The sequence below is a fragment of the Notamacropus eugenii genome, chromosome 7, assembly GCF_028372415.1.
Source record: "Notamacropus eugenii isolate mMacEug1 chromosome 7, mMacEug1.pri_v2, whole genome shotgun sequence".
Classification (NCBI taxonomy): Eukaryota; Metazoa; Chordata; class Mammalia; order Diprotodontia; family Macropodidae; genus Notamacropus; species Notamacropus eugenii.
In genome coordinates, this window is record NC_092878.1 from 17,158,246 (window position 1) to 17,446,603 (window position 288,358).

Sequence of the window (288,358 nt, forward strand, 5' to 3'; positions counted from 1 at the left end):
AGAAGCTATAGCACATATTTGCATCCCTTTGCATATATCTGGTCATGATACTCCTCTATTCAGCTTCCTACAATGACTACCTATTGCCTCCCAAAGAAAAGTTTGAAGATCTTTAATTTGGCATTCAAAGGTCCCCCACAGTCTGATCTAACCCTACCTCTACAGTATTATCTCTTGATCTTTCTTTTCACATTTTTCTATGCTCTAACTAAACCGGATTATTTGCCAACCCCTATTAATAATATGATTGTCCACCTCTAAGCATTTACTCACACTATGCCTTATGCCAGAGTAACAGTGGTCACCCCACAGAGAATGGGAATTATCACATGGAGCATGTACAGCGCTGAATATGCAACTTGGCCACTTCCTATGAGAAATTTGTTTGGCCCCTTGACTTGGCATGTATAACTAAATACTTCATTTTGTTCTCCGTATGCCCCACTGTTGTAATGGGAACATAGATGGGGGCTGCATCAGGGAGATTGGCTAGTGATCAACAAACTCACTTAGTAGACCTTAAAGAGGAAGACAACTTCTAGTACTGCTCTCTTTTTCATCTCTTCTATGGCTTGGGACTCCAGTAGATCTCCTTTGGACTCACTGGAAGAAGAAATTCAATTCACCTCTCCTCCCTCCTTCTCAAGGCAAAATTGCTCATACATGACCATTAATATATGTACTGTCTAAAGGATTCTGAAGTTTTCTGGGAGAGTCTCAGGTCTCTGGCTGCCTCTTCTATTTTGTCTTTCTTTCTCTAAGCACAGGAAACCAAACATTGAACTAGATGTTTCAACTTGGTGACTACCTTAGAGACTCAAGAGATTTAGAGTCTTGAGAGGTTCAGGTGGCTTACAGTGATATGCAATTCCTGATATGTAATGATATGTAATTCACACTTTTCAGATGATAATATGACTAACAAGATAATGAGCCATTTCCCCTGTGGTAGGAGGGGATACTTGTTTTATAGAAGCTAGGATGATTTCCTTTTAAGAGGGCAAGAAGGAGATTCTTGGACTCATCATTGGTTTAACTTCCTTGGGACTAGAGGCCTAAAAGGCTCAGCCTATGAAGGGCTAACATCAGAGGCTTTAGAAAGATCCCCATTGCCTTATGGGAATAACTTTCTACCCTGAGATGGCCAAATGCCACACTGAATGCAGAAATGAAGGGAAGTAGCTATTGTATCTGAATCACTATCTTTCTTTACCTTAGGTATTTTATCATTTGTTATAAGCAATATAATTTTTATTGCATTTTATGGCCCATGAGAAGAAAAGTAACACAATGGTTAGAGTACTGAGTCTGACATCAGGAAGACTTGAGTTCAAATTGAGAAAAATGACTATTTTCTTATTATATTAATAACCAATTTTATATGCAGGACCTACTTCCTCAAAACCCAGTCTCTCAAGGATATTTCTGACCTTGCCCTAAGAATTCCCTCCACCTAGACCACCTAATCTAGGTGAATTCTGGCCCATTGTGTTCTACTCAGGGGTGGAAAATAAATATTTTTATAGCTGTTAGAACCAAAACAAGTCACTTAACTTCTATTTATCTGTTTCCTCATTTGTATAATAGAACCTGCCTCCCACAGTTGTGAGACTCAAACGAGATTACTGTAAAGTGCTTAGCCCAGTGACTGGTATATAGTAAGCACTAAAGTATTTGTTTATTCAACCATTCATTGATGTCTAACTCTTTGTGAATCCATGGACCGCATGGTCCATGGGGTTTTCTTGGCAGAGATACTAGAATGGTTAGTCATTTCCTTCTCTAGTGGATTGAAGTCGCACCATTAGTAAGAGCCTGAGGCTGGAATTGAACTCAGGTATTGAACTAAGTCCAGGCCCAACTAGAACTCCTATCCACTGAGCCATTTAGCTGCCCAGTATAAATGTTAGTTCATACTATTAGCTATTATTTATCTGTTAGAGAGTCAGAGTATGAGAAGGCTTTTTTACCACCAAATAACTGAAGGTTACAGAGAAGTTAAAGAGTAAACTAATGAATCATTAAGAAAAATTGTTAATGAGGTTGCTCTAATCAGCACAGCTGGGCTTTTGTCAGTTTCAGAGTTCCATTAACTTAGAGAGATAACAAATTGCCCTTGAAAAGTCAGCTAAACCAATTGCTTGTAAGAGATACAGAACTGGAGATCAAGCATTGTGGAAGACATTGCAAAAGTGAAAGTTTTATTGGCTGTGCAACAATCAATTGTTTTATTAATTAATCAATTAATAAGTCAAGAAAGCCCCTTCCTACAAACCTAAAGTCCATCGACATCTCAGAAAAAGCTTTCAAAGATATATCCCACAATCCATTTCCTCATTTTGGAGCAAGGAGGCTTCCTGGGAAGGGCAATTTGACTAAACAAAATTCCCCTCCACAGAGGCTCAAGTTCCTTCTCTGTGCCTCACACCTTTTTCATCTAGTCTTTGCATGCTCAGCTCTCTCAGCTCCCATTACCGAATCCTCCCTTTCCCCACCTCCAGCTTTGTTTGTTTAGTTGGTTAGCTATTTTTTTTCCATCTCATTTAATATTTGTTTAAACCTTTCCTCTCTTCCCGGTTGAACCGCCCCTTCTTACAAAGAAAACCATTAAGCAAAAAAATCCAACTTTGTAACAGCAACTACCCTAGTATTCAAAATTCTAAGTAATCCCTCTCTTTTCTATTGTTAAAGGAGAAGTAAGTTTAATTACCTGTTCTTTGGATTTTTCATTGGTTTTCAGTTATTCAGAGTCAATTTCTGTTACATGATCTTTTAATTTATATTGTCATAATTGTCACATATGATCTTTGGATTCTTATTTCACTCTGCATCACTTCATGCATTCTTTATGTCATTTCTTATGGCTTAGTAATATTCCCTTACATTCATACACCATAGTTTTTTCAGTCATTCTCCAATCAGTGGGCTTTGTTTCTATTTCTTTGCTACCACAAAGAGTGCTATTGTGAATATTTTGCTGTGTAAGAACGTTTGTTTCTTTGTTTTCTTTGGGATATGTGTCCTGTAATGTGATCAGCGGATCAAAGAATATTGTAATCATTCTATTTGAATACTTCCAAATTAATATCCAGAAGCTGGACTAATTCACAGCTCCACAAAGTGCATTAGTGTGCATGTGCCTATCTTCCTACCGTCCTTCAGATATTGACTATTCCTCTTTTTTTGTCATCTTTTTACAGTTGCGTGATATGAGATGAAATCTCAGAATTGCTTTAATTTGCAGTTCTCTTAAAATTTTCCATTTAGATGCTCCCTTTTGAAGGCCAAATTCAGGACTTCTTTTCAGATCTATAATAGTCATAGGCAGCTACGTGGTACAGTGGATAGAGCACCTGTGCAGAAGTCAGGAGGACCTGAGTTCAAATCTCACCTCAGACACTTGACACTTACTAGTTGTGTGACCTTGGGCAAGTCACTTAACCCCAATTGCCTCATCCTGGGTCATCTCCAGTCACCCTCGTGAATATCTGGTCACTGGATTCAGATGGCTCTGGAGGAGAAGTGAGGCTAGTGACCTGCACAGCCCTCCCTCACTCTTAACAAAGTCAAGTGAGAGTCATGTCATCATGTCTCTGATGGCATGGTCTTCTTCAACAATGAAGGATGAACACACCCATAATAGTCATAGCTCAGGTAGTAGGTGTATCAACACCCGGGCAAAAGGTACTTTATCAATTATCAAGAAGAAATCAAAAATCAAAATCGATGTCAATGGGCACGATCAGACCTTGTATAGGAAAATATCTTCAAAGCTAGAACAAAGGCCCCCTTCTTTTTATTATTAAGGCTGTTGTCCTATATTTTCCAGACTAGCTCAGTTCCTGGCAAATAAAGATAAGGCGTAATAAATGCTTACTGGATTAACTAAATCAGCCTCAATCCTTTAGTCTTATTAAATTGAATTGATTACTTTTTGTCACACTCCCTCCATGGGTTACTTTTGATAACAACTTTGCAAGATGACACAAAAATTGGAGGAATTTGTTGGCTGATAGAATCAGCACCCAAAGGGATCTCCCCAGATTAAAATCGAATAATACTTGTTTTAATTTACTAAGATGAAATTTAACAAGGCCAAATGTATTCTTATATTTGGGTTCAACAAAATACCTTCACAAATACAAGATAGAAGAGGCATTGTTAGGCCACCGTTCATCTAGGGGAAAAAATCCAAGGGTTGTAATAAACTATAAATTTAATATGGGTCCATAGTGTGATATAGCAGCCAAAAAAGTTGATGCCATAATAAAATAATAATTAAAATAAATGAACTACTCCTCTCCCTTTCTCACAGAGTCCTCTCCTCTATAAATATTAATTAAACAGCAATAGTTAGCATTCATATAGAGCTTTAAGGTTTACAAAGCACTTTACAAGTACTATTAGCATTTTATCTTCACAACAACCCTGACAGATAGGTGACATTATTATCATCACCATTTTACAGATGAGGGAAACTGAGGCAGGCAAAGGTTAAGTGACTTGTCCAAGGCCACACACCTGGCTTCATTTGAACTCAGGTCTTCCTGACTCAGGTCCAATGATCTATCCACTGCATTAACTACCTGCCTGTAAGAGATAGAGCATGGACACTGGAATCAGGAGGATTTGAGTTCAAATGAAGCCTCAGACACTTATTAGCTGTGTGACCCTGAGCAAGTCACTTAATGCTGATATCCTCCAAAAAAAAGAGAGAGAAACATCACTTCCAGAATGAGGAAAGTTATAATCCTACTCTACTCTGACCTGATTAAATCACATTTGTTCTAAGTACCATATTTTAATAAGGAAATTGATCATCTGAAGAGCAACCAGAGGAGGGTGATCAGGATAGTGAAGAACCTCAAGACTATGCTATATGAGGATATACTGAAAGAACTTGGGACGCTTTAACCTGGAAAAAAATAATAACACCAGTCTTTAGTTATTTAAAGGTTTTGTCATATAGAAAAGGATTTATTCTGCTTATTACCAAAGTACAGAATAAGAGTTGGAAGTAATAAGGGTGGGAGTTACACAGAGGCAGAATTAGACTTGCTATGAGGAAGAACTTCTTAACAATCAAACAGCTATCCAAAATTTGAATGGACTGCCTCAGGTGGCAATCTCCTGTGCCACCTCAGTCACTGTGGAGGGGAAGAGAATTAGATTCATATCTTAGATCAGTTTCCATCGTTCCAAATCCAAAACCCACCTTGCACTCAAATCCAAGGCACTCTGGCTTCTCAGGACTTCTATGCTGTTGGCTGGCTGGGCCATGTCCCCTGCAATTCTGGCTCCATGTCTGAAACTTATGGGCTGGTGGAGATCTCCCTGGGTATCTGAAACTGAGAAGGACAGATAGCACACAAGAGAAACAAACACCTGCCACACCCATTTCTCAGAGTTGAGGTAAAAGAAGGAGAGCAGGGAAAGGAAATGACCTTCCCCTTTCACCAGTTCAGTTCATAATATCCTTACTCTGGGTGAACTATAATCTCCATCCTCCAGATACAGCAGAGTACAGCAGAAACAAGTAAAACAGGCAGCTGAAGCCTCAATGGTAAGCAGTCTGGACATGCTCCAAAGACCCCTCAAAGGTGACTCCATGTTAAGGGATTTGGACATGCCTAGACCAACCAGAGTTAAATTTTCCATCCCCAGCAAGTAGTCAGGGTACTTTTTTTAACACAGTCCTCATCCCAAATTGACACACACAATCACTGAGACTGAACTACTCCTCTCCCTTTCTCACAAAGAGCCCTCTCCCCTGGACCCACAATGCACTTAATACAGTGCCTGGCACATAGTAAGCACTTAATAAATAATTCTTAAATGACTATAAACTGACAGAAGACTGATTTCAAGGCTGGGGGAGTCTAACCCCTGAATCAGAAAAGTCAGATATTTTTTGGTAAGGCATTTCTCTGGCCTTTTTACACTCCAGAGCACCAGGAAAAACTACTTAAAATTTAGATTTGGCTAACTGGCTAATTTAGATTTAGAAAGGTACTAAATGAACAATGTAAATTAGACAGAGGACAGCTATTTATTTTCTCTACATAAAAGAAATGCTTAACACAAGTGACTCGTAAGAATCCATTAACAAAGATTTTGACATAGCAACACATTATAACTGCTATTGTGCTCTAATAGGAGATTGATACTTAAAATCCCATAACACACAGTTTTCAAAAACTAGTAAATGCGTATTTCATCTTTAATTAACCTTGACTCTGCATATACCCCTTCTAGGCAAGCCAAGCCAGAGATTAGGCTCATCCTTTGGTTGGTAGTCATCTCCTCCACAAAGTACTGTCATGAATGCAAGGTACATCTCCTAGGGTATATCTGGGAGCAAGGGAGGGATCTAGCAGTTCTCAACTTTTCAAACTCACAAAGTCATCTTTCATCATCTTTCACAAAGTTGAAAATGTCCATCTCCAGATCACTGGTCACCTATGCTTCAGGGAAAGAAACAGAAAAAAGAAAAGGCTGTCAGGACATAAAATCTAGAATCAAGCTCACCTAAGAACACATGGGCCTGAGTTCTATGTATAAATAGTTCACAGTTTTGGTGAAGGTCAGAAAGAATACTTACCATTCTTCTTAGGAAATTCTAGACAGGGAGTCATACATACTATTTTGCTCCAGAGAGAGCAAAGAAAATAGGATTCCAGAGAGCAGTTACTCCTTTTAGGGTCTTCTGAATAGTTATTTTTATTTCAGGTGACAGTCCTCTCTGCAGCCTCCCTATGATCTACAGGCAGAGGATAGGAAAGAATAAGGACTCCAGGGTTTTCCATAATATCCCAAAATGCCAAGCCCTTCAGTGCTGTGGGAAACAAGGAAGTTCTGTTCCCACGGAGTTGTGACCTCACACATTCAGGTAGAGGTCAGAAACTTGTGCACAGGCTTGATGAGCTGTTTGAGGGAAAGCCTATCAGAGAGACCATGAAGTCATGTGGCAATGAACAGTGTCATGAGAGGTTTAAAATTCAGAACAGAATAAGAAGCTTCCTTTGATCTGAACAAGTTGTAGTCTTCCCGTATCGTTACTGGGAAGCTACCCACTCATAAGGAACATAGAAAGCACTCCCTCCTCTGAACTCTATTTTAATCATTTTCCTTGATATCCTTTTGTCAAGAGTGTCTCTAACAATTTGGTGCCCAATGTGGGGCCTGACTCACTGACTTGGGAAAGTGAGAGAAAACACAGGGAGAGTGATCCTGTAAAAAAAAAAAATTACATTTTTTAATTAATTATAAGTTAAATCTATTCCCAAGCACGTAACTCTGAACCACAAGCAGGGAGTTTAGAGGAATTGGGGAGGAAACATGTTGACGACCAGGTAACTTGGAATACCTTGCAAAGATCAGACCACCTGGGGAACTTGCACTCCGGGTCGGTCTTTTACTGATGGAGTGAAGGTCGGCATGGCAAACCCTTTGTTGGTCATATCCCTGTCTAGGAGTTTCCTGGTTGGCCCTAAGCTAGCAAGTGAACTTGGACAAAGTCCCAGGAATTCAAGCAATGGCAGGGAATTCAAATTCAAAATTGATGTGCGATCTAAATGTCTTGTCTGTGTGTGTGTTTGTGAAGTGTTTCATAATGGTGTTAATAGAGAGTTGAAAAGCTTTTTAAAAAGATCTTTCTGCACTCTAAACTCTGGTCAAGTTTTTGAATGTGAAAAGAAAGAGAAAGGAAGTGAAAATCTCTTTCCCTCAGATCGCTCTTTGCAGAGTATTAATCTTTAAAAATGTGGCTCTCTTGATATGTAAATTGTTAAGCCCTTAACTTCTAAGGTTTTGTTTTAAGGAACAGGAAAGCTGGAAGAGATTGCCTTAAATAAGCATTTCTCTCCAAATTCTGAAAGATGAATACAAGGAGGGTGAGTACTTGGGGAGTCAATTATTTCTTTTGGTATTTTTTTTGTTCTTGTTGGTGTTTGTTTGCTTTTTTAATGTCTTATAAAAGAAGTAATCTGCAACACAGTTTTATTGAAAACACTTGAGTACAATATTAGAGGAAATAACAGGAAATTCATTTTGTAACAGTGACCCGATCAACACAAGCACCACAAACAATACAATTCTTGAACATTAACAATAGTTAATAAAGGGAAAATATGGTATAAATACTTACTGATTGATATGACAAAGTTTTGGGGTGAGCAACTTTGGTATGATCATGGTTCCCTAGTCATATTATTTGGAAAATGACACACACTGGTTCTACGTGCACGTAGCAGAATTGGATGTAAATGAAAGACGTGGCTAGTTTCATTTACTATAGACCAATCTAGATAGACCACAGGAAACAGAAAACCTAAAAACACCAGCATCTTTTCCTGAAGCAAACTTTACAGACTATTTGATCTTCATATGTATTTGTATATATGTAAATACAGCCATATTTAACATATTTATTTTAAAAACAGCACAAAGAAAAATAATGTTAAATAAATGATAAAACAATGACTTCTCATCAGAGCAGGCTGGCTATCAGATTTCATCCTGTTTTGTATTAGAGGATAAAATCAGTTCTGGACATTGTCATTTCAATGGGTTTCAAGTATGCAGTCAATTATTTAATCTTTTGAAACTATGGAAGCTTCTGCCTGAGGAGACTGGCAATGTCCTGCCACTGTTAAATTAAGGTCCTTAGGGCTCTGCCTCGATCCAAAGCCTAGTTTTAGAATATTGGCATATTTTAAGCTGGGGGCAGCTAGGTGATGCAGTGGATAGAGCACCTGTGCAGGAGTCTGGAGGACCTGAGTTCAAATCTCACCTCAGACACTTGACACTCACTAGCTGTGTGACCTTGGGCAAGTCACTTAACCCCAATTGCCTCTTTCTGGGTCATCTCCAGTCATCCTGATGAATATCGTGTCTCTGGATTCAGATGTCTCTGGAGGAGAAGTGAGGCTGGTGACCTGCACAGCCCTCCTTCACTCAAAACAAAGTCAAGTGAGAGTCATGTCATCATGTCTCTGATGGCATGGTCATCTTTGGCAAAATGAAGGATGATCACATTTTAAGCTTACCTGAGGAGAACAGGTATGATTTCAAACTCTTGTAGAAATATATATGCTTTTCCTAGTATATAGTTTGAAATTTCCAAGGGAGAAAGACATGGCTGGAACAGCAGAGTATCCATGTGCTCTTTACTTTGTGTACCAGGGGAAGTTACCCCCTTCTCCCCTTCCAATCTGATTCAAAAGCGGGAATGGGACTGAAAGAGCTCCTTGTCTGGTGAGCCTTGGAGGAGGGAGGTGAGACAGAAGATGCAGTTTCATCTCTTTAAGGAAGTAGAGTGAAAAGGGATTATGTGAAGTTATGAATAAAGTTTTCTTTTCAGTAGCAATAGTATTTAACCTAAGAAAAAAAGGGGGTTAAAACGTTTATCATTAGTGATTATAAATCCAGATTTGATAACATTCAAGTCAAAATCTGTCCTGAAGGAATAAAGAGCGGCATCTGAGAGTGCTCTTCCTAAATGGATTAAGCAGGAAAAGAATTGTTATTTGGCCTTTATGATGGGCATATGTTAGACGCAACATTAATCTAATGTCTATGTGCAGGGCTGTGACTACAGCTCCCAGTGTATCCACACTGCTGCTTCATAACTTGCCTGTCACCATAGGACTTTGAGGTATAATAGTAAAATGGTATGGGTGATATCTTTTGATTCATGTGTAAATTGGATTTAAGTGAGGCAGAGTGGCACAAAGTAGTCAGCTTCACTCTCCCCTCCAGGGTCATCATAGTTGAGCGGCAGGACAGAGTCAATATGGCTGGCGATTGTTCAGGATTCAGTGGATGACCTTGTTGTCTTTGGTATCTAACCAAGCTCTAAGTGCTCCACATCACCTGCTTCAGATGCCTTTATGGCCATTGGAACAAATTGTTCTCATCTGCCCATTCCACCAGGGGAAGTCTCCACATGCTTGGAGTGGACACCTCCTTAATTCACTAATGAGTTTGAGACCCCTTGGTTACCCTCCACCTTGTTTGGCCCATCTGCCCAAAGGGTTTACCAGGGTGTGGCTGCTAAGCACGCTGCAGCTTCTTGGAACCACAGGTGAGAGTTGGGTGGAACAGGTGGACACCAAAGGTGGAAAGAGCCACGAAAAGGGCTCATCAGCCATCACACAAAAGGTACTAGTCCTCCCTGAACACACCCTACACCCCATTTCTGAGGCCATTGAATGTTTACCTCAGGTTGAAGTCAAGCCCTCCTTAGCTGAACTTCCAACTAAAGAAGACGTTTTGAGGGCCATTAGGCTCATTTCATGCGGCAAAGCACCTGGTGCTGATTCTATTCCAGCTGAGATTTACAAGGTAGGGGGACATTGCTCATACAAAAGTTGAATGAAATTTTTCCAAGTTATGTGGCAAGAGGAGGTTATTCTCCAGAAGTTCAAGGATGCCTCCACAGTCCATCTCTATAGAGGTAAAGGAAATAGATTGCCCTGTGACAATCACAAGGGGTACTCTTTCTTCATAATTACTTGAAAAATTCTTGCTAGAATCCTCCTTAATAGGCTGAGGCTTCACCTGGAAGATGGTTATATACCTGAGAGCCAGTATGGCTTCAGAAATGACTGAGGAACAGTCAATATGGTGTTTGCTGCCCAACAACTCCAGGGGAAATGCCAGGAGCAGAGCAGAGGTCTGTGCACAATGTTTGTAGATCTGACCAAGGCCTTTGACACTGTTAGTCATGAGGGCTTATGGAAAATTATGTCAAAATTTTGTTGCCCAGAGAAGTTCATCAGTGTTGTACATCAGTTTCATGATGGCATGTTTGCCCAGGTTCTGGATAGTGGACAATGCTCTTATGCCTTCCCAGTCACCAGTGGAGTGAAACAGGGGTATGGGCTTATTCCCATGCTTTTCAGCATGATGTTTTCAGCCATATTGTCAAATGTTTTCAATGAGGATGAACAAGGAATCAAGGTTAACTACCATACTGATGGTATGCTCTTCAATTTGAAAAGGCTATAAGCCAAGACCAAAGTGGAGGGAGTGTTGGTGCATGACTGTTTGCAGATGGTTGTACACTCAATGCAGCCTCTGAAGCTAAGATGCAATAAAGTATGGATCAATTCTCTGCTGCCTGTGCTAATTTTGGCCTAATAATTAACACCAAAAAGCACAGGTGCTCCATCAGCCACCACCACACCATCCATATATGGAACCATTGGTTACAACAAATGGAGAAATTTTGAATGCTGTGGATAAGTTCACTTACCTTGGTAGTATTCTTTCCAGGGAAGTACACATTGACAATGAGGTTGACACACTCATTGCCAGAGCTAACTCAGTGCTTGGGAGGCTCTGAAGAAAAGTTTGGGAGAGAAGAAGTGTAAGATTGACTACCAAACTGAAGGTCTACAGAACCATTGTGCTGACCTCATTGTTGTATGCCTGTGAAACATGAACAGTCTGCCAGTGCTATGCCAGGAAACTGAATTGCTTCCATTTTAACCGTCTTAGAATCTTCCATGATTCTGAGGATCACCTGGCATGATAAGGTACCAGGCGCTGAAGTCCTTGCTCAAGCTGAACTGCCAAGCAATCAAGCTATGATTCAGAGAGCACAACTCCAATGGACTGGCCATGTTATCTGAATGCAAAATGTATGTTTGCCAAAAAGATTATTTTATGGAGAACTCACATGGGGCAGGCAATCACATGATAGTCAGAAGAAGCGATACAAGGAGACTCTCAAGGTCTCTCTCAAGAACTTTGGATTTGACTGTGCAACATGGGAGACACTGACACAAGACTACTCAGTATGGCGTGCCCACATCAAAAAAAGTGCTGTGCTTTATGAGTAAAGCAGAATTGAGACAGCACAAAGGAAACGTAGGATGTGCAGATTTGGAGTAACCACCTCAAATATTCACAAGGACTATCTTTGCCCAATCTGTGGCAGAGCATTCCAAGCTCCTGTTGGTCTGATCAGCCACAGTTGAACACACTGAAACTTCACTGTATCATGTCACTTTGGTCCTCTTCGAGAACAAAGGACAACAAGCAACAGCAGCAGCAACAAATCTAATATAGTTGTTACAATTCTAAATTTGGATTTGTTATATATGGATTGAGGTTTTAAAAGAATGTGATAGAAATTTGATAATTTGAAACATATTTGGTTATAAATAAGCAGTAAAAATGCTGACGTTTGCTATATAATGGTAGATTTTTTTCCATCTGAAATCTTAGCTAAAATGATGTAATTTCTGAAGTAACTCATTTTTCCAGAGTGATTATAATTAGGGAAGAATGAACAAGCTTGTGAAAAGGTTAGCCACTATATTAAATGATTATCGAGTGATAACGTGCCCCACGTGGTAGCAAGGAGATGAATTTCTGTGCAAGGTGATGTGGAAATGCATTCACCTGAATGGATAATGGGTTGCTCCAAGTTTTAAATATATATGGTATACTGTCGAAGAAATTATTTATCTAAATGTTGTTATACTAGGAATCACATTTTTAAATTAATGATGAATTGTTTAAGAAGCTGTTATGGATTGGGTATAAGAGTTTCTGTGTTGTAGAATTCCTACTGAGAAAACGAGAATCCTTGAAAGTATATGTGTGTGTGTGTGTGTGTGTGTGTGTGTGTGCATGTGTGTGATTTTCAAACCTGTTCCATCTAAGGATGTATTAGATATGTTTTTAAAAATTCATTTCTGCTATTAAGAAGGAAGTTCCAACTAAAATTGTTTTTGCTATAAATCAAGCATTTACAAAAGTATATTTGTGAAAGAAAACTTGGTAATTATGCAAAGGCCTTGGTTTTAGATATTTTCTTGTAATTTTTGTCAGGTTTTTTGTGATAAATTGTAAACTGTTTTTAAGAGAAAAATATTTGTTATATGAAGAAAGGTTTTGTAAAATCTTTTGTATGATTTTTGGAAGGCCTACCAAATTTATATTTGTAAGTTAACTTTTTATATAAAGGTTTTATGGGGGTTGAAAGATAAGGGATGAGATAAAGTAGACCAGGAGTTTTATGACTCCAGAAAGCTCTGTGATAAAAATTTAAGACAGCCTTATGGTGGTCTCCTCGTTCATCTTCAAAATCCAATCATTATTACAGAAGGACTTCTTAAGATCTAATCTGAATTCAAAGTTGCTCAGGGAAAAGATGTTAACTCTTTCCTATGGTTGAAGGAAAGGAGGGGCACCAGCCCCACCCTGGGCTCCTAAGGGTGGGAAAGCCTGAAAACATCACCCAAGTGGCTATAGCATCTGAGGCTAGCAAGCAATGACACCTCAGACTCAGGTAAACTCACCTTGCTAAAGTTGAAGTCTACATATGGAGTTCCTAAATAAGGAACTCGTTTTGGTGATAAATAATCTCTAATGACTGGTTTTTAGGACAAATTTAAGATTTAAGTCATGGTAAAATTTTTGATTAGTGAAACCTGCCATCTGGTACAAAGCCTCTGGGACTATTATTAATTATGTTCTGCTACTCAAAGAGGAATGTGACTGTTACAGATAGAAGTTTACCTTGGGGGACAATCCTGTCCTCAGCCTGGGATGAGATCCTTCTGGCTCAGTTTCCCCATTGTGTTCCTCTGAAAAGGAATGTTTTCCCACTTGGCTATTTCTGAATCTGGCTATAAAGTGGAGGTGATCTAATTAGGTCCTTGCTTTTCATCTTCATGGCATGTTCCTATAATCAAAGCAGATAGTGTAAGATGTAAGCCCAATGCAAGTAGTGAAATCTTGCTATTTTCAATTAATTGGGTAAATGGGTACTCTAGTATAGTTTCGTGAAAGATAAAATCCGTGAAACAGGACATTCTTTCTGAATGTTATGGGAATAATTAGATAAAGGAATGGAAACCAAAGTATAAATGTGATGTTGAAACATTGTTCCTTAGAAAAAGACTGGAATTTAAAGTTAACTGTAATGGTATGAAATTGTTGAGTTTAGGGGTCCTTGGGATCCAAAAATAGTAACACGCTGGGTCCTGTTCAAAGGAATTTAACCAAAGCCTTCTTTCAGCTAAAGAAGGTCAAAATTTGTTAATGTTTCTTAATATTGGGTAGACTTTTAGGGAATCTGAGTATTTATATTGTTAATGTAAGCAGATTAGATGGAGTCTGAGCACTTTCATGGATCTGATTTACAAGAGGACTGGGGAAGGAGTTCAGGGGTGACCCCAGATGGTCTGGGAGTTCCAGGAATGGTCTTGATGGGAATGGCCAGTAGCCTGGAAAATTGCATTGATAGGGCATAGTGACAGGGAAAAGCTTATGGACCTCAAGAGAGCCAGTTCAAGTGGGGAAATCCAAGGGGCTTTCAAGGTGAGGTTTTCTAGGGCCCTGTTAAATAAATGGGACTAAAACTCTTTTGGGGAAAGGGACAAAGGTCCCCAACTGGAATGAGGTTCATACATGTTACAAAGACCAATTGGGTAAATACAATTGACTGAATTAAATTACTGAGACTAAATCAGAGACATCTTCCGTTTGGGGGAAAAAAGAATTTCAGAGTAGTTTTTTAGAGGCAGATAACCTATGGTAATATTTTGCATTGATGGAAAAGTTAAATGTTTCTGTTTTGATCTGAATTCATTTCATGAACATAAGTTGAAGTTAGTGTTTGAATTTATATGTATAATTCTTTCTTTTAGACTAAGCATGGTTAGAAAGGGATAGAGAAGCTTGGGAAGCAGATGTGAATCTATTAGAGCAAAAACTTATGGTTTGAATGGTAAATTTGATTTTTTTATTGTTATTTAATTAGGAACTAGAACAAGTGTAGAAAGGTATACAAGTTACTTAAGACTTGCCTGTTCCTTAGCCAATGTGAAATTATAGTCATATCTGAAACTGATTATTAGAGCTTTCTATTTTAAGATTTTTATGGGTCTATTAACTAACTGTTCTTCTGAGTCTAATTCCAGGTATAGATTGTAAGAAAGGCTGTCTGAGCCACTGATCTATGATGCCAGCAAGCCTGTGAGATGCTGGCATGAACTGCAAAAAGATGATCTCATGGGAAAGTTGGGAGAACGCATGTTCAGCCTGAGCTGAGGTAGGATTCTCCTGACTCAACTTCCCCACTGACACCTGGCAGACTTTTTAAGCCTAGTTAAATGCCAGTTGACAATCTACCCCTGCCTGGAATTGACATGAAATTAGGTAGATATTGTTTCTCTTAAATGTCCCTACTCTTAGTGGCCATTTCTTACAATCAAAAGTTTTGTAAGCATAATACCAGATCTATTAAATAATAGATTGTTGGTAGGGGAACATCTGAGGTTAAATAAAAAAATTAAGCTATTAGATTTAGGATTTTAGACCAACAACAATAAGTTAGGGCCTTTTAATTCTTAGTAATAGTATGGAGACAATCAGGTCAAGGGCTTGTGAAGTTAGTATACATACTTAATATAATTTTTGTCTCAGTTGAATAATGTTAAAAGAAGAATGGTTTGTGATTTATCCTGCAAATGCTTTAAAAGAAGCATCACATGACCACAAACTGGAATTGTTTTATGACATGATATGTACTGTGTTAAAAATTACTACTTATTGTATTTATGCATGTACTGGAGCCTGTTGTTAATTTCCTTAGTGAAATCTCATCCTCCTGATGGGAAAAATGAATAGCGAATTTATGTAAAATGTAAAAACTGGGTTCCAATGTGAATTTCTTAAACATGACAATCAGCCAAAGTTCCCATTTTTGTTTTGTAAGAGTGATAAGAATATAAAGCTTAGGAATGGTAATCTAAAATTATAATAAGGTCAGTTTTGTAGGAGAGTAGACATCTGGATTTCTACAAGAAGATAAAGGGAAGAAGATGCTGAGATGCTGGGCTGAAGACAGCTTGAATGAGCATCCAACTTAAATGTCACTTCCTACATGAAGCTTTCCCTGATTTTCCCAGCAGAAATTACCATATTCTTTAGACCTTATATAGCACCAGATTTAGCCTATCTTTAATATGCTTATGTAATATTGTGTATTATATCTATCTCTGTGCCTTATCTCCCTACTTATGCAAACCACTAGAAATATACTCCAGATTACAAATTTTTATCTCCCTCAACTGGAGGGCACTCCCAGAAAATTCACTTTTACTCTCTTAGAGATAATAAACAGTTCCAGGTAGTTTTAAAAAGTTGGCCCAGCTGTTAAGAGGGAAGCATGGAGACTGAAAGACAACTTTGGAAAGAATGAGTGGAGTCCTCCTTTCTAGCATCAAAATATGATGCAAAGAGCTAACCAAAGAGTTAACCATGAGTTAACATGAAATTAGGTAGACAGGTGTTGTTTTATTCCCATATTACAGTTGAGAAAAATGAAGCAAACAGGTTCAGTGAATTGTCCAGGGTCACACAGCTAACAAGTGTCTGAGGCTGGATTTGAACTCAGGTCTTCCTGACTCCAGATCCAGTACTCTACCTACTATATCACTTAATTGCCTAAGGAGATATTTATCTGGTCCTGACCAAATCCTTGAAAGGCCTGGGGCCAGAAGAAATGTTATGGAGGTACATTAGAATTAGAAACATAATGCACTTGCAAATTAAAATAATTCTGAGATACCATCTCAAACCTATCAGATTGGCTAACATGACAGAAAAGGAAAATGACAAATGTTGGGGAGGATGTGGAAAAAACTGGGACACTAACGCAGTACTGATGGAATTGTAAGTTAGTCCAACCATTCTAGAGAACAATTTGTAACTATACCCAAAGCGCTATAAAACTATGCATATCATTTGACTCAGCAATACCACTACTAGGTCTGTATCTTAAAGAGTTCCAAGAAAAGGGAAAAGGAACTATTTGTACAAAAATACTTATAACAGCTCTTCTTGTAGTGACAAGGAATTGGAAATTGAAGGGATATCCATCAATTGAGAAATGGCTGAATAAGTTTTGCTATATGATTGTGATGGAATACTATTATTGTGTACTTAAGAAATGACAAAGAGGATAATTTCAGAGAAACCTAGGAAGACTTATAAGAATTGATGCAAAGTAAAGTGAGCAGAGCCAGGAGAACATTGTACACAGTAACAGCAGTATTTTAAGGCTGATCAACTGTGAAAGACAACTACTCTGATCAAGATAATGATCCAAGACAGTTCCAAAGGACCCATAAGAAAAATTCCTATCCACCTCCAGAGAAAAAACTGATGACCTCTGAGTGCAAATTGAAGCATACTTTTTTATTTTATTTTTCTTGAGTTTTTGTCTCTTTTCTTTTGCAACATGGCTAATGTGGAAATAAATTTTGCATGACTTTCCATGTATAATCCACATCATATTGTTTGCTTCCTCAAGAGGTGGGAGAAGGGCTGGGGGAAAAGGCTTGATTGAGGAAGGGAGAGAATTTGGAATTCAAATTTTTGTAAATGAATGCTAAAAAAAATTACACGTATTTGGGAAATAGTTAATGAGATAAAAAATGTTTCAAAAAAAAGAAATGTATTGTACTCAGAAAAAATACACTTTGCAATATTCTTCCCCTGTAGGTCTTGTCAGAAAGCTCATTCTCTGAGGTAGTGATGAGCTCCAACTGCTGAGAATTAGTGACAGCTTTGAAACAATGAAGAACTACTTCCTGAGAAAGCAATATGGTTAGTATCTACAGGTTCTGACAAGACGCTTACTGATTTCATATACAGAATTACACCAGGTCTCAAGGTTGGAAGGGACTTGAGAGGCTCAGGAGATGGGCTGGGCCTGGGGTCAGGAAGATCAGAGTTCCAATCTAGATTCAGACATTTCCTAGCTGTGTGACCCTGAGCAAGTCACCTAACCTGTTTGTCTCAGTTTCCTCATCTGTAAAATAAGGATAATAATAGCATCCCAGGGTTATTTTGATGATCAAATGATCAATGGAGATCAAATTGCGGAGTGCTTTCCTCAGTGTCTGGCACATAATATTCACTCTACAAATGTTAGCTATTTTTTTAAGCTATTTAGTCTAATCAATACTTGTACAAGAATCTCTACGACTTGCCCAATCATTAACCTCCACGTATTTTAAATAAGTTGAATTTTTAGTTCATTTAAACAAACATTTATTAAGCACCCATTGTATCCGAGATATGGTGCTAGCTAGGCACTATTGATCAATATCAAAACACAAAAATCAAAATAGTCCCTGTTCTCAAGAGTTCGCATTCTCCTAGGGAATGAATCAACTGTGTGCACAAAGTCTGAGAAGGCAGAGGATAATTAACATGTGGCTGCTCCTAAAATGATTTGGTGACTAATCCTGGGCTCTCCAACCATAGGAATAAGAGACAGAAGTTCTCAGATCATCTGGCTATGGGAAATGATCCCTGGAGAATTTGTTGTTGTTCAGTTGTGTCAAATTCATTCAGGATTTTGTTGGCAAAAATGCTGGATTGGTTTGCCATTTCCTTCTCCAACTCATTTTACAGATTAGGAAACTGAGGCCAACAGGGTTAAATGACTTACCGAGGGTTACACAGCTAATAAGTGTCTGAGGCCAGATCTGAACTCAGGAGGATAAGGCTTTCTGACTCCAGGTCGGGCACTCTATCCACTGCAATACCTAGCTACCCCTAGAGAAGTAAGATGTGATATACTCCATGTTGAGGGATTTTCCACTAAAGGAAACTTCTGGCACAGGGATTACACTATTACATGGATGTGCTGGTAAATGTTTAAACCAACTCCCCCAAAACACACAACACACTTTTAAATTTAATTCCCAATATAAAATTGTAACCATCACTTTCTTAAGTCCAGACAGTCAACCACAAAACAATAAATCAAGCCCTGATTTTTTTTTTACCTAAATTCTGTATCTTCCCCAACTCCCAACAGCTACGAGTAGAGGCACATGGCAAGATTTGTTGAGTTGAATTGAACATAAATATGTGTGTGTGTGCATATAATTGAACATAACTGAAATATAGATATTTGAAATACATCTACTGGCCTCTAAGTTAGGATGATGGGTTCAAGACTCATCTCTGACCCCTACAGTTATGGGACCCTGGGCAAGTCATATAACTAACTGCTCACCAGCCCAGGCTAAGACTAAACAAGTTACTAATCTACATTACCAGCAGGGGGTTCCTCATTCCATGCATCTGGACCGCACCCCTATCCATGCCAATTTGACAAAAAAAATTTATTTAATAAAAAGATCATTCAATTTTTTTCCTTCCACTTTATCACCAAGCTGTACTTATATACCAACTTGGATAGGAAAGGTAAACATATAACAAAGTCAAGGGTTGCAGGGTTTAGGGCTAAGAAATAAAATAAAGAGTACTGGGCCTGATTTAAAGATGCTTCACACCCTGCCCACCTACCCTCCAAAAGAGTCTTTTTTAAAAGACTGTAATTATATCCTGGAGAAAGCTCCCAAGCAAGTGTTAATGGCTTTGATGCTCCAATTAAACACCTGTCAATCTCCCTTTTAATTAACAGGGAGTGCCAGAATGGTTTGTTCTGGGGGCAGAGAGAAAGAAGAGGGAGGAAGATAGCAAGGAGGGCACTGAGAGGAGAGGGACAACGGAAGAGATTGGAAAAAAATTGGATCGGTTAGGTATCAAATATTCAAATCTACATAACCTATTAGACTCTAAACATGTAGGGATTCTGGTATTGTTGTAAACACAGAGAAACCTATCCAGGGTCCAGACTTGTAGTGATATGTTTGGAGTGGCTCCAGCTGGTTCCACTTAAAGAAAGGGTGGAGCAGGGAGAAACCAGGCTGGCTCCAGACAAAATTGTGTATTAGATGATGTCTGCTTCATTGTTTCCCCATCTCCCCTTTCATCTTTCTCCTCCACAACCCTACCTCTTTCCTGCTGGGTGCTAACCCAGTGCTCTTTTGCTTACCACATCCCAATACATCCCTAAGGTCTGCCCTCTTCAGGAGTTGATTAAGAATTGCCAGGGCTGGTGACTGATCTACCCACTATTAAACTTTCCTCTTTTGCATTTAAAAAGCTGTTATGACTCTCTCCCTCCTCAAAATATTTTCTTTTTATTTATCCTTCATCTTACATGTTTACCCAGTAGAATATAAGCACAGATTGTATTTCCTTCTTGCCTTGTATGCTCCAGACCTAGCACTGCACCTTACCTGTAGAGGCGTGAAGGATCTGGACCTCTGATTTCCATAGTGTAAAAAACTGTTGGTATAGAAACTCCCTCTACAAATTCAGATTACCATTCATCTGCAATTCAGTCTTAGAAAGATATGTAAGACACTGAGAGCTTAAGTGACATTCCCAGGCAAGGCAAGCCTGAACCCAGTTCCTCCTGCTTCCAAGGTCAGCCCTCTATCCACTGTCAGATGTGTCTTACCTTTAGCTAGTCGGCACTTAGTAAGTGCTTATGGAATGGAACTGAACAATGACTTAACACAAAAGAATGACACTAATGGAGCGATTTCACACATACCCTACAGGATGGAAAGAGGCCACTACTGGGACCTCCAAGATCAAACCTCAGAGGTGTGAAAGCACCTCTCTCCAGGCAGTCATGGAAACAGTTATGTGCCTGATGCCAAGCTGTGGGATACAATGAACTCAACTGTGAGATCCAGTTGCAGACCTGAAGAGATATGTAGACAATGTATTCAGCACACAAATGCCTTGGCTACAATGAATACCTGCAACCTAGAGATAATGTGGAATGGGTCACAGTGTAGCAAATAGCCTGGAATGGGGTTCTCTGTCAGGAGAAGGTAGGAAGACTTAATGTGTCTGTTAAAAATGCTCCCTCTCCTGCCTACCCAGCCACCCCTTTCTAAGGGCCTCATTCAGTTATGCCCCTTTCTTGTACTATAACCTATTCTAGACTTGCCCTTTAGCAATGTATTTAATTTGCAATGACTAGACTTGGAGAAAAGCTAAAATAGGACACGGAATGAAAAAGGACAAGAAAAAAATTAAGGTTAGAAATTAATCATTGCATTGGCCTCCTTGGGCCATCTGAAGTCAGGAAGAAAAAGAAAGACTTACAGTAACATTTAAACATGAAGTACAGGAAGTCAAAGATGTATTTAAACTAGAAATCAAGGGACATGGATTCTAATCTTGGCATCACTAATATCTGATGATAGCTGCGTGCAACATATATTTAAAAGAGTGAAGACCTTAAGCAGCTAAGATATTTTTAGTCTGAGTCATTTGAGGCAAAAAGGAGAAAATGATGAAGTCAAAGGATTTAGAGCTGGAAGGAGTCTTACAGATCATCTAATGCCTTCATTTTACAGTTGAGGAAACAGAGAAATGAATTGTCTAAGGCCATAAAGGGCATATGTGGCATGGCCTTGGATCACACCTAGGTCCTTCAGTCTTAACTCCAAAATCTGGCACTGATAAATAGAACTTGGTAAAAAGTACTCAGGATTGTTTGTTGGGGGTGGGGAGGGAGGGCAGGATATAGAGGGAAACAGGGGAAAGAAATGATAAGTTTGGTTTTAGATATGTTAACATATCTAAACATATCCATTTGATGTATTTGACAGGATTAGAAATATGGCCTAGAGGTGAAAGGTCTGAGCCAGAGATATAGGGTAGGAAGGATGCTGAAAAAGGAAGTCAGGAGAAGGAAGAAAAAGAAAATTGTTCAGAAGAACAATTTTAGTAGCTATGAAGGGAGGTGGGTAAGATTTAGGAGGTTAATAAACAATTTAGAGGAGAGGAAGTAATCGAGTGAATATAGGCTACACATTTCAGGAATTTAACTGCACAAGGTGGGTGGGGATATGGCACCTAGCTCACAGGTGCTAAAGAACAAAGCAGTGCTTTAGGTTTTGTTTTCTTTTGGTTTTCTGGATGGTTGGTTGGTTGCTGGCTAGTTTTCAGGCTAGGGAAGTTCAGGTTTGCCAAAGAAAGGAAGGGGCCTATAGAAAGGGAGAGGATAGTTCTTTAAGTGAGTTTCCAGAGAGGACAAGAAGGCTATAGAGTAAAAGTGAAAAGAGAAGAGATAGGTCTGTTCTGGGAAGTCAAAACAACTTTGTGGGACTGCTGGACAGATATTTCCTATTCTCCTAGAATCTGTACTGTCTATGTAATTCATAAAGTTCAGATCTTCTGGACAGCCAAACATGGTTCTTTAATCGTTCCAGGCTCAAAATGATTCAACTGATGAGAAGTAGTATAGTTTTGAGGAGCACCTCCTACTGGGAAACCAGCACTGACTCTGGAACCCAAGCTTCCTTGAACTCAGGATAGTCATTGAAACTGGAAATCAATCTCTAAGATCATTATTTCAGTCACCTGTGATCATGCAAAGACACACAAAACAGAAGAAGTAACCAGCTACTTGAGGTCTAGGCTCAGGCTTGCCAAGGGTAAAACATGTTCTTACTACCATGTATGGGTAGCTTCTACGGATGCCAAAAGGGGAGGGGAGGGGAAAGAAATTCTTTCCCCCTTCTGCACAGACGTCCAGAGAGTTGGAAGAGTTCTGAGTGATAGGATTAAAAGTGAGAGGGTTGAGCCTTTCTACAGTTCATACAAGAATATTGAATTCCTCCTGACTCCATAGCCAATAACCTTTTATGTACCCCAGTCCCAGGGACCAAAGAATCAATCAGGAAGTTGCTGCCAAGGTAAATGTCCCTCAGAATTGAGCTCCGTAGGAAATGCTCTAGTCTAGCAAACCAGGTGTGCCCCTCTGAACAATCCTAATCCACAAGAATTAGGAAATTTGGAGATATGTTGAGGAGTGATGTTTCACAGAAGATAAGCTGAGAGATTAAGAACTGGAAGAGTCTAAAACAACTTCTGTGGGTAGTGCCTAAGTAACTAATCAGATGGATTAACAAGGAGAACTGAACATGGAGCATGAATTCATTAACTTAATTCATTAACAAGGAGCATGAATTCATAATAGACCAGGTTAGCCTTGTTCCCAAAAAGAAACCAGCATCCTAAAAAGATAAGAGTAAAAAAAAAACAGAAGTAAAGGTGATCAAGGGCAGGGGTTGGCATAGTGGAGTTTAAAAAAAAATCAGGTGACTGAGAGATCTAATGATGGTGAGGACAGCATTGAAGCTAAACATGGAGTTCAGGGTTGGGTATGAAATTTAATGTAGTCAAGAAGGGAGTGATGATTTAAGACAAGTGGGAAGGGTTGAGTGATTAAAATTTAGATAATGATGGAAGGAAGACAGGTTTAGTAGGAGTTGGGAAGTGGGAGGGATGAATTACAAGGAGATGGAATTTTGAGTAGTAATGGAAGTCCACGGTACTGGTGAGTGGGTTCCTAGCTGAAAGACAATAGAGATGAAGGGTGAGGAGTCAATTGCTAAAGTCCCTAATGGTAACTCACCATAGTGAATTAACAAATGGAAAGAAATAATTTGATGCACGCAAAGGACAAAGGTATTGAACTCTCATTACCTCACTCTTCATCCTAGTTCCTGGGTCTTTGTGGATTTTTTTGTGTGACTTTGCTATGTGAGTTTTCCTACCATGATTTGGATGACGTAGAAAGGATAGAGAATAATTGTTATTTGATGACAGTCAAAAATTGTAAATAATTTGGCTACTCAACTTATCTCTCCCCCTTCTCAATACAGTAACAAACCTCTATCAATTTTTAAATAAAAAAATTATTGTTACATTACACAGTCTAAGGATCATTTTTTGTATATATTTAATTGTAAAGAATGTATTGAGATGCAAGTAACCTCAGTATATAGAAGCTTTCCAATGGGGTTTTATAGATATGAGGGGGAGGAATATTAGCTAAGCAAATTAATATTGTAAACAGGAAATGTTCGAGCCTTTAAAAGTAACATTCAGATTCTAACAGTGAATTTTTAGCTACAAATTATTGTTTGTTTTAGCAATCTCCAACCTTTCCATGAATAGCTACTTTTCATTTTTCTAAAACTCTGAGATGAGAAGGAGAAAGATGTTCAGCCACTGTTGTCTCATAGACAGTACTAAGATGCCAGTGAAAAAATCTAAAATCTCTCACAAAATCCTTCTTCAGTCAATTCAATAAACATTTGTTAAGTGCCTACTACATGCCAGGTACTGTGCTAAGCACTGGGGATACAAAAAAGGGGGAGCACAAAAAACAGTTCCTACCCTCAAGGGGCTTACAATCTAAAGAAGGAAACAATATGCAAACAGACAAAGGGGTAGGAGAGAAGACCTAAACTGGAGTCAAGTTGGTCTCCTCCCTCCCCCAAGGAATTACTTTTCCGAGGCTTTCCTCAGGCCTTCTACCGCTAAGCTTCAAAAAACTCTAATTTCCACTTCTAAAATAGCTTGCCTTTAAATCCAACAGGGAATGACCAAATCCCTGAACCAATCCAAATATGTTGTTTTTGTTCAGTTGTGTTCAACTCTTTGTGATACTATTTGGGTTTTTCTTGGCAAAGATACTGGAGTGGTTTGCCATTTCTTTCTCCAGCTCATATTACAGATGAGTAAACTGAGGCAAAAGGGTTAAGTGACTTGCCCAGGGGTACACAGCTAGTAAGTGTCTGAGGCTAGATTTGAATTCAGGAAGATGTCTTCTTGACTTCAGGTCCAGACTTCTATCCACTACTCCACTTAGCCTAATGGCAGTATACTTCCTGTGTCTCTGAATTCCAATTCATCCAATGATTCACTGACTTCTAATTTAATCAAGGACTATTTGCACCTAATAAATCCTTTGAGTGATTAACTTATTAGAGATGGTCCCACCTGGTTCGGGGAACAGCTCTTTTTTTTTCTCTGTTAGTAATATTTTATTTTTTTCCAATTACATGTAAAGATAGTTTTCAACATTCATTTTTGTAAGATTTTGAGTTCCCCCAAAAACCCCAGCTTCTGGGATAAAAACTCACTGTTTGACAAAAATTGCTGGGAAAACTGGATAAGAGTGTGGTGGAAACTGGGCATAAACCAATGCCTGACACCATACACAAGAATAAAGTTCAAATGGATATATGATGTAGGTATAAAGACTGATACTATAAATAAATTAGGGGAGCAAGGAATAGTCAGATTTATGGAGAATGGAGAAATTTTTGACCAAATAAGAGATAGAGAACATTATGATAATTTTGATTATCAAATTTTTTGATTTTTTGATTTTTGATTTTGATTTTTTGATATTAGGATAATAATTAGGATAATTTTGATTATATTAAATTGAAAAGGTTTTGCACAAACCCAATGCATCCAAGATTAGGAGGGAAGCAGAAAACTAGGAAAGAATTTTTGCAACTAGTTTCTGTGATAAAGGGCTCATTTTTAAAATATATAGAGAACTGAGTCAAATGCACAAGAATATAAGTCATTCCCCAATTGACAAATGGTCAAAGGATATGAACAGGCAGTTTTCAGAGGAAGAAATTAAAGCTATCTACAGTCATATGAAAAAATGCTCTAAATCACTATTGATTAAAGAGAAGCAAATCAAAACAACTCTGAATTGCCACATCACACCTATCAGATTGGCTAATGTGACAAAACAGGAAGATGATAAATGCTGGAGAAGATGTGGGAGAGCTGGAACACTAATTCACTGTTGGTGGAATTGTGAGCTGATCCAACCATTCTGGAGAGCAATTTGGAACTATGCCCAAAGGGCTACAAAAATGTGCATACCTTTTGACCCAGAATTATCAATTCTAGGACTGTATCCCAAAAAGATCATAAAAATGGGAAAGATCCCACATGTACAAAAATGTTTATAGCAGCTCTCTTTATGGTGGCCAAGAACTGGGAATTCAGGGGATGCCCATCAATTGGGGAATGGCTGAACAAGTTGTGATATATGAATGTAATGGAATACTATTATGCTATAAGAAATGATGAACAGGAAGACTTCAGAGGGGCCTGGAAGGACTTACATGAACTGATGCTGAGTGAAAGGACCAGGAGAACACCGTACACAGCAACAACCACAGTGTGCAAGGCATTTTTCTGGTAGACTTAACCCTTCACAGCAATGCAAGGCCCTAAAAAATTCCCAATAGACTCGAGGCAAAATGCCTTCCACATCCAGAGAAAGAACAATGGAACTGGATCACAAAATGAAGCAGAATATTTTCTTTTATGTTATATTTTGTTTTGTTTTGCTCTTTGGTTTCTCCCATTCATTTTCATTCTTCTATGCAACATGACTAAGGAGAAAATATATTTAATAAGAACACATGTGTAGAAACTATATAAGATTGCATGCCAACTCAGGGAGGGAGGGAGGGAGGGAGGAGAGGAATTGGGGGGGGGGGGGAATCTAAGATATATGGAAGTGATTGTAGAAAACTAAAAACAAATTAATTAATTTTTAAAAAAAGATTTTGAGTTCCAGTTTTTTCTCCCTCTCTTCTCCACCCCCCAACACAGCAAGCAATCTGACATAGGTTATACATCTACAATCATGTTAAACATTTCCACATTCGTTATGTTGTGAAAGAAGAATCTGAACAAAAGGGGAAAAAACCATGAGAAGGAAAAAAAAAGAAAATAATATGCTTCAATCTGTATCCAGACTCCATCATGCCTTGTCTGGAAGAGGATAGTATTTTCATCAAGAATCTTTTGAAATTGTCTTGGATCACTGTATTGCTGAGAAGAGCTAGGTCTGATTGTTGATCTCCCCACATTGCTGTTATCACTATGTACAATGTTCTCCTAGTTCTGCTCACTTCACTCAGCATCCATTCATGTAAATCCAGGAAATAGCTCTTAAGTAGGGTGTGACCTCCGACCCTTATAACATTAATACTAAGAAAAATATGGACCACGAGTTTCTCCTGTAGCTAACCCTGCCCCATCCAACCATTCTCCATCTCTAGGAGACAAGAACTGAAGAAAATGGACTTCTACAATAAAAAGGATGGAGTTTAAATCCTACAATGGACTTCCTAACAGGAAAAGAGTGCTGTATAGTTATGTAACATAGTTGAGATAGGCTACAGGAATCCTCTTCTCTAAAAAAAAAAAGTTTAAGAAAATGTATAAACAATATCTAGTTTAAAACGATATACTCCTTTAAGTCACTGTGTTGATTGATAATAGTAAGAACAAAGTGCTTTACATGTTATCTCATTTTATTCTCATAACAATCTTGTGAGGTAAGTGTTATTCTTATCCCCATTTTAAAGATTTTGAAACAGATATAGAAGGGTTGTGACTTGCCCAGGGTCACACAGCTAGTAAGTGTCTGAGGCAGCATTTGAACACAGGTGTACCTAACTCCAAGTCCAGCACTGCTCCACCTAGCTGCCAGTCAAGTCTTCTTTCTAGAGAAAGAAGTCTAAGTGACAGCAATAGGAGGAATAAGTTCATCAGTGAAGCACCTACTAAGTGAAGGGCATTGTGCAAGTTAATGAACATGCAAACACAGACTCTGCCCTAAAAGGGAGTACATATTACCTAGCAGGAAAGAAGAGGTATGTAGCAGCGTTTCCTGAAGTGTAAAGGAGGGACCTGACCGCAGGAGGTACTAAAGCCAGCATGGAGCAGCACTGGCTCAAGAAGTTGACAGATCGTGCAAAGTAAGTAGACCTGTAGATTCATACAAAAATGTACCTCTACCTCTTCTGCGTAATGGGGGAGAAAGGACGGAGAGCGGGGTAGAAGAAGGAGGGTTAGCCAGGAAGAAAGACGTTGGTCCCTCCTGGCCTGGGTAAATGTGAGTACCTGATTGCTAGGGTGAAACAGTTTCTTAAAATAGGTAAACTTTGAACTTGATTTTAAGGAGGGGCTGACTTCTCTCAGAAATGTTGGACCCTATCAGCCCCTCCTTAAAAATCAAGTTCAAAGTTTCTTTATTCAACCAGCTAAGAGCAAATGCATCACAGGCCTTCTGGGAATCTGGGGCATTTCAGGAATACGGAGATTTCCCAAATCAGAGTGGGGGCGGGGGACAGAGGAGGGTTGGAGGAGTTCGAGACCACCAGAGGGAGGCAGACCCTCCTCATGTGATTAAAGTGGGGACAGGCAGGGGACAAGCTGTCCTCCGGATCCAGGAGAGGATGGGCGGGGGTGGTCTCTACCCTTCGCTTTGGAATCTCTGACTCCTTGTCCTAGGCTTCTCCTAGTTTGTCCCCATTTCTTGCCATTTCCAAGGGTCCCCAACTTAAATCTTCTCCAAACCTCTTAGCTCTAGAGGGAGAGGATGGGACCTTCCAGCCTCTCCATCCACAGGACGCTCCCCACCCACCATCCCCTATCCCCACCCACTCACCATGAAGCTTGCCACCCCCATGCACCCACACCTTCCTCCACACGAAGGCCAGGCGCCAGAATAGTGGAGCCCTAGAAGGAAAGGACCCAGGTTGGGGGCGGATGAAAGGGAGGGGAGGTGGGGAAGAAGCAGTGGGAGGGGGAGAAAGCTGCAGGGGAAGGGAGAAAAGGGAGAGCCAAAGGCCGGGAAGGGTAGGAGAAGTGGAGGACCAGGAGGGGGCTGAGCATTCCGAAGAGCATCCGGCTTCTGCGGAACAATGGCCCCGGCCCTCGGGGCGGGAGATGGGCTAGGGTGGGGGGGTGGCCGGGGAGGATGCAGGAGGGGGCGGGGGAGCGCCGACTCCCCAAAGCGGGAGGCTCCGCCCCTTCCCTGAGCCTTGACAACGCCGGCTCGGTCCGCTCTCCGGCTCCCCCTCCCTTCTTCTCTCCACCCCGCATCAGGCTGGGCCCGGGGCCAGAGGCGCCGCCGCCGCCGCCACCACCGCCACCACCGCAGCAGCAGCAGCCCCAGGCAGACGCTCTGCAGAGCTGGGGCCCGCGCCGAGCCTCCCGAAAACATGAGCCAGGGCAGCCCGGGGGACTGGGTTCCCCTTGACCCTGCCCCCGGGCCCCCCCCACCACCCAATCCCTTCGTGCACGAGCTGCACCTCTCCCGCCTTCAGAGGGTCAAGGTGAGATGTGAGTGGGGGAGCCTAGGGGAGAGTGGATGAGGAATGCAGGAAGCACTAATGGGGATGGGGCCATGTGGGACGTTTGGGCCCTGGGGGGGGGGGGGGGGAGGATGGCAGTGGGGAACTGGGAAGACATGAGCCTTGGCAGAAGGGAATATAGGAGAATGGTTGGGGGGATGGTACCATGGGGATAAAGACAGATAGAATAAATGGAGGACTGGGAGGGTTGGGAGGGTGATGGTGAGGAACCAGAAAGAGACAGAACCAGAAAGAGATGGAGGACACTGAACGAGATGAAGATGGCATTCTAAAGCGACTGAGGACTCTGAGGATGGACTTAGGAGGTTAAAAGGAACTTGGGTGGGGATGATGAATGTTCCACCTGGGAAATTGGCTTAGAAGAGAAGACCATCGGATTACCCCTGCCTGTGTCCCTATGCCCTTCCCACCTCCCCCCAACCCCCTGCACTGCAGCACCTTGGGGTGGGGGGAGGGAAAGTTGGCTGCAGGAAAAGGAGGGCAACCTCAGACCGGTCAGAAGGTTGAGAACTAGGAAAGGAGCAAATAGGCTTGACTGGTTTCTACTCCCAGGGCTAGGCTCTAGAGGCAGGGATTTGTTTACCTACTACCTCCCCAGGGTTACTGCCAGGCTCCTGGCAACTCTAACACTACCTCCCTAATCTGGGCCTCAGTCCTCTCCCCTCCCCCATGCCAGGGTATTACTGTTAAACAACTTGGGAGGTAGGAAAGAGGTGAATACTGTGCCAATATAGCTCCCAAATTCATCCTCCATCCCAGAGAGGAGAGAAGAGGGTGTTCATGTTGCTCTGTTGAGCTACATAAGGGTTGGGGGGGGAGGCTAAAAGGCAGGAAAGATAGGGCTCTGATCCTTCTTAATCTTCGATGTGCCTGTTCTCATCAGGGTCTTCACTGCCCTTATTCTGCACAGATACTCTCTCCCCCTTCCATCCCTCTCTCAACCCACTCTCTTCCCCAGTTTGTTTCACTAATCCAGATTATAATCTTATGTTTGCATAGCACTTTAAATGTGTGTTTTTACATCCATTATCTTTTTTGGCCACAGAACTATAGTCTTAAATAGAATTGGAATTTTCTCTCCCTTCTAGTTTGACCTGTCTCCTTAACTTTCCCAGATTCCCCCTCCTTCCCAGTATACCCTATCTCTAACCATATCACCTGTGCCATCCTTTGCTCTATCAGGAGAAAGGGGGAAGCTCTCTGGGCCTGCTTCCCATCCCTAAGAAAATGAGTAGGCTGTATAAGAAGGTCTTCCAAGTTCTGACAGCCCTACCCGCCTCTCCCTGTCCCTAGTTCTGCCTGCTGGGGGCACTGCTGGCCCCCATCCGAGTGCTCCTGGCCTTCCTTGTCCTCTTTCTCCTTTGGCCCTTTGCCTGGCTCCAAGTGGCCGGTCTCTCCGAGGAGCAGCTGCAGGAGCCAATCACAGGATGGAGGAAGTAAGTGAGAAACCAGGAGACAAACAGCAATGGCTATTTCATTGCACAGTCCTTTCTTGCTACCCACCCCTTTCCTCTTTTTGAGGAAGAAAACAGAGTGGGTAGAGAATGTGGGGAGAGCATGAATCCACTGGTGGGTTTAACACCCCGTGGGTGGGATGTTTCTTCTGATCTACCCCTGCTACCTGGGACACCATCTCTAAAATGGGATGCTGTAAGTAGATTGGGTCACATGACAAGATTGTCAGACTCAGTTCTTTTCCCAGAAGTTTTAACATCAGGGTAAGATCCCCTAGCCTAGAATCTTGACTGTTTTTAGCCATCCTGGGGGGGAGGAGGAAGAAAGGGAGGGAGAGAAGAGTCTTGTAGGAATAATACAGTGATACTTCCCAAGTGTCAGGGACCCAGGGGTGGATGAAGGGGAGTGGATTTGCCCTCCTGATACCCAGGCTTACTTTCTACAGGACAGTCTGTCACAGTGGGGTACTAGGCCTGAGTCGGCTACTCTTTTTCCTCCTGGGCTTCCTCCGCATCCGGGTTCGAGGTCATCGGGCCTCATGCCTAGAGGCCCCGGTCCTGGTTGCTGCTCCCCATTCGACCTTCTTTGACCCCATTGTCCTGTTGCCCTGTGACCTCCCTAAGGTTGTATCCCGAGCTGAGAACCTCTCTGTACCAGTCATTGGAGGTAAGAGAGCACTCAAGGGTTGAAGGAGAACAGTTGGGGGGGGGAGGAGATGACAGTTGAATGGAAACCACCAGGGATTAGGGACACTTGAAGGAGAGCTGGCCTGGACTCCCAAGGGGGAAAGGACCACTTGGGTCTGTGTTGACAGTGACATGCAAATTAGCAACTTTTGTAAATTACTGCTTGGCCTCTCTATCAGAATAACAGGAGTTAGAATTTTCTTAAAAATACCTAATCTAACCCTATTTTACACCTAAGGAAACAGGCCCATGGAAGAAAAGTGACTTGCCTCAAGTAACATTGATAGTAAGTAGAAGTGAGGATTCAGAATTACAGGGGAAAATCCTCAACCCAAGATAATAATAAAGACAGTATGGTATAATGGGCAGAGCACTGGAATTGAAGTCAGGAAGAAAGAGGGTGAATATTTAGGCCAGTTACCTAAAAAGAGAGAATTAGAGAGAAACGGTGTGGCATAATGGATAGGATGCTGGACTTGGAGCCAGCAAGACCTGTATTCAAATCTCACCTCAGATACTAATTAGCTGTGTGACCCTAGGCAAGTCATTTAACTTCTGCCTTCCTCAGTTTCCTCATCTGTAAAATGAGGGTGTTGGACACAATCCTAAAATAGGTCATTTGGTTGCCATCAAAGCACAGATTACAAGACACTTTAGGTATGGAGAACAGTGGATAACAGCATCTCCAAGCTTGGGCCTGGAGCTAGAAAATTGAGTGCTACTTCTGGTTCTGCTTCGTTTACTAGTCTCCTACCCACTGGGCATGTTACTTAATGTCCTTTCCTCTGTTTCATTTTCTCTATCCAAATAAGGGGGTAGAACTAGATGGTCTCTTAAATGTTTTCCATCCCTAAAATTCTATAACATAACCAATCCTACTGATTTTACTTCTGCATCTGCCTTCCTCCCACGAAGCACTTCTCCGTTTCAACCAAGCCATCCTAGTGTCCCGGCATGACCCTGCTTCTCGAAGAAAGGTAGTGGAAGAGGTTCGAAGGCGGGCAACCTCAAAAGGCAAGTGGCCTCAGGTAGGTCCAGGTTCTATGACCCCTTCTGAGCCTCTCTCTTTTTATAGGACCCACTTCCCAGTATACCACTTGCCAGTTTCTCCACTCCAACATTAGCAGCTAGAGTATCACCAATACTCAGTGCTGTTCTGCCCTCTCTCCACCCCCTCTTCCAGGAAAAAAGGCATAAGATGGTTATACGTGGACCTTAGGGCATAGGAGTAGTGGGCCTCTACATGGAACGAGTAGGGGGCCACTTCTAATAAAGTCTCTTGAATGTTGGGGGGGTAACCCCAAGAAGTGGAGGGGAAAAAATTCTCCAAAGGGGTCACAGGAAGCTACCTAGCCATCTCTTGTGCCCCTGTGGGATGCCTTGAAAAGGCACACAGCCATCTCTTCCCTCCTTCCCACCTCCCTTCCCATCCTGTTTCCTTATTGTACTCCTTAGGTGCTGTTTTTTCCTGAGGGCACCTGTTCCAACAAGAAAGCCTTGCTCAAATTCAAACCAGGTGAACAGGGAGTGGAGATGGGGTGGAGGTAGAAGTAGAACTAGAAAAAAAATAAGCATCAGAGTTGAGGAACAGTTTGGGATGGGGGAGACTCAGAATTCTGGGGGAGGGAGTCAAGTGGTTCAGAGAATTCATAATGACCTTTAGATAATACTAAAAAACAGTCAAGATCTCAGGTTGTTAGAAGTGACCTAGAGCAGAAGACTGTTGGGGGTTGCCCTGACCCTTCATCCCTTCTTCCCCCCCCCCCACTAACCTTTATTTTGGGTGTTGGGCATGGGGTTTAGGAGCTTTCATCGCAGGGGTGCCTGTGCAGCCTGTCCTCATCCGATACCCCAACAGCCTGGTGAGTCTGAATCCAAGAAGGCGTGAAGATGAAAAGGGTTTGAATCTGCCCTCATATGGGATAGGGGCCAATTATCACCCACATCATGGCAGAAATTGTGCATAAGCTGGGTAGAAGGGGCAGAGCTGGCAGAATCTGGAGGAGGGGCAGTTTCTGGAAAGAATGAGCAAGGCTTTCCCCTCATTCCTAATCTCTGCTTCTCCCTTAGGATACTACAAGCTGGGCATGGAGAGGCCCTGGAGTGTGAGTCCTGGTGGTGCCCCTGGGCATGTGGTGGGGGAGAGGAGGTGGGAGTTGAGGGTGGGGTGTGAAAAAGGGAAGGGCTGAGGATTCATCACAGGATTCTCAGCCTACCTACCACCAGGCTGGCCAAGCCCTCCAGAGGTCATCCAGTCCAATTCATCCTGCTAACCTTAAGACAAAATAACACCTCTCCAGTGTCTTTCTCCAAGTCTGGAGAGAACTCCAAGAAAGGCACTACCTTAATTTTAATTGCCTTACCACCTTTTCCAGAGTCTTACTGACTAGCATAGTCTAAAAGTGCTTCCTGCTTTCCTATTCTAGTTGGAACTTATTTACGCGTATTCTGTTAGTAACCTCATCTTAACAATGAAACCCTCAGGGCCTCCTCCATATCTAACCTTCTTACTCCTGGGGCTCTTTTCCTCTGACACAACTCGCTAGGGCTCACCATTTCTTTAACCCTTATGTGGTGATTAGTCCCAACTAATATTAAGTATAGCAGGATAAGATGGCTGTGCATTTCCTCTCCACTCCTCTTACCTACCCCTCCAGTGCTTCCCAAATAAATGCCTCTCCACACAGCTGTGTTAGCTAAAAGTCTACTTTGAGGACTCATTTAAAGGGCATGCTCCCTTCTTGAACAGAGCCAAATGGCCTGCCACTTCCCCCATGATTGTTGAGGTCCCTTCCGGAAGAGTTGAGATAAGATCCCTACCCTGCTAGGCATTAAAACTCTCTTCTCTCCCAGGCTCAAAGTTCTCTGGCTTACAGCCTCCCAGCCTTGTAGCATTGTGGATGTGGAGGTAAGAAATAAAAGGCCCTGGGGAAACAGAGTAGGGGATGAGTAGGTGCCCCCAGGAAGATATTCTTTACTGGGGCATATGTTTGCATTTCAGTTCCTCCCAGTATATCAGCCAAGTCCCGAAGAGAGCAGCAACCCCACTCTCTATGCCAACAATGTCCAGAGGGTCATGGCACAGTGAGTATCCTTTTTGCATACACCCAACTTCTGTTCTGGTTCCTAAGGCCAATGGCGTAGAGCCCCTGTGGAGAAGCAACAGGTAAGAACTAGCAGAGTGGAAGCAGGGTAGTGGAGTGGGAAGCCAAAGTTCTAGAGCAGGGAGGAGAACCAGTCAACAGACTCTTGGAAAACAGGCATGTGAGTTCTTAGGTAATGAAAATTCAGAGATTATGGTCTGCCTTCTCCAGCAGGTAGACATGGTGCTGTCCCAGGTGTTAGATCTCTGCACAGCTTTTTTCCATATTCCTCTTCACCTTACAGGGCCTTGGGAATTCCTGCCACAGAGTGTGAATTTGTGGGGAACCTGCCCGTGACTGTGGTTGGTCAGCTAAAGGTGGCATTGGAACCCCAGCTGTGGGAGCTGGGAAAAGTGCTTCGAAAGGCTGGGTGAGTGACTTGGAATGCAGGGCAGAAATTTGGAAGAAGAGGGCAGATGGGGGCCTAAGAAAAGAGACGATCAGAGGGAAATAGTGAAAGAACAAGAAACACACAGAATAGGGATTGAATGAAGGCTGGAATCCCAAGGAAAGGGGGAAAAAGGAGAAAAAACAAGGAAACCAAAGGCAAAAAGGAGAGAGAAAGTAAACCGCCAAAGTACGAAAGGTGGGAGACCTCGAGGGACTATTAGTTAAGAGTAGTCTGGGAACACACCCAGGCAATCCCACACTGGGAAGACTCTAGGGACAGACACAAGGTCAGAGAAGCATGGTAAGAAGGGAACTGGTCCAATTTCCCAGCCTGAAGCACTTCCATTCTAGTTTGTCCCCTGGTTGTATGGATGCCGGAGCAGAGCCAGGCCGGAGTCGCATGGTCAGCAAAGAAGAGTTTGCCAAACAACTGCAGCTCTCTGATTCTCACACGGTGGCCGGCGCCTTCGACTACTTCCAACAGGTGAGGAGGGAGGTGGGATGGAGAGTCTTGTCACCAGGGGTCCTATTCTCTGAGCCCTAAAGTGAGTAGTTTTAAGATTTAGGGAACGCCTTTCAGTGGATACATTAGAAACTATCTCTGGAAAACAATGAAAGCCATATTGAAAAACTTCCCAGAGACCTCATCAATCATTTTGTTTGCATCTGTCTTATGCATTCATCAGGCATTATTTTGCATTATAATGATTTGTGCAATGTGCCATATCCCCCATTAGACTATAAGCTCTGTGTTGGCAGTGACTCTAAACTTGGTATCTCCCCTAGTGTCTAGCACAATGCTTTGCACAAAGTAGGTGCTTATTAAGTGTTTGTTGAACATTAGATAGCCAGCTTGGGGGGACTATGGTAGGTCCTCTAGCTTCTGTATTTACTGTCCCTCATAGTTCTGTCCAGCCATGGTAGACAGCCAATATTTGTTGAACTAAACAAGATAAGGAAATACAGGGAGAAAATAACAAGGACAGTGTCATAGATTAGTTGACAGCAGTATCTGGATACTGTTAAAGTGAGGGAAGCATCTGGTCTCATATGGAGCCAAGTTCCTCTCTGTATGAAGAAGATGAGATGGAGTAATTAAGCAGAGTAGAAGACTGAGTGCTTGTGGCTTGGCAGTTCTGGTACCATAACTTACTTTCATCCCATGAATCTTAAATATACATGTTTTGCCTTCTTTCCTTGTCTGTGGGTGGCCCCCTCCTCAGATAAATCCCATAGAGCTCAGAGGAGAGGGTGGAGGTGGTAGCCCAGACACACATTCTTCCAGTAATCTCCAGTTCCACTCATAAACTCCTGGTTTATGTCATTCAGGAGCATCCAGCAGCAACACTGTTAATGGCAGGTTACAGTGCTGTTCCTCAGGGAAGCCAAAGCTTCAGCACATCCCCAAGGAATTTTCAATAGTCTTGACAGATTTTTTTTAAAGAACCTGGGAGTTGCCTGTATTTCCTAAAAATTCCCAGGCTTTTTCAGGGAATTCCTGGTATTTCAAAAATGTCTAGTGGCTTTGCCCACTGGAAGAATTATGGTGTTCCTGGAAGATGCCTGGTGTTTATTGAATGCCAGAGTTCTTCCTTATCCAAAACAGATAACATGGCTCCCACAAGTTCCCCAGAGCAACAGAGACAAACCAGATCTAATGGTTCTCAAAGTCAGGGGACCAAAGTTTCCAACAATCCCCCAGAGGACCAGGAATGAAGTAGATGTTCTGATCCCTCCCCCTCCCTTCTCTCTCTCTTTGTCTCTTTCCCTCTTCCTCTTTCTCCCTCTCTCTCACTCTCGCACGCACACGCACACACATGTATATGTACACAGCAAGCATACTCCCTTTTTAATACGTGATGCCAGTGGCCATCTTTCTGTGTGTCTGACCAGTTTTCCCACACCAGTCAAGACCAGGAGAGTGTAAAACCAGTTCATCCAGCTTGAGGGCAGTGAATAAAGGGTGTTGACATGTGTGTTAAGAATGTCAATAACCTGGAGTTTTCCTGCATTCCTTAGGAATTCCTCAGGAGATTCCCTATAGGAGAGTCTTGGGCACTTCCTCCAGGAATAAGAAATCACTTTATCAGGTGACTCAGGAGTCCACTTGAAGATGCCCATGGTATTTTAGGGAAGTTCACCCTTCAGCACCCCAAAGGGAAGTAATTCTGCCAGGAAATGTCATTTTTAGGCAGCTGATGTAGAACTGGGAGATGACATATGGTGAGAGGAAAGGATAAATGAAGACCCTTATGCTTGCATTATTGACCCCAATGCCATGATAAATCCCATTTTCCCACAGGATTCCAGTGGTTCAGTGGATTTCCGAGATGTGGCTCTTGCCCTGGCAGCCCTAGATGGGGGCAGGAGCCTTGAAGAACTGACTCGTCTAGCCTTTGAGGTACTAGAAGGGGTGAGGGGACATTGCTGGATATGCAGAACATGATCTCCCACCAAAATACCTCAATAGTTTATCCTAATGTTTTGGAGAGTTTCTAGAATCTGAGGTTCCTGAGCCACTGCCACTTCAGTTAGATCACAGCAAACCTTACTATGGGGAGACCTAGAAAAAAATCGGGATAGGCTAGCGCCTGGAGTGATGGCTATGAAGTACTGAGTTTCTACTGTGATCGGCCTGGAATAGTCTTGGGGAAAGGCCGTGTAGGGAGGGAAGAATGTGTTGGGGACAGGTCATCTGCTTGGTGACTTGGGAGGATCAAGGAAAGATATAATCCCAAGCTAAATGTTCTCCATCTTTTCTTGTTCTGGGGGTTTTTCCCCTCTGAAAAGCTCTTTGCTGAAGAGGAACCAGAAGGATCAGGCCGTTTGTTGTACAAAGATGGCTTTGGCACCATCCTGCACCTGCTGCTGGGCTCACCCCGAGCTTCGACTGCCACTCTGCATGCTGAGCTGTGCCAGTCCACACCTACCCAAGGCCTCTCCCTCTGTGAGTCACCTCCTTCAAAGCCTATCCTCAAGGCACTGTGGGAAGGAGTGAGGAGGGATTGGAGAAAAGAAATACAGATAAACACTAGGGTTGTGGGGAAGAAAGGATGCTGAGAATCAGAACATGTGAGTTTTAGAAAGAGAGCTGGGGTTGGGGCAAGAAAGTCAAGGAAAGTAGTAAGGCCTGAGGAGAGCAGAAATCTGTTTCAGGAGAGCTGGAACTATAGAAAGCTGGGACTGAGGATACATGAATTCTGGAAAGAGGTCAGGCTGGGCAACAACTTTGTGGAAAGCCTGGAATCTGCTCCTCCTGGTGCTATGAAAGTCCTCTTTTTCATCACCTCTTCTGTCTTTTCCTTACCCTATCTCCTTTCCTTCCTACCTACCTTATTTCACTAGGCCAGTTCCAGAACTTTTCCCTGCACGACCCACTCTATGGAAGACTCTTCAGCACCTACCTACGTCCCCCATATACCCTTCGGGCCAACCCCCAAGCTCCACAGGCCATATCTCACAGCATCCCTACCCCAACGTCCAATGGGACTGTGAACACCTCCAAGCCGAAAAACGAGTGAGAATCCTGGCCCCACCTCACCCCTTTATTCCTAGCTCGATCCCAGCCCCTCAGACTCAGGGCAGCACCGGGGGACTAGCCCATGCCTCCATCTCTGTTCATGTGACTCCTGGTTTGACTTTGTTTCGTTTTTTTTTTTTTAAGTTGATTTTGGTTTTTTTGTAAGAAACTATTTTATATATAAATATAAATCTATATCTATATCTATTAAAAAAAAAACATAAGCTTAGCCCTATCAATGGCACAATTGTTTGGAGGCTTGGCAGTTGGTTTGCTCATCTGAGTATTCCAAATGTCTGGGCACGACTGGACCCCCCTAAGGTCATCCAAGATACAACCAGAATGGTTCATTCTTAATTCCAGATGGACAAGACACTCTAAGACACATACCCTAGCCTCCTCTCCCTGCCACTGTTATATATACATCATCACTGATGTCTCTCACACACACGCACACGCACACGCATGTGCACACACACACACATGCACACACACGCACACACACACATACTATCCTTTCTGCCCAACACCTGTTGACTGCTCATCCCAGCACAGCTAACAACAGCTAACAACCTTTCCTTTGGAGAAGGAAAGGAGGGAAGAGTATGAGAGACAGAAGACATGGAACAGTACTGTCAGCTCTAATATATCAGCTTGCCATGGAACCAAGAGTTGGTCCTAACCCCAGCGAGGTGCTGAATACCTATGGATATTAATAGTGGGCATTCCATAGGAACCCTCTGCCCAACTTTTTCTGGGATTAAGAGTGGGGGGGGAGGGACAAGAACACATTCCATTTGGGAAAGCCTAGAGGAAATCAGTTAAATGTCAACAGGGCAGACAGAGGTTAGATACCAAAAAGGACTTATCAATGATGAGGGTTGTGAGACATGGAAACATGCAGTGAGGGCAGGTGACTCCTCTTAAAGCTATCTCAGCACAGGGCTGTCATCTGTCAGGGGTTGGGAAAGGGGATGGATGAAATATCTGAAGAACCCTACTAAACCCAGGAGATGGACATGGAAGCTGAGGCTGCAGGGAGAGAGCATGAGACTGGAGGGCAGGATCCCACATCCTCTGGGACCCACCTATGATGTCTGCTCCCTTCCTCTTCTCTGCCTCAGTTCCCCTGACAGCAAAGACTCTAAGAACAAAGGGAAGACTCACTGCAGACCTTCTCCAACAGGGACGTCTTTAATTCACTTTCTCACAAAACTCCAAGGGTCCTCTCACATCTTACTTCTCACTGAGGTGGTCATCTCCATCCGGCTCAGTTGCTGATCTCCCCCAAACCACCATATTTATAGGGCAATCAGAAAGGAATGGCTGAGAGAAGATGAAAGAGCTCTGAGTGCCACAGGGCCCGGATCAACCCTGAGGATCCCACCCCGGGGAATTACTCATTTAGGGAAGGATGATTTGGCTGCCCCCTACAAGCTCCGCCTTCGCTTCTTTCTCCTCCCAGGGACTTTACCCTCACGGTGTCTCTTTCGGGACTGTGAAGCCTGTGCTTCCCCTGAATTCAAGGACAGTTCCCCAGAGACACCCACTTCACCCCCTGGGCGGGGCCTTTTGTCCACAGGAGACATTCCACCACCCTGAAAGAGTTTCCCAGACTTCAGTATGGGCGACGGAAGTTGACTGAGGCCTACAACCTCCTGAGACAGTGAGCACGATGCTAGACTAGGTCCCCTAATCACTGCAGAGGCTGGTAGAGGACTGAGGGGCAGCCCCCGTGAGGACAGTCTAAGTTTAGAGGCCAAGAGGAAAGCAAAGTTAGAAAGTTCCTCATCCTCATCTTCCCCTTGTTCTTTGCCAAGTCTATCTATGGGTCCAAGTTTTTCCTTTCCTGGAGAAGAGGGTTCTCCAAGAGCTAAAGGGTCACTAGTTTCCAGGGTTGGGGGTATGTCCCCAAGACACTGGTTAGAGGAGACTGGTTGTTGGGGCTCTTGTGTGTTCGCGTCATCCTTGGTTTCCGGTAAGGGACTTGTATCTTTGAACTTTGGGAGGCCAAAATCCTCTCTGCTCTGTCTTTGGCATTCACAACATTTACCTTTTGGTAAACTAGAGTCAACTCCAATAGCAAAATGGAGGTTATGGTCATCTCTGACAGCCAGTAAATTGCCATTCTCAGTGGTTCCCAGCAGAGGGGAACCTGAATTTCTGTTACTTTCCATTATACTAATATTATGCCTCCTCCCTGGAAAGGAGGAACATTGCACAGACCCCAAGAGTAGGTCATGGTCTGGACATCTGGGAGAGAGAGTGTTTTTGGCAGACCCCAGATTGGAGGCACAATTTTTGCTCTCTATTATAGAGGAGTTACCTCCAGGACACAAATCACTAAGATCGCCTCCATTTCCAGGAATGTGTCCTCCAATCCCTAAGACAGGGTTGCTGGCACTCAGAGGCTCTGAAAAGCTACAGTCATTACCATTTTCTAGGGGACTTGTGTCATCCTTGTCCCCAGAAGAGGCCATACTTTTTTTTGTGTCCTCAAGTGGAATACTTCCTATATGTCCCAAGGAAGAAATGTGGCTTTGGGTTCCTGGGGCATAACAGCCTCCCTGAGACTCCACATACTGAGATATTTCTCTGATCCCCTCAGTCTGTCCTGGGGCCATTTCCAACTTTGTGGAGTCCCCCTTGCTACTCACCCAAGGGGCTGAGCTGAATGGGGTCCTCTCCCTCTCCCCAGCTGCTCTGGAGGAGAGGCTCTGGCCAAAGCCTTTGATCATGGGAGCTCCTCTATCATCTCTCCAAGAAGTCCCCACCACAGTCTCTTCCTGGGGAGCAGAAGATGGCTCCTTCCCTTGAGGAAGCATCCCAAGACCTGTCACCTGGCATCCCTTTCTGAGACCTGTGACCTGTTGTCCCATTCCCTGGCTTTGTGGAGAAGTAGTGAAGTCAACTGGTTCTGGAGGTCCAGCCTCCAAATGGGTAGCTCCCTCCAAATGAGGTCCTTTCTGCCAGCTGTGGGGACAGGATTCTAGGATCCCCTCAGTCACTAAATGGTCCCCTTGGTCTCCAGGCCCCCCTGAATGGCCTTCCTGATATAAAGACACCAGGGTAGTGCCCTTCCCAGACCCTCTGCCCTCCACCCCTAAAAGGCCCCTAGTCATCCGTGGAGCTGAGGTCTCTAGCCGCAGGTCCCAGCTACTGGGGGATGGCAAAGTATTACCATCCCTTCCTAGTCCCCTTGGGCCCTCTGCTGCCCTGTCCTGCCCACCATGCCCTTCTCCCCTTGCCCGTTTTCCTGGAGAAGCTATCTGCCCCAGGTGGACAATACCCCCAGCCATACGAGCCCCAGGTGAGGGTCGAAGCCGCCCACCCCCGTCTTCCTCCTCATCAGACAGGGAGGGACTCGAGTCTGATTGGGCTGCACTGCAGCTTGGGAGCTCCTCTTCATCCTCCTCTTCCAATGCCAACAGCCGCTTCTGCACCAGCTAAGACAAAAGAGAAGCGGAGAATATCAAACTCTGCCTTTGGTGATAAGGGGAGAGGGGTGGGAGAATGAAGGAAAGCTAGCTAGCAATTTGGGCAACAGCTTAAAAATGAGAAACTCTGAGCCCTCCTCATCTGCCCCTGCATCTCAGATCTGGAATCGCTCATCTCTAGATAACTGTATTCTAGGCAGAGCAGCGTTTGGACAAGTTCTTGGCTCTCTGTCCTGAGCCCTCCTTCCCACTCTCCATTTCCTCCCATCGTTTACCTGAGTGGGAGTGAGTCCTTCTTCCTGTTCCAGTTCCTCACTTAGGGCCAAGGGATCCCTCTGTTGCTCTGGAGACAACACCTCTGCCAAAAACCTAGGGTGAATCACAGCCTCCACCTGGGGGAAGAGGGAAAAAATAATTAGCATTTATGTAACACTTTCAGGTTTGCAAAGCATTGTACTCTGTTATCTTATGTGATCTTCACAACAACCCTGTGAAGTAAGTGCTATCCTGATTCCCATTTTACAGATGAGGAAACTGAGGTAGACAGAGCTTAAGTGATTTGCCCAGGGTCACCCAGCTAATAAGTGTCTAAAATAGAATTTGACTCAGGTCTTCCAGGCTCCAAGTCAAGATTTCTTTCCCATAGCACCAAGGTAGCCTGAAGAGAAGGAAGATGGGTTTGAGGCCCAGGTCAGGGAACAAGAGAATCCTGTGGCCTCAGCTCTTCCTGCCCACCCTCAAGTTCTTATCTGAAGCTCCTTGCTTTTACCTCCTCTTGGACAAGAAACAAAAAAAAAAAAATGAAGAAGAAAAAACCCCCAAATTTGGGGATTCCAAGGGCCTCCCCAGGGCAAGAGCCCTTCCTTGGAGGCATGTCCTCACCTTGGAGACAAAGACATCCTGAGCACACAGCTCCTCGATGTAACTCAGCAGACCTGGATCAGGATAGGTCTCTTCATCCTCGTCTTCCTCTTCTTCTTGTTTGCTCTCTGGTCCCCCAGTGGCAGCATGGGGGACTCCTACCAGCCCAGCCATGATGTCAGCATACTGCTTCACAGCTTCTGGCGGGATCTCCTTGGGCGCTTCAGGGGCTGAGGGGCGAGGAGGTCGGCGTTGGCGACGACGTGGGGGGCGGCTCTTAGAGGCAGCCTTCTTTGGGATGTAAACTGGGGGTGGGGGAAAAGAGAGGTAGAGACAGCACAAGCCCACATATAGAGTCATACTGTTATGGGATGCATAAAAATGTTACACGTCATAAGTAACTAGAAAAGGAATTTCTGGCTACGAGTCAAGCCTCTCAAAATGGGAAAATTGCCCACAGAGTCCTGTTATGGTTAGGATCCTAGAGAGGCGTCAATAAAAGAATAAAGACTGAAACTTTAGTCTGACCGAAATGCACGCACTCCTGACTCTTGTTCCCTCCTTTCAGTATTATTTCTTCTCCAGTCTCTATATCCATCAATGCTAGTGATTGGCTGTACTAAGGTATCAGTAAGCCTGACCTGATTTAGCAAAGGCTGGGGGACACTGGACATGAAAGCCCAAAGGAGAAAGAGTCAGGAGTAGGCAAAAACCCAGAATCAAGGGAACCTCAGAGCCACCTATAACTTAGAACTGAAAGAAATCAGAAAAGACCATTCAGTTCAAAACCTGAAATGAGTTCAATATAAACCTTGGCTCTAAATTTATATTCAAATACTAATCAAGTTCTTACTCATGTTGAAATAAACTGCTTTCAGTACCAAAGTGCTAAAATACCCCAAAATTTCACTTTTATAATCATTGTTCAGAAAATACCAGGAATGTTTGTGTTCTGGACATGGGAAGGCTGATAACAGCCTTATCCTGAAATGGCCAGAAATACTTTACAAGAGAAAAGTATGAAAAAACATAGTTAATTTAAAAGTTGACGTGATTTTATTTTGTACTAACCACTTAACGGAAACCGAGGAGCAATATATTTTTAAGCTCCAAACACTTTCCTTGTCTAAAAATTTTAAGATAGAATATACTCAATTCGCTTAACTTTTTGTGGATTTTCCTAAAATATTTTTAAAATATTTAGTTGTGGGTTTTTTGTTTGTTTTTGAAAATAGACGAAGATTAATAAAACAGAGGGAGAAAGTTATTTTAAATAATCTAACGCAAATCCCTTCCTCCAGGCAGATAAGGTATCTCTCTTTCACAGAGGAGGCAACTGATGTCCAAAGAGAATTAATCAAGTTGCTCAGGGTCATGGAGCTGGTTAACAGAAGAAGGGGACCAAAAACCCAGCTCTGCCTCTTCATGCAATGTTCATTCCACTACATCTTGTGAGGGAAAAGCTGCAGAGGCAAAGCAGAAGTCTTCATTTAGGGCTTTTGTTTTTTTTTAAGAGGAAGAGAAAAGCGTGTAAATAACGCAGGGTAACATACAAATGAGTGCTGTGTTCAGGCTAAGAACTCAAAAATTTCAGGTATCAGGATTGCAGTGATAACCTTGTAAATCCCAGCTGATCTGGGGTGGTTCATATTCTCTTCCCTTCTGGGGGAAGTCTGGCTCACCTTGCTGCTGACAAATCTCAGGGCCTGGGGGTCCTGGGGGATCAAGCTTAGGAGGGGCTGGAGGAGGCAAGCACTGAGACCCGCTCATCAGCTGCACTTTCTGAATCTGCATTTCCTCCTCAGCCTCAAACTCCATGAACCTGTAGAGGATAAGGAAGGCAAGGAGCTGATCACAAGACCCAGTGACTCACTTTCCAGCTCCCAGGCTACATCCATACTGAAACTGAAATGAAGCAACCTAAGCTTCGAGTTCAAGGTCCTGCATAAGTCACCTAGGAAGGTGATCACAGGCCTGAAGTGGGTCCTATAAGGTCATAGAACCATAGATTTAGAGCTGGAAAGAACCTTAGAGATCATCTAGCCCAATTCCCTAATTTTGCCCATGAGAAAACTGAAGCTCACATATGTTAAATGACTTGACCCAGGAAGCACAAAGAGTTAGCCACAGAGCCAAGATTTGTACCCAGGTGTGCTGACCAAATCTAGTGCTCCTTGTCATTACATGCATCCCCTTATCTGCATTCTGGACAGACCACTGACAAGAAGAAACAGAAGGTCTTTTCTGTGCTCAGATCACCCCCTTGGTCTTACTATATTTTCAGCCCCTTCTAACAGCTTACAGCTCCTTATGATCTCCATGTCCAACCTCTTTTGTATTTACCTTCTTACCCAGTGAGATGTAAAAGATGCACACTAATAACACATGTTACTTTTAATTATAATAATACCTACTACTTCTTGTTGGCAAAGCACTTTACATACAGTATCTCATTTAATCCTCACAACAACCTTGTGAGGTAGGTGCTACGATTATCACATCTGGTATGGCCATGGGTTGAGAAGTACACCCAAGAGTGCTGGATTCTCGACTGGCTAAGAGAACAGGGTAGACAGGAGGGCCTCACTTGGGTTGGTTTGTTTGTTTCTATACTCTGAAGGTAGTAGGTACAGAGATTCTCCAAAGGATGCCAGAGTTGTTCCAATTCATCAGTTCCAGTTACGAAGCAGGCACAAAGAAGGGGGGGGGGGGTGGAAATAGAATCTGGACCCAAGAATATTTCCTATAATGAATAAGAATGGTGATAATTGGGATAGAGTATTGCCAGGCAGGAGCCTAGGAATTCTTCATCGTCCGGATTACAGCCTTTTTTGTATATCCCAGCACTAAGCAGAGAAGGGAACTGAAATTTAATTCAAAGAACATTAATTCAATACCACCTGTGTGTATGGCACTGTACTAAGCCTTAGAAATATAAAAACCAAAAAGTAACAGGGTCTGACTTCAAGGAGCTTATATACCCTTGGCAAGGGAGGAGGGTTTGAGAAGAAGGGGGGGAAGAGGTGGAGTAGTTATATGACATGGACATAATCATAATAGAAATTAGAGTACGATGGGGACAAAGGAGAGGGCCAGACAAAACAGCACAGGAAACTTTGAGAAGGAAGAGATTACAGTGATTAAGAAAGGCTTCACAGTGAAGTCGGCACCAGGCCTGAGTCTTAAAGAAAGGATTCCAAACCACAGCGATGAAGGAGGGAGCACATTCTGTGAACAGAAGTCTACTTAGCAAATGCACAGAGGTCAGAGAGATAGCAAGTAGTCCAATCTGCCTCAAACTCAAAGTGAGTGAAAGAGTAAGTTTTAACAGGCAGGAAAGATATTAGAATTATGTTGTGGAAGGCATCAAAAGCAAGTTACTATACTTTGTCCTAACGTATCAAAAAGTTTCTGAAGGTTTTTGAGTAGGGAATGATATGGTCAGACCTGTGTGTTATGTCAGCAGTGATGTGAAGGAAGACCTGGAGAGAGAGGAGGTTTATTTAGAAGACTATCCTATAGCTGTCCAAGCAAAAAGTAATGAGGAAATACCCCAAGGAGATCAATGATAGATAGAAAAGGATTTGTGTGTGTGTGTGTGTGTGTGTGTGTGTGTGTGTATCACACCAAACACAAAATATTCATAGCAGTATTCTTTGCAGTAGCAAAAAACAAGAATAGAAATTCATAACCATGGATTGGGGACTGGCTAAACAAATTTTGATACGTGAATGCAATAGAATATTATTACACCATTAAGAAATGATGAATTTGAGGAATTCAGACACAAAACACAAAAGGCCTTTCAAACAAGGCCTTGAACAAAGTAACAACGATGAAAGGAAGCAGAAGGAAGAGAACGTGATGATTATAGTAATGTAAATGATGACACTAAAAATGGCCAATTCTAATGACAATCTCCGTCCTGGACGATCATCTCTTGGTGAAGGAGGAAATATAACTTTCTTCTCCAGGTAGAAAGTCAGGGACTGCAGAATGGAATATATTTACAATTTCAGGTGCAGTCTTTGTGTTGACTTTCTTGGCTTACGTTATCTTGTTCTAACAAAGAAGGGTTTGATTTCATGGAGGAAGAAGGGGAAATGATTGTTATAAAATGTAAGAGCCAACAATAAAATTTTCTCTTGAAGTAATGATACAACTGAACTAGGGTGAACCAGAATGGTACCAGCATGCGTTAAGAGCACAGATGCAAGAGGTGTCGTAGAAGCAAAACTGAGCAAACACTGTACCTGACTGGATGTAGGGAATGTGGGAAAGAAGGGAATCACAGATTCCCTTGAGATTTCACACCCCAGTGAGTGGGAGAACTGGAAAGAGGGATCTGGGAGGAAAGAGAGCCTAAGCTCTCCCAGCTGTGAGTTCAGTTGGAGATGACTGGGGGAATCTAGTTGGAGATACAGAGCAGGTAGGTGGGAAAGGGTTATAAATCAGCCTATCCTGAGAGAAGCTCATGATGGGTAAAATAATGGATACAACAGGAACATCTAACAAGAGAAGGCATTAGGCTGAGAACGTGCTGCAAGATAAGAGGGGTGGGACACCAAGCACCCATGAGACTTCCTGTCATTCCCACATCTGTTCTGCCCTATCACATACCCTGAGGATACCAATCTGCCATGAGATTCCCTGGACTCATGCCCACCCCACCCATAGTCATCCCATCAAATGATCCCTACCATAAATCCCTCCTCAGTCAAGAGAACAAAGGTCAAACTCACTTTTCTGCCATCTCGTAGAAGATCATTCGGTCAAAGTTGCTACTTCGCTCCCACTCCTGCACCGCCCGTGGCAGTCCATCCTCCAGGGTCATAGCTGGCTTTAGCCGGGCCAAGGAACGAAGCACTGGGCTAAAAACACCCCTATTCTTGTCACATCCTACTTAGGCTTCTCCCCATCATGACCCTTTTACACATACACCTATCCTGGCACCTACTCACTTCACACTCACTCCTTTCATCCACCGTCTACCTTCCCATCCCCATCAGATCTCACTCATCTCTCTGTCTCTATCACAGCCCACATCCAATCAGACATGGTAATTCCTTCCCCATCCATCCCTTGCTCTATCAGAAATTGGGCAAATCTTTCAGAATGTGTGTACATTCAGTACACAGTAAGAATTGTTTCATTCTCTGTGTTCGTATCCCCAACACACAGCAGGCATTAAAAGCTTTTTGATTAATTAATTTATCACACAGAACCTGTGATGGAACAGCTGCTAGATTTGAGGAGCTGTGGCATAAAAGACAGAGAGACGATGAGGCAAAGAGACAAAAAGAGACAGAGAGAGACCACTCAAATTCTACTCTAGTACTACATAGGTTCTCTAAAGCTGTCCCCAAACTCTCCAAGCTGGAAGAGCTTAAGTACAGATCCCGTTAACCGAGGGTTGGCCTAGCTAAATTTGGAGAGGCTCATTGCCAGACTTCCCACCAGATGATGATGTTTGGGGGACTCACAGGAACTCATAAAGCTGTCCACAGAGGTATAGTGGGTTTGCAGTCTGTTGGTGAAGGAAGCAACCACATGTTTGTGGCTGACATGCCTTCAGACCTAATTAACATCTTTGTATCGATCATTACAAAAGCTTTTCAGGAGTAGCTAAGCCCAGACGCCTGAAAGCTTGAACAGGCAACATACAGCACATGGGACACCTTTCACAGGTCAGGAATAGTGACTGCAGAGCTTATCAGTGTTGCTCTGCTTCCCTTTTTGTGCCTTCCTCCCAGTTTCCTGAACTTCCCTTTTTCTCACTGCACTCCCAACCTCAAGGACTTACTACCCTCATGCTGTTTTCTAGTGGCCCAAGGCACCCTAGTATAACACCCTACTTACTATAAGCCAGCCCGCCTCCTAAATAGCATCCTACACTCAAAAATGACCTCTCCCATCCCGACACCTTCCCCATTCAAAACTCCCATTTCCTTAATGTGATGATCTTAGGGATGTTGGGAGTGATGAGGATGAGGATGAGGATGATGACACTTTACAAATATTACTTCATTGACTTCACAATGTCTGGGAAATAGATGCTATTATTATCCCCATTTTACAGATGAGGAAACTGAGACAGGCAGAGGTTAAGTGACTTGACCAGGGTCACAGGGCTAGTAATTGCTCTGAGGAAGGAACTGAACTCAGGACTTCCTGATTCCAGGTCTAGCACACTATCCGTCGCTACGCTTGAATAACCTAATTATATAATTAAGATAACTCATAATAAGGCATGACTCACTGATAAGCCTAATTCTGACAAGAGCATTTGAATCTTAAGCAAAAGCTTGTTAACACAAATGAAGCATAAATTAAGGAATATGTATCAAGCACATTTTTTTGGAAGGGACAGGAACCTTCTAGATGCTTCTGGTCTGTTCAACCCACTTTTTTGTCAGCAAAATGAAGAAGACTCAGCAGCCCAAGTCTGTTGGTACTCCTACATCTATGCCTTTGCAGAGGGCATTTCTCATGCCTGGAACGCATACCCTCCTTAACTTTCTCTCTTAAAATCCTTAGCTCCCTTTCCAAATGAAGTCTTTCCTGATTTCTTCTAGCTGCTAGTACCCACCAACATTACTTTCGATAAATTTTGCAGCTGGATAGAGAAATAGTTATTGCTCTGGCCTGGAATCAGGAAGACCTGAATTCAAATCCTGCCTCAGATATGTGACCCTGGACAAGTCACTTAGCCTCTATTTGCCTCAGTTTTTTCAAGTGGGAAATAGGGATGATAACAGCACCTACCTCACAGGCTTGTTGTGAGGATAAAATATATATATAGATGTATATCTATATATCTCCTAGAATGTATGCCACCCTCTTGCGACCTTTTTTCCCTTTCAAGGCTGCCCTTGATGGTTATTTAAACTTGATCACACAGTATAAATAGAAGCTAAAGGCACAAAGTGTTTTTTGTTTACAGACCCTCATCCCCTTAGGAATATCCCTGTCCTGCTGACCCATTTTAACTGCTCTGCCTACAAATGAATGTGAAGGAACTATCTTTTTTCTGGGAAGTTGCACTGTGGCCCCTGACCTACCATCGGATATTTCCAAACAACTTTAGTCTATAATCCATCAGGCTTCTCCTGACTCTTCCTTCCAAGAATAAAAAGTCTGAAGGAGTCTACAAGCGTAACTCCAAAAGCAAGCACTCACATGAGGAAGCAGGAAAGCGCTTCTGCATCAGGGCTCCGGGGCAGGTGTCTCCGGGCCAGTGCCTTGTAGCGTTGCCAGCGACGAAAGTTCTCATAAACACCCTTGGAGGTGCAGGAAAGGTCACCCAGAGAGGGTTTGGGACAAGGTGGAGGTGGACCTCCCTCCCCAGGAGTCCCATCTGGCCCCCGCCAAGCCTTTTCTGGGGGTATAATTGGAGCTAGTTGGGCGGTGGGTGGTGGGGCCAGGGGAGGATGGGTAGGGGGTCCCTCTCCTTCACCAGCCTGGGCCACCCCAACAGCCTTAGCAAGAAGAATGGTCTTGACATTGGTGGCTGCCAGGAACCGGGGAGTGGGGCCTTCAGGGCCCCCACGGGGAGGACCTGGGGCAATCCAATTGAGGGCAGTCTGAGTGAGGATAAAGGTCTGAGTTCGGGGGGCTTCAGATGGGCCCCCCTCTGTCTTGACTTTGACGATGACCTTACCAGCCCCACCCCCGCTAGGGCCTGCTCCCCCATCCCCTGTCACCAGCAATGTACTAGGGAAAGCAGACAGAACCAGGGGGCTACCCGGTGGGAATGGTGAAGAAATGGGAGTTTGAGGTGGTGGCTCCCAGAGAGGCTTGTCTGATGGTCCTGGAGGGGGTGGGGGTAATGGAAGTGAAGTACAGGGTGGGACAGGGCCAGGCTTCGGGGTCATTTCAGGTCCAGACAATGAAGGAGCTGTTGAGAAAAAGGAGGGATTGGAGCAGGAAATGAGGCAGCTAGAGGCCTCAACATCTGGGGACCCTTTGGACCCTGATACATTGCAGAGCTGGTCCCCTAATTCATAGGGTAAACATCTTTACCAGTCCAATAAAAAAAAATGTCTACAATATCACTGACAACTTCTTTAAGGATATTCTTAGAAGTCTACCTCCACTGTGTGGTGTCCCAAGACATAGAACAGGGTTGACATGCAGGAGATAACAACTCAAAGTATGTCCCCAACTAGGAGGTTGAGCATCTGATGGGAGAATCTAGAATCTGGCCCTTCCCTAGGCTCCTTTGGTGTTCCTAAATTAGAGATCAATTGAGAGAGGTTCCTGGCCCTGTTTCTTCATTCCTCCCCTTTTTCATCTCCTTGCTCCTTTTTTTAAGTCCCCTATTCCTCTTCTCATCTAAAAGTACAATAAAAAAAGTTCTATAGCCATAACCAATTTATCCCTAAAACTCTCATTCCAATTAACAACTCATTCATTTCTGCTTATAGAAGTAAAATCAGAGACATTCCCCCTACTCCCAGCCATCTCTAGCCACTTAATAATCTTCCTTCTAGAATCTTCTTAAGGTAAGGAGGGGAAGCCCATACAGATTCCTAGAGATTCTCCACTCCAGAGGAGTAAAAACTAGTCAAAAGGAGGTAGTAGTAGACTAGGTGGATAAAAATGACAGGTTTTCTTACGCTTCAGAGAGCTAGCAGATAGACCCCGTGAAGTGTGGCAGTTGCTCCTAACACTGATTCTGATTCTCTCTATCGTTTACCTAGGTTATTCCTTCAGTAATGGAAAGGACAAGGGCTTTCAAATTAACAAGTAATTATTGAGCACTTCCGAGGCACAAGGCACTGGGAATACAAGAAAATATAACACCACATATAATACATAAGATGCCTTCTAAGGAGATGCCTCCATTTAATAATAACAAGAATTTAACAATCCACCTTATCCCACAAACGACGTGAAACTCACACACAGTTTACCTCCCTGACCATAAAATAAGATCATGGAGTCATGGATGATGGTAGACAAGCTCATCACTCTGATGACAAGCAGGGAAGGGTCAGGACATGCTAGCCATAACAGAAAGAGGGAGGGAACAAGATGAAATGGGTTAGAGGGCCTAGGATCCTAGGATAGATGAAACAACTCAGAGTAAATCAGTACTGCCTATGTTCCAGCTGTGGTTGAATAACTATGTATTAACCACCTCCCCAATACTCCCCAACCTTCAGCCCCTGATAAATGCAAGAAACAAGTTCCAGAAGTTCCCTGGGCAAACAAAAACAGAGGTTTCTAGGTGTCAAGGAAACTGAGGTATTCAACCCTAGGGCAGTTATTGTATTCTATATTAATCTATGGGGAAAGGGGGGAGGGGGTATTGTTTTGAGGTTCTCCCCAAGCCTCCTAGTCTCTTGGTAGGTTCAGGGCATGCCTCTGCAAAAGAGGACCACTCTGGCCAAATTTCTGTCAAAAGTCTTTTCCATCCAATTCCCTCTGTCCTCTCTGATTGAATATATCCCTGCTGAAATATCAATTTCTAAAGCAAAAACTTGGGAAAACAGGGTCTCTGCCAGAAAGAAGGACGTAAGTGTTAGACCTAATTCTACTAAGTCCTTTTGTCCTTCTTTAAGGTGGCTAATGCCTAGTGACTGGAGGCTTCTTGCCTATTTAAGTCAATCTGCTAGTGGGTCTTCTCTCTCAACTCAGAGCTCCCTGGCTCAGTTCCTCCAAGGCATCCCAAATCAGCTCTGAAGAGGCTGGCTCTGTGAACCCCAAGGCTCCAAACTGGTTCCCCAACCTCCCCGGGTCTGTTGCCTGAGCATGGGATGGATTCATTGGTCTGTCTTCCTCTTGGGTCCCACAGTGCAGGTCACAAAGGTGATCCCCAGGGCTACAGTCCCAAATTTCTTTCCCTGGGGCTCGAGGGGATAGGGGGCACGGATCTTTGTGAGAGGCCCCCAGCTCCGCTCACCTCCATCTGGGACTGGACCCTCTGGCTTGGGCACTAATCGGGGCTGCCTAGCAGCCTCCAGGATGGCACAAGGGTCAGGGCCAGGGCCCAGAAGGCCACCTGGTCACAGTAGCTGCCCAAGAATTGAGGGCAGCAGAAGGGAAAAGATTGAATCAAAACAGAACTGGAACCTGGAAACCCGTGCATTCTACGCAGTGGGGGAAGGGAGGGAAGAGTGAGGGCCAGGCCAGGGGGCCGAGGAATGTTCTAGGGAAGAGGGGGAGGAGAGCTCGGCGGGGAGGATCTGAATTCAGAACCCAACTCAGGCGACGACCCTGAATGGGCAAGCCACTCAACGTGGCCGGCCCCAGTTCCACGTCTGGGCCACGAGGCTGGGCGGGTCCTCGCCAGCTCTCCACGTGCGTGGTGGGGGCGGAGGGGCACCTTCCAGCCTCGTCCCCCCCGCGGCTCCCAGGTGAGTGGGCGGTGCAGGTCCCCATCTCCCACCTCCGAGCGCAGCGCCCCTCCCCGTGCACCTGGCCGGGCCGCCTCTGCACCCCCGGAGGGTGCGGCGCAGGCCTGGGCGCCCCGGCCCTCGTGCCTCTACTTACCCCCTGGGCGAAGGGGAGCCAGGGCCTGAGCTGGCCTGCGCCTCCATGTTCTCAGCCGCACAAGATGGAGGGCAGGGCCTGGCCGCGGCCTGGGCACCCTCGGCGCCTGGATTTCCTCGCCCCTCTAAGGCTCTGGGCGCTACTTTTCTTCCATGGGACTACTTATTGCAGTTTGCATGCAGGGGAGGGATATTCAAGTTCTGGGTTCAAAAACAGCGGCCTCTCCATCCCTGAATGGGCTGTGGCTAATGGCCTCCCCTGGCATTCGAAGCCCACTCCCTTCCCAACTTCCAGCATAGGGATGCGCTCCCTAGTGCAATCCCAGGGCGAGGACTCCCCCTTCAGGAGGGCAGGAGGAGAAGAGGAGGGGACTACACCTCCCAGCATGCCGCGGGGGCTCTACTTCCCGGAAGTGTCCCTGGAACAAACACGTGGTCGGGGGGTGGGTCCGCGCTCCCGGGCCAAGGCGGAGGTGGAAGCCTGCTTGTGGCCGAGTCTTCCCGTGGCCTGCCCGCCTCGCGAAGGGAATTGGCCGCCATGTTTCTGCAGTATTACCTCAACGAGCAAGGGGATCGGGTCTACACCCTAAAGGTACGGAGAGGAGGCGCACTTGGGGGGTGGAGACGCAGGAGGGAGCTCCGTTCCCGCCCTGCGCGGCCGAGCTGGGCAGCGGCCTGTGTAGACGCTCTTACCGGCGGCTCCGTCGGGCCTCGTTATTGTTTTAACGAAGAAGGAGCCGAGGCCGAGGGAGGGGAGCGGCCGGCCCGGGTCACTGCCTTGTACCGAGAGGGTCGTGTAGGGAGAAGAGGAGGAGGACGGAGGCCGAGGCGGGCAGCCTTCGTTGTGCCCGGACCCTGTGCTTGGCGCCGGCATAGAGTGTAAAAAGAAGAGCCCCCCCCCTCCAGCGGGGACCCCCCGTGGTGATTCCGGGGGGCGCTGCCGGGGGACTCGGGGCTGTTGGGTGGGGTTTGCGCTTGGAAGGAGCTCGCTCCCCACGCCCAGCCCTAAATCCCGCGGAATTCAGCGTGTATCCCAGACCTTGTCGTCTGAGTATCTCACCTCACAGTCAGCAGACTTCATGAAGACCTACTATGCACAAGGCTGTGGGAAACAGAAGGAAGGAAAAGGTTGTCCCTGCATACCCTCGGCACCCACAGCCTAGGGACCTAATCGTCCTTAGCCCAGGTCTGGTCTGTTGGTCAGGGTAATGCTGGGGCTGGGGCGAGGGGATGGATGAGGAGAAATAAACAGCTTCGTCCTCCCTGCCTGTCCGAGTCTTTTCGACCTTTTCTCTGGTTCTGCTCCAAAATAATCAGTAAACCTACTGTGCTAAACACTGGGGATAGAGTAAGCTGTACCCTCAAAGAGCTTACGATGTGGTGAGGGAGACAACGTAGACAAATATATGTGTGTGTGTGTATATTTATAATGTGTGTATATATATATATATGGCAAGCTATGTACAGGATAAATAGGAGATAACAAGGAGGAAGGCACTGCAAGTAAGAGGGGCTGAGGAAGATTTTCTGTAGAAAGTAGAATTTCAGTTGGGACTTCAGTAGGTAGTGTTCCACCCATGGGGCATACCAGAGAAAATTCCTGGAGCCAAGAGATAAGAGTGCCAAGTTTGTCAAATAGCCTGGAGGTCAGTATCACTGGATCAAAGAATATGTGGTGGGGGGAGTAAGGTATAAGAAGACTGGAATGATAGGTAGTGGCTAGGTTATAAAGAGTTTTGAATGCCAAAAATGCGTTTTGTATTTGATACTGGAGGCAATAGGGCTACACTGAAGTTTGAGTAGGTGGGTGATGTGATCAAACCTGTACTTTAGGAAAATCACTTCATAGCTGTAATAGGGGCCTGTACTAGACTGGTGGCAGTGTTGGATGTGAGAATTCACATTCGGTTCTCTTTGTTCTCCTAACAGAAAACAGACCCTGCAGGACAACAGACCTGTTCAGCGCACCCAGCCAGATTCTCCCCAGATGACAAGTACTCCAGACACCGTATCACCATCAAGAAGAGATTCAAGGTTCTCATGACCCAGCAAGCACGATTGGTCCTCTGAATTACCAAACCACCCAGGACTCTGGCACAAGAAGCTTGTCCTACATCTAGGAGACCTCATTCAGGAAGAGCTTACATCTTTGACTCTCTTAACCCATTGTCACAAGTTTAAAATGACGCCCTTTGTACACTTGCTTCTTAGAATCTAGCTGCAGTTTGCCTGTGTTCCTCTCTGTACTTGGTAGCAATCAAGCTAAAATGAAAGTCTAAAGTTGCCATATCTTTTTAATCAATGTTGTAGGCTATTAAAACTGAAATGGTTTAGAGATCTATTTTTCCTTTTTAATTGGGGGCAGAAAAGTCTTTGAATTGATCAGAGGAAGCCAGGTGGCTTAGTGGATAGAGTACTAGGTCTGGAGTCAGGATGATCTGAATATATTTGTAAAAAGGTATTTAACACAGCACCTGGCATGAAGTAGCTATAGAAATGCTTATTCCCTTTTCTGATCAAAAAATAATATCCATTTTTATTATTGTTTTAGAATACTAGCATGTTTGCATTGGAATTCAAAAGTCCTCATTTTCTTCAGTAAAAATTAATCAAATTGGACTAGATGGTCTAGTTTCTTTTATCTCTAAATTCTTAAGTCCTGTGGATAGTCTTGAATTCCTTCCCCTCTATAGTGACACTGATATTCAACATAGCACACACAGCAGTGCCCATGAGAGATGTCTTCTGAATGGACTGAGTGACCAAAGAGGTTATCTTTGTCCTAAGGAAAACCTTTTGTACACCTTAAGGCACCAGGCATGTGTGGGCTATTATTCTCTGGAGTCTCACAGTTTCTCCTAATTTCTGAACAGATTAATTTTAACCAAAGAATCCTCTGAAGCTCAGATCAATTTAAGAGAATAGCCACACATTGTGACAAATGTTTTCAGGTTGAGGGTTGAACAAGTAGAAAGATTAAAAAATTAAGTTTTAATATTCTGATCAATCCATGTCTGACGGTAAACAACAAAGATTTACCTTAGGGCTTTGTGGTAGAACCCCAAAATTCTTGACTTTATTTCCCTCTCTCCCTTTGCATGTAGGGAAACCCACAAGTGCAAATGTCTTTTGGGAGGTGTTAACCTAAAGAAAACTTAAGCACAGGGAGTACAAGGAAACCTCCAGGAGCAGTAGAGTCATACTTTGAAAAACCTAATTCTTTGTCTGTTTTTCTGATGGGGTATGGTCTAAAGTCTTTTTTATTAAACCAGGAGATCTTCCTCTCACTGTTTGTAGACCTCAAGACAACCCACTGTCACAGTCAAAGCATTAGATGGTTCTTTTGAGGAAGACGATGAGGTTAACAAGTTGACCTAGTCTTGCAGACTGTGTCTTCGCATTTACGTCTTATAGACAAAAGGATAACCTTGTTGCTTTTCTGCACTTAGTGAAGAATATTTGAGTCACTCCCCAACAGAAAATATGAAGACACAAGTTTTTTGACTATCCTTATTTATCCAAATTCTTGAATTGAATGGTTTTGCCTCCTGCCAACCCTTTGTTAATCTCCCAGTTCCTCAAAAAGTACCCAACCTTGAAAGTGTATGTAGGTGAGAGTGATGACTAATACTTACTGAACAATAGGAGGTTACTAGGTAGCTCAGTGGATAGAGTCCTGTGCCTAGAATCAGGAAGATTTGAATTCAAATACAGCTTCAGACACTTCCTAGCTGTGTAACCCCTGGGCAAGTCACTTAATCTGTCTTAATCCGCTAGATAAAGACATGTCAAACCACTCCAGTATCTTTGCCAAGAAAACTCCATGGGTAGTATAGGAATGCTATATGGGGTCACAAGGGGTTGAATGTGACTGAAACACTGAACAACAACTAAAACATGATTGATGTTTGAATTAGATCTCTGAAGTGAGAACTAGGAAGGGAAGAAATAATTCAGGTAAGAGTGCTGATGAGATAGATTCCTATAGGGAGCAATGGGCGGCTAATAAGTGAAGAAACAAGTGTTGATAGTACTAGTGGGCATGAGGGAGGAGGTACTTAGAACTCATTGGTAACCTTCAAATATTAAGATGATGGATATGCCAGCACAATAAAATTAGGCTGAATGTACTGAGGTGATGTTTATCAGGTCTCCAATGGTATCTGGTCACATACCATCTGAAAGACCCAAACTGCTCAGGAAATCAGTAAGCACATATTAGGCTCCTTGTATATGCTAGGCACTGTGCTAAGCATTAGGGATAAAAAGGAGGAGGGGGTAAAGGCAATATGATGGGAAGCATGCTCAAAAGCCAGTATAACCTGACTGACACTGGCTATGTGATCTGGAGCAAGTTACTTAATGTGTCTCAACCCTAGTTTACTCAATTGTAGGATGAAAAAGTTGGACTCCATGATCTCTAAAGTCCCTTCCAGCTCTTAAAAACCTACGTTATTAAGTCCTGAGGAATTAGGCTTTATCCTTTCTACCAAGTGGTAGAAGTAGTTCCTATCCTGGAGAACAACTTTTCCAAAAGAAGAAAACCCTAGACACTGGGCTGCAGAGACAAAAATGAGAAATATTTCGTACCCTTAAGGAGCTGGAATCCATGCATGTAGTTGCAGGTGTTAGAATAATCTTTCAGTTTCCTTTCAACTTTAAGTTAAAGAGATACAGCTTGCGTGTTTGTGTTGGTCCAAAATGAATCTGCCACTGATGAGAAAATTGCTTTGTGAAGAAAAAGTATAAGAGGATTGTTCCAATTTTATATAAATACATAATTTTATGTAGTTTTATAAATCATAATATTTTATATATTAATTAGTAAATTATATAAACATATATTTTTTTCCCTGAATCAAAAATTCAGACCTCAAACCTGTTTTAAACTGACTGTCTCATAAATTCTATTGCAAAAGGATAGAAAATCCCCTCTTGGATCTCACTTCCTGACCAGCTCTGCCAAGAAGCTTTAGGAACAGGCAAACTACCCTTCAGTCTTTGAAGATGAGAAGGCAAGTTGCTGAAGTGGATCAGAATAGGTAGTGACATTAGGGATGATGACTTGAGTTGGGGACTTTTATAATTTAACCTGCAAGCAGTGAGTTCTCAGTTTTCTAGTTGGAGACTTTGCTGTGATCAACATGCTTGACTTTATTTTCCTCATACAAAAAAAACCCAGGAATAATGCTATCCTATATTTTTTCGTGGGGACTTTTGTATAGATACTCAAGGCTTTTCCCCAAAGTATTCACTTATATAGAGTAGCAGTATACTTTTAGATTATGACATCTGCAGAGTTGGGAGGAGGCAACTACGTTCAGCTACGTTTTTTCAAAAAGGAAAAAAACCCTAATGGAAATGAATTTGTATATATGTGTACACATAAATATACACTATATGTATGGCTCTCTCCCTAGACTATCTCCCCAACTTGCAATCACAGTTTGGTTTCTCTGGAAATAACCACCTATTCAAAGTACTCCATGAGTCTGCTCCTTTTGAAACTACAACTCAAAACTCAAAAAAAAAAAAAAGTGTGCTTACTTGTAGTCAATCAGAGGAAATGAAATGACACAATAAGGACAGTAGCAATTTATCTCATAAACCTAGAGCATTCAATTTCATAAATCTTAAACAGGAAGAGTAGATGTCCATAGAGTTCTAAAATGGAGAGGCACATATATAAAGGAACACGTGGCATGTGCAAGGACAGGGAATTCATGACTAATTCTGCAGGTAACAAGTCTAATAGTATTCATCTACATTTGGATACCAATCAGTTTATAATCTATTGACACAGCCTTCAAGAACCCTATGTGCTACGTATACGTATACCCTATATACAGAGTAGATATGTACATATCTATTTGGTCTAGACCTGTGATTTCTTCTACTTAGGTAACTGCTGGTGTAAAAAGATGTCTCCACTGGTGCAGGATCAGCAACAGGCACATGGCATTGTTCAGTCTCACCTGATCCTCAGTGACCCCATTTGGGGTTTTCTTGCCAAAGATGCTGGAGTGGTTTGCCATTTCCTTCTCCAGTTCATTTTACAGGTGAAGAAACTGAGGCAAACAGGGTGAAGTGATTTACTATTTGAATTCACAAAGATGAGTTCTTGACTCTAGCATTCCATCCACTTCACCACGTAGCTACAATTAAATTGAATAGAGTATGAGATTTTGGGGAGCAGTATCATTTTCCATTTCCATAGTCCCACTGAGAGGCAGTATAGCATAACAAACTTATAGGTGTTATGGAGTCAGGAAGACTTCATGTACTGCCTGAAACACACTGACTTCACATCAAGTTACTTAACCTGACAATGTGTCCCAGTCAACTTTCTAAGCCTATTATCAGTTGCTAATGTTTTGGTACGGGGCATTTCCATTCTTCACACTGATGAAATCGGTTCAGAGTGCTTCCCATCCCCACCCCCTAAAAAAAATCCCTTAGTCAAACAAGGCCCTGTATGCCACAGGTCCTTAAAAATGTTTGTTGAATTGATCAAAGAATGAGAACTGGATAGCGTCAGCAACTTGCCTCTACCATTCACCAGCTGTATGACCTTGAGGTAACAATTTCTCCAAGTCTGTTCGTACTTTTGTAAAATGGGAATGATAAGGCTTGCCCTATTTATTGTGTAGCCTACTGAGCACATAATCATATGTGTGAAGGCACTTTGTACCCTGTCAAGTGCTATACAAATGTAAAGCACTATCAGAAATAAGTTAGTGATATATTCAAATAAAGCTCTTAATCAGGAAAAAGCAGTCTAGACACCTTATCTCTGGGAGCTGACTTCACAGCAACCCTAGCTGAAGGGACATGTTAACCTTTTGGGAAATCAAGGGCTTCCAAGTCCCTACAATTTTGTGATTGGAAGTCTAAAATGGGTCAGAGCTGTGTGCAGCTTGGAAGCAGGCCAGAAAATAGTGCTGTGGGACAGAATGGAGAATTGAAAGCTATATGAAAGATGATTAGCTTCAACATTAAATGGGAATTCCATTCTCTAAATTGCAATAATCTCTTTCTCTTTCCTACATGGCTGCTTAAGTATTAAAGAGCTGGACTCTGAGGTTTTGTGGGTCATTTGGAAATAAGAGTAGGGTTTCCCTGGCTTAAACTTTAATTGCAAAAGTATTACTAAATCTGGATGTATACATTAATTTATTCCCAGGGCTGTTTGCTTAATGCAATCCTGCCTAAACCAAATGTGAGGAGGAATGACTCAAAGCTGGCCTGAAAAGTGCAAAAGTAGTCATTCACTGGTATCTGAGAACATTTAACATTCTAATAAGCCAAATAACACCCAAATGAGTCTATTTATGTCAATCTACATTTATTGACCACCATGAAAAGTCACATACCTTAAGACAAGTATTTAGGTGGCATTATGGAAAAAGCCCAGAGCTAGGAGTTATCAGATCTAGTGTCCCTTCCAACTCTTAAAATTATTAATTCTGCTACTGAAAATATATTCCTCCAACAGTAAGCAAAGTAGGATCTTTTGCTGTTTGACTTTTGGACAATCAAATACCTTTGATTGAGTCTTGCCTTTGATTGAATCAATCAAGAGTCTTTGATTAGAAACTATATATATATTCTAGAGACAAAGCAGAGCTAAGACAAAAGGGACTGTGAGGGGGCTAGGGGAACTTGCTTATGGGGAGGCCTAACAGAAAGCATGTTTGTGATGTTGGAGCTCTGTTGGTCTGTGTTGATTTCTCTGACAGAAGTCCTGTCCGTTGGTCTGTGTTAATTCCTCTGAAAGAAGCCCTGTCTGTTGATCTGTGCTAATTTCTCAGACAGGAGCCCTGGCTGTTGGTCTTCATGAGTGAATTGAGATGATGGCACTAGTAATGTGTATAAATATGGTTATAGGCCTGTTAAGCCTTGCTTCCTAGAAACAAAAGCTGGGAGGCAGGAGCCCCTGGTGCCTATCAGGCAGAAACAGGAAAAGTTTGGAGTGGAACAGTTCCCATGAGCTGAAACAAGGAGCAGGCACAGAGAGCTGCCTGCATGTGAGCCCAGGCAAGAGCTGGGAGTGGTCAGCCCATAGAGAAGGAGGGTTTGGAAGTCAACCTCGAGTCAAGATAAGAAAGGACTTCACTTGGACACTTGGTATTAAGAAGATTGTTCTTACTGTGACCTAGGGGTGGCTAGTGTGGTATTTTGAAGAAAATACTGGAGCAGCTAGGTGGTACAGTGGACAGAGCACCAGTGCAGGAGTCAGGAGGACATGAGTTCAAATCTCACCTCAGACACTTGGCACTCACTAGCTGTGTGACCTTGGGCAAGTCACTTAATCCCAACTGCCTCATCCTGGGTCATCTCCAGTTATCCTGATGAATATCTGGTCACTGGATTCAGATGGCTCTAGGGGACAAGTAAGGCTGGTGACCTGCACAGCCCTCCCTCACTCAAAAAAAAAACCAGTCAAGTGCAAGTCTTGTCATTATTTCTCTGACGGTATGGCCTTCTTCAGCATCAAAGGACAAACACACACAATACTCAGACACTTGTTATTGATTAAGGATGTTGCTATTGTTACGATATGCGTATCAGATGATCTGTTTTGCTTAAGCATGTTTAGCTTATTGCTAAATAGAGTTCATTATACTATGTGATTAGACTGTTAAAATCATTCACAGCAGCAGTTCTCAAGTGCACGGAAGTGATTGGCTTTACAATCCTTACTCCCCACAGAATTTAAGATCTAATTTGGGCCGTCAGGTTATAATACTTACAAACAACAATAAAAGTTAACTGTGCAAACCATTATTTCCAATACTCATCTTGAGGGTCCTATGCTTTAGGATTAAGTCTCTAATAACATTTCCCCAGACAACACCAAACAGGCTAATGTTAAAAATTAGGAGCTTTCAACGGTGTGTCCTTCTCAGGCTATTTTCAAGGTACATTTTCCTTTTTTCACTTTACCTCCACACATGCTGCCAAACAAAGATCAAAAGTCATTATGAGGAAGGCACAGAAAATATTGCTTTCAGCGGTTCTTCAATAAGTATTGGAAGAAGTTCTGGCTTTGGCTGGGCAGCTGGAAGACTTCAGATTTCAATCAGTGCCCTCTGACCGTCAGTCTCCTCATCTGTAGGATGTCTTGAAGAGCCTTAGAAACCTCCTCCAGCACTTGTACCTCTGAGGACACTCTGGGTCACAGGGGGCAGAGCTAGGATGGAACCCCGGCGGACCTCCAAATCACCAGGCCTCCGAGATTAAATGAGATTAAATGAGATTCGCTCCAGCTCTCAGATCCTGCGAGGTCTTCATGTGGCTCTCCTGCACCAGCTGGGTGACCTTGGACACGTCACTTCCCGAACCTGCCGGACCGAACGACCTCCAAGGAGTCTGATAAAGCCCATGACCTGGCCCGGCAGAAAGCAGGAATCGCTATGGATCTTTCCAGAGCATGGCAGAAGCACGGATCGAGAGGGAAGGGGCCCTCAAATGCCATCTACTCCGGCTGCCTTGTTCTACAGTTCGGGAAACCGAGGCCCGGAGGGGCTCAGGGTTACAGGGGGTCACCCGCAGGGGGTCACCCGCAGGGTCTGAACCCGGATCCTTTGGCCCCACAATCCGGAAGGACCCTTAAAAGCCATCGGGTCCAACCGCTTCACTTCACAGGAAACCGAGGCCCAAAGGGGCTGACTGACTTGTGGAAGGTTCTCTTTCCGGTCTGATTTCCGCCGCCCCCCCCCCCCCATTTCCTCCGAGGTCCCCCTCCCTGCCCCCACACAAGTCAGCTCCGCCACCCTCGCTAGGCCCACGCCGAGGGCTGCGGGGCAGGGTCCAGCAGGACGCCCGCTAGGGGGCGCGCCGACCCCGGCCCGTGGTCCTGCAGCCTCCGAGAAGGGCAGCGGGGCGGAAGTGCACCGGGCGGGGCTCGGGGCGGGGCTCTTCCGCCCTTCGGAACGTTCCCCGCGGCTTCGCAGCACGCTCTGTCTCTGCCCGTTAGCCTCGATCTGAAGCCGCTCGAAGGGGGGGGGGGGGGGGGGGGGGAGGGGAAAGGCTGCGGCGGCTCGAGCCCACGCCCGGCGAGGGGGAGGGGGAGGGAGAGGTTGCGGGGGGGCGGGGCTCCGGCAGAAGGCTGCGCGCGCCCCTCTCCCCTCTTCGTTCCCCCCGCCTCCCCCGGCGCGTCAGCCGCGTCAAGCCCCGCCTCCTTAGCCCTAATTTGCCGCGGCTGAAACAGTTACCCGTCTAGTAAACAACCGCTGCGCGCGCATCCTACATCAGCTGGGCTCCTGTGATCTCAGCACCTGATAGAAAGATCCTCCTCTGGTTCCTCTTCCTCCTCCCCCTTCTCCTCCTCCTCCTCCTCCTCCTCCTCGCCCTTTCCTCCATCCTCTCCTCTCTCGGAAGCCGAGGACAACCTGCGTTGTCATCTCCTCCTCTGCCCGAGACCCGAGGGGACACGCGCGACCGTGTCTGGCGGAGGAAGGCCGGCGAGGGGCTGAGCTGTGCCAGAGCCTTGGTAGGGGGAGGAAGTCTCCTGGGAGAGGAAGGGGGCCCTGTCCTAGCACCGGCGGGAGCAGCCCAGTGAGTGACCGGTCGGCGGCTCGACCGATGACTGGGGACGATCTGCCTGCCACATCCTTGAGCCGCAGCCTGGGCTGGGTCTGCCCGCTCTCTCTTGTCTGCCAGACCCCGGTGTGACCGCGCTGCCTGGAGAACAACGGGCAGCTGCCCCCGCACGCCCCTCTGCAGCTGGGCACCTCTGGAATCCTCTCTGCTCCTTGGCCCCCTCTTCCTCATCCTTTCCTCCTCCTCCTCTGCCTCTCACATCCATCTCCTTCACCTCCTCCATCAAAGTGGTGTGGGATATTTCTCCCGTTATGCATGCGCACCTTTTTCACCAGACCCAAGTGGATTATCTGCCTCAAAAACGTCGGGTGTCGGTGCACACGCCTCCCCTCTGCCAGACCTGTGGGGTATTCACCTGATACACAACAGGTGGCTGGGTGCACACCTCTTGGTATCCAGATCCATGCTATGTTCACCTGATAACGGTGGTCCTGCACGTTTCCTCCGCAACTAGAACCCTGGGCTACTCACCTGATAAACGACTACCTCAGCCAGAACCTGGGGGAGAGTGAGGGGGCAGAAGGGTAGTGTCACTTCCCAAAACAGAGACTATGGCTGGGAGCCTTCAACGTAGGGCCAAGGGAGCTCTCTAGATATCTACTCATTCTGAAGGAACGAGGTCCCACACAATTGGCGTTATTTTCTTCCCCTAGTGATTTGTGTATTTGGCTAGTGCTCTGGGACAGTTTTCTGATTAGGAATATTCTTTATTTTGGTTGGTTTGTGATTGTTTCAAGAATTGAGTTTATTATTACTAACGTCAAGATTAAAAGTAATCTGCATAAGAGGAAGGATTTTTTTGTTTTGTTTTGCTATTTTCTTGTTCTTTAAAAAAAAAAAATGCATCCTCCAGAAACCACCACCAAGATGGCTTCAGTTCGGTTTATGGTGACACCAACAAAGATCGATGACATTCCAGGTTTGTCAGACACTAGCCCGGATCTCAGCTCTCGGTCCAGTTCCCGTGTTCGGTTTAGCTCCAGGGAAAGTGTGCCTGAAACCAGCCGTAGTGAGCCCATGAGTGAAATGTCAGGGGCAACCACCTCACTGGCAACCATAGCTGTGGATGCAGCCAGTGATCGGACCTCCAACCCCCGAGATGTTACTGAAGGTAAGTGAAAGAAGTGAGAAGGATACATTTGTAGCTATCACGTTCAACCAGGATGCTGACCAGTTGCGAAGGGATTTTCCACTAAGTAGTATTTAGGTGAGATTGATACTCATTTATTAACAGAACCATAGAAAGCCTTCATTGTGAAGGAAATGTGGAGCTTTGAGGCCATTGGCCTTGTGGACATAAGTATCCAGTTATATAAAATACTGTTGTTCATGTAGCAAACTGTTTGAGTTCTGTATTTTTCTCAAGAGTAATTGAAAAGATGTTTCTGTTTTCTGCTTAAGAGAAGATAGGTATTAGCTAATTTTTCTTTTTTTATCCTAAAGAATGCTTGGTTGTGAAATCCAGGAGGTTGTACTTGTCTTTAGGACTGGTTAAGTAATGATCGTATTTTGGATTTATAAGTTGCCTTTCCTCCAGAGGGTTCAGAATGCTATTATATAGTATAATATTATTTACCTTCCAGTATTTTCTAAGCAGTTCTTATTTTCCAGAAAGGCTGGCATGCCAAGTGCTTGCACAAGGTCATGTAGGGTTACAGATGATAGTCGTTACTGCTCAATTCTAGACCATCGTTTCTCAAAGCAGAGAGTTCTGAAGGAACTGTAGATTACCCTTTAAATAACAGATGAGCCTTATTGACTTTCCTCCCTCCTCATATTAGTGCACAGGTCATATATAGCTTGTACTTCATAGGTTTTCTTTTCTTCTTCCTAGTATTATGGGTTGTACTTCTTTGTGTTTTCTTATTTGTTATAGGGGAAAGGAGTGAAGAAGGAAGTGAAAATGACAAGAGGTTACAGTAGTGCTAAAAAAAAAAAAGTTATCAACTAGAAAAGTTTGAGAACCGCTGTACTGTGCTGCCCTGGGTCTCCATTGTTTGTTGTATATTAACTAGATCGGAGCTTTTCAATGAAGTTTCTTAAAGATAGCTGTTTTTTTGTTTTAAGATAGTTATTTTAAAATACTTTACTGTAATTTGAATCATAGGCACCAGCCTATGATTGAATTGTGTAAACTTCTGAAAGAGGGGCTGTTTTGTCATTTTTGTGTGTGTTCAGAAATGTTATTCTGAAGAAAAGATGGGGTAATGATTTTACTTGTTAATTCGGTTGTTTTTTTTTCTCTAAACAAGAGAAGATTGGTTTATTTCAATCACAGAATTTGTTTATCCTTGATTAACTCAACTTCTGTGGGGATGTTACAGTGAGGGGTTGATAATTTTGAACTATAAAATGTAAGATTTAGGCATTGTAATAAAGTTTTTGAAATCAGCTACCTAATGGAGTTCATATTATTAGCTTTTTAAAATGTATTTTCTATTGTTTTTTTGTCCTTTATCCATCATACTATATTCAGGTTTGTAAGTCTAAATAAGGGACCTTGTGGGCTTACAAATTAATGGTGCTCAATAAAGTTTGAATATATCTTGTGACTAAGTAAAATGCTTATTTACTGTGTAGCTCAGTGTTGAATTACATTCCATAAATTTTTATCAATTGCATTATAAAGTATAACTGTCACCTTAACCAGATTTTTTTTCAGTAGTTTGTCATGGTTGCAGAACTATATGTCTTTTTCAGGATGCTGTTATTAACATAGCTTTGAATGTTCTTTAACAAGCAATAGTACATGTCATTGGTTTTCATATTATGGATGCAGAATTAGAAAAATGAGTGACACCCAAATCACACTCGGTGTGAGTATGGAATTTATAGCATAACTCTCTGAGAGTATTTCACTGTAATTTCAGTCATCCTAATCTACTTCAATATATGAGGAATTACCCTGTTCTATGTCTTTAAAATGTTTGAAAAATCTAATGATTAGATTTTTATATTCTCCTTTTTCCTAAACACTAGCTTTCTATTTTATCCAACAATTTTTTTCTTTATTCATGGGGATCTTTATTGTGATAGTCACCCAGTACAAATTTTCCTACTTACTTGAATGTCCTGTGTGTATTCTTCGGGGTGGTAGTAGAGTAAAACAAAGCAAAAAAATCTAACATTGTCCTTGGTACAAACTTGGTATAAAAGTCACCAAACTTTTATTACTTGCCTGGTATATACAGAGCACTATGTTTGGTGCACAGGGGAAATACAAAATTTTCATAAACCATGTTGTCTTTCTGTTAGAACTTATAGTCTGGTAGGGAAATATGACATCTACAATGTCAGTAATACAAATTAATACATGATAAGACTACATGGTGTGGAGGAAAGAGCCATCTTTAGTCAGGAATAACTGTTCTCAAGTCCCAGTTCTGACATACGCTGACTTTGTGAACTGGATCAAGTCATTTAACCAATCATATCTCAAGCCACTCTAAAATTGTAAGTTGAATAACATCTGCAAGTTTGTATTAGTAAAGGGAATACTCCCTGTACCTATAAAATCACAGATTAGAACCAAAACTCCAATATATGATAAAGACATAAAAAAGAACTATTTGAGGTCCTTCAGGAAGGAAAGGTCATCAATAACTAGTGTTCAGTTGTAGTATTTGAGTTGGGCTTTAATCAAAGAGAGTAGAACACAAGATAATACCAGATTCCAGGAATGGTGAACAAAGTCAAGGAGACATAAAAACAAATGGGATGGCAAGTAGTCTACTTTGGCCAGAGCTTAGAATAGATGTGGGGAAGCAATATAAGAAAAGGCAAGGAAGGTAGGGATATGCCGTATTTGGAATGGCCTTAGGTGCCGGACCATTGAATCACAGCTACGTTTCTATCATATACCAGCTGCATGACCTCAATCAAGGCTCTTAGAATACCTAAATTTCACTTTCCTCAGCTATAAAATAGAGATAATTACACTTGTGTGAACTACCTTAGACATTAGTTTTGAGGTTCAAATGAGAGAATATACCTGATCTGCATAGTAAACTTTTTTTACTGTTTTTTTCAGTTAATAAAATTATATTTTTTCTCACTTAGATCTACCCCCCCCAACAACAACAACAAAAAAGGAAAATCTTTGTAATAGATATGAATAGACGAAAAAAACAAACTCCTCTATGGGCTATGTTCAAAAAAACTATCTCATTCTCCACCTGGAATCTCTCAGTTTCGTTGTCAGGAGATGGGTAGGAGATGGCATGCTTCATCAGTGTTGGTTACTACACTGATCAGAATTCTTAAGTCTTTCAAAGTTGTTTCTCTTTACCGTGTTCTTAGTAACCTTTACAGCACCATACAAACGTAAACTGCTGTTTTCATTATTAACCTCAGTAACCTCAACTCCCTTCAGATCAACTAAAATCTATTTAAAATTTAGACTTTTTTTAATTCTGTGAATTTTTTTTGCCCTTTTTATTTCCCTAATTTTTCCATTGCTCTGTCATTGTAGGATTCTACTCCTTTCTTATAAATTTCACAATTTACCAAAGAATTTCTCCTGTGATAGAACTTCCCTATCTACACTTCTAGTTGCTGGGAAGCTTATTCATATTTGCCTTATGTATTTATTTTTGAGTTACAGGTAAAAATTTTAATATTCATTCCTGTATCTTAATTTTTTATCTTGCTGTTATCCTTCTGAGTAGATATTTTAATATCTTTGTTTAAACTACAGGCGCCTGTATTCTATTATGTTCCTGTATTAATTCAGTTGAATGAACATTTACTAAGTGTATGTTATATGCAAGGCATGGAGAACCAAAAAGAAATAGACCCTGTCCTCAGGGAGCCTATATTTTGTTGGGCATGCATCCTATATGCAGATAGGAAAATACAAGGTCATTCTAGATTGCAGAGAATATTAAAAACTGGGGAGACCTGGGAAGATTTGGGGAGTTGAAACTTTGAAGCAGGACAAGTATTCTGAAAGGTAGGGATGAGTCCATTCTAGGCATTGGGATGATTGGTGAGTGTGTCTGAAAGCAGGAGATAAGAGTAACAGGGGTCAGGAATGGCTGTTAGTACAGTTTAGCCAAATATATCCTTTATGGAAGGGGCCTAGTGTGAAGTACAGCTAGTAAGACAGACTGAATGAAGTCAGATCTATGGAAGATTTTAAATGTCAGTCTAAGGAGTATGTATATTATCCCATAGACACTTGGCAACCCACTGAACTATTTTGAGCAGAAGAGTGATATGGTCAGAATTATACCTTAGAAAGATTTTGGGAGGAGTGGGAAGGGTCATGGTGCAGCCATATATGAATTGGAGAGGACACAAAATTAAAGCAGGGGAACCAATTAGAAGCATATTAAAGTAGTCCAGTCAAGAAATGACAAGAATCTAGATTATAACAGTGACTATGTGACAAAGGGAAGTGATGCAAGAGATGATGAGGAGGTAGAACTGACAAGACATATGTGGTTAGATATGAGGGAGAGGAAAAAATTGAGCTGATTCCAGAATTATGAACCTAGATGACTGGGAGGATGGTAGTGCTTCTAATAGAAATAGGAATATCTAGAGGAAAAGGCAGATTTAGGGGAGAATATAATTTTGTTTCACACATGCTAAGTTTAAGGTGCCCAAGGGATGACCAGGAGGAGATATCCAGCATTCAGTTGTTTATGCATGAGTGGAGTACAGTAAAAAGATAAGGACTGAATTTTAGAGATTTTTTTGAGTTATCTGTATAGAGATGATCTTTGAACCCATGGGAGCTAATGAGATCTCCAAGAAGGAGATAGTAAAAACAGAAGAAAAGATGGTAAAGACAAGAGGGTCGAGGACAAACCCTGGGAAACACTAAAGGGAGAAAAGGAGATGGATTATGAGCCACCAAAAAAAAAAAAAAAAACCACCTAAAAACCTAAGGAGGAGTAGCCAGATAGATAGAAGGATAGGGAGAGAGTTGTGTCAGAAACCAAGGGAGGAAACAGTGTCCAAAGTGGACAATTCTTTCTAGGAGTTTGGGAGTAAAAGGAAGGAGAGATATGGAGTGATAGCTTGAGGGGATGTCAGGATCAATAGAGGATTTTTTCACATTCATGTTAGTAGGGATAGAGACAGAACATGATCAAGATGGGGGATAATCAATGAGAGGCAAGTTCCTGGAGGAGATAGGAGGAGATTGGGATTCAGTACTCAGGACATATGCCCACCTCTTTTTCAGACAGGAGCAAAGGACAGGTGGAGATGTAAGGGGTTTTGAGGTATTGAGTGGGGAAGAAGAGAAAACTCAACTTGGATTTTTGCTGTTTTCTCAGTAAAGGAAGAAGAGATGACATCTTTCATTTATTTCTCAACCCCTTGCAATGTAGCTTCTGACTTCATCACTTAACTAAAACTACTCTCTCCAAAGTTAATAGTGATCTCTTAATCACCATATCTAATGTTTTATTTTCTGAGATTTCATCCTTCTTGACCTTTCTGGAGCATATGACCGTGTCCACTACTCTCTTCCTCTGGATACACTCTCCTCTCTGTGTTTTCATTACTTTGTTTTCTCTTTATTCTCCTCCATCTGTCTAAGTACTACTTCTCAATTTGCATTACTTGATTATCATTCATGTGCTATCCCCTAATTTTGGGAGTCCCCAGGGCTCTCTGCACTGGCCTATCTTCCCCTTTTGTTCATTCTCTCTCTCTCCTCCCCCCCTTGATCCCTGCTTTCCCTTTCTCTCTCTCCCACTTCTCCCCCCTCTCTCCTTATCAGCTCCCATGAATTAAATTATGATCATTTTATGGATCTATATATCCATTCCTGGTCTCTTATTTGAGCTCCAATCACACATTACCAGTTGCCTACTGGCAATTTTCAACTGGACCCATAAGGACCTCATACTTAACATGGCCAAAATAGATAAATAATAGAAATATAGGCATATATGTTTCTCAGAACCCTCCTGTCTTTCTAACTTTCCTGTTTCCATGGAAGCTAACACTATTCTTTTAGTCACAAGGACTCTCCCTTCTGTTTAACCAGAGCAAAATGTTATCATTTCTATCTCCTTAATATCGTTCATGTCTATTCTCTTCTCACTGTTCACATGCTAATCACCATAGTTCTGGTCTTTATTACCTTTTACTTGGAATATTTTGATGGCCTCCTAATTGGTCTTCCTGCTTTCAGCCTGTCCTCTCTCTAATCAATACTCTACACAGCTGCTAAAGTGAGGGCATTAAAGCGCGGGAAGCTCCAATTGTTTGTTGGATCAGTTTAATAATAATCTTAATGATTAACATCTGTATAGTGTTAACTGTGTGTAGGCACTGTGCTAAGAGCTTTTTATAAATATCCTCCTGGGAAATAGGTACTATTATTATCCCCATTATGCAGATAAGGAAACCGAGGCTAACAGGTTAAGTGATTTGCCCAGGATCACATAACTAGTAAGTATCTGAAGCCATATTTGAACTCAGGTCTTCCTGATTTCAGGCCTGATGCTCCAACCGCTGTACCACCAACCTGCCCAAACACAAAGTCCTCTCTTTAAATCTCTTCACCATCTGGTCCAACCTACCTTTCCAGACTTATTGCACCCTCCCCTCCAGATATTTTGCAAACCAGCCAAACTCTACTACTTGCCATTCCTTACGTATGACATTCCACCTCCTGTTTCTATGCCTTTCTTAAATTAGATTTTTTCCCCCCACTGATGATCTGCCTTCTCTCCCTTCCACCTCCTTCTTTACTCCACTGAGAAAGAAAGAAAAACAAAACCCCTATTCTAAACATCTGGAGTCAAACCAAAAAATTCCCCTACTGGTCAGGCCAAAAAACAAAACACACACAGAAAACAACCTCTCAATATCCATTCTGAGTGCATTACCTCTCTATCATAAGATGGGTAATGTGTTTCATCATGCATGCTCAGGAAATGTGGTTGGTTTTTGTATTGAATAGACTTCCTAAGGCTTTCAAAGCTGCTTGGCTTTTCAATGTTCTTATAGTCCAAATTGTTCCCTTGGTTCTGCTAATTTCACTTTGCATCAGTTTATACGTCTTCTCAAGTTTCTCTGAAACTTGTCTTCATCATTTTTTTCAGCACAGTAATATCCTAGCACACTCACAAACTATAACTTGTTCAAGCATCCCCCAGCTGATGGGTGACCTCTTAGTTTTCATTTCTTTGCTAGCACAGAAAAGAGTTGCTGGTAATATTTTTGTACATGATTAGTTTGTTTTGGTTAGTACTAACCTTTTCTTTACTCTGCCCTCTCTCTCATTCCAATCCCTCTCCCTCCCTTTTTGCTTTTTCTCTCCTGTTGCCTTTTTGAGCAAAATGTATTTCTGTACCCAATTGTGTGTGTATGCTTTCTTCCTTTGTCCACTTCATATTAGGGTATTACCTATTTCCCTCACTTTTCCCTCGTTGTATTGACTTTTATTTTTATACTCTGATTATGTGAGATAACTTTCCATAATCTTCTGCTTCCTTTCTCCTCCTGGCATATTCCTTTTCTTCTCCTTTTCCATTCTTCTTTTAAGAACATCAAAACATAAGTCACTCTTACAGTTAGACTCCTATGATGATACAGGGTGCTGAAGGGACACACATTCCCTTATAAGAGTATAGACAGTTTATCTTTGCTTCATCCCTTTTGATTTTTGCTCTTGATTACTTTTTTTATGTTTCTCTTGACTCTTGTGTTTGCCTTTCAAAGTTTTTATGCAGCTCTGCTCTTTACATCATGAATATGTAGTCTTCTGTTTCATTAAAGGTTCATTTTCCTGCCTATAGAATTATATTCAGTTTGTCTGGGTAAGTTATTCTTGGTTGTGAATCAATTCACTTGCCTTCCGAAATATGGTATTCCCAGCTCTTTACTCCTTTGTTGTGGTGACTGCTAAATTTTTTGTTATTCTGACTGTGGCTCCTTGGTACTTAAAAAGTTTTCATTTTAGGGTTTCCTTCCTGAGGTGACCGATTGATTCTATTTCTACTTTGCCCTCTGGTTCTAAAAGATCTGGGTAGTTTTCTTTTATGATTTCTTGAAATTTGATGTTTAGGTTCTTGGCAGGAGGGGGAGGGGAGGGGATGAGGGAAGTATGGCTTTCAGATAATCCACTGATTCTTAAATTATTTCTCCTCAATCTGTTTTCCAGGTCAGTTGTTTCTACTATGAATATCTTATATTTTCTTCTCTTTCAGTCTTTTGACTTTGTTTTAATATTTCCATATGGCATGTTCTGTGTGGTCCATTATAATTTTCAGGAAGTCTCTTGATTAAGGTTTTATATCATGACAAGCATTTAATTTCCTTTCCCATTCTTTCTTCCCTACCTCCCATTTCTTTCCATTTTTCTACCTCTATCATTCTCATTTATAAAAACATTTTAAACCCTTTTAAACTCTTCATTTCTTTTAGGAATTTCAATTTAACTTGTGCCCAAACTGTATTTTTCTTTGAGACTTTGCCTGTAGATGTTTTGGATTATTCTCTTTTTCTGGGTTTCTGTTTTTAGTGACTCTGTCATCATAATAGCTTTCTAGGGTGAAATTTTTTTATCTGTTTGCTTATTCTTTGCTTCTTACTCTGGAATGCTATCCACTATGCAGATTGCCCTCCTTTGTCCACTCTATCTAAGACCTGGAACTGTGTTTCTGTTTCCTTATCTGTTAAATGGAGATAATATCTCAGTTGTTGTGAGGATCAAATGAAAGAATTCATTAAAAAGGGTTTTAGAAACTCTTTTTGAAATGCTATGTAAATGTCAACTGTCATTCTTATTATAAGCTATCTCATCTTCTCCTCTTTTTTGTTCAAGGACAATTCACTATCCTAAAATTTTTCTCTTACATTTAATCTTCAGATTATTGTACTGGTGAATAGGAAAAAGACCCTGGGTTGGGGGGGGGGCGTGTTTAAGCAAATAACAGTATTAAGATCTAAGTTCATCATCTTTAGACTCACTGAAAGCATCTTCAGAACTGCAATAGTAGACAGAATGCCAAGGATGACATCTACCTCGTCCTGTTGCCATGTGGTTTTAATTTCTTCCACCAGGTCTCTGTATTTTCAAAGCTTTTTATCCCATCTAGTTTGCTGAATATTTTTACTCACTATGACATGCATTGAAAACATTGTTCTTAAATTTTTATGGACAAATGTTATGTCTTGGTGATTTGAGGGAAAAATTACGTCTTTATTAATGTTCCAGTTCCAATACAACTTATTTTCTTGAGTTCTCATGGATATTTTAGGATCTATATTTGTAGCAAAAGAATTTTTCTATTATTTTGTCATTATTTATTAATTAGTCCAAATCTGGATTTCATCCTTTCTTACAAAGAACAAAACTGATCTATGAGAAAACATTCCTCCCTACCACTTACAAACTGGCTATTACAAGAAGATTGGTACAAAGCTTCTAACTAAGCCTAATCTCCCATTCCTTTTTCCTATTTTTGTCAGCTTAAACTTTCCAGTTTTAGTTGGGACACTGATCTGTTTGTCAGTTAATTTATCAACATCAGCAGACCCAGGCTGTGAAGTGACTTCAGTCGTTCTTGCAATAAAGAAACCAAAGACAGATCCTTGATTCTTCTCCCTTTCTTTTTCAACCAGTTACTATAATGCTTCCTCAAGAACTATTTGAACTTTAATCAGTCCATTACTAGAACATTTTGACTTGCCTTTATTATCAGATTTTTCTTTACTTTGTTTTTTCTAATTAGAAAGATCCATAATAAATTTGTGGGGCAGCTAGGTGGCACAGTGGATAAAAGCACCAGGCCTGGAGTCAGGAAGACCTGAGTTCAGATTTGGCCTCAGACACTTAACTAGCTGTTTGACCCTGGGCACGGCACTTAACCCTCTTTGCCTTAAGTTTCCTCATCTGGAAAATGAGCTGCAGAAAGAAATGGCAAATTATTCCAGTATCTTTTCCAAGAAAACCCCAAATTGGGTCACAAAGAGTTAAAACAATAAGACAAGAACAAATGTTAAGTTTGGGTTTGTAATAATAACTTACTTCACTCTCTCTCCAAACTAAGTTATCAACGTACGTTGACAGCCTCATTTTGTAGTTACTGTGTTGTGTTGTACACTGTGTAGTCTGTACAGTGCCTACTACACTGTGAGTGTTGAGTTAACATTAAAGCATTATTTGGCTACTTTCATTCTATAATGAATGCTCATGCATTATATGCAAAGTCACTAGCTATAAGGCGATTCTTGAGAAAAATATTTTTGTTTTCTACAGACAGTTTAGAGTTAGGTAAACAGGAGAAGAAATCTAGTTTTGAATTCTCTTTACTTTTTAAGAAATATGTCCTTACAGTTTTGACAGTGTTGCATAATAATAGCTTATTACCATAACCTATTTGCTGTGTTCACTAGCTTCCTGTTTTTGGTGCAGCATATATTTTAGAAAAGGGGTCTCAAATGTCATGAAGCTGATTGTTTGCAGCATTTGAAAGGAATTTTAGCCTCAATGTTAGTACTGTGCTACTTCAGTGTCAATAGGGGACAAGTTTAGGGATCATATTGCTTTTATAGAAAAATCTGAATACCAGTGACCTATTAGCTCAGCACAACCATCAGTGTTTAGCTACTACGCCACCTCATTGCCTTCTGCACTGCCCTGGTTCTCATGAACAATTACATACCCAACAGCAGATGGAAAATCCTTCATGCCTTGGCACACACATTCATGTACATATCCGTGTGTGTGTATGTATGCATGTATGTATACACACACACATATTTGTATGTATATTTACTTGTATTTAATAATTATCTGGTAGCCAGGTTTAGGTTTCTGAGGATAAGTTAGGCTTATCCTTGGGGAACCATTCAGTAACTAGACCTGTACTCAAGGCCTTTCCAGCTTGCCAGAGCTTATGTTCTATTAGCATAGAGAACCTCAGGGTCACACACATGATACAATAAACAGCACTGGAATAAAGTAGAAAGTAACCATCTCACTCAGCTGTCAAATTGTTTTTCCTAAAGTGCAGTTCTGACCATGTCACACCCCTATTCAAGCTACTTCAGTGTCTACCCATCACCTCTGGGATCAAATAGAAAGTTCTCTGGTTTTTAAAGCTCTCCATAAGCTGACACCTTCCTACCTTACCAATCTTTTTACACCTTATTCCCCTCCATTTACTCTGTGATCCAATGATACTGACGTCCTTGCTGCTCCTGAACATTCCATATCCTGACTCCAGGTATTTTCACTGGCTATCCTCCATGTCTAAAATTCTCCTTCATTTCCTCCATCTGGCTCCCCTGGCTTCTTCAGGTTTCAACTAAAGTCCCATCTTCTGCAACAAACCTTTCCTAATTCTCCTTAATCTTAATACTTTCCCCCCAAGATGATCTCAGATTTGTCCCATATATATATATCTTGATTGTGTATAGTTGTTTGCATGTTTTCTTCCCTGTTAAGATTGTAAGCTTCTTGAGAGCAGGGACCATTTCCTCCACCTCCCTTTTGTATCCTCAGTACTAAGCACAAAGTAGGCTCTTAAGAAATGCTTGTTAGCAATTTGAGGTCAACATTCACGGGGAGGGACAGGATCAAAAGAGAGAATAGAAGTAATGGGGGACAGGATAGGATGGTGGGAAATATAGTTAGTCTTATACAACATGACTATTATGGAAGTCATTTGCAAAACTACACAGATATGGCCTATACTGAATTGCTTGCCTTCCAAAGGGAAGGGATGGGGAGGGAGGGAGGAAGAGAAGTTGGAACTCAAAGTTTTAGGAACAACTGTCAAGTACTGTTCTTGCTACTAGGAAATAAGAAATACAGGTAAAGGGGTTTAGAAAGTTATTTGGCCCTACAGGACAAAAGAGAAGATGGACACAAGGGCAGAGAGGGATGATAGAAGAAAGAGCAGATTGGTGATAGGGGCAATTAGAATGCTCAGTATTTTGGGGTGGGGGGAGGGGACAAAAGGGGAGAAAATTTGGAACCCAAAATTTTGTGAAAATGAATGTTAAAAGTTAAATAAATAAGTATTAAAAATCACAAAAAAAAAAAAAAAGAAATGCTTGTTGACTTCAGTTGGGTCTTTCTCCCTACCTAGCACTTCTGTCCCATCATGGTTTCTTCCTTTTCTTTATTAGAAGATTAAGAGATAGCTTCTCAGCTTGTGTTCTTCATAGAAAAATTACTAGGTTAGGAACATTTGCAAAAGGATTACAATCTCACTAGAAATAAAGATTTTGTCTTTTATACCATATATATTTTATACCAAATAAATTATATCACTCTGTGATTGTTGACATTCACAGTGGTTTGGGGTGGTAATTTTAGTTTGTCTTGTTTCTGGATTAAGGCCAACAGCATCTTTTCAAAACTGAATGTCTCCAAAACTGTTCTTCCTCTTCAGTATTTCTGTCAATTTATCCATCATCCACTAGTACTTTCTGATAGTGGAAATTTTCTATTATCTTTGACTCTTCCCTCTTCCTTACCTTTCATGTTCCAGTTAATTCCCAAGACTGTTTCTACAATCTTTCATATTTTTGTCACTTGCATTCTCTTCCTACTACTATTGTAGTAGAAAGCTTCCATTTCCACCTGCCAGTTCCCATGTCTAATACCTTTTTTTCCTGTTCTTTGATGTTGTCATACAACTAACAAGACTGAAGCAGTTATCACACACACACACACACACACACACACACACTCACACTCCTACCAGACTTTAGCTCATGTTACTCCTGTGTTTGCCAAGTCAAGTTCTGACTGTTTAACCTTCAAGGCCTTAGGAGGTCTGCTTTCACCCTATATTTCTAGCCTTGTTTCTGGTAGACAAAAGTAAATCTGACGATGGAGAGATTCTGAGTGGAAATTTATATTAAAACTCCTAAGAAAGAAGAGCTTGCTAAGCAAATTAAATGTAAACAAATGAAATGTACAAATGGTCTGCTCTAAGGTTGAATACCAACAAGCTTGTCAAATAGTCCTTCAACAACTGTTTTAAGTTAATGAATGAGCTAATTACAAATCTGTATGTTAAAGTATTTATACCCAAGATTTACAGCTTAACTCTCCATTCTTCTATTAGTTAATTCAATTGAATATAATGAAATTTCATCTCTTTAGAAATATTCCAAAATCTCTATAATTAAAATAAATTTAGTTTTTTATAATTATGGAATGGAAGGAAAAGGACAAAACGCTGTTGGACTGTTGAATCTTGAAGTCCCTTAAAGGTACCTTTTGTTTAAAGCCCAAGGAAAACATGGAATAGGTTATCTTGCTATTTTTTTCCCTTATTTTAATACAGTTTAGATGTCCTAAAGAGGAAAGACTGTAAGCTACTTGAGGACAAGGACTGTCTTTCTTTCTATCCTTAGTGCCTGGCACAAAGTAGACACTTAATGCTTGTGGACTTGAGGACACTAAAATGGTTATTGTTCCAGGGTGGGGAACCTGTGGCCATGAGGCCGAAGGTTCCCTACCCTGTACATTTTTCGGTCATGTCCATCTCTTCCTTGACCCTTTTTTGGGGGTTTTCTTAGTAAAGATACTGGAGTGGCTTGCTATTTCCTTCTCCAGCTCATTTTACAGATGAGGAAATTGAGGCAAACAGGGTTAAGTGACTTGTCCATAGTCACACAGCTAGTACTAAGTGTCTGAGGTCAGATTTGAATTTGGGTCTTCCTGACTAAAGGCCCAGTGATCAAGCCACTTTGACTTGTTACCTACCATGATAGATCTTGAAGTATTAAAATATGAACAACTCGGTGTGCTCAATGGGAAATAGACACATGTCTGGCATTATAATATCTTCTAATAAAAGGTTCATTCTAACAAATCCATAGAATTTCCTACAGCTAATATTTTGACTGGTACAGTTGGCATAGCTAAACAAGATTTTCAGTCATTTAAGTAATTTCAGTTACTTCCAAGATTGCCTAATTACAGAATGTTTGTGGGTTTCGAAGGAGTTAATCCTGTGTTTTACAATGCAGGCTTATAATGTGAGGACAGGGTGGGGTTCAATGGGGAGTTTCCAGACCAATTTGGTGAGCTTACCAGGAGGTAAGCTTCAGAATCTTTGATTGTCTATACCTGTCCCTATATAGGGTGTGAACATGTGGTTTTTTGGCAAAAGAGAACTTCTCATTGTTTTAGCAACTGGGGTTACCATAAAGTGAACTGGTTGATTTGGAACCACCCTTTAAACAAAAGGTACCTTTAAAGGACTTTAAGAGAGAACAATGGAATTGTGTTTTGTCCTTTTCCTTCCATTCTAGAAATGAATCTGTTGATTCAGACTATTGGGAGGAGTTGGAGCCACCATTTTCTGCTGGCCTTTAAATGGAATCATCAAGGATTCCCTTTGCCTTTCTGTCTTTCTTCTGGCAAGTTTTCTAAAGACAGAGCAAATAGAACAAAACAATGTTATTGCCTCTGGACAACAGGTCCAGAGAATAGAAAGGCAAATTCTCGTGCCCACCTCCAACCCCATTGTACTGTATGTGTGCTATATGGCCATGAAGCCTATGAGTTCCTGCCTACTTGTATCTTCTCCCTTTTTCAGCACAGGTCAGCAGAGAGATTGGTTAAAGGTAGGTTTTTTAAAATGCTTGGGGAACTATCCCGAGTTGTTCAGTGAAAAAGTGATTTTTTCTCCTTACAATTCATTCCTTCTCAGCTTGTGATTTCTTTCACAGAAGGAATAGAAATGAGTCTAGGTTTCCATATTTGGCCTGAGGTACTTTTGTAAGCTTATAGAATACTGTGTGTATCTAGATGGCTCCAGCCTCCAGGTGAGTTCTATTGAACAAATAAATATCTCCTGCCTTTGAAAGGGGAAATCCCTTTTCTAGTACATGCACATGGTAATCAACTCAAATCAGCATTAATGGTCATTAGGATTTATATGTGTATTTTAGATAACAGACACTGTAAAAATAAAACAATTAGAGAAATCAAAATCCTTTTCCTGTGATGGCTCTGGCTTGTCTGTCTTCTGCTGGACAAGGGAAAACAAAGTCAGAGGGTTCTGTACTGGTGGCAAGAGAATTGGTTTCTTCATGGAACAGGAGTTCTTAACCTGGGGGTCCAAGAACCTATTTTTTTTAAAGATATTTTGATAACTGTTTCAATATATTTTGTTTCCTTTGTAATTCTATGTGATTTAAGAACCTTGTCCTGGAGGAGAGAAAGCTAAGAGAGAAGAGTTAGCACCTTTTGTTCTGCCAGCTCAGGTGGAAGTCATCTGAACAGTTTTTCATCTTGTCTTCCAACTTACCCTTGCTACAGTATCTCACTACCTCCGCTGCCTACTGTTCCTTTCAGTTGGTGGTATCTTCCATAACATCAATGTGTTCTAGGGACTAAGAGGTTTTAGTTTCCAAGAATAGTAATCTTGACATAACCCACATAAACAAAAGTTGTTTCAGGTCCTCAGTCATTTTTAAGAGTGGAAAGGGGTCCTGAAGCCACAAGGTTTCAGAACCACTGCCCCACTTGTTGCTCCTGGCATTCTTTTCCTTCCCACAAGCTTTTTCAACCTCAAGGTCTTGGGGTCTTAAAACCATGAAACTTGGAGAATACTAGGTAAACTACCCAGCCAACAGACCTATTCCCATCCTCCACAAAACTTCCAAGTACAATGCCACAGTGGGCTCAGCAGAAAGATGGAGTACACCTGTGTAGACTCCAAGTTGGGTTGGAAGTAGGGTTATGCTTGCAATAAATCTCTCACTACAAACCATGAATCGTCCTTTTGTTTTTCTTTTTAAAAACTCTTGAACGGGTTAATATCCATACAGCAAGCTGGTCTAAAGGAAAACACACTGAAAATATTGTATTCAAAACTCACTCTCAAACCTTTGCCTATAAATTGTTATGACAGTTGTGATAAATTGATGAAAACATTTGGTTTAATTTTAGTACAGAATTTAAAGAAGGTATAAATAGGAAGCTTACCAAAAGTGCATTTGGTTCCAGACTTTTAAATTTAGTCCAGAGGTAAAAACAATTTAGTGACATAGACTTACAAGTTGATGGTAAACTTTTTTTCTGTACAAGTATAGCCAATAAAAGTCTAAAATTTTAAAACTTTAAATTTTCTGACTGCTGGCTAGCATAAACTTGCAATTAAAGTGGAAACCAGAAGTTATTCCTTTTTAAATTCAATATGGGGTAGAATAGTATTGACTTTTTGGAGCTGGAGGGTTTTGTCTTACAGGTTTTTCAGGTACAGTATATTCCCAAATGCAAAGAATGTCTACTGTTACATCATCATAATGGACATGAACTTTAAGCTCAATTTTTTGAGCTTACCAATCAAGGTGCAGAGAGCTGATATTGGGTAATAGATAAATCTGTCATAAACTAAAGATATGAACTTACAAATTCTACAAAATTTCCTGAACACGTAGATCAAGGATTGCCACCAATTACTTTTTTAACTAGGTGCTGAAGAAAGTTATGTACCTCTTAATCTGGGAAATTCCTTCCAACTGAAAACATGGGAAACTTAAACATTCTGACAATACAAAACTGATATGTGTATTTGTGGAAAATGTTTTTCATTCTTTATATACTGATCAAATCTGTAAGTTTATGGAGGGCAAGAACTGTATCTTAAATTTTTGTAAAACCTAATCCCCCTCCATCCTCAAATTCTAGCTCAATAACTGTTCAACTCAATATTTTTTGAGTGAATGAATTAATGATCTAGGTGTAGTGGAGAGAACTGGACTGTGTCGGGGCACTTGGGTTCAGATTTTGCCTCTTGACAGTTTACTGCTTGTGATCTCTGACTCGTTAACTTTACCTCCGAAGCTTAGCTTCCTGATCTACAAAATGGGGATAATAGTACTTAACTATCGACCTCACAGGGTTGTTTTGAGGAAAGTACTTTGTAAACCTTGAAATGATTTCATGTGAGTTGTTATCATGATGCCAAGTGGAACATTCTGACAAGCCCTCCCTAAAATGTCCGTCCTGAGGAATGTTCATAGACTTACCTTAAAAACTAGGACCTATCAGGTCAGTGTACAGCACATTCTTCTCTGAAAAGGAGACAGAGGGCATGAAGTAAATAAACTACCTCTTCATTTTCCCATCCTGAACGTTTTTGTGAGCAAAAATTGGTATCATGACCCAAAGGGTGCCAAGAACACGAATCCACTGTTGCACTGACAGTTTCGCCAAGCCTTGCGCTCTCACCTGTTCTCCAGTAGCCCAGGGAAAGTAGCCGGCTGGGTCTCTGGGTCTCGTCAGTTCTGCTACTTAATAACAATTAGAGGTGGAGCAGCTAATCCTTTTAAGTGACAGATAAACACGGGCAGAAGGCGTGTCCTCCGATCTCCCCTCCGCCCCTGTGGGTTGGAGGTCACATGAGCCGGGAGGACTTCCCCATTCCCTGTCCCAATCTCCAGCAGTTAAAGCCGTCTAGCTGGGAAAGTGGCTCTGGAAAGGGCAGCAGGAAAGCCAAGCCGCTGAAAAATGCCCCAGTTTACAGTGACTAAGGTGGAGGACCCGGAGGAGGGGGGAGCAGTTTGTCTCAGTCCAGAAGAGCCCAGCCTGGCACAGGCGAGAGCACGGATTCAGGATCCCTGTGACCCAGGTGAGCAGGGAGTGGGGGAGCACACCTTTGTCGGGCTGGAGATGGGGGTATGGGGTACAGCGCAGCCAAGATGACAGCGGGGACTGACGCACAGAGGCTGCTGTTCGCCTGCTTTATACTCCTTACCTGTTGCTAATCCAAATTTTTCCTCGTTTGTTTTTTTTTCTTCACAAGATGTGGCTCACCCGCGCTTAGAATTTGAAACTAGTTGTTTGCACCAACACGTGTGATTTTTGAACACACAGAAAACCGAAAAGAGCAGCCTGTGTGTTGATGTTGCATTTAATGTTGAAATTTTGCCCATAGACATTATAGTTACCAAGTAACAACTTTAACCAACCTGCATGAGGGCATTAAAACATAACAGCTTATTAAAATATCACAGAGCATGGTTCAATAATTTACTACCTTGGACTTTGAAGCAGCCTCTGCCTTCAAAAGTTACTTATATTTTTCCTGTCTTGGTTTACCAGCTGCTGAGTATTGGAGGGAACAGCTAGCTAGTGAAGTAGTTTAAAAATTATTTAATGAAAGGACAGAAATTTAACAAATGCCCATTGTGGTAGCTGTACTTTATGTAACAAAAAAACTTAGTAAATATTTGATGAGGGCGATTGCCTGTTATTAATTTTGACTACAGATAGCAACTCTTAATTTGCTACAAAAATGACTTCCAGACAGCTTTAAACCATCGCTTGATTGTACTTTGGTGTTGAATATTCTTAGAAGCATCTGAAAAGTTTGTGAATTTCCTGAAGTATCAAGACTTCTCTAAGGCAATAAGACAGACTATGTAAATGACTTTTCAAGGTCTTTTCCCATTTTGTGATTAGATGATTTTGATGTTTCATCTTTTAGCAAACGGCAGGACAATAACTGAACAGAATAGACAAACATGGATACGTTGTGACCTGCAGAGCAGGAGGGAATACACATATCATAGCAAACCTCCTTTGGTGTATTTGTTCAGCTGCCACACAGTGTAATTGATCACCCAGTTCTTATGGATTTTTGAAGAGTCTTATAAAGAGGAGTCGTTCTGTTTTGTCTGACTTTTCTTGACCCCAGGACCATATGGCATGCCATTCTGATGTCTTTTAGCGTTCTAATACGGTCCATGAGGTTTTTCTGGTAAAGATACTGGAATGACTTGCCATTTCCTTCTCCAGTAGTTCACTTTTTATCAGTACCCTCCGCTATGACCTGTCCATCTTGAGTAACCCTGCAAGACATAGTTTAGGGTTTCACTGAACTACGTAAGCCACTATGACAGGGAGGGTGATCCAGGAGGGTCTCTTAAAGAGAACATGGCTTGATCTGTTTCTGCTAGGGGAAAGACTAATAATAATTCAGGTCGATTTTTATTGGATATATTATGGAAGACATTAGAATCATTGGTCCAAAAGATTATTCTCATCCATTCAACATAGAATTCACTGAATAACCAGACAGAACGATAAGAAACTTCAGGGCAGCTATCATCTACTTTGAAACTGAAGCTGGTGCTCTAGTATTTCTGCTGAAAGAAACTGTCTTTTCATGCTGACATCTTGGCCTGATGAGTGTGTTCTACTTTTAGATATTAACCCTTTGATTCAGCATTGTATGTTGTTTTCTCTGCTGTCTTTATTAATTATACAAAATGGAAACAAGTTCCTCCTTTCATATTCTTTATTTCATTTTCTCTCTTACTCGTACTCTTTCCCATGATCCCAGTTTTACCAGAGGAAGGTTCCTAGCTCCAGAATATTTGTAGGAAACTTAAGATTAGAAATGTTTTAGTTAGATACATAGCAGGCTACTGCCCTAGTGTGTTGTGTTGTCTCTGTCTCTCCCAGCTAAGATCCTGTTGCAGGGAAATCTGCTAAGGGCTGCATTGCATTTTAATCTACATGATTATCAAAGAGGCAATCAGTTGAGAAGTTGAGGAAAGACCAAAGAGGAGCATCTCAGCTTCCCAAAAGCACTCCTTAAACAGTACATAGTAAGTTTCTTTATAATAACTCTGAAGTAGTGGTAAAGGTATTATTATCCTCATTCCCCAAAGTTACAGAGTTAATAAGTAGTAGTAAAGACAGAACTCAAGCCTCCCTCTGATAATCTTGACTTGGTTGCTTTTGTTGTGTTTTGGGAGCATATTGTTTAAGAGGGATTGCAGATAGGCTAGTCATGACCACTGAGGACATATGTGATCACTAATAAATGTATTCTCAAGGCACTGTGCTAGGCCCTATGGGGGATACACAGGAGACGTGGGATACAAAAAGATAAAATAATGATCTTTGCCCTCATGAAACTTAAAAATCCAGTTGGGAAGACAGGGCAAATAAAAATATAACATGTTTTCTTATATTGTAATTTGATAATTGATTATAGAATAAAATATTTAACCGAGATATGAATGGCTTACGAATTCTTTATAATGGCATTCATATGGTGCTTAAATTTTACACAATGCTTTTCTCACTGTAACCTTTTGATGTACGTAGTACAAGTTTTATTGACATTTTACAAATGAGAGAACTTAAGCTCAGAAAAATAAAATAACTTACTAAAGATTCTGGCTGGTAAATGGTGGAAACGACAACAGCTTTGAGACAGGTTTAGAATAGGCATTCTTAACCTGGGGCTCTGTGGATAAATTTCAGGGGGATCTATAAGTTTGAAGAAAGATTACATTTCAATTTTCAATAAACCCTAACTGAAATTTAGCCTTTGCATCTTTTCAGTTATGAGTGTAGGCAACTAATGTTACTATGAGAAGGGGTACATAGGTTTCACTATGGAGTGCTAGAGGTGTACGGCACAAAAAAGGCTAAAAACCTCTCACTTAGAATCATGGATCTAGAGTCAATCTAATCCAGCCTACTTATTTTTACTACTGAATCCTAAGGAGGCGGAATTTGCATTCATATCCTCTCATGCAAGAACCAGCACTTTTCTATAATACCATCACGTCTTCCTTTGAGGAAGAAAGAAGAATAAGAATTCATATCGCATCCATTATGTGTCATGTGCTGTGCCAAACAAACTGTGAAAATAAATGACCAAAGAGGCACAGAGGTTGTGTACCTACTATTAACTCCAACCAAATACCACAGAAGTTATATCAAAAACTTTATACCTTCTCTCAACTCTGAAAAATAAAACCAGAGAATTCACAGAGGTTATAGGCAAAAAAGGAAAACGAGCCACTGTGTGCAGGAAGAGACCCAAGATAGTGAAGCTAAGCCTTGATACATATAGTTGTGGCTGGGCAATAAAACTGAGCAGAGAGGTGTAGCCAGAACGGTGAGGCGTAACACAACAAGGAGGCAAGTTTGCCTGATGGAAAAAAAGAAGTCTTATTTGTAGCAGGGCTTCCTGACCAGAATTCATAGAGCACCCATTGTGTATCAGATGCTAAACTAAGCACCTTAAAAAAAAAACAAACCTATAATCCTCCCAACAACCTTTCGGGATGAGTGCTATTATTATCCTTGTGTTAAAGTTGAGGAAACTGAAGCAAACGTAGGTGAAGTGACTTCTCCAGAATCACTCAGCCAGCAAGTGTCTGAGGCTGGATTTGAACTTCGGTTTCCCTGACTCCAGGCCCCAGCACTTCATCCACTTCACCACTACCTGTCTCTGATCTTTGAGAAGAGCATATTATTTTCTCTGATCCTCTCATCTCTTGTTTGGTCATGAACTCCTCCCTAAGCAAAGATCCAGAAGGCAGTTTCTTTGTTCTTCTAATTTGTTTTTGATGTAGGAAATATTCGTTACAATAATTTTCTTTTTCTATTAAATAGGGATAGAGAAGATGGGAGGGAAAGAAAATAAGTGCTTGTTCATTTAAAAACTTTTTAAAAAGCATATATTATTAAAAATACTACCCAAGAAAAAGGTATGTAAATTCTAGTTTTTCTTTCAACAGATATCCCCAAACAAATCAAAAGAATGAAAAGGTTTTCAATTTCCCAGGGTTCCCACAAAGTCTCCCACTAAATAATTTACATTTCTCTTGCTTTTTAATGTTTGCAAAGGACTTTCCTCCCAGCTGCCCTGTGAGTAACTTATGGCTTTCTAGTTCAGTAACAGCACCACCACATTTTATGGAGTACCTATTTTACCTGGAGTACAGAGCTTCTCTGGATTATAAAATTTACACATGACTTCTCCCCATTCTCTTGAAGTTTCCTGCTCAGTAGAGGAATAATTTGTCATTACATATTTAACAAAATACAATTCAATAAACATTTACAAAAAACTGTCCCTTACTCAAGTAGCTTATATTAGATGGCTCTAATAATTCAACCTGGGAGTTATCCTGTGTTCGTCCTTCAAGGAATATTTATTAGGCACTGTGCTAAGTTCAGGTTATGAAGTTTTAAAGCAGTCTCAAGATTCTAGGAAATTAAAGTAAGAAGAGGGTGCATGGGGGACAGTGCATGAGTAGTCCCTGAGACAGGAGACAGGATGTTCAGGCAACAGCTACCAGACCGCATTAGCTAGAACATGGAGTGTGAAAAGGTAAACGATGTGGAAAGTTTGGCTGGAGCCAGAATGTGACAGGTTTTAAAAATTAAACGGAGGAATTTGCATCTTTTCCTAGAGAAAAAAGGAAACTTTCACATGACTAATATTGGAATGTGTTTAATATGATTGTACATGTATAGCCTATGTCAGATTGCTTGCTCTTTTGGGGAGGGCGAGGGAGAAAAATTTTAAACTTAAAATCTTATAAAAGTGAATGTTGAAAACAAAAAAAAAAAAGAAGAAAAAAGGAAACCGGAGATTTTTTTATTTTTAAGTTTTATGGATGTTTTGTCTTTTCATTGTAAACACTTAGATTGTCCTTCATGAGAGGTCTTCTTGTAACAATGGCAAGATTAGCTGTATGAACCTCATCTGAAAAGTGCACACAACATTCCACATTTGTAGTACCCTCCTAAGCCTCTCTATTTTCTAATTTTTTTTAATTGCCAGAAATCTCTACCTTCCACTACCCCGTTCCCAGAGAAAGGAAAAACAAATTCTGTGTAACAAATATGCCTTGTCAAGCAAAACAAGTTCTACCATTTGGGGTGTATACCAAAGAATGCCTCTGTACCCCAAATCTGTCACCTTTCTGTCAAGAAATGGATATGTTTCATCATTACTCCTTTGGATTATGGGTGGTTATTGTGTTGGGCACAGATCTTAAATCAGAGTTGTTTTTCTTTACAGTACTGTTGTTATATCAATTATTCTTCTGACATTCTACTCATTTCGTCCTTTTTTACTTTATAAAAGTCTCATAGTATGGTTCTCAATGTGCACGGGTAACTCAAAGCATTCCTATCTCGGTAGCATCCCTTGGAGTTGCTTTTATAACAGTTAACTATGTTTATCCACTTGAGTCCAAATACAATGCTACAAGTGTCATAGGTAATTCTTAGAATGTGTGGTTCTGCTTGTAATGGTTAAATGGTTACGATGCTTCTGGATACCTTTGGTGACTAGGGAGTTAGACAGGTTTGGGCTGCTGGTGTGAACACATGCTTTGACATTTGAATTGAGTTACCTGAAGAAAGTCTTCTTTCAGAGATTGACCTATAACAGAGTGATGGAACATGTATTGGAGGGTAATTAACCACTACCCCCAGCGTCGCATTGTCATAATTTACCCCTCTCCTAATGTCTTCCCCTATCCAACACCTCCTCTTCTTCCCCTTTCACCTCCTTCTGATGTGCAAGGTTCACGGGCTTTGCCTTGGGGCCTACCTCCTAACCCCAGCATAGCTGAGGTGCTGCTAGACCTGAGGATCTATGAGGACCATATCTTTCCTAGATGACACCTGGGATTAGTTTTGATTTTGGTGTTAGCTTTCAGAGGTAGAATCCTGAGGCTTTCTCAGCCCAAATGAGCTCCCCTCTTACCAATGAATTATCCACATTATTTCTTCTTTGGGCATTAATAAGATATTTTGTATGAATAATGTAAAATCGTAAATATTCTTTACCCCAGTTAACAATCACAGACTTTTACCAAAACAATTGACAGTCCATTTAAGAGTGTTAGAAGTATTGAAATTCTTTGCCTAGAGGTCCCTGACTCATTTAAGGGCCATCAAGAAAGGTATGGTCCTCTGTCTTATTCCAACCTTGGCAGATACCTCCTTAAGAAATTTCATCAATTCTTCAATATAACCATAAACTCTGAAGCTGAGAGAGAACTCAGAAGGCAGCTAGCCCAACCAAAACCTGAGCAAGGATGCCCCCCTCTAACATGTCTAACAGGTCATCATACCTCTACTTTGGTTGTAGTGGAGAGAATACTAGATTTGGAGTCAAAGAACCTGGTTTCAAATCTTGGCTACATTTACCATTTACACAACTGTTCACAAGTCTCTTAATTTTTCTGAGCCTCAGTTTCTACATGTATAAAATTAGAAGAAATTGGGGGTTTTGTTCTATATAAGTCAAGATACTTTATGATCTCTAAGGTCTTTTCCAGTTCTAAATCAAATGATCCTTATTGTGGAAAGTTTTGTGTCTGGTAAGACCCAAAATATACACTGTGTGGTCTTTTTTTTTGCAGATCTAAGTTGTTTTTAGTTCAAGAACACAAAAATAGATTACTAAAGTTTGGTATGTTGAATTCTAATGTATAATATAAGCAATAACTAACCAAGTATTAAGCTTTTAAAGTATTTTAAGTAAAAAAGGAACCTTAGAGATCCTAATTCTCTTATTTACAGACAACACCAAGGCCTAGAGAGGTTAAGTGGCTTTCTTAAATATTTAACATTTTTGTACAGATGGAACTACAAGCTGACTTCATTTTAAAAATTGTTTTATTGACAATTTCTTTTATTTTTCATCCTATTTTTTTCCGAATATATTTTTCCTTCCCACGTAATATAAACAGTTCAACAAAATCAGAACATCAGCTGACTGACATTATGTAATATTCCACACCCTTAATTTTCCTACCTCTGCAATGAAAGGAGGTGAATTTTCTTATCTTTTCCTTTTCTTTCTCTCTCTTTATCTCTGTCTTTCTTTTGCTCTTTCTTGCTTGTCTCTCTTTCTTCTTTTTCTTCCTCCCTTCCTCTCTCTTCTTCTTAGCCTGGCACAATCCCTCCCGCCTTGAGGAGCTGAAGCTCAGAACTCTTGAGCTCAGGAAATCCACTGGCCCCAGCTCTTCTTGCAGCCCTCACCACAAGAGATAAGAGTTTTCCAACTCTTCTCCAAGCCTAGCACATTAGGTTTCTTTGTTTTCGTGGGTCAGAGGGAAAGACTAGTTTAAAGTTAATGAAAGGAGTCAATAACTTGAACAAAAAAGCCAACCAACAAGCATTTTTAAGTAGATCCTATGTGCCAGGCATTGTGCTGAGCTCTGGGAATACCAAAACAGAAGTGGCACAAAAGATGAACCAACAGGATTTACAATAAAACAGGCTTTCTGGGCTTCATGCATCCGTTACTTGAGCTAATCAGTCCCTTTCTAAGATAATACTGAATTCTGATTCTTTTTTTTTTTTTTAGTCTTTTTCATGAAGTTCTGAAAATTGAAGGTTTACCTAGATTAGATTTGGTTTGGTACTATAATAATAATAGCACTTAGTTCACAAACCATTTTACGTGTCCTCACAACATGAGGTAAGTACTATTATCATTCTGTTTTATGGATGAATAAATGGGTTGAAAAAAGATTAAGTGACTTGCCCAAGGTTACACAACTAGGTAAGTTTCTAGGCAGGATTTGAACTCAGGTCTTCCCAACTCCAAGTCCAATACCACATAGACTTCATTCCTTTCACATGTTGCTGAAGAAATTTGAAACAAGAAGACTCAGACTATGTTATTCGAAAACATTTCCAGCGTGTTACAGAAAGGATTTACTCTCAGAATCCCAAGCTGTATTTCTGGACCAAATAACCCCAAAAATCGTGTATGCTCTGGAACACAGAAAAGTACCTTTCCACCACTGAGTCTCAGACCTGTGCCCCTTTCATAATCCAAATGACTGTAGTAGCAATGCTGTCATTACATTTACGAATGTCAATCTTTTGATCTCAGAGATCTGCCACAATGTGAAGGGAACGATCAGAAAACGTTCTGTTTGAATAAGGCCTTTTCTTTGGGTACTTGTAAATAGAAAAGCACTTAGTTTTTCAAATGTTGTTTGAATCTTCTGGGAAGAAATATTTGACAGTATAATGTGTGATTCTTACACGGTGATTGCTATATCTATAATTTTATATTAAAATCTTCAATGATATTTTTAAAGATTATTTTGGAGGACTAAAAACTGCTTAGCAATATGAATGCAGTTTTGTTAGGGATATTTTTATACTCCGTATTTTTCATTTGGTGAGGGATAATATCCTTGGAAAAATCTGAAAGATGGGTGGAGTTTTTTAGCTACATTTTTCTAAGCTGTTCCCCCACCCCCAACCCCACTCTGTGAGCCTTCATATTTCTACTTGACTCAGGAGTTCATTTGTTCGACTTGCAATTTTTGCCTTGCCACAGCCAGACAATACTCCTTATCCTCTGTCATTAACTTCTTGGCTTCTAACCCAAGTCTACTATTTGCAACGTTCTCTGTTTTCAAGCCTCACTGATCTTTCATCTTCTCAAAGATTTAGAACACTAGGTAAAAGTACTGTGGCTGTACACTATCTATACCTTGACATATTCTCATTTCTCCAGCTGTTTTTCCTTCCTTTTACTGTTGTTTCAGCGGAGGTATTCTACTTAAAAATGTACCTTTTCTTCTTTCTCCTTTTCTGTGTTAAAAACATTGATTCCAAACCTTCTTTCCTCTCTTGTCTGTCCCTTGTTACTGTCTTCTTTCATTTTCCCTTATATTGGGTAGGATATAGGAGGAGGTGTGTTTTTATTTCTGTCATCTGTCCCTTCCAGTTACCATTTCACTTTTTTTTCTTTTATAGCTAGACTCATGGTTCCCTACCACCTTAACTCACACACATGCACACCCTCCCTCTAAAAAAGTTTTCATCCTCTTTACTGGAACTGCTTTTTTCAAGCTCACCAACAGTCTCTTAGATAACAGTCTCTTTGGTTTGTGTGGTTTTTTCCCTCAGGTGTAATTGTTGACTTTTGAACTTCATTGAACTTCACCGATGGCCAACTTTTCCCCCATTATCATGAATTTTTTTTCTTCCACAGCTTCTTTGACATGTAACTCAGCTTCTTCCACCTTTCCCCTTTCCATCTCTATTTCTAACCAGTCCTGTAAGGTTCTTCTTCCCATCACTTAATGGTGATTATTACCCCAGGTTCCATCCTTTTCACCATTCATTTTCTTTTAAAAAGCTCGTTTCTTCTCTTAATCTTCCATAGATAACTCTTGCATTTCCAAATCAGCATTGTTCCGGTCACTTACAAGATATTTCCACTTGGATCAATTGGTCAGTAAGCACTTATGTCCCTGGCACTGTGCTAAGTGCTAGGGATACAAAGAGGGAGCAACAGCAGCCCCTACCCTCAAGGCTCTTACATCCTAATGGAGGAGGCGACATATCCACACATCAGAATAAATGGGAGTTATTAGCCTTAGAGGGGAAGGCACTAACTGGCAGGTGGCACTTTAGCTGAGTCTTAGAGAAAGCTAGGAGTTCTAGGAGGCAGAGCATTCCAAGGATCAGGAACAGCCAATGGATGCAGAGGCACAGAGCTGGGAGATATAAAGTCATATTTGAGGAACTGCAAGAAAGCCATTATGTATCACTGGATTGTAGAGGATATAAGGGAGTAATGTATTAAAACAGGAAGATAGGAAGGGGCAAGCAAGATTGTGTAGAGCTTCAACTGTTAAAGAAGTTTGTTTGATCCTAGAGGTAGTAGGAAGCCACTGGAGTTTATTAAATAGAGAAGTGACAAAGATTAGGCATACATATATATATGTATCTGAATATGTACTCAGATTTATATATAAAAGGCATAAGGTAGTAGAGATAACTTCACTTTACAAGGTAGGAAAATAAAACTCAGAAGAGTTAAGAGACTTTTCTATGGTAACATAGCCTGGTTAATAAAATGACCCAGCACCATATGAATTTAAAATGTTGAAAACTACGCACACAGTGTCTTCCCTTGAAGGGGCATCCTTATATCTCCCCATTCCTTGTAGTAATAGCATCACCCTCCATCTTGCTTTCTAGGAATTTTGTGCATCTTTTTCCCTTGTTTCCAATACCCAGACTGGTCTAATCCCATCATCCTTTCCCTCCCTGTCCAAACCTCTTTCCTCCCAACTACCTCACTTCTCTTGCAGTTTTTAGGATCAGTATAGTTTTTAGGAGGTATTTTTAAGATCTTAACGTTTAGGTCATTTCCAACTGCTCTATAACAAACTTCTAGGTGATAGTTGAAATATAAGCCTAAAAGTCAAGCAATTTTTAAATTATTACATGAAAAAGACTGTTTTTGTGGTTCCATACATGTTCCTTCGGTGTGCTTCAGATTTATAATTGGAAATATTTTTCCTAAGTGGTAAATGTGTTCAGAACTTTGAAATTTTACATATCTATCTGTATTTGCCAGTTCCTCAATCTCCACATTTATTTTTTTCTTTTTTAAAAATTTATTTATTTTAAGTTTTCAGCATTCATTTAATCTCCACATTTAAATCCAAAAACACAACTGCACTTTTCCTACTTGAAACAGCATCACCTGAAATAAATGTCCTGTAACTGAAATAACACTGTTGATTTAAACCAAGATTGAATTGCTGTGGTTCTCCTCCTTTTCCTTCGTCATTTGCTATTTGAAGACTGACCATGGCCATTTCAGTAATGAAGAGATGTTAGCTGAAGGCAAGCTGAAGAAGATGAAATGCCTTTAGTATTGCATTTATGTCAGAGGGTTTAAAACTCCAGGGGGTTAATATGCATCTTGATTCTGTCTAAATAATATGCTTATTGCTGCCCTGAAATTGGCCTTTCCACTAGCTGATAGAATTTTGAAAAGGAAAGATCAGTTGTATCCTAATGCAACCCAGTAAATACAGTTTAACTGTGAAAGAGAGAGCTTTTGACTTGAATAGTGGATAATACTTAATACTTTAACCTCTCTTGTTTTCTTTTTGGATAGCAGCCTTTTGTTCATCTGTCTGTGACTGTTAGGTGGGAAAGATTCATTAATCCATGTGGGGCTATGCTTTGGCTAGGTATGGAGATAAGAATGAGGAGGGTTGGAGAGAGAGATGGGAATAATAAGAAAGGTGAAGTTTATTAAGGAAAGCTAGATGCTCATAGAATTTTGACTCAACTCTTTTTTTTGGTCTTAACGTTCCCTAGTTATGATTCTTCAAGGTACTTTCCTATAATTTACAGTAAGAGTTCAGTGCGGTGTGATTGCTGTGTTAGGGAGTCAGAGTGCCACATGGAAAAGGCTACAAGCCCTTTGAGCTCGAAATCTAAGATCCTAAGTTTTATCTCCTAGCAAAACCTTTTCTTGAAGTACTATCATTTTCTACAACTTCAGCTTTATTTTTTTAAATTATTTTTTAATGTTTAGCAATCACTGCCATACAGTTGAGATTTTATCCCCCCCATACCTACCCCCCACTACCCTCCTCCCTCCCCACGACTGCATACAATTCTGTATAGGTTCTACATATACTTTCCTATTGAGTGTATTTTCACTATAGTCATGCTATGTAGTCAGACTAAAATAAATGAAAGAAATCATATAACAAATCAAAACATGATACACAAAAACATACACATACACAAACATGATCTGCTACATTTTGCGAATGACTTCCATATTTCTTTCTCTGAGTGTGTAAGGCATTTTGCCTTGAGAACCACCATTGGGATTTTTTTTTTTTTAAGAAGTTCTTGCATTATTACGAAATTCCAAGTCTACCAGAAAAAACTCTCGCACACTGTGGTCGTTGCTGTGCACAAAGTTCTCCTGGTTCTGCTCCTTTCACTCAGCATCAGGTCATATAAGTCCTTCCAGGCCTCTCTGAAGTCTTCTTGTTCATCATTTCTTATGGCACAATAGTACTCCATTACATTCATACACCATAATTTATTCAGCCATTCCCCAATTCATGGACATCCCCTTGACTTCCAGTTTTTGGCAACTACAAAGAGTGTTGCTATAAATATTTTTGTACATGTGGGACCCTTTCCCATTTTTATGATCTCTTGGGGATACAGTCCTAGTAGTGATATTGCTGGGTCAAAGGGTATGCACAATTTTGTCGCCCTTTGGGCATAGTTCCAAATTGCTCTCCAGAATGGTTGGATGCGCTCGCAGCTCCACCAACAATGAATTAGTGTTCCAACTCTACCACATCCTCTCCAGCATTTATCATTTTCTTGTTCTGTCATGTTTGCCAATCTTATAGGTGTGATGTGGTACCTCAGAACAACTTCAGCTTTATGGCAAAGTACACTGTGTTGGCTGGTGATGATCATTTCCTTTAGGCGTCTACGTTTCATGTAAAATTCACATAACTTTTAAAATCTCATAACTAAATTTGCTTTTGTCAGAAATAATCCTAAAATTTTAAAAGGTATATTGTACAAACTCTGTCTTATAGAATAGTTACTAGTATTGAATTAACATTTTCCAGGATTTAGTAGCCAACGCCAAATTTTTCAAAAGCACTTTAAGATCCATGTCTACAGCCAACTTCAGGTGCAGGGTTACATCCTAAAGCACACACTCTGATTGATTGTTGTATCTTGCCTGCATAACTGGCACTCATAAATGACATGATCAGTCAGTTTACTGCTCACTTTACAGGGTGGTTCAGAAGAAAAGGTGCTAGCTCAGGAGTCAGAGAAGCTGGGTTCAAATCCTGCTTTTAATGCTTGCTGCATGTGATCATGGGCAAATCACTTAACCTCTTTTGGCTTCAGTTTCCATATCTGTAAAATGAAGGAGTTGAACATAATGACTTTTGAGGCTCCTTCTAGCCTGGATCTATGATCCTAAGTACAAATTAGTAGTTGTAGTGCACAATTAGAGGACATGCCTTTTGCCCTCTTCAGCATCCTGTAGCACCTTTGTTTTTGTTAAATAAATGTTCATTTACATCTTTCATTTTTACATCACCTATATTTCCCAGTGTAGTCCTCTTCCCTCACAGCCAGCCTTTATTTAAAAAAAAAAAAAAGAATTTAAAAAGAAAGGGGAAAAAAACAGTCCGGCAAAACTAACCAACATATCAAAAACGTCTTGACATTATATTCATATGCCTTATCATGGCCTATGTTGATCATTATACCTTAGAAAGTCATAGAGATGATGAGTGGAGTCACCCTCTAGCACTTCTTTTCCAATATGAATAGCAATATTGAATCGCAGTTCCTAGAGGAAGAAGTTGGAGAGGGATGTGAGCCCCTGGATAGAACAGATGAGAAGAGAAAGGGCAGGGTAGAATAGGAAGCTTGCCTAGGGCCAACTAGATAGAATGGGCCATCTTATCTGATGTGTGAGCACTCATACTCTCCAGTCTGAACAGTTTGGGCCCTAAGTGGATTTAGTCCCCATGGGCATGGTCTCTGGAGGCCAGACACGGTACAGCCACTGCCACAACAGGGTCTCTAGAAGATGGTCAAAGTGGAACGCAACACTTGGCTAGAGCAGGCTAAATGTAGTAGATCACATCATGTCATTGTGCAATAACTAACTTGAGCAGTTGCCAGACTGAATTGCGCATTTTATTATTGCCCAATGAACTACCTTAATGGCAACTAAAAAGCTTAATTGATTTTTTTAATTTACAATTTTTAGTTATCCTCAAGCTACCAAGGTGAGCACAAATAATTCGATCTGGGAATCCAGATGCTGGGCCTAGAACAAACTGGTAAATCCCAGTATCCAGTTAAAAAAATGCTGAGTTGCCATCTTTGGATATTTGCCTTGCAACTTCACACTCCATTAAATGTGGAGTGGGAGGTAGCTTAAAAGCTGTATTTAAATGCTTGGTTATAAAATGTGTTCATTTAATAATGTGGTATGAAGTAGCTTAAAACACTTTCTTATTATCACTTCATTAACTAGGGCTTTGATAATGAAGTAAGACTGTCTAACCCCTTTTCAGGTGTGGCTCATTGTACAAAGTGACACTGAACTCTGGGGTGGGGGTGGGGGAGTCTTTTCAAATTAATTTACCCAAGTATCGGCTTGGTTCTTAGAAAATTCAATTGAGTTAAATGTATGAATTCTGTTCTTCTAGATTTTTATCCATTGCCACAGTATCTACAGACACCAATGAAGTGTGCGTATGGTCTTTGCATTTTTATTGTTGACCTTTTAGACCTTGAAGTGTCATGGCTAGCACTGTTTATGATAAACTAATCTAGGTCCATCATCATGGACTTTCTTTTTTTAAAAAAAGATTATTCTTATTGATTTTTAACATTAATTTTTTAAAAAATTTGAGTTCCAAATTCCCGCCTTCCTACCCTTCCCCCCATCCATTGAGAAGGTAAGAAATGTGATATCAATTATATATGTGAAGTCATGCAGAACCTGTCAGCGTGAACTTAGAAACAAAACTCCAGTAGGTCGCAGGAGCACAGAGCTAGAGCTGGAAAGGACTTTAGAATCCAACTAGTGCAGATGAACGCTTTGTTGCCTCAACTTTCCAGTGTATTTCCAGCATATACACACATGGGCGCTCATGCTAGTATGTGCATACACATGTATTCTCCACCTGTCCCCATTGATGCACCTTCTCCTTCTTAGTGCCTGTATCCATTTTCCTCTTCTTCCCCTCTCACTCTGGGCTCAGTTCTTAGGATCACCACATCTAGAGCTGGTCCTTTTGTCCTATCAACTCTGCTCTGTCCTTCCTTTCCTCTCTTTGAAATAATCCTGTCATTAATCAGTTCAACTTACTCCTTCCTCTACCCTGAATTGCTGGACCCTTTCTCCTTGTCCTTCTTCTCTTCCCTAAAACCAAACCTAGGTTTTTGACCTTCTCTGTTCCTACTTTAACAGGCTGCCTAATGCTTCTACAGAAAGTCGCAAAACTAGGTACATTATAAATTTATGTTATCTAGTCTCATAAAGTGAGCTCTCACTTTATTTCCTATTGCATTCTATTCCAAACCTCTTCTGAACTCAGGCAGCCCACATCACTCTTCCTCTTCTCCTTTAAGTTGAGGAACTTGCCTTATATTTTACAAAGAAAAGGGGCTAGCCCTCAATGGGTAGAAGAGAACAGATTCAGAAACGAAGGTGATATGCAAAGCAAAAATAAAAAAATCTTTAAAAATTTGAGGGAAGAGACCATCCATTGAATATTCCCTCTTTTCCTCAATTCTACAGCTGAAATCCTCTCGATATCCCTCCATTTGCTTCAGTCTCTGACAAAGGGGTAACCTTCTCTTTTGCAAAGGCCAACTCCTTTTCTTGTGATCAACCATCCGTAACCTGTTCCGTCTATAGGCATATTTCTGGGCTCCCCTCATGTCTCACTTTTCTCTATGCACTCTCTCAGGGACCTATTCAGCTTACATGGGTTCAACTATTCCACAGCAGATTACTCCCAAATCTACATACCCAGTCCTCATCATCTTTTCATAGAGCTCCAATGACATACCACCACCTACCTGCTGGACTCGTCCAGTTGGATGTCCCACAGACATCTTAAAGTCAGCATATCCTAAATAGAACTCATCTTTCTCCATAAACTCCTCTCTCCTCCTCCTCACTTTCTTATTCAACAAAGGGCACCACCATCCTTCTGATTACCTAGATTCTCAACGCTGGATTTATCCTCAACTCCACCATCTTTCTTATTCCCTTAACTATGAAGTCTTGTCACCTCCACCCCCACACACCTGCTTCTCTCTACCCATACCGTGAGAGTCCAGAGTAGCCTGTTTCAGGTCCTGATAACCTCTCTCCTAGACTATTGCAACAGCGTCCTTGTTGTTTTCCTTTGTTTACATCCTCTTTCCTTCCCAACCTTCCTTTGCATAGTTGGTAAATTTATATTCCTAAAACACAAGTGTGACCATTCTTTCCTCTGGCTCTTTATTTCCTCAGAAGTAAGACATTTAAAGTGCATCAGTTTGCCTCTGATTTGTCTTTCTAGATTGATTTCATATTACTGCCCTTTATACATGAAATTCTAGCCAAACTGGCTTACTTCATTTTCCTCCTACATGACATTCTATCTTGGATCCCTTTGTGTTGGCAGGCTGCCTCCCATGCCTGGAACATTAGTTATCATGGAGACACAGTTCAAATCACAACTTCTGCATCACAACTTCATTGATATTTCAACGGTTATTATTCTCCCTCTAGCCCTTGGAAATTACTACTTAATATGCTGTGCTTTTTTTTTTTGTCTAGACCCATACATTCATCAGTTTTAAAGGACTGCATATATGGAAACGCTCTCTAGCAGTCAAATCAACAATGAGTCTGTATTTTGTGGCCTGAGAGGTCCCACAGCTAGTGTCAGAAGTGGATCTTCTGAAGATCCATGGAACGTGGATCTTCCTTTCTTTAAGACCAGCCCTCCTCCCCTTCCCCCTTCCCACACAGTGTATGAAAGTAATTATCTGTGGCTATATTGTCAACAGACTCTTGTTCCCTCATGGCCCTCGGTAAAATGTAAACTCACTGAGGGCAAGGATCGTTTTGTTTTTTTGTCCTAGTACCCCCAGCATCTCACAATATCTTTCACACAGATACTTTATAAGTGCTTGTTGAACTGAAATAGATCATGGTTGGATTCTTCTTTCCCCTCTTTTCATTCCCTACACTGAAAGACTAAATTAATCTCTTTCCACTGAAACTATTTTAATATCTGAGCAGGGCTTCCCTGCCTCCAGTCTCTCCTCTCCAATCCCTTTTTCACACAGCTGCCAAAATTTTTCAGACAAAGGTCCTTTCTTTGCTTAAAAGAAAAACACAAAACCTCTAGTGGCTCCTTATTAATAAAGGGATGAAATACAAAATACAGACGTCCATTTGGGGCTCCCCTTCCTCTGGCTCTCATCTACCGTTCCAACCTTGTTCCAAGCTGTGTCCCTTCAGAAATCCTTCATTGCTGCGCAACAGGGCTGTTAAGCTGTTCCCTGATTTCTGTCAACCTCTCTGCCTTCAGGAAGGTTGCCCTCCATGCCTGGAATGGACTCCTTCCACATCTCTGATGTTGGGAATCCTTTCAAGGGCAATTCCATTTTGTAAATCTTGAATGGCTATGTAATTGTTCACTATTATTAACATTTATTAAAATGAAACATACCCTGTGTGTACAGATTATATTAATGTTATATGTCATATCAGTTGTTCTAAGTTTCTCTATATAGTAAAATTCTAGCTTTTAGCACAAAACCCAAGACTAATCCTTGTCACTGGGATGGGTTTGGGGGGAGCAAATTAAGGAATCCTACGCTCGCGTATGAACGAATTTTCAATTCTAAGGAGCAGATAGTTAATTGTCATTATGAGGATGATGGTAGAGAGAATATATGAAGAGTATGGTAGAGAGAGAATGGGAGAATAATAGGTTGTGGTCAGACAGAAATTTCAGAGTTCTTGGTCACAGGAGATAAACAGTATGGCCTTCATCTGTGCAGCTGAACTAGTCTAAAGGTGCCAGTGATAGGAACTGAGGAGATTGAGATACTGTAAGGCCAAAGTGTTTGAGGGGATACCAATACACGTTGAAGTCTCCAAGTGTAAAGTCAAGTGGTGAGGTGAAGAATAAAACTGAGCCAGGTACTAAACTCTTTGAAGGAGAGGAGAAACGACTCATCTATAAACCAGTAGGTAAAAGCAACGAGGATCTTGAGAGGGTAATAGAGGTTTACAGAGAGAAGCTGAAAGGAGAAAAGGAATCTTAGGTGGATCTGGTAGGTAGAGTAGGGAGCCAGGGAAACAGGGTCTTGAGTTGGAGGGGGTAAGGGAGAATCAGATTTCTAGGAATTGGAGGAAGAGGTCTAATGTCAAAGGGCAATTTGTTAACCAGAGAGTGGGGCTCCAGAGGGCAGAGCAGAAAAGTGTCTGAGTTAGAAATAGAGAATTTAGGTAGTAATACTGATAGGAAATACAGGTGAGGATACCTGGCTACCTTTTGGTCTAATCAGAAAGATTTCATGCCCTCTAGTTGAAAGTAGATGTTAAGTTGAGCTTTGAAGGAGTGATACAGACCAAGACCATAATTAGAGACAGAGAGTCCCATACCGCAGGCTCTCTGAGAACCTCACGACTCTTCTTTTTATTTGGTTCACGTACTTGTGGAGCAGCCATGAACAGCAAAATTTTGGTTGTAGACAAACGACTCATTTATAGAAGGAAAGGTTTTCAAGTGCTATTTACGGCAGTTTTAACAGTACAGTGTGAACATAGCTTAAAATAGTTCAGAACGCACTTATATAGAATAGCTCTTGGAGGAAGCTGACTTTTTAAAAAATCAAACAGCCTCAAGATTAAAAAAAAATTAAGTTTAAGAGGGCCTTTACTATGCTTAAAAGCACAGGCTCCTATGTTTTTAGCCTTGTAAAATTAATGGATATCAGAATGGCATAGGATTGATCAGTCATATGATGATGGATTTAGAGCGGGAAGGGACCTCAGATTATCTAATTCAACCCCATCTTTTTTATGGTTGAGGAAAAGGAAGCCCAGTGAGATGGAGCGATTTGCCCAGGATCGTATATAATAAGGCTGGGATCTGAACCCAAATCCTTTGACCACACTGCCGGATCTCATTCTTGCTTATCTCATTCTCCTTAATTATTGGCCTAAAATAATGGTAAATAATGAACTCATAAATATATTTTGCTATTTTTTGCTGCAGATTAAATAAAACTTTGTAAGAGTATAATGACTTTAACCTCAGTCTAAAGAAACTGCATCTGAAGGCAGAAAACCTAGGTTCACATCCCAGCTCTGATAATTACCAGTTGTACGACCTTTGGCACCAGTCAACATCATTGAATCTATTTTCTCATCTTTAAAATAGGATAATAAATATATTACTTGTCTCACAAATTATAAGAAAATATTTCATAAATTGTTTTAAGTTTTTCCCAAAACAATCTCTGAATGATGGAGCTATGAAAATTGGTATCATTATCGTCTTTCTCTTTTTTTACTTATAAAAGTGTCTCTTAAAATTAATCTCAACCTCTCACAAATTAAAACAAAGTATTTTTCATACTTTTCACGTCCGATCTGAGGAAATAATTTTCAGTGTCCTTTTCCTCCATGCTCCTAAGGCTGTATAAACAAATATCATGTTCTTCATTCCTCCCTGACTTTTTTAGAAAGTAAGAGAATTTGAAGTCATGAAAACTTTGCCAGCTTATTCAATTACAAGCATTGTCAAGGGAATAGAGGCATTCTGAAGAAGCATAAGGGGAATAATGGTTTATTTCTGCAGAGTTGTTAAAAAATTTGGATTTGCGATAAGGAATATAAAAAGCACTCTGATTGTCATGTTTCCAAGAGAATACACTTGATAGGTTGGGCAAAGTATGGACAAATGCTTTAAATAGGAAAGTGTACAGTTCAGTAGGAGATAAGGTTGCCTATGATTCCTTAGCTACCGTTTTCTTGAGTCAAGTCACAGGGCCAGAGGGAAGATTGCCCAGATAAATCCCTCTGAGTCATCTTTCTTGCGTGTGTGGGCAATATCTCTTACTCATTTAGGCACACCTCTTTTCACTCTCAGTCACCTTTTCATTTTCTTCTCTGGGTTGTTGAGGCAACTTTGGGATAGCCACGCTGCACTGTGGGATGTTGTTCTAGATCTGCGTTCTCTTGTTCTGCCCCCCTACTGCTTCTCCTTTTTTTATCCTCGCAGTTTTCCCCAGGAACATAGTTAGCTGACAAAAATCCTTAATGTAAATGTAGTAAAAATAATTTCCATTTTTCTATGAATCATTTTATAAGAAGCTTCCATGAGCTATCTATAAATCTTATTGATAAGTTTTTAATTTGTTACAATTCAGAATATTTGGTTTTGATGGCATGACATGAATGGAGGACACTATGGAACATTTGTTTTTATAGATATATCTACAGGTAGATATACGTGAAAATAATTGACCATCAACCAATTTTTTCAGTTCAAGGACAAGTTGCTTTCTCTCCTGTCATGTAAGAGTGAGTTTTCTTCAGATGGAGTTTTGATCTAGAAATGTATCTGAGACTTTGGAAAAGTAGATTTAAAGTTCAGGAAAAAAATTATACTTTGGCAAAAGACTCTAAATGTTGGAAGTTCAAAAAGAATGAGTAACTCCCCAAAACAAAATTCTAATATTCTAGTTACACAGGAAAAGGTTGATTCTGTAAATAAATGTAGATCATTGTGCTTGATCCTTAGCCAAATTATGGAATAAATAAACCAATTTAGCAAATGGTTTGTGAACCTTTGAAAGGGACACGGTGAACACTAAGAGCCAGCTCATCGAGATCTGCCAAACTAACTTAATTTCACTTTTTGGCAATGTTACTTTACTGGTAGATCAGGAAAACAGTGTAGATCTACTCTATCTTGATTTTACCAAGGTATTTGACCAAGCTTGTCGTACTAGCTTTCTGGAAAAAGTACAGATACATTGTCTACCTTACTTACAGATAACCAAATAACCATACTTAAAAACTGTTGATTAAATGGATTGATGTTAATATGGAGGAATGTTTCTAGTGATTTGCCAGAGTTCAAGCTTGAGCTTTCTTCTAGAAGTTCAGTATTTTTTGCCATTAACTTAGATGAACATTTTAAAAGGTGTACTTGTCAAGTGTGTGGTTTCCCAGCACAGAGTTGGTAAGGGGTAGCTAATAGATGAAATGGATGCTGGAAAGATACAAAATTAATCTCAATAAACTAGAAGGATGAGCCAAATCTAATAAGATGAAATGTGAGAGGGATGAACGTGAAATCTTGAATTTGAGTTAAAGGAATCAATGCTACACGTATAAAATAGAGGAGACAGGGCTTAGCCGTTCATTTGAACAAAAACTTCAAAGTTTTAATTGATTTAAATCAGTATGAAACAACAGTAACATGTCTGTCTTTAAAGCTAATGCTTTAAAAGTCACATTTTTCCTTGATGCTAGACCTATGGTTTCATAGGTATAGGAAGCTATTAGTGAACAACGTCTAATAGCAGATCAGAAACTTTGCGACTATTTATAACCTTCTAGTTACTTGGGGGAAAAGAACCATCTGGTGTTGGTGGAAAGAGTTTCCCAAGTTGACAAAAATCCGAAGTCCAGACCCACAGCCCCACACCCTGGATATACCCACCTGCACACTCACAAACACTCTTGTCTTCATCTAACTGTAATCTCTGTTTCTATCTTTATTTTTCTCTCTTAGTCTGGGGACTTTATTTAGTGTTTAATCTGTTGGAGTAGTAATGCCTCATGGTGGGATATCTGTTGCAAATTGATGGTTTCTGCATTTCTAATTGTATGTGATGTTTAAATGCTGGTAGGGTTCTTACAGGCATGAGCTCATAAAGCTCCCTGCCATTATATCTAAGCATAATAAGTAGACAAGTGGTAGGTGTTTCCTTGAACAAGTAAATGAAAAAGTGTTTCATATTAAAAAAATAGAGAAAAAATATGATGACTCATGTGTGAAATTAAGAGTTGTAAGACCTTAAAGTTGAGCTGTAGGTCACATTTGCCCTTAACATCTTGAAGTCAGTGGGGAGTTTATACTATTTTCTCTTCCTGAGAAGCACTACGTTATTCCTCTCTGATAGTGTTCACTAGGAAATCCTTGCAATTGTATTCAGGAGCTAAAAAGCATTAAGGAGATCTGCCCTTTTCCCTCCATCCATAGGATGAAGCCGAGGAGGAAAGAAGGGAGCCAGGTGAAATAGAAGGTTAGGTGGAAGAATTAACTTTATCTTTCTTATATTTTCTTACCTAGATTAATTCACTTTGTGTTGATTGACTTTATTCTTTTGAATGAAGTCTCCCTTCAAATACAGTATTAATTGCCTGCTATATATCTATAGCCTATAATATCCCTCCTGTGCATCTCTACTTTGATATACCACTGACAGCTCAAACTCAGCATTTCTAATACTGTTCTCATCTTGTCAAAGTGACCTCAGTTTTTCTTTTTTGTTGGTAGCACCCCCGTTTTCCAGATCACACAGCTCAAAAACTCATTTTTCAGTAGTAGCCCAGGCACAGCTTGGAAGGAGATGGAGTGTCCCATGGATCTCTACTTGATTCTGTCCTTTTGATAGGTGATAGTGATGAAAAGTAAAGTCTTATTTTAGGACTTAACAAATCATCTCCAAGAGTATAGTGTGAGGGGGGAGATACCTAGCCAGAAGCAGTTCATCTAGAGAGATCTGGGAGTTGATAGGGTAACCAAAAATCTAATTTGATTTTAGACTGCATTAAGAAAGGCATTGTGTCCAGGACTAGCGAGAGGGTAGACCCATTGTGCCCCCTTCTGATCAGACCACATTTGGACTGTTGGGTTGAGTTTGGGGTGCCACATATTAGGAAGGAAATTGATAGCCTGGAGTCAGTCCAGGGAAAGGTAGTCAGGGAGGTGTAGAATCTTGAGATGATGCCATATTACTGGTTGAAAGAGACAGCTGCTTGTGAGGGGTAAATGTTGGGAGAGGGCATTCTTGCTCAGTCTCAGGATAGGTGAGCCCCTTTTCAACTCCCAGATTCCTTCTTAAAATGTTTCTTTGGGAGCAGAAGCTGTGACAATTGTATCTACAGCTATAGGGCTTTGAATTGTATAGTACCTTGCACATAGTACACATAGGCATTTGAATTGAATTGTGTTTATTGAGATGGCTTCATTCAGCAGACACTAAGTGCATACTGTGTATAATTCACTGTTTGGGAGAGGAGAAATGGAACAGCAGAGGTTGGAAAGACAGATGATACTACAAATATAAAACTAAGATATTTCTTGATGTAAAATCATGGGCCATTCATTTCACTTCTGAATTACTTGTAGTCTGCTCAGGATCTAGACCTGAAAAGCAGCAAGGGTTTTTTTTCCTCCCCCTAAATATTTTACTTTTTTCTAATTACACATATAAAACTTTTTAACATGTTTTTTAAAATTTTGAATTCCAAATTCTCTCCCTTCCCCTCTGCCCTCCTCTTCCCTTCTCTCCCCTCCTCCCTCATTAAGAAGGTAAGTGATTTGATGTAGATTATACATGTGCAGTCATGCAAAACATTTCCATCTTAGTCATGTTATGAAAGATAACACAGACTTCTCCCCCCCGCCCCCAAACACAAGAAAAATAAAGTTTTAAAAAGTATGCTTCAATCTGCATTCAGACTCCACCAGTTCTTTCTCTGGAGATAGGTAGCATTTTTCATCATGAGTGCTTCAGAATTGTCTTAAATCATTGTGTTGTTGAGAAGGCTAAGTCGTTCCTAGTTGATCGTTGTATAGTAGAGCTAGTAACAAGGTTTTTAAGGAAGGAGAAGATCAAAGAGGCCCTACAGAAAATATCACTGGCAGCATCTTGAGTTTATAGAAAGAAGGTGGCTACAGTAGTTATAGGGAAGAATGTGACGTACTATTTCCTGGGAATAAACTCTCCACTTTTCTAAGCTAGAATATCTCATTACTGTGGTTTATTGCTTTCAATGACCACAAATTCATCCGATAGATTTAGTGACCTAGCGTGAACGTTCTATGCGGATAGCTTGGGAGTCACCTATAGGTTATGTTCTAAGGAATAGCAGGGGACCTATTCTGCCTACACAGCTCTCTCTGGTCTCCTGTTTTACTGAATTCCCCTTTGAGTTAGACTTAAAATCATTTTAAAATGTGCTGCTTTTTCTCCAGGGAATATCCCTTTGCCACTGTAGGATCTTTCTGCCATTCTCCCAACCCCCTGTCCATTTGGAGAAGGGGCCCAGGCTGGCCACACTTCTTCATTTCCTTTCCACGCTTACTTCTAACTTTCTGAACTGGAGCATCATGAACCTCCTCCATGTTCCCCTCCCCCCATCTCCAAGCTGCGTGTTGTCTTCCCCTGTTAGAATGCAAGCTCCTTGAATGCAGAGCCTCTGTTTTTCTTGTACTTGGATCCCAGCACTTAGCACGGTACCTGGCACGCAGTAAATACTGCCTTGCCTTGTGTGTCACCTGGAAAGGAAAGAAAATTCTGAGAGTTCTCTCTAGGCTTCCCTATTTAGCACATCTCATAGGGATTGGTGTATCAGGTTAATTTGTTTCCATCTTCTGAGATACAGTCTGATTGTAAAGGGGGTAAAATTCAGGACTGGTTGAATTTCTTTTGGAGGGAGTGGAGGAGGGATGGGGTCTGACCTTATAATTTCCTTGGCATAGGGAACTCTATAGAAACTGCTTCCCTCGGTGCAGAACATCTCTTTATCCATAATTTATCCTCTTAGGGAGTTTCCTTGATGCACTTGGGGAGATATGTCTTGTTCATGGTCACACAAGCAGTATGGCCTAGGGAGAAACTGAACCCAAGTGTTTCTGATTCCCAGGCTGATGCTACATGATACCATGCCGCCTTCAAGGCAGGGCTGCTTAACTTTCCTTTGTCATGAACACTTTTGACAGTCTGATGAAACCTATGGACCCCTTCTCAGACTATTGTTTTCAAATGCATAAAGCAAAATACATGGGCTTACAAAGGAAACCAATTATCTTGAGATGATTATAAATATATTTTAAAAATAAGGCCAAATATTCCCAGTTAACAACCACTGGGCTAGATGTTTCCACAAAAGGCTTATTATAGCTATTAGGCCTATGTGGGGATACTTCACACAACTACGGTGACAGTAAGTGTACCAGATAAAGGAAGATAGGATCAAAACAATTAAACATGGAAAGAAACTTTAGTTCTGTAAAACTGGTTCTAAATCAAATTTTGAACTGATAACTACCAGTCAGTCAATAAATACTTCCTAAGCACCTACTATGTGCCAGGCACGGTGCTAAGTGTGCTGAGTGCTGGGGCTATAAATATAAAAAAGATAGTTGCTGCCCTTAAGGAGCCTACTATCTAATAGGAGAAGACAACCCAAAAGGAAGCTGAAGCTGAAAAGGAGGGTAGAGAGAGAAGATACCCAATGAGGGGACAGGATGGAGTCTAGTCCAAAGGGAAATGAAGAGAAAGGTGGTCTGGGAGCCCACTCTAAATGGAGGCTTTGGGATGGGTTCTTTCCTCCTCCCTGCAGCACTTCCAGTCAGAGGGGCAGAGAGTTCTAAGGGTACTGGTCAGAAGTGAGTGCCAAGGATAATGTCCTCTTGCAGGATGGTGAGGTTTCCTGATGGTGAGGTTTCCATGGTGAGTCTAGTCCAAAGGAGAACATACAGCTGGCATACATGACTTCATAAGTTGGAAACAGTGCCAACCCTAGAGAGTTCCAGTATCATTCTTGCAGATCTAAACCCTCTTATTCCATTTTCTTTTTAGAAATAGCTAGTCAAGGGCGGTAAATTGTAAATTCACCGTAAGTTGGCCCAGGAGAAATAATCACTAAATGTAAAATGGTGATGGATTAAAAAAATGTATAATCTGGTTACATGTTGGGCTACCCTTGTGATTGTTATTAGTTAGCTCTCCTATAAGGATTATTGCTATGTGCTCAGGGCATGTGTAAGTCACCCCAACATGAGAATTTGTCCATTTAGAGAGAAAAGAGAAAACTGTTCAATGTGTACTTTTCTGTAGCTTACTTCAGTTTATAAGCCTTTTGTACCTGCTATTTGGCCAATATCGGCCCTTTGGGGCTTTATGTCCTCATGGTTTTCCTTCTGTGACTTTGAGGAGGTGTAAATGGCCTCAGTGCAAGAAGCTAGAGATTGGGTGTCTAGGATTGATTTTTTAAATATACCCAAAGAGGTATCAGACATATGCTGATTATTGATGTTATTAATCTCATACTTTATCTAAAGAATGTAAGAGATCTTTATGTGGAGGTGGGTTGGCAACTCCTGCTATAGATTGTGAAGACACATTTCATCAATTACCGTTGTACATTTAGTAACTGGAGGATACTTCTGGTCTTGATCGCCCTGTTTTCTCCAGCAAGGTCTTGAAGTCTAGTGAAAACCAAAGGAGTAGGAAAAGGCCGTTCCTTCATGGAAATTAAGCGATGAGCTCTTTTTTTCTTCAGTATTTTTTTGGGTGTCCTTCAGCAAGCTGTTGATGTGATTTTCTTGCATCACTCTCATTTCTCTTCCCAATTTTTCCTCCATTTCTCCTACTTGATTTCCAAAATCCTTTTTGAGCTCCTCCGTGGCCTGTGACCAATTCGTATGCCTCTTGGAGGCTTTGGAGGTAGGAGCTTTGACTCTATTGTCCTCCTCTGGTTGTGTACCCTGATCTTTGTCACCGAAGTAAGATTCTACAGTCTGAGTTCTTTTGCATTGACTCATCTTCCCAGCCAAACACTTGACTTTCTAACTCTTTGTCAAGGGGTGGGACTCTGCTTCCAGTGGAGGTGGGGAAGGGTGTACTGGCCCAGGCTTCAGGGATTTTTGTATCAGCTGCTCTAGTCTGTGGGCCCAGAATTCCAAAAGCAGCCTCTGCTGCTGCCACCCTGGAGCTGGGGCTGGACTAGGCCAGACCACCCACTCCTCTTTCATCCAGGTGGCACAGTTTTCCACTGACCTTTTGTGGGTTGAGAAGTCTAGAAACTGCCACAGATGCCAATGATTCAGTCCCCAGAGACCTGCTGCAGCCCATCTCTGCCTATGGGGGCCATTCTCTGCCCAATGTGAAAGACCCTTCCTGTCAACTTTCCATGTTGTCTTGGGCTGAGGATTTGTTTCACTCTATCATTTTCATGGTTCTGTAGCTCTAGAATTTGTTTAGAGTCATTTTTTACGGGTATTTGGAGGGCTTGTGTTTACTCTGCCATCTTGGCTCACCACCCCACCCCCACCCCCACCCCCCATTGAGCTCTTTATGGAGGAATACTGTCCTAGAAGTTGAAAAGATTTGGTTGGGTTTGAGCTCCAGACATGTGCATACTAGCTATGTGACTGTGGTTTAGTTATTTAATTTCTCAGTGCCCCAGGCTATTCCCCAAGACTGACCGCCAGATCAGCATTGAATCAAGCCCTTTGAAAAGGTTTTATTAACGGAACTCTCTTGCAAATAGTCCACAGACTTTTTGCTTGACCCTCCAGGCGTATAGGGAATTAGATAAAATTTATATTCCTTATTAGACACCTAGGATGAATTATTCTGAGTATACAAGGGTGTTGCATGTTTATCATGAGACATTTTCAATTTGATTTTTCAGAGTAAGCTTGCCTGGTAATAGAAAAAAATGGAAATGATGTTCTCAGAGTCACTTCAGTTTCATGTTATGCTTTTCTGGTTTTCAGTTGCAATCACAATATGGGTTGTGACTAATAGTGTCTATTATGGTCCAAGAACAACTTGAGTTATGAAAGGTATGGAAGAATAGGAATGTTCTAATCACTATGGGGATTATGTGGCTTTAAATATGAAGCAATAAATGAGGAAGAATTTAGTGTCATTTTGACTGATGTTATCCACTCCCAGTGTTGGGCAAACCTGGTTATATCTGGGAATGACCTCAGATCTAAGCAGGAAAGATCAGGACAGGCCAATTCAGATAACACAGTAGAAAGATGCTTTGGTATATATTCAAACAGGGCTGTTATGTTGATTGCATAATTTAGCATATATACATATTAATGCCCATTCTACTTAAACCCAGGGGCCAAATCTGCATTTTCCCAGTCATAACTAGTTTCAGGGCACATTCAGACCAGAAGGAATGAATTTACAGATTTGCCCTTGTTTTCAACTTAAGATATTAGTGATAATTAAATTTTGGCAGATGGACATCTATGCATCAGTAATTACTGGGTAGGTGTTTGCCTGCCTCTAAGACAGTACCTTTTTCGATTGAAACATTATTGATAACACACAGGGCAGGAAGAACATGGTACCTACCACCTAGCCATGGTTGCTGTTCTCAGAGCTTGAAGTGAGAAGGAAGTCAAAGTGCCCACATTCTTCCACCCTTCCTCTAAAAGAAAGGAAATTTAAGTCAGATACTATAAAACCTAAACATTACCAGCAGTATTATTATTCTGAACTTAATATATCCATCTTTTGCTATGATATATAAATAAGGGGGATTAAAGGGAAACTTGATTATCACATAACATAAAGAACAATTTGCTCAGTTCAGTTCCTTGTTATTTGCCTTTGTCTTTTGTATTAAATTATATGCCATTTTACTTTTTGATTCTTGTGCCCTTTGTATAATCTGGCATAGAAGCGATATTGATAGGGGCTCAAGACGAGAGCTGGATAATTGATAATCCAAAATAGCAGATAAGCTTAGGAAGTAGCAAAGGATCTCAGAGTCCTGTGAGGACCTTTAATGAGCATTATTATAGTCTTACATACTTCCAGATTTGAAGTTTGCACCATTTAGTCTTAGACCATGTATAAAATACCTCAGATAACTCCTTTTGCTAATAGGTTCTGATTATGTATGGTGTTTCTTTCTCCCTCCATTCTCCTTTTTGAGTTGGATTTTAATTGATGATAATCTTACTATCAATGAAAAGTACTATTGAACTTTCTCAAGAAAATAACGTAGGATTTAGCCCCTAGGTATATCTGGGTAGTTGGTGTCACCACCCCCCCCCCCCCCAGCTGGTACCTCACTGGTTGTTATCTTTGAGAAAATACAAGTCTGACTGGTTAACTTTAATATTACAACTTTAAATTAGTTAAGACTGCCAAAGAAATGACTGGTGAATTGCTTTGATTGTGAGTTTTAATACCTATTGCATTAGGACCTTGGTTTAGTGCCATCACTGTATTACATTCAAAGGCAGCATGATGTGGTGTGGTTCGAAGAGTACAAGACTTGGCGTCAGTGAGCCTGGGCTGGAATCCTGGCTCACACATCAGTTGGCTGTGTGCCCATGGATGAATCAGTCAATCTCTTTCAGCCTCAGTTCTCTCATCTGTGAAATGGGAACAATCCTTGCATTGCCTACCTCACAGAATTATAAGGAAAGTGCTTTGTCGACTTTCAAGTGCTATAGAAGTGACAGTTATTAGACGTTATTATCATCAATTTTCTCATTGTCATTTTATTTTTAATAGTTTTGTTGATATCTTTTGTTTTTATATCACATAGATTTTCCCCATATTTCTTCCCTTCCTCCCTCCAAAAAGTCTTCCCTTAAAGTAAAGAATTTTTCAAAGAAGAAAAAATTCATTAAGACTGATAAATACCTTCAAAAAAGTTGACATTATAGGCATTGCTCCATACTCGTAAATCTCACCTCAGCAAAGAAACAGAAGGAGGTAACTTCTCATATGAATGTTATTAAATATTAGTATGCCATAAGAAATAGCCAATAAAAATAATTCAGAAAAGCATGGAAAGTCATTTAGAATGAATTCTATAGAACCAGGGAAACAACCTACACAGTGACTCTAGCGATGTAAGTGGAAAGAACAAAAACCCAAACTGGGTGCTGTGTAATTATAACCGTCATCCAGGTTTGGCTCTGGAAAAGAGCAGAGAAAATGTATCCCCGAGGGACAAAGGTGTCAAACAGTTCATATACTGGTAGAAACAGGTAACAAACTGATAAGTTTTGGTGAAGTGGGACTTTTTTCCTCTTTTTTATCTTTTCTTACAAGGAGTGACTCCCTATTTAGAACAGATATATTTGGAAGTGAAAGTGATATGTCATGCAGATAAAATTGCCTTTTTAAAAAACATTAAAATGAGTCAGATTTTATTTTCCCATCAGTGATCTTTTCACCTATATTGTTATAATCATTCTGTATGTTCTTTTGTTACTGCTTAGTTCACTGCAATAGCTCATACAAGTCTTCTCATGTTTCTCTGAATTCTTTCCTATTTGTCACTTGTTATAGAACATAGCATTTCATTGGTACATTCACACGCCACTGATTTTTCTGCACTGTCTGTTGGTACCCGCTTTATTTCTAATTTTTTGCCAACACAGAGAGTATGAATATGTTGCTATGAATATGTTGGTGCACGTTGAAATTTTGTTTCTACCTCTGACACACTAGGGGTGAATGCCTTATAGTGAGATTTGGGGTGGGGGGGGAGGTCAATGTGTACAGACAGTTTAGTCACTCACAACAGTCATTCACAGGGCCAACCACATTGTATTGGTATGCCTGTCTTCCTAATGCTCCTCCAACACTGACTGTTCCTAGTTGCTGCAGATGTATAAGCAAGAGCCATTCCTTAATAGATCAGAGGAGTTATTAAGAAAAGAAATGCAAGATATCAACGAGTGTATTAAAAATGCTCCAAATCACTAACAGCAAGGAAAATGCAAAGTGAAATGGTTCTAGGGTTGCACTTGGCACCCATCAGATTGTCAAAGATAGCTAAAAGAGGAATGGCAATTATTGGAGTGACAGTGGTCGTGAAGGCACACTAAAACATTGTTGGTGTAGCTGTAAATATTGGGGCCAGTCATTCTGGAAAACTATTGGGAACTGTATTAAAAAAAGCCATCATTCTGTGCATTCCCTTTGACCCAGGGATCAGTTAGTAGGCGTAGGATCCAAAGAGAGGAAAGGAAGAAAAATATTCCTAGCAGATTTTTGTGGTGCTGGGTATTCATCTCCTAGGGAATGGCTGAGTAACCTGTGATGCACCAGTCGAGTATTATTTCACTGTAATAAGAAGACCAAGGGGTAGGATTTAGAGAAGTCTGGGAAGACCTCTATGAATTGATGCAGAGTGAAGTAAAAGTCAGGAGACTTCAGAAGACATGGTAATGAAGCGAGCGTTCCATCTCGGGGCAGAAAGTTAATGATTATAAACAACCAATATGTAAATTTGCCTTGTTTTACTATATTTGTTACGAAGTAAGGCTCTTCTCTTGTAGAGGAAGAGTTGAGGGAGTAGGGAAGGTAGTGACAGAGATTTTTAATAAATAGAGATTCATGATTTCATATTCAACCCTCTTTTTCTGTTCTTTGTGTGTGGAAATGTTCATGTCTGATGATGTTAATTTAATTTTTAATAATTTGGTAATAAAGTATTGAATGTTGCTGGGTTTTGCCATGTTTGCCATTCTGCAAGGTGTGAAGTAAAACAATGGAATTTTTAAGTATGCATTTCTGAAGCATGTTTTCATATGTTCTTTTGTAGTTTGAAATTCTTCTTGGGAAAGCTCTTTTTTCATATCCTCCAACCTCTAGAGGGATGGTCTAGTTATATATTTTTAATTGCAACTCATTTTTCTTTTCTTTTTTTTTTTAACCGAGAAACAGTTGCTACATTCAGACTTGTCTGGACTTAGTTTTACTTTTATTTTGTTGTATTTTGGGGGAGGTTTTTTAACATTTGCTCATTTCCTTGTTTTATTTTTGTCATTCATTTTTTCTTTTCTTTTTGATTGTTTGTTTTTCAGACCCGAGTCAGAACTCCATCACAGGAGAACACAGCCAGCTGCTAGGTACAGTACTGCTGAGGGGACCAGCTTCTTTCTTTGGTCCTATACTAACCTGGACATTTGAGACCTTGTGAATTGAGTTCCCTCACTAAATCTTTTTTTCTTTCTTTCTTTCCTTTCTCACCATTTCCAACTTTTTTCTGCCTTTCATAGCCATTATTTAGTAAGGGCTTTTGGAGATCTTCCTGCACCTTGATTGTTAAGGTTCAGTTTGTCTATATTTAGAAAACTAGTTTGTTAGTGATCTTTTTCCAGAGTCTATAGTTAGAGAGAAAATTGTGGGAGTTAGAATCCCTTTGTTCCAGTATAACCCTAAAAGGAGTCTATTGTTGGTTGTACCAAATAGAATGGGGAGAAGACAAGTACTGCATGACATCCTGAACTTTGCAACTGACTTGCTCTGTCACTATTTGTTGGATGTTTAATTGCTGTTGTTTTAGGTACTTTCATTTTAATGTTTCGAAGTGTTTTATAAATAACATTATCTTAAGCAATCCTTAGCTATTTATGTTTCCCATTCTATTCTAAGCAGGATATCATGTTGAATTAATTTTCTCATCATTCCTTTAAAGAATAGTGTTTGAAATTGGGGGGAAATTAGCAGGATTCTAGAACTGGTACCTGTAGGAGATTCACAGAGAAAGGTTGGGATTCAGAGGTGGGGAACCTGCAGCATCGAGGCCACATGTGACTCTCTAGATCCTCAAGTGCAGCCCTTTGACTGAATCTAAACTACACAGAACAAATCCCCTTTGAATCCAAAGTTTACAGAACAAATCCCCTTAATAGAAGGATTTGTTCTCTAAAACTTGGACTCAGTCAAAAGACTGTACCCAACAACCTAGAAGGCCACATGTGACCTCTTGGCTACAGATTTCCCACCCCTGAGCAAACAGGAAGTGTGCAAACTGGAAGACATAGCTGATATATTCTCTAATTCTATTAAAAAGCCTCAGAATTTGATGGAAATAGATACTAGTGCCTTTTTCTCTTTTCATTCAGGGAACACCTAGGCGAGCAAATGTATGTGTCATACAGATTGGTTTAAACAAGTCTCTGGAGTTTAGAAAGTTGGCACCATTTCCCTTCCAGGACTGAATTAAGACTCAGAAGGCCTGAGTTTTGATCCTGGCTCTACTATTTGTTAGTCATTTAACTTTAGTCTCTTCTCCCTTCCGAGATTAGGTTACCTTTCTTTAAAATGGGGATAGTGCTGTCTTGCTCTGCCACCCCCCAGGGTGTTTCTAAAGACCCAAGGAGATAATAGATTCCAAGTGTTTTGAAAACTGTAAAACTCTGCATATAAGTGCTATCTCTGGGGCAATTTTTCTTGAATGGTGTTCTTTTTCAAAATTTTAATTTGGGAAATAGTTTCATTTTAAACAAATCTTTTCTCTCCTCTCCCTTCATGCCCCTCCCCTCTCCCCCATTGGGGAAAAAAAGAAGAAAAACAAAACCCTTGCTTCAAATACACAGTCAAAAGAAGTTTGGGGCATGTCCAGAAATTTTCTGCATCTTGAGTCCATCACCTGTCTTTCAGGAGAGGGAGAGCACACATCAAGGTCACGCCTCGCCCCCAAAATTGCAATTGATCATTGCGTTGCCTTTATTTTATGAATTGCTGTAGTTCTGCTCACTTTGGCCTCTTTCAGATTTTCCTGAAACTGCACCTTTTTTATCCACCATTTTTTATGACACCGTAGTATTCCATGAAATCATGTGCTGTAACTTGTTCAGCCGTTGACAGTTGTTGAGCACCCCTTACTTTGCAGTTCTTTGCCACTAACGAGAAAGGTGCCATAAATATCTTTGTAAGCATGAGTTCTTTTCCCGTTTCTTTGATCTTTTGGGGATATTGTCTAGTGGTGGATATCTGGACCAAAGAATATGTACAGTTTAGTAATTTTTTGAGTATCGTTCCAAAGTGCTTTCCGAAATAACTGGACCAATTCAGAAATCCACCAGTGGTGCTGATTTCCACAAATCCTCCAACATTCGTCATCTTCTTTCTTCATCAGCTTGGCCAGTCTGCTATGCGGAACCTCAGATTTTGCTTTAGTTTTTGCATTTCTCTACTTGTTACTTATTTGGCATATTTTTTCCATGTGGCTATGGATAGCTTGGATTTCTTCCTTTGAAAACTAAAAGTTCAAATCCATTGGACCTTGAAATCAACTGAGAAATGACCCTTATAATGCTTGTCATGTATCCATGTAGATTCTTCTTAACCCAGTATCTGCCAAACTGTTTTCCAGGTTTCTAAGCAGTTTTTGTCAGATAGTGAGTCCTTAACCCAATAGCTGAAGTCTTTGAGTTTATTGAATACTAGCTTTGTTTTCTTCTGTATGTTGTATATTTAATATATTCCACTGGTGACCTCCCAGATTTTTAACCTGTATTAAATTATTCTGATGATTTCAGCATTATAATGTTGTATGAGATTCAGTACTGACAAACCTCTTTTCTTCCTAAATTTTTTCATTATTTCCCTCCAGATTCTTGCCCTGCAGCACTTCCCAAGGATTGGTATTTAGCAAGCTAATGTTCTGTGTGATGGGACAGGGGTTCTGTGAGAAAATGTTAATGTTTACAGTATTTTTCCTCTAAAAAATTAAATCTTAGTCAATACATACTTGTGTGCCAAGAACTATATGTGTGTGTGCATATATGAGTATATGCATATACACACATACATGTGTATATATCAGAATACTTTTTATGTTTTAATTTTTCAATATAAAAATGATTCTTTTTTTTTCTATTTTATCCTAAGATTTCTCCATACTTACAAACTGTTTGTCATATTGCCTTTTCCTGTGGAACATAAATCCATTAAAGGCTTTTCAAGAGGTAGCTTAAATTAGTTTCCTAGCAATTCTAAAATGAAGGCACATTGGAGAGGGAAAATAGGACTTGTCCACTGCTAACCCAGTAGATGTGAGGAGTAGGCGCAATGCCATGTACGCCACTGGTGCATGGTATTAGGGAAACTGCTGACAAACCGTTGTGTGTGTGTGTGTGTGTGGGTGTGTGTGTGTGTGTGTGTGTGTATGTGTGTGTGTGTGTGTGTGTGTGTGTGTGTTTTAGGAGAGTTTTCTGTTTCCTTAGTGCTGGTCAAATGTGCGGATGATACTGCCTTTCCTATGAAAGGGTGACTCCACACATTAATTGCTTTTGGTTACTAACAGTTGCATAAAACTCCTAACCATTTTGAGCATTCAATCAATCTTCTGGAATTCCCAGGTAGTTCTGTCCCACCACTTTGAATAACTTCCCTGTGTTTGTTGAGGTGGACTATCCTCTCCCTTGGAATGCCTCTCTGGGAGGGGGGCTGATGTAGAATGCTGGCTGTGTTCTTTCCCTTTACTCCTTGCCTTGGGAAGGCAGCTTCAGCTGTAGGAGCTGAAATCTAGGGGTAGCAGCTGCTAGATAAAAGTCAGTGACAGTTATTGCTATGCTTCTCCTTTACCCTTGTATTTTCTCCCTAACAGGGCCTCAATAATTGGCGATACAAGTCTTGATAGCAGTCTGTGATGTTACTGTTTGGGGGTAATTTAGCCCTGTTAGTATTCACTTGTTAAATATCACATGTTGATTAATCGTATTTATAATAGTCCCTTTTCATTCTTTCCATTTTTTTTTGACAGCAAAGTACTGTCTTTTCCCTGTAACTGTTCCTTCTATTGTGCCTCTTCCACAAGTCCCAGGGATGGGCTGAGAGAGAACTCAAAGATGAAAGAGTAAAGGGGCCGTCATGACCATAGACAGAAGTATAGAGCAAGCAGGGTGAGGTTTCAAAAGGGGGAAGTTACAGTTTGAGGCTGGCTCTGGTTAAGATCAGTTTAAGAAACATTTCCTAGCCAACAAGGTCTATCCCAAGACAAGTACAAGTAGTAGCTAGCTAAATGATTCTGAGCCAAGGAGATTGCTGAAGACTGGGGAGTGGGACTTTAAGGAACATTCCTAAAATTGTTATATTAGACAGTGAACTCAATAATTTTTCCTATTTAATTTAACATGTAATTGCATCTTTTTAAACAGACCAAATATTATCTGGGTAAGGAAGGAGGAAAAAACAATAAAATGGAGTTGCCATATGTTTCCCTTTTAAGAGGTACAGCCCGTTTTTGACCACTTCCTGTTATCTTTCTATGCCTGTATATTTTTAGATGATCTATCATTCAAATTCTAGCATTGTAGAACTAGAAAGGCCCCCAGAGGCCATCCAGCTCCAGCCTCGTGTTTTACAGATGATGAACTGAGGCCCAGAAATGTCATGTGAACTGTGTAAGATTCGAACTGAGGTCCGTTGACTTCACATCCAGTGTTCTTTCTATTCTGCGATGAATCCCTCAGTGATTGAGCCAGACTTTAAAAAAAAAATTCTAGAGCTGTTTACCTTTCATAAAGGCCACTTTTTGTTTTTCTTTAGAGACATGGTAGAAAATGAGATTTGGGTGCATTTGAAATCAGCCACATACTCATCAACTAAAGAGTATCTAGCCATTGCTTTTCAATTGATTTAATGGAAACATTTTTTATTAGAGAGGGTGAAGAGAACGGTGGCCTTACAATAATGTAAAATTGCTTACAATGAAACAAGAAACCTTTGAAAAATTATATCAAAGAGAAAGCAATACTTACATTGAAATTATGCATAATAAGTCACAAAATTGAAAATAGGAAGTATGACAGTCGCTTGGGCAGGGGACAGGCAGGTGCTACTTCAAGATATGGGAGAAAAAAGAGTTAGGATTACTTACAGGACCTTTAGATATTTCTCTCTGTAGCTCTATATATCTAACTTATATCTATTTTTATGTTGATATAAATATGTATATATACCTATATCTGTCTATAAAGAGAGATATCTGTGTATCTATCGAGAGATATCTAAATGTATATTAGATAGATAGATACACACACACACACACACACACACACACACATAGGCATACTTGGACACATTGTGGGTGTGGTTCCAGGCCACTGCAGTAAAGTGAATATTAGAATAAAGTGAATGACACAAATTAGGTGACATATAAAAGTTATGTTTACACTATACTGTAGTCTGTTAAGTATGTAACAGGCTTGTGTCTAAAAATTTACATACTTTAATTTAAAAATACTTTATTGCTAAAAATGCTAGCCATCACCTGAGCCTTCAATGAATCACAGTCTTTTTTGCCAGTGGAAGGTCTTGCTTCCATATTGATGGTGGCCAATTGCTCAGGGTGATAGCTGCTGAAGGTTGAGGTGACTGTGGCAACTGCTTAAAAGAAGACAGTCATGAAGTTTGTTAAGTCAATTGACTCTTCCTTTCACTTGAACACTTTGAGACCTTTGGAGGGTTAATGATTGGCCTAATTTCAATATTGCATTATCTCAAGGAATAGAGCCTGCGGAGAGGGAAGGAGATAGGAGAATGACTTTTCAGTGCAGCAATCAAAATACACACAACACTTATCAATTCGGTTCGCTGTTTTATGTGGATGTGGTTTGTGGCACCCCGGAACGATTACAATAGTAATGTCAAAAGTCCCTTATCACAGATTACCATAACAGATATAAAGATAATGAAGAAGTTTGAGATATTGCAAGAGTTACCAAGATGTGACAGAGACAGGATGTGAGTATTGTTGGAAAAATGGTGCTGGTAGACTTACGCAGTGCAGGGTTGCCACAAGCCTTCCATTTGTAAAAAATGCACTGTCTGTGATGCACAAACAAGGGAAGCACGTTAAAACAAGGTGTGACTGTATAGAGATAGATAGATAGATAGATAGATAGATAGATAGATAGATAGATAGATAGATAGATAGATAGGTAGATAGGTAGGTAGGTAGGTAGGTAGGTAGGTAGGTAGGTAGGTAGGTAAAATGAATAAATGATGCTCGGGTTCTGTTACCAGCAGGTAAGCAGGGTAGGGGAAAAGATAGGTTTCTTTCTGCAACAATTTCAGTAAACTGCCATTGCCCTCATCTTCTTTTGTGGCTGATCTTAGACATTAGACAAGCCTCTTAAAAACTTCTGTTGCTACTTCATTTTCTAGCTTTAAAATGCAAAGACAGATATTTGTAAAACCTTTGCAAGTTACTATATAACTAGTCTGGCCAGATCAGATCTGCTGTACCCCTATAGAATGAGAAATATTGACATTTTTTTAAATAACATAAACTATCAGAAGAATAATATTAATTATTTTGTACTGTCCCTTTTCTGTTTTTGTCTTCAAAGTTTTGTTCATCTCGTCTGTCCGTCCATTGTGTTATGTTGTTTTATTCCAGCTTTCTTTGCTTCCTATCACTTCATATACATCTTTCCATTTTTATTTGTATTCTTCATATTTGTCATTTTTAATGGTGTTATGATATTCCACAAGAATAATCTATCACCGTAGAGGGGTTTTTTCCAAAGGTACTTCCTATCATATCTTATATTCTTTTTAGTGTATTTAAAATTGGAGGGGGTACTATGGTACCGTAGAAAGGATGCAGGGTTTGGAATCAGAAGACCTCAATTCAAATCCTGGTCCTGCTGTGTAACCTTGGGCAAATGGTTTTATCTCTCTCAACTTCAGTTTTTTCATGTGTAAAGTGCAGAGGAGTGGACTTTAAAGTCCCTTTCAGTTCATCATCTAATGATATGCTTATTTCTAAATAGGAAAAAAAAAGTGGAAAAGAAAATGGATGAGAGAGACAGAGTACCAGAAGAGTGAAATGTGCTGTAGAATGAAATCTACCCATTCCAATGTATTCCAGAGTGTACCCATTCCGGTTTATTTTAACATATACCAAATTTTTCATAACAGCGAGATACCACATGCTGTGGTGGAAAAGTCAAGCCAACAAGTATTTATTAAAAAGCACAAGACAGTCCCTGCTCTCAAGGAGCTCGCAGTCTAATGAGGGAGACAGCATGCAAATAACTATGTACAAAAAAAGGCATATGCAAGATAAGTTGGGCGTGTGTCCATCCTTCGTTGCCAAAGAAGACCACGTCATCGGAGAAATAATGACATGACTTGCATCAACGAGGGAAGGCGCTAACGTTACAGGAGATCGAGGAAGGCTTCTTACAAAGATGAGATTTTAGCTGTGATTTGAAGGCAGCCAGGAGATCCAGGAGGTGGAGATGAGAAAGGGGAGAGTTCCACGCATGGGAGATAGTCAGTGGAAATGGCCAGAGTTGGGAGATGGAGGGTCTTGTTCAAGGGCCAGTGTGACTGCCTCACAGATTATTGGTAGAGGGAGAAGGTGTAAGAAATCTGGAAAGATAAGAGGGGTCAGCTTATGAAGGACGATCTCGGAGGTGACTGGAGAGCGTTGAATTGGAGAGCGACATGGTTGGATTCCTCTCTGTAAAACTTACTGTCAGTGCCATTCATCTGTAAAATGTAAATTACACTTTCACTTCCTGCTTCATGGGATAGTTGTGAGGAAATTAATTATATACTATAAAAAAGTATAACTGACATTTATTACAGGATCATAGATTTAGAGCTTTGAGAGACCTCGGAATCCAATTCCCTTGCTTAACAGAGGAGAAAATGGGTCCAGATAGAACAGGAGTTCAAGTGTTATGACATCCCTAGTTTACAGATGAGGAAATTGGAGGTGAGAAGTGATTTGCCAGTGGGCACAATGTCAGAATTGCCTTTTACCCTCAGGTCTTCCATAAGTCAGGACTCTTCTGTTCATATATATATATATATATATATATATATATATATATATATATACACATATATATATGTGTATATATATGTATATATATACACACACATACATACATACACACACATTTCATATATTTATATCAACATATAAATTTATGTGAAACTATAAATCCATATGTTTATATGAAAATATACAAATATATTTCATTTATATACACACACATATGTCCATATTATTTTAGTATGCATATAGTACTACAGATATGTAGGCTTGACTCTGTGAGGGAGTCTGATTCTAAGTGTCACATTTATATGGAATCTATATGCATATATACATTCACATATACATATATATACATATACACATAGTGTAATACACATATATACAAATACATGTAAGTATATAAATAGCACTGATTGCAGATACCTTCTCCTTACTTGCTTTTTAGAATCAGAGGTTAGGAATATTCTCCTGATTCCATCTGGAAACATATTCCTGAACACCTCCCCTACTGCTACCCCAAGTCTACTTCACTTGATTATCTTTTTGCCTAAGCTAGGCACGTCATAGGAGAGAGATATTGGAGCTCTCCAAAAAGGGGAAGGAAAAAAACTGTACACACAGCACTATTTAACTTTGATCTTCATCATTAATATTCTCTCCATTGTCAGGCATTTTCTCTGGTTTTTCTCTGAGCCTAGAATGCTCTCTTTCCTTCTCTCTGCCCACTATATACCAGGCACTGTGCTAATCCCTGGGCATACAAAGAAAGGCATGCAGTAGTCCTTGCCCACAAGGATTTTACGATCTAATGGGGAAGACAACAAGCAGACAATTATATCCATACAAGCTTATGGGATAAATAAAGGGAAAAATAACAGAAGGAAGGCACTAGAATTAAGAGAGGTTGGGAAAGGCTTCCTGTAGAAGGTGGGATTCTAGTTGAGACTTGAAGGAAGCCAGGAGGGTGGAGATGAGGAAAAACATGCCAGGCATAGGGAACAACCCAGAGCCAAGAGATAGGGCATCTTGTTCATAGAGTAGCTAGGAGGCCAGTTTCACCAGTTCAAAGAGTATTGCGGGGAGGAGCATGGGGAATGGTATAAAATGTAAGAAGACTAGAAAGGTAGGTGTGGGGGCTAGATTATGAAGAACTTTGAATGCCAAACAAAGCATTTTGTATGTAATCCTGGAGGCAATAGGGAGCTGCTGGAGTTTATTGAGTAGAGAGGTGACATGATCAGACCTGAACTTTAGAAAAATCATCTTAGGGGCTAAATAAAAGACAGATTGGAGTGGGGAGAGAGAAAGGCAGATCACTAGCAGGATATTGCAATAATCCAGGCATGAGGGCCACCACTAGAGTGATGGCAATTTCAGAAGACAGAAAGGGGCATATTCAAGAGACATTGCAAAGGTGAAATTGATAGGTGTTCGCAATAGCTTGGATACGGAGGGGAAGAGATAGTGAAGGGTCCAGGATGACTCTTAGGTCACCTATGAGCCTGGAAGACTGAGAGGATGGTGGTGCTCTTGAAATTAATAGGGAAGTTTGGAATGGGGAGAGGTTTAGGGGGAAAGATAATGAGTTCTTTTTTGGACGTGTTGAGTTTAAGATGTCTTTTAGAATCTAGTTTGAGATGTCTGAAAGGCATTTGGAGTTGTGAGACTGAAGAACAGCAGAAATGTTAGGGCTAGATAGGTAGATCTGAGAATCTCAACAGAGAGATAATTAAAACCATGGGAGCTGATGAGATCAGTAAGAGAAGTAGTGTGGAGGAAGAAAAGAAGAAGAGGTCAGATAGGTAGGAAAAAAACCATAAGAGTGATTTCTCTAAAGCCTAGAGAGGAGAGAGTATCAAGGAAAAGAGAGGGTGGTTGACAGTGTCAAAGGCTGCAGAAAGTTCAAGAAGGATGAAGGTTAAGAAAAGGCCGTTGGATTTGGCACTTGGTAGATCTCTGGGAACTTTGGAGAGAGCAGTTTGGTTGGAATGATGAAGCCAGATTAAGAAGAGAGTGAGGGGAAAGGAAGTGTATATAACAACAATTATAGATGTCGTTTTCAAGTTTTGCCACAAAGGGAAGAAGAGATAGAGGATGATAGCAGGGATGGAAGGATCAAAGGAGGGATTTTTCCCCAATTTTTTGCCTTTTTATTTAACATTTTGAGTTCCAAATCTCTCCTTTCCTCCCTGTCCCCCTCCTTAAGATGATAAGCAATGAGATATAGGTTATACATGTGCAATTATGTAAAACATTTCCATATTAGTCATTTTGTACAAGAAGACTTGAGTAAAAGAAAAAAATGAAAGAAAGACATCTTAAACTCAACATGTCCAAAAAAGAACTCATTATCTTTCCCCCTAAATCCTCTCTACCTTCCAAACTTCCCTATAACTTTCAGGAGCACCACCATCCTCTCAGTCTCCCAGGCTCATAGGTAATCTAAGAGTCATTCTGGATCCTTCCCTATCTCCTCCCCTCCATGTCCAAGCTATTGCCAAGGCCTGTCAATTTCACCTTTGCAATATCTCTTAAATACCCTGTCCTTCTGTCCTCTAGTGGTGGCCCTCACCTCAGAGCATGCTTCAGTCTCTGCTCAGTCATTGTCAGTTCTTCTTCTGGAGGTGGCCAGTGTGCTTCATCATTAGCTCTTTGGGATCAATCATTGTATTGCTGAGAATGGCTAAGTCACTCGCAGCTCTTCATTGAACAGGATTACTGTTATTGTGCGCAACGTGCACGTTCCCCGGGTCTGTTCACTTCACTGTGCCTCAGTGCATGTAAGTCTTTCCAGGTTTTTCTGAAATCATCCTGTTTGTTATTTCTTATAACACAATAATATTCCATTACAATCATATACCACAGCTTATTTAGCCATTCCCCCCAGTGGATGGGCATCCTTTTGATTTCCATTTCTTAGCCACCACAAAGAGAGCTGCTATAAATATTTTTGTACAAATAGATCCTTTCCCTTTTTTTTTTTGAATGTCTTTGAGAGATAGACCTGGCAGTGGTATTACCGTATCAAAAGGTATACACAGTTTTATAGCCCTTTGGGCATAGTTCCAGTTGTTCTTCAGAATGGATGGATCAGTTCACAACACCAACAGTGCATTCGTTTCCCAGTTTTCCACATCTCCTCCAATATTTAACATTTTTCTTTTTTGTCATATTAGCCACTCTGATAGTTGTGAGGTGGTACCTCAGAGTTATTTTAATTTGCATTTCTCTGATCAATAATGATTTAGAGCATTTTTCCATCTGACTATAGATAACTTTGACTTATTTGTCTGAAAACTGCAAAGGAGGGTTTTTTGAAGATGTTGGAGATATGGGTATGTTTGTAGGCAATAGGGAAGTAACCAGTAGACAAAGAGACTGAAGATAAGTGAGCATGATGATTTATTATTTTTTTGCATTCCTTTTTTTTAATTAAATTATTTTATTTGTTTTCAGTGTTCTACAATCACTTCCATATATCTTAGATTTTTTCCCCTCCCTCTTCCTCCTTCCCCCCTCTCTCCCCACTCCCTCCCTGAGATGGCATGCAATTTTATACAGGTTCTACACATACATTTCTATTAAATAGATTTTCACCTTAGTCATTTGCATAGAAGAATTAAAATGAATGGGAGAAATCATAAAACAAAATATAATACAAAAGAAAATGGTCTGCTTCATTCTGCAATCGAATTCCATAATTCTTTCTCTGGATGTGGAAGGCATTTTGCCTCAAGAGTCCACTGGGAATTTGTTAAGTCATTGCATTGCAATGAAGTACTAAGTCTACCAGAAAAATTCTTTGCACACTGTGGTTGTTTCTGTGTATGAAGTTCTCCTGGTACTGTTCCTTTCACTCAGCATTAGTTCATATAAGTCCTTCCAGGCCTTTCTGAAATCTTCCTGTTCATGATTTCCAATAGCACAATAGTATTCCATTACATTCATACACAATAATTTATTCAGCCATTCCCCAACTGATAGCCATCCCCTTGATTTCCAGTTTTTGGCTGTCACAGAGAGCTGCTATAAATATTTTTGTACATGTGGGACCCTTTCCCATTTTTATGATCTCTTGGAGATATAGTCCCAGAAGCGATATTGCTGGATCAAAGGGTATGCACATTTTTGTAGCCCTTTGGGCATAGTTCCAAATTGCTCTCCAGAATGGTTGGATCAGCTCACAGCTCCACCAACAATGATTTAGTGTTCCAACTCTCCCACATCTTCTCCATCATTTATCATCTTCCTGTTTTGTCATGTTAGTCAATCTGATAGGAGTGATGTGGTGTCTCAGAGTTGTTTTGATTTGCATCTCTCTAATCAATTGTGATTTAGAGCATTTTTTCATATGACTATATGATTCTTGTACATTTGACTCAATTCTCTATGTATTTTAGAAATGAGGCCTTTACTCATTTCTAGAATATATAGAGAACTGACTCAAATGTATAATCATACAAGTCATTCCCCAATTGATAAATGGTCAAAGGATATGAACAGGCAATTTTCAGAAGAAGAAATTAAAGATATCTATAATCATATGAAAAAATGCTCTAAATCACTTTTGATTAGAGAGATGTAAATCAAAACAACTCTGAGGTACCACATCACACCTATAAGATTGGCAAACATGACAGAACAAGAAAATGATAAATGCTGGAGAGGATGTGGGAGAGTTGGAACACTAAATCATTGTTGGTGGAACTATGAGCTCATCCAACCATTCTGGAGAGCAATTTGGAACTATGCCCAAAGGGCCACAAAATTGTGCATACCCTTTGACCCAGCAATATCACTACTAGGACTGTATCCCCAAGAGATCATAAAAATGGGAAAGGGTCCCACATGTACAAAAATATTTATAGTAGCACTCTTTGTAGTTGCCAAAAACTGGAAGTCAAGGGGATGTCCATCAATTGGGGAATGGCTGAATAAATTATGGTGTATGAATGTAATGGAGTACTATTGTGCCATAAGAAATGATGAACAAGAAGACTTCAGAGAGGCCTGGAAGGACTTATATGACCTGATGCTGAGTGAAAGGAGCAGAACCAGGAGAACTTTGTGCACAGCAACGACCACAGTGTGCGAGAGTTTTTTCTGGTAGACTTGGAATTTCGTAATAATGCAAGAACTTCTTAAAAAAAAAAAAATCCCAATGGTGATTCTCAAGGCAAAATGCCTTCCACACTCAGAGAAAGAAATATGGAAGTCATTCGCAAAATGTAGCAGATCATGTTTGTGTATGTGTAAGTTTTTGTGTATCATGTTTTGATTTATTATATGATTTCTTTCATTTATTTTAGTTCAACTACATAGCATGACTATAGTGAAAATACACTCAATAGGAAAGTATATGTAGAACCTATACAGAATTGTATGCAGTTGTGGGGAGGGAGGGGGGTAGTAGGGGGCAGGTGTGGGGGGGATAAAATCTCAATTGTATGGCAGTCATTGTTAAACATTAAAAAATAATTAAAAAAAAATAAAGAAATGAGGCCTTTATCACAGACCCTAGTTGCAAAAATTCTTTCCCAGTTTTCTGCTTCCCTTCTAATTTTGGTTACATTGGGTTTGTTTGTGCAAAAACTTTTCAATTTAATGCAATCAAAATTATCCATTTTGCCCTTCATAATGTTTTCTATTTCTTGTTTAATCAAAAATTTCTCCACAAATCTAATAAATACACTATTCCTTGCTCCCCTAATTTGTTTATAGTAGTCATCAGTCTTTATACCTAGATCATGTAGCCATTTGGACTTTATTCTTATCTACAATGTCAGGCATTGGTCTGTGCCCAGTTTCCACCACTTATCCAGTTTTCCCAGCAATTTTTGTCAAACAAGAGCATGATTTAAAAGGGGGCAGTCTGTTGAAAGAAATGAGATAAAATGGGACAGTGACACCTAGCTTCGCAGAAGTGAAAAATTAAATAAAAGGGAAGTTGATTTAGGTGAGAAGAAGTAGTGCATAAAGATTAAAGAACGACAAAATTGAGATGTTTTAACTTTATCCTGCTGGCAAATATTTTAGAAAGTTGTTGGGGACTGGTAATGGGGGTGATCATGAACAGAGCTCTGTCAGCCTCATACTAAGACTGATTGTCTTCCATAGCTCAGTGGCAAAATGTACGTAATATTTTATTACCTAAGGAAGTAGTAGTTTGGTTTGATACAAAAGTGTAAACAGACTGGCATTTAAACTGACTGTGTGAGAAAGTCTTCCAGTTCAATGTGGAATAAAAATAATATGGGAAGAAGCAAGGGGCAAGAGCCTAGGCTTGGTGTCAGGAAATGTGCCTGATACTTCACTAGCTGTGTGACTCTGGTCAGATACATTTAAGGCTCGGTAGCATCCTCTGCAAAACTGGGGAAAATCCCTGATTGTGCCACCCAGGGGCTGTTTTAAGGATCAGATGAGATCTTGTTGGTGTAGTGTGTTGCTGTTGTAAACAAACTCTTAGGCCCCTTTGAAGCCTGCATGGATTTGTTATGTAAAGTCCTGGGGGTATCGCAGGTTTTGTTGTTTTTTTTTTTAAGGATATAGCCTTGGGATTACAAAAAAAAAAGTAATTTGTTGTTAAGTGACTTAGATCTGAGACAAAAGATTTTTGCCCACTGGTAATAATAACAAGGTAAAGTCCGCACATCCCATTGTAGGGATCAGCCAAAGCTTGATGATTAAGGATGACATTGAACAAGCAGATCAGGGAATTTGGATTCCAATCTCACTGCAACACTTACTAATTGTGCAAAAGCAAACAGAACTCTTCACTTCTCATCTGCAACAGAGACCAGTGATGGCCAATAGAATGCTGGACCTGGAGTCAAGAAGATCTGAGTTCAAATTAGGCCTCATGTGCTTCTGTCTCAGTTTCCTTAACTGTAAAATGGGAGTAATAACAGCTCTTACCTCGAAGGGTTGTTGTGAGGATCACATGAGATTTTTATAGGAGCACTTAGCACAGTGCCTGGTACATAGGAGGCACTTTGTAATACTCATTCCCTTCCTTCCCCTTCCCTTCAAGAATGGGGTTAATACTCAAAGGACTGTTACAAAGAAAGCATACTGTAAACCGTAAAGCACTGTGTAAACGTGAGATGGTGGTTGTCATTCCTTGTACAGGTGACTGGATCACAGGTCTCTGAGGCTTCATTATCTGAGAGTCTTTCAAACAGCTGCCTGAAGAATGAACCATTGGAATGATTTATGTTCAGTACTTCCCAGGTTCTTATGTACAATCAGTATCCAAGGAAAAATCCTGTTCTCTGATCTTTGGCATCTTTAAATGAGAACTTGCTCCCCACTATTTCTTATTAGGAAATATGTTTTATATGTCACTAACTTGTCAGGGTATACTGTGGCCCTTGAATCCCACTAAGAAATTCATTGGCTTTTTTTCACCTTTTTTTTTTTCTTTAAAACAGATGATGGGCATAAGAAAGCTCGCAATGCTTATCTCAACAACTCCAATTTTGAAGAGGGGGATGAATATTTTGACAGAAACCTGGCACTCTTTGAGGTAATAGTTGAGAGAATACTAGAGATCAAGACTGCTATACGGTCAGTTGTGAAACTCCCAGGAGAACACTGGCAAGAATTCTCTAGTGTTTTCTCTCCCATTAGTTGACAGTAAACAATGACAGTTGCATACCTTAATGATATGGTTGATTAACATTTTAATTTATCATTATAGCTAATAACACATCATATAGTCTAAATTAAAATGAGTGGTTGACTTAGCCAAATTTCTACTTGAAGGGAAAAAAATCAAGAAATCTCAGGGATGACTTTTAATAATGATCAGTTAGTACCTAAATGATTCATGGGGACTCCCTCTGTAGTACTTTTTGTGGGGGTGGGATCGATAACTGAGATTTCATCTATACATAGAACTCTCGGCATGAAAACTTCTTTCACTTGATTTTATAAAGCAGCAGTTTGTCTTCCTTTACAGTCTTAGGGGACTGCTTGGGTCACCAAGAGTTGAAGTGACTTGCCAGTGGTTATATAACCAGTTTATGTCAGAGGCCAGCCCTCTATACCATGCCATCTCTCCTCCTGTGTACAAAGCAGCGTAGTTTGTGTCATTTTGAAAACCTGTTTCAGGAGCTTCAGAGAAAGATCACCATAGAAAATGGAGTTAGGCTGCTAATTCTAATCTAATCGTCTATCTGTTCCCCAACAAAGACAACAGAGCTCATTCTGAAAGGCTCTGGAGCTCTGGCCTAGATATCAAGCCAGCACTGCCTTCGGCTGACTTTGAGCAAGTGACGATTGCTGCTTCGGTGCTGCCCTCTGTAAAGGGCCATCTTCTCGGCCACCTTCAGAAGACAGACTGAGGTTTTAAGGAAAGCAAAATCAACCCCAAAACCTTTTTATCATAGACCTACTCCCTTAAAGTGATGGATAGGTCTAATCTGATTGCCAGGAACGTTAACAACCTAAAAACAGCACCACAGTCAATAGTCATGTTTTCAGCATTCTTGCTGGGCCGTAATCTTACACTGATGTCTAACGTGACTTTTTTCCCCAGGCTGTAGGCTAAGTTGAAAGGCCATCATAAAATACTTTTGATTTAGTCATTTTTTAAAAAGATGGTATTTACGTTCATGCTCTTTGATTTGAATTTGAGGTCCTCTGCCTGTTGAAGGAAGGAAAAGGTAAACTTTTTGGAATAATTCATCTATGAAGCATTTTCTTAATTTAGAGTTTTCTAGGCCTTGTTTCTCTGCTGTTCACTTAGATGTTTATCACTATTTCTAATTCCATATTTCCTCCCTTTCCCTCACTTGGTAGGAAGAGATGGACACGAGGCCAAAAGTGTCTTCACTGCTTAATCGCATGGCTAATTATACTAATTTGACACAAGGAGCAAAGGAGCACGAAGAAGCAGAGAATATTACAGAAGGGAAGAAGAAGCCCACCAAGGTGAGGCCCCGGGATGTAACCAGTGTGCAAAGGGAACCCTGCCTAGGAAAGGGAGAGACTGTCAGCATAGCATGAGAGAAGAAACGTTACATCCCCTGCTCTGTCTCTGACTTTTAAAAAACCAACACTCAGTTTCACTTAAGAATATGAAAAACACATAACTTATATTGTTGTTCAACTCTCTGAAGACAGGAAGTGCCTCCAAACCTTCATGTTATTGGCTGCCAAATACTAATGGAGATTAAGTAGTGCTAAGGGAAAGAGCCTTTCTACCTGAGTCATTATTCCTTTATCACATGGAGGTGATCTCTGTCTGGAGAGGAACCGCATAGCTCTGAGAAGCAGGCGATGTGAAATTGTAGAGGACCCATCAATAAAACTTATAGATTTTTATTTGGGACCAAGTACCTATGTGTGATCAAAGGTAGGGCACCTTTCGTTTGTAAGGTACGGGTTTCACATATATATATATTTATGTATATTCTTCCCAGGGAACTCTATCTCATTACTTATGCTGTTGAAATGATGCTGGTGGGCAAGGATCACATATCTTGGACAGTGAAGGAGGAAGGGCACCTTTTCTCTTGATTAGCCATTTATCTTTTTTTTTTCTCTGTGTCTTTCTTTGCAGAGCCCCCAGATGGGTACTTTCATGGGTGTGTACCTCCCATGTCTACAAAATATTTTTGGCGTGATTCTTTTTCTGCGGCTCACGTGGGTGGTAGGCACAGCTGGAGTTCTCCAGGCCTTTGCCATTGTCCTCATCTGCTGCTGCTGTGTAAGTCCCACATGGGCTTCTGGGACTCTGGGAATCCTGTGCTTCTGAAAGTCTATCTACGTACATCAACTATTAGACTCAAGATTTAGTATTTGGTTAATTGAATTGAATTTGACCAGTTTTTCATTTTATCCCCAAAATATCATTTAAGGTAAAGAACAGTGATCGTATTCAGAAGGGAACATTCTGATACCAAAATTAAGTGCCATGTCAAACATTTACTTAGTACCTACTGTATGATACACTATCCTAGTAATTTCAAAGGGAAAAATTTTCAGCAAAGTAGAGAGTGCCATCCATGAGAACAGAAATGCAGTCTTATTCACTTTCATATTCCTTGGCATCTAGCACAAGACTTTGTCTGCAACATATATTCAGTAAATATTTGTGAAGTTGAATGTGGATCCCATTCATAAAGAACTTGCAATCAAAAGAATTATGACTTTTTGTTCTTCAAAAGGTCTAACATAGCAACAGGAAATACAATTTTTTACATAGAAATTATTAAGGGACCCACTTTCATTTAAACTAGTATCATTCCCTGATTCTAAGGATCAGAAATCAGCTGAGAGTATAGTTTACATGAAACAATTTAGGGGGAAAAACGTTCTTATGTATTAAAGATCCAGGGAGGGTTAGATCTTTGGTTATTGTGCCAAGCAAATTCTGTTGTGGACAGATAATTTTATTTGGCTCCTTAAGTCTGAACTCCCAGCTGTGATTCCCCAGCCTTTAATTCATGCTGTTATTAGATCAAACTCTTAATGAAATATTCTTCTCTGTGCATTGTACTAAGTTGAGCACTGGACTGAAAAAGGAAGAACTTTCAATTAAGAGCAAATGGTAATTGTAAAACCTTGAAGGCACAGAACATAGGATGATAGATTTGGATCCAACAAACCCTTTAGAAGTCTTCAAGTCCATCTGTCTCATTGTACAGATTAGAAAATTATAAATGGCAGAGCCAGTACTAGAAGCAAAAAGAGAAGTTTGCCTGGAAAAAAAGTGAATGACAAACACAGATTGCCTATTGAGTGGTTCTGTCAATACACAGATATTACATAGGAAGAGATTAAACTGAATAACATTTGGGAAATTGTGTTGTGCTTTTACTGATCCCAAGTTAATCTCTGCTGCAAAAACTAATATTTTTAACATTAGTATTTTCCTACTGTACGTCATGGAATATCATCCCTGAATAGTCATAATTTCTGGTGACCCAAAGGTCAATATAAAGACATTTGATGAATTTAAGTAAGCCAAAGAACATTATCAACAGTAACTTATTTTTAAGAAATGAATTAAAAGATATTTTCCAGGAAATGTGTGCCCAGACAAGGAGATAGACCAATTATAACAAGAGTAGAAGCAGCGCTATTACAGTATAAAGGACGTTCTACTCAGAGGACTTGAGTTCATGCTTTGTCTCTGCTGCTTACTACCTGGATGATTGAGTCATATCACTTTTAATTTAATTTCTTTCTTCATCTGTAAACTGAGGGATTAAACTAGTTGATCTCCAAAGTAAGTTTGAAACTCCAAGTCTGTTATAGTAAATAAATGATTATTGCACAGATATGCACAGAATCTTAGAAGAACCAGAGGAAAGTTTCCCATGATCAGTCTTCTTCCACATCCTCCCCATTTCAGCCATGTTAAGCCCTGCCCTTTTATCACTGAAATGTGTCCTGAATTAACTCCCTCCTTTTCCTTCCCAGTCTTGACCTTAACCCTGCTTAGATCCTCAGTACTTCTTGCCTGGACTATTAAATAGCCTCTACTTAACCTCTAAATTTCTCTCTCTTCCAAAATAAGGTTTCTTTAAAGGATCATTCTAATAATGTTATTTCTCTTAAAAAAAAAAATAAATTTTCAGTGGCTTCTCATTCCCTAAGAAAGCACTACCTTCTTCACTCTCCACGGGCTGGTCCCAGTTGTGCAGTTTACTGGTATGATCATGAGCAGGGACCCAGGAGAGCTGAGTCCCAGTGCTGATTTTCCACCGTCTCTGTATTGGGCAAATCACTTCAATTCTTTGGGCCTTCGTCTTCTCCTCTTTAAATTGATGCTTCTCATCTTTAAATTGGTATTGAATTAGGCGACAGAGATCTCCAGGGTCCCTTTCAGCTTTAACATCTGTGATCCTGTCATTTTGAAAGTCATTTTCACCTCTGTAAGTCTGTGAGACCAACCTCCCAGTGTTATTTACCATAACTCTTCAATGGAGAACATATCTTTCATCCAAATGTGCCCACCCACCTCACATTCTACCAGGAAATTGTCTTTCCTGAGCCAGCAATTTGTTTTTTTTTTCTCTGACTCTCTTTCTTTGAACACAAGGTATTTTGTACCTCCCTTTTATGTATTTATCACATTATTACAGTTATTTAAATATCTCTCATTAAGCATAAAGTCATTGAGGGAAGGAACCATGTTTTATTTTTTGTCTCCTCCACGACATCTAGTTTAGTGCCTTGCAATCAATCAATCGATTGATGGATCAATATTTATTGAACATTACCACATGCCAGGCCCTGTGACTAAGCTAAGCACTATTAACTGAACTTAAGCCCTTGCACATGATAAATGCTTAATACATGTATTGTTAAACAAATGTAGACAAGAATGATGTGACCAAACATATGGTGACATTGTAGGCTGAAAACTACAAACAAATGCAAAAATTAAGTGAATTTTTTGTCTTTTGTATTGTAAGAGAAAGTGTTGTCACTATATCAAGAAAATCACGGATTCGGTTTTTTAAAAATTATCTTATGCCTGTGTTTATAGGAGAGTGATTATGCTGTGAGGAAGGAAGAGTAAATGAAAGGGACTGACTTTGGGCTGACTCTAGGGAGGAGGTCATGAGGGCAGGATCCCATCTCCAAATTTTGAGAGACATGAGATTTATTCTATAAGGGCCTCAGCACTCAGATAATATAGAGTTCTACAGTTCAGGGAGCGGGATCCAGATTCCTTGGCTAATCTGCTGTGATTCAGGGTTGAAGGATAAGATTTATGGTTTTTGTAACACAAAAGCTATAAGTAAGTAGTGTGGGGTGCTTGTGAAGAGCAGGCCCAGGAATCCCCAGTCCCTGGAAATGTAATTTGCATTCTAATGTGGCAGTGTACTTATAATAGCATCATCCTCTTGTCTTTACCAGCTTCCTACCCAATGGAATACATAGTTGAGCCCTAGGTAAATTATTTTCTTTTTTTTTTTTCTTTTTATTTTTTATTATTATTTTTAATGGTTTACAATCGCTGCCATAAAATTTAAGATTTTATCCCCCCCACACCTACCCCCCACTAGCCCCCTCCCCCCCCCATGACCACATACAATTCTGTATAGGTTCAACATATACTTTCCTATTGAGTACATTTTCACTATAGTCATGCTATGTAGTTGAACTAAAATAAATGGAAGAAATCATATAACAAATCAAAACATGATACACAAAAACATGCATACACACAAACATGATCTGCTACATTCTGCAAATGACTTCCATATTTCTTTCTCTGAGTGTGGAAGGCATTTTGCCTTAGAAATCCACCATCGGGATTTTTTTTTTTTAATAAGTTCTTGCATTATTACGAAATTCCAAGTCTACCAGAAAAGACTCTCGCACACTGTGGTCGTTGCTGTGCACAAAGTTCTCCTGGTTCTGCTCCTTTCACTCAGCATCAGATCATATAAGTCCTTCCAGGCCTCTCTGAAGTCTTCTTGTTCATCATTTCTTATGGCACAATAGTATTCCATTACATTCATATACCATAATTTATTCAGCCATTCCCCAATTGATGGGCATCCCCTTGACTTCCAGTTTTTGGCAACTACAAAGAGTGCTGCTATAAATATTTTTGTACATGTGGGACCCTTTCCCATTTTTATGATCTCTTGGGGATACAGTCCTAGTAGTGATATTGCTGGGTCAAAAGGGTATGCACATTTTTGTAGCCCTTTGGGCATAGTTCCAAAGTGCTCTCCAGAATGGTTGGATGAGCTCATAGTTCCACCAACAATGATTTAGTGTTCCAACTCTCCCACATCCTCTCCAGCATTTATCATTTTCTTGTTCTGTCATGTTTGCCAATCTTATAGGTGTGATGTGGTACCTCAGAGTTGTTTTGATTTGCATCTCTCTAATCAAAAGTGATTTAGAGCATTTTTTCATATGATTATAGATATCTTTAATTTCTTCTTCTGAAAATTGCCTGTTCATATCCTTTGACCATTTATCAATTGAGGAATGACTTGTATGATTATACATTTGAGTCAGTTTTCTATATATTCTAGAAATGAGGCCTTTATCCCCGAGCTTAGCCGTAAAAATTCTTTCCCAATTTGCTACATCCCTCCGGATTTTGGTTGCATTGGATTTGGTTGTGCAAAAACTTCTCAGTTTAATGTAATCAAAATTATCCATTTTGCATTTCATAATGCTTTCTATCTCTTCTTTAGTAAAAAATTCTTCCCTTCTCCATAAATCTGATAAATACACTATTCCTTGCTTCTCCAGTTTATTCATGGTGTCAATCTTTATACCTAAATCATGTACCCATTTGGACTTTATTCTTGTGTACAATGTCAGGTATGGGTCTATACCTAATTTCCGCCACACTGTTATCCAGTTTTCCCAGCAATTTTTGTCAAACAATGAGTTCTTATCCCAGAAGCTGGGGTCCTTGGGTTTATCAAACATGAGGTTGCTATATTCCTTGCCTACTGTGTCTTGAGTGCCAAGTCTATTCCACTTGTCTACCTCTCTGTTTCTTAGCCAATACCAAGTGGTTTTGATAATTGCTGCTCTATAGTACAATTTGAGGTCTGGTAGCGCTAGGCCACCTTCCCAAGCATTTCTTTTCATTAGTCCTTTTGATATTCTGGACCTTTTGTTCTTCCAAATGAATTTTGATATTATTTTATCCAGCTCTAGAAAGTAATTATCTGATAGTTTAATTGGTATGGCACTAAATAAGTAAATTAATTTAGGTAGAATTGTCATTTTTATTATATTAGCACGGCCTACCCATGAGCAACTAATGTTTTTACACTTACTTAAATCTGACTTTATTTGCGCAAAAAGTGTCTTGTAATTGTGTTCGTATAATCCCTGGGTTTGTTTTGGCAGGTAGACTCCTAAGTATTTTATAGTGTCTACCCTAGCTTTAAATGGGATTTCTCTTTCTATCTCTTGCTGTTGGACTTCGTTGCTTATATATAGGAATGCAGAAGATTTATGTGGGTTTATTTTGTAACCTGCAACTTTGCCAAAGTTGTTTATTATTTCAAGTAGTTTTTTACTTGAATCTCTGGGATTCTCTAAGTAGATCATCATATCATCTGCAAAGAGTGATAACTTAGTTTCTTCTTTGGCTATTCTTATTCCTTCAATATCTTTATCTTGTCTCATTGCTACAGCTAACATTTCTAGTACCATATTGAATAATAGTGATGGTAATGGACATCCTTGTTTCACCCCTGATCTTATTGGGAATGCATCTAGCTTATCCCCATTGCATATAATGCTTGCTGAAGGTTTTAGATAGATACTGCTTATTATTTTATGGAAAGTTCCCTTTATTCCTATGTTCTCCAGTGTTTTTAATAGGAATGGGTGTTGTATTTTGTCAAAGGCTTTTTCTGCATCTATTGAGATAATCATGTGGTTTTTGTTAGCTTTGTGGTTGATGTGATGGTAAATTATTTTCTAAAATTTAAGTGCTTTGGAAATGTTAAGAAAAAGGTAATATAATGATAACAATCAGTATTTATGTAGCGCTTGGTTTGCAGACATGTCTGTGTTATTTCACTGGATAAGGTGATGCCAAAGTACCATGTTTATTTCCTATTCACCTCTTTTCTTTTACTTAGACAATGCTCACTGCTATCTCCATGAGTGCCATTGCCACCAATGGTGTGGTGCCAGGTGAGTGTGTCATTACTGTGTGCTTGTAAGTCCTGGAATTCAGAAACCAGTTATTCTGAGAAAGTAGAGAGTTTTATGTCATTTAACATATACCCTGCCTTCTAATACATAGAATGTCGGTCTGTATTCTGTGGAAGGCATTTCATTATGTTTTGGACTCTGTGTCAGCTAAAGACAGTCATGTAAACCTCTCTCTTTCAGAATAATTTATGTGGCCATTTTTTTCCCCTAAAGTGACCATTTTCTGCTTTTTCTGAGACAGTCTAGTGAATTTGATCGTTTCATGTGGAATAAATGAAGAGTAGTTTTTATTCAGTGAAGGCTTAATGATACCAACACTGGGAAATTTGCTCCCTATAAAAGCTAGGATGTCTGAGAATTTTAGTTATATTTACCTTTCTTTTGTGTTTTTGTTTTCACTGGTATGTGTCCTTTTCAAAAATTCTCACCTTTCCTTTCTAGCTGGAGGCTCATACTTCATGATTTCCCGAGCATTAGGCCCAGAGTTTGGTGGAGCTGTGGGCCTCTGCTTCTACCTTGGTACCACTTTTGCAGCAGCCATGTATATCCTTGGTGCCATCGAGATATTCCTGGTAAGTTAATGTCTTGGCTGTGTTCTGGGCTAGGTTCTGTGGAGGAGGAAGGTGCACTTGGAGTCCCTTTTCTCAAGATTCTTCCAAATACTGGCTAAAAGAATTGACCAAGTGACTGATTTTCAACATGTCCCTGGAACTCCATGGTCTTTATTGTGAATTTTGTAGAGTGGATGTAGCTATGACAACATAGATTTTCACCTTCCTCTTTGTTACATTTCCATGTCATTTTGTGACTGGGAAAGGAATTTGTTTTCCCTATCAGAGCAAAATGTAGTTGAGTAAAAGCAAAATTAATTTCTCTTGTCATTCTTACCCCCTCTAATCATTTCTATTCTCACAGTGGAAATGTTTAAGAACACACAGTAATCCATCCTTTTATTTAATCTTTTAAATGCAAGTAACAGTTCATTCCTGTTGTTTTGGTGGGATGCTTAGCCAGAACAGTATGGAGGAAAAAGAAAACCCTTGGTAGACTATTTTCCCAATTATTTCAGGTATTTTAATTTGGAAATAGATTGGTAAAGAAAAACCTAAAAGGGTTTAATCACATTTGAGTAATGCTCAAGTCAAGTCAACCAACATTTTATAAAGTGCCTACTACATGCCAGACACGATCCTGAACTCTGGGGATACAAAGAAGGGTACAAAATAGTCCCTACCCTCAAGAAGCCAATAGTTTAATGGGGGCGAGAATATGCAAACAACTATGTACAAATGAAATCTATGGGATAAATTAGAGGTAATCTTAGAGGGCTGGCACTAGCGTTAAGAGTTTTTTGGAGTAGTTCTGTGTATTTCTGCCTTGCTATATGAACATTATTGTAGTTTGCTATAGCGTAGCTGTTTGGTTCCATGAGAGTGACCTCATTTTCTCTTTCTTTGCCTTCCTGGCAGATCTACATTTTTCCCCGAGCTGCCATCTTCCGAAGTGATGATGCCCTTAAGGAATCAGCAGCCATGCTCAATAACATGCGTGTCTATGGCACAGCCTTCTTGGTCCTTATGGTGCTGGTAGTGTTTGTTGGCGTACGCTACGTGAACAAGTTTGCTTCGCTCTTCTTGGCCTGCGTCATTGTATCTATCTTGGCCATTTATGCTGGGGCCATCAAATCTTCCTTTGCCCCTCCAAATTTCCCGTATGTCAGCACATCTCATGTACTGGGGGGCATGGAGGGAGGGCAGAGAATCGTGTGCCGCAAAGTTACTGGAAAGGTCTCATGGCATGCTAGCTGCAGGATGTAGATGCTAGTGGTGCCCCCGAGAGCTTCCTCTAATATAGGCTTGGTCGACATCTAGGTAGAAATCTTCCCAGTAAAGCTCATTATTTTAGTGATAGGACATTGAGCCTCAGCACAAGATGGGTAACTCATTTCATCTCTTGATGACAGATATAAGAAACCTTTTTATCTTGTGGTGATATAACGATTATGTAATGTCCCTGGAACAGTTTGTATTTGCAGCGGCACATCATTTATCCTTTTGTCTGTTATTATTAACAGTCCTATGAGGTAGGTAGATTTGCTATCCCATTTTTAGAAATTAGAAAACTAGGGGAAGGGAGAGCGGGAGTAGCAAAGAAGTTTTCTGCCTTGTAGTAGAAGCTGAGCTTCAGTTATGCAGTTGTTAGTACAGGACCCTGCGCTTTGTGGTCTCAGAATACAGGGTATTCTGTGATGATGAGTAGGTAGTGTCTTTTGAATACACAAATCCTTTTCTTGCATCAGTAAGATGGAGATTTAAAGCTACTTTCTAGTAGCAATGATGAGTATTTGATCCATGCCGTTTTCTCACTGTACTTCCCTTTTATAACCAGTAGTATTCATCTGACAAAAGGCTGGCAAAGGTTAAGGGTGCTTGCAATATGCTTGCAATAGAACTTTCCTTTGAAAAACTAACTGAATCCTTCATGATCCTTCAGGCCATGGTTTTTTTTTCTTTACATTCATTAATTCAGTACACCTGTATTAAAAACCTACTATGTGCCAGGCACGGTACTAAGTGCTAGGAATACAAAAAGACAACCCTTGACCTCAAGGAGCGTACAGTCTAATGGAGGACAACATGTAAAGCAAATCTATACAAAGCAGGCTGTATACAGGACAAATAGGAAATAATCAAAAGAAGGAAAGCACTGGAATGAAGAGGGATTAGGGAATTTTTCCTGTAGTTGGGACTTAAAAGAAGCCAGGGAGCCAATGGAGCTACTCAGGCTATCAAGTCAAAGAATTTTAGACCTTGAACAGACTTAGAAACCAGTTCATTCTTCTTCGTTTCATCGATGAAAAAACTAAGGTGTGAAGACACAATTGATCATGGAAGAACTACTGAAGTTGTACTTGGAGGGCACAAAAATTGGAAAAATGGGTGCAAGTTGTAGGGGGGAAGCAGATTTAGGTTTGATATAGGGAAGAACTTCCCCATAAGAAAGAGCTACCCAAAAGTGAAATGGATTACCTAGGGAGACTGTGTTTACTATCACTAAAAATCTTTAGAAATCATCAAATCCAGTCTCCTTATTTTACAGTTGTGGATATCAAGTCCCAGAGGAGTGACATAGCATAATAAAGAAAGTATTGGACCTGGAATCAGGGAGACCTGAGTTCAGATTCCATCTCTTAAAACCCATTGGCTGTGTAAATACCAACATGTCTCCAATTTTTAAAGTGTAATGTGAATGTTTCAGAAATCTTTACACACAAAAAGCTGAACAGCCACTTGTTAGGAATGAGATAGAGGATATTGATGTTGAGACAAGCATATTGGATTGGGAGATGCCTTCCAGGACTGATGTCTGTGATTCACTACATTGGGATTTGGGTTTAAGGAATGATCTCTGCTCAGTTTGTGGAGGTTGTGTTTTTCATTCTAGCAAAGTAGCTTTCTTTAGGAGGTATTAGCTGGGAATATTTACCCTTTGCCATGAATCTGTGACATTTCTAGGTTAAAAAATGAGTGATTAATTTTTAATAGCAATGAAAGCTTTTTTGTTAATGATTTCATTTCAGTATCCAACTCAATCTTCTCATTTCAAAAACCTTGTTTTCTCTTGCACCTTTCCTTGCCCATTTCCTATTCTCATTTTTCTACCTGTTTTCCCTTTAGAGTTTGCATGTTGGGCAACCGCACTCTTTCTTCAAGACACTTTGACATTTGCTCCAAGACCAAGGAAATGAACAACATGACAGTCCCTTCAAAATTGTGGGGTTTCTTCTGTAACTCTAGCCACTATTTCAACGTCACCTGCGATGATTACTTTGAGCACAACAACGTCACCTCGATCCAGGGCATCCCTGGTTTGGCTAGTGGAATCATTGTTGGTAAGTAGGGCACGAAACAGGGCTTTTCAGTATCCCTTGTGTGGAAGTAATACTGGCCACTTTAGTCTTTTAGACCTCTTCATTGTCATTGGGAACTATCTGCCAGAACATCTACCTCTTCTCTAAACTCAGAACACAACTCTTAATTCCAGCAGATTCCTGTTTTGACCAAAAGAAACTTAATTTCTTGGCTCCCTTCAACATTTGCCTCCAGTTTTGGGCAACCTATTGCTAACCTACAAATCATTTGTGGGATCTAGGGAGAAAGGATCATATTTTCAGTTTTCTTTCTAAAATTGACAATGTTCTTCCTGCAGTTCCCAGGGGCGAGGCTAAATGATGAGTGACTGGAGCGAAACCACTGTCATGTCATGACATGTTTTCCCAACTCATTTAAATCTATGAACCCCTTTCCTAAGTGACTTAGTGGTTTGGATGACAACTTTTTTTTTTGGCACGTAAGCAAGTTTGATCTCATCGAGGTGTGTAAAGCTTCATTGATCACTAATAGGAGCTCAAAGGCAGGCAAGCTTCACTTTGCTTTCCTTAACTCACTTCTAACCAGCTTTTCCAGGTCTGACTTAATTGCAGTGGATATACCAGAACAGTTAGTCAAACTACATTTGAAACTATTTCAGAAAGTACAGAAGATGTTTGTTTTGGTGGGTGTGGTCTTTGTGGGGGTTTTTTGTCTGGTTTGGGTTTTTTGCTCTCATAGAAGCAAAATGTGTATTTAAAAACTGAATATGAAAACTGAGTGTTGTTAAAGCAGATTCTGTTATGATAGTCTTCTGGCCACACTCACTTCCTATTCTGCTCCTTATTTCCACTACAGAAAATCTTTGGAGTAACTATCTACCAAAGGGAGAATTAATTGAGAAGCCGTCTGCCAAATCTTCTGATTTCTTAGGCAACTTGAACCACGAGTATGTGCTTGTTGACATTACCACCTCCTTCACTCTTCTGGTTGGAATCTTCTTTCCCTCTGTCACAGGTAAACGGATAGGTTTGTCTGCTTAATTATAGAGCGTCAGTTGGTCCCTGAAGATTGTTTAGTTAGATGATTGAGTCTTGTTCTTAGAATTTTTTAATTTTTTCCCCAACCTTGGCATGAATCCAAGCAAATTTTCTTTGTAGTAGCTGGAAAGACTGACTTATTGAATCTTTTCTCTAGGTATCATGGCTGGATCCAATAGGTCTGGAGATTTGAAGGATGCCCAGAAATCCATTCCGATTGGTACCATTCTTGCCATCCTGACCACCTCTTTTGTTTGTATCCTTTACATAGATCTGATTTGGATATCAGTAATAGGACTGTGTGGTAGAAATTGGTGGATTAATACTTTTTGTTCAGCCAATAAGAGCATATTATTATGGAAAGGCTCAAAACGTGACACAGTGTGGTGTTTCGTTTTATCTCCTCTTTCATCCGTCTTCCCCTTACCTATACCCCTCCCCCCAGAAAATAAAAAACAGAAAGAGACATCAATAGGCAAATTATAGGTATTCAGGAGACCTAATTCTTCATAGTTTATAAAGGAGAGGGCATGGGTTTGGCTCAATGCACTGGCCAGCAACGTTCTGTCTCATGTTTGACAGCTTCCTTGACTCCTGACGTAGATTTAAGTAGTGTTGTCCTCTTTGGGGCCTGCATTGAAGGGGTTGTTCTCCGGGATAAGTAAGTATTCTGGTCTTCTGTTATGATTGTTCTGTCAACACAGTGCCTAGCACAGAGCAAACACTTTAAAAATTCTTATTGCTTCCTTAAATCTGCTGTGACATCTGTCACACGTATTTCTTAAGACACAGGTACCAAAAAAGACTAACCTGAATTGAAATAAAGGTTGACTGTCAATTTTACTCAGACTTAAAGGGTTTGTATGTTTGGGTAAATGTAAGGAGGAATTAACAGTGCGGTAAAGCCGTGAATGATCTTGAAAAACCAGGTTTCCTGGATATTCACATCTGGTAGGAAACTACAGAAAAGGAAGGCCCTGCCCTGGCAGGAAGGGAAGAGAGAAGAGACATTCAAGCATCTGTGGCTTCTCCCTCAGGAAGACTAAATAGTTGTCTAAATCAGATATACTGGGGAGTCCTAAAGAAGGCTTAACAGAATTCCCAACTCATTTTTCCATTAGCGATTAGTTTATTATTATTCATGTTATTCGTTTTATCAGGTTATTCATGCTTAGTTGGACATGATGTGATAGCTCAGCACATTTTATCTATTTTGTAAGGATGGAGTTGAAATTATTGAATGAAAATGATAGAAATTAGAGTTGAAAGGGGACCTCAGAAGTCACCTAGCTGAACCCAGACCTGAGCATGAATTCTTTGTAGAGCATGTACGACAAATGATCATACATCCTTTGCTTTTTATGGCCTCCAGTTGTGAGGGGAGGAAGGAGCGATTAAAAGATCATTGGTAACTTTGGAAAAAGCAATTTCAGCTGATGAGAGCAGAAGCCAGACTCAGAGACTTTGAAAGGTGAATGAAAGGAAAGGTTAAAAGTTAAAGGTTTGTAAAGATGTAGACCTGGGCACATTGGTAAACAGTGGGGAAAATGTCGAGAGAGACAGTGAGAGTAAGATCAAGGGTATAAGTAGAGAGATTGACCTTTATGACCATCAGAGACCATCATGGAATGAAGGAGAAAATGGGGGATGGCATCAGATGGTTTGGAGGGTTATAGATAAGGGAGATTGGCAAATTGGCAAATGGCCAATAATAGCACAGAAAATTGGTATGAATTTGTAGAGTAATAGGATCATATAGCTGGATGGAACCTTCCAGATAGAGTTCGATCTCATTTTACAGGTGAAGTAACAAAACCCAAAGAGCTCAGGGACTTGACCAGGATGAATTGACTTTGTTTTTAAAAAGAATTATTTTGTTCATAATTTTTGTTTTTATATCTCCTTCGTTTGCCATTATACCCACTCTTCCTCTGCCTGACAGAGCCATCCTTTATAACAAAGAAAAAAAGAATAATAATTGAGTCAAGCTAACAAGACATGGTTCAAGTCCAGCAGCGTTCCATGTTCCCCATTCTTAGCCCCCTACCTTTCTTCAAAGAAGGAATGGAGATCCATTCTCTTCTCTCTTCTTTGGGTTCAAGTTGGGTAATTATAGTGACACAGTTTAGTTTCAGTCTTTGGTCATTCTTTCCATTTACATTGTCGTCCTTATTGCTTGACTACTTAATGACAAAGCCAGAATATTTTCCTCTTCATCATTCAGTCTTACAATGCCCTGCAAGTTAAAGTTCAACTTCCCTTTCACTTTTCTCTCAGGTTTGGAGATGCAGTGAAAGGAAATTTGGTAGTAGGTACTTTATCTTGGCCGTCCCCATGGGTCATCGTTATTGGTTCCTTCTTCTCAACCTGTGGGGCTGGACTGCAGAGCCTCACCGGTGCCCCAAGGCTGCTCCAGGCTATTGCTAAGGACAACATCATACCATTCCTTCGGGTAAGAGACTCTTATGTATTCCTCTTTCTACATACTCTCTCATTCCCCATATAGTAACTGTATTGCTGAATTTTAAAAAATGTCTCAACAACGTCTGCTTTGGATTTTAGGATTGCTAGGTAAAGTAACATGGGACAATCCAGGACTTATCACAAAAGACTTACCCCTTTTTTACTTTTCTAACTCCCATCCTTTTATACAAGGTTGATGAAATCATTTTCTCACATTTTGCCTCAGTTTCCTCAATCTTAAAATGGGAGTAGTAATAGTACCTGTCTCTCCAGGTTGTTGTGAGGACCAAATGAGATGCTTTTAGCACAGTGCCTGGCATGTGGGTGCTGTATAAATGCACATTCCTCTCCCTTCCCTTTGTCTTCACACCCTCATGCTTCTTTATTGGAGATTATATGAAACCATACTCCTCAGACGCCATCATCCTCTTCAATTTCATGTAGTTACATGAATCTTCAGTATTATAATAACTAAATTAGGAGAGTACAGTGAGTGTTATAGCTGCCAGAGGTAATTTTAACAAAGCTTTACCCCATTCTAGTGAGACCTCATTTCTTAAGTTTGCCATCTGTTTTCTTCACGTAGGTGTTTGGACACAGCAAAGCCAACGGGGAGCCTACGTGGGCCTTACTCCTTACGGCTGTCATTGCGGAACTAGGGATCCTCATTGCTTCCTTGGATCTCGTGGCTCCAATCCTTTCCATGTAATAGTCAATATATGCTCTGTAGTTTATTTTTTAATAAATCATGTAACGGTGTTCTCAATTACTTCTCTATGGTCGGCACTAATGCACTGCAAATTCTTACTGATCCACAAAAATTTTGCTGGAAAAGGTAGTAAAATTATTTTTTTAGAAATTTATACTGATTCTTAGCAAGCAAGCTAAATTACATCCTGGCTCAGAGTGGGAAAGGTGAGGCCCTAACTCACTTTCTTGTATGAAAGATTGAAGTGACTCTGCCCTTGGATGGAGTTTCTTATTTCTGTGTGTACACTGTGGGCCTCGTGTCTATTTTAGTTAGTCACCAGTCAGGAGACTCGAGAGTATGTTCTTTTTCCATGGCATTACTCACTCAGTTATTTTAGTTTATTAAACTCTTCAGCTTAAAGATTTCTTATTTAATGTGTTCTTTTGTCCAACATAAATCCTAACAAAATACAAAGTGAAAGTGTTTGAGGCGTGGGACACGAAGATGTCACTTGGGTTTTGTTCATAAGAGCAACAGTGAGCCTCATACTCAGTGTTTGTTTAAGCTTCACAGTAAAAATGAAGCAGGACTTGGTTGTCCACCTAAGGAAAAGTAAGGTGAGGTTCAGATTTCTGTTCCCTCAGCTCTTAGTCATGTTATTAGTCTGCAAATAAACACTGACCTGCATTAAGTGAGAGTTCTGTTACTTTTAGTCAACTTGGGTAAAAGCCATTTCTTCTCATTCCTCCAGGTTTTTCTTGATGTGTTACCTCTTTGTGAACCTGGCATGTGCCTTGCAGACTCTGCTTCGAACACCCAATTGGAGACCCCGATTCCGCTACTACCACTGGTAAGTTTGTTTTTCTTGTCTCAAAGTGGAGAGAATAATTGGTCAAATTATATAACTGGAAACTAAATACTATCACACAAGACACTTTCAGATTTTTAGTTCTTATCTAAAATCCTTTCCCTGATAGCCCTTTATGAGAATTGATCATTGTCGGTTTTGGTATCAGCAAACAAAAATTGTAATTACCTTTGTGGGTTAGTTGTAGCTTTACTTTCTAACCATATTCTCTCCTTTTCCAAAGGTTGCAGAAGAGATCCACTGTAGAATGACTCTTCCCTTGTGTCCTCTCCTTAGGCTTTCACCATCTAATTTTTGCCATATTACATACTATCCTTTTCTTAAGCTTATTAGTTTCCCTCCATCCAAAGCTCTTCATTTAAGAAAGCCCAATCTTCCCCAGGTTTTTTTCCCCGGAATTTATTCGTTTTCATTTTTCAGCATTCACTTCCATAATTTTTAAATTTTTTTCTACCTTCCTCTCCCCTCCCTCCTCCTCCCTCCCTCAAGACAGCATGCAATCTTATATGGGCTCTACACATACATTCCTATTAAACACATCTTCATGTCAGTCATGTTGCATAGAAGAATTATAACTAATGAGAGAAAACATGAGAAAAACAAAACATAACAAAAGAGAAAATAGTCTGCTTTATTCTGCATTCTGATTCCACAGTTCTTTCTCTAGATGTGGATGGCATTTTGCTTCATGAGTCTTCTGGAAATGTTTTAGGTCCTTGCATTGTTGAGAAGGGCTAAGTCTATCAAAATCAATCCTCACACACTGTGGCTGCTACTGTGTATAATGTTCTCCTGGTCCTGCTCACTTCACTCAGCATCAGTTCATATAAGTCTTTCCAGGTTTTTCCGAAGTTTTCCTGTTCATCATTTCTTATAGCACAATAGTATTCCATTACATTTATATACAACAACTTGTTCAGCCATTCCCCAACTGATGGGCAACCCCTCCTCGATTTCCAGTTTTTGGCCCACAAAAAGAGCTGCTATAAATATTTTTGTACATGTGGGTCCTTTTCTCATTTTTATGATCTCTTTGGGGTACAGGCCTAGAAGTGATATTGCTGGGTCAAAGGGTATGCACATCTTTTTAGCCCTTTGGGCATAGTTCCAAAGTGCTCTCCAGAATGGTTAGATCAGCTCACAGCTCCACCAACAATGAATTTTAGTGTTCCAACTCTCCCGTATCTTCTCCAGCATTTATCATCTTCCTGTTTTGTCTTGTTAGGCAATCTGATAGGTGTGATGTAGTATCTCAGAGTTGTTTTGATTTGCATCTCTCTAATCAATAGTGATTTAGAGCATTTTTTCAAATGACTATAGGTATCTTTAATTTCTTCCTCTGAAAACTGCCTGTTCATACCTTTGACCATTTATCAGTTGGGGAATGACTTGTATTCTTCTTGTAAATTTGACTCAGTTCTCTGTATATTTTAGAAATGAGGTCAGGTCTCCTTAGTTTTAAAGAAGCTATTGCTTGATTTCACTACCCTTCAAAGTACCACCTGCTTTTCATAGATAAATTCTTAGATGTTATAGTATTTTGTAATCAATAATTTGGTTTATTTTAGCGGGGGGGAAGCACTTTATACCATTTACTACAGTTTTCCTATCTGTAAAATAAGAAAATTAATGGCAGCATCTCTTCTGATGTTGGGATATTCACAGAGCATTTAGAAATCATCAGAACAAATGTGTTTGGGAAGAACGAATATGAATCTCTGATAGAGAACTCCTAACATTAAACTTACCTCTACTGAGTTGTTGATTTAAAATTCTTCTGCTGATTTTGTGAATCATCCCTGCTTTGCTAATAAAGATTTCAGTGATCACATAGACTTTATTACATATTTTATTATTCACATATTTTGACAACAGTGAGATCAGTCCTCATTATCATGTTCCTGCTTTTGAGCTGCTAAAGAAATTTTTGGTTTTTTATTCTGTAGGGCACTCTCCTTCATGGGCATGAGCATTTGTGTGGCCCTGATGTTTATTTCATCCTGGTATTATGCCATTGTGGCCATGGTGATAGCTGGTATGATCTACAAATACATTGAGTACCAAGGGTGAGTCACTACAGCAGGACTTGGATATCCAGAAATGTTAAAATTTTGGTTATACGAGTATTTAGCACAGTCAGTTATAGCAATATTTTAGTGAAGCCAGGCTTTTTAGGTTCATTTAACTTAACCTTGGTCAGTGACTACAAATTGCATCCCTAATTCTTTCAGAAATCTTGCAGAGGCTCTTGGATCACAAGGAGTAGTAACAAAACAGAATGGGCAGATCAGTGTGAGTTAGCTGGGGGAAAACTGAAAGAATATTTCTGATTGATGGATCAAAATTATACAAAAGACAAACATGCATGGATTTGTTCTCCATTCTGTAAAATACATATATATATATCCTGTTACATCTAAAATGAAAGAGAACATGTCCCTGACTCCAAGATTGTCTCAAATTTCAGCAGATACTTATTCCTCTAGAAGCTTTTTTTTATTTCAGAATTGCTTCCTAATGTGCCTCCCTCCTCTCTCCCCATTATATCTTCCCTGATAAAAAAGGGGGGGAGGAATTGATGAACAGCTCAGCCCAGATGACCAAATCTAATGTTCCACACCTGTAGTCCCCTACTTCTCTACTGAGAGAAGGAAAATGTACTTTTCTCTTTCCTCTGCAACCAAAATTGGTCATGGTAATTAATCTGAATTTGGAAGTATTTTAATGCTGTATTCATTTGTATTATTGTAATCACTGAACATATTGTTCTTTTGGTTTTATTCTCTTTAGTATTCCTCAGTTTGTAAAAGTCTTTTAAGTGGTTTTCTAATTTATTATATTACAGTACAGTAGTATTCATATGCAACAATATGTTCATCTTACCCAGTCGACAGGCACCAGTTTATTTCCAGTTTTGCTGTTGCCATAATGAGTACTAGTAAATACCCTGACTTGGGGATCCCATTGAATTATATTTTTCCCCACACTGTCTATGCAAATTCATGATTCATTTTAATTTCATTACCTTCACCCCTGTGTTACTTTCTGGTTGCTAAGTAGCTACTACTATATGAGAGAAGTGAGTGAAAGACCCCTTTGGCCATGTTTATGCACTGTCCATTTTCACAGTGCATCCTGATTGCTGGTGAAGAATGATGTTATCAATTAATAGAGAAGGTACAATGTTGGTGAAGTGTGCAACATGTCCATTCTTAGCTGAATGTTTAATTTGGAAATTGGATTTTACCTGCTTTACGTCAATCTCTTTTCCTTTCTCTTTACCACAGTGCTGAGAAAGAGTGGGGCGATGGGATCCGGGGATTGTCCCTAAGTGCAGCACGCTTTGCCCTGCTACGGCTCGAGGAAGGGCCTCCACACACAAAGAATTGGAGGTAAAGTGGGATACACAGCTTCAAAGAGTGTTGTGGCTGTGATATGAAAGATATGGCGCAGGAAATTAGGATAACAGAGCTGCCACAAACAATTCTAAATCTGTTCCCTTTTCATTTAGGTGGATTTAACAGTTTTTTTAAAAATGTCATTTATTCTTCCTTTCTCCCTTTTGCGTAGGCCTCAGTTGCTGGTGATGTTGAAACTCGATGAGGACTTACATGTTAAGCATCCTCGCCTCCTAACTTTTGCCTCACAGCTCAAAGCTGGCAAAGGTCTCACCATTGTGGGCTCTGTTCTGGTGGGAAATTTCCTGGAGAACTACGGTGAGGCATTAGCTGCTGAGCAGGTAAGAAAGGGGATAGAGTCTAATTGAATTTACAGCTATGCCAGGTTGTACAGCTGGCCCTCAAGGTTATAAATTAATCCTGTGGCATTTAGGAAGTTGTCTCCTCAGATAACTGCTCTGACTCCGAACAGATTCTACTTCTAGATTCTCCCATCTGATTGAGATGAGGCAGGTCACCAGCCTTCTTCTTGCATTTAAAAGCAGGTACATAAGTAATACCATTGTAAAAAGATGAGCAAATCATAATCACAGAGATGAGCTCCAAATAAATTTCTAATTACTAGTTTTTGTGTGTTTTAAGGGAAATTACGTAAATGAAATCTGTTCTTTCAAAATATCCTCATAATCTTCTTACTAGTGACTGGTGATATAAACAGGCTGCTTCTGCTGTCTCTTCCTAGCTGTACCTATGTGACAAACCAGTCACTTAAAAGTTGTTTCTCACCTAGCGCTCAGAGTAAGGACCATCCCCATAAGTGGCAGGTGTTGAGGGAGAATTCTGTATGCATTTCAATAATTCCATCAGATTCTATTTTAAAGGATCTGTTAAAATGCTATGGGATTCAAGAGACTGAAGATCATAAAAACATCTGTCCAGACTAACAGTTCTGTTTGAGAGGGACAATACTAGCCCTTTAAAAGTGACATTGTATATTGTAATTTGTGGAGGCTATGAGTATATCATGTAAGAATTTTTTTCCATGTTAAATATAAAAGATTCTTTTGTGACCATTTTTGACAGTTTCATATTAATGAAATAAGGCTAGCATTTTTATAAGTGCTTGGAAAACAATCCTAAAAGGTAGCTATGAAATAACATTTCATTTCTCTTAAAAAAAAAAATCAAAGAGCCCTCATGATGATCCTTCTGGCTTGGTAATGAAGCTACCCAGCTTCTAATCCTGGTTTACCATTGACTTACTCTGTGCCTTTGGGTAAATCATACCCACTTTCTATACTAGTGTTCCCAGGAATTGTAAAGACCAAAGACAGAAAGGAGTTTTAAAACTGCACAGAAGACTATTTCAATAAATGTTCTAAGTAAGTGCCATTATTTGAAGGTAGGGAAATGAAAGAAAGAGGACCCAAGAAGAGATTGGGGTAGAACCGTACTAGTAATCTGAGTTAGGGTATGGCTGGGAGTGAGAAAAAGAGAATATTCCCACTAGTTAATTTATCCTACTTAGCCAGAACAGACTGTTATATGCTCATAGGCCTAAGCTGTGGGGTGAGTTGAAAAGAAAGCAGAAGACACAGTAAATCAAGTAGTTGGTGATTAATGGAAAAAATGGGGACAGAGAAACACGTAAACCAAAATACAACCAATTTTGGAGACAGAGATGAGCACAGAATTGCTAAATATTTGAGGAGATAGAAGGGACAAAGAATAGTAGGAGTTACCCAAATAATTTTAGGTAAATTAGGCCTTCTTTCAAGGAAGAAATTAGTCATGTGCAGAGACAGTACAAAGCAAAGAGCCATAACATGGGATGAAGAAGACAGCATTTTAGGTGGGAACAGTGGCACAAGTATCCCAGGGTTTCAGGCAGATCAGTTAAGTGTTCCTGTATTTCTTTCAGACCATCAAGCATCTAATGGAGGCAGAGAAAGTGAAGGGTTTCTGCCAGCTGGTGGTGGCAGCCAAACTGAGGGAGGGCATCTCCCATCTCATCCAGTCCTGTGGCCTTGGGGGCATGAAACACAACACTGTGGTGATGGGTTGGCCCAATGGCTGGCGCCAGAGTGAAGATGCCCGTGCCTGGAAGACTTTCATTGGTAAAGAGCACCCCTCATCTTTTCCCAAGCCCTTAAGCAAGAGTTGCAGTTATACCTTTCTCTCCTCTCTATCTTATGAAATGGAGACTATTGTATTGCTGAGACTGAGACATGCTTTGCAGTGCTAGAATAAAAAGACCTTGTAGGCTGACTCAATACCTCCCACCCTCTGCACCTTGATCTTATTTTAGTGTGAAATGCTTACCTCACTTGAGTTTACAAAATGCTTTCACTAAGAATACATTTTCTCCTCATCTTTGATTCTTATATTTCCAGGTTTTTAATTGTGAATTTCTATCTTAATGTTTTTATACAGTGGGCTTCTCCTTCACCACAGCAGCCTCTCACTCTCACATTTACTTAGTAGTTCCCAGTTTCCTGAAAATAGAATAACATTGTGATTTTCTATGACATTTGCTTATGGTTAGCCAATAGTGGGTTTTCTGAGCATTTTCATCATCTCATTAAGATAGCAAACACGTGGTGGTGATGTTCATTTCTTTAGTCCTTGCTATATGAATGTAAAATTGAAAAGTGATCATCTTTCTTTCCCTAATGATCTCTTAAGAAGGGGACATATAAAGATTTGCTTATCAGTTCTGGGTCTTTTTTCTTTTCTTTCCCCAGGCACAGTTCGGGTGACAACAGCTGCCCACCTTGCTCTACTGGTAGCCAAAAATGTCTCCTTCTTTCCCAGTAATGTGGAACCATTTGCTGAGGGCAACATTGATGTGTGGTGGATTGTGCATGATGGGGGGATGCTCATGCTCTTACCATTCCTACTTAAACAGCATAAGGTACATCCAGGCATCTTTAGGTCACTCTGTTTGCTTTTTTCCCCTGCCTAGCATCTGTCTAGTCTCTTTAGATACATCCTTTCTCTTGGCTCAAGTGGAGCTTTTGAGACATAAATTTAAAATGGGTGGATGTTAACTCCCTGACTCAGGGAGTTAACCTTACAATTTTTCATTTCCCCTCTTCTGAAAAAAATGGGCATTTTGATATTTAGTATCTCCTTGTCTCTCAGGGGAATAAAGAGGAATAATGAAAAAAAATGCTAGTAAATAAAGTTCTGTTATTGGAGTCCTCAGGAGAAAAAGTTACAATAACATCCATTCTAGGAAAATTTATTTACATAAAACAAGACCTTGAATACTAAAATACTCGAGTATCAATGTTGCTTATCTTTTTGGTGTAAGATTAGATAAATTGAGATTTTTCAAAAACTAGATTTTATGTAATGATTTCAATAGTCATTACATTAAATTGTACAAAACTGCCTTTTCACCTGTATTTTTATCACAAACCATCTTTCTCATTTTTGCCAGTATTTTCCTTAAATAGTAAAATAATTTTATCAAGGGCCTATTTAATTTGTTTGAATTGTTCTGCGGCCAGAAGTAGGACATCAGGAATGAATATAGTGGCAGAGCTATTTCTATATCCTCAGCCCTATTCTTGTGTAGAATGTTCATTTCTCATGATTAATTCTGTGTGTGTACTCTCCCAGGTGTGGCGTAAGTGTGCCATCCGTATCTTCACAGTAGCCCAGTTAGAAGACAATAGCATCCAGATGAAGAAGGACCTGGCTACCTTCCTGTACCATCTCCGAATTGAAGCAGAGGTAGAAGTGGTAGAGATGGTAAGATACTAGAGTCTGAGGAAGAGCATGAAAACTGTCTCTATTTATCACCAACCCGTATATTTCCAGGTTCAGTATCCCTGTTTCATGGATCTGGAATTGTGAATTAATCCTCCAGCTGTTGCAGCAAAACTTTAACATACTAAGCAGAATGTCCGCTTTCCTCCCTTTTTTGGTGCCTGTTTCTGCCGGCTTTTTACCTGATGGATTTCTATTAATTCATAGAACACTTTTAAATTAACACATCTTATTTTAGCCAGGCAATTAAAAGGACACTGACCAGACATCCTGTGTTTGTGTCAGAGATATGTGCAATGATTGGGATAGATTTAACAAGTCAAAACTATGAATGGGTTTTATCCCTAGACTGAACATTGATTTGTTTATGTAGCTAGCTTTGGATAACTTACTCTCTTCTGCCACTTACTGGCAGGATAAAAATCAGGATGGGAGTTTAGTTGACCACACACTTAGCTCTCTGTATAGATCTAGTGATTTGAAACAAAGAAATGAGATGGCTGTCTTTTTCTCCTTTGTGCTTGTTACTTATTCGACATGGTATTTCCTTGGCAGCACGATAGTGACATATCAGCCTATACCTATGAGCGCACCCTGATGATGGAACAAAGATCTCAGATGCTACGGCACATGCGGCTCTCCAAAACAGAACGAGACCGAGAGGTGAGAACCCTGTTTCATCAATTTCTTCATCCTAAACACATGAAAATTAAGTCACTGAGCAGATGTGGTATATTATTTAATTCTCAAAAGGTAGCAAATTCAGGAGTTAACAGTCTCTCCTACTGCTCACTGTGGAGTCAGCTATTCAGCCTCCTCTAGTGTTTGGGGTAACATTAGGTGAAGGAGGGATCTTTTCTTGACCTCTGGAATTTGTGCAAATTTAAGGTGTGGGGGAAAAAACTGTACATGGAGCTGTGTTTGTGTTGAACCTCCCCCAGGCACAGTTGGTTAAAGATCGGAATTCAATGCTACGCCTTACAAGCATTGGCTCTGATGAAGATGAGGAAACAGAGACTTATCAGGAAAAAGTGCACATGACTTGGACAAAGGACAAGTACATGGCGTCCCGGGGACATAAACCCAAGACATTAGAGGGATTCCAGGACCTGCTCAACATGCGGCCGTAAGTGTCTTATTGGGATTAATCTAACTACAAGCTAAATACAGAACAATATATCTATCCTTCCTCACTGTTCTAGGTTTTTAGTGTAATTCATACATCTAGGCTCTTAGTATATATAGCTCACACTTCACTTTACAAATCACATACAACTCATTTCTTAGAATTGTTTCTAGAATCTGACATCTGGAATCCCAACAAAAACAAAATTGCCTAAAAAAGTTTAAGCATGTACTAAAGTTGAATCCTTCCACCAGACCCTGGGAATATGCCCCACATTCATTCATTTTAATAATTTGGTCTATTTGGAAATGTACCCCTTTCCTATAAATTTGAAATTTGTTAGTAGCTCCAGTTCACAACAGTTTAAAGTAGTGGGAACAGAACTAGCACAGTTGGAACCCACTGATAATGCCAAGTATTTATCAACTAGTACTAACTTGCAAACCCCAAAAATCTTTCACCAAAGCTTTTAAGTTTGTTTGGAATTTCACTTTCTGGTTGAGGTGCTATTGAGCAGTGAAAAAAAGTCTTGTATTTATCAGTCTTTTTCAATCTGACACCTATTAATTGGTATGGGTACATTGGATCACTGGAAGGTCCTCTCTGTGTATGGGATCCAGCCCTCTACGATCTCTGCACCAGCATAAATATGTAAAAGACTTAAAAAGATGAAAAATGGATTATAAAGTCATCTAGAAGGGGTATTAGAGGGAGACTTACCCTAACTGTTTCATTTTGCAAGTGAAGGAACTTAGAGAATTTAACCTAGAGAGTTTAAGTGACATGCCAAAGTGCTCTCTGAGGTAATGTCTCAGAGATCTGGAATGGTGTATAAACAGCAGTAGAAACAAAAGTGATTGAGGACATACACAGGCACCTACTATGCTTCATCTTTTCCAGAAACTTGTCACCATCAAATTCCTAATAAAAAATTAGCAGATGATGGTGTGAGAATTCAGGGTACTGACAACTTAAATGTCATGCTATATTGGCTGGGAAACTGAAATGACCACAAAGGCTGCTACAGGGAGAGAAGCTCCTAGATAATCCATAAACTGAGCAACTGGGCCTTGAATAATTTGGCAGTTGACTTTAAATGCATTCTGTTGCCCAGCTTGGAATTTATGGTGAGATATAGAAAAGGTGGACAGCATAAGACATGGTATGAAGGATCTAAATTTATTTTTAGTTCTGCCACTTACTTATGGTATGACTTGAAATGGTTTTTTTTTCATCTCTTATCATCCTGGCCTGTAAAAGTAAGTGAACAAGATTTATTACTTGACTTGAGGAATGTTGGGAGAAGAAACTAAAGAAATGAGTGGTTAAAATTTTTCTTCTGCTCAAAATTTCCCATCTGTTCCAGCAAAGTGTTAATAACCCTAATTACACGGAGGCAAAACAATGCTATCTTGCCCTAAAATTTGAAGTTACATTTGGTGTATTTCTAAGGTGCTTAAGAAAAAAAGCAAGAGAAGTTTAGACTGGTGGTATGCCCCAATTTAGTTTTACCCCTACCCACCAAATTACCATTCTTCACATTTAGGCCGGACAAATTGTCTGCCTCAGCTTTAGTCTCATTTTTCCTCCCCGGACTACCTCTGCTTGTACTTTGTCCTCTCCCCAGAGACCAGTCTAATGTGAGGCGGATGCACACTGCAGTAAAACTGAATGAAGTGATTGTCAACAAATCCCATGAAGCAAAGTTGGTATTGTTGAACATGCCAGGGCCACCCCGAAATCCTGAAGGTGATGAGAACTGTATCCTTTCCAAACACTGTGTTCTTTTTTGTTTTTATGAATCTTTCCCTTGGACATAGATATAATGACTGTGTGATTATAAAAAATAATTTAGTCTGCTCCAAACAAAAGTATTTTGAAATTCACAGAAGTGAAGCTACATAGCCTTCATGACTTTTAAAATTATTAACTTTTGTAAGGTGAAGGACTTTTGTAAGGTGAAGACTTTCTGGGATAGATTTCATTTTTTCATCTGGATCCCTATCCCATCAAGTCCCTCTCAAACAGCTCCTCTTCCAATAATTTTTCTTACAGATAAAGCTTTCTATATGAAGGAAAAAGGCTCTTTTCCCCGTCTGCAAACAAGGGCCAGTTTGGGGTGGGATACCCTGTGAGAAGGCAAGATGCATTGATCCCTTTACCCACCAGATCAACTCACAGGGAGAAGGAAGCAAGAAGAGCTGTTGGTGGGGAAGCAGAAGTGATAGAAATCATGTCAATCATCCTTGAAAACCCTTGTAGAAACAAATATTAGAGGTTCATGTTTCAATAGACTTCTGGTTCTTTGTTACTTGAGGGTGAATATGAAAGCACAACATGGGTTAATCCACAACTATTGAGATTTCCAAAACATATCTCTTGTGTAAGATGGGAAGGATATCCAGTATGGGATATAATGTGACTAGATTCTTGAACTGTTTTTGCACAAGACCACATTGGATTCTAGCTGGTAAGTCATGTCTTGATACTTGTTTTTCAGTTCTGTGAAGACAAAAAGCCTTTGGGTATCAAGATGCAAATTGAATGTGTTAGTGTGTTCTGGCTCTGCTTGACTCCTTGACACATTTGTATAGACATGGAGTTCCTGGAGGTGCTTACCGAAGGGCTAGAGCGTGTTCTTCTTGTACGAGGAGGAGGCAGTGAAGTTATCACCATCTACTCCTAACTGTACCTGATCTGTTTTGCTTGACCCTAACCCTCTTCACAGGTTTCAATTCTCCACAAAAATTTCAGATGATCTGGCACTTTATTTGCTGCCATTCCCACTGGACTAGAGGGCTGTTTTCTGTGTACGTATGTGATGCTGAACTTTTGCGGAGCTGAGCCTCAAGACCTCCTGTCCCTGTGCTTTAGAGCAAAGGGAGTTGGAGTTGCCCTTCTTCCCACTTAACCCTCACACTTCCTCTAAAAGCAGCAAGTCAAATGTTTTGAAACTAGAAAGCAGTACATAAATGTGAGGCATTCCCTCTTCATCCATGGGACCTAAAAATCTTGTCATTGCCCAGACTAGCGTACGTCACAACCAGAAAGGAAAAAGAGATGAGGCAGAAAGGAGCCAGGACCAAAGGGTAAATGTAAATAGGACAGCAGGCACAGTCATTGCTTTGGGCAAGACTGAAACTGCAGGGTGGATCTCAGAAATCTTTACACGGTTGTGATCTCCTGCAGAAACTCTGAACTCCAGGATATTTATTCCAAGGATGATGCTCAGAGAAGTATAACATTCCACGAAAAATATCCACAGCCACCACTATATGGCAACTCAGTCTCTCTGTAACAAACCCATATGGAAAACTTTCTCAGCTCATCTTCAGTGCGCTTGCCTTCCAAGTACCTCATTCTGTACTGTGGTACTGCAAAGAATGAGACAAACCTATACACAGAGCCCTTTCTGTCCCCAGTAGACGCTGCTCTTTAGTCTGATCCCAGGTTAAAGCATGTGTGTACATCGTGTGTACACTGAGTATTTCAAGTTTCCCAAATCTGGCCCATTCTGCGGCATTACTGTGAGGCAATGTTACACGGGAAATTACTGTTTTAAAGGCAGTGTTATCTAGGTGATTGAGTCATTCACGCAAACCCCAGCTAGCTGCTCTAGTCCATGGACACTTATAGGTGAGTGACTTGGGCAAAATAAACAAACTGGATGTTAAGTAACGAGAAATTAACTGGGCTCATATCCCCTTTCCTCCCATCCTCTGCTTAGTAGGACCAGTACAGAACCACAAAGAGCAAACTGGGACACTGGCTGACCTGCCGCAAGGATAATTAGATCACTTAAAATAAAATGAGCCTATATTTTGGAGGTGAATTCAGCAATGGAATTTAAAGTTCTGGTGCCATACCTTATTTCACAGTGCCAAAGTCACTGAGTTGCTAAATTCCTTTCATTCCTCCTCAAATGACTCAGAATATGAATTGGCATTGACTTTGCTTAGAAAGTTCCAGTTTTTCTCATTGTGTGGCTTGGTTTTTGGAGTTGAGATGAAGCGGGGAAGTTGATAGCAATGCACAGACAATTTAAGACATGAGGTTTTTGTTTGGTTTTGTTTTAGGGTGGGAGCGGGGGACATTACCCTTTCCCTCAGTTTCCTCCTTTACTTTGATTGTAAAGACCTGGTTCTGGACTCAGAGATTAATCAGAAGCCTTGGAATTGCCAATTTCCTTTGCATTCTTAGAATGCTATGAAGGACTGGACCGAGGGGGTAATCTTACAAGTTAAACCTTTTTTTTTTTTTTTTTTTTTGCCAAGCACCAAGGTATTGCTTCCAGGCATAGGAAATCTTTGCCTTATATGGCTGTGGCAATAATTTCAGACCCCTGAAGTTGGCCTAAAATCTATTACAGATATTTCATGTACAGGGACCACTCCACCTTGCCTAGGCCCATGGCCACTTCATGGACTCAGCTGTTACTTGACTAAACCGAAGATAGTTATCATCTCTCTTTACTCAGTAGCATTTGAAATGAGCCCTTTTATATTCAGAATGTGCAACATTTTGATGATTCAGCTAGCTCCATGGACAGAGAAGGCGACCATTCAGTATAACTGAAGAAAATCATTAGAAGCCACCCACGACACAGAAGAGCAAAAACCAAGTCAACTCTAATTCCTGTCTTCCTTGGACAGAACAAAGTATTTAACCAGTCTTAGCTTCAGTTCTTCCTCCAAGGTGTCAGGAAGAGTGTAGTGAATGTTTATAGCTCATGTTGCACCTTTTATTCCTTGTTTCCCTCTACCAATTTCCTTTTTATGGTGGGGACTGGAGTTCAATACCAGAAGAAAATTCCCTCCTTGGCTCTGTCCAAGAGCCTAGATTTTGCAACCTGATACTCCAAAAATCATTTCATTTCCTGGTGGGTTTTTAGTTTCTCTGAGCCAGCACCCCCTGCTCCAAAAGGGTGATGATGTTAGAGAGGTGAGGTTAGGTTAGGGAGATTAATGTAATCTAGACAGAAAAATGAAAGGTTTTAAGGAAATTCTCCCTGAAGTTTATAGTCAGAATATTTTTAAAGGGATGAGGGAACTGGAGGTTATGTGTGTAGCCCCTCTGCCTCCATCTTTTTTTTTTTAATCACTGTTACATGACAGAGTATTGTCCACTAACCAGACTCTCACTCCCGTTTTTGTGTGGACCACTGTATATGTATTTTTGTCTCTTGTGTCTCTGAATCATTGCAAAGTAGAGCAATACTGAAAACTCAACAAGAGAATGCACCTTAGGGAAGGGGGCTGTCAGTTTTCACAGAGGTAAGAGAGGGGAAGAACCTTCTATCTTTGGGACAAGATCAAATTTGGAGATTTAGCCATAATATTCCCAGGGAGTGTAGTGTCAAATATCCTCATGCTATTGGTCTATGCCTTTACTAGCTGGATTAAAAATCATACTGAGGCCAGTCTTTTAGCAGGGGAAAGATCACTACTTCATATTCATATATGCCTCACAGCTTCCTGAGGCAGCTGGGGACTGCCTCTCCCTAAGGAACCCATTCCCTACCCTGTGATGGATTAAGCACAGTCACCTTCCTCTGTTCCCAAGTTAAATAAAATACCATGGCACGTAGAAAATGCCCACGTTCAGTCCGGTATTAACAATTATTTTTTCTTTTCTTTTTTCCTTTTCATCATGTATAATCTGAAGCTTGCGTTAGTTTCTCAAGTCTACCATAATTGTCTCCAGCAGTATTTTTCCCCTTTAATATCATTTAGAGGTAGAACCTTTGATTTAGGGGAAATGGATTAAGGGAACTCATGCAACTTTGTTTTCTTTTCCAAGAGCTGTTCTGAGCAGTTTAATTTATTGAGAGGAGAGGCTGAAGCAGCCACTCTTGTTTACATAGAATTATGGTTCTGATTGTTGTTTTTGCTCTGTATTAGAAACATAAATAAAGTTTTTTACATTATTTTCAGCCAGGAGCATCTCTGTAGTTTTTCTTTGTTGGTACTCTTGTACTCTAACCCTATAAGCTTTGTTCTGTTTTCACCTTTGAGAAAAGAAGTTTTTGGATTCTTCTTTTCAGCACAGGAGATCTTTGTGAAGCAGAACAGACTGAAGTGTTATTGAGAAGGGACAAATGACGAAAACCAAATGGGATCCAAGGGTGAGAGGGTGCCAATTCGCGGTTTCCCCTGATTATAAGAGTAGCCCACCACCACTGAATTCCATTCTCTGAAAAGAAAAAAGAAAGAAAAAAATGATAAATGTTATAGTGCAGCTTCTCACCAACTCCGTTTAATCTTCCACTCCAAGCTCTCCTACTTTCCACCTACTCAAACATTTTCTGAAGCTCCCTATGTGCTTGTCTCCTAAGTCTGTTTTTCTAACTCCAACTCCACTTTCTGACAAATAAGGTAGATGACACAGTCAGCTGTTGCTTACATCTCAACTTAGGCAAGTTTAAATTCCTACTTTTTGCCTTACCTCAGGGGGCTCAATGAAAGCCAACCAGTCTGATGCATGTGTAGGCAGCAGTCCCATGGACTGGCACTTATAAACAGCTAAAGCCAACCCCATGAGGTTCCCAATGAGATAGACCAAGCCCTGGAGGAACTTCTGGCTTGAACTCTCCAGCATCTTGAAAGCTGCAATGGCAATGAGAGGTATCAAGATGAATCCAACGCAACATAATACATACAAGGACATACTAAGAGACTGAGCTTCTGGCTGAGGAACTGATGATCATAGAAAAAAAGAGAAACTCAAATATAAGCAATTTAGCCTCACTTCTCAGTAGCAAAGGGCTTTTCTAACAAGTCACTTCAATGGGGATATCCCCTAATGAATTGGCTTTTAGACCTCAAAGACTCTGGGGAAAACACGTGCCTCCCAAGTTCTGGGGAAGACAGACTGTGTGCTTGAAAGGACAATGCATACCTTGTTAACATCAATACTTACTGGCTGAAATGGCCATAAGTGCTTGAATGGGCCGCCAGGCCATCATACACACCATCATGGTGGGGAAGATGGAGATGGTGTTGCCTGCCATGTACATGATGAAAAGGTTCATGGGGATCTGTTTGAGGGGACCCAGGGCAATGTCCCAGCAACGCTAGAAGAAACATATGATTATTTTGCTTCAATCGCTGTGTTTGTCCTTTGTTGCCGAAGAAGGCCATGCCATCAGAGAAATGATGACTTGACTTTGTTTGGAGTGAGGGAGGGCTGTGCAGGTCACCAGCCTCACTTCTCCTCCAGAGTCATCTGAATCCAGTGACCAGATATTCATCAGGATGACTGGAGATGACCCAGGATGAGGCAGTTGGGGTTAAGTGACTTGCCCAAGGTCACACAGCTAGTGAGGGTCAAGTGTCTGAGGTGAGATTTGAACTCAGGTCCTCCTGACTCCTGCACTGGTGCTCCATCCATGGCATCACCTAGCTAACCTCACTTCAATGGCTACTAACACCCCCAATACCAATTACTTCTAGTTACCTTCATCAAGGTTTGTCAGCAATATGACTTTTCAAATTTGTTTTCTGCTGCCATCTGAGGAGCTCTCATCCAAAGATTAGAAAACAGGAGTGAGAAGCCTGCTTATTAACATTTTCAGGCTATCTTCCAAGGGGTTATTCAGGGACAATTTTCTCCAGCTTCTAATGGTGGAGAAAAAAGAAGGATTCTGTCCTCCTCATCCCTGCCCCATTCCATTCCCTCTAAATGGCCCAAGGTTTTATTTTATAAGTCCTTTGTCTTTAAAGAGATCCTTTTCTCATCCTTGAAGAAAGGCAGAGCTCAAAGATTTCAGAGGCACTGGTCACCTCCTTAAATCTCTGTACCTTTTCTACTAGGATCCGGTCTGTTTCCTGCACGCTGGTATCTGGCACCTGCTTGTCCAGGTAGCCCACTGGGTACATGGAATCTCCTTGGCCACCTCCCCGGTCACTTCGGCCCCTAAAGAACCAGACCAAGAAGCAGAGGCTAGGGATCTCCCCAAATGCCCCTCTCCCCCCAAAACCCTGCCCTTTCCTCTAACTTCTTTCTGGGCTGGCATCACCCACGCTCTTCATCCTGAACCACCTCTAAAAGGAAGGCGTTTAGGCTACATGCCATCTGAAGCCCCTGACACCTGTCTTCAGGTGTTCGGTGCCTTCTCCGTGCCAGAAGGAAGCGACAGGCCAGGAGCTGCCATGCTAACAAGGGCACGTACAAACACGCGTGACCTCAAGACCGGCGTCACGGAGGGCCAAGCACAAGGGCAGAGGGGAAGCCAGGACAGGGCAAGTCCGGAAGCTGCGTCTCCAAGGAGGGAAGGAGAGAGGGCATCCCGGGAGGGCAGGGCGTGCGGTGCAAGAGCGCCAGGGCGGGAGATGGTGCGTCGTGTGAGCAGAGACTGCGTGGGCTGCCCGGCTGCCCGGCGCGGGAGGGGCGATGCCCGCCAAGGCTGGAGAGGTCGGGGAGTCACGCGGTCAGGTCCGGCATCAGGACGCGAGACGTGGGACGACGCAAGGGGTGAGTCCTGGGGATTCTACCCCAGCGTCTCACGTCCGCCCCGCCCTCCCCGGACCCATGATCCGGCTCCCCGCCGGCTGAGTCCCGCCCAGAACGACCTCGTGCCTGGCACGCGGCGGGCCCCCGACTGACGTCAGCGCCGTGCCCACTCAGCCCCTTCGGGCCCAGGACGCCACGCCCCCGAGGCCTGGCTCCTCCCCAGCCAGGGGGCCCGTGGAGGGTGGGGGGAGCCGCCCCGGCCTTCCCCGTCCCGCCCTCGTCGCGGCTCCCGTGCCCGTCGCGGCTCCCGTGCCCGTCGCGGCTCCCGTGCCCGCCTCACCTGCCGCCTCCTCCGGGGCCGCTCAGCTCAATGGCCCATTTGAAACGCCGGCCTCGGTTCGCCACCAAACTTGCCTGGGTCGTCATGGCAGCGGCTGCCTCGTGACGCCGCGGAGAAGGAGGCAGGCCCGGATCGCGTGCCTTCCCGGGGACCCCCGAGAGCGCGACCCCCGAGAGCGCGACCCCGCGAAGCCGCGGTCTCGCCTCCCAAATAGCACTTCCGGGTCAGCCGGATGACGCCACTTCCGGTGCTGCTCCGGCTAAGGGAGAGCCCGGAGGGAGCGTGCGTGGGAGGGAAAGGGGGCGGGGCCTGGAGCTTATTAAAGGAGCCTTCCCAGCTCGAGGGTCCCGATCCGCCCCTCCCTCCCCGTGCGCCCCTCTCGTCCTTCATCCCCTCCCCGTCTGCTCCCCATCTGTAGCTCTCCGTCAGTCCCACCTCAGTCATGCCTCCTTTCGCCCAGCTTTGTGCCCTTGTCGCCTGCGGGCTCAGGGGTGGACGGTGGAGGACTGCGCCTCTAGGAAATAAATACTAGTGGACCAACTGGTTCCGTCCAAGTGGCCTTTCAGGGGTACCTCATCAGGGGGTCAGTCAGGCACCGAGCTGAGAGCTGAGGATAAAGAAGGTCCCCACCCTCAAGAAGCGAAAGGGAGGGGAGGGAGGGGGCACCCCACGTAGGGGCGCTGTGAAAAAATCTAAAGTAGTGCTGGCGGGTGGGGAACAAAAGGATGGATGGCCCGGGGCCCCCCTTAAATACAGATGTGGGGGGAGCTCTGCAAGCCGCGTCCCATCCAGAGGCCCCGGGGTAGAAGGTACAAGAGTCTGAGGGTCTGGAGCAAGGGAGAGACCTGGGGGGCCCCCTGCCCCCTAACCCCCGCAGCCACCACCCGTGTTAGGACACCAGTCACATTCGAAGGGCAGCCAGTCAGCAGTTTGATGAAAAGGTGAATCAGGAGAAAAGGAGTAAGCTATCCAGGAATACTGAATTTGATGAGGCAGGATAAGTAATAGGAAGCCAGGAGGCAAGAAAATGGAGTGTAGAAGACTGTATAATACAGGGTGCAACTGATTCTCAAAGGGATTGAAGTAGGGAAGGGAGAAGTGTACAGTGAATAGTTAGTGTGGGGAAAATGGCCTGGGAAGGAACTGAAAAAGGTGGAAAAATTAGAGGTCAACCAGGACAAAGAATAGGGCCAGAGGTCCTAAGAAAGAGGAAAAGATAAGATAATAAAGAATAATGACCAGATTAGAGAAATTTCAGAGTTCATGAACGTTCAAGAGTACAACTGTTTGAGGGGAAGTGTAGGAGCAGGTCATAGCAAGTAAAATAAATAGATTGAGGAATTGGGAAGTTTGGGTGCTTGAAGGAACGTCAGTGTGTTTAGTATGAGAGCAAGAATTGAGAAATCCATTTCCTTATTTCTTACAGACAGGCAGGGCACACTAGGTGTATTGGACTGAAGGTGCATTGCCATACTGTCAGAGTAGATTGGTTGTGCTGGCCAGTTTTGCTGAACCACTTTTATATTCTTTGTTACAAGGGATGCCTTACTCAGTAGGAAGAGAAGTATTCAGAAATGAAAGACAAAAGGTACCAATAAGTTTCTAAAATTGTTGAATCCTTAAGATTTATTCTCATCTTAAGTGTCCTAAACCCATAAGTGTTCATCCTGCTCATACTTATAACAAAAACTCCTCTTGGTGGGGTCCTTTGGCAGGGTTCCTGAGGATTACTTCCTTAATCACTGAGCTTTCCTATTTTTTTCCTGCTCTTGGGTTGTAATTATAGATTTGATATGAAGATTTTCAGACTCTTAGACCCTCAAGCATTCATACGTTGTTAACAGGTGGCTTTTCCATATTTAACATGGGCAATATACACAATGCAGGCCCTCTGATTTTCTATTCCATGCATATAGTTTTTTTGTGGCAACTACTTGTTATTCTTGCAGCATTTCAGTAACAAATGCCAGCCAGTATTCAAATTTCTCCTCCCCTTCTGAGGCAACAGTATCTCCTGAGAATAATTGCCAACTTTCTCTAGAGTGTAAGTTCCCAGAGTGGACAGTACTGCAGTGAGGTGGGGGGAGATGATGGAACAATGTGGGGCAAATAATAACCTCCCATGCAATTGGAAGGTGTTCAGTAAAAATGACAGGGTAGTGGAAGCGTAAGGAAAGAAGAGAAGAAAATTTTGAAAAACCACTTGTACATGTTTCATCTGTTGTGTAACAGTTAAAATCATAGTGATTATATTATTTTCCAAATAAACACACAAAATGCAAGTTATAACCAAAGAGTGGTTAAGTCCATCAATAGGTCTTAACAAGCAAGTGTTGGCAGATTACCATGTTGCAGGTTGTCGAGAAGTGCAGCATGCTTTGGCAAGAATGTGTTCGTGTAATGACTTGCAGGAAAAATGCCACAAATTTACAATAAATTATGAAATTTAAGATGTGTCATTTTAAAAAACCTTATATTTTTTGAAATGATGCAAATTTAAAAAAATTAGAGTTAAAGAAAGTAGGTTTCCAGGGAGGGGGATTTAATGATTTTTTTTAAAAAGAGCTGTAGGCCAAATAAGTTTGGGAATCTCTGGAGGATCCATTCACACCATAAGATTTATGAATACTGTTGATGTCTCATTTTTCAGTTATATTCAATTCCTTGTGACCCAATTTGGGGTTTTCTTGATAAAGATACTGGAATGATTTGCCTTTACCTTCTCCAGCTCATTTTACAGAAGAGGAAACTGAGGCAAATAGGGGTAAGTGACTAGAAAAGCTAATAAGTGTTTGAGGCCAGAAATTGAAGTCAAGGTGATGTCTTCCTGACTCCAGGCCCAGCACTCCATTCCCTATACCACCTAACTGCCCCAATATGAATATGAATTATGAATAGGCTAGATATAATTACTGCAAGATATATAATATGCAGTGGAAATCAGCAATTTTTTTGTCTGCTAACTCTGAAGTACCACTCCACTAAGCATAGCCAGCTCTAAGCTTAGCCTTCCGTATTCTGAGGTGTGCTTGGCATCTTTGATATCAAATATGCTAGAGTGCTCAGCAGGATACTACCTCTGAAGTCTAAGGTGTTTAAAGGTTGGGTGAAAAAATGCTGGCAGTGTTCTAGTAACATCTGGTTCATAGAAACATAGATTTAGACTTGAAAGGGTCATCAGAGGTCCTTCTCATTTTAAAGATGAGGAAAATAAGGCTTGAGAGGAAATGATTTGCCAAGAGTAACATGAATGGTAGTTGGAATATCTTGAATTTGAACCCAGATTCCTATATTCCAAATCCACTGAACCACATTGCTTCTCTATCAATGAAAGTGGAACCAACACATTTATGAATTTGAACAACACAGCCTTGATGTGTTGCATGAGGGAGTAAAAGCTGTACCAAGGCAAAGATGGAAAGAGCAGTGAACCTGGCTAAGGGGACCAAAGAGAATTTCCTGCTGGAGGTGATAATTTTTTAAGTTTGAGAGATCTTTTCCTATTAAAAAATGTATTTATTTTATTCAGAACTTGAAAAACTAAACAAGTATTTTCATCACATAGTAGCATAGACAAAAAAAGATTGTACATAAAACCACAAATCTATTATGTACAACTTGCTATTCCTGTTAAATATATAATAAAATTATCATGTAACTCTCTTTTTTCCTCCTTTTTCCTTCCCTCCCCCTCCCAGAGATGGCTACTATTACGTGTGTGTATGTATGTATATAATACATTATATTATTATATATTATATACATATATGTACATAATACATACATATATATATTCAGATGGCTCTGGAGGAGAAGTGAGGCTGCTGACCTGCACAGCCCTCCCTCACTCAAAACAAAGTCAAGGGCAAGTCATCTCATTATTTCTCTGATGGTATTGTCTTCTTCGGCAACAAAGGACGAACACACACAGATAGTAAAGAGTCATACCTACTCTATGATGAGCTTATTCCCCCAGTATCAAACTTTAAGTGAAATGATGCCTAAAATATTTGACAAGTATTTGTCCATTTTGTTTTTTTAATCTTTTTTTAAAATTTTTTTTTAATTCCATAACCTCCATTGATAATGAACTCAGGGTCAATCCTCAGTAGACATTTCTTCCTGGTAACTAATTATAAGCCTATATCCACCAATTTATAACTATTCCTATTTGTCCTCAGCAAAGGTGAAAATATTTAACTGAGGAAAAAGTCTGTATGATTTATTATTTTTCTTTGTTTAGTAAAAACCTTGAAATTAAAGGACTGAAGCATTTTTTTCTATTCTAATAATATAACATGTATGGAGTCAAATATTTCTGGGGGTCTTTCTTTGGATCTTCTAATAGTATGGGATACCATGAATCATACAGGCTCTCTATTTTTCTATCCCCACATGATGTATCTACCTTCATTCTTGATCATACATCAATTTGATAATATCTTTTATAATGCTATCCAAGGCCAGGATGGTGTGTTTCCAGGTAATCTTAGTTACACTAATAGTGCTCAAGTGCCTATTTCCTGCACTCTCCACCAGCAGTCCAGAAACCCTGAATCAAGTAGCAAAGCTTTTAAATGGAAGTAAGTAGTTAAAAAAAGGGGGGGGGGGACTTCCTCATATGCAAACATATGCAAATTTCTAACAAATTTCCTTAGTGATGATGTGATAGGAAACATTCCCCAGACAAATTATGCTCCTAGGGTTGCATCTTACCTGAAACACAGCTGGAGCATGAACAGAACTCTTTCTTTGGTTGTGCCTTTGGTTCTTCAGCCACCAGTCCTCTCTACCCCTGTTGTTTCTCTGCAAAATTGCTGCTGCTATGTTCTGTTAGACTTCTCTTCTAAATTGGCTTCAGCCATTGAGGCTGTTTCTTCCTTGAAGGGAATAATGTCACTTTTTTGTGAAATTACCTCTAGGATTAATATCTGAATTTTCAAATGTTTTGTTAGGGAAGCCCAAGGCCTATCTGATACAGGAAAGAATCTCTGAGATCAAGATCAAATTTTCCAATGACCTTACTTTTCCTCAGTAGGAATAACCTTTGGCTCCTTGATATTGAAGTGAATAAATTACTATGATAACCTGCCTGAATTTATTTCTCAAAAATTAGTATACTCCCACCCCATGCCAGTGATTCTGAAGCCCTGACTGTCCTTGTACAAATCCCTATCCTTGTCTCCCACTGCCCATTCCATTCATCTCATCTTCCTCAACCCAAACCTTCCAATGTACCACTCAAGATCTGCCCATGCTTTCTTCCACTTTGCCTCCTGGAATGCCTACTCCATAGATAACAAATTTGCTTTCATATTAAATTATTTCTTTTTTCGCTCTTTATATCTTCTAGAACCCACTGAGACTTGGCTCTCTCCTGATGACATATCATCCCTAGTCACCCTTTCCAGCTTTGGTTGCAGTTTCACTCATATCCCATCCCACTATATCACTAGTCATAGTGGTGAAGTTAGAATATTCTTTGTTCTATGTAGGTACTTCCAAACTCTCTTACTCTACCACCATCACTTAGTAACCTCTCCTCTTTGAGGTCTATTCAATCCCTATTCATCACCCAATCAAGTGGTTGTTATCTACCAACTTCCAAGGCACTCTCCTTCCCTCCTCAAGGAGTTAAATGCCTGGCTAAAAATCTTCTCTCCTCCATAACTTTTCCTTTCTTTAAGACCCAGTTCCTTCATAGACTTCTCTGGCCCTACCCCATGAGTTTTTTCTTCCCTCTTCCCTCTTCCTCTCATACTAGGGGACTTTGACATATTGATAACTCTCTTAAACATCCTAACTTTCCAATTCCTCAACTTAACTCATTTCCCATGACTGACTCTTCCACCCCACCTCAGCTATACACAGATATGGTCAGACCCTTGCCATCTTCCCCAAGTGTTGTTATTCAATGTTCATGAACTCTGAAATTCCTTTATCTGACCATAATCTTTTATCATTACCCCTTTCCCTTTGCCTTATAACCCCTAACTCTGTTTTTCATCCTCCTTGTGACCTTTCACTCCAGGTGATCCTTCCACTCCATCCCTCATTTCCTTCGCAGGCTATCACCCTGGCATGGGCTATCCTCTCCTCTCTTCCTTATCTTGACACTGTTATCCTATTATTAATTCCATCCTAGAATGCTCCCACCATCTTCTTTCACTCCTATTCATATGCTGCTAAACAAAACTGGAGAAAAATAATGAAACCATGCTGACTGGGTCCAGCATATTTAAGTTACATAATCTTCACTTTGCCCTCACTCTAGCACCATAATGCTATAACACCTTCCTAATAAATTCACTATCCCATTCACCACGGCAGCTTTTCCACATCTTTTCATCCCTCCTCAAACCTCTATTTCCCACCCTCTCAGCTGAGAATCTTGTCTCATATTTCACTGAAGAAATCCTTCCAATACTTCCCTCTTCTCCCCTTCTTTTTGTCATACCTCACACAGATGTCTTCTGTAACTATCTTTTCCTTTATTCCTATTTCACATGAAGAAGGCAGTTCTTTTTCTTGCTAGGGTAAACTCCTCCTACCTGCACAAGTGGTCCCATTCCATCTCACACTTTCCAATAGATTGCTCTCTCCATTTCCCCCATCCTCTCACTCATTCTCAGTCTTTCCTTTTCTGCTGGCTACTTCCCTTGCTACCTACAAATGTGTCTACATCTTCTTATCCTTAAAAAAAACCCAGCTATCCCTGGATCCATCCATCCCTGCTAGTTATCATGCTATACTTCTGCTGTTTGCAGTTAAACTCCTTGAGAAGTCCATCCACAATTAAAAGTTCTATCTATATTTATAAAAGAAAGTCTTTAATTCTTTTTCTCTCACTTTCTTCTCAACTTTCTTCAGTCTGGCTTCCAATTTAATCATTCAACTGAAATGTTGTTGTTGTTTCATAATTTAAGTTGTATCCAATTCTTCATGACCCCATTTAGGGTTTTCTTAGCAAAGATACTGGAATACTTTGCCATTTCCTTTTCCAGCTCATTTTATAGCTGAGAAAAATGAGGAAATTTACAACAGAAATTGTATCTTATGCATGAAACTGTTGCAGTAGCCTCTTCTAGTTGGTAACTGAGCTTATCCCTGGCTACATGATTTTAATAATTATACATTTACACATAAGTGAATGTATAGAGAAAATTAGTATAAGGGGACTTAGATTTATTGATAAACTTATGTTGATATTTGTATGTTTAAATACCTATTTTTACAAGTGGGCTTGAATATAATGTTCCAAGGTTTTTGTTACATAAAATCTCTACCTCTTGTCCTCAGTCCTTAGGCCCCATTTCTTTCATATCTGATATTCTATGTTCCATCAAAATCTATTTTTCCAGAAAGTGATTTACACAAGATGTAAAGTGAAGTTAAGGAGTTATTTCTACTAGTGAAGAACTTTTATATAAAAAGACTAACCAAAGCTCCAGCCAATAGGAAGAATCTCTTAATGATGAAATTTCAGATATTACATCACATAGAGGGACCTAATCTGTACCCCTAAAATAATACTATAAAAACTGATGTCTATATCACCTATGACTAAAATTCTCAGTTGTGAAGGTAGGGTGAAATGCTTCTGATTCCTGTATAAAGAGGCTCTGGCACACGGACAGACCCATCAGCTTGCTCAGATGGCATCCATACATGAAGGATACTCAGTAGCTACTCCCAGGAGAATCATGATGTCAAGTAAGAGAAGTATCTTAGAGAGATTGTGGAGCATGTGTGGAGGGGGAGATAAGTGGGGTCAAAGTGCCCACATGTGGACATACTGTAACTGGTTTTAGTTGGCTCACCACATGCTAAGGAAGGGAATTTTTCAATTGGCTGCATATCTAGAACAGTCAATGTCTTCAAAAGTATCTGAGTGAATATTGACTATGTCACCTTATTGTCTTCAGCTGTGATGATGTGCAATCAGAAGCTATGCCATAAGGGGAAAGACCTCAGGACTTTCTTCCCCTTTGAAATCATATGACCCCCAAGAAAAGGGATCTACTTTAGCCTGTTTGTTCATTCCTTTCCATTCTAGTACAGGGCATGGAATTTCTAGTCAAGTTCAGAAGTCCAAACAAAAATAATCTGAGAATCAGAATCCAATCTAAGTGTTATAGCTAGCCCAGAATCAATTTCCTCCTAGGACCAAGGAGAAACTTTGGGAGTGATCTTTGGGATCCCAGTCTATCAGAAAGTGTCATCCCACATTGATGCCACCTTTGGAGTGGCATTTCGGTAGAACCAATGCTACATAGGAAAAAAGCTAAGTTTTTAATCTAATATCCATCCCTCCTTTCCTGATTGAGATATAGGGTGAATTATGTCTTCAAAATGTGGAGGAAAATGTTCATACATTCATTCTTGATATGTTCACAAATATGTGAAGTAAATATTCCTTTGTAAAAGTTACCTAATGGGCTGCCCCTCTTCAGCTGAGCTCCAAAGTTAAAGTTCTGTGTAGTCATTGCAATCACCATGGTCCTAGTGATGCCTATGTACAAAAGCAGATCAAACACATGATAGTATTCATTAAACATATCTCAAAGCAGAAGAAATAAATGTGAAAGCAGAAGAATTCAATGTTGAGAAAGCCTGTCCTGTGCAAACATAGAAACTGAAAATAATGGAATATTGTGAGGAAGATAAACAAATTGAGGGTCAGAAGAAAATCCATATGTCTAACTTGATGAATCAGATAAAATTAAAAGTCTTCAGAATCAGAGATATCTGAGACTTAGTGAATGAAGCAAAGCATAGATTCTCAAAAGTGGTGAAAACTACAACCTGGTACTTTTAGATGGTCTGATCCTTCAGGGTTTATGTCAATTGCTAGAGCCCTGAATGATTGTCTGCTGCAAGAAACAGGATCTCCCTTTGATAAAGGCAATCCCTATGTCCAAGATTGTGGCCAAAAAGAGATGTTGATCAAGAGGCATGCCAAAGGAAACAACTGGAAGTGTAGAGATCTATAATGGGGATCATAAAATAAAAGTTTCTAAAACCCTAGAAAGTAAATTAGATCTTATAGCCCAGCTGAAGATGTCAGAAGTCTGTGGAGGTGTTACTTGCTACTAATGCCAATAGGAAATCTTTGGACCTCTGATAAGGTAGCATGCATTCCAACTGCTGTATTGATGAGCTATGACAGTATCTAAAATTTGAAGAAGCAACTATCAGTGTTCCTCCTCTTTAATCCTCTGACGTTGTCCTATGTTCTTCAGTGGAATAGACTTTGTGTAGAATACCTTCAGCCTAAACGTTAACTTGGGCAGGTGGATGACACAATGGATATGAAGCTGGATCTAGAGGCAGGAGTACCTGAATTCAAATCCAGCCTCAGACACTTACTAGCTGTGTGACCTTGGGCAAGTCACATAACCTGTTTGCCTAGTTTCTCATGTGTAAAATGAGCTGGAGAAGGAAATGGCACACCACTCTAGTATCTTTGCCAAGAAAACCCCAAACAGAGTGATGAAGAATTAGACACAACTGAAGTGACAACAGTAAACTTTGGGAAATTATTTTTGGACTGAAACTGTCCATAAATAACCTCTAATCTCTCTAGAAGTGACTAAGTTCTAGTCCCCTTTATATTACAGGGCAAAGGGAGTACATATCAGGTGCATGGTTTTCAAATGAGAATCCTACTTCGATCAGATTGGAATAAGGTGTGTGAGGTACATTATAATCTTTGATATCTATAGGTTACTTTAATATGCAAAAGAGCATGCATTTACTTTAGCATTAATAGCATAGGTCCTGTTAACTATTTGGTTTTCCTCAGTTCTGTCTATGATTCAGAATCCCAAACTATGAATAAGCTTTATTTATTAAAATGAAAAATATGTGGATAAAATGTTTCAAGCTACTTAATGTTAAGTAGTTAAATGAAACAGTGCTGGTCACTGGCCCCTAATAATGGAGTCCACTGAGGACTCAAACCAATGATAATAGGGAAAAGACTCTCAAGTCCCTCTCAGGGGACTTGAGAATCCTGAGGGGGAGATAAGTGGGGTCAAAGTGCCCACTTCAGTTAGTACCAATATATCAGACTCACCAAGAAAAACTAAAGCATAAAGACTGTTATTTAAAAAAACATTCTCCTTCTATCCCTCAAAAACAATAGGGCTCTACAAGTTCAATAGTTAAGTGATTTGCAGGATGTACTAAGTCGGTCATAGCCAAATGCTGGCCACAAGAGGGTGCTGAATATCAGTTTTTGTCTCTACACGTCTGCATTATATCAGGTAAAGTGTAACCACAATTCCTCATGAGAGACTTAAGCAGTAAGCATCCATAAATCCCTGAGCTTCTGTTGGAACTAATCCATTACAGCCCTCAAGTAACAAGAAGCAAGAGATGTTCTGTAAACTGAAAACTTTACTTTTAACCAAGAATATGAGAAAACACAGGGTAAACCAAAAAAAGTGTAGTGTTAAGCCACTTGAGACACCCTGGATGTGGCCACGTCTCCCTCAATTTCATATGATTATAGTTTTAAACTGAAACTGAACTTCCATGGGTTTCCAATTGTCACCTAAAGTAACCCTAGCCATTGATTCACATGGAACCTAGATACATCCCTGTGGGATCCTGACCCCTAAAATGGGGCTTGGGAGTTTTTTTCTTCTCACTCTGCATCATTTTACCCATACCCCAGAATTCTAGGGAAAATCTCTTAAAACAAAGTTTAGGTATCATTCATGTCTGGTGTCTCTCCTTAAAGGTCCCTTCTGAAAGACTACTCAATGTATAAAGTAGTTGATATCAGATAGGGGGATGAGACATGAGCTTTTATTGTACAGGGAACTCCTGAATGAGAACTCTATCCACCAGTGCAGATTGGCACCTTCTCTTGGCAACATATAGTCTTAGAGGATTGCCTACTGAAAGATAAAGTCACTTGCCCAGAGTCACACAACCACTATATGTACAGGTAGGACTTGAATTAAGGTTTTCTTGGCCCCAAGGTCAGCTGTCTATTCACTCCACCATGTTGCCTCAGGTACAGGGCAACTATTTATTTCCTCAACCATAAAAGAAATGCATAGAATAAAGAAGACTCAAAAACATTACTTCTTTCTCTGTTAAAATTTTATTTTTTATTCTAAATTTAACAGACCCCAAATAAGATAAGTATTTCCATAAACAAAGCAGATAAGAAAGAGTATTACACATGCAAACACAAATCTGCACCATATTCACCTTACTTCTCCTTCCAAGTATACAACAAATTTAGTGTTATTTTCAAACATATCCTACTTTTGGGTCCTACAGATCTTCCTTATGTTCTCATTTGTGCATTTTTCAAAAACGCTTCAATGACCCTCTTTTCTTCTTTTTATTTAACTGTTGCTTTCCCTAATTCCAAAAGGAAAACAAAAGCCTTGTAATAAATATGTATAGTCAAGCAAAAAAAAAAATCCCCACATTTACTATGTCTGAAAATATTTCTCTCATTTTGCACATTTTTAGGAGGTGAATAAGACAGAGATTCTTCATCACCGGTCCTCTGGAATCCTAGGTGGTAACTGCATTAACCAGAGGTCTTAAGTCTTTCTTAATTGTTTTCTTTACAATTTTGCTATTATTATACAAATTGTTCTAGTTCTGTCCTCCATCAGTTCCTACAAGTCTTCCCAAGTTTGTCTGAAACTATTCCCATCATCATTTCTTATGATACAATAATATTCCATTACATGTATATACCATTTGTTCAGCCATTTTTGAATTCATGGGCACTTTCTTAGCTTCCAGCTCTTTGCCGCTACAGAAAGGGCTGTTATAAATATTTTTATTTTTACATATGAGTTGTTTTCCATTTTTCTCTGATGGCTTTTGGGTATAAGTCTAGTAGTGTTGTCACCATATCAAAGGGTATATGTGGGTAGAGACTTTTTTGGTCTACTTTCAAACAACTTTCCAGAATGATTGGACAAATTTACAGCTCTATCAGTGGTATATTAATTAATGTGCATGCTATTGCATAACCTCTCCGACGACTGTCATTTTTTTATTTTGTCATTTTAGTCAAACTGAAGTACACGGCAGAAACTCAGAATTGTTTTAATTTTCATTTCTATAATTATTAGTGATTTGGAGTAACTTTTCACATCTGTTGATATTAACATTTAAACCATAAATTTTTACATATCGCTGCTATGGTGCTCTCCTAAGAGAAAGAAAAGACTCCTGGAAGACTTGTAGGATCGGTGAATAGGTATTTTACTTTTCATCTCTGACTTACTATGCCTTTGCAACTCCTAAATCTCCTGGCAGCATAGAAGATAGCTTGGGCATTAACCCTTCGGCTGCATAATCCAACTGGTGATTTTTTCTGGCAGTGGTACTTCTTTTCCTCTGACAACCACTTCAGATGTAGGTATTACCATTGTCATTCAATATCTGGGATCTCTTGACTTTTCTAGGTCACCGAAATGTCCATCTCTAGGGATCACTCTTCTGTTTGGTGGTGGGTACTCAAGGAAAGCAGAAGAGACAGAGATCCAGGGACTTAAGGTCTAGTCTCAGGATCACCCAGACAAGCACATGTTATCTCTGTTGTAGGCTGATAGCCACCATAGATGCTGCTAGAGATAGAGAGTTGGGGGGTATGATCCATGTGAAGTACTTCAATACAATCCCTGCTACACAATGACTAAATGCCAGTGATGACTGATTCATTGTTTTTCAGTCCTTCCAGTTATGTCTGACTCTTCGTGACCCTATTTGGGATTTTCTTAGCAAAGGCACTGAAGTGGTTTGCCATTTCTTTGTCCATCTCATTTTACAGATGAGGAAACTAAATCAAACAGGGTTAAGCGACTTGCCCAGCATTACACAGCTAATCAATGTTTGAGATCAGGTTTGAACTCAGATCTTCCTGACTTTGGGTCCTGCCTTCTATCCACTGCACTACCTCAAGTGATTCACAGAAATAATCTAATCTAGCTTATTTCACAGATAAGATTCTGAGGGGAAAAGCATCTGACATGGGTTGTGCAGCTAATAAATAGTGCACTTGAGATTAGGGTTCACTTCTCTTTTTTTCCCTCTCAATTCTGTGCTCTTTTCCACTGTATTATTCAGGTTCTTGAATTCATCTGCTTTTTTTTAAAGCTCAATTTTTATATATTTTTAAATTACATGTTTTATTTATTTATTAGCACACAGTAAAGTGCCTACTAAGTGTATCTACCTAGTTATTGAAAACTTAATGTTAAACATCAAACAACCACCCAATTTTGTTTAATTAGCTTTTACAGCATAACACCTAAACTTTTACAAAAGAGTATTTGCTTCCAAAAATAAATTTTAAAATATACAAATTTACTGCCCCTAAGGGAGTGGGAAGCATAATTTCTTTCCCTCCTGTACCATCTCAGTCCCCGGGCAGGGTAAGGGCATCAGGTTCACAATTTAGCTCTATTCCCATACAGCACATTGCCACTTCCAAGTTTAAAACCTTTTTGGGGCTCACCCTGGCTTCTTAGGGCTTCTAGCCTGGTGGGTCAGCTGGCTGGATGGCTGCACTACCCTGCCTGCAGTTCTAAGGTCATCATGGCTCAAACTCCCAGTCACATAGGGATCACCTCCAAGCATCTGAAAATGATGACAAAGAACCCAAAACAGAAACCTTATCAGACTCATTTCTCAGAGCTGAGGTGAAAGAGAGGTAAACTGGGGAAGGACTGTCTTTACCGTCTCCATTCATGGTCTCCATGCTGGGTGCAGAAGATAGGAGTCACCGAAAAGAGCACAGTGGAAAATAGATCACATGGCTCAGTTTCACCACTTTTAAAGACATAACCAGCAAATCAAAGGAAGCTACCCCCATCTACATGGGAAGGGATGGGGAGAAGGACTCCCCATTAGACAAATTGGATATGCTCAAAGGCCCCTCAAGGCCAGCTCCATATTAAAACTGGGCATACTCTGAGAAGCCCGAGTTATAACAGTTAATCCATTTCAATGGATAAAATATCATAACTTTTTTTCCCGTGTCTATTACAGTCCTCCAACCCATCTTCCCCTCTCCTCATCAGATGTACCTCCTTATAAGAAATATGAATAGTCAGGGAAAACAAATCAGCAATTTGACCATGTCTAGAAATGTTTGTCTAACTCTGTAATTCTGGGTGTCAACAAATGAGGGCCAACTCTAGCTGCCACTTTTTTGTATTACCTGATACCTAAGAATGACTTTTACATTTGTAAATGTAATAAAACTTTATTTAAAAATACAAGATTCATTGTTAGTTCAAGAGCTATTAAAAAAATAGGCATGGACAGGATTTAGCCCATAGGCTGCAGTTTGTAGATACCTGTTCTAGTTCAAAGGGTAGAAAGTTTGTTTCATCTTCTGTCTTTTGTGGTCTCGATCGATGCTTTAGTCAGAGATTTGAGGTTTTTCTGGGTTGTTTCTACTCATATCATTGTTGTGTTCATGACACAAATTATTTTACTGGTTCTGCTAATTTTACTGTGTATCAGTCCATACAAATCTCTCCAACATATTCCTGATTTCTTATGGAAGCTAGGTGGTACAGTGTCTATAGTACTGGGCTCTGGAGTCAGGAAGACCTGAATTCAAAACCAGTTTGAATACTTCCTAGCTGTGTAACCCTGGGCAAGTCATTTAACCTCTATTTGCCTTAGTGTCCTCAACTGTAAAATGGGGATAATAGCAGTGCCTATATCTCAGCATTGTTGTAAGAATCACATGAGATAATATTTGTAAAGTATTTAACACAGTGCCTGCAATGTAATGAATGCTATATAAATGTTTACTTCCTTCACGCTTTCCCCCATGGCACCATAAAATTCCTTTACATGCATATAACACAACTTGTTCAGCCATTCCCCAATGGATGGATATCTGTTTTGTTTCGAGTTCTTTGCTACAACTTAAAGTGAGCTTATAAATTTTTCTGTACATATAGGTACATGTGTACCCATCCTTTACCTCTTTGGGGTACGTACTTAAAAGCAATATCAGTGGGAATAAGGTGTATTTACTTTAGTGACTTTTGGGGTATGGTTCCAAATTATTTCCAGAATGGTTGAACTATTTTACAACTCCATCGACAATATACCAATTTACTTACTCTCCAATAATTGCTAGTTTCCTTTTTAATCTTCATGGTCAAATTCATGGGCATAATGTAGGACATCAGAGTTGTTTTAATTTGATTTTCTTTTATTATTAGTGACTTGGAGCTTTTTTTCCCCATATGACTGTCCACAGTTTGCAGGTATTCATTTAAGAATTTCCATAATAACATATTTTTTGAGAAAAAACTGGAGAAAAATTTCAAGAAAGCCGGAAATAAATCTATAGCATCTCATTATTTTAAGAGGTCAGCAAGAAAATTACTTAAGCATAAATTAATCCAATAGGGCAAGAAACTAATATTTACTAGTTATTTATTTTAAGTCGAGTGGAAATTGTGTTAGAAAATAAAGATGATACAGAATTATGAGTTATGAATGAAGATTACTTCTATTCTGTTCTTGGCCTTAAACATAAAAATACCAGCCCAAATATGGGACTCACTTCTAATTTCATCAGTGTAGAAAATTCTATAACTATGCAATAACAAGTCAACAATCATTTACAATGCTTCCTATGTGCCAGACACTATGCTAAGTTCTGGGGATACAGATACAAGCAAAAAGAAAAGACAATTTCTGCCCTCAAGGTGTTTGCACTCTAATGGGAGAAGATAACAGAAAAGGAAGCTGAATTGTACAAAGTTGGGAGAGTCAGAAGTGGAGCAGAGAAAAGAATGAAAGCATGGCTGATTATATATAATATAATCCTTATATAATGGAGGCTCTGGGAGGATCCTCCTAATTAGAGGAAAAGGCAATGGGGTGAACTTTCAGGGTGAGAAGACTGTAGGACAGAATAAACTTCTAGGGTAAACTTCCTTCATTCCACTCCAAGATGTCCTCCTGACTCTGGACTTTCTCTGCCAGTCATCCAAATCCTCTTCAGCCTGGAAGTTTCATTTTGCCCCTGGACTTCTCACATGGAAGTATCTTCTGCTCTAGCAGCCTCTCCCTTTGATTGGGTAGCTCCTTTCAGAACTTTCTTTGAAGGAGAACACCCAGGCTAACCATGCCTTCATTCCTCAAGAGGCTGTAGTCCTTCATGGACAAGTCACTTAACCTCTGTTTGCCTCAGTTTCCTCATCTGTAAAATGGAGATAATAATAGCACTTACCTCCCAGAATTGTTTTTCAGATCAAATGAGACAATAATGGTGAAGTGTTTAACACAACGTTTGACGTGTAGTAAGCTCTGTGTAAATGTTAGGTTATCATCATTCTCACATCATCAGTTAATTCCTGACCTTCAGTCTTCTTCTACCTCTTCAGCTTTTCAGCTTTCTTTTGTGTATTATCTTCCTTTTTGAAATATAAGCTTCTTGAGAGCAGAAACTGCCTTCCCCCTCTTTTGTATTTATACTCCTCTGGCTGGTGAAATGGATAGAGTGTTGGACTTGGTGTCAGGAAGATTTATCTTCCTGTGTTCAAATCTGATCTCAGACACTGTGTGACCTTGGGCAAGTTGCTTAACTTTCTTTGCCTCAGTTTCTTTATCTGTAAAACAAGCTGGAGAAGAAAATGGCAAACCACTCCAGTATCCTTGCTGAGAAAACCCCAAATAAGGTCACAAAGAGTCAGATATGACGAAGAAAAGTGATTGAACAACAAATTTGTATTCCCACTGTCTAGCACAGTGCCTTGCACTTAATAGGTGCTTAATAAATGCTTTTTGACTTAACATGACTTAAGAAGGCTGCTGTAGCAGAAAGTGTAGAACGTCTGGAGAGTCAGTGGGACCAAGAGAAAAATGAATACATGGCAAACCTGGACACATTCCTTAAAATGGAGGTTCTGGGAGGAATCCACCAGCCAAGGAAGTGGCCACAGATCAGAAATTAATTTGCAACTTATAGTTTTAGAGGGTTCCCTTGAGCACTGAGATGTTGAGTGACTGTTTATGGTCACCCAACCAGAATGCTTCAAAGTTTGGATCCTCCTAGATTCCAAGCATGGCACTCTACCCACTACACCAACCTTCCTCTCCACTAAATGTGTTGTTTTAAGTAAATACCTAAATAAACAAATGAACGGACAGTTTTAAGATTGCAAGGTATTGCTACAAAGCATTTCTCACTTAGTTCATACCCTTTCATTCTACTGGTTGAGTTTTTATATCTTGTTTGGCTTAGGAAAGGCTATGAAACTATTTCTAATACATTATTATATAGCCTCTGGACTGACATGGTTGGATAAGGAATATAAGCCAATAAAACAGCCATTCAAACAAAAATGGCTTTTGGCATAAATAAATGGGAAAATTGCACAGACAGGTACTTCTTAGGAAAAGCCTTTTGAAGAATGACCAATATTTTTAGTCAATGCCATCTAAAATATCCCTGTACTGATTCTACTTGACCAGTGTCCCTGGGCAAACATGTTCTACCACTATGTCCTAAAGTCTCATATGACTTTTTACTGCTTCAATTAAGTGGGCTTCCACTGCAAACCCTCCAGTTTGTGTGTTATCTTTGTATGTGATATCATTGTTAACTTGGTTTAATTATAGTGTGCTGTCCATGTCTTCAGTATACAGCCTAGTAAACAGTATTGGTAGGGGCTAAACAGAGAAAGAAATGCCCCCATTTCTGCTGAGTTTTCATTTCCCTACCCTTTTCAGTTCCAGAAAAAGATCTACGTTTACTAGATCTCTGACTCATTTCCATGTTAATTTGGCACTTACTCAATTCTGGTTCATGGGCTGCCATGTCATTGTGCTTCCCCCTCAGCCAGCAGTGACTTGAGCTGGAGGTATGTTCCCTGGAGAACATGTTGGTGGTATGACCTACAAGTAGTTAGTAACACCATTCCACCCTGACAATTATCTTTTGTCATTAAGACTGAGCTATGTAATTATTTCACTGGTTCACATGATCTATGATCCCATTATGTTGCTTCCCTCAAGCATTTACTTGGCAGAATAAAGGGAGGAGGGCATCAATTCCCACAGATCAAATCAAAGGATAAGAATGACAACTATATAGTGAGTCACAAAGACAGCCACATAACTACATAAGAATAGCTCCCTTCTTGGTCTGAGTCCAGTCTAGAAAAAAGAAACAACTCAACTAATATTCATTTACTACCTACTATGTGGCAAGTTATATAAGGATTGGAGTGATATGATAAATAAGGTCCAGTCCCTGTCCTGGTGGGATACAGCACTTAACTATAATATTAAATAAATTATAGTTGGAAGAGATGTTAGAGGTCATCTACTACAACCTCATATTGTTACTAGTGACAAAAGAGGCCTCTGAGAGACTCAGCAGGGATGCCAGGCAGTGTGCCAGTCTAGCCTAGCAGTGGAGTGATCATTGACTTCGTGAGTACTCTCTGGTGAGATAAAGGATTTTGAGGCTCTGAAGTTCCAAAGTCATGACCCACTTTGGACACAAGTGCTCCCTTAGAGTGTACCTAGTTACCATTGTACCTAAAGTTTGTGCCTATTATTCCCTCTCACTGCCCCCATGCCCCTATCTCTTGCTGTGAGTATAGTTATGAGACAGTGCATGCTTTGGGCTGTGCTTCACTCAGGCCAGTCTCCTGTTGGAATAAAATGAGACAAGTGTAAGTCATTCAACAGCTGACAAAAGGAGATTTACTTTTTTCATAGCAGGAGAGTGTTTAACAAGGGTCATCCTAAGTTGATTCTGCTGAGTGAAGCTCTCCTGCCTCTGAGTTGCCTTCCTGCCAAGCAGAGCCCATTTGGAGCTCCTCCTGGCTGCTTTACATTCAGGGAATCAGGAAGTGACAGAAATAGCATGAGATTTTAGTCCTCTGTGCCAGTCAAGTTTCAAGGATTTAAAAAAATAATTACTTATTTTTAATATTCATTTAACATTTTTTTTGAGTTCCAGATTCTCTTTCTTCTTCCTTCCCCTCCCCCATCCTGTGAGAAGGCAAGCAATTTGATATCATATATTTGTAAAGTCATACAAAATATATTAGCCTTGCTGCAAAAAAAGAAAGAAAGAAATACACAGCAAGTGAAAAAAGTATGCTTCAATCTGTGCTGAATTCCTCAGATCTCTCTGGAGGTAGATGGTCATTTTTATGACGGATCCTTTGGAATTGTCTTGGATCATTGTATTTATCAGAGGAGTTAAATCTTTCACAGTTAGTCATCATGACAATGTTACTGTTACTGTGTACAATGTTCTCCTGATTTAGCTCACTTCATTTTGTATCAGTTCATTTAAGTCTTCCTAGGTTTTTCTGAAATATTCCTGATGGTCCTTTCTTATAGCACATTAGTTTTTCATTACAAGGCAGGTAGGTGATGCAATGGATAGAATGCCAGGACTGGAGTCAGGAAGACCTGAGTTAAAATCCGGTCTCAGACACTTAGTAGCTGTGTGACCCTGTTTGCCTCAGTTTCCTCATCTGTAAAATGAACTAGAGAAGAAAATGGCAAAACACTCCAGTATTTTTGCCAAAAAAAAACCCCAATGGGGTCACAAAGAGTCTGACACTACTGAAAACTACTGGACAAAACTAAATTTATACAGGGGAGGGGATTAGGCTATTACTCATACCATAGGGCATCCCAGGGTTTGGAGGAGATATTATGTAACTACTGTTCTTGCTATGTATTTGCCTATATGCCTTGGCTAAGCAGTAACTGAGTCAACAGTTGGTTCTCAGTGGGTAACACATTAGTGAAAGATCATGAGCTAAAGTATTGGGAGTATAGCTACTCAGGATTGCCTGGAGAATGTGAGATATCAGTTGCCCTCCTGGAGATCTAACCTGCCAGTGGTAGTGCAAATTTAGGGGAGTACCTCCAGAAAGGGAGTTACACATGGAAATGAGATGTTCCCATTTGTTTCTCTACCATTTTCTTCTTAGGTCTGGATCTCATGAATGTTGTTGAAGGATTCACATTGCCTTTCTTATACCTCAAAGTGACTCTTGTAAGCTCCTATAATGTCTCAATGTAGTTATTCAATCCCACTCTTAATATTCTGCGTACAAGGACCTGGATTGGAGCAGGAAATACAAATGGGGTCCTTCATGATAGCAGGATGATATAATGGAAAGAATGGAAGATACAAGATCACAAGAGAAATGTGTTTAAATGCTACTACCACACTTAACTGTGCAACCATAAGCAGATCACTTAAAATCTCTGAGCCCCAGTTCCCTCATCTATAAAATAGGGAGAATAATACCTATAGAGAAAGAGAGAGGAGAGAATAAGCATTCATATAGCACCTACTATGTGCCAGGCACTGTACTTAATGTTTTACAAATATTATATTTAAGATGATAATGCTACAAAGTAGGTGCTGTAATTATTCAAATTTTATATTTGAGGAGACTGAGGAAAACAGAGGTTAAGTGATTTGCCAGGGTCACACAGCTAGTAAATGTCTAAGGCTGGATTTGAGCTCAGATTTTCCTGACTGCAGGCTCAATATTGCATCCATTGCACCACCTAGCCGCTTCCACAAAATTATTATAAGTATCAAATGAGATAATATATGCATATACTCTACTAGTACATATAGTTGCAGATTTAGCAGGCATTGGAGAGTTGTGTAAATCAAATAAAAGTTAAGTAACTTGTCAACGTACCAGTTTCTTAAAAAGTGAAGGGTTCCATATCCTCTTTTTATTGTTTTCGGTCTCTCCCAGCGCTATTTGGTCCATGTATTAGACACCCAGAGGAATGACTTTGATTCAATTTGATCCAATTCAAGTAAACTTTGGCCTCTCAGAATATAAGTTCCTTAAGGGCAGGGACTCTTTGCACTTCATCTCATCCCACCCTGTTTTCTTAGTAGATTGCATTTTTAATCATTCCCCCTCTCCATAGAATCTTCTTCCTATCAACTGGTTCCTTCTCTACTGCCTTCAAATATGCACAAATCTCTTCCATTTCAAAAAAAACAACGCACCCACTTAACTAGATCCTACCTTTTCCTCAAGTTATCATCCTATAACTCTCCTCTCTTTCTTAATCAAACTCTTTGAAACAACTATCTGCTGTTACTTCCTCTACTTTCTCTCTTCTCACTCACTCCTTAATCTCTTTCAATATGGCTTCTCGTCTTATCACTCAACTGAAACTGCTCCCTTCAAAGTTAACAGTGAACTCTGAATTAATTGCCAAGTCTTTGTCTTTCATATTCTAATCTTTCCAGTTCTGTACTGTAATAGCTGCTAAATCTTGTGTGATCCTGACTATGCTGCCTCAGTATAAGGAGTCTATTACTTGGACAAGGTTTATTTGTTTGTTTTTTAACCTCTTATACTGTTTTTAATTCTTTCCTCTGAAGCTTTCATTTATTTTCTAATTCTTTCCTCAAGTAGTCTCATTTCGTTTATAAAATCATTGAAACTTAAAACCTTCTTTCTTCACTTATTCCAGGAATTCTAACTGACCTTGTGTCTAAGCTGTTTCTTTTGGAGGCTTTGCATGTACATATTTTGGAATCATTTTTTTCTTCTGGGTTTGTGTCTTTGGAGATCTTATTTCCATCACAGCTCTTCATCCTGGGAGACTTTTTATGTATACTTATTTTTTCTAGTGTACCTCAAACAGTTTAATCTAGGGTAAAGTCTATATACTGCCCTCCTGCTCTGAGCTTTGAGATCTCCTATTTCAGAGCAGTTTCTGCCTTAACCCAACTGCTTCTTGCTCTAGTAGACTACCAGTTTAAGCTTTATGTTTAGTCCTTTGGCTAGAAGGTTCTGCATGGCACCTTCCTGTCTAGACCTCATCAGCAATGCTCAGGGATCTCTGTCTCCTTATTATGAACTGAGCTGGAAAAAGGCTTACTCTGTTTTCTGTTTAGAGTTGCTGATGGCACTATTCATAGACCTTTGTTGGAATAGCTTTAGGAGAGAGCTGGGGAGCACAGCTTCCTCCTGTTTTGCTATCTTTGCTGATTTCTCACTTGGACCAGGCTTTAAAGGATGGTTAGGAATTTAACAGGCACCTTTGTGTGCCTTTCTGAGCTCAAGAGGGATGAAAATCCTGTTTGAGTGAACTCTCCATATCCACCACATTCTCGAAGGCTTCAAGATATACCCACAACTTCCAGCTTTCCTCAGGGACAAAGAGGTACAAGCCTCATTTATTGCCAGTGTACTTTAGGAAAGCCTTAGAGGTAACATACACTTTAGCTGTTGCAAGAGCAAATCTGCCCCAAATTAAGAGAGATTGGAAAAATTTCTTGAGCAGTTTCTCCAAAATTCATACATACCCTTTACTAATTACTTTGATATCAGAGCCAGTTCCTTCTAAGGAATCAGGATTTGTTTTTGTTTGTTTTTGGTTTTTCATAGCCAGGGCTATACAGCACTTTATGATTGAGGTACCAGATGGTAAGTAGCTGAATGTTGGTCTAACAGATTTTCATGGATGACTATTTTAAAACTTGATAAAATATAAATATCTATGACTTAAAAGGCATGAACACTAGAACACTATCAAGATGAAATCATGTTTTTTAATCAGGCTTTCTCCTTAATCCCCTTCATTCTGGCTTCCAACCTCACCACTCTAAAGAAACTGTTCTTTCCAAGGTCACCTAATCACCAAATTAAATAACCTGTTTCTTTCCTCATTCTCCTTGACCTTGATGCCAATTTCAGGCTTGCTGACTATGTCTCCTTCCTTAGTTTTCTGACTCCTTTTTCTCTAGTTAATCCTTCTCAGCCACTGTAGCTTGTCCCTTTTCTTCTTTCTGCCCTCTTAAGTGTTGGCATTCCCCTTGTTTTCCTTCTTAGTGCTTTTTCCTATGAACTTTCTTTTACCCACTCCCATTTCTTTATTGTTCACTATTTTAGGACATGACTTCCAAAAATAATTTCCTTGCGTGACAGCTTTTTCAAGCTCACAACCTACATTTTCATCTGTCTTCTTTGAATTTTTATGTCATTATATCACATTCAAACACAATATGTCCTATAGTTGTTCTGTAGGATCTCAAACTCATGTCTAAAACAAAACTTATCTTTTCTTCCCTCCTCCATTTACTTCTTTTCAGAATTTCCCTATTTCTATGGAAACTGCCTAGGTTCATAATTTCTATGTCATCACTAACTCTTTTTTTCCCCATCTCACATGCCCAAATGTCATGTTTTATGGGCTGTCTTCACGGCATTTATCACGTATGTCCCCTTCACTCATACAGTCACCACCACAATGCTGTCATCTCCTCTTGCCTGGACTAGGTCCCAATTGATTTTTTCTCTCTACTCTCTCTCTCTCTCTCTCTCTCTTTCTCTCTCTCTCTCTCTCTCTCTCTCTCTCTCTCTCTCTCTCTCTCTCTCTCTCTCTCTCTCTCCACCCCTCTTCCTCACTTCTCTCTAATCCATTATCCTTCACACAGATGTTACAGTATTTTTCATAAAACACTGATCTATGTCTCTCTCCTACTCAGTAAACTCCAGTGGGCTCCCTCTTGCCTTTAGGATCAAATACAAACTCTTCTGCTTATCATTTAAAGCTGCTCACAACCTGGCCTCAATCTGATCTTCACATACCCTACAGTCCAGACAAAATGGTCTTCTTGTTTTTCCTTACATGTGGCATTCTATTTCCTATGTCTGTGCTTCTGTACAAGCTGTCACCCATGCCTGGAATGTACCATCTCCTCGCCTCTGCCTTTTAAAATCTCTAATTTTCTTCAGACTTCAGCTTAAACACTACTTTCAAGATAAGGACCTACTTGACCCCCGCAGTTGCTAGTACTTCTCCCCCATAATTATCTGGTGTTTATTTTGTATGTGTTTATATGTGTAGAGGTTGCCTGTCCTCCCAAAAGAACATAGATTCCATAAGCTCAGAGACTTTCATTTTTATCTTTGGATATAGGGTATGCCACAATGTCTACCACATAGTAGGTTCTTAATAGATACTTTTTGATTAATTGTTGTCCAAAACCAAACCCATCTTCCTCTTCTATCTATCTAGTCCTCCCAATTTCAATTCAATTTGATTCAATTAAACAAGCATTTATTAAGTTCCAACTATGTGAAAAGTACTAGACTAGAGGATATAAACACAGGAATTTAAAAGTCTCTCCCAGCTATGAGTTAGTGCAGAGTTTAATGTCTTTTTTTTTTTTTTGTGGGGGGAGGAGAAGTTGCATTCTCACTTGAGGTCATTTTCTTATACTGAGTTATACTTGGAATCAATTGTCTTTTTTATTTGTTTCTTTTTTTAAGACAATTTTATCCAATTTTATTTTATTTTTTAATTGAATTATTTTATTTGTTTTCAGTGTTTGACAATGACTTCCATATATCTTAGATTTTTTACCACTCCCTCCCCGTCTTAGAATCAATTGTCAAAAGTCACCCACATGATGAGGACAGGAAGCTATTAACCAAGTCTACATCCCTATACTCTCCACTCATCTGTTCCCCATGGATATTGCCTCCTCTTGAAAGCAAAGGTGGTCCTAGTTGTAGGCTGAATGGTTAACTGGTTTGATTTGAGGGACTTTAGGAAAGTTCAACTTACCCCAAAATATTTCCCCTGATAGTTCATTTACACTTTTCTGGAACTTAAGTAAGTCACTTTATCTTATCGGACCTCAATTCCCTCAGTTATAAAGTGGATCAGATGGTCTCCACGCTCCCTTTTAGAACTAAAATACTGTGAATTTTTTGGTAAGTTCTCTTGGTTGAAGGAACCTCCAGGAGAATGTCTGCTTACTTCAGGATCTTGTTGGTGGACAGTTCCACTTAAGAGTCATCCCCTTAAAGAGTCATCCTTGGGTTCAAACCCCACTCCTGAAGACGTCACTGAACCTCTCAGTCCCCATTTCCTTACCTGTAAGATGAGGTGTTTGGACTAGAGAGATGTTACGGTCCCGTCCGGCTCTAAGTTGGTGATCTATATAACTGGAGCATGAAAAGGAGAGTTCTGTTCTGGTGCATTATCCTCATGGTGGTGTGGAGATCAGAAGGTTGCAACAGGGAATTTAGGGATGAGGAACTGGTTTTTGCCTCTTTTTATCCCAGCGCTTATACCACAGGGCCAGGTACAAAGCAGGCGCTTAAAAACGTTTATTGAATTGAACACTATGGGTCCAGGGTTCCAGCCCTAGGAAAGAGCCATAGGGACAAAGCGCCTGCCGCGCGCAGATATTGCCACCAGGGGGCGATATAGCGGAAAGTGGGGCGCTGGAGCCCTTGACATGCGGGCTCCTCCCCCTCCTCCGTCCGAGGGGCGGGGCCGAGGTGCTATCCCGGCTGGCCGCGCGGCGGCTTTTGAATGGCGCTGCCTGGGGGCCGCACTGTGGGGACCGCGGAGGCGCTCTAGGCTGTCGGGGCCTAGCTGGGGAGGCGCCGCTGGACCATGAGCCGCCGGTGAGTGGTTTCTCACTGCCCAGCCCGCGTCCGGCCAGCTTCGGAGGCCTCGCCCTGCGCCCTCCGCTGCCCGGCCCTGGGGCGCTGTCTCGCCGCTCCCGCTGGGCCTGACTCCGGGGAAGAGGCCGCCGCCCCCTTCCCTGTCGTGAGCGCGCGCGGGGCGCGGGGCCGCGCACTGGGCCGGCCTCTGGGCAGGGGGCTGGGGGGCTGGGGAGCTGGGGAGCTGGGGAGCTGCGGAGGGGGCCCCGAGGAAGCCGCCTCTGACGGCCCCGGGCGGGGAGCCGCGCGACCCGGAGAGCCGGGCCCCGCCGTCACGTACGGCTCGATCCTTTGGGTGGAGCTGACAGCTGCGGGGTGCTTTAAAAAGAACAAAACCCCCCAAACCCTTGTGCGGGGGGTGCGGGGGGAGACCCAGGGTGTTCCGGGCGGGCCCCTGAAGAGCGCTGAACCCGCTCCTGCGGAGAGCGCCCCGTGCCCGCACGCGGGGCTTCTCCGCTGGCACTTTGGCATCTGTCTCTTCTTTTCTGGTTGTTTTTTCTTTAAGTTAAGCTTTTGTTGGGCCGGAGAGAAACTTGGAGTAGTTGCATAAAATGTGCTGACTGCGCCCTTGAAAACGCTTATTGAGTATTTTCTGAGAAGTTGTTCTTTGTTACAGTATCGGGCATGGTAACTTCTTAGGTGACTTCCATAGAGAGGTAACAAAGAGTTGTTTTGTGTTTCTTTTCTTGTTGCCTTTTGAAGTTCCTTGAAAACAGAACTGTCCCAGCTGCTTGCTGTGTTACTTTGTAACACACAGAAGACACAGACACACACACTCTCTCTCTCTCTCCCGGAAGGGAGACTGATTTTTAAGGATTTCGATCTTTCCATTTTAACCCTTACAAACGGGCTGGAATCTCACTCTGCATTGAAGTAGCTTCAAATACAACGCCCTGGAATTTTGCACTAATGGTAGTTCTGTACTTTAAAATATTTAACACACTATAAAATGTTTTCTAAAATGACCGACATCTCTATTACAATGTTAACAGACGTGCAAAAGCCCCGAGCAAACAATGTCAGACAACTCTAATCAGAACTCTAATCTCAAATATGAGGAGTTCACTGTAAGAACATCCATGGGGGTTTTGGATGTTCTTTGAAGTCGGGCACCTCTGTTATTGAAGAATGCCACTGGATTTTCCAAGGTGAATGTGCTTGATAAGGTTATCTGTTTAAGGTTTCCCAGGGAAATGCTTTACAAGTGTTAACTCATTTGATCCTTATAACTCTGGGAGATAGGTGCTATCAAACCTCATATTACCGTTGAAGAAACTGAAGTAAACTGAAATTGTGATGTGTCCAGGGTCATACAGCTAATAAGCGTCTGAGGTCAAATCAGGTCTTCTAGATGCCTGACCCTGTTCTCTCTTCACTGGACCACCAGTTGCCCCTAGATAACGTTGTAGTCTATTAAAAGAGTAAGTGTAATTATCTAGATCAAGTTTTTTCCCCTGAAATACATTTTTAAAATTTTGTATTTCTTTTGTTCCCACATAAAGTAGGTGAGTTTTTGGCTATTGTTTTATTTAGTTCGTTCTTCTAAGTCTTTTAAAGCAAATTTATTTTGGGGGGGGGCGGACAAATATGTTTACATGCGTTAGATTCTAGTTTCTTTGATTAAAGAAAAAACAATTCTGACATAAAATATGTTGAATGCCTTTATTTGACAATGTGAGAAGAGAATGTAATTATTTTACAATATTTTTTTAATGATGCTGAAGTATGATGCCTTTGACTAACTACTCCAACAGACAATGTTAGCATATTTAGTTATTAGCTTTAGCACTTAATGGAACGTAGGTTCTTATTGGAAAATAGATTGATGTTTGGGGAAGTGATTTTGTTTTCCTTTTAAAAAAAAAAGGAAGAGCAAATCATAAATTTTATCTGGATTTGTTTTTTTTAAAAGTCAGACTTATATTCTGTACTCATAAGGTCCTCAAAATGTGTATAAAATTGATGGATTATTTTTCAACACATGGCTTGAACCACTTAAGTTGATATGGGAGTTAATTTCCTGAAAGATTGTGTTTATATGGTCTGTTTTTTCCTGTACCTTTGCTTTCACTATCTTGCCATTGTTTCATTTAATTTATACACTGCATAGGGGAGAATAAGTCTAATTCTGGGCTAGTCCACTATTCAGAAAGTGGGAGATCAAGTTCTTGGTGGGAGAGTGGAACCTAGAACGGTTCCCTCCACCCTTTCCCACACTCCCTCAAAAAAATCTGCCCCTCAATTAGAAATTGTTACCTCACTTTGACAGAATTTTGGCATTTCTTCTAATCAGAGATTCATTTGGGTTGAATAAAGAAATAAAATTCTTTTTGTGAATGTTCTTGTAAAGGCTGTCAGTCTTTACCACTTTGATTAGTTGAGCTTATTTTCTTCTGAACTACAAGAGTTTTTGTGGATCAGGGGATTAATTTGGGAAGATTGAGACACTGAGGAGAGGGCTTTGGGTAGCAAGTGGCCTTTAAAAACCTAGTGGTATGAGGGAGATAAGGAAAGGGATGTAAACAGGGTGATCATGCTTACAACTTTGTCTAGGGCTGGCCTTTTGCCTCATCTAGCAGGGGACATAGTAGGAGTACAGGTATGATATTCATTATTGGTTCTGGTGATGATTCTGGAAAGCTAGATTTGGAGAGGGTAAGATTGAACATCTTTGTGTCAATCTTCCTTTTCTCCCCTCCCTGAAACCCTTCCCTCCACCCCCCATTACCCTGTGCTGAGTCATATACTCCCTGAATGTTATCATAATGGAAATATCTCCAAATTTTAGATTTATAGGTTTTAGGGCCAATGCTATTTCTTTAGTGTGCCTAAAGATTTTGTCTTAAGAAAATGAGGAATGATCTGTTAAAAGAAGAAAAAAAGGATTATGAGTTGCTGCTTTTTGCATTGTTTTTTTCAATTTCTGTATTTCATAAGGTTAGGGTTATTAAAGAGGTTATTAGAAGATATAGAATAAATTAAAAGAGAGTGACAAAAATAAGCAGTTTATAGTGATTACTACATTCTGCACTGTGCTAAGCACTTTTACAAATATAATCTCTTTTGGTTTAATTATAAGACCTTTATAGCAGTGTTGCCCAAACTAATTTGGTCATGGGACATTTTTTTTTTTTTTACTTAAAATACATTGATTTAGGAGGATGGGAAACTTTTGGGAAAAGAGAGAAGAATCAGGCAAATCTGGGGATAGTATAGATAAAATAAGCCTTTTCTCACATCTCAAATTACTGTCCGTAATGTTTTAATTATGTGTATAACAACCTCTTGTTAAGGTTAAGATCAGAGATTTTATTTTAGAGGTTAAATATTACAATTATATGCATTTTTCCGTAGAACCCCTAATCACATGAATTGTGTTTCAGACCATTCCCTTATAGAACAAATATTAGAAATTCTTTGCTAGGGACCAATATCTATATTTAATCATGGGAAAGAATGCAAAGGTCAGCCATCAATTTTAGTATCTTTTGGAAGCTCTTATAAAAGCTAGATGATACTCTTAAAGCCACATATTAGCCTTTATCTTTAATTTTTGTTATCACTGTTTAGAGAAATCTTATCATTTTTTCTTTGTTCCCTTACAACACTGAATCTGGCATCATTGTAATAGACTTTTAAAAATTAATTCATTTGTTTTCAGTTTTGAACAATCACTTCCTTAAGTTTTAAATTTTCTCCCCTCTCTCCTGGAGATAGCATGAAATCTTATATGCATTCTACACATACATTTTTATTAAACACATTTTTATATTAGTCATGTTGTATGGAAAAATTAAACAAATGAGAGAAACCATAAGAAAATCCAAAACAAAACATAACAGAAGAGAAAATAGTCTGCTTCATTCTGCATTCCAATTCCATAGTTCTTTCTCTGGATATGGATGGCATTTTGCATAAAGAGTCCTTTGGGAATATTTTAGGTCCTTACATTGCTGTGAAGGGGTAATTGTATCAGAAACAGTCCTAGCACTTTATGGCTGTTACTGTGTATAATGTTCTTCTGGTTCTTCTCCTTTCACTCAGCATTAGTTCATATAAGTCTTTCCAGGTTTTTCTGAAATCTGCCTGTTCATCATTTCTTATAACACAATAGTATTCCATTACATTCATAGACCACGACTTGTTCAGCCATTCCCCAATTGATGGGCATTCACTCGATCTCCAGTTCTTGGCCATCAGAAAAAGAGTTGCTGTAAATTACTGGGTTAAATGGTATGCACATTTTTATAGCCCTTTGGGCATAGTTTCAAATTGCTCTCCAGAATGGCTAGATCTGCTCACAACTCCACCAACAATGAATTAGTGTTCCACCTCTCCCACATCTTCTCTGGCATTTATCATCTTCCTGTTTTGTCATGTTAACCAATCTGATAGGTGTGGTATCTCAGTTGTTTTGATTTGCATCTCTCTAATCAATAGTGATTTAGAGCATTTTTTCATATGACTATAGATAGCTTTAGTTTCTTCCTCTTAAAACTACCTATTCATATCCTTTGACCATTTATCAGTTGGGGAGTGACTTGTATTCTTGTACATTTGACTCAGTTCTCTATATATTTTAGAAATGAGGCCTTTATCACAGACACTAGTTGTAAAAATTCTTTCCCAGTTTTCTGCTTCCCTCCTAATCTTGGTTGCAAGTAATAGATTTTTTTAACCACAACTTTAAATAGTTAATTGATATACTTTATAGTTAACAGGAATAACAACAAAAAGAAAAACCTAGTCCACTCTCAGACCACATAATGTGTTCTGAGGAAAGCGGAATCATTTATTAAGTGCCAAGCACTGTGCTAAGCTTTGGGGATATAAAAAATGCTCCCAAAAATAATGCCTACTCTCAAGGACCTCACAGTCTAATGAGAGAGACAGTATGCAAACAACTATGTACAAACAAGCTGCATATAATATAAATTAGAGATAAACTGAGGGAAGGCACTGGCATTTAGGGGGATTGGGAAAGCCTTACATAGAAAGTGGGATTTTATGAGGGACTTGAAGAAAGCCAAGAAATACTATAGTGAGATGAGGACGAAGAGAATTTCAGGCATAGAGGAGAGTCAGTTAAAAGTGCGCAGAGTTGTAAGTTGGTGTGTTGTGTGAGAGAACATCAAGGAGGCAAGTGTCACTGAGAGTAAGATGTAAGAAGACTGGAAAGGTAGGAAGGGGCCAGGTTATAAAGGGCTTTGAATGTCATTTAGACTATTGCTGAGGTGATGAGGTGAATGGAGCACAAATGAGATGTTGCAAAGGTAGAATCAACAAAACTCGGCAACAGATTAGATGGGGGTGGGTGTGAGAGAGAGTTTGGAGTTGAGGATGACACCTAGTTTGAGAACCTGGGTAACTGGGAGGATACCAATACCAATGACAGTAACAGCAAAGTTAGGAAGAGGGGAGGATTTGGGGGAACAGATAAAGAGTTGACTTTTGGACATGTTGAGTTTAAGATGTCATTGAGACCTCTAATTTGAGATATCCAATAAACAGTTGGAGATAAAGCAGTGGAAAGGGATGAATAAATAGATTGGAGAATGATCAGCAGAAGGACAGATATAGGAAGAAACTATCTTACATATAAAGGGGATTGCATATAAGTGAAATGTACATGGTTTAGTTGAATTTGGTTAGAATAAGAAACTGTGTGAGGACGGTATTTGATCAGGCAGGTTGAAGCCAGATTGTAGAGGACCTTCATTTATATTTTATTTTATTTTATTCATATATGTTTGTATTTTATTTGTCAGCAGCGGGAGACATTGAAGATTTTTTGAGTAGGCAATTGATATGTTTGGACTTGTGCATTGGAATTATTATTATGGCATCAATGTAAAGGCTAGACTGGAGAAGGGGGAGAGGCAAAGAGCACATTATTATATATTATCAATCTGTTATCTGTTATCTAGGTTTAGTTTAGAAGTAATGAAGTCCTTAACTAAGTTGCTTGTAATGGAAGTAGAAATGGAAGGAATGGATGTGAGAAGTATTAGAGAGGAGGAAGATTGACAGCATTTGGTTGCGAATTGGATATAAGAGAGGGAGATTTGAGAAGGAGGGAGGAGTAGAAGATAATGGTTATTGTCTTTCATTCTCCAAGAGGACCAAAATGACATCACCATGATAAAGTCAAGTTTCAGTGTGTCCTACTGTGGCTGATCAGACCAGTATGAGCTTGGAGTGCTCTACCGCAGATTGGGCACAGATAGTCTGTGTGAACATTTGGGGTGGGCACTCCAAGTTCGCATATCCTACATTTCCTTTGTGCTATTTCAATTCTGCTTTGCTCATAGAGCACAGCACCCTTTCTGATGTGGGCACACCATGCTGAGCAGTCCTGTGCCAGTGTCTCCCATGTTGCGCAGTCAAATCCGAAGTTCTTGAGAGAGACTTTGAGGGTGTCCTTGTATCACTTCTGACCGCCATATGATCACCTGCCCCATGAGAGTTCTCCTTAAAATAGTCTTTTTGGCAAGTGTACATTATGCATTAGAACAACGTGGCCAGTCCATCGGAGTTGGCGCTCCCTGTTTTGTAGTTTCTTGGTTTCTCATAATGTCATTAGCTTCCATCTGCTCCATTCTAATTTTTAAAGAATTATTTTCTTCAATGAGCTTTTGAACCTCCTTTTCCATTTGGTTAATACTGCTTTTTTAAAGCATTCTTCTCCTCATTGACTTTTTGAACCTCTTTTGCCAATTGAGTTAGCCTATTTTTGAAGGTACTACTCTGGGCTGCACTCAGCTCCTTGCCTATGTGATAGACCTTTCCTATTGGCCTTCCAGGCTGTCTTGGACTGGAAATCTCTTTCACTGTGTCATTTTGTGGCTTCTGCTGCTCTAGAATTTGTTTAGATTCGTTTTTTACAGGTATTTTATGGGCTGGGTGGGAGGGAGTTTCTACAGGTCCATCTTTCTACTCCCCCATCTTGACTCTGCCCCCTTGGAGCTGCACTCTCTGAAGCATAGTTTGAATGCTTAGCAGTTTGGTTCAAGCAAGGACCTCAGTGTACCTTATCCTGCCAGGTGATCTTCAGAATCTTCCTAAGACAGTTCAAATGGAAGCCATTCAGTTTCCTGGCATGGTGGTGGTAGACTGTCCATGTTTCACAGGCATACAACAATGAGGTCAGCACAGTGGCTCTGTAAACTTTCAGTTTGGTAGTCAGTCTAATACTTCTTCTTTCCCATACTTTTCTTTGGAGCCTCTCAAACACTGAGCTAGCTCTAGCAATGTGTGCATCAACCTCATTGTCAATGTGTACAATCCTGGTACACTACCAAGGTTAGTGAACTTATCTACAGCATTCAAAACTTCTCCATTTGTTGTAGCCAGCGGTTCCACATGTGGATGATGTGGTGGTGGCTGATGGAGCACCTGCGTTTTCTTGGTGTGGAGCTTTAAGGTTTGCAAAGCACTTTGCAAATATATTATTTTATGCTTATCACAACTCTGAGAAGTAAGTGCTATTACTATCACCATTTCGCAGTTGAGGAAACTGAAAAATACCAAGGCTAAATAACTTGGGTCACACAGCTAATAAATATCTGAGGCTTAATTTAAACTCAGGACTTCTTGACTTTTAAAAGCTTCAGACCTCTAATCACAGTGCCACTTAGCTGCCCCTGAAGAGCATGGATGACTGGGAGAATTGCCTTTGGCATCATCAACAGAGATACAGAAGTTAGGGGTGTGTTTTGAGGAGAAGATGAGTAATCAGTTTGGGAAATAGTGAATTTGAGATCATGGAAGGACTTTCTAGGTAGACATGTCTAGCAGGTAGTTAGAAAGGAAGAAATGAAACTCAAGATTAAGGCTAGAGAAACAGATTTGTGATTTATTTGCAGTGATAATTGAAGCCATGCAATATGGATCAAGTTTTCTTGGGACTTTGAATTGAATGTTGCCTCTGAAAGATATGATGACTCTATGATGTTTCAGAACCTCAGTTTTCTCATGTAAAATAGGAATAATATATAATCTTTCTATTTGATAGGGTGTGGAAGGTGCTTTGCAAGCTTCAGAGTGCTACAAAAATGTAAATTATTTCTCTTTTCATTAGAGATATAGTCATTGCTAAAGGAGCAGTGAAATTGGAATGAAATTCTGTGTTTGTGTAGAGTAGTTAGTGCAGCAAATATATAGATTGGAGAATCAAGAGATGAATGAAAAATAATTTCTTTGTATCTCTGAGGACCCATTTGAGGTTAAATGGGGTGACCTTGTAAGTGGATCCAATTAGGATCATTTTGTAACTTCTTGATAAAGCCTGGTGACTTGGAAGTAGGAATAGATAGAGAAGTCTGATTGTGTATGGGATGGAATAGTAAAGAACAACATTGAAGTAGCTAATTATTGAGTGAGATTTGGGTTGGGAAAGAAGTAAAGCTAGAACAGGAGTGCTGAGGTCAACAAACGAGGGAGGGATCAAGAAATTGGAGGTTTTGGTAAGAATGAAGATCAGATTAGGGAAGAGTAAGCATGTGGGAGGATAGAAGGATGGGAAATTGTGGTTAGAGAGGGGTATCGCAAAGCTCAAGATCTTGGAGGGGGAATAGTTTCAAATGCTGATGAGGTCTGAGATATGATTATTTTAAATCTAGTGGGGAACAGAAGTAGAATACAGACGGTGACTCCTGGATCTGAAGAGTTGGAAATACTTTAGTACCTCATGATTATTTGTGTACATTTCTTATATCCCTTCTAGATGATAAACTCAAGGAGGTAAAGGACCTTATTTAAATTTTGTATCTCCTTCAATATCTAGCACAAGAAGTGCTTATTGTACCTAGAAGAATAATGTCAGAAATAAATTTCTAGATTTTTCAATTTTTCTACAAAATAGAAGATTTTACACAAAGGAAAATTTGAGGTTATTTGTATATAACGTAAAGTAGAGTTGATGAGTTTCCTTTGGATCTAGAAACCAGTCTCCAAGTATAAGAGGCAAAAAGATTTATTTTTAAAAGTTGTGTGAAAAAGTACTTTTTGGTCAAATATCTTTTTAGCATTTAAAAAAAATGCTTTTAGTTAAGTAGGTGGGAGGGAAGAGCAGGCACTGAAGGTATTAGAAAATGGGCTTGACCAGGAGTCTTCAGGAGTCATGGATTCTTGTCCCAAATCTTTCACTAGTCAGTTTTTGTAGGTGATGTTGGGCAATTCTCTTAAATCTCCCTGAGCATTAGTTTTCTTATCTTTAAACTGATTTGGACTAGAACTAAAACAGGTCTATGTTTCTGTGGCTTTAGTGTAACTTTTCTTCCCCAGTCCAAAGCATAACTTTACAAAAGACTTTTCCCCTGCTTGTTGTACATATTCTCCTTTCTCTAACCTACAGGAGTTAGACTGGGAAGAAAGACTACAGAAATTCAAGGCAATAACAATAACTTTATATTGAGAAGCATCATGTCTTAATAGAGAACCAGTCTGAATCAGGAATACTAGGATTCAGATCCTTCCTCTGACATACCCTAGCTGTGTGACACTGGATAAGTTGCCCATATGCATTGGTAGAGGGACTTCCTCTACCTTTTATTTTCTTTTTTTTCCTATGTGAATAAACTCACAGGTCTAGTTTAAAAAAATTAGTGCTTTATACCTCTCTCATTTTAATTTTACTAAACTTGCTGAGGAAAATTGTGCATGGTGTGTGTGTGTGTGTGTGTGTGTGTGTGTGTGTGTGTGTGTGTGTGTGTGTGTGTGTGTGTGTGTAGATCAAGAGATATGAAAGGGAGGCACTATGCTGTGATCACTTCTATCCTTTCATTAAGAATTGGCCCCCTTAGGATTAGAAGAAGAGGGGGATGCTTTAGATTACCTCTTAGACAATTAGAGAATGGCTGAACAAATTCTGGTATACGGTTGTAATAGAATTATTATTGTACCTTAAGGAATGATGAAAGGTATTGAAGAGAATCCTGGGTGGTATGAACTAATTCAGAGTGAAGTGGGTAAAACCAGGAGAACAATTTATACAAGACTAGCAACGTTATAAAGAAAACAACTTTGAAAGATTTAAGACTCTCTATTCAAGGTTATGACCAACCATGTCTACAAAGGACCTATAATGAAGCAATTTACCTAACAGAGGGATAGATGATGGACACAAAATACAGAGACATACATTTTTGGACTGGCCATTGATTTGCTTGTCAGATCTAGGCCAGCCATGTCTTCATTTCCCACCTGACTGTGTTCCTTTGGACTTCTCTCTCATGTCTTTAGGAACCTTACTGTCCTGCAAGATAGCATTAACTTTGGTACTCACATCTTATCTGTAGCTTTAGCCTCTGAGACCCCTCCGAATGGAAGTTGGAATGGAGATCCCCTCCCAGAACCTTCCATTTAAGGAAGATGCTTAGGCCAACTATCTCTTCATTTATCTACCTGGCTGTACTCTTTTGGACTTCTCTATCATACTATCCCTATATCTTCTCTGTACATTTTCTTTTCTTTCTACCCTTTTTAGCTTCCTTTGTGTGTTGTCTTCCTCTGTTAGTTGTAAGCTCATTGAGAACAGGGCCTGGGTTTTGTTTTGTTTTGCTTTTTGTGTTTGTTTCCCCAACACTTAGCACAGTGCCTGGCACATGATGGGTCCTTCTTCCTTACATGTCTCTTTTATGTGAGAAAAATCTCCCCATTCTACCTCTCCTTTCTCCCAGTGCATCTCTCTTACCCCTTCATTTTTTTTAAGAAAGCATCTCAGTATAATCAACTTATATTTGCCTTCTGTCCTTGTAGATTCCTTCTAACTGCCCTACTAATGATAAAATTCTTAGTTACAGGTATCATCTTCTCATCTAGAAATGTAAACAGTCTAACTTTATTGAGTCCCTTATGATTATTTTTTCGTATTTACCTTTTTAATGCTTCTCTTGAGTCTTCTGTTTGAATGCCAGATTTTCTAGTCAGCTTTAGATTTTTAATCAGGAATGCTTAAAAGTTCTTTATTTCATTAAATTTATTTTCTCTTCTGACAGATTTTACTCAGTTTTGCTGGGTAGGCTATTCTTGGTTTTAATCCTAATTCCTTTGCCTTCCAGAGTATCCTATTCCAAGCCTTTAGTTCCTTTAACATGGAAGCTGCTAAATCTTGTGTGATTCTGACTGTGGCTCCACAAAATCTGAATTGTTTCTTTCTGGCTGCTTGCAACATTTTGTCCTTGACCTGGGAGCTCTGGAATTTGGGTATAATATTCTTGGGAGTCTTTATTTGGGAATCTCTTTAAGGAGGTGATTAATAGATTGTTTCAATTTTTGTTTTTTTACCCCCTAGATCTAAGATATTGGGGCAGTTTTTCTTGATAATTTCTTGAAATATGAGATCTAGGGTGTTTCTTTAATCATGGCTCTCAGGCTGTCCAGTAATTCGTAAATTCTCTCTTTTTGACCTGTTTTCTGGGTCAGTTGTTTTTCTGACAAGATTTCACATTTTCTTCATTCTTTTAACTTTGCTTTCTTGTTTCTTGGTGTCTTATGAAGTCATTAGCTTCTGCTTGCCCAGTTCTAATTTTTAAGAAATTATCTTCAGTGAGTTTTTGTATATTTTTTTCCTTTTGTCAAATTATGCTTTTTATGGAATTCTTTTCTTCAGTATTTTTTGGTGCCTCTTTTTTCAAGCTGTTAATTCTCTTTTCATAACTTTCTTGCATCACTCTTGTTTCCTTTCCCAAGTTTTCCTTTAACACTTTTATGTTTTTCTTTAGCGCTTCTAAGAATTCTTGTTGGATTTGGGCTTTGTTTGCAGTTATTTTCACATTATTGTCTTCTTTTAAATTTATTTCTGGTCTTCCCTTCTACCATAGTGGCTTTATATAGTCAAGTTCTTTTTCTGTTGTTTGTTCATTTTCCCAGCCTATTTCTTGACTTTGTTATGTTGAAGTTGGACTCTGCTCACTTCAGAGTGAATAGGCACTCTCTCAAGCATTAGGTATTTTCATGCTGCTGTTTTCAGAGCTAGTTCTGGGAGTCTGCAGGTTTTCTGTGCTTCCAAAGTGGTGTGATCCCAGGAGAAATATAGCCATACTCCCCTGCTCTGCACTTGATCTTTACTCAGGAAAGGCCCCTGCTCCCCTGCAGACACAAGTACTAGCATTCCTCTTGGCTCTGGAACTATGACTAAGTCTTCTGCTGTACTGCAACCACAAGTGCTAGTGCTCCTCTCTTTCTTGGAACTGAGAACTGCCTTGTGACTGACCACAAGCACTTCTCTCTGCCCTGGAATTGTGACCCAGAACTGCTTACGGGCAATGAATTTGCCAAATAGTGCCAGCAAAGGGTCCACTACAATCTGTTTCCAACCCATTGCCTGATCCACTTACTGTAGCCAGCTTCTGAAGTTGCTGCTGTTGCTGTTCTGGCCACCTCTCAAACCCACCACGGTTGTCCTCTGGGTCTACACCTAACCTAGACCCTCTCCTACAGACCTCTTAAGTTTGTCTTAGACTGGAAAATGTGTTGGTTCTGCTACTCCAAAATTTGTTTAGAGAAGTTATTTTCAAGTTGTTTGGAGGGAAATGTTGGGAGAGTTAGGTGGATGGACTCATTACTCTCCCCCCATTTTTTTTTGACAAAGGTACCAGATTGGTAGATCAAGAGAGTGCAATAGTTGATAAGTAAGGTAGAGGGTACTTACCTTAAAAGCAGTTATAGTCTTGTAGAGGAGATAAGGTCATAAGAGGGTTTGGGACAAATATCATAGACATTTAAAGGGTTTTTCTAGCTCTATTTCATATCTCTGTATACACTCAAATTAGACTATTCTCTGACCTCCATGTCTTTCAGAGTAAAAAAGCCAACCTTCCTACTTGGAATGTTCTTTCTTCTTGTGCTCACCTATCAAAATTCCTTCTTATCAGGGAGTCAGCTCAGGAGCAATCTCCTTTGTGAAGTTTTTTTTTTTTTTTTATACATATATCTTCCAGCCAAAAGAATTTTCTCCCTCACTTTTTTGTAGGGTATTTTGTCTACCTGTTTCCTTTTCCCCCAGTCTGCCTTATGCTATATTTATCTCTGTGTGTGTTGCATGTAGATGGTAAAAATCTAGGAGCCTGGGATTGTTGTTTTTCCCCATTGTTCCCTCTCTAGTGCATAGTCTTGCACATAGTAGAATCTTAATCAAACTTTTTTTTTTTTTAAGTTGAGGTATCATGGCCATGATTTTGTCTGTCATTGTTGGGAATTAGTCATGGATGGGGTAGAAAGTCAGGGAACCTTTCCATGCAAGAATTGGAATCATTAAGTCCTTGAGCTGGAAAGAACCTTAGATGTTATCTTGTTTTTTGTTTCGTTTTGTTTTGATGTTATCTCGTTTTACAGATTAGGGAATTGAGATCTAGATAAGTTAAGCTAAATGTAGAGCTACTGGTAGAAATTTTTTCGCTTGGGGCTCAAAACTTTTGGGGTGAAGGAAAGGGGCAGTGACATAGAAGACAGTATGACAGTAATTGGAGTTGTGCCAGGAGGGAGCCGAATCCCAAAGACAGGATTGTAGAGGTAGCAAGCTGAGCCACTTAGGAACAGCAAAAACTAATAAAGAACTATGAGTTGAAGGCCTGAAAGAAATACATTCTCCACTGCACAAGTGCAAGTGTGCTTGTGTGCACACACACATGCACACACATGCACATACACACACTCATGCCAATGTTGATAACTCTGCCGGAAAAGCCCCCTTTTGCCCCAGGCTAGTTATGGTTCCTGCTAAGTGACTTATTTGCTGAAGGTCACACAGATAACCATTCTGAGACATTCTCACCAGGCCTTCTTCTTTATAATTGTTGTCTATGTCTTCCTGTAATTTCCTATAGTGCCCTTACCCAATGCACATAGTGGTCTTTTTCTAGTTCTTTTTATTTTTAGAAGGTATCAGTTTATCACTAAGGCCATTTTATCTCTTATACCCTCATTCTTACTACATAACCAGCCCACCCCATTTTCCAGTTGTATAAATCCTTAAAGTATCTTTTAGTGCTTTTACAAATTTATCTTTGATAATACCATATACATAATACCATAATATACCTGGCATACAACTTCCTTTTTAAAATTTTATTTATTTTAAAGATAACTGACAATACTGCCATATGCATATCTGTAAATTCTTTCAGAATAATGTAGTATAATTTGCCTGAGAATAGAGACCTCAGCTCACTTAAAATCACATCTACATGACTTTCTTGCTATTTCATTATCACCCTTATTTGCTAATCATGTTTGTTTGCATTATTATCCTTGTCATTTGCACTGAGAGAGAAAATAACAAGAACATTGAATAGTTCTGCTTCTCTATGTAACATTATACTATTTTTCTTCAAGAATAGATTTATTCCTTTCTTAGTCTTATTCTGAGCCTTAAAAAGCCTTTTTATTACCTTTAGTATTTTTTTTTGCAAGGCTGAACCTTCCTGACACCATTCTAAAATTTTGTGCTGCTCTTTTCTATTTGTCCTTCATATTCTGATTCTCTTTTCTGTCTTTTGTGGATTGTTAGCCCTTTCACAATCTTAACTCATTGGAGATAGCCAGTATACAAGTACATTAGTGTTTTTTGGTACCTTATTTTTATTGATATCCTTTGTTTTTACGCCATTTTCATTTCCAAACATATCTTCCCTACTTCCTTAAGCTCTCGTAACAAGTTTTTAAAAAGAGAGAAAAAATAACTCAGCAAAACCAATCAGTACATCAGTCCTTTCTGACAATTATATATAACATTCCATATCTATATTCATTCACTTTGCACAATACGGAAGGAAGGTGCATTTTCTTAACTCCTTTTCAGGGCCAAGCTTGGTCATTGTAATTTAATAACATTCTTTTAAAATTTTATTCTTTCAATTGTCATTATTTCTGTTGTTTTCCTGGTTCTGCTTATTTTATCATTTCAAATAAATCTTTCTATTCTTCTCTGAATTCTTCACTTTCATCATTTTTTAAAGTACAGTGGTATTCTATTACATTAAATCACTACAGTGTTTAGTCATTCCCTAATTGCTAGGCATCTAACCCAGGAAGATTAAATTACTTGTCTAAGCCTCAAAAAAGGTACCATAGTGAATATTTTGATGTATAGGGAACCTTTCTGTTTTTAATTTTCTTGGGGTAGTGGGACCTTTGAAACCTTTGGGTTTTGGATGTCATAAGCTTTATTTTTAGTATAATTCCTTATTACTTTGCAGAATGGTTGGACTGCTTCCTTGTTCCACCAATATTTGTGTGCCGATCTTTCCACAGCTTCTTCAACATTGACTTATCAGTTGTTAGCATTGCCAGTTTGCTGGATGGAAGGAGTATAAAAGCTCAGTGTTGTTTTAATTTGCATTTCTCTTATTGGCAGTTTGGAGCAATATTTCATATGGTTGTTAGTAGTTTGTAATTATTTTGAGATCTTCTCATTCATACCTTTTGATCATTTATCTGTCAAGAATGGTTCTTACTCTTTCATATTTGTGTTAATTTCCTATTTACCTTGAATATCAGACATTTGATGCAGATATCTTCCCCTTAATTGATGTTTTCCTAGCAGCATTTATTTTGTTTGTGGAAAAGCTTTTCTGTTTTGTAATCAAAATTGTTTTGTCTTTTCTAATTTTATCCCTGGTTTGGTTAAGAACTCTTCCCCCAATCATAGATATGAAAGGTACCTGATTTCATTCTCTGAATTTTTTTGTGATGGTTATTATCCTGGTCTTATATATCTGTTTTGCTCATTGTGGCATATGATGTAAGATAGTGGTAGCAAACTCAAATAGAAATGGAGCCTCCAAACTGTACATAGGGATGCCTGTGTGGTGCATATTGACTTTAAAAAAATACATATTAACATTATCTTTGTTTTATTGTATTTTTCCTTAGTGTTAATACATTTCCTAGTTACATTTTAATTGGTTCCGGCTGCATTCCCAATGGTATGTTTGACACCTCTGATGAAAGATTCTGATCTAAACTTGATTACTGCTAAATTGCTTTTAAGTTTTCAAGACAATTCTTGTGTAATACACATTTACACAATTCTTGTGTAATACACATTTCTCATTTTGAGGTTTATTGAAACACTGGATTATTGATTTTCATTGTTTCTCTTTCTTTACATGGAGTGTTTCACTAACCTGCTTTTCTGTTTTTTAACCAATACCAAATACTTTTGTTTACTATTTTATAGGATAATTTGAGGTCCAAAAGTACTTTTTATTCCTATTTTTTTTTATTATTTCTCTTGAGCTCAAAGACTTTTTGATCTACCAAATGAATTTTGTTATTTTACCTAGGTCTATAAAAAAACCTCTTTGATATAACACTAAATCTGTAAATTATTTTAGGTATTAAATATTATATTGTCTAGGCCCAATACTGAGCAATGACTATCCCTCCATTTAAATAATTTCCTTAAATATTGCTTTATATTTGCATTTCCATAAGACAAATGTGCCTTGGTAGATTGACTCCCAAATATTTGATGAGATTTTTCGTATGAAATTTCTATTATTTTTTCCTTGATTTTCTTACTGCCGCCTATCACTGATCTTCTAATAGCCAAATCCAATTTCCTTTTCTCAGTATTATTCATCATTTGTGACCTCTGCAGCATTTGACACTATTGACCATCTTCTCCTGGATTCCTTTGTGTCTGGATTTTTTATGACACTGTCTGTCTTGGTTTTCCTCCTACTTTCTTGGCTATGCTGATTTTTTTTTTTTTTTGCTGGATCATCATCACACTCCTTAACTGTATGTATATATGTCTCGAGATTTTACTTTGATCTTTTTTCTCTTTTCTCCTTCTTTCTGTTTTGGTAATCTCATTGACTTCAGTGGGTTCAGTTATCTCTATGGAGAGAACTCCCAGATCTATATACCCATCCTATTCGCTCTCCTGAGCTTATCATACATCACCAACTGTCTGTTAGATGTTTCTCCTTGAATAGGCATCTCAGACTTAATGTGTCTAGAATCCTTAGGAAGAATCAGTAGTGGAATAATGTAAATTAGGTCAACGAGATTTTTATCAGCTTATCTAAGACAAAAAAGTTGCTGTTTTTTGGAGAATGAATTATACTCCATAATGACAAACTTTAGTCCAGTTTCATTTTAAAAATTAATCACAAGAAAAATTGTTACTTGTAATGGGGTGGGCATGGAGAAGAGCAGTGTGTCTGTAGTTTTAATGGCAGGAGTAGAATCAGCCAATCACCAAGCATCGTTAAGTACTTTCTGTGTGCCAGGCACTGTGGTAGGAGCTGGTCATATGGAAACAAAGAATAAAACAATCCAAGGATAAAATGATCCCTGACTGCCGGCTGCCAATACAGAGTTAAAATAAAAAGGCTTTCTTTTTCTTGATTCAGATGTGTGATTTCATCTGAAGAGGGAATCCTACTGTGAAAACTCCCTCCACCAATGCAACTCTGGTAATTTATGGTCCTAGAGACTTGGCTTGGGGGCATTGAGAAGTTAAATTACTTGCCTCTGAGATACAGTATGTGTCAGAGGCAGAACTTGAACCCAAGTCTGCCGTACTTTAAGACCAGCTTTCTCTCCACTAGGCCGTACTGCTTTTTATAGAGAGACATAAGTTATTTTAATCTTGTTTTTCTACTGGAATTATTGAAGATAGAAGTTTAGGCAAGTCTCATTCCTTTGTGGTGAGCTTGCCTTTCTATGTATTGTGGGCATGTAGGGAGAAGTTTAATGCTCTTTGCCATTTAGTCTTTGACTTGGCTGCTGTCAAGGTAGACTATGAAAGATAATACCTTTTTATCTTGCTTGTGGGAGATAGTTAATTTAAATAGTTAATTCATACCTAAAGCTCCTTCTGCAGGTTACTGTTTTTCTTACCTTTTAACAGAACAACTTTTGTAATGCTTTCAGAAAGACAGTGAGCTGTATTTAATTGTTAGGATAACTATAAATGAAATCAGTGGTTTTTGTCTCTTCTGTCTGCTGCCCCTTGCTTTTGTTTTAACTGCTAATATTGGGTTTTTTTCATTAATATATAATTCTTTTCTGTTCCATGAATTATTCTCATTCATTTTTTTTTTTTTTTGCTCAAGTTAGTGTAGTGAATTTGGAGTCAAATCTTAGATTTGCTGCTCAGTGTCTTTGTGACTGTGGACAAGTCAAATTCCTGTTTTGGATCTCAGTTTCCTCACCTCCAAAATGGACAGTTGCACTTATTTAAACTTTGAGACTTCTTCGAGATATGAATCTATGATTCTATAATACTACTTTCTTGGAATGTCATTGGGCATATGAAATTGTGTTTACAAGACCATCACCTAAAGCAGTTTGGGAGTAAGATTGTAAAATACTGTAGTATACTTTTGTTCTGGAGGAAAATTATTTCAGTGATCTGATTGAGCTATCTACTGTAATGTTCATAATAAAAATGAGATTCTTTCTAAAATTTCTTCAATTCCATGGGAAAGTATTTTAATATACTATGACTTATTTAATATTTACTTTTAAGTAAAACCTAATAACTTGTTATTTTTTCTCTAAGATAACTTTTTCATTTTACTGGCTCTCTATTTTTTTTATCCCTTTAAATAGCCTTGTCATTCTTATACCCTTTTAAAGTTATACTATCCCAAAATTGAAATAGCATTTTAACCACAGCAAAGCCTTTTTAGTTTCTGTTAATGCCTACTTGATTTTTATACAAGGATGATATTTATGTATGAGTCCTACTTTTAAGGTCCCATTTGTTATATGTACAACTACAGCTTGCAAATGATTTGTGTTATGAAAGTTCATTTACAAACAAATTTCTTGAAACTCAGATTTTATTGTCATACAAGACCAGTCTTGATAGTAGCTAGGTAACAATAATAATAGCTAATACATAGTTTAAGAATTACAAAATGCTTCACTTATCTTATCATTCCTCAAAAAACCCCTGTGGTGTAGATGCTAGTATTTTCTCCATTTTAAGAATGAGGAAACTGAAACTCAGGAAAGGTGAGTAATTTGTCCAGGATCACAAAGCTAGTAAATGTTAAAGGTAGAATTTGAACTCACATCTTTCTAATTCCAAGTCCAGTGGTCCCTCAGTTCTACCAAGAATAGTAATACTGTTTTAGCTACATTGGGAAGGCTTTATGGGCAATCTTGGCAACCTAATAACAATTTAGAACAATTTCTTTGTACACTTTGTATGCTACTGGTGGAATTGTGAACTGCATTTTGAAGGACAATTTAGAATTATGCCCAGAGAGTTATAAAACTATGTATTTCCTTTGACCCAGCAATACCACCATCAGGCCTGTTTCCTGAGGTGATCAGAAAGAAAGGAAAAGAACTTGTATGTTCTAAAATACTTATAGTGGCTCTCTTTGTGGTGGCAAAGAACTGGAAACGGGGGGGTGTCCATCAGTTGGGAAGTGGCTGAACAAGTTGTGGTTCATAACTGTGCTGGAAGAAATGATGAAGACATTGAGTGTAGAGAAATGAAGTAATGAAGAGTGAAATGAGCTGAACCAAGAGAACGCTGACTGTATACAGTAACAGTAATGTTGCTTAGAGAGTAACTGAATGGCTGAGTTGTTCTGTGTTATAAATGTTCAGATCAGCTACAAAGGACCAATGAAGGAAGATACTGTCCACCTCCAGAGAAAGTCCTGATAGATACAAGCATGCATAGTGTGGTTTTATACACACATGCACACACAGACATATACCTATGTCAAATGCTGGCCTTCTCTACGGTGGGATGGAGAGGGAGAAAGGGAGATAGTTGGGAACTTAAAATGTAAAGGAATTAAATTTTTTAAAAAATGCCTTTGGAAAACTATTTAATTGAATTCCCGTTTTGGAGGCCAAGTGCACATTTACACATCTTCCCCTGTAGCAGTCTTGGCAGGGATTCTTGAATCCATGGCACCAGTCTTTCATACTTGAGACAGTGTCTTTGTCATTTCCTACATTTACTGGTAACCACTTATTCCATAGCTTGTACAGTGTTGCTTTTTCCCCAGATGTGGTACCTTACGCTTGTCACTGCAGAACTTCATTCTTCTTGCTTCTGAATCCTCATTACCCTTCCCACCTTCTCTGCTTATTCTCTTCCCCTCCCTATATGAGTATAACCTATCTTTAAAGACCTAACTTAAATTCTGCCTCCCATATGAAGTCTTTTCTGACCTGTAAACCAAAAATGTTATTTTTCCCCTCTTGTTCTTACCTCTCATTTTGCTGTTTTATTGCACCTTTTCTTGTCTCTCTGGTAAGCTCCCTGAGGGCTTGGCTATTTTTTTCTTTTTATTCTGAGTTTAAACAACAATTCAGCAAACATTAAACCCTTGTGACGTGCAAGGCACCGTGCTATTAGCAATATTGGCAGAATTTTGAAATTGGGGTGTGAGAGGATATCAAGGTAAAAGAAATAGCATGAACTGGAAGGTAAATGACAAAATGACAGGGACCATAATAGTTTTGTGAAAAAGTTTAACCAGCATAAATGAATTGCTGCAACAAGAAGGCAGATAGAAAGAGCCTTCATCAGCAAACATCTGACTGACTCGCCAGATCAAGAGAGATGGCTTCCAGAGTTATCACCAGGCTAGAACATAAGCTTGTTTGTAAATCATACAAAGAAGAATGATGGATCATAATGAGTAATATCTCATAAAGTAGATAGGAACATTGGAGGGTAAAGCCAATTTAAAGAAAGCTTGACAAGAATCCAACTACATAGTCATCCCAAGGGCATTATAGGTAAAATGGAATTAAGACAACAAGCAGAAGAAAAAAGGAAAAGATTTGTAAAAATTATTATAATAATAATTATAACAGACTTTATTCCCAATCTGCAATGATAGTGAAATCAATATACTTGGATGCTACTATCACAGACCTAGATGCCTTTATAGAGGAGGTAGAAATGTCACGAAAGAAAACAAAGACAAGAAAAGCAGATGTATGTACGGAGAAGATCCATGCCAGAAGCAGCAAATTTACTGGAATTTTATAAATCCTCATCCTCCTCTCCCCCTCTGCTGACTACCTTCTCCTCCTGGATTTATTGTCCTCTCTAGGTGTTCGTGATGCTGTCCTTTTCTGGTTGTCTTTCTTACCTGTCTGACTTTTCCTTTTTGGTTTCCTTTGCTGATTCATCATCCATGTCTTGTCCCCAATGCCCTCTTCCACTTCTCTCTACACTAATTCTTGTTGGTGACCTCATCAGGTCCTGTGCATTTGATTATACGTCTGTGCAGCTGATTCCTGTTACTATGCATGCAGCCTTAGTTTCTTTTCTGAACTTCAGTTCTATATCATCAGCTACCTACTGGACATTTCCAAATGAATGTCATCTCAAACTCAACAGTTTATCTTTCTTTTTAAAAATATTTTATTTTTTTCCCCAATTACATGTAAAAACAATTTTTAACATTTGTAGTTTTTTTTTTTTAAGTTTTGAGCTCTGTATTCTATCCCTCCCTTCCATTCCAACTCCCTGAGACATCAAGCAATCTGATATAGGTTATATATGTATGATCATGTAAAACATTTCCATATTAGTCATTTTGTGCCGGAAAACTAAAAAAAAAAAAAAGAGAGAGAGGAAGTGAAAAATAGTATGTTTCAGTCAGTATCGACACACCATCCATTCTTTCTCTGCAGGTGGATAGCATTTTTCATCCTTAGTCCTTTGGGATTATCTTGAATCGTATTGCTGAGAAGAGTTCCTCATCATACATATTGCTGTTCCTGTGTACAGTGTTCACCAAAACCATCATTCTTCCAAACTTTCCCTGCTGCTCTTGAGGGCATCATTATCCTCCCAGTCACCAGAGTTTAAAATCTTGATATCACCTTCAATTTCTTACTCATACCCTATAGACAATCAGTTGTCAACAGCACTTGTTGCTTTTCTGCATCTCTCACATAGACCCTTCCTCTCTGTTCACACAACCACCACCCTAGTTCAGTTTCTCATAATATCTCACCTGGATTATAACATTTGCTTCCTCTTTGGTCTCCATGCTTCTAGCCTCTCCCAATTTCATCTTTCATACATCTTTCAGAGTGGTTTTCCTAAAGTGTAAATCTGATCATGTCACTTCTTTGCTCAATAAACTCCAGTGGCTCCCTTTTGCCCTATTGGGCCAGTACAAGTTCCTCCATTTCACTTTTAAAGTTCTTCAAACTTGGCCCTGTCCTAACGTTTAAGTTTTCTTATTCTTGACTCTGCTGCTTGCACTTTGTTATACTGGCCTGTTCCGTGCTGTGCACACAGTACTCCATCTCTAGTCTCTACCAGAGGTGGGAAACCTGTGACCTTAAGGCCCTATGTGGCCTACACTATACCTTTTGCACTCACTACACTAGCCACATCCTGTGCCTGCAATGCCATTTTTCCTAGCCCCTGCCTCTTGGAATCCCTGGTTTTCTTCAGGACTCAACATAAGTGCCACCTTCTTTATGAAACTTTTCGTGGTTCTCCCAACTGCTAATGAATTCCCTCCCAAACTACTTTGTATTCATTGTGTGTAGTCTGTATATATTTGTACGTATGCATACGTTATCTTCCCCATTTAAATGTAAATAACTTGATGGCAGGAGCTGCTTCACTTCTGCCTTGGTATCCCCAGATATCAGCACAGTACTGCTATATAATAAGGGCTTAATAAATACTTTTTGACTTATTGATTGACATATTTGTGAGGGTGTTAAGGGCTTATTATACCAGATATCTTGAGGAGAGGAAGCTACCCAAGGCATGAGGAAAAAAATCTCAAACCTTATTAATACCAAAAAAGGGCAACTGAAAGAACATCAGTTACTACTACCATATAGGCCTCCTCTTTAGTCTGGACAAAATTTGGGGGAGTCATCTCTGTGTGAAATGAAGGCATCCTTGACAAGGGTGTTATTAAGGAAAAAAGCAGGTTTTTGCAAGTGAAATTCAAACGTCTTTACCGTTTCACAGTTAACTGAAAGAGAAAATATAAGGTGCCATTATGCATGTTGTTTGTTGAGTATGAAAGAAACTTTTACTCAGTGGAACAAAATGCTTCTTTACAGACTCTTTTTTTAGTAAGATGTCTCCCATGTATACATTAAAATCATGCAAGATTCCATGAAAGATGTAACAGCAGGGAAAAAAAAAACTTATTCAATTCAATAAAGATATGATGAAAGATGTCTAGCACAGAGTCCAGGTTAAAGAGGCCATTCTGTAGATGGTGACATAGTCCAGATTCTTCTGTGTGTAGATGACAGTATGCTGATTGCATCAAGACCCAGAGCTTTGAAGAGCCTTCTAGCTCTAAGAATTTGGCGTTATCACCCAGGGAAGATCCAAGTGCACAAAAGATGTTCATCATTGCCCAGATTTCAACATATATTTGGATGGATTTCCTGTAGAGTTTGTCCTTTAGTTTGTATACCTAGTATAGTACATCTGGACAATGAATTGGACCCCAAATTGAATAGGCAAAAGAGAACAGGCTTTATTACTTTTGGAAAATTATAGAATGCTTTTGATGACTTCATTTCCCATGAAAGCAAAGCCTATATTATTAATTCTCATTTTCTACCAGTGTTGCTATATGGCAGAGATATTGCATAAAAGAGTCTTCAAAGACTTTATTACGTAAAGGGCAATATTGTTTAGTCGTTTTTCAGTCATGTCCAACTTTTCATGACCCTTTTGGAGGTTTTCTTGGCAAAGATACTGGACTGGTCTGTCATTTCCTTCTCCAGGTCATCTTACAAATGAGAAACTGAGGCAAACAGGGTTAAGTGATTTGCCCAGGGTCATAGAGCAAGTAAGGGTCTGAGGCCATATTTGAACTCAGGAAGAGTAGTCTTCCTGACTCTGGGTCCGACGTTCTATCCACTGCACCACCTATAAAGGGCAAGAGAAAGCTCTAGTACCGAGTATGAGCAGGCTGCAGGATATAAATAATTATGAAATGTGAAGAACTGGTATAGAACATGTCACTAAGGAATTACATGATGAGAAAAGATGATGGACTGGTCACACATGGTAAAAGGGAGGGCTGACAGGTGGAAGCCAGAATATTACACTGATAACACTTGTGGTAACAGGAGAAAATAAGGGAGGCTTCTAGGCAAGGGTCAGCAAACTAAGGCCTGCAGCAAACTAAGAATGGTTTTTACATTTTTAAATACCATAAAACTTTATTTAAAAACTGCAATAGCTATTCTTACCTGTAAGACAGTACAAAAATAGGCCCTGCCTAGTGCATTGAGTAGAACTCCTAGGACAGATTTCTCTAGCTGAGGACATCATCCAGAGCCACACGGGATGAGCATGCATGGATGGGTTGCAGTTTGTATCGCTGGGGGGAACATCCAAATTAATGAAATTATAAATCCCTTTGAGTATGTGTCAGCTACTCCGCTAAGGCCAGAAATACCAAGGCAAAAGTCAACAATTTCTACCTCAAGAAAATTAGTCTGGTTGGCTTTTAATCCAAAGCTGATTATTTGCTTAACTAATTTAAAAGACTGACAAACATTTTGGGGGGCAGGTTTTCCAGGTAAAATGGAGGCTTTTGTTTTGGACTGAGTGGTTTTGGTTTAATCTGTTTGTATATCAGTGGTCTATAAAATTTTTTTAAAGTTTTATGTATTTTTTAAATTTGCAAATTGTCCTACGTTGTGAGAAATCTCTTGTAACAAAGTAAAACAGTTAAATAAGACTAATAATACTATGAATGGCCATGAAAGAAATTGTAGGTTAATGAGAGGCACTGTGGAGTGGTGGGGAACTTGTTCAAATTCTCCCTCTGGCACTTAAGAGCCATATGACTAGGGCAAGTCACTACGCCCCTCAGAGCCTCAGTTTTCTCATCTACAGCATGAAGCAATGGAGGTTCACAACCTTGGTGTAATTCTTGGTGTCACACTTAACTGCACGTATCCAATCAGTTGCCAGATCTTGTCTTTTTTACTGCCACGTTTCTCACATGTCCCTTTTATTCTACTTATACAGCCACCACTCTGGTTCAGGTTCTCATAACCTACACTTGGATTATTGTAACATTTTCCTTTTTAGTCTCCATGCCTCAAACCTGTCTCCACTCCAGTCCATCTTCTTTGTAGCCACTAAAGTGATTTTCCTAAAGCACAGGCCTGTCCTTACTGTAATCATGGAAAACTTCCATTTTCTTTTCCCCACAGTAAACTCAATTAGCCCTTTTATTACTTGTATGATCAAATATAAATTCCTATGTTTGCCATTTAAAGCTCTTTGTAACCTGACCCCTTCCTACCTGTCTGTTCTGCTAACACATTACTCCCCTCTACCCTCTTTACAATTCAACTACCTAGGCCTACTTTCTGTTCCTCACATGATAATTCATCTCCTCTGTCACTGCCTTTGCATTGGCTATTTCCTTCTCCCCCACCTCTAGCCCATCCCTAGAATGTACTCTCTCTCTACCTCCTGGAATCACTTTGGTCTCTATTAAGACATAGTTCAAGTGCTACCACTTGTAGGGGTTTTTTTGGTCCTTCCAGTTGCAACTGCCTCCCCTTCCAAGGTTGTTTTTTTTTTGGGTGGGGGGGTTGGTTTTTTTGTTCAGTGGGAGTATGTTGATTTATCTCCTTATAGATGTTGTCTTCCCCAATAGAATGTAAGCTTCTTGAACTCAGGAACTATGTCACTTCTATCTTTGAAAATCCCTAGCATTTAACACATAGTAGGGACTTAATCAGTGCTTGTTGACTGAGTGACAGTTGAGTGACAAGTATATATGCAGTACCGAGTAGAATATGGAAGTTCAGTGAGAGAGACATAAATAAAGTGTGGAAATTCTGAGAGATTACATTCAACTAGGGAGTGAGAGAGAAGGGTTCATGGAAGAGATGGATTTGAGCCAGCGTTTGAAGGCTGGGTAGCATTTCATTAGGGAAAGATAGACAGTATAGCTAAAAGAGGGCACCCCCAAATAAGGAAATATTGTCCACAAAGGAATAGAAGTGGAGAAGCAGGAAATCAAAACATGAAGCCTGAGGTGGCTATTTTGTAGGGTACATCTAAGGCCATACCCAGGGAGACAAATTGGGGCCAAACCAACATTTGAGTTTTAAATATCAGAGCAAGAGTTTTGAATTTATTTGGTAGGTAATATGGTGTTACAGGTTTGTGACCTGTGTAGCAGAGCTGTGCATTAGGGAAATTACTCAAGTGGCATTGTGTAGTATGGGTTGGAGAGCATGAGGGGAAGTAATTCAGAGATTAGACATCTTGAGACCAGAATGTAACTTAACAGCACTGTCATTTGCAAGTATGGATCTTAGGACTTTATTGTAGAAGGTGGCAAATAGGAGGAAAGACTCTTGTTACCTGGACCTTACTTTATTATAACATTTAGTAAGACCTGTGACTTCACTGGTACCAAATTGAAATTCCAAGTTGAACCTGATGAATGTGAGTGAGTAAATAAGAGAGAACTATCAGGGCCAGAAAGGCAGCAAGGGGGAGTCTTCCCAACTTCTTGGCTTCCCTAATCTTCAACACAACTTAAAGCTAGCTGTCATGTATTGCCAGTAGTGTAATGATTTGGTCTTCACAGTCACTTTTCTAGACTTCTCACTATTTAAGCTTTTGTAAATAACAAAGTAGAATTTATTTTGTGAATGAAGCAGAATGAGTGTGTGTGTGTGTGTGTGCGCCAGAGAGAGAGATGATGACAATATTTCACCATGTGTAGTCAAAACTAATTTCTTGCAAATTTTGCCAACCAGGGATTTAAGAGATTATGGCATCTGAAGCCCACAATGATAGAAAACGGAACCTTTTGCACATTGAGGGCCATTCCACTGATCTTCCTGCAAAAAGGATCTCTCATTTCACTAATAAGAACATGAAGGAGGTATGTTAATATTTTTGTAATTTCTTAGCAGACATGTAACAGATAACATGCCTTAGGATCTAAACGTTTTGTGGTATTTGATGAATTCTGGTTAACAATAGGAGGGTAATAATTTAGCATCAAAAAGTGTTCTCTGTGCACAATGCTAAGGCTTGTTAACCTTGACATAGTTTCTCCTAAATCATAATGAAATTCTTATGGAAGAAAAAAATATAGTCAGTGTATTCTAAAATATGAAATACACTCTAAATGAGAATGGAGTAGCTGAGGTTGACAGATTACCATATACCAGTGAAGTCAATTGAAATGTTGAAGATGATGCCAAGTAAAAGTGGGAGAATGTGTAGAGTTTAATAATAGTTAAAGGAATACAGAAAATAGAATTCTAATCTTTCTCTCACCTCCAAATATTAAGAACAGTGAATAATTGCAGATTTATTGGTGTCATCCACTTATTCTGGCATAATCCCATTAACAGAAATTTTTATCTAGATATACTTCTTCTTGGGTAACAGTAATTTTCTGCTTTTATTGATAGGGTAAGAAATCTCCAAAACAGTTGGCTGCTTATACAAATAGGTAAGAGATACTTTGAAATTTTTGGGAAGCAGCAGATCCTGAAAGCTGGGAATGGTTAAAAATAGAATTATTATTGTATTTTAAAATGCTATCTGTAAAATGAGGTTGGACAGTTATAATCTTAGGGATTCTCCTAGTGTCTGTAATTCTTTGATTCTGTGTTTGATTTACATTCTTTGAAAGAGCAGAATTAAAAGCAGAATTGCTTTTAAGCAATTACTCCCTCAGACCTGAAAATACGTTGTCAGAAATACTCAAACTTAAGAACAACAGACTACATATAGCACTTAGTTGGATGGATGTCAGATGACCAAAACTTTAATGCAAAATTGTCCCTTGACTTTTAATTTTTAATAAGATTGTATTTCCTTCTTTATTTAAATGAGTTAATTGTTTTTACAGAACAGTTGGATACGCTGTGAAAAGTCCAGACAAATTGCACAAAGAAGTACATTACAGAAAGAAAGTTCATCATTATTTTCCAAATCCTTCTTATAGAAGAAAACATTTCCCTAGAAGCAGGGGTTGTAACATGGCAAATAAAGAAAATGAACTGGCTTGTGCAGGCCACCTGCCTGAAAAATTACGCCGTGAAGGTCGTACATTTTTACTTAACACCAGTGATGCTAGTTCTTCACAAACGGAAAGCCCCTCATCAAAATATAGTGGGTTTTTTACTGAGGTGAGTGGTTCCATAAACTCCTTTTTTAGTTAGCAACATTATTTATATTTTTCCTTTGTTGCTGTCTTCAGTCTGCAGAGCACCTCTCCTCCTTTGTGTATGAAATCTCTCGAGTGGTGCCCTTGGGTGAGCTTTCTCATAGGAAGATCAAGCAAACTTGAAACAATTTTGTCCACTTTTAAAAGTTTGTATTTTTCTGTATAAATAGAATAGATTTGACCAGTTACCTGTCTCTTACAGGATCCAGACTAGCACATTGATAGGTGGAGGCTGTAGGGGGCAGGACAAAAGAAAAGATCAGATCTTATAAAAAAGTAGAGTTTTTCTGTATAGATGCAGGAACCAGCTCCCCTGGTGTACTTTACCTGTCCTTTATTTCACTGGAGTCCTAAAGATTTAAACACCCTAGTGTGGTAGGCTGTTGGTTGTGACCCTGCTGTAGTACTGTAGAATAGCTTAGCCCAAAGTGGTCCTTTAAGGAATGGTTTGGTAAACTCATGTTTTGTTTCTATAAAATAGGTCCTATAGTCCTCCAACCAGTAATTGATTTAAGGTAGCATAGGTGATAGAAAATGATTACAAGCATATAGTATTTTTAGAGAGATCTTGATTGTGGAAACAAAGGGTCTTATATAAATGGTACTTGAAATGATATTGGAATTATGTAGCAAGATTCTTCAGCTTGCTCCTTGGAAAATTATGAGTAGAAGTTTTGAAAGGAATAGAAAGTTAATCAGTATTAGATAGAGAAGGAGCCTAGAATCATGGTTTCTGGGAGATTGGTGGGAAGTTAAAAGATTAAAAAAATTCTTCATGAAATAATAGTGAGCCAATATAAGAATTAGAAAATGGGTGAGATGATACTATACTTATATTTAATAAATATGAAAAGAATGTAACTATTTCCATTATAGAAGTACTGGTTCTTTGGGGGACCAGGGTGATATAGTTTCTAATAACTGATGACCTGAGTATAAACTGAAAGATCACTATGGTTGTTTGGGTGGAATATAATTGTAGTTGCTACTGTATTGTGAAAAAACTATACATTTTCTTCCTTTCCTTTTGCCCTTTCATATTCAAATTCCTTTTTCAAAAAATGCTGGCTCTCTCTGGCCTCCATCTACCCTGTGCAGTTTTCAAAGGTTTATCAATTAGTGCCTTATTGTTAGAGGCCTAACTTATCTTGCTTTACTCATACTTAATTTTAAATAGTTTTTTTACCCTAAAAAAAAATTTAAATTGATGCCATAACACCACAGAGAGAAGCTGGGCTACTAGCATCTTTCCTCTTATGTCCTTATTCTCACGTTGAGGAAAGGGTATTGATGCTTCAGACTACTTAATGGTCATTTTCTTGAAATGCTATATTACTCTAAATTATGAGTATTGCTCATAAAGATTTTTAGTTTCAGAGAAAGGGACTAGCATTGTTTAAATTAAAAATCTATCTACATTAACCTGATCTAATTGAATAACTACTTTGGGTATCTTTTCCTACTTCATATTTTTTTCCCTTTGACATAGCCTTTAACAAATTAGCTTGCTGCTTGTCATAAGGTATCTATTCTGATACAGTGGAAACAACTGTGGACTGGAGAATCAGGAGGCTTGGATTCTTATCTTGGTTCTGCCAACAGCCAGCCTGGGCCAGTCACTTTACTCTCTAACATGTCATTTTCATCATCTATAAAATGAGACATTGGATTGAATAATATTTCTGGTGTCTTCTAATTTTAAAAATTGTTTCTTTGCTTGCAGGTTTCTCAGGACCACGAGACAATGGCACAAGTCCTTTTCAGTAGAAATCTGAGGTTGAATGTAGCTTTAACTTTTTGGAGAAAACGAAGTATAAGTGAACTGGTAGCCTATTTAGTGAGGTAAATTATTATGATTTTTTCCCATTCTTGGTTCTCTTAAACTGTAGCATCAAATTTCAGAGATAGCAGTCTAGAAACAACTTTTTATCTTATGGTAATGTTGCTGACCAGAAAATAACTTCTTATACTTAATTTTAATTAGAACAGTAGTGTCCAAAGTCAATGTATCACAAGAGTCATTAGTTTTATCTGTACTTGCTATGTGATAATGAACAAACTTGCTAACCTCTATAACTCAGATCTTCATATTATAGATAATCTGTTGATTTTGGGGAAAAACCAGTTGTTTTAGTCACCTTTGCTGGCTTAGGTAAAGATGACTTGAATGTGAAAATAGCTAGCTACTTAACCTTTGCTTCTCTTAATATTATAGGATAGAAGACCTTGGAGTGGTGGTAGATTGCCTTCCTGTGCTCACCAGCAGGTAAAAAAAGAACATTTTTTAGAAGAATAGAAACCATGATCTGTATAAGTTTTTGTAACCAAATGTATATTTTAGTTTACAGGAAGAAAAGCAGTATATTTCACTTGGCTGCTGTGTAGATCTGTTACCTCTAGTAAAATCACTACTTAAAAGCAAATTTGAAGAGTAAGTGTCTATATGAATTTCACCTTTCATTTTCAGCACCATTTATTGAGGTTCTACTATATACACTGTACAGTATTAGGCTCTGCAGGAGACAAGGGCAGTCTAGCTGGGAGAGTAAGATTTATATGTGTGAAACTGGGGAAGATTGAAATGGTATCTTGTCAGAAACTCTGTAATACTTTATTATTGATGGTATTGTCAAGTGCTGAGAAAAATTCAAAAGTAAATTTTAAAAGCATTTTTTCGAGGAAAAGCATGATTTTTATATAAAATATTATTTCAGATATGTGATAGTTGGTTTGAACTGGATTCAAGCAGTCATAAAAAGATGGTGGTCAGAACTATCTGCTAATACAGAAATTGTAAAAGATGGGTAAGTATTGTAATGAATTTATATACTTTGCAAATATATTGCTATGCTGATAAAAATTATTTTTTCAGCATACCATCAAATAGATACATAGCAAAAAAAAGATTTATTAAGCTCTTACTATGTGTAAAACACTGTACTAAGCACAAGGAATACAAATATATGAAAATAAGACAGTCCCTGCACTGAAGGAAATTATTATAATTTCTAATGAGGTAAGACATACTATGAAAGGGAGCTGGAAAGGGAGCAAGGGTGGGGTTGTAAGAAGAAGGGTATCTTCTTGGGGTAAGGCTGCTGGTAAGGATGTGGAAAAGTCAAGAGATCCAGGAGTAGAATTGGGAGAGCTGTGAACTTGAATGGCCTAGGCACTTCATGACATGGTAGTAGACATCTAGCCTAGGGACTTGCCAATCAGGAAATGGTACAGAAGTAAAGGTATCTTCAAGAAGGTGAAAAGGCTATGGGGAAGTGAGTAGAAAAATCCAGAGATTCAGAAATGGAGCCAGGAGAGAAGTGAGAGCCAGGAGAGAAGTGAGCATGGATGGCCTGGGCAATTCATGAAATGGTGTTTCTGTCAGGGATTCCCCAATCAGAGGAGAGGTTGCAGGAGCAGAGGCATGTCCCAGGTGAGGTGGCTACTTGTATATGTGATCATAAACACAATGTAATTCACTCCCTTTCTTAATAGGGAGTATTTAAGGAAATATTATGTTCATTATAAAATTATAGAAAAAACTTTGAAGGCAACATAATACATGCAGTTAATCTGGAACTAGAAGATGAGAGTTGAAATTTTCTCCCTGTTGCTTACTACCTGTGTGACTAGGGCTCAGAGAAACTATTTGGCCAATTTTTCTTCATCTCTTAAAGGGGATAACAATATTTGCACTATTTTCTTTGTGAGGATCAAATGAGTTTATGTAAACCTTAAAATACCATAAGTGTAAGTTGCTATTATTAGGCTACTGTGATGATATCTTCATGATAAAATTCTAAGATAGTTGCTTAGAAATTTAATTTTAGCAGATTTGATTTATTTAAATAAGTGCTGAAGATTTTCATATTGGAATATACTAGAATTAGAATACAAAATAGAATATATGTAGAATTTCAGAACCCAGTAATTTTTCTTTTCCTGGAATTGACCTCATTTTGCAGAAAAGACAGGGATAGCAATGCTATAAGTCATTTTACCCTTTATAATCAGGCATTTCTGGAGTTACAGATATTTGGGGTGAGGGTGAGGGCATTGTATGGGGCTTTTAGAAGTCAGCTTATTGAGAGTTCAGTATATATTTCTTTAGTTTTGCAAATATGTAGATTATTCTGTAGACTGAGACAGATAATCTTAAGTAGCTCCTGACTTTCTCCTAAGGGATTAGAGGATTGTCAGAATCAGCTGTTCCCTGTATTGCATAGGCACTGTTTTCAAGCAGTTATGGTAATTGAGCAGCCTATAATCTCCATGAATAACTGATACATATGACTATAAATAATTCATTTGAGTTACAGTATAATGTTGCCTCGGGATAAATTTTTAAATATTAAAATTTATTCAGTCACCTTTCTCTGGGTATATACTGGACTATATAGGTAAACAGTGTTGAATAAATTTTTGCTTAAATTCTTTTTTTTTTTAATTAAGAAATGTTCATATTTTAAAACAACAATTAAGTGGATTGTGGAAACAAGAAAACCATCTTACATTGGTTCCAGGATACACTGGTAATATAGCTAAGGTATGTATATAACCAAAGGTACATCAAATGTATGACTCTAGATGTTCAAAATCCTAATAACCTAGCCTGGTGGATTTATAAAACTAGAATCACTAAAGAACAAGTCAGTAAATTACTTAGCTAGTTAAGTAAATGATACTGTAGAGTCCAGAAAGCAAGTACACCTCCCAAAGTGCCAGAATATTCTGGGTGTAGGTATAACATTCTGTTGCTTGGCAGGAAGCAAAGGCACTGCCCATTGGATGTCTTTCAGATGCATTTCAAAAGACAGTTGTCTTAAGAGGGGTACAGAATTCTGATGTGATTGTCAGAAGTATTAGAGAAGGCATTTAAAGAGTTCTAAAAGAGACTCATGAGAGTGGACAGTGGTACTTAGGAATCCAGAGAAAGAGGATAGATTGACAGTACAACAGTTCTGGACACTTAAATGAGAGCCACTTACTATTACACTTGAATAAGGACTCTCTGAGTGTGGGTTTTAAAAAGGAGAAGGAAATTTGATCAGTTCCTCATAGCCATTTAATTCTTTCATTTAGTGATAGATGCTTCTCCAAATGAAGGATTAGATGTTAACTCAGCATTTGCCTTAGAGAAATCCACACACAGTAATTGTGTCCAAAAGAGATTTATTAATTATTGATTTATTCAGCTGTCTGGATATGAGTGTGGAATGCTGCAGATCTACAAACCTCAATCTACCTTAGAGTGCTAGTAGGACATTTTCCCAGATTAAGATGCTGGCATGTCAGTTGTGAAGATGATCCCCAGTCTTCTCTTTTTGTATAAGTCAAATTTTTGACATGTGTTAGAAATATTCCCTCCTTTTCCAGAATTGCAAGATGATGATTGCTGCACAGCAAAGTGTTATTTGCTACTTTTGCTTCCGGATGTATGAGTTGTGACTTTGAATATAGTAATAAGTTGAAGGGAATAAAAATGTGAGAGTGGAATGTTTCTTGATTTACTCACTTAGCTAATGGAGATATGGAGAATCTTATCTGTGTGCCATGTTCTTTGAGGTCATTTGGGCTCAGTTGAACACTTATTTTTAAAATTAAATTAGAGAGAGAGGAGACCTTTTAGGCTTGTTTTAGCAATAGAAGCAATAGAAAACAAGAAACCAGGGTACTAGCCAGTAGACACGGGTATGAATCTTCCCAGAAAATTCAGGAAAAGTGCCAGGTAGATGGCACTGGGCTGTTTTCTTAAGTGAGAATCAAAGGCTTTAAATAGGTACTTATTACTTGTTTTTCAGGATTCTACATCCAAAGTGATAACACAAATTCTGTAGCACCTTTGCTACCTCCTAAGGAGCACCCTCCCAATATACAAAGATCCTAATAAGAAAAAGAAGCCTTGATTATTGATGCAAACATGTATAAATTTTCTGTGCTTTTGTACATTCTGTAACAAGCATTATAGATTTATTTTTATTTCCCCAGAAGGAAGCTGGCATTTTCAGTTATGAAATTCTAAGATGCAAATGTGTTTCAATAAAGGTCATAGAAACCACAGAGTAGACACTAAATAATGAATTTCAGTAGTCAAAATTTAACAAGCCCTGCAGAGACAAACCTAATTTTCCAAGTGCTTCTTTTGTGCCTCCTGAGAAAAATACCCAGTCAGACTATAAAATGAGCTTATCATCAGAATTGATATTTAATAGTGATTTTCCAAGCTCTTAAAAGAAAACATTAGCTACAGTTTGGGATAATACATTTTTTAAACTCTAGAAAAATATTTATTTATGAAAAAGTTTGGCTTCCCTAAAGAAAAATACTTAAAAGTATCTTGTTATTGGGAATATTGCCATTTTTTAAAAATTTGCCTAATGTCAGAGTACATTATCTGGAAACTAGTTCACCCTAAATTTTAACAAAAAAATCTTCCCATTAGGACTTCTCAGATGTCTTCAAGAAAAGTAAAATGACTTAGTGTGTATTGAAACAATTCAAGCAGCATATTCTACGTAGAATTTTTGTAGTAAAAATATTGTTAAAAAACTTGTTCAGAATATTTTCTCAGTTATTATTGTGAGGTATAGATGTTAGAAAATGATATGCTGTCATTTAAAATGTGTTTCTATTTTGCTACATTTTAGAAAATTCATGGCAACAGAATTCATAGAACATCTACAGGAATAAGAGAAGTTTTATTTATAATTTGTCCAGAGACCCTTTATTATTGAAGATAATACTGATTTTGTTTTGAAGTTATGTATACAATTCCCAAGTTTCTTTATAGGAAAATGCTATCACGAAACTAGATCCCCATAACAATTAAAAACCTAAAATAACTTTTTTTTTGAGGTTAGAAAACCTGAAACAGAGCTCAAAAAACATCATGATTGATTGGTCAGATGACCCAGGAGGCTACAAAAACAAAAGTTTGTGAGACATGGAGCTAGAGGAAACCAAGATATGAGAAGGAGGCAAGAAGGAAAGGAAAGAGAGGAGCATTAAGAGAGCATAGAAAAAATGTCAGGGACAGAAAGAAGTGATGAGGTGGGAATAGAGAGACCATGCAGTTGACATTTTTATTTTACTTTAATGAGACAAAAAAATCAAGGTTCAATAGAAGTTACTTCCATATTTCCTGAGAGCAGGTCATTTTAGCATTGTCTCTTATGCCTTATACGGCTCAATTTGTATAACTTTGTACTGTGATGATTGATATTCACAATTGTAATGTTGAAGCAGAAAAATTTATTTGTATTTTGAATAATGCATTTTGAAGCATAAATAGTTGTAATGTTTGTTAGTTAAGCAGAAAATTAATTTATTAGATTGTTAATCAGAAGTAAGCACTTGAGTTTAATGGGGGGATGTTTATTTATACACAGGAGAGGGGAGCTAAGTATGGGCTAATAGTCTGTTTGTATTTTATTCTCCAAGGATGTAGATGCTTATTTATTACAATTACATTGACAAGCATCACCACCTGAAGAGGACTTCCCTGTTCAGAATACACTTGGTCTTTTCTGAGAACTATGAACCAAGGAGGGAAGTGGAATCTTCCAAAAATGCCATTTAATGAAACCACTAATGAAATCCTAACAATCTGCTTCACATTGAAGTGGAAAAATATCCACGAGGAGCATCTTTGACTTCAGTGAGGTGAAAGTGCACTATGAAAATTGTACGCCTTTGCTGCGTTTGGGATTTGTATGGTTATTTGGGGGATAGTTGTTTAAGTGCATCTGTGTCTTATTGCAGTCCTTCACATTGCATAAAAAGGTAATTTATACTGACGTGAAAAGAAAAAATGGGCAAGACGTTTTGCTAGGAACCACAAAGACCAATCACCATTAGTATTTTTTTAAGATTGTGTTTTATAAAAAAAACAAACCACTAAATGTGTGCAGCTACTTTGTGATCATATTGAAAAGACTTTAAAGATGTTTAAAACAATGTAGCAAATAATGGATAATTTTTTCACAGAGATACTGTGTAAAGCAAGATGCCTTAATTATTAGTATGTTTGAAAAAGCCAATATATTATGTTACTTATATCTTTTAAAACAGCCATGCATACAGGCATGAGATCAGGGATTTTACAGTCATGTAGAATTTTGATTTTGGAACCAGTTTCACCCAGTTTGAAAAACTTGAGGATATTTTTCTCTGATTTTTGCCAGAATCTGCGTGTGTGTGTGTGTGTGTGTGTGTGTGTGTGTGTGTGTGTATGTGTGTGTGTGTGTAAATATAAAAAACTGAATATTAATTGGATGAATGCTTAACTGGAAATGTCCTTGGAGTTAGCTAATTTATATTCACTTTTTACAAATTATATGTGGATTTCTATTATTTTCAGTTCTGAATCATTTAAACTTTTATTTGAGTAAATATACTAAATATTTCTCTCTTTTTTTGCTTTTAAAAATTCATATAATGTCATACATGTTCTAAATTCGTTCTCATTACTTATGTTTTAGATAGTAGTGTCTAATGCTTTAGAAATGTTTACAACTAGAGTTGACCCTATGTTCTTCATCCAAATAATTGATGCACTACCTCCTCTGATGGTTGCTTTGAAATGGGGTTCATATATACTCTTGGTGTGTACACACCCAGTTTTGGTATGATTAAACAGTGGTATGTGTTAAAATTCCATGACTTTTGTCAATACACTTTATCTTACCACTAGGTAGGGATAGGAAAGTTTATATACCACCAACTCATTTAGAACATACCTGGTAGGGATCTGGCCAACTAGTTTTGGGACTCAGTTTTCCCTGAAATGCCCCCTCATGGGCATGAATGTAAATCTATAGCATTTGCCCAGCTAGTGACTACTGATGTGAATACTGAATGTGCATCTTTCTATCTTTCTTGCTTTAAAAGGGTAGCTTTCACTGATTCTGGATGCTTTTATTATGCAGTTACGTCACACACAGAGGAAAACCTGTTATGGTCATTGCTTTTGTTGAGTCTTTAACTTAGTTTCACATTACTCTAATTCTGTGATCTTAAAAAGGATTTCCCCCCCAAAAGGTGAGAAGATAGTTAGCATTTATTTATTAATAAATTTGAGATAAAAAAATATTAATTTCCCTTATTTCTTATTTATTACACTAGTAATTACTGTTTTGATTGTACAAATAGTCTGAGCTATCTAGTCAGTTGATTAGAATACAATACTTATGAGACTTAGAGAATAGAAATTTGCTTCATTTTAGGCTAGTTAGCTTTAACAAAAAGATAACTGTATTGAATGCCCCCAGCCAGTCTTCCAAATTTGTGCCCTTGTTGACAAGGGGAGCAAGTTGTGGATAACTTAAGTTGTGGATAAAGCAGTCATTACTGGAAAATAATTCAAAAGTATATGTTCTGCTAACTGAGTCAACAGTGTCTTTGGATACCAAAGACAGCGCTTTATGAATACTACTTTTATTAATACAACTGCTGTGCTGATCCTTGCTTTGGAACAAAATTTTTTAAATTTTATTTTCATGCTTTAATAGATGTTGTTTAGTTGATCTTAAGTAAAAATAAGATAGTGTATATTGTCTATTAGACAATATACATGACAAGAAAAATGTAATTACCATGCACCCCCCTCCCTCCCATCACCCCCCAAAAGGTAAAAAAGATAGAAGATCCTTTGTACCTCAGCTGAGATATTTTGGATGGGAATGTATGCCACTCCACTTTAAACACTCTAAGCTTTATAGGCAGCCTGAAGATCTTCTGAGTAAAAACTATTCAGTAGCCTACACTCCTATTTTTCTGTTTTTGGCTCTTATGTTTTTTATTTCAGTGCCTACCTCTCAGACATTGAAATCTGACTAGTGTTTGTAAGTGGCTTTTAGATTGCAGAAAGAAAGGTATTAGATAAACAGGTATAATTAAATACTGGTGGTGTTAAGTTCTGCTCAGCTACAATAATTTTAATCAGAGCAGTGTTGAATTCCAGAAGGAGCCAAAGAAAGTGTTTACAAAGTATTCTGGTAATTGTGAACAGTTCAAACATGGTTTGACCTAGATTAGGACAATTGTGTGCTTGTTGCCTGCTTGTTGGACACTAGTAATGTTAGCATAGTGGCTATATCTTATACAGAATTTAAAGACTAGACAAGGTCCCTCCCCATTAGGGACCAAAGAGACACTTCCACCTATTCAGATTCTTTTCTTAATTTTGCAATAGCAAGTCACTGGGACTAGAAATTTAAAGCTATGATTTGAGATCATCATGTTCATTTGGGTAGGTTGTGTCCTGAAGGGTTGATCATGATTAGAATGACATGAAAAGTTATAAGGCAAGGATTATAATGGCAAGACTTTAAGAAAAAGTGATCTGATGTTAGCAGGACTCTCTTTACATAGAAATTGTGGAGAGTCTAGGGCTGTATGATAGTTGCGTATGTGCTACCTATATTTCACTTGGGGGGATAAGTTTTTGCAGTCCAACAGTGGAGACTGCCGAGAAGTCAGCCTGACATTAGCTGAAACAGGGTTCTGCTAAATTCTGTAAAGGGCTGCTGCTTAACTTGTAGTTGGATCTTTTGTTGTTAGAACAACGATCTTACCGACCTTAGAGTGTTTTTACTTGAGAAAACAAATAATATTCTACAGAAATCAAGATGCAATTATCATGCTGTCTAAGTCTAAGTCACATTGTCAGCATTCTTAGCTATTTGCTTAGATACTTAAAATCAATATAGGAGCCACAAATGGAAGAAGCAGCACTTTTCATTCAAGTCTGGCACTACTCCCCTGAAGTCTTATCCTTCCAAACCCAGTTTCTTTCTTCTTACTTAAAGTCATGATAATAGCAGATGCCACTGTCAGTTAAAAAATAATAATTATAACTTAAGCAGCTGACTCAACTAGTCTGATCCCTTTCATATAAATACAGCAGTCTCAGTCTTTTGACATAGGGTTTTTGCCTTGTGGGTCACTTCAGCTAGAAATAGTTTTGTTGAACATGTGCTGGCAGGAATTTACTATTCTTTTTCCTCTAGCAAATTACATTTCAGGCTAATTTGAGCATCGTTATAAAGGCTTTTTTTTCTTGTAGCATAGTCTGAAGAAATCTAATACCTTAATGGATTTAGAGTGAAGGAAATATCTTCAGACTTTTAATACTCGTATGATGTGCCACTGACTTTTTGGTTGTTTAATAACAGTACTGTATTCCTCTAATTAATGAGAATACAATAGGTCATTAACTATCCTAGAACCTGACTTGAGATCATTACAAATTAACCCTGCAAGGTAATCCACAGACCAGCCTCCACAAGATGGGTACAAAGTTAGTAGCATCCTCATTTAAGATTAGACTAACTTATTAAGTTTGCCATCCAGTACGCTACATTGTTGATTCAAGAATTTTGTTTCACATCAGGATCATATACTCAGTTGCTATCCATATCACTGCAGTGTAATCTCAGCATAGCAGCACAGCAGGACTTACAGGAAGGACTTAATGCATATTGGGATTTGAAGCTGGCATCCTGTTTCCCTTTTGCTGTAACTGGAAAGGGAATATAATCAACACCTACCTTCTGCCTTGGAGATGAGTCACAGAATTTGTGATTTGAGTGAAGGGAGGGAGACCTCAGAGACAATCTAACAGAAATTGTGGAACAGAAATTGATTCTAAAGTATCCCTGATAAGTGGATGTATTACTTCTTAAAAAAAACAGTATCTTCAGGGGCCCTCCACTTTTAAATAGTTCTAATCATGGCAAAATTTTTCCTTCCATCAAACAAAAGTCTGTTTCTGGGTCACTTTTGCCCATTGCTCCTAGTTCTGCCCTGTAGGATCTTTTCTATATGACAACGCTTAATTTTCTCAAATTTCACAGGAAATCAAAGTTGAGAAACAGGGACAACATTTGTTGATCTCCAGTTTGTACTACTTCCAGGGTCTGCAGAGGTGACTGATAATTCAGCAGTCATTTCTAGATAGCTATAATTTTTTTTCTTTGTATCAAGCTAGAAGCTACCTCCTTAATACTCTTCTATCCATTGCTTCTGGAGCCAAGCAAAAGTCACAGCCTTCGTGTACTTGACAGTTCTTGAAATACATAGAGCTTTTTGTACACTTCCCCCCAACCCCAATATTTTTTATTTTCTAGATGACTCATTCCCAGTTCCTTTAGTTGAACAAGGTCTATAGTCCTTTACTATACTGTCTTCCCACCTCTGGAAATACTCAGGTTTTTCAATATATTTACTAAAATGTGACATCCAGAATTGACATTTCAAACTGGATGTCCCATAAACATCTCAGCTTAGTAAGTCCAAAACAGAATTATCTTTCTTGTCCTCCACCTTCTCCCAGACCCACACCTCTTCCAGACTTCTCTGTTACTAACAAGGGCACTGCCATCCTTCCAGTCACCCAGGTTTGTTGGGTGTCATTCTTAATTTCCTCGTTCTTCACACAGTAAGTTGCCAAATCCTGTTGTTTCTTTCTGTCTAACATCTCTCGCATACCCCTTTCCACTCACACAACAACCAGCCTTGTTCAGACTCTCATCACACCTTGCCTATATATTACAATAACCCTCCATTTGGTCTTTGTGACTTAAGCCTTTATCTACTCCAGTCCATCCTCCACACATTTGACAGAGTGATTTTCTTAAAGTGCAGGTCTGATCATGTCAGCTTCTTTCCCCTGATCCAGCTCCAGTGATTCCCTATTAGCTCATGCATCAAATATAAATTCTAAGGTCTTCACAATCTGGCCCCTTCCCTTTCCATTTTATTAAAGCATTACTAAGGTATCTATGTATCTATCCTCACACTCCATGATCCAGCTATATTGGCCTCCCCATTGTGGTCTTCATGCAATGTTCTGTCTCCAGTTGTTGTGCTTTTACACTAGCTATGTCTTCCTCTCTCCTCCACTTCCCCTCTGCCCCTCCACCAGGGGCAAATGCCTACAGTGCAGTCCCTCCTCACCTCTGCATATTGGAATTCCTGGTTTCCTTCAAGACTTGGCTCCATTGCCACCTTCTTCATGAAGACTTTGTAGGATCTCCCAGCTGCCAGTGCATCCCATGCCCCAAACCAGAGTGTATGTGTTTGTATTCTGTATAGACTTGTATGTGTACAGATCTCCCTCTTTAGATTGTAAACTCCTTGAACACAGGGACTGTTTAATCTTTGCGTCTCCAGAGCTTAGCATAGTTGCCAGCACATAGTAGGTGCTTAATAAATGCTTGTTGAGTTATTGGTATGATATCATCAGTGAAAAATACAGTGAGACTATTAGGCACCCCCTTTGTTATAGGTGCTATGCCTCTCTTAATGCGGCCTAAGACTGGTACATTTTCTGGCTGCTGTTATTTGAGTGACTCAACTTGAAGTCCATCAAAATCTTTGGCTATTTTTCACATAAATTAGTTTAGCCATACCTTCCCCATCCTGTACTTGTATGGTAGTTGATTTTTTTGAACTCACCTTTTTTTTAAATCTCTGTTTTAAATATCATCTTACTGAATCCTTACGGAAGTGTTTCTTACCCAAATTCCCCACTTTGGTTCATGGATTTCTTTACATGAGTACATACTAGTGTACCATTCTTTGTCACCATCTCCTTAACAGAGTACTAGACTTGGAGTCAAGAAGAACAGGGCTCAGATACATCCTCAGATACTTATTAGTTATGTGCTGTCTTAAACACTTATTAGATGTTTTAATTTTCTGAGGTGTAAAATGGGGCTAATAATACCCCCCACAGGTTCATTGTGAGGATTCAGTGAAATAATGCATGTAAAGCACTTGGCGAACGTTAAAGCAATATCTAAATGGGAGTTATTTTAAACATGATATACTAGTTATGCTCCATATCTAATGGAGTCTGTGACACCTTTGGAGGTCAGATTTCACTTGGCATTAAGACATGTTTACCTTATCACCCTTACTTTACAACATTTAAGTATAGCTGTTTGAGGATGTGAATTTTATTGCTTTTACTCTTTTGTACTGATATTCTTTCTTTATCATAATTGCTATTTGCTGTACTATCTGATTTCAAAGAGATATGACTTTTATTCTTTCACCTTTCGTTCTCAATTTAAAATTTTCTTGATTACATTTGCAGGTCTTCAAGAAAATTTTTTCCAGCCATATTTGTATCCATTTTTTCCCTGGCAAAGAACTAGTCATTTTCGTAAAGCCAGGCTCCAGAACCCAAATTATGTTAATCAGATACCACCCTCTTGGGATATTCACATTTCCAAACTCATCTTTTTCTTTTGAAGTCCCTATTTTCAGTTGGCAATGGTAATGAAAACACCATTTATGTCATTAAATTATTCAGTTTCTTTCACAAAACTTGATTATCCAGCAACATTTTCTAGGTTTCTTTTGGTGTGGCGTGCTTTATCTCCATATGAATTATCAGTAGTATATAGCAGTTACCATGTTTGACAGATGTTGGGAGATTTTATATCAAATTTCAAACTCTACCTCCCCTCCTTAAAAATAGTATACTTCTCTGTTTGTACCAGATCTACAAAAGACTGTCCTAGCACAGCTTCAACTTGCCTACCTACCTACCCCTGAAATTACATTTCACTTTTTCCTTTGACTAGAATATGAACTATCTCCTGGTGGCACTTGTGAAAACTCAGAATCATACAACAAATATTAAGTGCCTGCTATGTTCAAAACATTTCTAGATACCAGAGATCTTTCTGTGGCATATGGGAAGTTGTTCCTGCCTGGGAAACTGTGGTTTACCTTATTTTTCTTTGGAGGAGTTTCCTACCTATGCCTAGTGCCAAAAGTTTAGTGGTTCCTCCTTTTTTGTTTCATATTCTTCCATTCTTTGACCTTCCAGTACAGCTTAGAATTCTTCTGTACCTCTAGATTTTTTTCCTCTAGGTTTCCCCATTTAACTATTTCTTTTTATTCAAGCAACTCTTCACTTTCCCTGGTAATTCAGAATAGAGATGATTCTACAGCTCATTCACTTTCTATAGTAGGAAAGCCAAGCAATTTATTGTGCACTTTACTGCTGCTACTTGTCACAGGCAGAAATTAAACTATAGTACATTCTCTACAAATCAATGTAAAATGCTCTTTGCCCTCTGTACTTGATAGAACCAGAATCCTTAAGTCTTTGTTACTCTTGTGGTTCTAATTCTTAGGTTGGTGGCCCCTGCTTGCTTCCTTTCTCAGCCTGATCTGCAGTTAGTTTCCTGCCAAAGCAGTAATGTAAGCAGGAACTGTTGCCTTCCGTTCTCTATGTGAAGGTGCTATGTAAAAATGTTTTTTCCAGCCATCTTTTTGCTACTTTATTTCTTTTGTTTTTCCTTCCACTGCTAATCAGACCTCAGACACCTACCTTCTGATTCTTAGTTTTTCAATATTTCATTCCCTCTCCTTGATTGTAAAAAATCATTATAAGCTCAGCAATATTATTTAAAGCTTTTCTAGAATTCAGTATCACATTTGTGTTTTCTCCTTGTAGGAAATGAGGCATTTGGATCTTTTCCTTTAAGGATTTCACATGCCTTTTGAGACTTACTATGCAAGGAAGTAAATGCAGTATTCCATAGAGATGTGTGAGACCAAAGGATAGGCTCTACTGACATAGTCTGAAACAAAGATATCATTCCCTCTCTGTTTTTGTTTTTTACTAAAGCAGGTGGATTTGGACTGTGTAAGTTTTCATGCTGTTACAAAAGTCAGTTGAAGTAACATTAATTTCCTACAGGTTATTGGTACTTTCATCTTTCTGTTCGCTTTTCACATAAAGTACATTGAGGGCTGCCTTCATTGATGTGTTTTTTGTTTCTCTCTGTCTGATCTAAACACAGTGCAGAGATTTACATGAGATAGTATTTCACCCTTTTTTTTGACAGAAAAAAAATTGAAGGTGAGAAAAAGCTTTTCAACATATATTGCTTACAGATCTTCTAGGGGAGAAACATTTGGAAGAATATGAAAAAGAATAGTTTGAGAAATAATCTGAAACATCTCACAATATAGGAATCCATTTTCTCTGACAGTTTCTAAATATTGAAGTAAAAAAACAGCAGAAAGATAGCACATAGCTATTGTTTTGATATTGGAGAAGAAACATTAGTCTTTCTGGGCTTTTGTTTTTAATTAGAAATATTTAGATGCAGCCTTTCATTTTAATGTATTGACTTTTCTTCAAACATCAGAAATCACTTTCAGAATCAGTAGGAAGGTTATTATTCATTGTTTGAAAAGCTTAGGTGTCAATATGGAGCAAATCAGTTGAGATAAGTGAGTGTGTAGGGTTGGGAATCGAATTTTAGATTAACTCCTGCTTGTGAAAACCTTCATAATGTCATGTTTTGCAAAGAGGGACCAATCCAAGATATCTTATAATTTTAGCTCTAATTGGTTAGGCTGATTGAGTCCTTTCTGGTTATTGTTGAATACATTTTACAAGAACTTCGTGACAACAGTTTACCTTTGCACTCAAATATTAATCTTAAGATTATTCTCCCTTTGCAATTAAAGCAAAATGTTGCCATTTCCACAAACTTTCTTGGGGAGGAAAGTTTTCTCTAGCTGAGTCTAGAACAAAAGGTATAGAAATTGTCATCCTTCAGAACAAGCAAAGATGTAAAGATTGTAGTCCTACTTGTTGGCAGAAAAGGCAAAAAAAAAAAAAGGAAATTAGCCTTTTTCTTTCTTGGCCAGTTCTGTTGGTTTTTAGGAAGTCTGCATGAGCAAGCTCAAATGATAACATAATTTTACAGTTAGTTTTGATGCCTCTACAAATTGAATATTGTTAAATGGTTATCCCAAGTAGAAATTGATTTTAAAATAGATCATGGCCATTCCTATTCACATTTACCTTGAGTAAAAGGGTGTGTCTGTATGCATATGCATGCAAAGGAGGAAGTGTAATGATGTTCTTTTACAACGTCTCCTGAAATCATAGGTTTATTTCCCTGCAGTGTTACTTTTGCCACAGCAGAACCCCTTAGCAAACTCTTATGAATGAGGCCTGTGGTTTACATTGGCTTTGTTTAAAACAAAAGTATTTAAATGACCTTACAATATCAGCAATAAAACTGTATTCTACAAAGTAATTGGTGGTAGTGTTTGTTTTAACCCAATATAGTTTTTACCTCTGACTTCTCAGCTTCTCATTTTAACAACCAGAGATTAAGGCAGAACTGTTTGCAACCTTGCGCTTGACTTTTTAATGAATTATCCTGAATTTTGTGATTTTTCACTTATAAGCTTTTTCTTTAGAGATAAAAATGAATATTTCTCGAAGTACAGAAAAAAGTACAGTGTATTGAAGGTGACTCCAACTTCTAGTCTTTGAAACTGTTCTCTCAGAAGAGAAATGGGAGTGTCAATTAAATGAATTTAGTAGGTATCGTTCAATAATATTTGTTCATGACTATACTACTGCCTATGTCTTTTTAAAAATAGCTTGATCAGTCGTTATTGCTTTATCAAATTCCCTTTGGATTGAACAGTTTTATATTTTTTTGCAATATAGAAACCATTAAATCTACATGTAGACTATAAGGTTTTCATTCTAGCAAAAGTTTGCTGAAGTTGTTCCTTTGACATCTGGAAAATTGTATTGCTATGAAATATTTTGATAAGTGATATTTTTTCAGTTATTTAAAAATAACATCCACAATCATTTACATAGCAAAGTTCATTGAGCACTGGAACAAAAGCAATAATGGATCTAACTGAAGAAAAAGTTTTTGAAGGAATAGAAAAAACTGATTACAGTGTGAATCCTCACATTTTTCCTGTCAGGAATAACTTTCTTTTGTTAGCAGATTAGAGTAAAAATATGACCTCATTTTTCTGTGTTCTGCTAATTTTGTATACTTTTAAATTTTCAGTAGTTAATCATATATTTCTTTTATTGCTTACTAACTTTTTGTCAGTTTTTTAAAATTACATGTGTATTTTTGGCTTTAAAATTTTTTTTGAGTTCCAAATTCTCTTCTTCCAGCCCTTCCCCTACCCATTCAGAAGGTATCAGTTATACATGTGAAATGATGCAGAACATATTTTCATATTAGCTACACGGCCCAAAAAAAAAGCAAGAAAAATAAAGTGCAAAAAATATACTTCATTTTACACTCAGTTCATCAGCTCTCGCTCTCTCTCTGGAGGTGGATAGCATTTTTCATCGTGAGTCCTTTGAAAGACAATAGTTATTTAGTAAATTGATACTTAAGTTCAAATTTAAACCGACTTGAGGGACTTAGACTTTGTCTTTAAAAAGACATTTCTTTTATTCTGTCATAGTACTTCAGTTGTCTGCCAAGTTAATATTGACATTAGAAATTGCCTAATATCTGAAATGGAACACATGAAGATCATAACAACGGTTCATTCAGTCCTTAATCAGATCACATGTGATCTTGGGTTTTTTTTTCAACATTTTTATTTCATCGTGTTCATACCTTAAATAGTATTTCTGTGATGTTTTTCTTTTAAGAAAAAAGTAACAGTTGTCTAGACATAATGAAAAATTTTACCTATTTTATAGTAGTTTTAGACTTATATGTGTGTTTACATCTACACACACAACATCTACCTGTAGTGATATGACTAAATTGTGAAGAGGCACAAGTGGCCTGTCGGCATTCTGATCTAGAGAATCCACACCAGCCAGTTTGAGTTACAGGGGAATGCAAAGAGCTTGAATCAGGTGAGTACAATAGAAAGAACCATGGATTGGGAGTTTGACTCCGGGTCCTTTTGCATGGGACCTTGAGAAACTCACTTCACCTTTGTGGTAGAGTTTCCCCTTCTGTAAAAGAAGGGATTGAAATAGATGCCTCTCAGATCCCTTTAGTTCTAAAGCTATGATGCTTTGATCCTCATCGTGGTTCTTGGGAGGCTCATTTCACAAACTGTTAGTGAGTTTAGTTTTACCTGTTAATGTGTATGTCCAAAATTAAAATGAAATCATGGATCCTCCTCTCCCCCACCAAAATAAATTGGAATTAAGAGTGACATAAACCTGCTTTTTCCTTTCTCTTTGTGTAATGCCTTGGAATCATTTCACATATTCTTAACCTTTTCCCCCCCAAACAAGGGAACTAGCCATTATCTCTTTTGAGTAATTTTCTTGACAACTTTTTAAGTAAAAAAATTAAAGGGATCAACTTTTCACTTTAGTGGATACAAACAGTGAAGCTAACCATCTGCTGGGTACCATTGTTATGAGATGCCCCTGGGCAGGGTGTATCTGGCATCTAGTCATATATCAGCTGTTGGTAATGATAATAATCTCACTCCCACAGATTATTTGCTATGTTCTCATGGGGGCTAGACACTGTACAAAATACATGCAGTGCTTGTTTTTAAGAAGTTTCCATTCAATACGAATTTCAATGCCTTCTAGGTAGCAAAGTACTATAATAAACTATGGCATTGGCAAGGACAAAAACAAAACAGGTTATTCCAAAATTACCTAAATAAGGGATTGTAGAATTTTAAACTACTCAAATACATTAAAGGATTATAGAATTTAAGGACTGAAGAAGACTTTTGCGGATGCCTTCTGGCAAACTTCACCTAATTATTTCATATAGTATAAGGCAGTCTACTGAACAAATCAAAAATTAGTTGGAAATCCTTAGAGATCACAGATAATCTGAAGTATGTTTAGAGGAAAACAGCCAGGAATGTTTGAACAGACTAGAGGAGAAAATCTCCTTTGGGGACATAATGGTTGTCTTCAGATATTTAAAGGACTGGCATTAAAGGAGGGATTAGTTTTATTTTCTTTGATCCTATGAGATAACAAGCTGAAAAAAAGGCAAATTTCAACAGTATCTGCTTTGCATGTATTTTACATTATATCTATATAGGCATGTAGTCTTTCCTCATTAAACTCTTTGAAGGTAGATACTTTGTATCTAGATCCTAGCACATAGTAGGTGCTTAACAAATTTTAGTTGATTCATTTGGTATTAGGAAAAATTTCCTAAACAGAACTGTTCAAAATTGGGATAAGTTGCTGAAACATATGTGTGTGTATATGTATATATGTGTATGTATATACACACACACATATATATCTTGAATACTTCCAGCAGAAGCTGAATGTCTGCTTCTTAGGAATGCTGTAGTGGGGATTTCTGGTTAGGTAGAGGTTTGATTAAATGAATCCTGATGGCTCTGGAGAAGTGAGGCTAGTGACTTGCACAGTCCTCTCTCACTCAAAACAAAGTTAAGTGCAAGTCCTGTCATCATTTCTCTGATAGCATGGTCTTCTTTGGCAATGAAGGATGAGCACACACACACGTGAGGACTAACTCTTTAAGATTTTGTGGCCCAAAGAGTCTAATGGACTTGCCCAGATGTATGAGACTAACAACCGGTAGATCTAACATTAATTCCATAGTTCTGATTTAGTGTACCCTGCTTCTCTCAAATTTTCCTTATTCTATGTACACCCTTATTTTTATTGGCCACCTTGCTGCAGAAGAAGAAAGTAGCTTCCCATGGTGAAATGTTTCTCAACCCATAATCTAAGCATACTTCAAATAATATAGGTTAGTGTGCAGGTGAGAAAGCTGAAATTATATTTGCAGTTATTCCCATTTTCTAATTTACATATGTTCAAAATTACCCACTAGAATTCATGTTTTCTCCACCCTGCATGTCTTATGGGATATGCTAGGACCAGAATACCTTTTTAAAAGACATGTTAGGTTGTTACTGGTTCTCCCTCACATTTCCCTGCATATTATGAGTTTCATAAGCACAGATAGACCTGTCAGAACAGGCATCTGGCTAGGGAGTTTTTCCTATGAGAACATGCCCTAGAAGAATTCTGGTTACACAATTCAAATCATCGCTTCATACAAGAGCTGAGAATATCAAAGGCACTCTATTGTACTCTGCTGCCATTAAATATGTATAACTAGCATCTTGTTTATTCACAAACACTTTTGAAACCACTTAGTACTTGGGTTGAAATCTCATTCTTCTGCATTTGCTTTTTAATTTCATTTACATTGGGAAGCTAGTAAAATGGAAAATCTGTGGTCATAGGATCATAGATTTAGAGCTGGAAGCAGTCTTAGAGGTCATCTAATACAACTGACTGACTTGTTTTACAGATGAGGAAACGGATTCCCAGAGGTGAGAAAGATGACTTGCCTAAGGTCACACAGGTTGTAAGTGGGATCGGTGGAATTTGAATCTCAATCCTCAGACTTGAAAACCTAGTAATTTTTTTCAGTATACTACACTGGGTTCAGTAGAATGTTTAGCAAATATGCTGATTTTAACCCTGACTTTTTGTAAGGAATTCCTTGCTAGAAGTAGGCATTACCAAGATGCTGCGAATATGTGTTGTTGTTGTTCAGTTGTGTCCAAGTCTTCATGACCCCATGGACCATAACGTCTGTGGGGTTTTCTTGGCAAAGTAATTTGCCATCTTCTTCTCCAGTTGATTAAGGCAAACAAAGGTTAAGTAACTTGCCTAAGGTCACACAGCTAGTTAAGTGTCTGAGATTGGAATTGAATTCAGGTCTTCCTGATTGCAGGCTCAGGGTTCTATCCACTGAGCCATCTAGCTGCCAGCATTGAATATTGAATATTTATACAGGTATAAACCTGTATGGTAAATATAGTGAAATGAACAATGGGTTTGGAGTCAGAAGATTCAGGGTCAAACTCTACCTCTTCCCATTTATTGCTTTGTGACCAAGTCCCTTGACTTCTTTCAACCTCAGTTTCCTTATCTGTAAAATGAAGGCATTTTACTAGATGTTTTCTAATGCCCTTCCCATGCTAAATGTATGATTCTGTGAGCCTTTGATTTATCAGTAAGAAAAGGGATACGCTCACTGATGAAATCACAGATACTTTCATTATTGAAAGAGTTGGTGCAGTAGATACCTACTTAGGATTTAACAGAGTACATTGAAGGTGGTGAATGTTAACATAACATACATTGAAGGTATTGATAATATTTTTTATAAATACAAATATTTTCAGTGCTAAAAAATTCCATTGTCTTTAACCTGAAGGTATTTATTTTGTGACCAGTAAAAGCTCAAAGCATACAATAATAATGATAGCATTTATATAGCACTTTTAAGTTTACACGGTGCTTTACATGTTTTATCTCATTTGATCCTCACTCTGACTGTGAGGCAGGTGATATTATAACTCTCATTTTACAGATGAGGAAACTGAAGTATGCAGAGGTGAAATGACTTTTCCTATGTGCCTTATCAGACTGCTAGTAGTCTGTAAGACATAACTTGAACTCAGTCAGACCTTCCTGCTTCCATTCTAGTGCTCTAACTATTGGACCATCCAGCTCAGTGAGGACACACCGTGATGACACATGGGGACACTCAAGATAGTGTATCAGGAAAGACTTTGTAGAGATTATGGCATTTGAGTGAGGGGGTCTTGGGAGGACAAGAGTTATACTCTACAGATGGAAGACATAAGAAGCATCCTTCGATAAGGAAATGAATTAGGACTGTTAAAAACAATTTTCCCCCAATTCCAGTAAGTAGCAACTTGGGCATTTTAGAATGGTTGCTCAATGACTGGAGATGGCATTTCCAAAGCATTAAATAAAGCCATATACCAAAAGTACTTCCTCTCTTTGGGTGCGGTTAATATAGAAATAACTACACACCCTAATCTGTGTCAAATGAAATGGCCAACTTCTTAACCCTTTAAAATACTGTCCTAGAAATTAATTAAAATCCATCTTTGGTTTGGTTATGCCTACATATTAAGGGAATTTCCAGTTTTTTTCTTTCTAAGGATTTAAAAGAAGAAGGTGCCTTAGTCCTCCAAGAACTGCATTTCTATAGAATATATCCAAACAAAATTTAACATTTAACCTAAGTTTTTGGACCATAAAATTAGGGAAGTATCTCAATTCAAATATTCTACTCCTGAAGAGACTGATAAATTCTCTGTGTATGCTTTAATAGCTTAAGCACTAAGATGTAAAAATGTCTTCATTACACTAATTCTTGTTTGACTTGAGGAAGGGAGGCTTAGAGAGAGGGCCTCACTGTGGCAGACATACTTCTGTTGAAAACTTGTGCCAGAAAAACAGCTGCTAAGCTAAATCCTTAATAAGCTTAACTGAAGTCTCTGTAACCTGACTTGCCTTCTTATAAGATATTAAGAATCTGTATATTCACACAGAAGTAACAAATTTCATTTCAAGTTCTGAACTCCTGTCTCCTCTAAGCACTGCAGCATATGTTTTGTAAGTATACTCAACTTGTATGAACCCCCACTACTATGGCATTAGGAACAATAAAATGAGTTTCCTGATTCCTGTTCAGGCTTCACTTTAACATTTTCCATTGTATTCAGGTTTGGCTCACCCTTCGTCACCATTTACTGCTCTTATGCATTCATAGCAGTTCTTATATGGCATCGCAAGGCAATCAACACATTTTGCAGACCCTGCATTCAAGCCTTCCTTTCCTTGGATGTGGTCTTGAGGTCTTCCTGCACTCTTTGCTCAAAAGACTTTATACAAGTTCAAAGCTCTACAAGGATCATCCCTGAAATGTGAAGAGAAATGTGAAATGTAGAGAAAAATTTAGAAGCAATTTTTAATCTTTGGTCGATTAATAAACATTTGTCTGATTATTGATCATGATATTGGAATGTTATGTATATCTTTGTAAGGGAAAGCTAATGCCAGTGATGGCAGTATCTGAGTGATTTTGTGTTACTACAAAGAACCTAATAAGAGTCTTGAAATTTTCTTTTCCCTGAACCTGTGAGTGTACTTTAAATTCTGAATATGAGATATATTAAACATGATGTGAATGTTGTGATTAAGATCGAATATCAACTAAATTTTACCTGCACCTCTAGTTAAAATAAATTTTTGGCTATTTGTCGTATAAAATCTGTGTCACTTATCTACCATATATAATCACAGTATTACATAAAAGCATTTTTATATTGCCTTTTTGAGAGCAGGAAAATTAAATGTAATTTAAGAAAACTTTTTCAAATTTGATCGTAGTTATACTAGAGGCTTTAATAAAGAATAGGGTGTCTGAACTATGACTGAATTCCAATGACTAGTCGAAATTTTATACCACGATAACAAATATGCATTCAACCAAAATGTTAAACTAAGAGTAATTTAAGAATATTGAAGCAAAATGTATGAGTTTTTGTCTGCATATGTAATGAAAAATATAGAATTGATGTAATTTGTCTACACGGATTGTAAAGTGTTTTATTTTGAATTAGATACTATCTCACTTCACTTGTATATCTATAGTTAGAGCCTAAAGTAATGTGAGGAAACATGCAAATTAGAAAAATAATATGTGAAGTATTAAGTACCTAAAATTAACTGCCCAAAGCTGTGAGGAAAAGAACAGGGACTTGCGACATTCCCTCTAGTCATGGCATCAATGTGATCCAACAGCTAGACAACGATGCAAACTGCCCAAGACAAAATATTTCAGTTATGTCTTGAGACTCACAGAAAAGTGAATGCCCAAAAAGATGAAAGATGTTTAGTACAGTTTCCAAAGCCTCATCTCCCTGCAGGAAATAATATCAAGAGGTAGAAAAGTGGTGTATTGTATGCAGAATGACCAGGAGTGGGAACCATTCCATTTCAGGGGAAATTGCTACCAAGACCTTCTGTTTCAGGAATAGTGGCCCAGGTTCCTTGAAGGAGCTTGGATGCCACATCACAGGGCTTAAAAACAGGACACCTTTAAAATAGGAACATAGATTTAGAGCTAGAGTGGATATTGGAGATCATCTAGTCTAATCCCCTCATGTTACAGTTGAGAACACTCAGTATTAGAAATATTAAAGGACTTGTCCAGATATTCACTGGCAGAGACAGCATTTGAATTCAGTACATCAGACTACAAATCTATCCCTCTTACCACTGTGCCTGAAAACATCAAGATGAAGCAGTGATGTTTTTCCTTAAAACAGGTTCTAGAAGAGGTTGTGCTTATCTGGATCGGCTTCCCCTTTCTTTTCCAACTAATCTTGTCAATGGTACCTTCACAATGACTATAACTAACTCATTTTCTCAGCCACCTAGGTTTGAAAAATATAGTTTAACTCTCCTTTTCCCGTCCTCAAATATTCAAGGTTTTTGTTTCTTCACAATTTCACCAGCTACCCTAATTTGGTCCCTAAAACTTTAGTTCCTGGAGTAGTTAGGAAAACTGTCAGCATAATTGACCATATAAATGACAAATCTCACAAAAATTCTATGATTATCTCGACAGATACAAAAAAATGCTTTTGACAAATGCAACGCCCATTCCTATTAAAAACATTAAACATAGGAATAAATGGAGTTTTCCTTAAAATCTTCACTACTAAAATCAACAGCAAGCATTATCTGTAATGAGGACAAGCTAAAAACCTTCCCAATGAAATCAGGGGTGAAACAGGGATCTCTATTATCACCACTCTTATTCATTATTGTACTAGAAATACTAACAATGACAATGAGAGAAGAAAATATTGAATTAGAATAGGCAATGAGAAAACAACTATCACTTTTTGTAGATGATATAATGGTATACTTAGAGAATTCTAAATAATCAACCAAAATAGTTGAAATAATTAACAGTCACAGCATGTAAAAAACAAACCCACATAAATCATCAGCATTTCTATATATTACTAACAAAGTCCAGCAGCAAATGAAAGAGAAATTCCTTTTAAAATACCTTTAGACCATATAAAATACTTGGGAGTCTACCTGGCAAGACAAACCCAGGAACTAATTGAACACAATTACAAAACGCTTTTCACACAAATAGATGTGAACAATTGGAAAGATAATTGCTCATGGGCAGGCTGAGCCAATATAACAAAAATGACAGTTCTTCCAAAATTAATTCACTTATTCAGTGACATACCAATCAGGCTACCAAAAATTATTTTATAGAGCTAGAAAAAATAATAAAATTCATCTGGAAGAACAAAGGTCAAGAGTATCAAGGGAATTAATGAAAACATGTGAAGGAAGGTAGCCTAGCCATACCAGTACTCAAGCTGTATTATAAAGTGGTAATCATCAAAAATATCTGGTACTGACTAAAAAATAGAGTGATGGATCAGTGGAATAGATTAGGTCAGGGGTGGGGTACCTGCAGTGGCCCTCAAGTGTAGCCCTTTAACTGAATTCAGTCTTCCCATTAAGGGGTTCTGTGAAGTTTGGATTCAGCCAATGGGTCTGACTTTAGGACCTAGAGGGCTTCATGTGGCCTCAAGTCTGCAGATTTCCTACCCCTGAATTAGGTATGCAAGACTCATTTATAAACGACCATAGCAATCTAGTGTTTAGTAAACCCAAAGACCCAAGTATTTGGAACAAGAACTCACTATTTGACAAAAACTAATGGAAAATTTAGAAAACAGTAAGGAAGAAACTAGGTATTTAGTTATCCTACACCATATACCAAGATTAAGATCAAAATAAGTACATGTTTTAAACATAAAGGGTGGTACCATAAATAAGGAAAGTATGGAATAGTTTACCTGTCAGATGTATAGAGAAGGGAAAAATTTGTGACCAAATGAGATAAAGACATTACTAGATGCAAAATGGAGAAATTTTGATTATATTAAATTAAAAAGGGTTTGCGCAAACAAAACTAATGCAACCAAGATTAGAAGGAAAGCAGAAAGCCAGGACACAATTTTTATAGCAAGTGTCTAATAAAGACATCATTTCTCAAATATATACAGAAGTAAGTCAAATTTATAAGAACACATCATTCTCCTATTGATAAATAAATGATCAAAGTATATGAACAAGCAGTTTTCAAATGAAGAAATCAAAAACATATGAAGAAATTTGTTATATGAAAGTTATAAAACTATATGAAGTAATGCTCTAAATCACTAATGAATAGAGAAATGCAAATTAAGACAACTTTGAGGTACCATCTCACAGCTATCTGATTGGCTAATATGACAAAAGGAAAATAATAAATATTGAAGGGGATGTGGGAAAATTGAGACCCGAATGTACTCTTGGTGGAGTTGTAAACTGATCCATCCATTCTGGAGAACAATTTGGAACTATACTCAGAGGGCTACCAAACTATGCACTAGCCTTTAGCCAGTAATACCATGACTAGCTCTGTATCCCAAAGAGATCCAAAAAAGGGGGGAAGGGACCTACTTGTTCAAAAAATATTTATAGCAGCTCTTTTTATAGTGGCAAAGAACTGGAAATTAAAGGGATGCCCATCAATTAAGGAATGGCTGAACAAGTTACGGTATATTATTGTAATGGAACATTACTGTGCTTTAATAAATGATAAACAAGATGCTTTCAGAAAAACTTAGAAATAACTGATACAAAATAAAGTGAGCAGAACCACGAGAATACAGTAATAGCAAAACTGTATGATGATCAGCTGTGAATGATTTATTCTCAGCAACACAACAATCCAAGACAATTCCAAAAGACTCATAATGAAAAATGTTTTCACCTCCAGAGAAAGAACTGATGGAGTCAGAATGTAGACTGAAGCATATTATTTTTCACTTTATTTTTTTTCATGTTTTCTTTTTCCTCCTGGAAGGAATTCAGAGGAGGGAACTAGTGGGGCAACTATATTTAAAGAGGAATGCTTTAAAACAAAATCCAAAACTTTTATGATCTCCTTTTAGTTTTTTTTTTTATTTAATCTTAATTTTTCAAATTCCTTGCCTTTTATTTTCTCTTTAGGATAGTTCTGCTTCTTTAGTCAAAACTTTTGCATTCTTTATTAGGCTAGGCTTGACTAGTTAAGCCTGAGGAAAACAACATTAAAAAGTACTAACTTTCCCAAAGAAAGAGCCTATATCTGTCCCTCTTGGCTCACATCAATTCATTTAATGATTCGCAATTCTCTGCTAACAGTAACCTTTGAGCAGCTTGCTGCCATCTTACTATAGCTTACATAAGCTCTTTGAGAGCAAGCACAGTTGAACATGTCTTTGTTTGCACAATTCCTGGTATGTGTTTGCTGATGGATGGATGGATGGATGGATGGATGGATGGATGGATGGATGGATGGATGGAACATGAAAGTTTTAGATGCAGAAAAATTTACAGAACCTATTAGGCTGTCGTTGGGCATGACTTAAAGAGGACTTCTCTGTCTTCATGCATCTCATCCAACCATGACAGAAAACGAATTAAAGTATAGTTGTTTATAATCATTCCAATGTGTTTGTAACTGCTAGAAGGCTGTGCAGACCAGCAGTATGTGTAGTTGTCAGTCATATATCATCCTGGGCTGTGGTCTTTTTGACAGAAACATTCAATGAAATATCAGCATTTCTTTTTACTCTATGACTATCAGAGAGCTGAGACTGTCATGTAATCAAAACCAATACAAAATATATTACTACTTTTGGAGATTAGTTGTTGCAAGCATGGGTCATTATAAAAGTCAACATTTTGGTGAAAAAATAGTGTAAGCTGCTTACCTTCTACCTACACCTAGTCCAGTGCTCTGTGTGTAATAAATAAATCTCAATAAAAGTGGGTTAATGGTAGAAATACAGGTCAAATAAGGTCAGGAATTTGAAACTGGGTGCTGTAGTCACACAACTTTACAGGTTTGCTAGGATTCCAATTGGGAAGAGAGAAAAACACTCATAGACTTTACTGTTTGCATCTCTAATCCCCTGACCCCACATCGTCACTTTTGGTGATCTCAAGACATTAGGGAAATTAAAAATAATTTCCCAAAAGTTGATAGTTTTAATATGTATAAAGTATTTTAAATCCTTTTTTGATCCTCACATCCAGGTCTTATCTGACTGATTTCAAATCCTATTCTTACATTCAAATCAAAGTCAAGCACTATCCATTATACTACCTTGCCTGTTATTTCCCCCATCTTTCAGAGGAAGAATTACCTCTTCTCTTTTCAACTAGTCACACAATCTTCCCCCTTTGTACTCTATCCCATCCCTGCTTTATTAGTCCAACCAATATCCCATTGCTTCATCTCTCTTAACTGTTTAACTTCTCTGTCATACTAGCAGCTTCCCTTGGACCTACAAATGTGCCCAAACTTCCTCTATTTTGTCCACAAGTCTACCCTAATTCTCCTGACTCCAAATCTATTCATCTTCCCCATGTACGTTATTCTTAAAAGGCAAATAAATTTCTTACCTTTTACAGCTTAAACTACTATCCTGTTTCTCTCCTTTTCACAATGTTCTCGAAACAGTTATCCAAAAAGTTACCCCCTTTCAGTCTTATTCCAGCTATCACTGCTGCACTGAAACTGCTTTCTTAAACATCACCAAAGGTTTAGTTTCAGTTCCAATGTCCTTTTCTTTGTTTCCATCTTCTTCAACCTCTGCTGCCTTCAAATGCTCCATTCTTCTCAAAACTCTCCTCTCTTGACTTTTGTGACACTATACTCCTTTCCCTTCTCTTACTGTCTTTGTTCTTTCTCTCTCTAGTTGTCTTCAATAAAAGCCCACTGCCCAAAGACCCTTTCCTCCACCCTCTGTTATTTCTCTACACTCTCTTCCTTTGCTATCTCATCTCCCATGGCTAGCTAGCCCTTCATAGCTTCAAGTATCACAGGTGCGAATAATTCCCATTTTATTATCTCCAGCTCTAATTTTTCCCAGTCATTTCTGTTCCAACTGCTTGTTGGACACTTCCACCTAGCTATTGGTTAAGCAACTCAAAGCTGGTATGTCCAATATTCCTCTCAAAATTTGCTCCTCCTTATTTCTCTTTTTCTGAGTAATCATAACACTATCTTTACATTTACTCAGGCTAAAAACCTTGGAGTCATTTTTGACATTCACTCTCTCATTCCCCATTGTCACACCAAATCATGTTGTTTTATTTCTTTAGGGCCTTAAGTCTGCCCTTTGTTTCCATGGTCACCAATCCTAAAGGCTGGGTGTTCATTAACTTTCACTCAGATTATCTATAGTAGACTCCTACTTTAACTCCCTGCCTTTAGTTTCAAATTTTCTAATATCCTACAGTATAATATTAATAATAATTTCTAATATCCTAAAGTATAATAATAATAATTTTCTAATATCCTAAAATATAATATTGATTATATTAATCCCATACTTGAAAACAACCAGTGATTTTCTTAACTACTAGACTGCCAAAAGGGAGGGGGGACAGGCAAAGTGGCTCAAGTTGAAAATGAAACCCATTCAAGGTCCTATGCTGATCAGCAGTGGAGTTGGGCCCAATGAGTGTCCGCTTCATTTTTGAGACCCAGTCTCAAAACAAGTAACAACAACTACAAAGAAGAAGAGGAAGAAGAGCTGCTGCAGCCGCAACAATATTTTGAGGCCCTATTACCATTGGCATGGATGTTCTTTCCTCTGCCACAAAGCACTGTGACTTGGCAGGTGGTCTTTAAGAGTTACAGGGATCAAAATATTCATCACCCTGTGCCCATCCTGGTAATAAACTTACTTGAAACCTTTCCAGAGCTTGCACTCAGGTGATGCAGCCTTTCAGTGCCCAGTGACATGCCCATGCCACAATGAGCCATCCGAAGACTCTAGTGGAAACTAAATGAGCAAAACAAATTAACTTGGGTGTGTTTAATGGAGGTGCAGCTGTTTTTTTCCTCTACTGAAACAAATATACTGTAATGGGAGAGCTAGATTTAAATAGCTTTCTTTTCATAATCCTACAGTAAAAATAACAGAACAGGTCACATCAAGGCTATCTTGTGGTAGCCATCTTTCTTGGGTTGAGAGGAAGGCATAATTAGAAAAGGCACCGGTTTAGGAGTCAAATAATCTGTATTGAAGTCTTAGCTCTATCACTCCCTTTGCAATCACTGGCATTTCATCGGTAGCCTATTTCCTCCTTTGAAAAACAAAGATTATGATCTTTGATGAGACAGCACGGGATAGTGGATAGACAGCCAGGAAGCCAAGAATACAAGGGTTTCAGTCCTGCCTCTGTTAAATATTGGCTATGTGACCATGGGTAACTCTAACCACCTCTGAGACAAGTTTCAGAAAAGGTGCTAACATTTGGTGGAGGGAGTTTCCTCACCTGGGAGTATCCTGAACCAATAAAAGCACAGGTCCAGGTCCTATTTTGCCCTATTTACCTCACAGGTCTGTGTGAAACAAATGCTTAAAAGACTCTGGAGTGGTTATATAAACATGAGTTAATATAAACCTGAGAAGCATCATAAAAAATTGATAGAAGGTTAGTTTTGGAATCAAGAAGACCTGTGTTCAGGTCTTTCCACTGAATTCTTATTGTGTGACTCTGAGTAAGTCACTTAATTTTTCAGGTCTCCCAGCACTACCATTGAACTGTAAATTGCTAATACTGATGAAATTACAAATCCAGACCAAAGAAAATCAATGAATGTAAACTACAGAAAAATTCTTATGTTTTCTGTAATATCCACATAGGGATATTTCAGTGTGTGTTCCTAGAAAGATACTAATGACCAGTTGTCATCCAGGAAGCATTAAGTTCAATAATAAAGCTCAGGAGCTTTATTAAGCTTCTTAATTGTTTAATTTACATGTTACTCATAGGAAAGAGATGAGTATAGGAATACTGCCTTTAGGGAGAACAGAGGCTTGTGGTCACAGAGGAAGTTTGGGACTGGGCAGGGTTAGATCTCAAAATCTTGACTCATTGACCTGTGCTCTAGTAGTAAAAAAAATTACATGATTCTCATTTGGATACATACATTTAGAGATGCAAAGATCTTTGAGTTCCAACTCTGATTTTGCAGATGAAGAATGCTGACTCAAACAAGTTAAGTGACTTCCCTATGATCACAGAGACAACAGAAGCATGCTCAGAAGTTGTTCCTGTAACAGCCAGCAGTTGGGACCATTTACTTCCCCAGAGGAAAAGAGTTAGTTAGTTCACCCTATCCCAGTCCCCCAGAAAATTAACATGTATTTATTTTGTGTAGATCTTGTATTTACTTATTTATGAACATATTGTATTCCTAAGGCAGAATATAAGATCTTTGAAAGCTGAAACTTTTATTTTTGTTTTTTTATTCCTAGTACTTGATACATAATAAGTGTTATTGATTTACTGGTCAATCAATGTCCATATTATATTGTCAAAATCAAGAATACATATATCTATTTCTGCTAGCAATCCACAATCTTTCCAAAGAAGAGATACGAGGATACACCTCCCCTACCCTTCTTTGCGATATGGGGGATCATGAGTGTGGAATATTGTCTATAACATGAAACTTTTTTTTTCAATATTTTGGTTAATTTTATTGAAATTTACTAAAACCTAGGATGGTAATTGGAGATGGAGCCAAGATTGTGGAGTTGAAAGATGCACATACTATAGCTCTTCCCCTACAGCCCATAAAATAACTGTAAAAAATGATTCTCAACAAATTCTAGAGCAGCAGAAGCCACAGAATGACAGAATGAAAGAGATCTCCAACCAAAAGTAACCTAGAAGGCCAACAGGAAATGTCTATCCCACAGGGCACTGAGTGGAGTGGAGCCCAGCCCTGGCTGCATGGCACCAGGAGGAACAAGACCGGAACAGGCCTCTGGGGCAGAATCCCCAGTAGAGAGGGTCTCAAATCCTTCAACCCACAAGTGCCAAAGAAAGCTTCAAAGGTCAGTGAGAGGGCTTTCCCAACTGGGCAAGAGGGGAGCAGGGTCCCTCCCAGCATGGGCCCCAGGTGGCGGTGGCAGCAGCAGCAGCAGGGCAACAGCACTGCATGGCAGTGGCCAAGTCAGGCAGCAGCTTCCATTGTGGGAGTGGCTTGGCTTGAAGCCCCCTGGGAATTGAGCAGCTGATCTGGATCTCAGCCCTGAGCATGGTCCTGGGGTGAGGAGGAGCACTAGGATCCTTCTCTTGACAAAGGATTCAGAAGTCAAGTAACTGACTGGGAAAATACCCAAAAAAGGGAAAAAAATAAGACCATAGAAGGTTACTTTCTTGGCGAACAGGTATTTCCTTCCATCCTTTCGGATGAGGAAGAACAATGCATACTGTCAGAGGAAGTCAAGGCTTCTGTCTGCAGTACCTCCAAAATGAATATGCAATGGACTCAGGCCATGGAAGAGCTTGAAAAGCAAGTCAACAGCTTGCTAAAGGAGACTCAGAAAAGTGCTGAAGAAAATAACACCTTTAAAAATAGGCTAACTCAATTGGAAAAAGAGGTCCAAAAAGCCAATGAAGAGAAGAAGGCTTTAAAAAGCAGAATCAGCCAAATGGAAAAGGAGGTTCAAAAGTTCACTGAAGAAAATATTTCTTTAAAAATGAGAGTGGAGTTGAGGGAAGCTAATGACTATATGATAAACCAAGAAATTGCAAAACAAAACCAAAAGAATGAAAAAATAGAAGAGTATGTGAAATATCTCATTAGAAAAACAACTGACCTGGAAAATAGATCCAGGAGAGACAATTTAAAAATTATGGGACTACCTGAAAGCCATGATCAAAAAAAGAGCATAGACATCATCCTTCATGAAATTATCAAGGAAAACTGCCCTGACATTCTAGAACCAGAGGGCAAAATAAATACTGAAAGATTCCATCAATCACCTCCCAAAAGGGACTCAAAAAGAAAACCTCCTAAGAATATTGTGGCCAAATTTCAGAGTTCCCAGGTCAAGGAGAAAATATTGCAAGCAGCTAGAAAGAAACAATTTGAGTATTGTGGAAATACAATCAGGATTACATAGGATCTGGCAGCTTCTACATTAAGGGATCAAAGGGTTTGGAATAGGATATTCCAGAAGTCAAAGGAACTGGGATTAAAACCAAGAATCACCTACCCAGCAAAACTGAGTATAATACTTCAAAGAAAATAAATGGTTGTTCCATGATATAGAGGACTTTCAAGCATTCATGAGGAAAAAACCAGAACTGAATAGAAAATTTGACTTGCAAGCACAAGAATCAAGAGAAGCATGAAAAGGTAAACAGGAAAGAAAAATCATAAAGGACTTTCTAAATCTGAACTGTTTGTATTCCTACATGGAAAGATACTATTTGTAACTCTTGAGACTTTTCTCAGTATTTGAATAGGTAGAAGGATTATACACACACACACACTCACACACACACATATAGACAGAGAGCACAGAATGAATTGAATCAGAAGGGTTGATATCCATAAAAAAAGTAAAATTAAGGGGTAAGAGGAATATATTGGGAGGAGAAATGGAATGGGGCAAACTATCAGTCTTTTTTAATGGAGGAGGAAAGGGAGGAGATGAGAGGGGAAAAGTGAAGCTTACTTTCTTCACATTTGGCTTAAGGAGGGAATAACATGCTCACTCAATTTGGTATGAAAATCTATGTTACACTACAGGAAAGTAGGGAAGAAGGGGACAAGTGGGGTGAGGGGGATGATAGGGAGGGCAAATGGGGGAAGGGAGTAACTAGAAGTAAACACTTTTGGGAAGGGACAAGGTCAAATGAGAGAATAGAATAAAGGGGGGGCAGGATAGGATAGAGGGAAATAGAGTTAGTCTTACACAACATGACTATTATGGAAGTCTTTTACAAAACGACACGTATATAGCCTGTGTTGAATTGCTTGCCTTCAAAGTATTAGAAACAAAGGTTGAGAATTGTTATTGCATATAACTGGGAAATAACAAATACAGGGAATGGGGTATAGAAATTTATCTTGCCCTACAAGAAAAGAGAGAAGATGGGGATAAGGGAAGGGTGGGATGTGATAGAAGGGAGGGCACATTGAGGGAAGGGGTAATCAGAATGCAAAGTGTTATGGGGTGGGGGGAGGAGAGAGATGGGGAGAAAAATTGAAACTCAAAATTTTGTGGAAATGAATGTTGTAATCTAAAAATAAATGAATAAAAGAAATTTACTAAAACCAAAACTACACGAAAAACCCGCTCCATAATCTGTGTGGTGGGGAATGAACTTTGTAAGGGCATTTGTTTAAGTGTCTTTTGTGAAGAATCTGTTGTGTCAAAACAAAATGTGTCATGTAAATATAGTTTTTTAAAAGAATGAGCAAAATTATTAATTTTCTTCTTAGGTTCCATTTCTTACTCAGTTTACCCAAAGCCTTTGCTCAATAACATGACCACAACACTTCAAATTAATCTACTTACTACTGCTGCATTACAAAAGTCCTCAGTTTCTGCCTCATTTTTTAAGTGGTCAAGTCTGTTTCATGTCCAGGTCATCTAGGAGAGCTATGTCCTGGAATGATGGACATACAATTACAGTTGTTAGAAGCAAAATGTCATGGTGAAGTATGTGTGTTATATATAGATTTGTAATGGGATGTGTAATCCTAGAAGCAATACATGAAGATGAAAAGAGAACTGGAATCTTAAGTTCTGTTGGGGCATTTATAACTAAGTGCTCCAATTATATCTATGGCCATGTAATTCACATGCTCTCATAACAGCTGAAGCATAAGATGGTGAGGAGACAATCCAGTCATGTTCAAAGTCTTAAGAAATATTTGTTTTTGTGATGAGTGACTCCCAACTTCTTCAACAGTAAATAATGTATAATGTAATAGCTACTGGGTGCTTCCACTGCCCCCCCTGCAGTCCATTAAAAGAAAAGCAGCATTCACAATCTTTCTGGGTTACTGGTTCTGCTACCTGAGTCCCTCCAATTAAGAGATAGACTTTTAAAATTATTTTCGCTTACCTTTTGCAAAGAACAGACCTTTTGGAAGAATTCACAGGTCATGTATATTCTAGCACTAATGGTATGAACCCTGTTCTCTTGACTCTCAAGTTTAATGTTCTTTAATTTAATAACTAATAATAGTCTACTATCAATGCATTGTGCTAGATGCTAAGAATATAAAGATTTTTTTTAACCTTTTTTTTTTTTTTAAGAAGCAATCAGGATTAAGTGATTTGCCTAGGGTCACACAGATGGTAAGTGTCTAAGGCTGTATTAGAACTCTGGTCTTCCTGACTCCAAGGGTAGTGATCTATCTACTGTACCACCTAGCTGCCCCTTATAGAAAGATTTTTTAAAAGGGCCCTGCTCTCAAGGGACTTACTATATAGTGCTGCTTCTACTTTCTGTAATATATCTCTAGAATAATAGTTTCCTCCATAATGGCATATTTGTTTCAGTGAAGGAATACATGTACCTACATTTCCATTTAACGTAAGTAGTTCTGAGTTCTAGTCAAGATGCATTTATTAAACTCTTACTATATGACAGGCATTGTGCAAAATGAGCTCTGGGTTCTAGTTGCAGTCCTACCATGAACCAAGTATGGGACTTTGGATAAGTCACCTAACATCTCTGGGCTTCAAGATTGTCATTTGTAAAATAAGGGTGTCAGACTAGACCATCTACAAATCTCTTTCCAGCTTTGACATCCTATACTTACCTCCATAAGGGCTTTTACTTCACTGCTCTAAGACGGTGCTGGTTTGGACCATACTGAATTTAAAGGAGAGGTCCTACTAGACCTGGCTAGTAAGCCTTTCTGTGTGTGGAGATCTATGTTATAGGGTGCAAGCTGTCTTTGCCAAGGGGGTTATATTTCTGATACACCCTTCTCTGGCTAGCTAGTGTATGGCCTCTCCTATTACCCCTCCCTTTTAAGCCTATTTACTGGTTCATTTAAGGCTAACAAGAACTCTAATTAGAGAGCAGCTTTCATCTTTAGAGACAAATAATCAGAAACAGAAAACTAAAAACAAACAAACAGAAAACCCTTAGCTCGTAAAAACTCAGGATCTAGGGTGTTGTAAAACAAGTCCTCTGGCATCCCAACAAGAGGGAGCTCCAGAAAGTCACGTGATTCTTGAAGCAGGGTTCATGGCTCTCTAAATCCAGCACTTCACACCATGCCTGACATGTGAGAGTTGCTTATTAAATTCTCCTTACTGTTTCTTTGTATGCTCAGAGTTTAATATAGTGCTTGGCACATTGTATGTGCTTGGCAAATATTTATTGGCTGACAAGAAATCTCAATAACATCCTCAGTGGGCTTATTCCTTGGAGGACTTTCATTTTCTTTCCTCGAAAAACAAGGTATACTCTACCAAAGAGACTCTTGGCATTTGAACACTAGCATGAAGTCTGCTACCTAGCTCCTATGTGACTATGACCAAATAATTTCATCTGGGAAGTGGTATTTTCTACCTATTGCTGAGAAATTCTAAGAGGATTTAAAGAGGTTCATGTTCTGAGTTGTCCTAAGTATATTCACACAAAATATTACTAAAGAGGAAGGAAAGCCCTTTGAAAACACCTGCCTCCACAACAGAGCCAGGGAGTTCTGGAAGCATAACGATAAGAATTTACTGAAATGAGTATTCTTTGTAGTGAGGCTGTGTAGTCCATGTATGTGTCTAACTTCAAACTAAGAGCAACTCCTTTGTGTGTATTCCTCTGGGAAGGAGGAAACAGGTCTCTAAAAATGCCTAGGAGTCAGATGAGTGGGTAGCAGGGAGCAGAGGGAAATTTTCCATTCCTCTCTATTCCATATTCATGGGAAAAGGTTCATTCTTTCATCCAAGCACTGCTGTAACCATTACACTTCTAACCATGAATGTCCCTGACAATGAAGCCCTAAAACATGAGATAGACCCTTTAGGTTTGTGGTAGTGGTGGTGTTTTTTTTTCCAATGAACCTTCTGACCCTGGTACTCATGAAATGTTTCAAGAAATATCTTGAGGAAGATCTCTAATGTTTTGACTACTTCCTTTAAGGAAGATTTGTGGGAGAACATAGGCAATCTCAAAGAACCAAAAGGAGGAAGATGGGTTGCTGTCTGTACTTTCTTGGGGAGGATCTTTGTGGATAAGATCATACATTCTGAAGTACATATCTTTTCCCAGCTGAGACAAAGAAAAAAGTAGTATTGATAGGTATCATATTAGAAATTAAAGGACCTTGCTTGTTGAACTTTCCTGGGTAAGCAGAAACACAAAAATTTTCTTGGAAACTTTATCTGGCTTAATATTGCTACCTTTTATTTCTGGCTCTCAGGCCTTCCAAGGGAACTAAGTAAAACTGATCTACTTGAATTCTAGTGTCAGAGTAACTATAGAAATGATATACTATCATATAAGAAACTCAATACTATGGTTCATGTGAAAATACATCGTGTGGAATAGTGAGAAAAGAACTGGAGTTTGAGTCAAAAATCCTAGAATTAAGACATGCCATGTCAGTTTCCTTATTTGCACAGTAGTAGGGATGATATTTGCATTACATTAACTCATAAGGTTGTTGTAGGGAAACTGTAAAATCATGGACAAATTGCTTAACCGGTTTTACTATGTCACTCCCTAGCTCAAAAAACTCCAATGGCTCCCTATTACCTACTGGACCAAATATAAGCTTCTCTGGCATTTAAAGCTCTTCACAACCTGGCTTCCAAGCTACTTTTATAAGCTTTTATTATACATTTCTTCTTTTCATGTACCCTCTGATTCGATCAATCTGGTCTTCTTCCTGTTTCTCACACAAAACACTCCATCTCCCTTTTCCTTTCCTTTGCATAGCCTGTCCCCTGTGCCTGGAATGCACTCACTTCTAATCTCTGCATCTTTGAATCTCTATTTCTCTTCCTTTAGGGCTCCTTTCAAGTGCCTGATTCCCTTAGCTTGCTAGTCCATCATCGCAAATTATCCTGCATATATTTTATATATACTTATATATGCAAATATTTTCCCTCTCTACTGCCTTTTGAATATACACTCTTTGAAGACAAAGGCTTTCATTTTTTGTATTTCTATCTTTAGCTCCTGACTGAATGGTTTCTCAATGCCCCAGGTAACTCTGTAAGAAATCAGTTACTGGTGAGTTGCTGATCAGCAGTGGAAGGAATTTCTATACTCCTCTAAGGAATTTCGCCACATGGACCAAATCACAAATCTAGCCTTTTACTTTCAAAACAAAAACATGAACAAAAAGAGCAACCCTACATAGAATTATAGAGTATTAGAGTTGGAACCAGTCTCAAAGGTCATTAAATCTAACCCATACCTGAAGCATGAATCCCCTTTATGGTGTGCCCAACAAGGATCATCCAGCCTAAGTTTAAAGATATCCAAGGAAGGGAAATTCATTAGCTGCTAAGGAGCTCATTCCATTACTACACAGCTCTATTTTTTAAAATGCTTTTCCACATGTAAATTTATCTCACATGTGTGAGAAATAACTTTTGAGTTTTGAATGGTAACCAAATGAGCACTTCAGATATACTGGGTGTTCTAATGGATCAGTGATCTCCTCTATTTGGATGTTCCCTCTAATTACGCAGGTTGAAAGCCATTCACGTTTGCCGATTCTGTGTACTCTTATAGAGGTTGCTACGGACCGTTCTCAATTTTTCTTAACGTTGAAAGGATACTGGTTGAAAACACAGGGGTTTACAATGCTGTCCTTTGCTTCTATCATATGACCAACTCATCTTCTTTTTAATCCTTTGACAATGTCCTTTTCTCTAGTTGTTTATAGTTACTGATTTGTAATACATTAGAACTTACATCCATCATGTGTTTCTTTGTTGATCTTTGAGTGACACCCATTTTTAATTCTCTGGAGATCAGTGTTATAAATCTCTCAGACATACAATAACACTGGTAGAATATTGGTATGAAAAAGATAGATCTTTGTTTCAAGGAGACCTTTGGAAGCTTTGCAGTTTTAACCTATTTGTGATATATGTCCTATGATGGTTAACATCTATTGGTTACCAGTCCAATTACATTTCATAATCTAGATAATAGATGTTCTTCATTCACTGTGTACATGGTTAGGCCAAACGAAACGTGGGGAGCCTGCGGCCTCAAAGCCACATGTGGCCCTCTAGGTCCTCAAGTGCTGCCCTTTGACTGAATCCAAACTTCAATGGATTCAAACAAATGAATTTGTTCAGTGAAGCTTGGATTCAGGTAAAGGGCTGCACTTGAGGACCTAGAAGGGCACATGCGGCCTCAAGGCCATAGGTTCCCCACCCCAGGGTCAAACTTTCAAATGGATATTATTTTCTCCTGGAGCCTCTGCAATATTCTGGTGCTTGGTGCAGCCAACACAGTGTCAGGCACAAACAGGAACATCTAGATGATGATACCATCTATCGAAAACCCCTCATGAATGAATTCAAAAAGCATTTAATAAGTGCTTAGCATGTGTCAGGCACTGTGCTAAGCACTGGGGATATAAATAAAAAAGCAAGACAATCCCTGCTCTCAAGAAACTTAGGCTTTAGTAAGGGAAGATGACACATAATGAGGAGTAGTGGTCAGGCAAGAGTCTGGGGAGGAGTCTGGGGAGTCATAGGGATAGAGGAGGAAGAACAAAGGGCAACTCATTGGTGTTGGCGTATCCTCTCCCAGAATGATTGTGTTGATTTGATTACTGTACCCAGAACTAGAGGTGAGAAGCTAGGGTTAAGTGAAGTGGGGAACGTGGAGCATGGGGCTGTGTGCCCACTGTACCCTGGCATGAAATGGTCACAGAGCAGCACTCTGGATCTGAGTCAGACTAGAGAATGCTCACCAATCAAGAACCCCAGACTCAAGGCCAGGAGTAGGAATGAAGCTGGCAATCATCTCTGTTGAGCCTATGGCCTTGTAATTTTATGCCTTACCTGATACTAATGATCAGAGGTCGGCAAACACATTTACCATATTGTCATAGCTTTCGAGTACACATTTGCTGCCTAGGTGGGAGGATAAGACAATTCTTTAAGCATATGTAGTGTTCCCCACGTTGGATACCCATGTGGAGGTCTGGTGAACCTGCTTCTGGAAGTTCATGATGATATGCAATGGAGAGCCTTGGCCTTCCACTCAGAACATGCATGGGAAGGTTTCTTATGACTATATTTAGATGTTTTATGACTACATTTTAGTAATACATTATGACCCTCAAGTGTGTGTGTGCATGTGTGTGTGCGCACGCATATGTGTGTCTATGTGTATGTGCGTGTGCATCTGTGTGTATGTGTGTGCACATGTGTGTGTGCATGTGCATGTGTGTGTGCATGCGTGTGTGTGTGTGCCTTCCTACATTATCTCACAGATAGCCTCAAATACAGTGTCTCTGTTCCTTGCCTCAGTGTATTTGTTCTTTCCTGTGGATAGGTGGAATGAATGTTGAAGATGAAATGAACTAGGTTAAGACCTTCTGAGCTTTGAAAGGTCAAAAGAACAGGAAGAGCTGAGGACTTGTAGTTCACACCAGAGTCAGCCAGGAGCTGAGCCTCGTGGGGAGTGTAGCCCCAAGAACCAACCTGTGAGACTCAGCCTAGCTGCATTTTAACAGCAGCCAAGAAACCATGTCCTACATACAGCAAGGAGCAACTCATCCAGAAACTCTACAGCATTCCCAGTTGATCTTACTGGGGCAAACACTTTTTTGCAGTCTTTTTAAATCTGAGCTCACCCTCCAAAGTTGGTAAATGTGTGTATTTCTGTCAGCAAATATTCCTTCGTAAAAAGCTAATTGGTGTTAATGGATGTAAATGATGTAAATGATATTGGAGGATTAATTAGTGGGTTAGTCAATTATGTAAGAGAGGTACTAACCTCTCTTAGTACCAGTACTTAGTGACAGGCAACTGGCAACTGCTACTGGGGAGAACACAACAGAATAGATGATAATAAAAAGACAGTTCAATTCTAAGAGGTCACTCCCTAGGATCCTGAGGGGGATATAGCTAGCTGCCATCTTGGGGAACCAACCCCCTAGGGCACATGTAGGCTGGAAGAGCAAATCTGACATCTCTAAGTGCTACACATTCATAGAGATGAGTTATTGAGAAGTCTTCATGATTGTGAGAGAGCTGGGATTAGAATCCAGTTATCCTTCCATCCATCCCAGAGCTTGTTCTGTTAAATTATTCTGTTTTCATTATTACAGGTTGTTGTTGTTGTGTTCATCCATCATTTTTGAAGAAGACCATGACATCAGAGAAATGATAACATGACTTCCACTTGATATTAATAGATTATATAAAGAGTCAGGAAAACTTGGCTCTGAAATATACTGCCTATATGAATCTGGGCAAATCACTCAAATTCTCAATGCCCTGAGAATTCTCAATACTCTCTAAGAAGAAAAATTGCACAGCAAATATTGGTCTGCATTAGTAGAGGAAGTTTCCTCATGGGGAGTTCCAAATACCAATAAAATAACAAGTTAGGACCAAAATAAGGTTCTTATTCATCCCAAAAGTCATAAAATCTGAGTTCAAAAAGATCTTGAGTCATCTAACTCATATTCTCTTAATGTCCCTAAAAAAGTGGTTATGTAGCTTTTTATTGTTGACTCCTCATGAATAGGAACTCACTATCTCCAGAGGCTGGCAATTCTACTTTTGGACAGCTCAAGCTCTTAGGAAGTCTTTTCCTCTTGCTTAGCTAAAATCTACCTCTGTAATTTCCATTCATTTCTTCTAATACTCCCCTTCTGAGACTGAATAGAACCTATCTCATCCTTACCCAACTTCCCTTCAAATTTTTTAATACAGTGATCCCATGTTCCTCCTCTTAGTCTTCCTCTCTTTAAGCTTAATCTCTCTAGTTCCTTCAGTGACATTGTTTTGGAATTCCTCTTCCATCTTGGATTCACATCCGTCTCTTGTCATATTCCAACTTGTTGCTATCCTTCCTAAAATAAGGCACATAGAATTGTACACAATAATCTAGGTATAGATAGAGTATAGCAAGAATATATCCTTCTTTGCTCAGAACACTATGATTATATTGATTCAGGTTTGAGTTAGCTTTTGTGGCTGCCATGTCATACTGTATTGAGCTTGCAGTTCACTAATCCAGAGCCCTTATTATAGGATCCTTGGGTATTATATAGATCCTTATTATAGGATCATTGGATTTATAATTAAAAGAAACCTCAGAGATCATCAAATTTGACCCTCTGCATGTACTATTTTACTGGCTATCTACTGTCTTGAACTCTAAAAATACCGATTTCCTCTTCTGATATTACCATTTTAACATTTTTTAAAAACTTCTATTCCATTCATTCTGGGCCAGGTCTGACTCCGGTCAATTTAGTGGTTTAGACTTGGGACTGGAACACAATGAGACCATTTAACATTTAACAACAACACCAAAAATTACTTAACAATAGCATAAAGAAATATTCAATAAGAATAGAGTATTGAGTCAGTTCAGGAAACTTTCCTGACTTTTGTTACAGTACTCTGCCTAGTCAGCAGGGTCCGTCAAGGCTGAAGGGCTCATGATTGCTCTTACACAATCAGAAGGTTAGTCCCTTTGACCAATTAAGTTTTGAAGACGGTTTCATTGACTCTAAGGGGAAAACTAATCTAGTCTGCATGAAATAATTGCTGCTTTTTCCATTCTATAGAAATCATTCCATTTCATTCAATTAAATAGACATTTATTAAGCATCCACTGGGTACTGTGCTAGGATGTGGGGAAAATAGAAAACTTAAAGACAGTTCTCTCTTGGAATCTTCATAAAACTTAGTCTTCTCTTTTCTGCCTCACAGCTACTCCTGATGCTACCTCCTGTAAAATAATATGCCACAGTTCTCTTTATCTCTCTAATGAACATTTTTGTTATTATTATGTAATAATAATAATTATATTACTTGTGAATTTTTTTGTGCTGTAGCTGGTCCTCTTATGAACATACATTTTGTACCTGTCTTGGGTACTTGGATTTATGTAACCCTTCAGGTTTCACTTGCCTACTTCACATGTCCATTGACTGATTGGGTCCTCACAAATATGGTTGTTACAACTCTCAGGGTTCTAGGGTGCCTAACCCATGGGTGCCTATTGTCCTAAATGCTAACCCATAAGGCCTCCATGGTTGTACTACTCATTAATGGTCAACTAGTAGATAGTTAGGTGGCACGATGTTTAGAGGTCACTTACCCTCTGTTTCCCTCAGTTTCCTCAACTGTAAAATAGGGCTAATAACAATACCTACCTCATGGGATTGTTGTGAGGGTCACCTGAGATAATATTCATAAAGCACTTATCACAGTGCTGGCACATAGAAATGCTTATTCCCTTCTCTTCCCCTCCCCAGTAGACTGACTTATCTTTAGCAAAAACATTTACTTTAAATGGCACAACAAAAACCAGTTATGCAACATTTTCCCCAGTACTGGGGGACAGATACACTGTCCCACAAAACACCCAGAATCCACTGGGAGTCTAGTCTCCCCAAAATATACCCAAAGTGGGCACATGTGTAGGGGATACACATGGCCAAAGCTGTTCCTAGTCCCTGAAATGCTTTCTATGTTTCCAAAAGGTCTTCACAAAGCTCCCTCTTCTGGGTTTGCCCCTTTGGAAGTGTGGTAGATGGGTTGCTGCATGGGCTGCTTTGCTGCTGAGCTGAGTCAAACAAGTCCCAGTGGTTTTGCTGGCTTCTCATGAGGCTCCCCTGAAGCTGGATAGGGTAGGGCTGGTTGTTCTGATTCTGGGCAGTGGCCACTGTGGAAGCTTAGGAAGCTGTTCTGCCACTGGGCAGCTGCTCTCATGCTAGGTCAGGTAGAGAAGACACTTCTCTGAGTGCAGCATCTCTGCTGAACTGTTCAGTCTCTTAGTCTCTTGGCCTTACTCTTCAATGGGCAGCTGTCATTTCTTTCCACTTTTAGTCATTGTCTGGGCTGTGTGGTACAGCTTCTGAGTTTTTTATAGTTATAGGGCTGCAAAGGTCTTTTAGCTGAGGAAATGACTTCCAATTTAGTATCAGTGGAAGCTTCAGAGCTCACACTCTGAGGCTGCCTCCTCCAGGTAGGAGACGTGAGGTTTGCCTCTTCTAGGGACCAGTTCTTCCTAGTTCTCAAGCCACTTTCCTCCTCGTAGCTTTAGGATTAGTAGTTTCAGCTTGGTCATATTCACCTCTTAATCTCCTTGTAGTATCTTATGTACATGATGGCTAGCGACAAAGTTAAGAGTGCAGTTTGTGGCCTCCTGGCACATTCACTGCCATGCTAATCTTTTTGGATGTAGTTGATGTAGAAAGCCTCCCTACCCTTTCTAGGATGGGGAATGTTATTTTGCTTCCAAAGGCTTTCTTCTATTGCCTTTCAATGTCTGTCTTCTAGCCTCTGCAAAACTTCAGCTTTTGCTGGTCTCAATGGGGCCCCTTCCTTACATAACTGTTCTATCAGTTATTTGTAATATCTACTAGAATACAAGTTCTTGATGGCAAAAACTGCCTCATTTATCTCCCTCAGAACCTGGCAAGCATAATCCATGGATTCATGAATCATTTATATTAGGAAGGACTTTAGAGATCACCTGAAGCTCAGAGAGGTTACAGACCTTTCCTTAGGTCACACAACCAGTTAGTGACAGAGCTGTGACAGAGGAGGCAGTGTTGGCTGCTCATTGGATAAAAGACCCAATGCTACACTAAATAGACATAAAGAAGAGATGTAAAAGCTCCAAATAATGAGGGAGAAAGGATGCAGCAGAATGAAAAGAATGGACTTAGACCCAAGAATACCTGGGTTTGACAACCACTTCTGATATATCTTAGCTGCGTGACCATGGGTGAATCATTTAACCTCTGAGTCTATTTTCTCATGTTTTCAATGGGGATAATGTGCATAGTGCCTATCTAAAATGGCTGTTGTGAGATAAACTGAATTGATTCCCTGATCTTCATCTTCATCCCACAAGTGGTACAATGTAAAGTGCTGAACCTTGGATGCAGAAAGATCTGAGTTTAAATCCTGCCTTAGACTCTTATTAGCTAGTTAACTCTGGGCTTCCTCATTTGTAAAATGGGTGTACTAATAGCACCTACCTCCCAGAGTTTTTGTGAGGATCAAACGTGATAGCATATTATATGTTTTACACACCTTAAGGATGTGACATACAGTGCACATGCAAAACCAATTTACCATTACTTATATTAACTACTGTAGTGTATCACTAATTGTATTTATGCTTCTCAATACCAGCAATCAAACCTTATTAATCAAATGGATGCAAATATCAGTTTGTATCTTCTATTAAGCAATACAAATATATATATTTTTATACAAGTTTATTTTACACTCTTTTTAAAAAATTACTTTATTTGTTTTCAGTGTTCTACAATCACTTTCATGTATCTTAGATTTTTTCCCTTCTTTCCCCCTTCTTTCCCTACTCCCTCCCTGAGACAGTGTGCAATCATTTATATAAGTACATACATTCCTATTAAGTACATTTTCACCTTAGTCATGTTGAATAGAAGAATTAAAATGAATGAGAGAAGCCATAAAACAAAACAAAACAAACATAACACAAAAGAAAATATTCAGCTTCATTCTGTGATCCAATTCCATAGGTCTTTCTCTAGATGTGTTTGCCTCAAGAGTCCACTGGGAATTTTTTAGGTCCTTGCATTAAGCAATACATATATTAAGCCTATCAGGAACAAACTGCAAAACTGATTTTCCTAGAGTTAACGAGAAAGCATGTCTCACACTGATATTCAATGACAAAGTTCCCTCTCCTCCCAGACAGAAGCTGGGTTGATTCTCTCTGAGGTGGTTACCTGGAAAGTCAGCAAATCTCTGAGTCAGCACTGCACTCAAAAGAATATTAACAGGGGTTGATGGTTGTCAGCACATTTGAGTGAGGAGGGAATGGGGGTGTGCGGGTGGTGGGGAGTAGGGGAATGCAAAGAGTTGCTTTGGTTGAGACCCAAGGACAAGGTGGAAGCTAAGGGTCTCTAATGAGTTTCTATCTAGGGGTGTTGGCTAGTTACCCCCAAATTCTGATTGGTAGGTAAATGACCTAATTTGTTTACCAATTAAATTTGATTGATGCTTGATGACATAAACTAATGCTGCTTATTTACCAAATTTTTCCATTGGTGGTCAGCTATCTGGGGGTCCCATATGTTTACTATTTGTTTATGAATAAAAATATATTGTTTATTAAGCTATACTACAAGATGCTTATATCTTCATACTGAAAAACAAGTTATGAAAAATAAACATGAAAACACTTCACAAAATGGTAACCAAAAAGATGGAGTAATTTGTTGCCAAGGCAACAAACTTATTCTCATTACAAAAGGGCTATGTAAATACTGGCTACAGTTACAGGGTGCTTTCAAAGTGCTTTACTCACAATAACTCTGTGAGGTAGAGATTGTGAGTAGAATTATTCCCATTCTACAGATGAGGAAACTGAAGCTCACAGAAATTGTGACACCCAACATCACATAACCAGGTTGTCTCAGAGCTAGGATTTGAACTTAGATCTCTCCCAACCCCAACCAGGGCAGCTAGGTGATGAAAGTGGATGAAGCACTGGGCTTGGAATCAGGAACTCATCTCATGAGTTCAAATCTGGCCTAAGACACCTACTAACTGTATGACCCTGGGCAAGTGCCTCAGCTCTTCATCTGTAAAATGGACTAGAGAAGGAAACAGCAAACTGCTCTAGAATCTGCCACAAAACAACTCAACAATTCTCCTAATCTCAAATCTAGTTTTCTTTTCACCAAACCTTTGTACTCCCATCTCCCTTTCCAAACTTGACTCTCTCTCTCTCTCTCTCTCTCTCTCTGTCTCTCTCTCTCTCTCTCTCTCTCTCTCTCTCTCTCTCTCTCTCTCTCTCTCTCTCTCTCTATATATATATATATATATATATATATATATATATAAAATATGGCCCCCCCATGGTGCCAAGATTCTGATCTGGTCTGTGTGAAGACCAGCATTCCCTTACAAAATTTTAAATAATCCATACCTTGCTTGCTTTGCACAGGTAATCTGGGTTATCTATGGAGTTTAACCTATAGTCCTGGCCATTTGCCAAATAGCCACTTTCTATAACAAGTGAGATAGGTACAAGAAAGGGAGTTTCTGTTGTGTGACCTAGGAATATCTGGAGGATGAAGGAGAGAAGTTTGCCTTTTGCTCCTTTGACTTCCTTCTTCAAAACTTCCTTTCATTGTTCTAAGAAGAAGTGTTTGGATTTAATTAACTCCATGCTCGGATACAAATGACCCTCTCCCCAGGACATAAGCACTTTTTTCTCTGTTTAATCAAATGTTATTGGTCTTTTGTTTGTACACCTGCATTTCACAATGTATCCCTCCTACTGCTCCCAGAGAATCATCCCTTTTATAACAAAAAAAAGAAAAAAAGTAACAGTTCAGCAAAAGCAACTTAAGTGTCAGAAAATTCTGACACACATAGTGTTCCACAACCCACATCCTTCACCGAGGCAAAGTATCTCATTTTTGTCCTAGTTTAGTTGGTTTTTATAATTTCTCAACAGAATTCAACAGACCCCTCCATTTTCCAACAGGAAGACTGTTGACTTGAGTGACTCTCTAATGTAAGTTTATGTCTGTGTTGGGGGTGAAGGAGGAAGGAATGCCTTATTGTCTTTTCCCTGACCAACCCAATGCCACCTCCTTCAAGCTGAATCTTCTCTCCTCTAAGAGGCAGGAGGGAGTGCTAGATACACTGTATCCAGCTGCATACATTGTATCTAGCTATATACCTTGTATCCAGTTGTATATATTGTATCCAGTTGTATACACTGTATCCAGCTGTATACCCAGGAGCTATGGGAGAGCCCAACCTCCAGGAGAATCTGTAACAACAGCATTTACACAGGTAGGCCCTTTACAACTCTCTTATAGCTCTGGGAAGTTGTCACCCCATTTTCCAGTTGAGGCAACTTGGCTAAGAACAGCTGGTCTCTCTTAGCGCCCCTTTATGATATAAGCACTTTCTAAACTGCCAAGATCTGTGCCAAGTGCTGGGGGCTCCCAGCTAATCGGGGGAAACAACTAGGTACAAACAGAACACACTCTCTCGATTAGTTAATTAAAATTAAGCACAAGCATTAAGGGAGATTAGAGAAGACTTCTTGTAGAAGGTGAGATGTTAGCGATAACTTGAAGTCAGGGAAAGGGGGCATGCCAGGCATCCGGAACGGCGCGTGAAAATGCTTGGAGTCGGGAGATGGCGCTTCTCGAGACACTGTTGCACTGAGAATCTGGGAAGTAAAGTGTAACAAGATTGGTGAAAAAAAGGCTAAGATAGACCTTCCATTAAAAAATAAATAAGCATGTTGATACTGTTATTTCAATATAATTGGTTTCCTCTGTAATTAGGAGGATTTTATTTTATGCGTTGGTCAAGATCATTCTGAGAAGGGCAGCCTGGGTAGGAGCCCCTCCATTACCGGATGGAAGGCTCTGCGTGAACCTTCTCCAGGGGGCTGTGTGTTTGTGAGGCCCCGGGTCTCGAGGCGCACCAGGACCGCGCCTTTACTTTAGCCTCGAATCACGTGGCTAAAAGGAACCCCTTTCCGCGGGGCACCCGACTCCGCCCACAGGCCCTCCTGCACCACGTGACTCGCTCCTGCCGCTCGTCTTCCGGGGCTATGGGAAGGAAAAGGAAAGGAACTCGCCGCCCCTTTGCCCCGCTTGTACTTCCGCCAGGTCAATTCCAGGTCAGTCTGTTCTTTCCCCGCGCCGTTTGTTCTCGTTCCGGCGCAGGGTGATGACGTAGAAGCCGGTTGGCTGAGGCTGCCGGGACACCGCCGATAGGAGAGAGAGAGGTCGTCGCTTCCGGCCAGCCTCCCCCCCCGCCCCCAGGATGGTTGTCATGGCTGCCGTGCGGTGGGGTCTCGTCTCGGTCCTGCTGCTGTCGCTGCCCGCCTCTTCTCGGGGTTCGGAGGGGGCGGGGGCGGCCTCGGAGGGGCCGGGCGGGAGCGGGGCCGGCGTTGGGGAGCGCTTCAAGATCGAAGGGCGGGCGGTGGTGCCGGGAGTGAAGCCGCAGGACTGGGTCGCCGGGGCCCGGGTGCTGGTGGACGGCGAGGAGCACGTCGGCTTCCTCAAGTGAGTGTCGGGGCGGTGGGGGCGGGGTGGGGGGTAGCGGGTCACGGCCGGGCCCGGCCTGCAGCCCTCGCTACGCGCCTGCGCCGTGCCGGGCCCTGCGGCCCGCGGCGGGGGGTCTCCGCGAGCCGAGCCGAGCCCGGTGTCCCAGGCGGGGGAGCCTCCGGGAGGGGGCGGGCGAAGCGGGCACCGCCACCGACGGAAGCACCCTGAGGGTGACCGCTCCCCGCCCCCCCGCTCCTTCTGCAGGTGACCCCGGCACCCTGTTGTGCACAGTCAGCCTGGGTGCCTCCCGCGGCTCGTCCTCCTTAGGCTGTTTGTATGGAGGTTTGACCTCGTGTCCGTGATGGGCCTTCGGTCCTCGCTCCGCCGAGATCACCGAGCCCGGGGGAACCAGGAAGCGCTTCCCGAGGGATGCACGTTAGCTCCGCAGCCGGGCCGGCTCGGTGCGCCGCGGCTCGGATTCCCCGGGGACGCTGACGGCCCAGCTCGCCTCGTCCTCCTGGGCTTCCGAGCGTCTGCGCCTTCATCTCATGCCTTCCCTTTGTAGTATCGGGGTTCGAGACCCAAGATAGCGGTAAAGGGAGCCCGCCCGTCAGACCTCTGAGTGCGCCCGTGCTGCCGGAGCTGGCTTTTCAGGCGTAGGAGGCAAGCCTTTAAAAAATAGGTCTATGTCTCCTATTAAAGGATGAAAATACAAGGTGGGAAAGTTGGAAAACAAAATATTTTTTCTCAAGAATTGCCTTTTTTTTTTAAATAGGCATCGTGGACAAAAAGGAGAAAACATCCTTATACAGTGGAAAGACAGGCTCAGGAGTCAGCTCCTGCATTCATGTCCCTTCTTTGAGCTTTTCTGACCGTGAGACCTTGGGCAGATCACTTAACCTTCCTGGGCCTGCCTTTCCTCTTCTCTAGAATGAGGGCGTTGGATTAGAAGGCTTCTGAGTCACCCTCCAGCCCTTCCTACGATCCCATGACCCTTTAACTGGACTTTAAAACTCTAGTTTTAATTCCAGATTTTTGCTGCCTTTTTTCATTGGTGTTGACCACCCAACTCCTCTACCTGCTGCAAGTCTGAAAGGAACATTTCTTTCAGGATTAACCATACTTAGTCATTATTGGGTCAGATGGTCCAGAGGAGCCATCACGGAAGTGCCAACTGTCAGTGCTTTTTACAGGCTGTCACGCATCTGTAGAAGATGATTTTTTTTCTGACATTTCTTTTTTTTTGCTCTATACTTTAAAAAGTAGGAAATAAATGTCGGTTACTACTACTAGAGTTGTTTTTTAAAAACAGTTCATCATTAAGTTTTTCCTCTGTTAGCAGAATCCCCTTTGGCAGAGAGATTGTTTCCTGCAGTAGTTGACAATTCTAATTTTCCTGCTATTGTATTAATATGCAGTTATTCTTCAGCCTCTTGGTAGCTAGTTTAAACCTCAGAGAAATGTTTAAGAATGAATGAAACAACTAATATTCTGTTTTGATGTTTAGTTTGAAGTAGCAAGGAAAATACTTGTTCTGCCACTTATCAATCATTGAATACTTTGGAAATAGTTAATATTACAGTATATATGCAGATTGTGAAAATGTCAAATTTAGTATGCAGTAATTGGTCACATCCTAAATAAATTTTCAGCCCATAAAAATTTTCCCCCCACTCAAACAGCTTTCTTTCCAAATAGTTTAAGATGAGTTCAATACACCTTGTTATACTTAATTCACATCTGATTTTATATAGTTAACTCCTGAATATGCCCATTGATTTTTTGAATTTTATATTTGTATAAGTTTTTAGAGTTTTCTATATACTTTTTAATCATACCATTTGAAACTTGAAGCAACTCTATTCAGTAGCAAGAATGTATATTTTGTCCCCATTTTACAAATGAGAGAATTGAGGCTTAAAGTGGTGATTTGCTCAGGATTGGTCACTTAACAAGGATGTGGAGCTGAGACTAGAACTCAAATCTTAAGACTCCTTCCTAGTCCAGCATTCATTTTATTATAGTATGCTAAACAGCACACATATCTAGTTTTCTGGAATTTAGGAATTTGAGAATATGAGGGCTAGTATGTGACAACAAGAGTTTCTTGGTGTCCCTTGCTCTATACAGTGGGACTGTATCATTGCTTTCTTGGCAGATCCTCTCACATCCCAGCTGCCAGAAGAAACAAGACTGTTCTTCTACTCTCTGCAGTTGTGGCTGTGCTTCAGGGAATTCTATTTATTTTGGGGTCATAGCCCTTCTCTCTGACAAGATTCCCAGCTGCCGCAGTGGCCCCAATCATTGGAATTATTTGTGGTTTCCGATTATCTATTCATTAGGAGAGATAACCATGATTAACTGATCCCTTTCATGTGATCAGCATTTCCAAAGTCCTTTCTGATATTTGTCTTCCTGAGAAGTAGATGATATTATTTATTCTCATTTTGTGGCTGGATGAAGTTGAATGGTTGAGCAGGTGTATTACCTGTTCTTGTCAGTTGGTTTTGGCATAGCTTTGAGATAGAGATTTTTATTAGTATGTCTAAGTTCAAGTAGAGAATAAATGATTGAATAAAAGTGACTGAAGATGATTTTTATTTTTCCAGGACAGATGGAAGTTTTGTGGTCCATGATATACCTTCTGGTTCTTATGTTGTAGAAGTTATATCCCCAGCTTACAGGTTTGACCCTGTTCGGGTGGATATCACTTCAAAAGGAAAAATGAGGTGAGATTTCCTGGTGTTATTTCTTCTAAGGATTTTTTAATATTTCATTATATCACTGTAGGTTTTTATTAAGATACATGCAGTATGTCTCATTCAGTCTCTAGGTTTTTGAAAACAAAAAAACTTAAAAGAACTTTGTACTTACAGAACACTGTTGAAATTATAAAGTTGAACTACCTACTATTTTGGTTTAAGATTATTTTTATATTCAGGTGTTATATATCAGGTTAAAAAGCAGGGAAGATCTGAGGTTACTCAAAGACTTGTTTGTTGAACTTTTAGTTAGGATGTCATTATTTCCTTTACACTTTCCATGAGCACCTTTCCTTTTTAATTACATGTTAATTTACCCCTTATTGTTGTGATGTTATTTGCTAAAATTGAGAAGTTAACTTATTTGTACTTTGAAAATCACTATTAGCTGTTTGCCAGAATGCTACCAGTGCCCCTGGTGTCTATTTAGTTTTGTTGCCTTAGGGATTTCTCCAGCCCTTTCCTTAATCTGTTTAATTGATGACAGAAATTTAAAGTTTCTGAGATAAGCTAGAAACCCTCACACGGCTACCCAGCATATTAAAAATTGACCCTAATTAGGGAACAGAAATAGGAGAAAGCAGAGTGTGATGGTTGAAGTGAGTAATACGGTGTTGCTGGGTATTGGACCTTGTTTGTAAGTTTAGGCTTTTGGTTTTCTTGCATTTCCATTCTCTGACTAGCCAGTTGTCTAATAATTTCTGATCACCAAGCATATGGACAAGTTTCCAAGGGGCAGCGTCTTATCTGAGAAGCAGTGTAGCATTGTGGACCGAAAACCTGCCGTAGAGTAAGGAAGACCATGGTTCGAGTCCTGCCTTGGGCAATTTCTGACTGTGTGACCTTGGACAAAAGTCTGTCTCAGGCACTTCTCTAAAACCATAAATTGCAAAATAGTTAAATATCTGCGTTAGTTAAGTAAGTATCCCTGCTGAAAGTTCTTTATCCTAATTCAGTCATAAGTCTTGGTTAAAATAAAAACATTTTAACCATGTTTGAGCAGCCATGCAGTGTTAGTTTTTTATTGATGTATTTTTGGCACATCACTTCCCAAGAAATAACCTCTAGAACCTTCCCATTAGAAAAGACAGCTAAGCAAAATAATCTAATGTAGTTACTGTAGCTGACAATACATATAACTTTCCATTTTATACTTTAATTTTTTAAAAATAGTTTTAACGTCAGACCTATGACTTCATCAGCATAGGGGGCTCTGGGTGGAGGAACTTCCTTCTTCTAGTATTAAATGCTTAACTTGAGCACTGAGAAAGTGATAACTGTGTCTAGTGGGAAATGAAGAATATGGTTTCCACTTTAGTAATTTAGAGCCAACATTGTCCTTTATATTTGACCATAGTTTACCTTTTTGTCTCCATTTACATTTACTTCATTATTGCATAAAGTAGTCATTGTGGATATTCTTTAGGTTCTGATTTCTTTGTTCTTGCATCAGTTTGTTCGAATCTTACCATGGTTCTCTGAATTCATATTTGTTGTCCTTTACAGCACAGTGTATCTCATATTATATATATGTATGTGTCAGTATGTTAGTTACTTCCCAGTTGTTGACCACATAATTTGTTTCCAGCTTTTTGGTGTCACAGGCAAAATTACTTTTTCTTTAAAAAGTAAAGTGCAGAGGCTAAAGAACAATTTTATGTACTGCTACTGTACTTGACTGAATATTTTAATATGATGTGAGATGTTCTTAATACCATGTTTACAAAATACTACATTGATGATTTTAAGGGATTTTATTTGAGGTAAAGTGCTTTCTGATGGTTAGTTCTGAGATTTAGTAGTTGCACTGTTATTTCTGTCATTTGGACCTTGTTCTGGTGTTTAAGTACCTTAACAAAGACCTTTAATTTTGATGAAATTTTAGTCATTGGTAATGAGAGGAAAATTCCTGTAAGATGTTAGATATCTATGCCAGCCATTTCAAGGTATACTCTTCCCAGGTAACAGGTTAAGAAATGTTGGGGCTGCAAGTATGTTTATGTCAGTAGTTTCCAGAGCTATCTGGAGATTTTGAGGATAAGTGAAGGGAAAGATGTCAAGTTTAAAACTGAGAATGAAGGAGAAGTCAGACTATGAAAGGGGAAAGGAAGGTAAGCAAGGTCAGTCAGAAAAAAAAGATGTTCAGATTTTGGATAACGTGTATTTAGAAGAAGCTGTTCTTATAAATCATCTAGGTGGACTCTAAAAAGTACTCTGTGTAACTGCAAAGCAACTAAATTGTATTAGTTTTTTGAATTTCCATACTGAAGCTGTTTATTCAAACTGCTACATCACTTTGCCTCGAGCTTGTAACCTTTCCTTGTAATTGGAGTTGTGCTGGGAACGTATATCCTATAGTCTCTCAAGCTTTAAAAAAGCTTTTTCAGCAGAAGCATTTGAAGCCAAAGGATTCCCACCTCTAGGTTGTTATCTTCTGATATATTTTTCCTCTTGGAGCAGGTACTATGGTATGTCACAGAAATCAGGTCTGAGGAGAATGACTCCTATAGGGCCAACAACTAGTACGTTAGCAATCTGTAAATACTCATAACCAAATTTATAAATTCCTGTCAAATATTACTATCACTGCTTTTGCAAAACCACATTTAAAATTTTAGCCATTGTTGATCTACAGCAGGGACATCTTTTAACAATAATCTTGTCACACCGTTCTGTGAGATTTCCTGATCAGCAGAGTTAATTACATCCCCATCAGCAAAGCAGCCTTTGCATGGATTATTAGTTTTAGAGTATGAATTCAGTGGTTGCTGATTATTTTATCAAATATTGACTAAAATGAAGTCTTCTTTGAGGCTTAGATATCTCTTTATTAGACCTTTTTATGTGTGTACATAATGGTATTCATGTTAACAGTATTTTATCATGTCAATCTCTGCCTATATTTTATAGTTCCATCACTGAAAAATCTGAGGGGCTAAGCAGATAGAATGATTGTATATCGTGTTAATTTGCATTAGAGTAAATGGTAACATGTGCCTGAAATTTTGTTTAAAAATAATGGCATCTGGGTAGAAATTAATATAATGTAATTTTCCCATTCCTGAATGTTCTTTCTTGGATTTTAAAGCTTTTTGAAATATTGCGTTGGAGATCAAGTATATCTATAATCCACATGATGAATAAATAAATCAATTTTTAAAATGCGTATGCTAGTAAAATGTTAAATACAAATATGGAATTGTAAAACTTTGAGACTAGAAGGAATTCTAGAGATTTAGTACAATTTCTACATTTTATGTATGAGGAAAGGGTCCAGAAAGTTTAAATGACTTGCCAAGGGTACACAACTACTTACACTGTAGAAGAGACCCTAAAGTTCATAGAGAAGAATGTCTTACATTTTAAGATGAGGAATTTGAGCACCAAAAATACACTGTAACTAAGCTAAGATCACAAAACTAATTAATTACAATTGAGACCAAAATATGCATCTCCCGACTTGTTCCAGCGTTCTTTACCACAGTATGCTGAACTATTTGGTACTTTTAAAAAAGGTTGCTTTAATACAGATTTTAAAAGTCAAAAGTGTGAGTGTGAAAGCAGTTGCAAAGTGCTTACTTTATAAGTGTAAGGCATTATTAATATTAGTATTTTTTGAACCAGTGATATTTTTGTAGAATTATTCAGTTGTTTCTTATTGTTGTTGTTTCACCAGAGCAAGATATGTTAATTACATTAAGACATCAGAAGTGGTCAGGTTACCCTATCCTCTTCAGATGAAATCTTCTGGTCCACCTTCCTACTTTATAAAAAGGGAGTCCTGGGGTTGGACGGATTTTCTGATGAATCCAATGGTATGTATTATGACAAAACTGAAACATCTTTATTAATTCTGAGCTAGTTTTTAGGTTACAGTTTTCAGAAGTAAATGTTTCTCAGCAATCAGATAGACAACCAAGGTTAAAATTATTCTGGTAGTGAGAGACGATTCCAGAAAGTGTTGACTGAGGGAAAACAGTGACTTGGGGAAGAGAAGTGAAAAGATTATTTTGAGAATTACTTCACATGAAAAAGGGCATAGTGGTTGGAAATGTGCTTGTTTTTTGTAGAACCTGAAAGTTGGAAAGGATCTTAGAGATGATCTAGGCTAGCCTTCTACACAGTCCAGGAATCCCTTCTACAACATTCCTGACATATGGTCATCCAGCCTCTGATTGAATACTCCCAGTGATGGTAAACGTCATGCTAGTTACTGGGGCAGAATTTGAGCCCAGGTCTTCTTGACTGCAAGTCTAGCAATCTCTGGTACAGCTTGCTGCCTTCTCATACATGTTGCATATGCATATGTAGCATTGCAAAGTTGAACTAGATGAGTTCAGAGGTTATTTCTAACTCTTAAGATGCTGTGATTTTACGTTTATTCCTGCTAAATTCATCTCACTGATTTTTTTATCCATCATTTCAGGGTTCAAGAGAGTTTTGATTATTGATTCTCTCATGTAGTTTGAGGTGTCCCTGTCCATTTGGTATCATTTGCAGATTTGATAAGCCTCTTTCTAAAAAGACCTAGGAATAGGTAATCCACTACCTCCAAAAGGAACACTCAGCTTTGGACCAAAAAGGAAATCTGATCGCTTCTTTACAGAACAGCCTTTCATGTACGTGAAGACTGTTGTCATTTCCCTTGGCTCTCGCATTGTTATAGGCTTTGCATGTATTGTTCTTTTGGTTCTGTTTATTTTATTTAATCTATATTGGTTCATACAGATTTCCCCATGTTTCTCTGAATTCCTCATATTTGCCCTTATTTCACAAGAATATTTCATTACCATATTCATATACTATAGCTTATGTAGCCTTTCCTCAATTAACAGACCCACATTTTCTTTCCATTATTTTGTTACAACAAGTACTTACTATGAATATTTTTGTACGTGTTGGACCTTTCTATTTTTGTCATGTCTTTGGGCATATTTTCCCCATTTACTTGGTTAAAAAGCATCATGACCTACTCTTGATGAAACCATACTCACTCTTTGCTTGCTTTTTTCCTATATATATCTTAATATTCTTTTTAATAATAATCTTCTAGAATTTTCCTAGGAATTTAAATTAGGCTCACAGGACTACGGTTTGCTTTGTCCCCACTCTTCTCTTTTGGGGAAAATGGGACAACATTGACCTTTCCCAGTACTACTGTTGTCTCACTGACAGGGGTGATCATACTTATTGGCTCTTTCAGCATCCTAGAATGTAGCTTTTTTAAACCTGGTGATTTGAAATCATGGAGGGCAGCTAGTTGCTCTCTAACTTCTTATTTATCTTGGATTTCTACGCCTTTTTTTTTTTGTTCCTTTCCAATCCAAAGATCATCCTGAAAGAAAAACAGAAGGAAAATCAGTTTGCCTTTTCAGTGTATGTCAGACTTACCATCATCTCTCCACCTTGAACCTTCTGTTGTTTTAATTTCCTTTTGCCCCTCAGATAGTGAACAAATGCTTTTGTTGTTGTCGTTGCCACTCAAAGTTCATTCTGAACTTTAAAGAACAGCCTTTAACTGCTGTTCTTATAGCAACATGCTCCTTTTTGTTTTTGTTGTTATTTTTCCTTCTGTCTTCTTTGCATATCTGTACCTGTGCAGCCACAGTAGTTTTTTGTTTTTTTAAAGCTGCTGCTTTTCTCTGTTTGCAAATTATTTTTGCTTGTGTGCTCAGAATTTTGTTCTTGAGTTTCCTGTCCCTCTTGGGTCAGCCAATTTTTTCTACAAAATGTTAAGCCACCGAATCCTGCCTGTTGTTTCTCTGAACCCTTTGAGTCTGCTCCTCTGAAACCTAGCATGCACATCAAACCCTATTTGGCTTTCCTCTCCTTTATATGTACTCTACAATAAAGTGTTCCCCTCCCTGAAGCCCTGAGCATTTCTGCTTTAGTAACTAGCTCCTTCTTGTCAGAGTGAGTCCAGGGTGACAGCTCCCTTTGTTTCTTCTTTCATAGCCTCATTCTCCCCTCAGTTTCTCTTCCATGTATTAGGAAGTGATATTTCTTGAAAAGTTTTCTCTTTTTCATTGTACCTTCCTAGTCTGCGTTCATTAGGTAACTTCCTTATTTGGCCACACTTCGTTCTTTGTGTTTCTCCGGTGTTTGTTTCTCATTGGGATCATTTGCAAAGGTATATGTAATCAGAAGGTTTAAGTTAGAATCTCCGGTTTTTATACTTTAGTGTTTCTAGCCATATTGGGTTTAGGGTGCAAGTCCAGTTGTACTCAGTATTTCATCCCTGTAATATTTTAAGTGTCAGTATGACTACTGTTCCCAAGGTTCCTTTAATTTCATGTCATCCCCGTGTTTTGCCTTTGTTGGAATTAAATCCTGAATAAAATTCCTTGATGCTTTCTCCATTTTGTAAATTGGAATTTCTAGCAAGTTAAGAATTGCTTACATAGCATTTTAGATCTGGAGAGGTAGTTAAGTGATCATGTAGTACAATCCTCTTATTTTGCAGATGGGGAAGCCGAGGCCCTGGAAGTTGACTATGGTCACATAGCAAGTTATTGGTACATTCCAGACTAGAGTCTGATTCTTTTTATGACATCATGCTACCTACAACCACTTTTTTTTAGAAGCAGTCTGAAGCCAGTTACCAGGATAATTAAAGTTCAAGTAGATTGTCATTGCACCAGCTTTGCTTATCTTTTCATTTATAGCCCAAGTATCTTTAATTTTATGACTTTGCATGTATTTCCCTTTCTCTCAGTGTCACTAAATATAAAAACAAATTCAGCGATGGTGATTTTGGGGAAAAAATCTTTCTTTTTTCAAAATAGAGCAATTCAATTTTTTATTTTTATTTAAAGCTTTTTGTTCTTGCAATTTGCATAGAAAAAAGCACATTTACAAACTTTATTGAGTTATGGAGAAGAGTGAACTTGGAAGTATACGTGTTGTAAAAGCAGTCATTTAATCGCTCTGCTGTAGTTAGCTTTCTGTTTTAAGGCCATTCAAACACATCCCATCTGACTCTGTTCAACAGCCTTATGAGCTAGAGCTTTCTGTGTTCACTGAGGTGAGAGATTAAATCTGAGGGAGAGATAGCAGGTGGTGCTAATGAGGAAGGGTTATTTTATAAGGCATTCATTTGAATAACCTTGTTAGAGTGTTTGTGTACATAAGTATTGTTAAATTTTCAGAGGAATGACCAAATAAATACTAAGTGCTGTTTGTTAACTTGGAACACAGTAGCAGGATATTGAAGCAGTAAGTTCAGGTTTGGAAAATTAATTTCTAAGTCTCTGACATTGAATTAGTTCCCATAGGTCATAGATAAAATGGAAAGTACTCCTTTGTCAATATCGTAGTCCCCTTCTTTACTCTTTCCATTGATTCATCCTCTTTTTTCCTGCCCCTTCACACGGATTAGCAGATTTCAGGAGCCAACATTATATTGTAGCTTTTTCTTCTCTAGAGAAAATACAGTCATCTGAGCCACTTTAATGAATTAGTCCATGTTCAATAGCATGCACCATAATAAACTGAAATGGCCTTGCCATTAGTAAGCAGAATTCTGCTTTGTTTAAATCTAATACTACACTCAGCAACCCAGTTCACCCTTTATACAAAACAGAGAATTTGATTTATCGATTGTTTTTTGCCTGTCCCTTGAAGAATACTGTGTTACTACTAGGAGAGATACAGAGATGAATAAAACAGTTCCTGGTGGGCTTTGTGATAAACCATGTGTTCTACTCCTGGGGGATGCTGAGGCTGGTGGCTCATTTGGCTTTGGGAATTCTGAACTATAGTAGGACTAAAGTACATCGGTGTCCTTAAGTCCGTCACCAATATAGTGAGCTTTTAGGAGGGGAAGGTCACAAGGCTACCAGAGGAGAGTTGGAAAAATGAAGCAGGTTACAGCTTCTGTGCCAGCTAGTACTGGGATCCAGCCTGGGTTGTTGTAGTAGTAGTGGCAGCAGCAGCACTAGAAGAATAACTGACGTCAGTGTATCCCTTTAGATTTTATGAAACGTACTTAGCGTTAATTCATTTGACCTCACAACAACCCTGTGAGGTACACATGTGCACCAGGGGCAAATAAATATGATATGAATTAAAATTTTATATGTGTTGTAAGGTGAGGGAGAAGTCACTCCACCTTGGGGAATTAGAGCTCCATGGAGAAGATAGGCCTTTGCATTGGAGAGGAATGATTAGGAGGCCAAGCAATAATATAAAATAGCCAGGTAGGAGTACAGTGATATGTTTAGTGATCAGAGGCCACAAAGAAAAAGTTAGAGGATCCATTGGAGGGAAGGTATGTATCCATCAGTGTGTCTTGCTAAACCCTGTTGTTTTCCCTACCTTTAATTGAAGTCAGAGATAGAATAAATTGGGGAACTTGGGGTATGGGCAGAGCAGCTCTCATGGATGTTCTTTTGCTCTCAGACTGTGCTAGTGATTTTTAACTCTTTTTATTTGACATTATATCAAGAAATGTCCTAAAATTCTTGAAACATTTTGAGCAATTTTACAATTGCTGATGTTCATATTTTGTCTTAAACTTTAAAGCACTTTACATGTATTATCTTGAGATTGTAAAGTGCCTCTAAAGGTGGACCTCTATTTTACAAATGAGAAACGTGATGCTCACAGAGGTTTAAGTGACTTTTCTGTAGTCAGTCTCATATCTAGTATATCCCAGGGGTAGGATTTGAACCCAAGTTTCCTCATTCCCAAGCCTGATGATTTTCTACTATGCCATGTTCCTACTAACACATAGCGCCATTAGAAGGCAGTGTCCCCAACAGTATGGACATAGGTTATTGACTGAAAGATGGTAGTCACCCCTCTGGAGCATGAGGCACCCACATACCAGTTACCAAATGTCAAGGAATACACTGTTGTATCAGCAAAGGTATTTGGAAAAGGGTGTTGGAGACAAATTTAATAATTATCCAGTCAGTTGGTTTTTGTCCTGAAAATAGTCTTTTGAGAGGTTGTGGGCTGCTGGTCTCATTGTGTACACTTGTGCTGTTTTGATTCCTGTATTTGTTTATAGATAGAATTGTTAGTTGCTTCAGTTAGGCTGAACATTTTTATGAATTCTTGTTTTATCTTCTCTAGGTGATGATGATGGTACTTCCATTACTGATCTTTGTGCTTCTGCCCAAGGTTGTCAACACAAGTGATCCTGACATGAGACGGGTAAGGAAACTGCTGTTCACATTTAGGCCACCAAAAAGGATGTTGGGTTTTTATTCCATCCTTAACCTGCTCACCAATCAGCCTGACCTGTAGACTAGGCTAATGCATTGTTGTGTTCGTAGTGGGCAGGTGGAGAGGAAGCAGAAAAGGAGAATGACAACGATAGGAAGAAAACTAGGAAACGCTGATCAATCAGTTAGTATATTTCAAGTGCCTTCTGTGGGTCAGGTGTTGCGCTGGGACTGGGGATATAGATACCTAAAATAAAACATTCCTCACTGTCAAGGAGTCAGATGACAACATGTACATATATGAACAAGGTACTTAAATTCAAGGTAGTTAGGGTCAGCAGTGTCAATAGTTAATTGGGGAATCAGTAAAGACTTCATGAGAAGGTGGTGTTTGTGCTGTTTTGAAGGAAACAAATGGGTTCTATGAGTCAGAGTTGCACTCCAGGTATGGGAGACAGCCAGCGCAAAGGCATGGAGGGGGCCGATTTAGTGCTATGTTTGAGAGGCAGAGGGCAGGCCAGTTTAGCCAGGCCTTTAAAGTGCAGAAAGAGAAGTAACTGCATAATGAGCCTGGAAAGATAGGTTGACAACCAGGTTGTAATGGACTTTAAAAGCCAAAGAAAGTGTGGTTATATTCATTTCATGAAAACCATGAGGAGGGAAGGGTAGTCATCAGTGTCAAGTGCTGCAGAGAGGTCAGAGAGTTTGAGAACTGAGAACATGTTCGTTGGCTTTTGATGATTAAAAGGTTATTAGTGACCTTTTGAAGAGGTCATTTTCATTGTCATTCTGGAGGTAGAAGATAAACCTGGGGTAGGAATGGAGTGATGGAAAAGTGGGGATGTGGTAATGATACCAACTCAAAGGATTGTTGTGGGAACATTAAAATGCTGTCCACCTAAGAGGCCACCCTGGATAGAGAAGAAGTGGCTTCATTTCCTCTCCCATATACTTCCTTGCTCTTGGGTGAGCCATCTGAGCCATCAGCCTTGGTTTTCTCATGTATTAAAGTGAAGATAATAGCACTCACTTCACAGTAGTGCGAGGAACAAATATGGAGAGTGCTCTACAAACCTTAAAGCACTGTAGAAATGGTAGCTCTTGTGTAAATGTGAGTTGTTGGTTTAGACAGGTAACACAGAAGGCAAGTAGCCATTTGCTTCCTCATATTTTAAGAGCTGGTGCTTTTGTCTTATATATTCATACTGCCTTGGTTTTTAGATTTCAGTCAGGTGTTTCTTCCCTAAACTGTATGAAAGGAAGAGATACCATTTAACTGGAAGCTGCAGCTTGAAAGCAGTCTCCTCTGAGGTCTGGGAGATACCTCAGAATTTGTCTTTGGAAGTGCCCTTTGCTTTGGGGACAGAGAGTCTGGGCTGCCTTTGAGCAATGAAAGTGTTCTTTCCATAAAGTTAAGGTTTTGTTGTTGTGTTTTGGTTTGTTTTTGTTTTGTTTTTTTTTTTTTAACAAAATTCAGTTGCAGTAACCTTGGTTATTTGCTAAACAAAGACTTTGAAAGAACTAGGGTTTGTTATTTAAAACCTTTTAGGTCACTTTAAAAGGAAATTTATTGTAGCAAAAAGATTTTAAAATCGATTGGGTCATAATCTCATTTCTTGGGCAGTAATTAAGGTCATTTTCACGCATATACTTAATACTTCTGAATATTTATTACATTCTGGCCTGCTTTGTTGGGTCCTGGTAAGAGTCATGGAACATACTGGAGTAATGATATATCGTTGTTCTGGTTTGTCACAGTCTTATTTTATGATGAGCAAGGTTATTTTAAATTTGCACTGTTAATTAGAATCTTTATTTTTTAACATGCCCTCCAAAAAGACTACGTAAAATTTGAATGAACAAAAAATGACCTTTAGTAAACAGTACATTGTTAGATTAGTGTAATGACTTAAAACTTTCTAGATTACTGACTCAAATGTAGGGGAAGAAAGGATGATCACTGTCTCCTATACTTATCCTGACTTGTTTCTGTGACAGATTTCTTGGTGCCTCTTTTTTCAAGTGACCAAAATGAGGTCACTCAAAACACAGGATTTTAGGATTTAAAGTTGGAAGGAACTTTAGAGAGCTGCTATTCCATTCTTCTCATTTTACTAATGCAGAAGCTGAGATCCAGAGAGGCTCCACAGTCGTAGACTTCTTCCTTGTATGAAATTTGTAAAGAGATAACTTCCAGATACCAGCTCCCTCTTTAGCATCAGATTGATATGTTAACAGACTTAAAATAATTATGTGCGTGCAGAGAACACACAGTTAAAATATTAGCTGAATAAAATCAGGAAATATTTATTGTGCACCTACTACATACTTAATGTTAGAAGGCGTGAAAGAAGCATAAAATATGATGACTAATGACTTGGGAAGGGGTCGGTGTGTCTTGGCTTTGGCTGTTTTGAAAAATTATTAGTTTACATGAACATTGGCTTCCCGTGAAAGCGTTATTTAGTCTTTCAGCACCGTTGTTTAATGAAATGCCATTGCCTTCCTCTGGTAGTTTAGTTTGGGTGCTCTTCATCTACGGTCCATGAATTAGGTTAAAAAACATTTTGATAATTTTATTTCCATCATAATTGACTCCTTTTGTATTGTATTGATTCCCTGTGCATTTTATTTTATGCATTTAAGAGCATTGTTCTGACGAGTCTGTGGATCCCCATAAGGGGGCCAGACACGTGAAAGTTAAGAATTCTTGTCTTAATAAAAGATGTTAAAAATGAGTAAACCTAAATGCTTGTGTTGTGTCTCTCACATGTGCTGCGTCTTCCTGCAGGAGATGGAGCAGTCAATGAACATGTTGAATTCCAACCATGAGCTGCCTGATGTTTCAGAGTTTATGACAAGACTCTTCTCTTCAAAATCCTCGAGCAAGTCCAGCGGTGGCAGCAGTAAGACAGGCAAAAGTGGGGCTGGCAAAAGGAGGTAGTCAGGTAGTCCAAAGCTGGCATTTGCACAAACACTTGACGACACTGGGTGGCATCCAAGTCTTGAGGGAGAACTTCACAAGCAACTACTGTAAACTTGAACCAGCCTGAAAGTTGATCTCTTGCACTTGTTGTATGTGATGTAACTTTTTAGCTCATTTAAGCTGTTTGGTACTTGGTACGCTGAAGATGACCCAGATCCCATCCTTTACCATGTGAGGTCAACATTGATGTCACTGAATTAATTACAGTGCCCTGTAGAGAATGACATAAATAAACTAAATTATATGAAGTGCTATACATTATGTATAATAAAATAAGTCTTAATCCAGAGACACAATATGTTATCTATTTTCTTTGCTCTTTCGTCATTGTTCCCTTATTTTTGCTAAGGCAACTTTCTTTGCCGCATGTATTTTGGGAATGAAGCTCCATTCTTCTGAAAAGTGATGGTAGTGGAGGAAGATGATTTGTTCAAATTATAGTAATTTTTTAGGTTAGGATATACATGTTCTTGAGCATGAGGATAGATTTTTGTGTATTCGTATTTTTCAGAATCCTTAGGGATACTGAATTATCTATGCAGCTGTTAAAATATGATAAACCCTCCGTGATTTAGACTAGCATTAATAGCAGTGTTTCTTATGTAGTTTAAATGTCAGAAGTTTGATAGGTCCTGCTGCTTACTTTAAAAAGAAAAGTTTCGTTGATGTTCTTTTCTTTGTTTGCACTGTCACTTCTTAATGATTTCCTCTACTGCCTCCCCAGTAGAACAGATACGTAGTCAAACAAAACAAATCAGTATCCTGGCTGTATTTGAAAATGTAATGCCTCATTCTGTACCTTTGGTTAACTGTCTGTCTTCCAAGAGACGGCGGCATGTTTTACCAGAAGTCCTTTCAGGTCACCATTGGACATTGCGTATCAGCATTATGAAGTACCTCAAAATTATTTTCCTTTGTTGTTGCGGTCAGTCTATAAATTATCATCATGGTTCTTTCTTCGTGTCAATTCATACCGTTTTCCTTTGTCCAGATTCTTCATATTTTTTGTACGACGCTGTTCCATTATAGTCTTCTTAAATGTGTGTGTATGTATACACACACTTGTACATATAACATTTACATCTATTTTGCATGCATTTACAATATGCCCCTCACGCAGCCCCATTTCACACGCACATCCTCACACCCCTACGAACAAAGCCAACGAGTAAAACCCTCATCATAAATATACGTAGTTGTCCTGCAAGACAGTCCCACGTTGGCCATGCCCCAAAATACATGTTTCTTGGAATTTCAAGTTCATCAGCTCTCTGATGGGAGGTGGATAGCGTGTTTCATCTTCACTTCCCTGAACCAGTGGTTTGTCATTGCAGTTACAAGAGTTCTAAAGTCCTTAAAAGTTATTTTTCTCTGTAACTTGATTGTATAAGTTGTTTCAGTTCAGCTCACTTGGCTCTGCATCAGTTCATAGAGGTCTTCCCAGTTCCCTCTGAGACTGTCCTTTTTGTCATTTCTTGTGGCATAGTAATAACCCATTACATTTTCAAAATATTTGTATAACCATTCTTCAGTAGGTTAGCCCCTGAATTTAGAAAGAGCTACTGTAATTATTTTTGTGCAGATCAGTATTTTCCTTCATTTTTTGATCTCTGGGCTACTTAGCCTAGAAATGGTATAACTAGGTCAAAGAGTACGCACAGTTCCAAATTGCTTCCCACATTACATTTTTGTGCTGTAATAGATGGGCACCTGTTTTCCTTCTAGGACATTACTACACAAACTGCTGCTGTGAAAGTGTTTTGTATAGATAGGAGACCTTTCCCTGTCTGACAGTATTGGGTAGATGATTAGAGATGGTGTTACTAGAGCAAAGGTTGTATACAATTTAGTGACAAAATATAATTCCAAGTTGTTTCCCAGAACTGTTGGATCATTTCACAGCTCCGCTAACAGTATTTTCAGCTGCTTGAGTTTTCACTAATTCCCAATAATATGATAACCTGTTCATTTGTATTTATGGATTCCTCAGTATCTCAGATACCCTGAGTTTTTATATTAGAAAGAACTTTCTGCTTATTCCTTTTTACTGTTCACATTCCTTTTGTGCTTTTACTACATATGTTAAGTAGGATACATGCATATGCGTATCTTAAATCTTTTGAAATCTGAGAAGCCACATGGAAGTGCTACCTTTCCTCAAAATCTGATAAAGACAAGGAAAATTGATTTTCTATTGTGCTGTATACTTCCCATCTAGTTCATCTGGGTTTCCAATCCAAGAAACATTTATTAAGAACCTGCTATGGGCTAGGCACTGTGCTGAGCACTGGGGATACAATTAATAAAAAAAAGGTAGTCCTTGCCCTCCAGGAGCTTACAATTACAATCTAAAGAGGGAGACACACAAAAAAGGAGATAGGAAAGGGGTAATACACCATTAAGTAAGATTGCCTTTCCCAAATGCAGTTCTATATCTGAACTATTTGTCTAAATCAACAAATATGTAAGTACTTTCTATGTGCCAGGCACTGTCCTATGTAATCAAAATATAAAGACAAAAGTAAGAGTCTCCCCAAAGAGCTCACGTTCTGCTTTTGGAGGATGCGACATGCTTATGGGCAAATACAGGCTATGTACAAAGTAATTGATTGGAGGATGGTGGGTGGAACATGGTGGAATCTGGAAAGGCCTTGAAGAACATGGCATTTGAACTGATCTTGGAAGGAATTAGGAAATTTCAAGAGGCAGTATGAAGGGAAAAATTTCCAAACATGAGGGAAAGCCTAACTAAAGGTATGGAAATGGAAGATACTTGTATGGGGTACAGCAAGTAGTCCAGTTTGACTGGGACATAGAATGAGTGGGTTTTGAGTATAATGTTACCAGTCTGGAAAGGTAGGCTAATAGCAGAATGCGAAGGACTTTAAATGCCAAACAGGAATTTGTATTTATCCTTGAGGCAGTGAGGAGCCACTGGAGCTTATTGAGCAGGTCACATGTGATGTGGTCAGAAATGTACTTCAGAAATATTAATTTGGTAGCTATCTGGGGGTTGGATTGGAGAGAGATGAGATTAGAAGCAAGGAACTCAACCTCCCCCCCCCAAATAAGTACTTCCATTCAATTTCTCTCTCTCTCTCTCTCTCTCTCTCTCACACACACATGCACATGCACACGCACATGCACACACACGCACACATTGAGAAGTCCAAGAGGTAAACCCAAAGAGAATGCCAATAGTTGGAGTGATCGTGGAATGAGGTTTTCAAAAGAATGAGCAGTGTTTTAAAACTGGGTACCCAAGGTTTCTTATGTAGCTCCTCCTCCAGGCTCTTTCTCCTAGCCTCTTCTCTTTACTGGCAGGTTGGGTTCCCAGAGGGAGGGACTATTAATTCTTTCAGGGCTTTAGAGATAACCTTAAAAAACAAAAGATAACCTTGTGTGGCTTCTAACTCTATCATGAGCCCCCATCTGTTGTGTGTGCCTCATGCTGATTAATCAGTTAATATTAGTTAGCTTTTATAAAAGAATATTTACTGAGAAGATATAGCGTGAACAGAAGCTACAAAAAACATTCCCTCAAGCCAGGGGTGCAGTCTTCATTCTGCACACAATCAGTTCTTGGGCAGAATGGGCTCACATCTAAGTGATGGAGAAAGTAGAGGTGCCTGTGTGGAGAACAAGTAGGACTGGCCCTGGGAGGTTTATTCCCTTTTCAAAGTCTCAAACAAGTTCACTTGTGTAGCGTAGCTGACAAATGAACCACCGTCGTGCTCCTCTGGGCTCTCAACTGCCCGTTGGGCTCAGCTCCTGCTGCTCTCAGCTCTGGTGGCCTTGCCTCCTGTGCCCAGGCACTGAGGAGATTTACCATGACTCGTCCAACTTTTCACAGTTCACAAGGTTGTTTGTACCTTGGTCCTTTTGTCCCTGAATACTCATTTACCGAAGATCAGGAAAGAATAACCATAGAAGGAAATAGGCATCAGATGCTCAGGGAGATACGGTGGCTTGGTGAGGATGATGATGATGATGATGATGATGGCTAGCATTTATGTGGTGCTTTGAGATGTGCACAATTCTTTACATTTATTATCTCATCTGAGACTCAACAACCCTGTGAGGTAGATGGCTATTCTACCTTCTGTCTTCACTTTACACATGAGGAAGCTGAGGCCGAGAGGTTAAGTGGCTTGTCCAGAGCCCTACAGCTAGGGAGAGTGTAATGCAAGATCCAAACTCTAGTCTTCTTGACCCCAAGACCAGTGCTCTATCCACTGTGCTACCTGGCCAATGCCATGTGCCCACCTTCATCAAGATCAGAGTTGTAGAGAAATGAGCTTAAGATTATACCCTTGAAACTTTTGCCTGACTACTCTGTTCTAGCTGAACTTCTCCTGTATTATCAGTATTTCTCAGCTCTTAACCAATCATAAGATCTTTTATTGTCACAAAGTATAGCTCCTCTCCCATTCCTGCTTCCCCAAACCCGCTGCCCTAGTTATATATGGCTGAAGATAGGCTCCCCCAAAGTTACATGTTTTGTGTTGAAACCTCCCAGGGAGTAATAACCCTAGAGAAGAACATTCTTTCAGCTGAAGGACTTGTGGGGATCTGTCCAACATACAGCTGCCACAACATTTTCATGTTTTTGAGCCTTGCTTCTTGCTGGCTAGTCAGGTCATATAAGTCTGGAGTCCTGCAATGGATCTTTAAAACATTACTATTTGTTTTGAAAACCATTGATTAGTTGAACGAAAACAGCACTTTTAAAGGAGATCAATGCCTTGGGAGAAAGACTTGTACCAATTAGGTCAAACAATTGTCATAATTTGGGACATCTAATAAAATTAAACATTCTTGAAGGCCAGGATGAAATAGAAAAGTATTGTACGTCATAATGGCTTCATGCTAGAGCCTTGCCTGTCTGAATTATCCCCTATTTATCCCAGGTAACTAGGTGGCACAGTAAATAGAGCAGTAGATTCAGAGTCAGAATTCAAATCCTGCCTCAGATACTTATTAGCTGAGTGACCTCAGAAAAGTCGTTTAGCCTCTGTCTGCCTCTTCTCATCTGTAAAGTAGTGATAATAATAACATCTGCCCTCCATAGTTACTGAGGATAAAAAATGGGATCATGTTTATAAAGCACTAGACACATGCTAGCTATTATTATCCCACATGTATCTTGTTAAGGTATAGTTGTTTGCATATTGTCTCTCCCATTAGACTGTGAACTTGAGAGCAATGACTTTTACCTTTTTGTGTGTCTCCAGAGCTTAGCACAGTGTTTATTTTACACTCCAATTAACTGACCACATCAAAAATACAAATGCTTCTAGATATAAAACACAAAAACCAAAACCTTCTCCTAAGACCCTCTGAAGGGACATACTTCTGAATATATGCATTCTTTCCCATCATTATACAGTACAAAAATTGTATTATACAAAGTAAATTTTTTTTAAAAAAAACTTTGTGTCTTTTCAGAAAACATACTGGGGTAGAGTAAAAAGTGCCGTACCCAAACTCAGAGATCCTAGGCTTAAATTCTGTCTCTGCTACTTTACTAGCTGTGTGACCTTTTGGAGAGTCATTTCCCCTTTTCTGGCCTCATTTGTAAAAATTCGTGAAAAACTCAAGTCCCAGCCCTCAAATCTAGGATTCTGTGATCCCCTTTATCAGATGATTATCATACCTGTGGGTATATATCATATTAAGAAGCTTTAGGGGTATGCTTTCCCTTTTTATCTCTGTATTTTCTCTTTACTTTGCTTAGAACATATAAAAGTGACCTTACAACCCTTCACCCCTGGCCCTTGGGGAGACTAAAGGCTTTGGTGATTTTCCTTTCAGATACCTGCATCCCCTTTCTGATAGAATCTGTCTTTCCTCATCGCCATTGAGTTGGAGGGTTTAATTTGCATAGAGATGTTCCTTCATTGATGCCTTTTGTTGGCACAGTCAGGTTAGATATGGAGCCCCCATATTTTCAAGAAGTTTCCCAAGACTTAAAAAACTCAACACAACTTGGGTATAAGGTGAGAGATTTGAAAAAAAGATCCACAGTTGAGATTGCTCTAGTAGGGAAGGTGACATCCATTTCTGTCCTATGATAGCTTTCAGCAAGTGGCCATTAGGAGGGGGTATGGTTGTCATCACCTACTTTTTAGTATACAGAAGGGTTCTGTTAACTCTGAGAAAAGCATCTAGTAATAAAAGAAAATATTTTCATATAAGTTACCACTTCGATATTTTCTATATAATTTTGAAAAGAATTACCTTGTCATAGATAGCCTCATAAATATATTTTTTAAAATTTCCAAATACTTTAATAAATTTTCTCACTTGTCCTTCATGCCAACCATGTAAGGGAGGTACTACAAATATTCCTATTTCCATTTTGTAATAGTGAAGCTATGGCTCAGAGAGGGTAAGTTAGTGGCTTACCTACACGTAGCAGAAATGGGATTTGAACTCAGATCTCTTTCAGATTCACCCCTCTAACACCTTGTCTCTCTCTAAGAGCCAATAATCTGTAATGCCCAATGACCTAATCACTATTTTTCATTCAAGCATGTTAGTTTTTTTAATTTTTAAAAATTCATTTTACTTTTAATTTATGAAATTAAACAAGCATTTCTATAACAGTGTAATAAAAAGATGATTGCACACGAAACTACAAATCTGTTATGTCCAACTTGCTATACCTTTTAAATATATAATAAAAATTATGTAAATTTCTTTTTTTCTTCCTTCTTCCTCCCCTACCCTAGAGAGGGCTACAAATTTTTAGTTTTTAACTTTACATACACATTTTTACATAACAGAAATCAGGGTATTATTTATATTTTAAATTAATATTTCATTTACATCTTTACATGTATTAACATACTCACATGCTTGTCATTTTTAGCAGATATATAATTTTTCTAATTTTTTTTTTTTTTTGCATAGCATATTGTACTAATTGGGATTGTGTCCTAGAATACCACATAGCTTCCTTAGACTGGAAATTCACATTAATCCAGAAGAGATTTTTTCCCCCCCAAGTTGGGTCTTTGTGAATAAAAACTACTTATTCGCCAGATGATGGCATCTAAATATCAGGCCTTTGAATTTGTCCACCACTGTATATATTTTGAACAAGTGTTT

General features: G+C 39.5%; 7 protein-coding genes and 2 pseudogenes across 22 annotated transcripts; 6 read left to right on the forward strand and 3 right to left on the reverse strand.

The window, feature by feature from the left end:
* The window catches only part of LOC140513275 (ribosome biogenesis protein NSA2 homolog pseudogene), a 14,229-nt pseudogene extending 4,053 nt beyond the window's left edge, over positions 1-10,176 (reverse strand).
* An 18,066-nt stretch (positions 10,177-28,242) lies between these two features.
* Positions 28,243-38,330, forward strand: LPCAT4 (lysophosphatidylcholine acyltransferase 4). Of its 4 annotated transcripts, XM_072625249.1 has the most exons (15): positions 28,243-28,288; positions 28,639-28,868; positions 30,201-30,343; positions 30,808-31,028; positions 31,964-32,076; positions 32,504-32,564; positions 32,852-32,910; positions 33,119-33,153; positions 33,902-33,956; positions 34,050-34,132; positions 34,436-34,561; positions 34,933-35,065; positions 36,884-36,982; positions 37,372-37,528; positions 37,927-38,330. In XM_072625249.1, the coding sequence occupies exons 2-15, from the start codon at positions 28,755-28,757 to the stop codon at positions 38,100-38,102; spliced, it is 1,575 nt and encodes a 524-aa protein (XP_072481350.1). In that variant the 5' UTR covers positions 28,243-28,288; positions 28,639-28,754; the 3' UTR covers positions 38,103-38,330. The 4 variants fall into 4 exon arrangements, with proteins under 4 accessions (XP_072481350.1, XP_072481349.1, XP_072481352.1 ...); XM_072625248.1 differs by lacking the exon at positions 28,243-28,288 and having other exon boundaries at positions 28,392-28,868; positions 34,912-35,065; XM_072625251.1 differs by lacking the exons at positions 28,243-28,288; positions 28,639-28,868; positions 30,201-30,343 and adding an exon at positions 30,399-30,557.
* Positions 38,331-39,276: 946 nt separating this feature from the next.
* On the reverse strand, positions 39,277-53,008 carry NUTM1 (NUT midline carcinoma family member 1). 7 transcript variants are annotated; one of them, XM_072625247.1, is made up of 9 exons: positions 52,897-53,008; positions 49,579-50,296; positions 47,142-47,270; positions 44,082-44,221; positions 42,421-42,704; positions 41,814-41,930; positions 41,433-41,547; positions 40,759-40,913; positions 39,277-39,427 (listed from the first exon to the last, which is right to left on the reverse strand). In XM_072625247.1, exons 2-9 carry the CDS (start codon positions 50,271-50,273, stop codon positions 39,338-39,340), a joined length of 1,725 nt encoding a protein of 574 aa, XP_072481348.1. In that variant the 5' UTR covers positions 50,274-50,296; positions 52,897-53,008; the 3' UTR covers positions 39,277-39,337. The 7 variants fall into 7 exon arrangements, with proteins under 7 accessions (XP_072481348.1, XP_072481346.1, XP_072481345.1 ...); XM_072625245.1 differs by lacking the exon at positions 52,897-53,008 and adding an exon at positions 52,307-52,390; XM_072625244.1 differs by having other exon boundaries at positions 40,759-41,547.
* Positions 53,009-53,230: 222 nt separating this feature from the next.
* On the forward strand, positions 53,231-55,514 carry NOP10 (NOP10 ribonucleoprotein). The gene is made up of 2 exons (XM_072625254.1): positions 53,231-53,487; positions 54,825-55,514. The coding sequence occupies exons 1-2, from the start codon at positions 53,434-53,436 to the stop codon at positions 54,963-54,965; spliced, it is 195 nt and encodes a 64-aa protein (XP_072481355.1). The 5' UTR covers positions 53,231-53,433; the 3' UTR covers positions 54,966-55,514.
* A 7,640-nt stretch (positions 55,515-63,154) lies between these two features.
* Positions 63,155-157,057, forward strand: SLC12A6 (solute carrier family 12 member 6). 5 transcript variants are annotated; one of them, XM_072625237.1, is made up of 26 exons: positions 63,155-63,390; positions 64,354-64,611; positions 113,475-113,519; positions 128,629-128,723; positions 130,001-130,132; positions 130,764-130,910; positions 136,789-136,843; positions 137,306-137,436; positions 138,334-138,575; positions 140,542-140,756; positions 141,592-141,750; positions 141,931-142,029; positions 142,377-142,434; positions 144,051-144,225; positions 144,823-144,941; positions 145,679-145,777; positions 147,742-147,861; positions 149,083-149,187; positions 149,366-149,534; positions 151,115-151,310; positions 151,938-152,107; positions 152,821-152,952; positions 153,526-153,633; positions 153,912-154,096; positions 155,724-155,857; positions 156,691-157,057. In XM_072625237.1, exons 2-26 carry the CDS (start codon positions 64,368-64,370, stop codon positions 156,780-156,782), a joined length of 3,426 nt encoding a protein of 1,141 aa, XP_072481338.1. In that variant the 5' UTR covers positions 63,155-63,390; positions 64,354-64,367; the 3' UTR covers positions 156,783-157,057. The 5 variants fall into 5 exon arrangements, with proteins under 5 accessions (XP_072481338.1, XP_072481337.1, XP_072481335.1 ...); XM_072625236.1 differs by having other exon boundaries at positions 63,197-63,455; XM_072625234.1 differs by lacking the exon at positions 63,155-63,390 and having other exon boundaries at positions 64,212-64,611.
* Positions 157,058-159,877: 2,820 nt separating this feature from the next.
* Positions 159,878-163,180, reverse strand: EMC4 (ER membrane protein complex subunit 4). Of its 2 annotated transcripts, XM_072625252.1 has the most exons (5): positions 162,888-163,180; positions 161,896-162,010; positions 161,015-161,168; positions 160,541-160,701; positions 159,878-160,288 (listed from the first exon to the last, which is right to left on the reverse strand). In XM_072625252.1, exons 1-5 carry the CDS (start codon positions 162,971-162,973, stop codon positions 160,253-160,255), a joined length of 552 nt encoding a protein of 183 aa, XP_072481353.1. In that variant the 5' UTR covers positions 162,974-163,180; the 3' UTR covers positions 159,878-160,252. The 2 variants fall into 2 exon arrangements, with proteins under 2 accessions (XP_072481353.1, XP_072481354.1); XM_072625253.1 differs by lacking the exon at positions 161,896-162,010 and having other exon boundaries at positions 162,888-163,157.
* Positions 163,120-172,011, forward strand: LOC140514636 (V-type proton ATPase subunit E 1-like; annotated as a pseudogene).
* Positions 172,012-188,230: 16,219 nt separating this feature from the next.
* Positions 188,231-225,207, forward strand: KATNBL1 (katanin regulatory subunit B1 like 1). 2 transcript variants are annotated; one of them, XM_072622974.1, is made up of 10 exons: positions 188,231-188,350; positions 215,126-215,253; positions 215,792-215,832; positions 216,235-216,514; positions 218,276-218,394; positions 218,768-218,818; positions 218,894-218,983; positions 219,267-219,356; positions 221,002-221,095; positions 223,990-225,207. In XM_072622974.1, exons 2-10 carry the CDS (start codon positions 215,140-215,142, stop codon positions 224,020-224,022), a joined length of 912 nt encoding a protein of 303 aa, XP_072479075.1. In that variant the 5' UTR covers positions 188,231-188,350; positions 215,126-215,139; the 3' UTR covers positions 224,023-225,207. The 2 variants fall into 2 exon arrangements, with proteins under 2 accessions (XP_072479075.1, XP_072479076.1); XM_072622975.1 differs by lacking the exon at positions 188,231-188,350 and adding an exon at positions 189,471-189,537.
* Positions 225,208-265,929: 40,722 nt separating this feature from the next.
* Positions 265,930-281,541, forward strand: EMC7 (ER membrane protein complex subunit 7). The gene is made up of 5 exons (XM_072622976.1): positions 265,930-266,345; positions 268,937-269,056; positions 272,766-272,904; positions 278,168-278,248; positions 281,051-281,541. The coding sequence occupies exons 1-5, from the start codon at positions 266,104-266,106 to the stop codon at positions 281,201-281,203; spliced, it is 735 nt and encodes a 244-aa protein (XP_072479077.1). The 5' UTR covers positions 265,930-266,103; the 3' UTR covers positions 281,204-281,541.
* Positions 281,542-288,358: the final 6,817 nt, after the last annotated feature.

Bases quoted from the DNA above. Each gene is read 5' to 3' on its own strand.
- KATNBL1 (XM_072622974.1), top strand. From the start codon at position 215,140: ATGGCATCTGAAGCCCACAATGATAGAAAACGGAACCTTTTGCACATT. The intron at 215,254-215,791 runs GTATGTTAATAT...TTTTATTGATAG, and splicing joins CTAATAAGAACATGAAGGAG to GGTAAGAAATCTCCAAAACA. The intron at 218,819-218,893 runs GTAAAAAAAGAA...TGTATATTTTAG, and splicing joins CTTCCTGTGCTCACCAGCAG to TTTACAGGAAGAAAAGCAGT.
- SLC12A6 (XM_072625234.1), top strand. From the start codon at position 64,341: ATGCATCCTCCAGAAACCACCACCAAGATGGCTTCAGTTCGGTTTATG. The intron at 136,844-137,305 runs GTGAGTGTGTCA...TTTCCTTTCTAG, and splicing joins CACCAATGGTGTGGTGCCAG to CTGGAGGCTCATACTTCATG. The intron at 140,757-141,591 runs GTAAGTAGGGCA...TTTCCACTACAG, and splicing joins GGCTAGTGGAATCATTGTTG to AAAATCTTTGGAGTAACTAT.
- NOP10 (XM_072625254.1), top strand. From the start codon at position 53,434: ATGTTTCTGCAGTATTACCTCAACGAGCAAGGGGATCGGGTCTACACC. The intron at 53,488-54,824 runs GTACGGAGAGGA...TTCTCCTAACAG, and splicing joins ATCGGGTCTACACCCTAAAG to AAAACAGACCCTGCAGGACA.
- NUTM1 (XM_072625240.1), bottom strand. From the start codon at position 50,273: ATGACCCCGAAGCCTGGCCCTGTCCCACCCTGTACTTCACTTCCATTA. The intron at 41,931-42,420 runs GTGAGGACATGC...CTCTTCCCCCAG, and splicing joins AGGATGTCTTTGTCTCCAAG to GTGGAGGCTGTGATTCACCC. The intron at 41,548-41,813 runs GTAAACGATGGG...CTTTTGTCTTAG, and splicing joins AAGGACTCACTCCCACTCAG to CTGGTGCAGAAGCGGCTGTT.
- EMC7 (XM_072622976.1), top strand. From the start codon at position 266,104: ATGGTTGTCATGGCTGCCGTGCGGTGGGGTCTCGTCTCGGTCCTGCTG. The intron at 266,346-268,936 runs GTGAGTGTCGGG...TTATTTTTCCAG, and splicing joins GAGCACGTCGGCTTCCTCAA to GACAGATGGAAGTTTTGTGG. The intron at 269,057-272,765 runs GTGAGATTTCCT...TTGTTTCACCAG, and splicing joins ACTTCAAAAGGAAAAATGAG to AGCAAGATATGTTAATTACA.
- EMC4 (XM_072625252.1), bottom strand. From the start codon at position 162,973: ATGACGACCCAGGCAAGTTTGGTGGCGAACCGAGGCCGGCGTTTCAAA. The intron at 162,011-162,887 runs GTGAGGCGGGCA...CTGGTTCTTTAG, and splicing joins GGCCCCGGAGGAGGCGGCAG to GGGCCGAAGTGACCGGGGAG. The intron at 160,289-160,540 runs GTAAGGCAAAAA...TTTTCTTTTCAG, and splicing joins CTTTCATTGAGCCCCCTGAG to AGAATGGAATTCAGTGGTGG.
- LPCAT4 (XM_072625248.1), top strand. From the start codon at position 28,755: ATGAGCCAGGGCAGCCCGGGGGACTGGGTTCCCCTTGACCCTGCCCCC. The intron at 34,562-34,911 runs GTGAGTGACTTG...CCAATTTCCCAG, and splicing joins AAAGTGCTTCGAAAGGCTGG to CCTGAAGCACTTCCATTCTA. The intron at 35,066-36,883 runs GTGAGGAGGGAG...ATTTTCCCACAG, and splicing joins CCTTCGACTACTTCCAACAG to GATTCCAGTGGTTCAGTGGA.